General features: G+C 42.0%; 3 protein-coding genes and 1 non-coding gene across 9 annotated transcripts; 1 reads left to right on the forward strand and 3 right to left on the reverse strand.

Annotated features, from left to right (window-relative positions):
- Positions 1-7,803: 7,803 nt before the first annotated feature.
- LOC141759347 (uncharacterized) lies at positions 7,804-118,567 on the reverse strand. The gene is made up of 28 exons (XM_074621341.1): positions 118,161-118,567; positions 113,258-113,407; positions 98,715-98,785; positions 92,061-92,184; positions 90,331-90,510; positions 88,980-89,261; positions 81,620-81,703; positions 69,787-69,906; positions 62,684-62,851; positions 59,922-60,101; positions 52,856-52,939; positions 52,322-52,489; positions 52,041-52,124; positions 51,134-51,301; positions 48,981-49,211; positions 48,570-48,800; positions 45,881-45,982; positions 45,576-45,652; positions 45,105-45,249; positions 43,971-44,208; positions 37,122-37,206; positions 34,573-34,684; positions 21,517-21,626; positions 20,797-20,871; positions 19,625-19,718; positions 19,475-19,518; positions 13,402-13,504; positions 7,804-9,599 (listed from the first exon to the last, which is right to left on the reverse strand). Exons 1-28 carry the CDS (start codon positions 118,326-118,328, stop codon positions 9,240-9,242), a joined length of 4,038 nt encoding a protein of 1,345 aa, XP_074477442.1. The 5' UTR covers positions 118,329-118,567; the 3' UTR covers positions 7,804-9,239.
- Positions 118,026-118,107, reverse strand: trnal-uag (transfer RNA leucine (anticodon UAG)). Its single transcript has one exon. It is a non-coding gene; the product is annotated as a tRNA-Leu (tRNA).
- A 32-nt stretch (positions 118,568-118,599) lies between the features above and the next one.
- Positions 118,600-128,037, forward strand: pex2 (peroxisomal biogenesis factor 2). 2 transcript variants are annotated; one of them, XM_074621343.1, is made up of 2 exons: positions 118,600-118,758; positions 126,324-128,037. In XM_074621343.1, exons 1-2 carry the CDS (start codon positions 118,755-118,757, stop codon positions 127,292-127,294), a joined length of 975 nt encoding a protein of 324 aa, XP_074477444.1. In that variant the 5' UTR covers positions 118,600-118,754; the 3' UTR covers positions 127,295-128,037. The 2 variants fall into 2 exon arrangements, with proteins under 2 accessions (XP_074477444.1, XP_074477443.1); XM_074621342.1 differs by having other exon boundaries at positions 118,608-118,758; positions 126,321-128,037.
- Positions 128,038-146,244: 18,207 nt separating this feature from the next.
- zfhx4 (zinc finger homeobox 4) lies at positions 146,245-233,597 on the reverse strand. Of its 5 annotated transcripts, none has more exons than XM_074622488.1 (12): positions 233,434-233,597; positions 205,483-208,015; positions 204,783-205,001; positions 203,385-203,679; positions 201,207-201,748; positions 184,740-184,974; positions 164,764-164,862; positions 158,454-158,593; positions 157,106-157,306; positions 156,657-156,777; positions 151,099-156,486; positions 146,245-150,603 (listed from the first exon to the last, which is right to left on the reverse strand). In XM_074622488.1, the coding sequence occupies exons 2-12, from the start codon at positions 207,967-207,969 to the stop codon at positions 149,036-149,038; spliced, it is 11,295 nt and encodes a 3,764-aa protein (XP_074478589.1). In that variant the 5' UTR covers positions 207,970-208,015; positions 233,434-233,597; the 3' UTR covers positions 146,245-149,035. The 5 variants fall into 5 exon arrangements, with proteins under 5 accessions (XP_074478589.1, XP_074478591.1, XP_074478587.1 ...); XM_074622490.1 differs by lacking the exon at positions 233,434-233,597 and adding an exon at positions 229,446-229,881 and having other exon boundaries at positions 158,460-158,593; XM_074622486.1 differs by lacking the exon at positions 233,434-233,597 and adding an exon at positions 229,446-229,881.
- Between the last annotated feature and the right edge of the window lie 54,761 nt (positions 233,598-288,358).

Raw genomic sequence — 288,358 nt, forward strand, 5'->3', positions numbered from 1 at the left:
ATCTCCTTATTCAGAGCAGCTTTCCCTTTCAAGGTTGAAGAAAATGGCCGTGTATGTGTGTGTGCGCGGACAGTGAGAGTGATTCTCATTCGTGGTCCTGCTGAATGAGGTGATGGTGACTCACCTTCAGCCCACAACCACACACACACACCTTGCACTCCTTCCTCCTTTTCCCTCCACCGCCTTTGATGTGTGTTTGAGTCGATGGCTAATCAGGTAGCATCAGGCCTAGTCCTCATTTCCCCTTCACACCGGCCCCATTAGGGAGCAGGCTTTCTGGAGCAGGCCGATAAGGACAATATGCTCTTCTTCGGCACTCTCTCTTCCATATATACCCTAAATCTCCCACTACTCTCTCATTCTTTCTTTCTCTCACTCTGCTCTTTTCCCATCTTTCCCCTCGCTTAATCTCCAGTGTCTCCCTCACTCCTCCATCTCTCATTCTCCGCCACTTCTCTCACCTTTCACTTTTCTTTCCGTCTCACCACCTTTCCCTAAATGTCCCATTACTCTCTTCCTCCTCTTTTCTCTCTCTTCCTTTTTCCTCATCTTAACCTCTCCACTCTCTAAATCACACACCGCACCTCCTTCCCTTCATTCCTTTGTCGGCCTCCCTCTGCATCCATCGCTCACTCTGCGTTTTTTCCCCTCCCTTCATTCTCAAACTTACTCCCTAAATCCCCAGCAACGTTCTTTCAGCCTCTTCCCCCATGCATCCTTCTTTCAATACTTCACAACTTCCTTTCCTCTTTCCCTATAGTGCTCAACTCTTTTCCTCTAACTCAAATTGTCTCGTAATCTCTTTTTCCCTCTAGGTTTCCTATACTGTCTTAAACTGTACCATTTCCCCCCCATTTCCTCTTACCTCTTCCTTTGCTCCTTGAGGAAACGTATCAACTTTTTTTGAGAAATTGGACCGATGGTCAATTTACCCATTAAAGGGCGGGTCCATTATTATCATTATTATTATTTTTTAGGTTTTTATATCATTCTGTAGCTTCCCAGTGGTGTTCCTTACATATTCAAATCAGAACATTCAAATTTTGGTCAAAGTCTGTATGTTTTAGTTTCAAGATACTATAGTATTTAAGCTATGCGATGCACTTTTGTGGATGCCATGTGAGTCTGGTGTAGTGGCTTTAAAGACAGCGATATAGCGGCTTCAATTCCCCGTCAGAAAGGGCTGTCTAATGAGGATAATATTCTAAATATGGCGTACACTTAAACTTATATTGATTTTTTTTCAGGTGACCACAATACGTGTTTCTGTACGAGCCACAGCTCCTTTACCTCGCCGTTTCAGCCCTGAATCCAGCCCTTTCCGATGGGGAACTGCCAACGGGGAACTACATTTTGTAAAAGTCACCAGATTACATTCACAACAGCTGATAGACCTGCCCTTTAAGAGATGGAAACTGTCATATGTCCCCTATTTGCCACCATACTCCATAAAGCATTAAAGGGGACATATCATCCTCATTTTCAGGTTCATACTTGTATTTTGGGTTTCTACTTGAGCATGTTTACATGCTTTACTGTTCAAAAAACACATTATTTTTCTCATACCGTCTGTCTGAATATACTTGTATTCAACTTCTTGTCTGAAACGCTCCGTTTTAGCGCCCGTCTCTTTAAGAGCTCCTCCCGAAAAAGCCCAGACTGTTCTGAATGGCTTGCGAGAAAAATATGGTGAACCTTTTCAAAATGTAGTTCTCAAACTGTGGGTGATATATTCTAATGAACCGGTATGTGACGTAGGAAGGGATGCCAAATCTGAATGGCTTGTTGAATCACATGTTTTCTGATCTAGGCAGCCCACAAAAAACTGCCTGGGTTGTTTTATTTCACAGTTTGTGAGTAGGCACTCCAGATACACAAATGTATGTCCCCTTTAAATAGTAACAATAGTTATGATAGAAGGTAGTACCTTCATCCTGACAGCTGACACTTACTTTAAGCTGCTAGTGGTTCATAATTCTATACTTTTTACAAAGCTATTTCAATGGGCAATACATTTATGATCCTGTCCATTTATGAGCTAAATGTACGATTATAAGAACCATTTCTCCAGGCAATGAGATTTAATAGAGGAAAAAAAACACACTTTTTCAATTTCCACTGCACAGGAACATCTAATAGAATGATTTCTATTATTAGATAATGTTTTGGGGATTTTTCTTTTTAAGGCATATCGTTGCTTCTGTTGTACTTACACTATAGTCAATAAGCTGTACAACTCAAAGTTTAACATGGCATTCAGAGAAGCAGTCTCATATCTTATCTCTTTTACATGCATTTTATGTGGTTACTATTCAAATATCAAATTGCTCCCCATTTACTGCAGATTTGGTGTTGCTAGTTCTCCATTGTGATACTGTTATGTTGCTCACCATCACCAATTTAAAAGGGATTCAGTGTCGGATTCATTTAGCTTTTACCTAGATTTGTATGTACATCTATTGGTTTATCACAGTACTTTGAATTTGTCTGAAAGTTTGCTGTGCAAACAAGCTTTTGATAAACTTTTTAGTGTGAAATGACAACTTTGTTGACCAACTGAACAGTCTCCCCCATAACTTTTTTTTATTGTTTTAAATGTCAGCAGGAGAATCTGGGTTCATGCTCCTTTATTGACATCATTGAATCCCTCCCTGCTCCCGAGTACTACCCTGCAATCTAACCTTCCTTCAGGGATCAGTAGAGGATCACACATTATCAGCTTCAGACTAATTTATTGCACTGTTTCTCCCCCTTTCCTTTCATGAAATCCCCTCCTGTCTTCCCCCCCCACCTCTACTCGGCTCAATAGTTTTTCCAAACTTTTCCCTTCTTTTCATTTCACCGTGTTGTTTCATGCCTCGTATTTGTCTGATCTACAAAGCTGGGCCCAATAAAATTACAAAAAAAGATACACCATATCCACACTGTTGGTTGCCAAATATAGCAACTATATAAAAAGTAATTTAATTGAGAAACTTAATAAAAAAAAAAGGGAAAATTGTTATCCTGCCAATAAAGAAGACAAACTCGATAAGTCAGTCAGCTAAACAGCCAGAAAACCCAACGCAGAAGCATTTTGTTCTCATTTTGCAGCCAATCAGAGTTGTGCTTGGACTCCAGTACTTGGTGTACCCACATCCCATTATACAACAAAAGCACTGACACTCCACAGTAACTCTCAAGGCTGACTAATACCTACTGTAAAAGAGCTGTGCTTCTACCATTGAGAAAATATCTCTTCACTTATATTTTGTTTTTCTTACAACTCAGCAATGAGCAAGAGGAGTCAAATAAGTAGTATTGGTTACGGCCACTTATAGTCCTCCTCTGGGATATTTGAGTTTACAGCTGGTTGGGGGGTTTATGTTTGTGGTCTTGTGTTGTTTAATAGAATATACATAAGGACAATTTTGGCAAATGCAAAGGGTTCAATTCTCAAAAGGGCCACACATGCTGCAAATGAAATCATTATACAACACTCCTAAACTACGGTTGTTTAAACAGAGTTAATGAACTATACATTTGTATACTTAGTTGGGTTTTATTTCCAATGCCATTACTATAGCTGTTGAATACATATCTTGCAAATGCGAGTTTTTATTCATTAGGATATATTTTTTTCGTTTTAGTGCTGCATCTTTTGTCAGAGCTTAAAGGGATAGTTTGGGTGTTCGGAAGTGGGGTTGTATGAGTGACTTATCCATAGTCAGTCTCCAGCTTGGAGAAACAGACAGGAATACCACAGGAGCAAAGCAATGTCCTGCTGTGGACGGGGACAGCAGCAAAATATATTTTAGCCACATAAAAGAAAGGCTGACCTAAATCAATATCAGTTTAAGTGTACGCTATATTTAGAATATTTTCTGAGGGGGAACTGAACTGAAAGTGAAACTTATCCATACAGTTTTTGTAAATGGAGTCTGATGGCTCTGAAGAGAGCATAGGTAAGTTTCACTTTCGGTTCAGTTCTACGTCGGAAAGGGCTATGATGGCAAGATAAAGTGGTGAAAATATACTAAATATAGTGTACATCTAAACTAATATTGACGTATTTAGGTGGGCCTTTCTTTTAGGTAGCGGCCTTTTTGCTGCCGGCTCCGTCCACAGCAGTACATTGTTTTGCACCCGTGCCGGTACTCCTTTTCTGTTTCTCCAAACTGGGGACGTGCCGCCCATCATCTACTGTAGGTAATACACCGACTATGGATAAATACCTCACCCCACTTCAAAACACCTGAACTATCCCTTTAATAAACACTGCCTGTTTGTATCTTTATATGATATGATGGATGGATATTATGCACAAAAATGGAATCATGACTTGAAGACAGTACTAGTCTGCGCAACATTTGAAGCTGCTGGTTAATGAATGACTGAGGTGGAGCCAAAACTACAAAATGGTTAGAAGTTTCTGTCCATGGAGAGCAGCGCAAATGTTGTTTTCCTATCCTTTCAGTGGAGGAGTTCATTTAGAAAATATTGAAATTAAGCATATGATTAATGCTGCAGGCTGTTGAGGCTATATCAATATGTTTACAGATGAAAAATGTGATTTGGCACTGATTCACTCTTTGATATGTGACCAAATTAAATACAAAACGTAGATGATTGTGTGATAAGTGTGCGTGTGGGTTGGTGGTGGAGAAATGAGGGCTTCTGCTGGGACATTTTGTCAGTGTGAAAATAAATCTCTGCCTACAGCCTGAATTCACCTGCACCAACAAAATGTCAGCATTTTGCTATAGTGTCGCCGTATAGTCTATAAAAAGTAACCACATAACAAAAACCCACTTTTTTAAAATTGAAACATTGCGAATAACTGTCTCCTTTTCCCTTCATTGTCTTTTTTCCTGAGTGACCTAACTTTTAGAGGAGACATGTTGCCAGCACTCCTGTCACGTTTCTTTCTTTCTCACCCTCTGTTGCTGTTCTGTCATTTTCTGTTCGTGGTGTGACAGAACCGCCTCTCCCACTAAAAGTCACTGTAACAGTGGCAGAATACTGGGATGGTCCCAGCTTTTTCACATGACAAAAGGGCTGTTCCAGACATATAGGTTGTCATGATATGACAATTTAAATAAAATATTTAGCAAATTCCTGAAGTGAAAGTCTTTGTGGCAAGGACCCTCTTTCCCTGGAATTATTCCCAGGTGCACATCAAATTATGCATTTTATATTCACACAATGCAACAATAGTATGCATGGCATAGTTGACACATGACCGCCTCGTGGTTGTATTCCTCCGCCAACTAGTCAAGTTGCAGTTTACATCCATGTCTGTCCAAAATGTCATCACTCCATCAATTTATCCTATTTCACATTTGTGTGAAAATTGTCATAATTAGGATATGAATTCTTGAGTTATGGCTAAAAACGTGTTTTATGAAGTCACAGTGACCTTTGACCACCAAACTCTAATCAGTTCATCCTTAATTCCAAGTGGACGTTTGTGACAAATTTGAAGAAATTCACTCAAGCCGTTCCTGAGATATCATGACAATGGAACAGACGTGAGGTCACAGTGACCTTGACCTTTGACCACCAAAATCTAATTGTCCATCCTTGAGTATAAGTGGATTTTTGTGCCAAATTAGGCGTTCCTGAAATATCGCGTTCACAAGAATGGACCGGACAGACATACAGTACGTACGGATGGACAACCTGAAAACATAATGCCTCCGGCCACAGCTATTGCCGAGCGCGGAGGTATAAATAAATGTATGTACATATTATAACAGTAAGGTAGTCCAGTGCCTACACAGAGACAATGCAGTTATCACTATTTAACTTTTGCTAAAATCAAGAAAAAATCTTTAATTAGATTAAGAATGAAACCTATTTTGCTTCATTTTAATAACTTTAATGAGTCTTACAGCTAATAGTGAGCAAATTATGGAGATGAGATTCAACAAATAAACATAAACTGGCTCCTACGGTCTGTCTCCACCCATCTGGTACTCCGAGTTGTTTAGGAATCATTTGCAAACACTATTTGTTGCAGGGCTGCTGACGACATGGGCTGTGAATGCAAGCTTTTTCTGTGATTATTATTAGCATGGGCAACCACACAGAGACCTACAGGGAAGCCCAGAGTGGAGCTGATAACAAACACACATCACAAGCACAAGCACCCCAATCATTTGTATCTTGAAATAGGGATCAAATAATGCCTCGTAAACACTGTAATGAGCGCCGTGATGATCAACAGCTACTCTGTCTCTCTTTCCCCGTCTCTTTCGTGGTTGAGGGCCCACACTGTTCACAAACAGCCCGACGCTAATTTGGGATAAAAAGAAAAGTACTGACTTGCAATATTTTGCTGGTTTACCACAGATTTCCAAGGGACCACACATACAGCGGTGAAGTACCACCCACTCTCATTTGATGAAATTAGGTTAGGAAGGAGCCTGTTCTGTGCTTTCCGCCTTTTGTGAGAGAAGAGCTCGTGGTGTGGAAATTAAGAGCCTGTATGTGCTCGTGTGTGTGCGTGCGTTTGCGTTTGTGTGTACGAGAGGCTGACTAATCCCTCCGCAGAGCTGAAACGAGTTAAAAACACATCAAAGGGAAGCTTAACCTCTGTGAAACCTCACCGGGTTTTCAAGAACAACAAATGATCATTCTCCTCATTGTTTCCAGGGGGACTCTTTTCACCGCTGCGCCGCTGACTTTTCCCTCAGTCCTGGGAGTTTTCAAAAAAAGCCTGTGGTTTCATTTTTAATGACTGTGCCGTTTGCGCAAAGTGTGTGTGTGTTTGTGAAAGAATATAAATGCGTGCGAGTGGGTGCATGTGTGTTTGCACATAAAAGAGGGGTATTTTTGAGTGTGACATGGCAAATGAGGAAAACCAAGCTAACAAGGACATGCAGCTCTACTCGCAATCATTAAAATGTACGGCATCCTGACCGGCTATACAACAGCTATGTGTGTACAGAACCAATGGAGGATAAAAAAAAGGGGTTTGGAAGACAGGTGGGGGAGCGTGGAGGACAGGTGGGGGGGGGAGACAACAAGAGAGAATGGCAAGATGAGGAAGCCAATTGTGGTCTGAGACCTGCTTTCCCTAGAATTCTCATTATCACAGAATAACAGTGCTCCTTCTGTTTGAGTTCAGATATTTGCATGCCTCTTTTCCTCGTCGCTGCTCGTGTGAATGTGCTCTTGTTTAACCACTATAAACATATAAAAAGAGCTAAAAGAGTCACCTGTAGATGCTCGTAGAAAGACAGCAAGTCAATATGGTGAGAGTGTGGAGCGTCAGTGGTGGAAGAAGTACTCAGATCTTTTAGTTAAAGCTGCAGTAGGCACAATTTTTTTTGGCATCTTTGGGCAGAAATTCTATAATAACCTTTCAGCATATTGTAATGCAAGTGTTCTGAGAGAAAACTACACTTCTGCACCTCCTCATTCATGGCTCTGTTTTCAGGCTTTAGAAAATCTAGCCTGTGACGGGAGACTTTGGCCAATCACAGGTCATTTCAGAGAGAGCGTTCCTATTGGCTGTTAATTCAACGGAGGCAGCTGTCAATCACTTGCGAACTCCGGTCAAACGGTTAAACTAGGCAGCGCTGATCAGACATGAATCAATATTCTGTTATTGTAATGCTAGTTTGACCGTTTGATCGGAGTTCGCGAGTGATTGACAGCAAAGCTCCAACTTGGCTCTGATTGGTTGTTTTCCTCCGGCCTATGAAATCATGCAGATGCCATTAGGAGCACCGGAGGACACAGGAGGACACAGAGGCACATGATTTTTTCAGATTATCTGTCTCATGTACTACTGTCAAGATATAGTGACCGTTCTATAAAAATAACTTTTTATTATTTTCATTTTTGCTCCATTCTTCCCACTGCAGCTTTAAGTAAAAGTACTAATACCACGGTGTAGAAATACTCTCTTACAAGTAAAAGTCCTGCATTTAAAATATTACTTGATTAAAAGAAAAAAAGCATTAGCATCAAAGTAAAATTATTTGTTGGGCAGAATTGTCTGTTTCAGAGAGTTTATATTATTATATATCATATTATTGGATTATTAACACTGATGGTTTAACACGTAAACAGCATTTTACTGTGATAGGTGGTGGAGGTTGAGCACATTTTAACTATTTTATGTACGGTTGGATAGTTGAATCTGTAGCACAGTATCATATTTTATAATAATTGCATTATTTATTTTCTAAATAATTTCTAAAACTATATAGATCACATGTTATGTTTGTAAAATCTTAATCTGTGAAGTAACTAAAACTGTCTTATAAATGTAGTGGAGGAAAGAAAGTACAATATTTCACTCTGAAATGTTTTTATACGCATCCAACTGTTAGAAATAAGATATTGTTGGCATATTGAGAAATGTATGACCGCTTACAAATGTATCTGTTTTTATTCTCCCGTCTTTACAACACGGGGGCCTCGAACACACAGAGAAATCAATAAATAGTTTTTAAAGTATAAAACAAAAATATAAAAAAAAACATTGCGATAATAAACATCTAATATACTCAATCACACGCGAGCGCACGCTCACCCACAGGCACTTGCAGAGAGACAGAAGCACGCAGACACATAATGTACTCTGCACATAAAGACACGCGGCCACATCCACCGCAGTAGATGCAGGACACATGGCGCACAGCTGCAGCGTAATCAGAGACTGTGTTACAGCCGTCCACATCGACATGTGAGGTACGCCTGCGGATACTGATGATGTGCCCTCCCTCGTTTATCCCGAAGAACGACTCTTCGCCGGTGTGAGACACATTCGTCAACACTTTGCAGTTGTTCTGTTTAGTTCATTTGCCCATTTAGGGTGAGTTAAAGTGATTAAAGTTCATCAGAACTGTCAGAATAAGTGCAGACAAAATATATGTTAGTGCTTAGTGCTACAGTTTTGATGCAAAACAAGATCATTATTTGAAGAAGTAATTGCTATAATGTTACAAGCTGCCACTGCTCAGCAGCAGTTTGAGGATGCAATGCAGTTTTTTTATGTTAAGTGTCAGAATCTATAAAAAATGGGTTGGATTAAATCTCTCCATGAGTGGAGTGGAGATATTTTTGAGTTGATTTTTGACGATTTGAGGGAATTCCATCGTTCGCCGGTTCTGGAGCCCCCCTCAGGCGATAAGCACCCTGGGACTTGACTTTGACCTGCAGGACATTAACCTCATACTGAGCGCACTCCCCGGTGAGGAGCTTGGGGTCAAAAAGTCATGACAGGTCAAAGTCTTCAGGGGGTTTCATTTGTTCAGATCCCTGCTTGTCCTCCCAGACCGAGCGTCTTCCAGATCCGGCCTGATCCAGAACGCTTCACCGGAAGCCTCGGACTCACCTGGTCTCCCTGGCCGAGCTCGGCTCAGCTGGGTGCGGGTTAGAATCCCATCAGTGTCCCCTATCGCTGCGTCCAGACTCAGGGGATGAGGGAGGGAGATGTAGGGAGGAGCTGGGCGGGCACTGAGGGAGAGGGGGAGGTGGACGGAGGAGCACCGCTGGGAGGTGGGAGGAGGAGGAGGGAGCAGTAGCTCCACTCGTCTACGCATGGACCTCTCCTCCTCCAGCTGCCTACGCAACCGCTTATTCTCCCTGCTGAGGGAGTTTAACTGGAGAGAGAAAGAAAGAGACATTGAGAGAGACATATGCACAGATGTACAGACATATGCACAGATGTACAGACAAATAATAGTTTTGAAAGAAAACCTTCATGTGTGACCGCGGAACAGACAATTTCTTGGTGAACTTTCAAGGAAGTTTAAACATCACACTCGTTTAGTTAAATCAACCCAAATTACAAAACTTAATTTGAAGCCGGCAATAAATATCAACCATCAGAAGTCAACAGCTATCAAGTTGATGAAGTAGCTGACATCCCATTATGTGCCTAATTCATCTTTCACAGCTACTTTCATGCCTGTTGAAACAGAAATGCGAGTGGAAAATTGCGAGGGGTGGGGGGGCTTTTCAGGAGAGTATTGTCTTCACAGTTTGAAATGGTTAGGAGGTCACGCGACGGTGTAAATTTCTACATGAAAACAACCAATTTGAGCGATCATTAGAGGTCGATTTGACACAAAATCATCCGTGACACAAAACAAATCGCGCGTCGTCAGAACATGATTGGGCTCCCCGAAACACAATTACAGACTAGCTAAATTGAGGGTGTTTTATTTTTTTTGACAGGGACATTTGGGTAAAGGTAGGGAGGAGTGTGAGTTAAAAAGTGGCTTTAAATGCCCAAAAAAAATGCCATTTGTTGTACAGCGTGGTAATTATATGCAAAATGTGCCAGTCTAAAAAAATGTAATAAGGCACATAAAAGAGAATAAAAGATTTGAAATAATGTATTTTTAGCTGTGAGGAAGAGTAAAATAAGAAATTAAAGGATGGAGAGACAAAGAGACGCGTCGGATAATGACAGTTGCACTCATCCACATCTGTTTTTTAGTGTGTGTGTACGTCTGTGTGAACACAGCGGTTCAAGAATGATGTCACATGGACATGTCTGGCCATGTGTGTGTGTACGTGTGCATATGTGTGTGTGTGTGTGTTAGGGGGAGGGAGAGAAAAACACAAACGGAGATGAGACAGACACATTTCCGGATGGTTCTGCTAACATTACCCTTTCCAGACACCGTGCACACACACACACGCTCAATAAATCTGAGCAAATGTATTACATCTCATGACTAGAAATAGCAAGGTCTTAGGCTTAACCCTCGAAGAGCCAACGACATGTCGATGTGTCAAACTATCCTAAGACGCTTAAAGAGTATTTACTATCTCCAACCGGCAAACATCCCACAACGTGTTCATTTTATGTTACGCCAAAAGCAATAGGATTTCCAGATGAAAAACAGTGAGGTTGACATTTATAATTAACCGTATATTCAAGGGGACCTGTTTAATTCTCCTCGTCTTTGGTTGCTCTGGATGCTTTCCTAATTGCAAGGGAGGGGGGTGAAATTAAAAATCACAGCTTGTCTCCTCAACCTTCACATATTGCGGGTGAACTGTTGGGCATATGTTTGGATGAAAAGGATGGGGGAGAAAGAAAGAAAGAAAGAAAGAGATGGACAGAAAGACACGGAGGGGGGTGTTTTATTGCTGGTGCATGTTTGCACTTCTTCATTTGTATAGCTGGGCTTCCATTCAAGTGTTTTAATACTAAATTATGAAAATTACTGAGCTAGAAAAGCTGAATAGAGGCAGCAAACTTTGAGTATGTTTCTACTCGTTGGCAAAAACGTGTTTAAAATGTGGTTCTTTTTTAATTGGGAGTTTTGGCTGTGATGATCTGCCCACTGAAAAAAACAGCACAAAAGAAGTTTTTTGAAAAACTGTGCAACATCTGTCGGTCCATCGCTCCCTGCAGCTGCTTGTAGTGTACTGGAATATCGGATATCGGGCCGATACTGACTCAAATAGCTGGATCGGGTATCGGTGACAATGGGGCTGATCTATTCAATACAATTCTATGTTTATATACTATATACATTATATACTTAATTTCTGTTTAAGTTTTGACCAATTTCTTGCTGCATTAAAAAGGTTTACACTTGAATTGTAATTCCTGCTAATTTTTAAGATTTCTTTTTACCATGTTGCTGGTGTACGATTTATTATTTCAATAATAACTAACAATTCTGTAAATTTAAATCTGTATTTATTTGTTACATTTTGTTTTAAAAAAGTTAGGAAAGCAATATTGCCCACGTCAATTATTTGGCCGTATCTGTTTTTGACATGCTTTATTTGATCATTTTTGTAATACTGTAATGGCGTGCTATCTTGGCCAGGTTTCCCTCGAAAAAGGTTAAATAGAGGTTAAAAAAATAAATAAAATAAAATGTTTAAGTCAAGCCTGATGTCGCCTTACACATAAAAGAATGATCACAGTCACTCCCACACAGTGAGAAATACAGCTTATTAATTAAACCCTGGTATCAGATCGGTGCTGTGTATCGGATGATACCCAAAGCCCAGGTATCGCTCTCGGTATCGGGACTGAAAAAGTCGGATCGGTGCATCCCTACTCCTGCATCTCTTTTTCATTTTCGCGTGAAAGCATGAAACAACCTGGACATCAGCTGACACTAAAGCACAATACTGTACCAGCTCGCTTTATGCTAATCAAGTCCTGAGAGAATCTTTTTTTCCCCCTCTGATGTTCATCTTCATCCCAGTTGATGGAAAAATCACTTAACTCGGATCTAATTTTGTGTGACAATTCAAGAGTTTGCGTGAAATTCGCTTGACAGTCGGATGTAAATCATGCGTGCGCGTGTTGTATATAGCTGGTGTTAATATGCGCCTGTGGGCGAGTGAGGAAAGCAACGGCACTAAACCGGTTTGTGACTGTGAGTAAATGAGACTGATCTGAAAGAAGAGACAGACCTGATTTACGCCTTCTACATAGATATACTGAGACATGCCATCCAGCTTCTTTACTGATATCTGTATGTGTGGAGATAGCCTCGTGTAAATGAACTGTCTATATACTCTCCTTCCCAGCTGTGCTTGTATGTTCGTGTGTGTGTGTGAGCCGGATGTCCGCATTGGATCGATGTGTGTAATGATTCACACTGGAGATTAAGAGGTGCTATTACACACCTGACCTGCTAAACAACACCTCTCTCTCTCTTCCTCTCTGTCGGCCTCTTCCTCTGCCTCATGCATGCAGCTAATGCCATCTGCTTTTTTTGAAACTGAAACAACACTACATTAAAACTTCAACAAGTACCAGCTTTTGTCGTATCCCGTCAATCAGCGGGCCATTCCATAGACTAACAAAAGTGGGGTGAGCCGTTCCCCAGGCCTTGGAGTTTTTGGAGAACTGAGGGGGTTGAGGAGTACTTTTGATTTGTCTCTCCTTTGGTGATTTGTTGACTCTTGTGAAGTTCAACAAAAAATGTCAGCTTTTCCTCAGAATATTCCTCTGTGTTTTTTCCCCCCACATTGTTTTATCACAGCGGGCCATTTCCCTACGCTGTCATGGAGAGATCAGCGCGGCTGTATTGATATACATCCCTCTCTCAGTTTCATGAAAGGGAAATCATTTACCAGTGGAAAGAAACGTCACTGCTTTTTCCCGATACGATTTGTGTCCCCCCCCCCCCTTCCCCACACTGCGCTCACACCTCCCCCCCCCCCCCCCCCCACCTCTGCTGCCGTCTTTTCACTTTTATCGCAGGAAGAGGAAATGGATGTCTGTGTGCGCCTTGTGTGTAAGTGCGCGTGTGCGTTTGAAGTTGGACGCATGAAAGCTTCCTCTTCTGTGTGAGCTCAACAGCAGGTGGGCTGGCGTGTGGGTGTGTGTTTGTATCTGTCGGGTAAAAGGACTGTCAGGACCTGGTGTGTGTGTGTGTGTGTGTGTGTGTGTGTGTGTGTGTGTGCGTGCGCTCTTACTTGTTGATTTAGCATTCCGATGGCCTCCAGGTTGCTTCGCAGTCTAGTCTGCATGTCCTCGATTTTGCTGAGGTTTAAAGCCACACAGCCCTGCTTCTCCACGCTGTAACACACATATGAGAAATTAACTTTGACGTCTTCACGGTAAATCTTACTACCTGTAGCAGTTTAGGAAAACATAACAATAAAAACTTTACTCTCCAGCTGCTGCTTGAAACTGGCTCATGTGTAGTTTACCATAAAACGTACATTAAGTACACACTTCTCCTGTCGTGGTAAACTTTTTAAACTCTAGTATTTTTGCACAGTGATATGCATTTGCGAGACAAAACCGTTTCAATCAAATGTCCTTCGAAATCTGGGGCATAAAGAAGTTGCCGTCTTCATTATAACCATCTTCATTATAACTTATTACTAAACTCAAAGATGGGTGAGCAAATGAGTTCCAGGAATCATTAAATTATATATGAAAGCGCATATAAAGCTGGAAAAAAAAAAGATACAAAAACAAAACGAACGCAACCGCAGCCAGGGAACATTAAGAGTACAAGAAGCCATTTAAGATTTTAACTGTTTATTAAAAACGTTTTGGGAAATGACAAACAAATGTTGGGGTCTGCTATCTTCAGACCCAGGGCTGACTAAGGAATGTCTATTAAATTAACGATGGTGGATAATGGCGCTCTGTACGGGCTGAAGAGCTCGCTGCCCCCGCTTTGCGCTCTTTCTTTCATGCCCCAGTGAACCTGTCCAGTTAGCATTCGGAAAAACCTTCTAAATACTTTATTGAAGACTTCTTAGCCCATTAAAGTACCACTGTACCTCCCCAATGTTAATTTTCTTGTAAAAGAGCAAGCTGGGATTTTCTATCAGAGCAGCGGATGGAAAGACGGTCCCGTTTTGCTTCAGTTGAGAAGACGGGCACGCTCATCGAAACGCTAATAAATGGCTTTATTGTTCCTGTAGATGTGGGTGAGCTCAGACACAGACACACACACACACACACACAAAGTTTTGACCCTATTAGCAATAACTTAAAACATTTAAGATTTGGGTAGACACTTGAGGGAGAGGCTAATATGTGAACTGACATTTTTGTCTGAATGATTCATTAGTGGAACAATTCAGCTCCCGTGTATTTGTAACCATCTATGGTAAACATCAACCAAGAGACAATAACAGCATAAACAACAGTGACGGCAAAACCGGCGCATAAAAAACGCTACTGTACCATCTCTTGACTTGGATTTGGTTTTCTATGGTGCAACCTTGAGTTACAACACATACCTAAAACTAGTATAAAAAAATAAACCAAAACATTTTCTCAACAAGAAAAAAAAACAAAAAAAAAAACAGTTCCAGTGAAGCACTGATGTGCAATATGTGTTCATGTGCAGTACTACGCCTCTCAAAGAAGGGATACGATCCAGTGACTCATTCGCTGTTTTAGTCATACATTAAAGGGAGAGCTCGGGAGTTTTGAGGTGAGGTTGTATGAGGTACTTATCCATAGTAGGTGTATTAGCTCCAGTCGATGACGGAGATGTCGGTACACCTCCGGTTTGGAGAAACAGACAAAAGCACCGACACCGGAGCAAAGCAATGTACTGCTGTGGACGGGGCCGGCAGCAAAATGTATTTTAGCCACCTAAAAGAAAGGCCCACCTACAAAAAAACTATATCAGTTTAAGTGTACGTTATATTAAGAATATTTTCCGACGGGGAACTGAATAAAAAATGAAACGTATCTATACTGCTTTTGTCAACGGAGTCTGGCTGCTTTGAAGAGAGCATAGATAAGTTTCACTTTCAGTTCAGTTCCCCGTCAGAAAGGGATAAGGTAAAACAGTGAAAACATTCTAAATATAGCGTACAATTAAAGGGATATTGATTTATTTTAGGTGGCTAAATGACGTTTTAATGCCAGCCCCGTCCAAAGCAGTACATTGCTTTGCTCCGGTGTCGGTGCTCTTGTCTGTTTCTCCAAACTGTGGGCGCAACAACCGTCATCTACTGTAGGTAATACACTGACTAGGGAAAATCACCGCATACAATCCCAAACAGCCAAACTATTCCTTTAATTATGAGGACAACAAAATACAAAAATATATAATTATATACCGTATATATATTTTTGATTAATTTGCCCAAATATGTACTGACAGAAAATGAAAAGAATTCCATACATACACCAGCTGAGAGAACATCATCTGAATCATGCATATTAACCAGCTAACTAATCAAGCTTGGCCAATGCAGGCATTTTTTTTTTTTTAAAGAAAACCTCATTCCCTGAAAATGACATTCATAAACTGAACATAATTGCAAGTGACCCTTCCGAATCTTTTAATTTCACACCATAATGATGATACAAAGAACATTAATAAGAAGAAATGCCGAAATTCCCTTTGATCCTTCAAAATTTGTAAATGCCTTTTAAAAGATGAGCGAAAGGAAAAACAGGAGGCATAAACTTTAAGCGCGAGCATAAAAATCCAAAGCGCCGCAGATTCTCCACATGATTTAAACTCTCTCCTAGATGGTAATGTGGTCTTCAGCAGATCATGAAACATCACCGCCGCTGAGACAACTGTGTGAGATTTATGCGCCCGACGTGAGGAGGCAGCGATGCGCTTAGCGCCTGGCATGACGCCTGTGTAAACATGTGTTCCTGTGTTTACACGCAAACATGGATGTGTGTAATTAGCGGCCTAACCCAATCAGTGTGTGTATAATTACAGTCATTAGTGTCAGAGCCAAGCTGCCATGCTCTCTAAACCAGGCAATAAACTACGTGATCCCCTCATCCCTCCAATCTCGCTCTCATCTTTCTTATTTACTGCTCTCATCTCAAAATTTATGCAAGACCCGACTGTCTTCTCCCACAGTCTCCCTTCTTATCTGCTCTCTCTGTTTCTCCGTCACTTTGGTTCCCTGTGTTTGTACAAATCCTCTGCTGTGATCACTGGCTGCTCTTAATTGGAAGCATGTTGTTAATGGTGCAACTGATGAAGCCTGATGCTTTATGAGCGCTTCCCCCCACAGATGGCTTGTGTCAGACAGTCACAGCGAACAGCATCAATCTCTACTTTTCAATGTGCGCTGGTATTTTTAATGTTTCCAGATAGTATTTTTAGATCATTTGAGGTGAAATGTGAAAGATTTTAATAGTAGATAATTTAAGTAATTTGAGACTGGAGTGTAATTGCCGTTGAGAAACACGCTGAACTATTTGCATCTCTGCTTTGCATTTCAGATTTCACAGCAAACCTACAGGAATACATTGCTTTACAGCACAAACACTGCTCTATGGCACAAACAGGAGACATTTTTTTTGCATTGTCAGTGCTTATTCTTGCTCTTCATATTAAACACCTCTGGAGGGAAGACGGGGAGGGACAGGTAGCATCCTCCTTCCCTCCCTGTATCCTAAAAATCACCCCATACAACGAAAATGCATTGTGAATGACGTTTCGAGTGAACGTATTTTGTTGTGGACTACGTTTGTTTTTGACGTATCACAAATACGTTTGTAACAACGGTCCGCGGAAGTCCACATACGGAGGAGGTCAGGGTGGTCAAACAAACGCTGGACTTTTGCCAAGGAGACAGGTGTTCATGTCTCGTGTCACATTAAAAGTAAAAGTTAATAACGCATTAACGCAAATTCCTTTCACTAATTTCTTTAACGCAATCGATATTCCGGAGGTTGTAGCGGGCTCGGTTTTAAAGTTAGAGTGAAGATACTGGCATCACATGAAACTAAAGTATAAACTGGCATGACCATTTTCAAAGGGGTCCCTTGACCTCTGACCTCAAGATATGTGAATGAAAATGGGTTATATGGGTACCCACGAGTCAAGTCAGCACACTGACACACTGACAGTTTGCCATGTTATGATTTGAGGATATTTGTTATGCTAAATGCAGTACCTGTGAGGGTTTCTGGACAATATTTGTCATTGTTTTGTGTTGTTAATTGATTTCCAGTAATAAATATATATACATTTGCATAAAGCAAGCATATTTGCCCACTCCCATGTTGATACGAGTATTAAATACTTGACAAATCTCCCTTTAAGGTACATGCTGAACAGATAAAAAATGTGCAACTAATTCGCGATTAATCTTGATTAATCATGGACAATCATACGATTAATCGCGATTAAATATTTAATTCGATTGACAGAGCAATTTTTTACTAAACCCTATCAAAGTAATTTTATAGCGTTTCTTGTTTTGTTTCAATTTACAACATTAACCACGAGATTAAAACTGTTAAAAAGTGCGACCGTAATCTGGGAAGAAAATACATTTTCCCTTGAAACATAATTGAGAAGGCTGTTTAGTTGTAGGGGAATGTCATTTTGTAGGAGACGGGGTTGGTCCTTAAGCAACAGGAAGGGTTTGGAAAACATGCTACACATACTGTAGCACCCTGGAGAAGGGTTTTACAGGCATGTGACCATGATCTGATTGATACAAAACCAAGACTTCAATGTGGAACAGACTTAAGCCATTAAGGCTAACGAGTTTTGTTCTCAAGCCAAAAACCCTGGTTTCTCTTCCAATTTCAGAACAAACAGCATCTCCATACAATGAAAAATTATCAATAAAAACTAAATTTTACATATCTTTTCATAAAGTACATCCTTGAATTTGGTAATTATGCTCTTACTTTGTGCCTAAAACAACTTTTCTAACTTAAATCTAACACAAGCCTGTTTCTTTTATCCAACTAAATTCCTATCTTCCCCACTCCTCTGTTCCTCACCTCTGTGTGGGCTTTACTGGTACAACATGCCATCCACAATGTGAAGCCGTGACACGTGAACAGTAGGCCACGTAACCATAATAAATTTCTTTAATAAAGGCATATCTAATGACAAAACCTTCACGCCGTGTTGATTGCTGCCAGTGATAGTGACAGCGGAGAAGACACTGAAGATATCCCCTTTGCCACCAGTAATGAGATTTATACACTGAATGTATGTGGCTGCCATGCAAATATCATGACACATCTGTTGCCTTATGGATGTATGATTTTCATACATATGGCATTTCGGGTATGTGTGTGTGTGTGTGTGTGTGGGAGGGGGGTAGGGGTACAGTAATGAAATGAAATAAATTAGGAATCCTCATAATAAAGAAAAGGGGAGAGAGAATGGATGGGGGGACACTATGGAAGAGGCTTTCATTCACTGTTTTTATCTCGTTCCATGTTATTATATTCGCTCAATCAAAACCCCTCTTATGCATACATCTATATGAACTCCCTCTCTCGCTCTGTCCCCCCCCTTCTCTCTCTCTCTCTCTCTCTCTCTCTCGCTCATTCGCAATTATGAGGGAAAGACAAAGAAAAGCGATTCATCTTTCTGTCGCGGCCCCTTAATGATATCATTAAAATGACTGACAGCTTTGAATAGCGTTGGAAACCCACTCCAGTCAAAACAAATCTGATCCGTTTTGGAAACAGAGCCTGGTGGTTTTCGTTTGGGGAGGGGTGCGACATGAGCGTGGGTAAAACGGGGTGAGGTTTGGGGGGGGGTTGTTAATGAGGTAGACCTTGGGGGGTCACACTGGGAGTATGGGGAGTACTGCTGCAGGCAGGTGCCCCCCCAACAAACACCCTCTCCCCACATCTCTCACTCTCCAATCCTACACCCAATCCCATCTGTGCCACATTCATTTTAATTGCCTTAATGAACATAACAAATATATCTCCTCTCTATTGATGATGCTATTTGACAGCCATGGGGGTGGCAAGCAGGAGAGGATGGGCCCTTGATTGGAGTGTAATCATTGTTAAAGGCCCAGCATGAATAACGTATTCAGATTGAAGAAGACACACACACACACACGGTGAAACACAGGTGGCTAGGCCCACGGGGTGTTTCATTCACAACTTGGCACTCCTGCTGTTATTATCATCATCAGCTTTGTTCGGGCTAGATCGTGTGTGAAAGAGCGAAACATGGCGAGCTTTTGTCGGACGTGAATGCTAAACTCTGATCAGCTGGTGGATGCGCGCAAATGTATGCGCCTATATGTACACACACACAAACATACTCACGTTCTGTCGTCTCGCCGGAGGATGCCCTGGTCTCGGATCCGGGCCTGCAAACAATTATAAAAATGAAAAACCTGTTTGTGATCGACTCTAGCCCTTTTTGTCTCTCCCTACTTGTAGTTCATTGCTTTTTTCCACTTTGCACTTGTTCACCTTGAAGCGCTCCGTGTCTCTCTCCTTCTCATCCGCCACCTCTTTCAGTCTCTTTACCTCCGCCTTCAATGTGTCATTAGCGTCCTGGAGATGTCTGACGAAGCCGGTGGAGGGAGATGCAGAGTTAAACAGAGAAAACACACATGGAGAGGCAGACACACACACACACACACACACGCAGCGAGAGAGACAGACACCTATTATCATCAAGAGACTCTTGTTAACATGGCAGACAAAATATTCTGCAATGGTGTCTGTTTCTCTGCCTCCAGAACAGCCTTTAACTAGCAGTTCAGACATTATCTCTGACACACAAACACACACATATCATGAGCCATTATAATGAAATGCTATATTTTTTGCAGCCATTTATCACTTACCCTTGTGGCTACTTATTTCATATTCTTATGCCACCGATTCTCAGTATCCGGAACTCTTAAAACAACCTGTTATTCAGATGTTTATTGTACTATACTACACATCAAAAGCATCAAACAAGTTGTATTTAATGGGAGGGGATGTAGAAATATCACATTTCTGTATATTCAGGGAGATTAGCATGAGGAAGAAACAATCTATTGCTCTAACTTCATGTAACCCATGCGTTCCAGGTGTATAAAGACTGTTATCATTGCTAGAGGTTACCAAAACAGAAACGCAAGAACAAAACACACACAAACACTGTAAGTTAAGAGAGAGGGAGAGGAAGGAAAAAGCAGACACACAGACGGTTGTGGTGCTGCTGGGCGGGGCGGAGGGAGGCACCGCAGGGGGGCGGGATGACAGAAGACAGCTAGACCGCTTTGATCTCTAGAAAGAGGAATATGTCACGCCCATGTCTGTCTGTGTCTGCATGTGTGTGTGTGTGTGTGTGTGTGTGTTAGTCATGATGACGCAAATATGCAGAATGACTGTCAGGTGCGAGCATGTCAGAGAGTCAACTTGAATCACTCCAACACATGCATAAAACCCTTAAAAACACACACACACATGCGATATAATCACAACCTCCTCTGGTGGGAACAGTGAGCTAGTTTGCAGGTGTAGCGATCTTTAGCAAACGAACATACTGAAGAGGATTGAGAGACATACATAGACGCCAACACACAAACAGAAGTTTGCTTATTGATAAACTAGCGTACCTAAAAACCTCACTCTGAATGAATACTTACTCTTTCTCTTCAGTGACGATGACCAGCACCTTGTTTTGGGCCTTCATCTGGGCAGTGAGGCTCTCGCTGGAGGCCCTGAAAGGAGAAGAAAGACTTCTGAAATGTAATGAACTTTAACTACAATAGATAAGGCTTTTTATAAGGATATAAATACCCGCCAGTTAAACAGTATCTTTTGCAGTAATAATGTAGTAGCATTACTTTAACATTTATTCAGTGGTAATGGGCTTTACGGTGTAAAAACAAAATGAAAATATACATTGCACACACAGGGGACCGATAAGATTTTCATATAAAAATGAATAATAATAATAATTTAGGGCTGCAACTCACGATTATTTCCATTGTCTATTCATTTTCTCTATTAATTGATTAGTTGTTTGGTCTATAAAATGTCAGAAAATGGTGAAAATAACGATCAGTGTTTCCCAAAGCCCAAGATGAAGTCCTCAAATGTCTTGTTATGTCCACAACTCAAAGATATTAAGTTTACTGTCATAGAGGAGTAAAGAAAACTCAAAAACTAAAATAATATTCACATTTAAGAAGCTGGAATCAGAGAATTTTGACTTTTTTCTTTCCTTAAAAAAATTACTCAAACCAATTAATTGGTTATCAAAATAGTTGGTGATTCATTTAACAATTGACAACTAATCAATTAATCATTGCAGCTCTAATATTGACAAACAAAAACACATCACTGTGTAAGTGCGGTCATACTTTTGTTCAGTAATCCATCGGTTGACATTCGTCATGACCAGTTGGCTCTCATGGCGAAGGTTTGCGTTGTCGGACCGCGTCCCCTCCAGCTCCGACCGGAGTGTGTCCACCTACGATACACAGTCAAACATTTTCCATCACAATGTAAGCCGTCATACAAACAGTTTATATAGCAACAATGTAAAATGCTGTGCATATATTCTCTGATTGGATTCGTAATAAACAGAAACTGGAAGACCGACATTCAATCCATTGTTGTTTTAATGTTCTTTATTTAAAGGAAGAGTGTGTAAGTTCTGGCGGTATCTAGCGGAGAGTTTGCAGATACTTCTCCTGTGCGCCAAGCGTACAGGATTGCTTCTGTGGCTGAAGTGAAAACACGAATGGCCCTCTCTAGAGACAGTTTTTGTAAGAGTATGTGAGTGTGTGTGTTCGAGGGAAATGAGTGGTGAAGCAAGAGAGAGAGAGTGGCGGCGATGGGAGCCAAGAGTGTTTGATTTGTCCGTTCTGGACTACATGAAGAGGACTCGCTCCCTATCTAGATATAAATGGCTCATTCTAAGGTAACGAAAACACAATGACTTATTTCAGGTGATTATACACTAATGAAAACATACTTGTTAAAAATGATATTCCATTTTTGCCAATAAATCCCCCTAATTGTTACACACTGGTCCTTTAAAACATGTTTAGAGCTTAATAATATGACTTTCTTTGAAGGGAAGTATTAGCACCTAACAGCTTTCCACATTTAGATGGGTTTACGTAAGTCTCTCTCTCACTCTACACACACACTCACACCAAAGGTGTTAAATAAAAGAAGGTAAAAAAAAAAAAGAAGGGGAATAAGTGAGGCTCTAATAGACGGGAAGCAAGGACAGGGTGAAAATAAATGTCAAAAATAGAGCCTAATAGCAACATAGGAGAAAAAATAGGTAAATGGAGAATAATGGGGGATGAAAGAGATGTCATTTGCAGATGCAGGTATAAATAACAGGGGGAGGTATTAAGCAGGTGCAAAGGAGGAAAGATGGAGGACAGAGGAAGCAGACTGAAGATTGGAGAGAGAAGATGGGTGAGGGGTGAAAACAGGGATGGGATGGCACTGGCCAAACTGCTGACTTTTTCATTCTGCTTATCAGTCAGGACCTTTCCAGGCCTAAACTCTAGGGACCCTGACACATTACCCTTATCGCCATGGAAACACCTTGATATACCATACCATCTTCCCACAATGACTTGGGCAAACATGGAAAAAAAAGTTTCCAATATGTGGGTCTGGATTTAAGAAGCCAAAAATGTCATATGATTAACCCAAAATGTCAAAATATCGACTGCTGTGCGAGTTGAATCATGTACTGTGTGCATGTTGAATCTCATATTTACACCGGAATATTTTCCTGTTGATGTTTATCTGGAAAACGCCACAGAGTTAAATGTAACACAGAGATAATAAGACCCCTAATCCTGTGGATGCAGAGCTGAATGTAAAAAAATAGTATGCAGGAGCAATCAAAAAGTGTTTATGACAAACAATTAGCCTTCATTTCATCATCACATGGCTAAGATTAAAATCTGCTGCGACATCTTTAGGGATGGACACTAGATGAAAAAAGTCTGCTAAATGAGCCAAGTTCCTATTGCCATATTTATTTCACAGATCTTTTTATTTCCAAATGAATGGGGCGTGGTTATCTCACAGATTCAGACTAGCTAGCTATCTCCGCCTCACTCCCCAAAGTACCCGCCACGGGAAGACTACTTCGCCGCAAAGTTTACTGATCCGGCGGGGAGTTCAGTCCAGGATCAGACCCTGCATGGTGCTTGTTTCTACGGGCTGAATTTGAGTTGCTACAGCCGCTAACTGAAGGCTTGTCTCTGGGAAATATGACAGCTACAGTAGCTTAAAAAATAGCAATATAGGGGACATAATTTGATGAAATAAAGAAGTGTGGAATTATGAAAGACAAGTCCCCTGAAATAAATACAAATTTGAAAAGTGTCATTTCATAAAATAAACTAATTTTTATTTATTCATTGAACTATATTGACTCATTTATATATGTACATCTATTTATATATGTCTTGCTTCATTTATTTATTTATTTCAGGAGCCATATTTATCTATTTTATTTTATTTCATAGGCATTTGCTTACGTTTTTATTTATTTAATATTGAATTAAATGGCATTTCATAAAAATGTATTGCAATACATAACATAACTTCCAGTGCAAGCCAGCAGGAGGACATAAAGTGTGTGTCAGAGAAGAGGTGACTGTCAGTGAAGTCAGGTTCTGGTCAAAAGAAAAACAGAAAAAGTTTGACTTTGTGAGACGTGACTTGGGCAACCTCCCATTTGTCACCACAATGTGAGATAATAAAGGAGCAGTTCAAGAAGAGAATGATCCTCCAACAACAACACAAATGAATAGGCTGCTTTAGATGTGAAAGGAAGTTTAGATGACCGTGACACATAATCAATGATTCAAATTTCATAACATGATGAGGAATTACACTTTTAATTACACTCCGATTAAGGACGGGCTGCATTTCAACAAATAAAGCAATGAACTTACATCGACGATGAAATTACATCAAGCAAGTCATTCAATTCTGAAGAGTAAACTCAGTCAGGGCATCAATTGTAATTACATTTACCAACAATGGAATAAATATCGTGAATCGCCTGTTTGTTTGTGATTTCATTCCTGTTTTGTCCCATTGCAAAGACACATCATCTCCATGTAAAAGATGTTCTGTTGTAGTCCAAAACCACACGTTAATACTCCAGCATTATTTATACAAATATATCAAACCATACTATTCAAAAGCTCAAAACACAGCCACATTCCCAATGCATCTGCACACACCTCCACATGCACGAGCATACACGCACACACACTTGGCGGGATGTGTGCCGTGCTGTAATGACAGTAATTACCTGTGGTCTCACATTAACATCTCCCTCCTGACTGTCTGACTGGCTCGGCTGGTGGAGGGATGTAAATCGCGGCACAAGTCTGATGTTGTGATTAGGACTAAATTACACGCCATCACTCTGTTTCCACCGGTGTCAAGGGAGGCAGTGAAAGGGTGTGTGAGAAAAAGGGGGGAGAGTGTGAGAGAGAGAGAGAGAGAGAGGGACATTTAGAGAAAAAAGGGAGAAAGGAGGTGCAATTGCAAGCGAGTAAAGTAGCATACCTGCTTAACATTTAGATTGGTTTTGTTGCACAAATATTTTAGCAGATGATGGGGGCTAAAAGGGGCAACAAAATGCATTTGGGACGCACTTATAACCAAGTTGGGCGATAGCACTGGTCCTTTCAGGTCTACGCTAGAGAATATGAGTTGACTACTGCAGTGCTGGTGAAGGATTTGGGATCTTTACAGCTGCTGCAATGGTATTCATCATTTTGATGGTTTATTCTATCAAAATAAGGCAGAGGTGTCCAGTCCACACACTTTTTATGAACCAATGATACAAGATGGACTTTGTGCAATCTCTTTTTGAACTTCTACATCTGAATGAACTTTCATGACAAACCACAAAGCGTACCTGCAGACAGAAAAAGAAAAAAAAAGATTGCGGGGACTAATGGATTTTCCATCTTTCCTATTCTCCATGGAGCTGTGCACTAGTATCACATTGCACATTAGCTTGTCCAGGACAAAAAGTGCATTTTCACTAAAACAGACCGAGCTGTCCTAAAGTCGTGGGATAAACGTGATTCAAAGTTAACTTTTCGAGAAGGAATATGGAGATGAGGAGGGGGAGAAATCAGAAACAGACAGCCTGGTTGTTGCTACCATCACCATAACCATCAAACCGCCAGAGCTGAATACGAGCCATTACTCCGTTCCACTCAGCTCATCAGAGCACATCCTCTCATCAAATTAATGAACACATTTATTGTTAAACACGTTTTTATAAAACATTCATTCATTCTGTCTAATTAAAAGACCCAACAGGCCTGACATCACTTAAATATGCATACTTATCACTCACAGGGTCTGAATTAAAGATCTACAGGCGTGTGTGTGTGTGTGTGGCTGTGTGTGTACACTTTGTGTGTGCATGTGCGATGGCAGGAGAGAATGAGGTTCCCTAAGCAGGTCTTCTCACTCTAGGCTTAATGGCGATAATCATGGCGTGACCCAACATTAAGACCATGTGTGCGTATGTTTATGTGTGTCCCACTCTCCCTAATGGTGACGATGATGACATGTTCTCCATTAGACTAGTCAGTGGGCCACGGCAGATCTAGCATATTAATGATGCTGATGATGGCTTCTTTAATTACCTTCGTCTGCTGCTGCACGGCCTCACTCCTTTCATCACACACTCTCCTACGCATGCTGCTGGGTTGTTTATCAGTGGCAGCCAGAATTGAAGTCCCCTATCTTGCATCTATAGCCTGCATGTGCACATTGCCAGCCTTGGTAGAAGTTTCCCACATCTAGTAGGTATCCTTTTGAAATATAGTAGAAACTCAGGCTATAGTCATGTCTAGAAGGTAACCCACAAATTGCGCAAACTTGCCAAAACCTTCACGAAACTCAGTGCCAAACGACCTAGCCTTATCTTAACCATTTGAGCTCAATGCCTAACCTTAACCATCTCGTGAGAGTTTCACAAATTGTGGGTTAGATTCTAGACACAGCCTCAGGATAGGTTTCTGGGTGCACAGCGAAATGTGTCCATATCATTGAAGCTGCAGAAACTTCCAACACTTGCACATATTAATAATCTTTTTGTTATTTAGCCTTTGATAAGACCGTTTCTAAAATAAATCATAATATTTCCAATTTTAGACTGCATTTTATTTATGAAAAGTTCTTGTAAGGGTGTTTGTTTTAGATACGTTTGGTATCTTCTAGTTTCTGAAAAGGGATGTTTTGTAGAAACATAAGTTTAAAGATGCTAAATTTCAAATTCAGTATTAGTATCTATGATTGAGGGATTGCCTCCACAAGGCTCTCAACATGGCAACAGCTGAGCCGGTGGCTAGTACTGTAGCTAACGGTGCTAACAGTGCAAACAATGGCAACAGTGCTGACAGAGCAACCAGTGTATCTGGAGGTTAGGCGTTACACATGCTCGAAGTGGAAAAAAATAAGCACTCCCCTTATTCACATGTTGGTCTGTGTATCGGACGGTATCAGCAATCATTATCATTATTCTGAATTTCTGCATGAATAAAAGATATATAGATTTTGGGGGGTCCTCCAAGAAAATTTGAATGGATTAACTTAAAACTATGCAATTAGTTAAACAATTATTTTATCATTTACACATATCACAGCCGTCATCTGACCATGTAATTCTTCTGGAAATGTTTGTCCTGTAAAATAATATCCTATTAATCAAAAGAGCAGATTCAGAAAGTATTTAAGGGGCGGGTCCATCTGCGTTCTGGTCGGGTTTTTTTTCAAATTGAAAAAACGACCACCCAGCCGTTGCAAAAAAACAGTGAAATAGGTTACCAAGGTTATGAATCATGTGAACGCCAGCACTAGTTGAGTCAACGTTAACTATGTTAAATTTGGAAATAACTGAAAGGTTTAGTTTGGATTATTAATTGAAGTGGGGTTGTATGCACACTCCCGCGTTCTGCAAAGTAAAATTACTGCTTTTGTGAATGTAATCTGGTGGCTTCGAAGAGAGCGATATAGCTTCAGTTTCCTGTTGGTTAGGGTTGTCAGACAGCGAGTTAAAGCGGCTGTGGATGGGAGCTATACCAGATACAAGTACTGGCAGTTTGTGACAAATGCCGGTGCGCAAGAAAAAGTCACGGTATGCCAAAGAATAAAATGTAGAAGTGCCGATACTGCGTACCGGTGAGTACTGGCCCACTTCTAGCACTGATGTTACACTTCCGCCACAACATTGTGGGTCGGTATGACGTTATCAGCGGTTACCTCCATACAAATTGCAGAGCGGCCAGTAGGGCACAAACACTGGGACTCAGCCGGACCGGCTACATAAATAAAGCACAGTGAAATTTGGATTACAACACACAGAGGGAGAGTGATTTCATTCTCTGTTCGGGTAAGATTACTCCTTTATATCTTTACATAGCAAAAAGTGGTTTGCTGCTATATTAATGCTTTGAACTTCGATTTTAGCACCTTTAAAATGATCAAAGTAAGGTATACAAACAAGGTATTTTTTGGTATTGTACTAGATGTCTTTATCATGTCAGCACTTGTATCATTTCAAACAATATCAAACCTAGTAACTTGATTTCATAGTATTAGTCCACAGTTTCTGCATTAGTTAGTTCTTGAGGGTGCAGCACGACTAGTGGAGAAAAGATGCAAATAGTGTCGTGCAGCTTCTAAAACTGCTATATTTGTTGTTAACCTCCAACAATAGAAAGCTATAAATGTGTCCTGGATGTGAGGGGTTCCCATTTGGCAGACCCTCCCATGTTTAACTCTCCAGGTGACCAGCCTTTAACAGTGCTTAGCTGAGAGCAGCAACATAAAGGAACAATTTTAGGATTTTATTGTTGCTGTATTGTTTAGTGATGAGCTGATGCAGCACAAGTTTGGAGAGTTTGGAAAAACACTGCCAGCCCTGTTGTTATTTTTTCAGCAGCTTAATAAAATGTTGGAAAATAAAAATTACGTATAGTGGTGGGAGGCATTTATTTATTACTTTCTCCTACATGGTTGATTTTTAGGAAAGAATTTCTGCACAGAAAAAAAAAAAATGTGGCAAGGCCAATCTCTTTTTAGAGGCCTTCAGTTCACTTAAGAGTACAGTGAAGCAGCCCCAAAACTCAGCAATGCTGGGTGGGTTATCAGCAAGCATTGTACTATTCACTTGTTACATGTTCTCACCTTTATACAGTATGAGATGTGGGACATGATATTTACCAAAATAAATCTCACACAATAGGAAAAAGAAAAAAAAAAGTATGCTGCTATGGCAAAATGTCGAAATGAAAAAGAAACCTACTTTCAAAGGTTTCCATTTTTATGTTATTAATAATATCAATTTATTAAGTTAACAAGCCTTTATTCGTTGGTTCTGAGACTGAGAATGACTTTGAATAGGGCGATATTATATAGCTCTTTTTGAATCTGTGAAGAGGATTTTGTAGAGCTTAACTTGCAGCTATGGTGAGATGATTAAATGTTAGCCTTGAGTAATTACAATAATAGCATTCTTACTTACTTTTAGAAATTAGAAGCTGTTCGATGAGTGGCAGTTGTGATTTGTAAAGACTCATTTCCACTTGTTATACAAGGTCCCTTGACCAAGGTCACAAGCACACGTACAAAAGTGAAGAGTCTGAACTTTGACTAACTCATGAATTTGCCTCGGTTCCTTGCTAGAACTAACAATGTAAATACAGACTTTGAGCACTTGCAGAACAAAAAGGTTTCAGTAATCCAATATTTAAAAAAAAGAAGAAAACTACATCTATAAAACGAAACTTAACGTGACTTAAGAAAGAGAGAGAAACAACCTTTGAATGTCCATGCACCTATTCCACATTTTTCTCTCATCCTCTTCTTTCTGTTGCTAAATTAAAATCATCTTGCCTTATATGCCCTTTGGAAACCTTTGCATAGAGCAGCTGTTCATGGTTCATCCACATCCACATGTGGTTTTCTTTGGCGAAGAAATGCAGTGTGACAGCTGAGAGGGACACCGAAAGTTATGGAGACAACACGAGAAAAATAGTGTCTGCTCGACTGTCCGTCCCATCCCAGATGAATTACACGACGGCGGCTTAATGAGCTGTGTTTGAGGGTGATGGGACAAAAGGACACGCTTGCATGCGCGCATTGAACAAATACGAAGGCCATTCCGTAGTTAAACAGTCAAGACAATTGGACCACTTCTCTTTATTCATCAACTAAACAAATGAGCTTCATTTGTCTGTCCTCATTTCTCCACCATCAAACCTGTGTGCGTGTGTAAAAACGGTGATTTAGTGCGGGTCATTCTAAGCTAATTAGGCCAGGCTTGGTGCTTCTATCAGGTATAATGAGTGCGATCAATGAACAGATAAGTCCGTTCCAGAGATCAACTCTCCCTAGCATCACCAAAATGAAAATACTACACACTCATGTTTGCAAAGTTCACCCACACAGTCACATTTCAAATAAAAAAACACTTGTCTGTGTTTGACACCTGTACAGTAAGTATGTCAGAAGTGATTAGATAACGGCAACGTTAGGAAGCTAAGTCGCTATCTAATGTCTATCACTGCTTGAGCACAGACTGTATGTAAGAAGTGCACGTAGTCAACATGACGTCACCCATTGGTTTGTGGACTGCGGTTTTGAAGCCTCGAGTTAGGCATTTTGGCACCATCTTGGTTTTGGTCGTTGTCATTTTGGGGTTTTTGCAACCAGAAGTGACACGAGAGGGTAGAGCTAAACACAACCGAACGCTGAATAAGACATTTTTATTCGACCAAAATGTTACAGTTAACTTTCATGAACTGAATACACACTGTGAAAGGGTTAAAGTTCTAGGACGAAAACACCGAACAAATCCCAGACCAGACAATGCTGTGGTAGTGACCTGTCACTCACAAGGTAGCCACGCCCTAAAGAACACTATTCTTTATTGTCAATTTTAATCTAAATGGGACCATAATAGAGTGCTACAGCAATGAGTCTTAAACTAAGACCAGTTTAAGAGATTTTAACGTGTTATTCTACGATATAAAATACATCATTAAATATCTCACTCCCCTTTATGTGTCTTAATAAAGGCGGTTACTAACAAGTGGCTCAATGAGACTACTAAACGTCATCACGCCGACTCATCCACCTTTACAGCCTCGTTGTTTATACCTGCCACCATGCGACCGTGGTGCAGTTCGTTAGCTTTTTACTTCTGGCAATTGTATTCACACTTCAAAAATGTCAAAATGTGCTGTTCATTTGTGGAAATTATCTGGCTAAACCAAAGACACGTCATCCCTGGGGCACTCTATTTACTAAGTGAACATCACGCTGTATTGAAGAAGACTTGAAACTAACGATTGAGACCATAAACTCATGTTTAACCAAGTTTAAGGCACCTCGGCTTCACCTTTCAGAGTTGCCCACTGTGCTGAAGTGGTGAAGACAATGGAGGAAAAATGGAGCGAATTGGAGCTTTTTTGTGATTGAGCGTGTTGTCTTGCTCAAGGAGACTTAAGCAGGGACCAGGCTCGTCTCTCTAATCACCAGGTAGGCACCCCACTGACACGGAATGATTATAAACTACTGTCTAATTGTATTTCTATAGGATGACATCAATAGTTGTAAAAAAAAAAGTTTATGGGACTGAAAACATGCTCATGAACTTTTGCTATCTGAAAACTTTTCTGGAAATTCTCATTAAAGCTGTTTGAAATCGTTTGTACTCCATGCTTAGAGAAGTTGCGGTAAACACACTAATGACTGTGATTGTGTGTGTGTGGCAGAGAGAGAGAGAGAGAGAGAGAGAGAGAGAGAGTAGAGGGGACGATCTGATCAGTCACAAAAACATGCCTCGTGTTTACCACGAGTCGCATTTGAACTGGACTCATGCAGAGGGACAGGATCGAGTGAAGTGCGTGTGTTTGTGTGTGTGTGTGTGTGCATGCTGAGCGCCTTACATGCAAGGACAGAATTGACTGGCAGATAACATGCAAATCCCTTTCTTCGTATCAGAAAGGAAACATTAAACAGACCTGGAAAACACAAACAAGACTTTGCATACACACATATACCATAAACACATACTGCACACACACACACACACACACACACACACACACACACACACACACACACACACAGAGAGAAAGACAGAGCTATCTGAGGTTCAGCTACTGTGCACCGAGGCAATTTGTAATATAGATTTCCTCTATAGGCCACTGTAGTGTACCATTTACCATTTCAAACCCTTTGATTTTTTTCACCAGCGGATAATTCATCTTCTGATGGTCAATAACAGAGATTGGGACCTAATGAAGGAGTCATAGTCAGAAGGGCCATCATACTGGTGTTTAAACACTGTTTGGAGTCAAATTCATTGAAAAGCTCATCTGTTGTTGAAATGATAGAAGACCGCAAGAATGCAAAGGGGAAATGTAAGGGATTGTGTATGAGTGCAGGAGTCAGCCAGAGAATACACACATATACAAAGACATACAGATAAGTACAGTACATGCACACACACTCCCAAACAGTTTACTACAAATGCAAGAATAAACTAGAAAAGTGCACTCAGATCTCCGCCAGGTGTGTCTCCCTCTCCCTTTCGCAAACAAAAAAGAGTTTCATCTCATTCAATTGTCCCTCCTGGCTCCCTTACAGTCAAGATGGCGGGGACGATGACAAAAATGGGGATTTATTCATCTTGTATCGTGCCTAACTTTAGTGGGCTTATATATCGGGTATGGAATTAATCTAAAGGTGCTCCGGTTCAAAATGAGACAAAACTTTTTTATGGATGTCAGTTTTTGTGCCACGGCGAAGGCCAAAATGTGGCCGACTGCAGACTAGGCAAGGCTCGCTTTCAGCCAAGCTGATTGCTAGAAATGGCTTTTGTTGTTGTTGATCACTTGCGAGGAGTCCGCAGTCAATGGCGTTATGAAACAGTTAATAAAATATATTTTTTTCAAGAATCGTGAATCACTGCAATCACGAGAGGTCCTTGAACATACGGTCATAAATGAGCACACAAAATATCAGGCTGATGGGTCCAGCAGTATGCGAGATTAGCTGCGGACAGCACGCCGACCGAACACAAGATCAGCCAAACAAAAGCCAGAGTGGAAGCCAACGAATGACATGAATACGTTTGTGAATTCATCTAGTTTGTCAGTACTTTAAGTACTGCTAGGACCTACTTCACTATCATAGTGGAGTGAAGACTAGAAAAGCGCTATATAAGTCCAAGTCCATTTACCATTTACCATTAAAACTAAATTAATTCCTGTTTTGTATAAAGAGTTTTGACCGATGAAGTGCAAAACTGTGGAACACAGTTTATTGTATTAAACATCAAGGTGATTATTTTATATAAGATATTTTGCCATATTGTGATATATATATCAATATCAGTAGGAAATATGCTAATTAATATTGTGACAATGGCTGCAATCATATCTAAAAGGGTTAGTTTGGATTTTTTTTAAGTGGGGTTGTATGTATACTCCCATATTCTGTGAGGTAAAATTATTATTTTTGTGAATGTAGTCTGGTGTCTTTGAAGAGAGCGATATAACGGCTATAAAGTGTACGCTATATTTGGAATATTTTCACCGGACTGAAGCCATTATATTGCGATCTTCAAAGCCTACATTCACAAAATCAATAATTTTACCTCGCACAACACAGTTGAGTTGCTGGTCTACCGCTGCAGCGATCAGTTAGTTTGTTTGTGTTGACTTTCCGATCAGAATAAGCATGGTGTCCACACAGCAGTACATTGCTTAGCCTCCGTGTCGGTACTCCTGTCTGCTTTTCCGAACTGGGAGCATGCCGACTGCCGTCATCTAAGTTACTGTATGTAACGTTGATACACTGACTATAAGGATGTATACTCTATATACTGTAGATGTAGCAGCGTCATCATGCAGAAACCTAATCAGGTCACATGTAGAAAACTTTTTAGAAGTTCTTGGGAAAACAGCCTTTTGACGCTAAAACATACATACTTTGACCAAAATGTGAATGTTTGAATTTGAATACATAAGGAACACCACTGGGAAGCTACAGAATTATATAAAAACCTCAAAAATAAATAAATAAATAAATAAAGGACCTGCCCTTTAACCAGCCCTATTTCAGCCCAAGGAAACTGCTACTTCCAATACATAAAAAAAACAGACCTTTACTTTGTTCATACACTGGTATCCATTGCCATGTCTTCTTCTTGCAAGACTTGACAGACCCGTGACTAACTCTTGACATGTCCTGCAATATGTTTGATCAGAAATTGTACAACAGAGAAAAGAGGGCCAGTCGCACAGCAAAGGCAGAGATGAAAGGATTTTCAACAGTTGAGAAATAGATGAAGAACTCTTTGCCAGCACGAGCTTGGCTACTGACTGACCAATCAACTGGCCTAAGTCAGTTGTCTTACTGGCCCTGGGCAATCACTATTGTCAAACCCTGGTGCACTAATGTTAAGAGAAAAAAAGGAGAGCCACGTTATGCGTGTTGCATTATTCACAAGGACAGAGTGGGAAAAAAAAGAAGTAAGGTGAGGAAGAGCGAATGAAATAAATGGAGAGAGGAAGACATGTATGAGAGAAAGAGTGAGAAAAGAGAAGGACAGGGAGAGAGAGAAAAGGAGTACGGATTTGAACAAAATGCAAAAATCAAGATCCGAGTGAGCGCCACTGTGCACGGAAGCTTAAGACGGAATTCAAAGTTTGTCGAATCTAAATGAACATCAGTTCCCCGTCCTGGCTTTACCCTTAATTATCCATTCTGCCTTTGTACAGCGGCGGCTCAGCTCTGACAACCGCTCTCCCCTGAGACGCCCCCCCCTCCTCCTCAGCTCCCAGCCAGAACATTAGGGAATATCAGGGAATATTACACCCAAGAATTAACGCTCCAAATCACCTTGCCAGGTTTAGGTCCCGCATACACCCCTCCTTCTCTTGGACAAGATAATCTGGGCTCTAGCACCGGATATATGCCACTAATCATCAAAAAGGTAAGGTGTGTAGGGGAGGAGGGGGGGGGGGGGTGTAGGGAGAGAGAAGAGGAGGGAAGGAGAGGAGAGGAAGACCTTGGAGGGCATGGGAGGAGAGGAAACCTTAACATAGCATTCCTGTTTATGTAGCACAGTAGACCTGGCTCAAATAAAAGTATAAAAAGGGTAAGGTCAGCTACAGAAATCAATACGCTAACTGGCAGAAGGATTACATGATTACATTTAAATGATATTAAAAAATTGGTATTGCTTTCTGCGAGTTCAGACAGTATCTCAATGGTTCAGATGGCAAACACCTCACCTGCGCTGTGCTCCGAGCCAATTCAAACAAACACTGCGACTTATTTGCCGAGGCTGTGTCACTCAGGTCTGGTGTGTATTTATTTACCTGCTCCTGTGCATCCTGTTTCTCCCGCTCTGCCTCGAGTTTGTGATCGACAGCCTGCTGGAGATTCCTCTTGAGCTCTGCCACCTCCGTCTCCAGCCTCACAGCCATTGACCTGCAAACAAAACAATTAAACTTACTAGAAGAAGGTTAATTAATAAAAAACATACACTATATTTTATTCACCCCAATATCTTGGATATAAAACTCATTTAAATATTTTCACATTTATAAACAATTCTAAAAAACACATTTAAAGTATTTAAGTTTCTTGAAAATCCAGTTCTGTGGGAGTGTTTAACGTGGGCCCAGGAAGTGTGAGTATGTGTGCGAGTGTGTGTGGCAGCCGAGCTAAGGGAATGTGAAGGGGATCAATACGAGGGGGTCTATTCCTGCCACGCAACTGTGCGTCCGTGTGTATGTGAGTCAGTTAGTGTCTGCGAGTGTGTGCGTACACGTGTGCGAGCGAGTTTGTGTGCGTGCCAGCTGCCCTGGCTACAGCGAGATCAATACGACAAATGATTACCATTTCCACAAACCTCCCTCCACAGCCTCGCTTCGGCCGCTCCGTGAGCCTCGACACCCCCACCAACCTTCTCCACACACACACACACGCACAAGGACCAAAACAAACCACCCCCACTCTTGACCCACACCTCTAAAAGCACGTATAAAAATGAAAAATTACAAGTTTATGAATAGTAAAAAATATTTGGGCTTTGTGCAAGTAAAAGTTTTGGGACAGTGGACTGAAGTTAGTATATTATAGATTTTACAGTTATGACTATGCAGTGAAAGACCACAAAGTCAGCATCTGACCGTCTTTATTGGCATTTGTGTTAAATTGACACATCCAAAAAATACCAAAATATTAATGCACAGTTCCATATCTACTCCTCTCCCTCTTTACATCATTTGTTATTTTTTCAGTTAATCATTTAGTCTACTGACTGTCAAAAACAATAATTCTACTTTTTTTAAGGCCACAACTATCAATGGTTTTTATTTTCGATTAACCTGCAGATTGTTTTCTCGGTTAACTATTTAATAATTGAATTTATAATATGACAGGAAACAGTGAAAACTATCCATCAGTTTCCCAGAACTCAAAGTGAATTGTTCAAATTACAGCAAAAGGTATTTCCATTAACTTTCAAAGAAGATATTCACATTTGAAAAGTTTGGATGGTAGAATTTTTGGCATTTTTACTTCAAAAAAGTACTTAAATGATTTATCAAAATTGTTGCCAATTCATTCTTTGTCAATTCACAAATAACTGACAAATTATTTCAGCTCAAATTTAAAGTTCTTTTGAGGTGTTTTAAAATATTTATTGGAAATACAACAGCTCAGTCTTAGAAAAAAACAAAAATAATAAAATGTTACGAGTTGAGAGTATGTCCAGCAAAAGTTTGGCAATTTTTATTAATTAACTTTTCACATGATTAATAAAAGACTGCATATATACATTTAAAAAATATATCCTAATAAATTATAGTTGACTGTCTGTGTCTCAACACGTAAATTAGCCGACTAAATGTTTCAGTCCTGAACTTAAAACTGATACTAATAGAGTAAGTCAGTGGTAGTAAAAGCTGAAGCATGAAGCAGAACGGCCAAAACAAAAAGGAAAGAAAATGCCTGATAGATTGGTCCACGGAGAGAACACATGATAGGATGAACAGAGTGGGAGAGAGGAGGGAAAGAAAGAGAGGAGGCATCCTGTGGAGAAAGGAGGGGATTTCCCACAGCACAGATGGAAGCCATTAGCGTGGTGTTGTTGCTTAAAAACCTTTCATGTCTTTGCAGTTATTAGATAATACTGGGTTAACAGTAAACAGCATGATTCTGCAAATGGATATAATATGCAGACGCAGCGATTGTTTTACCAGTCACTACCTAAAATTGGTTAATAAAACGTAATAATAATCAGAATGTAACCTATAAAGTCTCCGCGCCGAGCCTGAAATTGTCTGAAATTGTCGGTTGAAGATGAAAATGTTCCATGGCTCAACTTAACCATGGAACTCCCTATAGGAGGCACCGTTGCAGTGAGGTCACGCCGGAGCCAAAGCCACAACCACAACTATGTGCGCACAAACAGGCGCACACAAACACACACTCCACTGGGTGATACATGCTTGCTGATGTCATCACCGCAGCTCTGGTGACACACGGGGGTCAACCAGGGGTCTCGCCTCTGAACTCTGAACTCCACGACCTAACATCTGCTCGCCCACCGTGTCCCATCAATACGCAGTTTGGTATTTTTTACATTCACTCGAGACCAGAAATAAACATTTTCAGCTCTTCAGAAATAATAGTGTCATAGACCCAAAAAAAGTTTTTGCTTAGTAGACTCTGTTAAACAACGCACGTATTTTAGAACTTAGGGCTGTTCTGTTCAACACATGTTCAGTTACACAGCCTACTGTACGCCGCACGTAAAAAAAGCTAAATGTTTTTGATTACCGAGCTTACACAGGGGACCATGGGAAATGGGATAAGAGAGGAAGCTTCTTTCCCTCACTCCCTCTCTTTCCCTCCTTACCTTATTTTCCCCTCTGCTAGCTTCCCCTCATTCAAGCACCCCTCCATCCGCCTCGCCTCCTCTGCACGGGCTGCCAACTCCTCCACTGAGCAGGAGAAAGAGAGAGAGAGAGAGAGGACAGACAGAGGCAGAAAAGTGTGAGATAAAGAGCAACAGTTCACTTCAGACGCCGTTGGTTAAGATTCATTATAGAGTAATTCAAATGGCCATATGGCAGGAAAAAAAGACATTTTCCAATTGAGATATTATACTGTGGGATAGCTCTTGAGCCTGGCTTGATTTTGTGTTTTAATGTATTTAAATAAAGAAATATGTAACATGAGTATATTATACACACAGTACTTCACATGCTCCAGCCAACCAAGGTTAATAAAATGATTTACAAAACATGCATACACATAGGTGATTATTGATTCAGCATGAGTGGGAAAATATGAACTGCGAGCCACCTTCAAAGCAAACACTCTGCACACAGAAGAGGCGCTGAATGGCTTTCAGAGAAGGCAGAAGTGAAAGTATTGCACCGCTTGCACTTAAGACGAGGCGGCAGCCCTTTTGTTGAGAGACAAAAGGAGCGCTCCCGGACTCCGTCAATAGATGGCACTCTTTACCTTGAGCAGGCCACTTGAGCCCTGACTGCATCCCTTCAATCACATTCCCTTTTCAGCCGTCTCCTCCGTCTACATGCAATAAAACCCCATTGTCCTACACTTAGTAGTTTTGCACATTGAGCGGATGCATAATAAACCACTAGTCAGCTTCCTTGGTTAAGTTTGCTTTTGCAGGCCCTTTTCAGTTTGAATTTAAAATTTAGGATTTGCCTCTTCCTCCCCACCATCCCCCCCTTTTTTTGTTCTGTATGCTGTTTTGTGAGTCAATGTTTCTTCATAGATCTTAAAACCTTTTCACTACATTCAGTATTCATTGAATATAACATAAACTGTCAGCCATCGGTGGCCAAGGCTAGTGAATATTGAGAAGGTGTGTGCGCTGAATATGTAGAGGTGCTCCTGAGTATGTGTGTGTTGAATATTTACAGGACGGACCTCGACTTTGTGGGTGTGCATTGAGTGTGTGAAATGGAAATAGAGAAAGTGTATTGCTGTAACGCTTTTAGGGCCACGCACCACACTGTGATGGTGGGACAGACTGAATAAGGGGGGAAGCTAAAACCAATACCAGAAAAAGGAGGAAACAGAGAAAAGAAAATCTACATTTAATAAAACCATGATTAATTTATGGTTTCGCAGCATCCAAACTGTTTAAACTGAAGCCCTAGGAAAATTGAAGCGCCAACTGGAATTGCTAAATATTTAACGATGCACAAACACTTCTTATTTGTGTGTGTGTGTGTGTGTGAGTACGTGCGTGCGTGCTCCACCTTGTCTATTTCGCTGAATCTCAAGGTGAAAGTTTGTTATGAATCTCAATAATCAATAAAGCAAGAGATGTGAAAAACTTGAGGTGGGGATCAAATTCGCATTCATGGCATTAGTTTTGAGGTGACCTCAGTGACACCTCCCACCAGGGGAGGCCACAGAGAGAGCAATTAGCTGCACAGACTGACCGTTTACACAAACGCTCCTATTTGCACCCAAACATACACACACACACACACAGCTGAAACACACAGGAAAAATTAAGTGAAAAGACAGACAGCTTTCTATATAAAAAATCTAGAAATATAAAAACACACAAAAGCAGAAAGCAGCACACATACAGGAGTTTACTTTAGACAAATAGATATGCGGTATATTTAGCTGAGTTTGATGCCGACATTTTCCACATTAAACGAGGATCCGCAGAGGATTGTGGATTTCTCAACAATCAATTCCTCATAATAGCTTAAGATAGAGAACAGTAGTCCACATTCTGAGGCCTGAGGCTTCATGAGTTAAGTTATGGCATTAGTCCACAATCGAATGCTGCATTTCCACTGCATGGTACGGCTCGGCTCTACTCAATTACACTCGCTTTTTGGGGGGGTTTTCAGTATCAAAAGTTGTGTATAGTAACCGTTACCTGGTACTTTCCCTGGACACTGCAGACCACTGATTGGTCGAAGAGAATCGTCACTAGAATCAACACGGCGCAGCCTGCACAAACCCGCCTTTTTTAAAGAGGACCTATAATGCTTATTCTCCGGTGCATACTTGTGTTTTGGGTTTCTATTTGAACATGTTCACATGCTTTAATGTTCAAAAACCACTTTAATTTCCTCACACCAGCTGTGCTGTAGCACCTCTTTTCACCATCCGTTTGAAAAGCTCTGTTTTGACGCTCTCCCCCGAAAAGCCCAGTCTGTTCTAATTGGTCAGCTGGCTCACCCTGTTGTGATTGGTCAGCCGAACCAAACTCTTCGGTCTCCGCTCCTGCTCCGCTCTAACTAGCTTTGTTTGAGGGTCTGCCAAACTAGCCGTTATGCAAATGTTTTACTTGGTGACATCACCACGTAACGGGGGAAAAAAAAGGCGGGACTTCAAGCAAGGCATTTCAGGCAGTTCAGGAGTAGTGTTTCTGTGGGGGAGAATAACTCCTTTTGGTGTGGACTTTGTGACTTTGCAGACCTTTTACATGGACAAAAACACACTAAAGGAAAGGGAAAAAACACAAAAGCATAATAAGGCCCCTTTAAATAATATCAACCTCAATTTTTCTATTCACTCAACCCAGATTTTTAAAAAATGCCAGCCCACAAAACTATGATGTAAACTACGTCGTACAATTGACCAAGTTGCAGACGTTCTTCTGTTTGGTTGCCGATGAAAGGATTCAGCGAGTGTCGCGTTGAAGATCCCCAAAATGAAATAGAGAAAAGGCCCCGGTACCAAAAGTGGATTGAGTCGAGCTGAACCACGCAGTGGAGATGAGGCATAAGATCTTGGGCCTCTCACTTTCGTGACCCTTTTACACTGGCTTCACACCTTAAGGTATGACATTAGTTCATAATCTAACTCTCTCTGGATCTCTCCCCCTCAACGCCTTCAATGCGAGCTTCAAAGCCCATCATACAGCATCGGCTTATAATCACAGATCTGCGGACAGATTACCCCGCTCTCGCAGCTAACCTTTAACATGAGAGGGACGAGAACCCGGCTAACCCTGAATCAGTGGCTGGCGCTGGGCTGGGCCCTGCCCGGCCCTCATAAAAGCTTCATAAGGCTTCATAGGGGCTTCCTTTGGCTTTGTTGGGGGATTCGTAGCGGGCTAAGGTGCTCCCTGGAGACGTCCCAAAGCCTCCCAAGACTCACTTTCTCTCTTTCTGAAATTTCACGGGCTTGCAACACTGCTTTTGGGTATAAGCCAAAAGGTGCAGGCGCACAGCCGCACACCGTCATGCACACAAATACACCACAAGGAAAAAAAATATGCACACAACAGTGAACACTCACAAAGACAAAGAGCAACACACACACCGAGGAATCTAAAACTCACACACACATACACCCCAACACACTCCCCTCTTGCTCTCTCCTCTCCGCTTTATTTACAATCCTCTGGCAGCGGTACAAGGGCCCGGGGCTATAACACACGGCACCTAATGCTCAAACTGCCAGGTAATCTCATGTCTGACATCCCCCTTTGATAGAAACTGATCAATAGACTCTTGTAAAGGAGTCATTTTCTCTGATGTTTCTACCAACCACTTCTCTCTATCTCTATCTCTCTCCCCTTCTCTCTCTCTCTCTTTCTCTTTCCCCTCCTTCTCTTTTATTAGCCATACATTTATAATTCATATTTCAGCGGGGCTGAGTTTGCTCTGAGACAAAAAAAAAGGGGGGCTTCTTTGTGTAATAAAGAACAATGGTGGTGAAATGATGGGGAGAAATGCCAGTGTTTGCTGCTGGTTCCGGTGAACAACAGTTTTGGGGATCGATAGAGTGTGAAATGGGATTATAGCTAGTAATAGAGGTGAATTGGAGGAGAGAGGCCTGTGCACGTGTGCGTCCAGGGATCCAGATTGGATAGCAGCACACACACACACACACACACACACACACACACACATACGCGCACACACAATAATGATTTCATCATCTTTAGGCAGATGCACATCAGCAGCACAGAAGGGTGGTAATATCACATTTCTGTTTTAGTGGAAGTGTGGAAATATGGATATTGTGTTTTTGTTTATGCTGTTATTTCATTTATTGTCACACAGCATCACATTTATTTCACATTACGGCCAACGTTACAACACGTCTTATTTAAGGTGGCACTATTTGAATATTTTAAACATCCATCCCTGCTTGAATTTCACAGGTAGGTGCTATAAAAACAGTTTTACAAAACAATTAACCAGCCATTTAGAATATATACCACATACGGTTTCCTATGAATCTGGTTAGTAACGCAATCTTTCTATTTGTTGTCTGAATAAGTGTCTTAGAGTTTAAAAAATCATGCCACAAATCAGGTCTCAATTCAGTTCAAATTACCCATATATACTGTAAACTGTACACACACTGGCATTCTCTCAGCACCATGTGGAGTTTATTTAGTGTTGTGTGATTTACTCGCTGGACTATTTTGTACGAAACCAAATATCTACTGAACTGAGAATCACACAGAAAGTGCGTGCTGTCAAAGAGTGACAGTAAATTTGACACATACAGTCATATGCCAGGTTTAAAGACTTTTTTTCCTCTCCTTTTTAATCACCCTCTTCTTTCCTGTCTCTCCTGCCACAGTCTGATTGAATCCAGCTGCCTTCAGCCGCTTCAATCTCATCCATGTGACACTTCTCTGGTTCCCAACTCATCCTCCTCCTATCCTCTGTTTCTTTCCTCGTTTGACATTCCCTCTATCTGGCCACAGAGGCCTTTTAATATAATATCCATCACAACTGCAGTTACGTATACGCCCAGTTAACTGTAGGAGTCATGCAACATGCACCAAACAACTTTACGAGTAAAAATGCTCTGATGTAGACCAATTCCATAACAATTTAAACATCAGCAATACAAGTTATACTCTGACTGTCAAATTGACAAATGATTGTCTAAAGTTAATCGCGATTTATCGCAAATTAATCATTTTTTATTTGTTCAAAATGTACCTTAAAGGGAGATTTGACAAGTATTTAATACTGTTACAAACATGGGAGTGGACAAAAATGCTTGCTTTATGCAAATGCATGTATATATTTATTATTGGAAATCAATTGACAACACAAAATAATGAAACCCTCACAGGTACTGCATTTAGCATTAAAAAATATATCATAAAGTGGGCATTTCTGTAAAGGGGAGACTCGTGGGTACCCATAGAACCCATTTTCATTCACGTATCTTGAGGTCAGAGGTCAAGGGACCACTTTGAAAATGGCCATGCCAGTTTTTCCTCGCCAAAATTTAGCATACGTTAACGTGTTATTATCGCATTTACTTTGACAGCCCTAAACAGAACATAAAATAATGAAAAAAGAATGTGGTTTTGATTGAAATCTACTGTCTACTCTTGTTTTTCCCTCATTATTTCACAATACACCTCTTTGTGTTTGTCCATACTGTTCTAACAATCTCCATTCTAACCTGTTCATTTTCACAACCCACTCCATCCCAGATCAGATCTACTGTTATCAAGCAACAAAAAGAATCATCTCCACTCAAGATGTTGTTTTTTCATAATGCAGAAAGAACCTCAACAATGGCTTCATGTTAATAACAAAAAAAAGGCCTTTTGTCCACAACAGTAATTTCTCAAGCTGACTCCTCACCCAGTCTATTCAGGCTACTGCTATATCCAGGTAAACAATGCCCCCTTTGTTATAATAATGCATCTTTATTCTTCTTAAGTCATTACAATAGGCTCTACGTCGCTGGATTGTATTTGCTGAAGGTAAAAGCGGAATAATATGTGGTTTTGTGTGGAGCGTGGAGTTGAGGGAATGGGTTTTGATCACAGACAAAGGCCAAGCTACACAGCGTTGTCCTTCTGTCTCTATCTTGTTAATGAGCAGTGTTCACGGTGCAAGCCAGCCACTCTCTGCCACAGAGAAAGACCTCAGATTCATCTCTCTGCGGACAATAGGTGAGTGTGTGTGTGTATTTGTACCTCGGAGAGTGTGTATGTGCTAATTAAAGCAGTGGGAGTTGGGGAGAAATGGCTGCGTGTGTATGTGAGGTGTTTGCCTGGCGTGACCGTAGATGTGTACGTTAATTCTTAATGAGACATTTCTGTGCCCAGTGAGACCCAGCCATCACCATTCCTGCACTGACACGCTACTACAAAGGCCACCATCAGGCACGTACGTACACACACACACACACACACACACACACACACACACACACACACACAGACTAGATCATTACCATACCGCTAAAGCAGTGTGCCATTAAATCAAACCTCTATCTACAGCGTGTGTGTGTGTGTGTGTGTGTGTGTGTGTGTGTGTGTGTGTGTGTGTGTGTCTGAGTTAACCTTGCGTGCAGACAGCTAGCAACCGAATCACCACGTTGCTGCACCACTGCTGGCTAATTTGAGCTAACTGATCGAGCCAACAGCAGTGTGGCTGGTTCAAAACAAGGCAGGGCACACTGTGTATGGCTCCTCCAGCATCGTATATATGCTTCCGGTGGGCAACATGTGCCAAACAATAAAAAAAAGCAGGGCAACTAGTGGATCAACCAAAGGAAGTGACATAAAACCTCAATTCTTTATTAAAAAAAAGTTATCTTTTTGCTTGTGCACTATTTGCTCAACTGTGCAGGTGTGAAAGCCGGACTGGCCACTAGTCAAATGTGGGGTAATTTAAAAAGAAATGATTTGGTAAATTGTATATGTGTTGATGGATGAATGGACAGATGGATGGATGATATGACACATTTATTGACTGATTGCTACCTGTCACTTGCAGCTCGCGGCGTAGTTCCTCCAGCTCTCGGCTCGACTGCGTGACGCGAACGCTCAGCGTCTGCTTCTCTCTGACGGAGCTCCTCGTCTTCTCCTCACCCTTCAGTAACTCTTCCTGAAGTCTCCGCACCTCCCCTCTCTTCGCGTCCACCTCGCTGCTCCTTCTCGCCGCCTCTCGTCCGGCCTCCTTCCGCTCCTCCTCTGACTGCCTGAGGAGCGCCACATGTACCTGCAGCGTGAGAATAGTGAGTAAGTGACTGCGTTTTCATGGTGCACACACATTTGGTGTTTGTGGCTAGTCTAGAATGCACTTCACATTTTTCCATAAAAAAGCGCCTTAAATGTGTATTGAGTGACAACTTATTATTTGATTTCGCTTCCCTGCTTACATTTGCTTTTATCCACGGGAAACCTTGACTGAAACTTTAAAATAATAATAAAAAAAATACATATTTGTCTTGGTCATACGGCTAGAGAAGTACACCTTGCTTGTAGCCTTCAAGACATGTGTCCTTACACGACTCATTATGTGATATTAGGCTGGATAAATGGGCAAGACCTGACAGCAAGAGGGGAATATGCTACAGTTGCTTATGCGTGTGTGTGTGTGTGTGCATGCATATGATGATCTTGGTAAGCATGACACTTGTATGTGCCAGGGGACGCACAAATTAATGCGTAAAATCAAATGCTCCCACTTGCACCTTGACTGCACACATACACGCTCGCATGAATGATGTGACTGTGACTGCCAGCGATGTTGGCACTCTGCCAGGCTACAGTCACCACTTTGAGTAATTTGAATATTTAGTGTCCCATTGAGCTCTTAATTGGAGTCAATTTCACCAGCCTTGGCACGTTTGGTGCTTTAATTAATGGCGGGGCAATTTGTTTCTGCCAGGCAATCACGGGACAATCGCACGAGTGGTGGGTGTGTGTGGTGCCTATGGAGGTGGGTTGAGTGCTCCTCTTTGGGGAACTTGAATTGAATCTCCAGCTCCGTGTTCGTAGCTTGAGACGCATGCAACATTTTAGTGACAGTGGATGAGGCTTCTTCATTCAAAAAGGTCAAAATAACATCTCTAAATCAGAGGACAGGTCAGCAGATTCGCATCAGTTTAATACCTTTTGGGTGTCCGCCAGCTCGAGCTCTAAGCGTGTAGCTTCCTTTTTCAGGCGTGTCACTTCCTGTTCCAGCTGGCTGTGATTGCTCATGTGTGTGTGGTGGGACGCAACGAGACTTTGCTTGAGACCCGCTTTTTCCCGGGCTCTATGGGGAGGAGAGCAAAAGAGTGACTGGCACCGTCCAAACTGCTGTGTAAGGAATGCATGAACACAGCGAAAGAAAAAAACAAACATTAAACCAGATAACAGATTAGCTAAATTAAAAGAGAATGATTTGACTAGATTATGTTAAATTGCCCATGTGACATATAGTGTGCTACTGTGTGCCATTTGGCAAGCAGACAGTTAAGAGAATGAGAGAGAGGGAGAGAGGAGGGGGCGGAGGCAGATGGGAAGGGCATGAGAGGAGAGACAAGGACAGGAACCGGGATCAGCAGAGGAGAATGAGAGTTTTATAGACTCGGTTATTACTGTCTCTCCAGCTCTGACTTCATCTGAAGAATAGCCTTTTCACACTCCGCAAGGCGCTCAACCTGCTCAGTGCAGCGCTGAAACACACAGATACACACACAAAAAAAATGTGGGTGCTGAAATGCAGCTTCATTTTTTTTGTCAATGTAAATCATAGAAGTTATTTCTGAATACAGCAAGAAAAATGTCATCTCTCAATTGTTATCTCTGAATGTAACTGTAAGTACCGGATATATTCTAATGGTTAAGTGTGATGAAAATATGCACATCTGTAATGCGTAGAGCGGTACAATGTATGACCTTACCTTCTGTAGCTGCTGTCTGTGTCTCAGCAGGCCGAGGTAGTCCTCGTCAGAGTGAGAATGGCCCTGTTGATAAAGCTGTAGGTCACACTCCAACATCAGTTTCTATGAGGAGATAGAGCGAGTGAAAAAGGTAGAGAGAAAGAAGAAACACAGTTAGTATTTCAAAGAACTAACATATTCAAATAGCACTTGTTTTTTTTGGTAGGCTTTATTCTTTATTTGGATCCCCATTAGCTTTCACAAAGTGGTCGCTTGTCTTCCAGGGGTCCACACACAAAACAATTTAAAATCAAACAGCGTCAAATAAAACAAGAAAAGAAAAAAACAAGCCAAATGTAAGAGAAAATAAGTGAAATGGCACTACATATGAAACAATGGAAACAACAACAAAATTGTCATAAATACACAGCAACAAAATACTAATAAAAAAAAGATTCCAATACAGCAATAACCAGGCTTATTTTAGTCAATCATACACTGAAAATGTAACCACCAAAATGCAAACAATTGATCTAGACACAAAAATGACTCTTAAAAAAAGGCAAAGTGCATTTGTAATTAATTGCATTTCAACAGATTATATGCATTTTTGGTTTACTAATAAATGACAATGACACTGATGTGCCTCTAAGGAAACACATCATTATGTATAACACTCACTTGTGAATTGATTTGTTGCATCGCAGAGCGCAGAGACACATGGCCTTGATGTTCAGCTGACAACACAGCTAGCATAACATTAGCAAGTGAATTTAAGTGTGAGAAACTATAATAGGCAATGGCAATTTACCTAAAGACCTTAGCAATGTTCTCTTAATTACAAAGTCTCCTTGGAAATTGCTAAATGTATCACTACCCTCAATCTTAGTCTATTAACTGCTGTCCTTTATATAGGCAAATTGTGTAACTAATTCAAAAGTAGACATCTTTGTAGAAGTGTCTTGTAGTATTCATCTATATGTTATAGTGAAATAGTCCCTGGTCGGAATACAAATGGATAAGAATAGAGATAGCATTACCATATATACTGTTTCTTCTTTAACCATTTGTGCTCAAACAGGATTTTTCTATCAATTTATTTGAATTTGAAAAATATTTTATAGAAGTTTTCTTTCAATAAAGATTGTCTTGTAAACAGGGAATGAAGACATAAATGATTTTAGGGTTAGCTGAGCCCAACAGCGGCACGAGGTAGAGAATTAGCGGGATGTGGAGCTCCATAAGAACTCCTTACCTCTTGATAGGCGCCTCACAATCAAAGTCATTAGCCGGCGTAATAAAGGGCCCGAGATACAGCCATTCTTCAACGGCCTAACTCTTTTATAACCAACAGATTAAAGTTGATTGGATTAAAATGACATTCTGCCCGTCTGACCTTGGCGGCGGCAGTTAAGTTCATCCAAATTAAATTTCTCCGTAATAAAGATGATTCATTTGTTGCCTGACGTAGTAAATATAAAACAGGGAGAAAAAGGAGAAAAGATTAAGTGACGCGCGCCAGTGCGCACATGCACCAAATGTGCACTTGTACACTCGCATACGCATGAGTGCAATGACGCATGCACACACAAAGGCCCATGCGTCCCCTCACACGACATTGATGGAGCTGGCAAGCACCTGGGAGCTCACGCAAGAACACAGAGACACACATTGGACTTACACTGGTACACGTAATCCAAATCCTCCAGTTGAGGCCTCCTTAAAGAATACATACAATGAAGGTTGAAAAAAATATTAGTTTCTTATTTTGAAATGAAAGACCGCACCCAGTGGCTACTGGTTTGGTCATGTCACCTGTGTCTGGATTTATGTTTACTAGTGCAGCGCCCATTCGGATGGCGTGCCCGTCCAGAATGGGCCTCTTGCTTGGCTTCCAGAAGTGCTGCTTGCAGCGTTGTTGAGAACCGCAGTATGGCTGCTTATGCCCGGTATAAGTGTGAAGTTGATTGAACGGTTCTCGAGATATGCTAAGGACAGTCATACATGCATACACAGACAGATATATAGTTAGATGATGCTGCTACAGCGCTACCTATTCGCCAAATGGCACCATATTTGTCATGGTCTCTCAGACATCATATCTAAATATGTCCGCCAAATGTGGTCGCAATAGCACCAATAGGAGACATGAAATTTTTTATGATATAAGCCCTGCCCACAGCATTTGAGCTAACTGTGAGGGTCAGCTATAGCAAAACTGTATGAGACATCAACAATTCAAAAAAGTAACTTTTTCCGGATTGGTCCAGAGATGTTTTGTACCGAATTTGGTGCAGATTGCTCAATATGTGTAGGAGGAGTAGCAAAAAAATCAGATTTGGAAACAATTCGAAAATGGTGGAAAATCAGTCTAGACACAAGTGGGCGTCGATGAATAGCTTTGTCTAGGACCACAGAATCCAGCAAAACTATTATTTATTTGTTACGATTCATAAGTTACAGGCCAATACGTAAAGTTCCTTTGTTATAGCGCCACCATCTGGTCAAATCCCACCACATTCGACATTGTATTCCCCTGGGTCCCCGGCAATAAACCTACCATGTGTAAAGTCGATCCGATGAGCGGTTCTCGAGATATGCGAAAGACGTACAGAAAGACAGACAGACAGACGGAGATTCCTCGCTTTATAGTTAGATGCTGTTGTTGTGTCTACATACGCTACTGTGATGTTTACATGTTTGTCCTGACCTGCTGTTTGAGTGTGTCCGCCTGCTCCTGCAGGGATCCTATCAGGTCTTTAAGGTGGTCCTCTCTTTGTTGATTCTCCCTCAGTAGATTCTGATTGGCCTGCAGCTCATCCGTCAACTGGTCAAGAGCCTCCTGTGAGTTCTCCCACTGGCCGACCTTTTCCTGAAACCGCCGCTCCATCTCGGCTACCTCGTCCTTCACCGAATGAGTTGCCAGTTGGGACTCTCTCAGCTGCCAATTAAACATAGCGAATAAGGCAATGGCAGAATTTTAGACTGCGATTTCACTCACAGGATTGAGGACATGTTACAAAAATATTATACGTAAAGAGCTGATGAAATCTCTTCAGAGGCGCAGAGCAAGCCAATGCAATGACGGTAATGCAGTACATTACTGTAAACTATGACCTACCTGTTGCTGTGAATATCGTAGCTCCTCTTCCAAAAGCTCCACTTGCCCTTGCACCCTATGCACCTTCTCTATTGCTGCGGTGTACTTGTGTCTAAAAATGGCTACTGTTTCTTTCTGCTCCTGGGCTTGTAAACTGGCATCTCCCAGCTCCTCCTTGGCTCCTTTCAGCTGCTGATGAAGAAGCTCCATCTCGACCTCCTGCTCTTTTAGCTTCCCTTCGAATGTCTCGACCTGAAAGCGGCGAAATGAAGCACAAATGATGAGAATAAACCATCGCTCTTTATTTAAGTGGAACAGATGTAGCCTGAAGGTTTGGTAGAGTGACCAAAACATATATCTTAAGGGAAGCAAGAAGCATTTTGACTCTCCTCATGTATACTGTAGGTGCTCTTGGGAAAATGTACTGAACTGCTGCCAACGTGTGGAGAGTTACTGATTGAATGTGTTGCGAGTAACTGATGAACAAAGCAATAGGAAGTCTTAATGTATACATAAATAAAGAAGAAATGCTGAAACTATTACAGCAACAACCGTCATCATCACAATGCTACAAAATCAAACAATGAAACTTCATCGGGGACTAAATGTGCCAGTTTGTCTAACATGGTGCAACACACTGCGCTGCTCTACAGTAACCTCGCTCATAATGACAGGGGGAACCCAGGAAGTGAAACCGGGCTTAATCCCGGTGTTACACAAGGAATCCTACCGTAGCTCACCTTTCAAGGGGAGAGGTTGAGAAAGTTAAACCCGCTCTAACACTCATCTCGAGTTCATCCACGTTAATCCCACTGTAATCTGGATCAGAACATGAGGGTTTTACAACTAATGACAGCCAACTAGTTAGATTTCAGCGGTTCGCCACAGCTTGGTTTAACCAGGGATTAGCCGGGGCCCATCTAGGACTAACGCTGGGTGGAAGGCAGCGTGACTGGGTGGAAGACTTGCTCATGCAAAGAGACACAAAGCAGAGAGGAGAGAATGGAGGGCACCATCAACTTTCATCCTCTACTTTAGAGTCAAAACTGAATAACCTGTGTAGGTGTGCGTGTGGACTGTTTAAAACCATTGACTCAGCCCACTCGACTTTATTCGAGTGTGATGTTTTAGCCAAGGTTACCCAAGGTAACAGTTTTAAAGTCACACTATGAAACACACACACACACGCACAATATAAAGTTAAGTGTCATGTGCCAACTTTACCTATTATAGCTGTACTCTTTATGATACTTGCTCTCTGTCATATTATTTCTTTCCCCTTTAATGTATCCACTACAGTCCGAACACTAATGGTAGATTTAGCGTTTCATTCTGTCGCCGGATGAAAGGCCTTGTAACGAGGCTTAATGGGAACACCATGGCTTTCTTGTGACCGTAATCAGGAGCTTGTGCTTTGTGGAAACAAACAGTCCTCATTAAATATGATAGAAAACACATCGCTTTGACCCTCATTTGGCCTGCCTTTTGAGTATTCATGGCTGTCACATGACTACCCAAGATGACCCCTTCGGCTGATAATAACTTCATTCTCCTCTCTTCGGTCAGTCTTTCCCTCTCTGTATTCGTGTAAGAGGCCGATTGGATGTGAGAGGTTGACAAACAGAGGGGTCATCTTGTCTTGTTTGGTGATTCCGATGATGTAGACGGGGATATATGGAAGTTGACTGCAAAATAAAGCTTGTCTGCTGTAAACGGGTCTTGTTCTTGGCAAAAGACTCTTGACTACTTGATTGTCCACTGTGATTTAGATCACTCGCACTCAGACGCATAAGTGCATCTGATTCTTCTTTCTTTATGTTGTTCGCTGGATTAACACCATAGATCGTTGGCTCAACTGATTGACAACTGAACACACAAAAGGTTCGCAGTCTCTGCAGGCCCTGTGCTGCAGACTTAAACTGTCCTTGAGCTCCGTGACCTCCGACTCCTCGATCCTTCAGCCTGCCCCCTGTGTTTGGCCGAGCTCGGAGTTGTTCTGCTTCAACCGGCTGTGAAGCAGGACGCTCCTCTGGCTCCAGCGTTCCGCATCAATCTCGCAAGCCTGTTTCACAGCTTCCAAGTCAGAGTTCAACTGATCTATAGATCGCCCCCTGTAGGGGCGGGGAGGTGGAGAGGAGCGAAGGTGAAGAGGAGAAGAGAGAGTTCTTCCTCACCTGTTGCTGACCAATACGGAGCTGATCATGTTGCTGCTGCTGTTCTTTCTCTTTCTGGTCCGCGAGGCGCTCGATATCTCTAACCTTTTCGCTTAACTGACACGTCTCTTCCTGGTGTCCTCTGACCTTTTGTTTCAAGCGTCTAACCTCGCCCTCCAGTGCTGCCACCTGAGCAAGATGAACGAGAAAAGGAATAACTTCAGGTAGGCATACAAAGCACAGACAGACAGACGGGCAGACAGAAAAGATAGCGAGGGGGCGGCAGTAGCCTAAAAAGTGAGGGAATCAGGTTTGAGTCAGAGAGTTTCCCAGTTTAGGCTCGGGACCAGTTGGGAAAATGCGGGCACGGCAGACATGAATGAGTAACGATTTCCCCTTTCCTTAGCTCCAACTTTCGAGGAGCCTTTGAGCAAAGTGCTACGCCTCCCACTGCTCTAATGGAGCTGCTCAGTAGCCAACTGTACAAAACTGTTGCTGGTTTGGGCACTTCCCTTGAGTAGATCTGTGGGTGTAAAACAGGTCATTGTTGGAATAAAATAACACAGGGGTGCTCACTCAACCTAGCCTCGGCATATGAAAGGAAAAACCAAAAAGACAGGTTTAAAACCTTTGCAGTACTACCTAGAATTGAATATATACGCCATGAGACAAATTTAAAACCTAAAAACGGAAACAAATCTGAAAAATCCAACCTATTTTCTCATGGAACATAGTTGGAAGATGCTAAATTAGAAATTTTAAAAAATGCCAGGTGTGATTTTTATTGTAAATTGCAATAGTATAACCTGAAAATATACTTAATAATCAGAAACCAGATAATAAATACAGTCGGAAAAGCCCTGATAAAGACATAAAAAGATGTGAATGATAGGAAAATCAGCATACAGACACAAACAAGCCACCACACCTGCTCCTGTTTCCTTTGATGCTTCTGTTCAGCAGTCTTCATTTCAGCTCTTAACTGCAGAATCAACTGATCTCTGCTTCGAACCTGAACACACAGAAAACACACTTTAAAGTAAATTCCAATAAAGTGCATATGTTGGCATTTTAGTCTATTATGTTCCTTTAGTTAAATATTTGGTTAACAACATGAAATTTTACTACACAGCTCTGACCTCTGCATGCATGCACACACACACACACACACACACACAAACACAGAGAAACAGAGACGGAGAGATGGACCTCCAGGTGCGAGGTGTGGAGTTTCTCGTGGCTCAGGGCCAAGTCAGCCTCCAGTCTCTCTTTGGTCTGGTCGAGGTGGACAAACTCTCTGCTCCGGTCCTCCATCTTGGCTCTCAGCTCATCCCTCTCCTCGCTCAGTTTCTCCGAAGCCTTCTCTCTTCGGAGCAACTGGGAAACATGCAATAAAATTGAGCCACTCGATCAGCGCTACGATCCCACAGTGGTGATTCACAACACCCACGTTATAGAACAAGGAAAAAAAAAATATTTAAATTAACTTTAAATAACATCCCTAAATGTAAAAGTAATAAAATATTAATTCTAGGATCACAAAAACCACTTAACATTATCTACATGTGCACTACATGAAACAAGCTAAATTAAATTGATTCAACATTTTAATTCCATTATCAAATAAAAATTACAGTAATTGTATCCACAATCAAATGTTCTTTTAACGCAGTTAACATTAATATGAATCATGAGCATTAAAATTCCAATCAATTTGTTGAATAATGAAGCTGTTGTTTTTACCTCTTTCTGACATTCAGAGTGCTGCTTCTTACTCTCTGTGAGCTCCTTTGCCAGCGCGCATATCTTCATCTCCCTCTTCTGAATCTGAAAAACAAAACACATTGAAGATTGTTGGACGATGCTTTTTTTTTTTAAATTGCAAAACACGGATGCTCTTTTTGATGAGTTAAAAGATCATATCTCCTTGAATCAGTGGCAACGCAAACAGTATCTTAGGAAACGGGAGATCTTAGGTCGTTGTTTACAAAACTTGAGATAAAATTATTCCTGTCTTGTTTACATATTTGCGTCTAAGGTAACGGTAGTGGTGGGTGGATGGTGCTACATGCAGAGAAACGGTTGTTTATGCTTCTCGAGTATAAAGTATGTCTGACAATTGCTTGTGTTTGTCTGTTTCCTTGGTGACCTTCCCTAATTACCCACTTCAGTTCTATACCAACTGTATGCATAATGTGTGTGTGTGTGTGTGTGTGCGTGTGTGTGTGTGTGCATGTCTGGACATGGTTCTATGTGGATGTTTTGGATTTTTATGTCTATATATGTCTGTGGTCAGTCAGAATGGCAAGATATCTGCCATTGTGTGCTGTCTATTGAGCCAAACAGGTTTCAAATGTATTTTGGGATATTTCTGTATAAGCACTTGTGTCTGACAAAATTTTTTTTTGGTAATATGCTAAGGCTTTCCTTTAATCTTTTACAGGTTTCAACCAGGTAATCTACAAAAAAGAGGAACTCCCATGTCTGGGGTTTAGGGACCCAGGACTGTTGTAATAGAGTGACGCAGGGATGACGTATTTTTGTAGGCCAATCTGAAACGGGTTCCCTCGACAAAAAGCAAATGGGATTTTTCCATTGGGTTTTGGATTATTGCCGAAAGTAAGCTGTGTGGCAAACAAAAGTTTACGATACTTCCACATTATATACAGCAAGATAATATTTACAAATGACCACCACTTTTATGATTTTTGAAGCGCAAATGCGATCGCCGGAAGTAAAAAGCTAACGTTAGGCTATGAACGACTACACCACGGTCGCATGACTTCACGTCGCCACCACTAAGCCAAAAGGCTGACTTGTTCGGCATGATGACGTTTAGTAGTTGTTAGAAACTACCTTTTTTTAAGACAAGGCAAAGACAAGACAAAGCTTCAAAATTCACAAGTGGGACGTAATTTATGTCGTAGAACAAAATGTTAAAATCTCTTAAGCTTGTGTTAACCACAGACTTTATTTCAGGCATCTAACTAAAAACCCATTCAAAAAACCCGTTGACTTCCAGATAAAGGGAACTGGAAGTGCTAAAATGCGAACTCATTTTTGGGTTTTAACACTTTATAGGTAAGTCAATTTTTTCTATATACTACAGCCCTGTCTCACTCCACAACCTTAACATAACCATACTAATACAACTAATAATAAAGAAGAAATTGGACTTTTCAGTCTACTTTGCACTGCACATTTAATACTGGTATACGCATTTGATGCCGACATAGTTTCCACTTTTTGATTTATATGTCTATACACACACAGTCCTTCATGCTCGCTCTCCCCTTCTCCATCCCCTCCCCACCTCCTGTCCGGCCTGCATGATCCAGGGATTGTTTTGACCAGAGTTGAGGGCTCGTTTGTAACTGTCCTGGGGGATTGATGGAGTTAACTTGGCTCTTTGACCTCTCACCTCTGGCTGTCAGCGGCCAGGCTCGCTAAACACACTAAACCTGAGCTACGGCAAGGGGAGGGAAGAAAAAAAAAAAAAAAAAAAAACACTGCATACACACTGCCATGCACATAGCAGCTAAATCACAAATGAGTGCTCATGTAAACACACACAGACTGGTACCCTGGACAAGAATAATATAGGTTGTGTTTTGCATTGCATGGACATCAGATATAAAAAGACCAGGGCATTCATTTAATTCAACAAATACAAGTCATTCCGCGTACCCATAGAAAACACATACTTCCTGCCAATTTTTGAAATCTTAGCGTGATTTATCTTTATGTGTGTGTGTGCGTGCGTGCGTGTGAATTCCCAATGTGAGCGTGTGATAGGCAAAATGGATGTTGATAAACACCGGAGGATGTCGTGTCAAAACAGACAACTTGTCAAAACGACGCGCTAACTAGGTCAATCACAAAGTTTAAGAAGAAACTTTGGAGTGGAGCTTTGGTTTATGCATATCTCTACGTGGATGTCTACGTGCGCGCGCGTGTGTGTGTGATAAGCTTCTGAACGAATCTACGGGAGGGGACCTCCAATATCGAAGGTATTTTTAAATCAATGAGCTCTTAAGTGTATCTCAGTCTCAATGTGTTCACACATTCGCACGCACACAACACTCAGCGCCGACAGAATCCCTACTGACAGGCAATGACAAGATAAAGAGAGGGAGAAATAAAGGGGGGAGAGGACGACAGGAGGGGGAGAAATAATATTTGAACAGTTGGGGGTGTGGGGTGGTGACGGAGGGGTGGGGGAGGGGATGAAAGGGAGAAGTGGCAAGGCAAGAAAAGAAATGAGCAATAAGAGAGATCAAGAGAGAAAGCAGGGAGAGAGAGAGAGAGAAACCAGTAAGCTATTCTGATGGTTGTAAAGCATTGTGAGCAGGAGGACCGATGTTTGTCCAAGTCCAACCTTGAAGGCTTCAACAACCTTCCTGCTTACCTTCCAGTGTACTGCTCTTTTTTTTGTATCCTTTCACTTTTGTTTGCTCCTTTCTCTCACTCTCTCTCTCTCTCTCCCCCCAGCTCCCCTTGTCCGTTTCAAATAATATGCAATTTGAATTATTATATGTAGAAGAAATTTGAGTGCATATACTTTTCAAACTGAAGTCCCAGTGGGCACGCTGGAGACACACTGTGCTGGAGTGTTAACAATAAATAAAATGATTGGACTTCACGCATTGAACTAAAATTCACAGATCTTGTTTTTCATGCTGCATCTTATAAGAACATAGAATTGAAAATGAGTACCGCAACAAGGTCTCGGGCTACGGCGAAATGGAACAAAAATGCTCAATACATGCAATCGTGTTTTTTTTTCCCTTCGCTCTTGCTTTGAATAGTCTCCACGCAGATTTGAGTCATGTACTGGCTCCCACTTGTGTATTAACAATCAATCTATTTAAACATGATTGTAAAGGGTCAGAGAGGCCCCTCAGATATAAAGGCTTTAAAGGTGTAATGTGTAAGATCTGGCCAGAACATCTTATGTGCTGTGTTGTAGAGATATCTACTGAAATGAGCGTGCTACACAGCTAGCCTTGGCCAGTCCTGTCTTGTAATACCACTTGTACATCGAGAGGCGATGGGTGAGTCACTGTAGCGTACAGTCCGCGTCCATGAAAGGAAGAAAAAGAAGAGCTGAGGGTTTGTTGAAAGTACAGGGTCTGTGTAGTGGCAGAAATGAGCCACCCTCTACTCCCAAGTAGTCTTCTGGTGGCTGGGAGGACAAAACAAAAATATGTTTTCTTGTTCCTGCCAATCTGGATTTAAAGGTCCAGTGTGTAGGATCTGGCGGTATCTAGCGGTGAGGTGAGGAGATTGTAACCAACTGAAGCCTCTCTCATGTGCCAAGCGTGTTGGAGAGCTACGGTGGCCGACGTGAAAACGCGAATGTCCCTCTCTAGAGCCATTTGGAGCAGAGTCAGTGCGTAGAATGTGTGTGTGCGAGGGAAGTGAGTGGTGAAGCAAGAGAGAGAGAGTGGCATTGATGGGAGCGAGTAACGTTTCTTAATATTATATTCCATTTCTGCCAATAGATCCCCCTAATTGTTACACAACAAACTATCAAACCGTACACGGACAGCACAGTGGCACAGTAAACCCAATTTAGGCCGATGCTAAGATATACTGTAAGACAGCAGTGTGTATTCTTGCTCTACTGTTAGTTAGTAGTTTTTGTTTTGTTTGTTTTTCTGTAAATTTAGATGGTATGGCCTCCTATTTGTTTGAATCATGTGGCCAGATGTTACACACTGCACCTTTAACCTTCACATGACAAAACCGTTTTGGTGTGAAAAAGCTGTTCAACCTCAAACAAAACTAAGATGCAACGGCCAAAATGTTGTGGCTATAATTGCCACAGCCCAGTCTGTTGTTAACTGAAAACTCTACCCACTGGATCACAAGTTATCTCCCCTTATCTCAACTTTTCCTTCCTCCCTACATCCTGTAACCTCTCTCCCCTTTTTCGACGTTCCTCACGCTAAATCCATCCATCTGTCTCGCTCATTCCCTCCTTTTCTCCCTCCCGTGTACATTTATGACCTGAACATTTACAAGAGGAGCCTCCAGAGAACCGTGCAAGTGACTTTTGGTTCTGAAAAGATGAAGCAGATCATCTCTGAGACAAAGCCCCTTGTCATGTTAATGGCTTCACCGCTTTCAAGTTCCTCAGTGGGGGAGTTTGGAACACTTTAACCACATGTTCAAACTACAGTGACGTGGCCGTTTGCGAGAAGATGATGAGTGCGAGTTAGTGAGATGGAGAGAACTACTAATATGGATGGAGAACAAGTAAAAAAAGGGATACAGATAAATAAAGGACGAGGGATTAAAAAGACATTAGGGAGGATTTTGTACTTAAAAATATTATTTTTATGCAAAAAAGCATAAAACATCTGCTTTTATTTAGTGAAGTTCCCCATGTCATTTGTGTTGTTTTTCTCCACAAAAACAGCTGATCGTAACTGGACTGTAGCTGTTCGGAATATCAAAATCAGTGTTTGATCAAGTGTTATTTCAACTCGAGAGCTATCAAATGATAAAACGGGAAAAAAATCGAATATTGAAACATGTTTGCATTGATTACTATAAACCTCAGGTCAGACCAGGGTTTCCACTACTCAAATCCAAATCTACTTCCCAGCAGTTTCAGTGAATTAGATCCCCCCCCAAAAAAAGTGAGTGGACGACTCATTCTCTCCAGAAAAAGGCAAACTGCTCTCCTATTCTTCAGAGCAAAGAAGCCTAAGTGAGAGGGGGAGAGAGTAAGAGGGAGAGTGAATCAGCAGAGTACATTTCAGATGAGGGAGAGAGTGTTGACAGTATTTGTTCAGCTGTGCTAATGTTAGGACATTTAGCGCTGCAGAGGAAAATACTTAACACTGAGTTCTCTCAGTTTCACTTACAGTATGTTCAAGTGGGAGCAGGCACACTCACACACCTACTGCTACCACTGTCCATACAATAATGGAATGAAGTGCACGAGTGAATGCAAAGCTGTAAGTGTGTGTGTCCGTGTGTGGGTGTGTGGGTGTGTGTGTGTGTGTATGAGTGAGCGCTTGTAATAGATCAGAGAAGGAACAGTTTTTGGTGTATAAAGCAGGGCCAGATGTGGAGCAGAAACCAGATCCCTGGACAGAGTGTAATGGTCCATCCGTTGACTTAACCAAATCCAAACATGAAAGACACAACCTCACACACACACACACACACACACACACATGCACGTGCACACATGCATAGAGTACAGCTTATTGCATGCACTGCATAGAGTGACTGGACTAGAGATGTCACGATACCAGACATTTAGCAGTCGATACCAATACCAGTGAAATCCCATGATATTCTAAACCAAGATAACAAACAAAACAATAACTCCCATGTACTTTAACATACACTCCTTTATCACCGTTTGCATAGTGTTTTTTGCAAATTTATTATCAATCCCCGATGATCCGCCAAATTTTTCTTGCCAAAAAACTGTATTTTACAAGATTACATTTGAATTTACCTTCACCCAATTCTATTTTTTTACTGAATAGAGCTTGAATGCATCATGATTTAACTCAATGCAACCTCCGTACGTTAGCTGTTAGCTCCGTTATTTAGCCAAGCAGGACTGTGTTGTCCACCGGCTGCTAACAGCTAACGTTACTAGCTCACCTCCTGACGATTTCAACACAGATTTGTTGGTCACAACGTAGCATTATCAGGGATCTATCGTCCCCGGGATGACGGCACACCATTAGTCTCGAGCCCTTATCCCCGGTACCTATGGTACCTATGGTACTGTAGAAAAGCGAGTACCATCACGTTTTCAGAATTTTGGCATCGACTTGGCACCAAAGTATCGGTTCTTGTGACATCCCTAAACTGTATATCCACAACAAGACACGCAAACAAATACAAATTTGACCAATCTCATAGTTGTACAGTACAGACTTGTGAAACCCTAATGCAACAGTTTTCTTCCATCCTGCAGGATGACAACTGAATTAACTGGGAGACTGTTGTAACAATGGCCTCAGTGATAGCCAACAAAAACCTGACCACATTAACCCTAAAAGTATTCAGAAATGAGTCAGTGAAGAGGCTTGCCAGTGACAAGGACTGAACCTAGTGTGCTGCTTACCTCTTTTTTAACAAATCCAAGTCCTTGAAATTCACCCATGGCTTAGTGACAAGTATCTGGTTAATTGAAGGTTAAATACAAACCACTGAGCTCTAGCATATGCTTTTTGTATATCACATAAAAAGGGCAGAGCATAAAAAGGTCTAAAGTTTTACTGCAGTCCTAGCAGGGGAAAAAAAAAAATCCATTTTAGCAGAACAATCCAAATGTATGTCAAGTCTGTCTTCGTCAAAAGTGTGTGTTTTTAATAAGGCTCTAAATATCAGAACATCCCATTACCCATTATCTAAAACCTTATTATCAGCACCATTGTAGAAATAGACAATGCCTGTCACAGTGAATATTACATTTGAAAATTGAATATTTAAATGAATCCCTCACCTGTACAACCCTTCTTATCAGCCCCATTGTGTGGAAAAGACAATGCATTACATTAAAGTGAATATTATATTCCGTCTCCATCCTGTAGAAATTGCGTATTTTCAGTTTAACCATTTCTTCCTGACATTGTCCGCTTTGTGTGGAAAATGTTTCTTGACCTTGTGAGCGAACCAAACTCGCTGACAATGTGTCAATGTCAACAATACATGGACGACAACAACAGGGAAGTTTAAATGAGCTCGTCGCAGTGTTCAGTGTTCTGAATAAAGTGGCAGAAGTTGTGCAAGCAAAGTTGTTCAAGAAAACCTTGAGGAAGAAAACAATTACCTTCTTTTCAGTGGCGTGACAGACGTGCGTTAGCTCCTGTTGCAGACGCTCCATCTCCTTGTTGGCATGGTGCAACTGGTCTTGGATCAGCTGCCTCTGCTGTCTCTCCGTGTCCAGGCTGGTTTTGGTCTGATCCAGGGCTTCACTGATGTCACTCAACATGCACTCAGTGGTTTGTAACTGAGGGGGAGAAAAGAGATGAAGAATAAGTACAGTATATGTCTGATCCAAAGGCTGAGAGAGGGACAGTCACAGGCAGGCGGGCAGCTGTAGTGAGAGCTGAGGAGGAGAGGCACACGAGGAGAAGAATGGGTGAACCGTTACAACAAGACACAAGCAGGAGGAGAAGGAGATGAAAGTATAATTTAGGGACGTTTGCCTCCGCTCTGTCTCCATAGCAGTGAAAGGGAACATCATAAAGGCTTTGTGCCAGGCTGGGGAACCCTACAGTTACTGCTTTGACTCAGGACCAATAAAGCTGCTTGACTGCACATCATAAAGTCGTAGGACACTAACTATAGACTAGTGCTTCCTAAACCATAAGGCTCACAGAGAGCTGTGGTCCTTTGTCTATGCGATCCACATCAGACAAGAGAAAGAATATGCTTTTATCAACATGGGTTCTTGGGAAACACACCACATTTTCTTTAAAGTAACTGCACTATTCTATGGATACCGAAATAATGCTGCCCAACACTGCAATGGCTGACAGAAACTAGTTTCAAATGGGTGTAAGCTATTCAAAATATCTGATGTGTCACTAATAATACTGAGGCTGTAGGAGTATAAATAGTAGTGTTATGTCTATTATAATTAAGTGCATCTTGTCTGCACTATTATATACTGTATGTGAGCTCTTGTTCAGTTGTGTCCATCAGCTTCTAAGTTAATTTTGCGCTGTCTCGTTTACCATACTTTGTCGGTGTGACTTTGTTTGCTGTGTCATCAACCTTCATATCTATACAGCCAAAGTGTTTATGATTATATTGTTTACTAGAGCACAGAGGTGGAGGAAGTACTCTGATCTTTTACTTTAGTAAAAGTAATACCACAGTGTAAAAATACTCAAAAGCTACAAATAAATTGCCTGCATTCAAAATGTTACTTAAGTAAAAGTACAAAAATACTATCATCAAATTACCAAAAGTAAAAGTACCTACTCATTATGCAGAATGTACCATTTCAGAATAACATATTACAGTATATCATTGAATTATAATTATTGATGCATTAATGCGTTCATCACTTTAATGTTGCAGCTGGTAATGGTGGAGCTAATTTTAACTATTTATATATATACTACTTAATAATACATCATAGTTTACTAGTTGATTTATATTTCGTATAAATAATCAGAATCTGCATATAGCTAGTAATGTAATGTAGTAAAGTTACAAGTACAGTATTACCCTCTGAGATGTAGTGGAGTAGAAGTTTAAAATTACATAAAATGGAAAAATACTCACGTAAAGTACCTCAAAACTTTATTTAACCTCAGTACTTGAGTAGCCTAAATGTACTTAGTTACATTCCACCACTGCTGGAGCACAAAATTGTTTCCAAAAGCACAAAGTTCTTCATTGATCTACCCTCTTTTTTGCTCTCAAAATGCACCAGATTGATGCATTTAACATTTTCACCACCTCACAAAATCCTGTGGGAAACACCGGTGTAAATTAATTTGGACTCTGATATAAACAAACATTAGATCAGTATAAGAAAAGGAAAAACAGATAAATCTGACCCAGACTCAAACCTGTGTCACAGAGTATGCAGAGTGAGCCAGATCACTTGAAGATATGAGGAAATACAATCTTAAAAGGATCGCATTCAAACTGCTGTCACCTCCAGAATACACCAATGATGTCAGCAAGGTAACAGGGAAATTAAGTTTGTGTTAGAAAAGTAAGGGCATAAAGTCTTTCAAGTGTTCCCGAAGTCAAGTAACTAACATGCTTTTACATTGAATATACTTTGTTTAGTTTGCTGCCGGGCACCCGCACCGCTAAAACACTAGTAGCAGATGAATGACTTGACTTGGTCAAGGACACAGTAAATGGGTTAATTTAAGCCTAAAACACATCAGTGCCACGCTCCACACTGATATACCTGGAGGGGCGAGAGGAGGGAGAAAAGAAGGAGAGAGAGAGTGAAACACAGAGGGAGAGAATTATAAGAAAGAGAGGAAAAGGACAACGAGAGAAACCTAAAGGCCATTCCATTCATCATGCGTATGACTCTTTAATGTCCCCATACATTACCATTGGCTCTCATTGGGGCGAGGGCGAGACTGGACGAGGTGAGATGACAGAGGAAATGAAAGACAAGAAAGAATGAAGTAAAAATAATGAGTGGACAAAAGAAAGAAAGAAACAAAAACAACATTTAACCCCCTCCCCCACGCTCGCTCCCCTCTCTTGGCTAAGTGATATTCACACGAACACGGTTCTTTATTGTACAACGAGCCAACCCTCTGCGGAGCTAAGATGGTGGCGATGAGTTATTAAATATGGAGAGAGGGCGAGAGAGGGAAGGCGGAGGAGGAGGGGAAGAAGGACGGATGATTAACTGTGAAGGAAGTAAAAAATGAGGAGAATTCCCCGATGTACCTGACTGGATTTGATTTAGAGAAGGTTGCCCAATTCTGTTCCTTATTTAAGAAGAGCTCCCCTCCTGTGTGTGTGTGTGTGTGTGTGTGTGTGTGTGTGTGTGTGTGTGTGTGTGTGTGTGTGTCTGAGAGAGAGTGTGTGTGTGTTACCTACTTTGCTCTGCAGTGAAGCCCGGCTTTCTTTGAGCTGTGCGTTGTCTTGGACCAGCTGTTGTGTGTGTTTCTCCTTCATGGCCAAGGTTCCCTTCAGAGAGTCCTGTGTGGCTCGCAAACCAACCACATCCTGGTCCAGGTGCCTCACATGCTCCTCTCTCGCTTTCATCTAACACACACACACACACACGGACAATAGAACAGTCTGTACTGTACGTATACATATATATATACTACTACTGCAGCCTGTAGGTTTGACCCGCCTTGTATCTATGCAGAAAATGCAAACTAAAGTGTCTCAGAAGTGTCAGAGTAGAGCTGATACTTCCACCAAGTCTACATACTTGTCAAGATAAGCCAGTCAAATGTTAGTTTCATGTCAAAGTTATTAGCTTATTTTATGCATTTTACATTATGCTTACATACTGTATTTAGGACTGTACTTTTCAGTATTTTAGCTGCACCTCTACACACCGCTATGTTTGACCATTATGTAGGGCTGCACATTTAATCAAATATTAATCGCGATCATGGTTTTGGCTTCCCACAATTAAATGAACATGATCGACTGTGATATTGATGTTTAACATGCGCTCATAGAAAACTCCGCTGCATATCAAATCAGGCACTTCCTAAACTAACAGCCAGCCCACCAGGGGACGATCCAGATGTTTTGGCTTCACTTTTTGGGAAGCTGTCATGCCGCTGTGCACGCACCCTGCAGCAGCAGCAGCAGCCTGTGAAAAACTTAACTGAATGTTGGGGTTGCAGTTCAGAATAGAAGAATAATATTATGTATATTATGTCGGGCAAAACAAAAATGCACTGAATTCAGTTGAAGAAGAACCTTATTTGAAGTCTTATTTTGATGCAAAGACATTGGCATAGGGCTGCAAGATTATGGCCAAAATGATAATCACGATTATTTTGATCAATATTGAGATCACAATTATTCATTGATTTTGGGGACAAAATATTTTTATTGCAATGTCAAATAAAAAAAAAGAAGCAAAACTGGTCCTTATGCACAGTTCATCTCCAGAAGCAAAATAAAATTGTACCAAAACCTTTTATCCAAAATTAAATCAAAAGAGCACTGCTACATTCCTGCTAATTAACAAAATAAGACATAAATAAGGTTCTTCTTTACCTGAATTCAGTGCATTTCGATTTGTTCGGTTGTATAATAGAGAGAAGACGGTCAAAGCGAGTAATATAGAGTATATTACTCTTCTACTTTGGACTGCAGCCACAACTTTCTGGAAAGTTGGGTATCACAGCCTCCCAAAAGTGAAGCTGAAGTGAACTTCTTAATCGCCCTGTGGTGACAGGCTGTTAGTCAATATCACAGTTGATCATATTCATTTAATTGTGGGAAGCCAAAATCTTGATCATGATTAATATTTGATTAATTGTGCAGCCCTACATTAGCAGGAATGTAGCACGACATGGAAGTGAAAGCAGTGCTCTGTAGATTTAAATGTGAAAGTGCAAGAAAAATATTTAGTCCCTAAAAATAAAGGAATAATCGTGATGAATAATTGTGATCTCAATATTGATAAAAAATAATTGTGATTATCATTTTGGCCTTAATTGTGCAGCCCTATTATTATGGTAGCCCCCTGCAGAACCCCTTTCAAATTCTTGTACAAACTAGAAACCATTGGAAAAGTACAAGAAAATATCCAGCGCCAAACCTCTTGTAATAGTCTCTTGTGTGCAGCAGATCTCTAGAGTACCACTTCTAACTGATCAACAATGTCCTTGGCAGATGTCCTAAAGATAATTCCATGTGAAAACAACAACTTTTTCATGTTTTGAAGTCCATTAGTCTGCTATTTAGTCTTACAACTGTTCAAACTCTAGTCTAACCATTGTAATGTGATATTTATAGTTGCATGTAAAAGTGGCACATCATTATTCTCATCATCAAACTCAAAATTAAAATTGGAACTCATCACCTTCAGAACAATTACTTTTCAGTAAGACGGAATAAAACACATAAACGTTATGTATACTTGAAAACTACAACAAAATAACTGTTACTGTACATACATTATTGCTCCAGTTATGATTGAGGGAAAGAGACGGGTTATTTCAAAGGGAAGCAGACAGTGGTTGAACTCCTCACCCCGTGCACGACTGTGAGTGTGTGTAGGCCTGTGGTTCAGAGACCCCCAGCCAAATCAAAGCCCCTATTCATTAGCACTGTGTTAAATGAGCCCTGGGTTAGATTAGTAAGGAGACTCCGCAGACAGTAAACACACAAACACATTTGCGCGCGCATACACAATTTTGTCAGACTGGATGATTTAAGATTTGTGACCACCCACAATACAGACTCACACACACGCACACACATATATACCTACAGTACAGTATCCTTCTGAACTTCTGATCTCTCTCGTTACCTCCTCTAACAGCCGATTGTGGTTCTGGACTTGTGTCTTGGCACAGAGAACCTCCTCTCCAGGCTATGCAGTATATATATCATCCAACCTATTGTAACGGCGAGCTAAAGGTGGTCTTTTATGCACTTAACTCATCCACGGCATGGCTAATGGATGGTAACAATTATAAGCAATGGGGCAGCCAGTATTGCGACACTAAATTAAAATTACTCTTTTATCTGGATATTCCACCGATTTTAGTGTGACCACTGGGAAATAAAATAAGTTCCACAAAACTGAGACAATAAGGTGTGAATTTCAGTACTTCAGCCAAGTTCAACACATTACATAAGTGGGCAGAAGTTCTTGTTCTTAATGTTAACCCATCAAGAGGGATTTCAGATGAAAAATGAAGCAAAAGAGCACATTTTCTATGCATTTTAAACATTATCACCATCGACGTTAAACCAAGTTAAAGCAATATATCCTAAAATGCAGCTACTGTAACTGTTTTACTGTACTTACTTATGACTACAATTCATGCCTATATCTCATATGCAATAGACGTTATGTACAGTATATCCAAACATTACATAAAATATTTCTATAATTTCCACCATCAATCCATATCATTACTTTTTTAACATAACTTGAGGGTGTGCATTTAAAACTAAACTTGGGTCTGAGGTATTGCCAATTCTGAGTTCAGTGAGTGCACATACTCACAAGAAAGCAGGGCAACTCTGTGGGGACTGAACTTGCTCTAGCAAGATCAACTTTAGACCTTACGTTTAATAACTAACTTTATTATTAAAAATCCATCCTTCATTTAACTGTTCAGATATTAAAGAGGACCTATTATGCTTTTTCACTTTCCTTTAGTGTGTTGCATAGTTTTTTATGCCTGTAAAAGGTCTGCAAAGTTACAAAGCCCAAAGTCCATGCCAAAGGGAGTTACTCTCCCCAACAGAAACACTGCCCATGAACTGCCAGAAACGACTTGCTTTAAGCCCCGCCTTGTCTTCCGTAATGTGGTGATGTCACCAAGTAACACATTTACATAATACCTGCTTAGCGGCTAGTTTGGCCCGCCCTCAAACAAAGCTGGTTAGAGCGGAGCTGGAACGGAGTACAAAGACTTTGGTTCAGTTGACCAATCACAACAGATTGGGCCAGCTGACCAATCAGAGCAGACTGGGCTTTTTGGGACGGGGGGCAGGAGCTTGAACAGAGCATTTCAAGCCGAGGGTGGAAAGAGGTGCTGCAGCACAGAAAAATAAGGCATTTTTTGAACATTAAAGCATGTAAACATGTTCTAGTAGAAACCCAAAATACAAGCATGCATCTGAAAATTTGCATAATAGGTCCTCTTTAACATTCACTACAACACAACATGATCAACCCTGTTTGCATTTTCTTTAGTCTGAATGACTAAATGACTATGAATATCTACAATAAATCAAATTTATATGTAATTTAAAGTCTTTTTTTGCCTAGAAGTTATTTCTGTAAAGAATGAAAGTGTAACAGAATCGTTTTTGCTAAACCAAAATACATACCATACATATTCACATAAGCCTACATATACAAGTAAACTCCAACTAAGGTGTTTTTCAGCAATTGATTACTTTTGTCAAAAACACTCAAATCAAAAAGAATCAAATCATGTTTGTCTCTTATTGAATGTGTCAGGTAAACTACACAATGGATTACTTCATTGCTACAGTATATTTTGTGGCTCTGTTCCACATTTGAGGACACTTTAACAAACCATTCTCAATTTCCCCCTTGGTACCTTGTGAGATAGTATTTAACAATATATAATATATGAAATATGTTTGTATCTGTGTGGAGTGCAGCCTCAGTTATTGAGCAACTGATGTATGAGTATCTAAATGAAGGTATCAAATCAGGATTAGTAAATTAACTAGGTTGGTAAGCACATGATGGATTTCAACTATATGTGAAGATGAGTGCATACAAGAGTAAATACGGATAACAATGTAATAGATATTATAAATACTGATTATTCTGTGCTATCTTAATTAAAGTTGTGTACTGTAGCTGGCTTTGTCTGAGTAAAGCGAGTGGGTGCATAAGATGAACGTTAATGATTTAATGGCTGATGCAGCAGCGTGTGAATACTGCTACAATGGCAGCCTGGATTCTGTCAGTGCCAACAATATAACATATAATCTGTATTTTTTCGCAATTGTAATCTGGCATGTTCGGATAATAAAAGTCACATAAAGTAGAAAACATAAGCAGTTCTGTTACTTACTGGTCTACAAATAGGGTATTGTATATTTGTTGTTTCTTGTGAACCTAGTATTATACTCAAATATTCATATTGAATTTTTCATAATCCCACCCACTGTATGGTCACTGCTATTTATCCATGAGGGAGCTAGTTAAAGATCACAATGTCTGTCAAAATCCCTCCCATAGCCCAAGGTCTTTACGCCGCTGACTTTCAGAACTCTGTTATATTGTTACATAATGAATACATTACGGTGACTTTCCTCATCTCCAAATCTGCCACCATCAGAGATGATTAAAAGTTCCCATGTGGTCTGTGTGAAGTCTTAATTCTCCAGTGGGGGAGTATAGGACCTTGGCTGGAAGTCCTGAAGAAAGAATATCAGATTTGTGATTTTATTTCAAATTAGTGCTTAAGCCTTGGACTTTCATATTTGTAGTCCCTATTGAGAGAGAAGCCTCAATCTGATCAAGTCTCATTACTTTAGCAATTAAGGTCTCACCCCTGGGGTCCTCCCCACAGCTCCAGCCCCCCCGCCTACGCCTCCTCCTCCTCCTCCTGTCTCCTTTCCTTTATTCTCTCCTCCTAGCCATCATATGTTTTTGCCACCGAGGCGGAGTAGAGGAGAAAGGGAGAACGGCTTGCGTAAATCCTTGATTGGCCAAAAGTCTATCCTCCATCTAGGATTACGAATAGAAACGGAACATTTGAGGACAAAGGAAGGAGGGGTGAGATGGGAAGAGACAGAAAGAAAAAAGAGTGTGAGAGAGAGAGAGAGATGTGAGGTGCAGAGTTATGGGCACACACAGAGAGAGAGAGAGAGAGAGAGAGAGAGAGAGGGTGGCTAATATAATTGAATTAAAAAGATGGAGCGGGGCCATTTCTAAGCAGGTGGGAGTGTGGAGTGAGAAAGAGCAGGCGAGATATTAACTTCTAATAAAAGAGAGATTAGAAAGTGGCTAGGAGGACTGCTCTGTCTTTACCTGTGGGAGTGACGGCCCCCACATAACCTTTCACTGCAATATGCACACTGATATTGGCCGCCATATTCTCAGCATACCGCGCGCAGACAGACAAATGCACATACACAAGCATCCACACGTACCGCACATACATTATAATGTATATACACACACAAATATGTGACATTTGAGGAGACGCACACACTCGGTCATGAGCACAGTGTGACAGCAATGCATTATCAGCCCTCATTCAATGATCCAACAGGCGGCAGCCATCAGATAATGAAGACGCAGCTCTTTGGGAAGCCGCTGCTATACAGACAATTAATTAACTAATTGGTCTAACGAGCTCGTTAAAGCCGTGCCTTTTTTGGCAGGCGGTGTGAATACATTAACGCGGCTAATTCAATTAAACAGGTGCAGATTTCACAGCTGCCTCTCTCACGGGCACACACACACACACACACAAATCCTACAGGTGTTGTGTACATGTACGCTCCATTTGACTCTGACGTCTTTCTCAGCGAAACCTTGGCATGCGATCAAAAGCGTAATGATATGCAGATCAAGTGGAGCGTGCCTGTGTGTTTGCGTGTGCGTTTCTGTCGCCTGTTTGTGCCTCAATGGGCCGGTGTGCCTTTGAATCAAAAGTACAGCTCAATAAGCTCTAGCAGCATTGGTAATCTGTATAATTGAAGGGGTATAAAATAAGTGGGAGGAAAACTAATTGAGGCGCTATGATAGCATACTTAAAGTAGCTCCCGGGGGTCAACCAATAATGTTAGCAAAGCTTCACAATGCAACACAATTCTTAATTTGCTTCAAAGTTTTTCAATATTACACATACAAAATTATAGGCAGTTTACATTCACAACATAATACTATTAGGTAAGCAGCAATAATGATTTTGCCAGTCTAACCACAAGACACATGCATTTAAGAATTTGTAACATGTAGCATAAAATCATGTCTTTAAAGAGGACTTATTATGCTTATTTTAAGGTGCATACTTCTACTATATACTACTATTTTTTTTGTTACTAGAACATGTTTACATGCTTTAATGTTCAAAAAACAGCTTTATTTTTCTCATACCGGCTGTGGTGCAACACCTCGTTTCACTCTCTGTATGAAACACTCTGTTTGAGCACCTGGCCCACTCTGTTGTGATTGGTCAACCGAACCAAAACTCTTCAGACTCCTCTCCAGCTCCGCTCTAACTAGCTTTATTTTAGGGCGTGCCAAACTAGCCGCTATAGGCAGGTGCTATGCAAATGTGTTACGTGGTGACATCACCACGTTACGGAAGAAAAGGCGGGACTTAAACAAGGGAGAGTAACTCCCATTTGGCGTGGACTTTGGGCTTTGTAACTTTGCAGACCTTTTACATGTACAAAAAAACTATATAACACACTAAAGGAAAGGGGAAAAAAGCATTACATTTTATACAAGCAACAAAAGCATGCGTGTTTGTGTACACTTGCAATCTTACCTTTTGTCTCGCTCCATTCAGCGTCTCAATTAGTTGGTTAATCCTCGCCTCTTTCTCCTCCATCCTCCTCTCGAACAAGGCACCGAGCTCGCCCCTTAAAGACACCATTCTGGCCTCAGCCTGGAACACAGTCAGAACACAAACTGTAGACAAAAGCTGCGGCGTGTGTGTTATTGTCTGAACTCAAAGATCCTCTATTGTGAAAAATGACAGCGAATCATTTATGAGCGATATTGCGTGGAATTATCCTCACAAGACGACAAAATTGCAAATAAAATGGCAAAACATTACACACACGTCACACTGAAATTGTTAGCATGGTTTTATGTTCTCACTCCACCACACACACACACACACACACACAATAGACGATGCAGATATTGCCCATACAAATATGGATGGACAGATTATACACATATATCACATACTAATACACACAAACAGCAGAGTGGGACTTCTGAGGGCTTGTCTGAAGGTGTTGGTGCTTGTAAGTCTGATGTGTAATCTCTGTGAGTGTGTGTGTCTTTGTGTGGAAATTTATATGCATGTTGATTTGGTGGGTTTGGTTTGTTATGGCAGCAGCTATAGCAGAAGCTCCCTCATAGGCTGACTAAAGCGCTGAGGTCGGTGGTTAGCAAAACTCCCATGGAGATGATACCACTGATTAATTTCCTCCGACTTCATCCACACCCTCCCCCTCCATAGGTCCGCCTTCTTTCCCTTCCCCCAGCCCCTTCAGCCACTGCTGAATATTAAATCAGTCCCCCTTTTTTTAATTTCAAGATAACCACGGTTCATTTTTCTCCAAGTGTCACATAGCCATGACATGCTGTAGCAGCCTATATATTAGGGATGGCTCATCTGAGTTATTGTTATCTTTTTTCCATTTACTGCCTGTGTGTCCTACTGTACACTATGCATGGGCAAATCATTACCTGCACGTGTGGTACAAATATCGAATAACACCGTTAGTAATTTGCGGTGAAATTTCCTATCTTGATAGTTAGACATGTTGCTGTCTTAAGAGCCGAACGGCACCAAAAAGTCTCACCATAACGTAAATATTGCCTGTGGTGTTTTTGGGTAGTGTTTGTTTCCTGCTAGTTAATAATGAAGTCTGTGTTTGAGTATGTTTGTGTGTACACAACACGTTGGCCAGGGAGAAGGAGAAGAGGGGTGAGTCTATACTGCTGTAGTGGGGTTTATAGTGATTTTGATTTTTGCCACTACCACTTAGGGACTGGTGTTAGAGAGGGAACTGACACACATAGAAGAAATACACAAGCAATCCTGGGAGCGATCCTGCAGTCTGTATAATATATAAATTAGGGGTAGGGGGAAAAATCGATACAGCATAGTATCGCAGTATTTTGCGTGGCAATATTATATCGATACACGGATATCAAGTATCGATCTTTTATTATATAAACTATTAACCATCATGTCATGTTAGCTAGTCGGGAAGAACGCTAAATAATGCTCCAAAGTTACGCTAGTTTGGCGAGGAAAAAACGGCTTGGCCATTTTCAAAAGGATCCCTTGACCTCTGACCCCAAGACATGTGAATGAAAACTCATTCTGAAACTGTATCTTATTAGATAAAGCAGATGTTGACAAACTGCATAATTTGCAGTCAAAAAAAGGTAATGAATCACAATATATCGCAATATACTGTATCTTATCGCATTACTCAGCATATCGCAAAATGTTTAAAACCTGTTGGGCTTGAGTTAGCCATGTTATGATTTGAGCATATTTTGTATGCGAAATGCAGTACCTGTGAGGGTTTCTGGACAATATTTGTCATTGTTTTGTGTTGTTAATTGATTTCTAATAATACATATATACTTACATTTGCATAAAGCAAGCACATTTGCCCACTCCCAGAACAGATAAAAAATGTACGATTCAATTCCGATTAAATATTTTAATCGATTTACAGCCCTAATATTATATATATATATATATATATATATATATATATGACATTATATATATATTTATATATATATTTATATATATATATATATATATATATATATATAATGTCATATATATATATTTATATATATATATATATAATACATAATACATAAATATACATATATATATTTATTTATTTATTTATATATTTATTTATTTATTATATGTGAAAATCACATTCAGCCATTAATGTGTGCACACATGTGAACACACACAGACGGACACACACCACGGGTGTCATCACTCAATGTCCCAGCTGCAAATGAAATCTCATTCTCTCTAACAATCTGAGTAGCCCACTCTGAAATATCTCTCTGCCTCCTGCCGCCCCCCCCCCCCCACCCCCTACTTATTCTGGGTCTCCACTAAATCACACCCTATTTTTCTTTACCAATCTGCACACCTGCCTTTACTTCATCCTTATCCACAACACATTATGACCAGAAACCATCACACACACTCATTTGTGTTTTTTGTCAGCGTGATCAAATATTTATTAACCCTTATATTTGCACAAAAGTTAACACTTTGCTATCCTATCACTGGGCTTTGTCCTACATCCAGACGTGTAACAACAACAGCTGCACTCTGGGTTTTCTTCTCTTGCATTGTTGTGCCTTCCCATCATCATATTACTCCACATCACCTGCTTGCATAGCCTGGAACCTCGCCCAGGAAACTGGGGGGGAAGTGGGAAGTGATTTGGAAAAATGAGGGCAATAAAAAAAAACACAGGGATGAATGGAGAGATGTGATATAGGGTAATATGCTAACCCAATCAGCAGGCTGCTGTTTGCCGACAGTATAATCAACATATCGGCCTAATGTCATTACAGCTATATGAGAAATAATATTGCGTGAAATGATATTGCGCGTGCACGCCTGCGTGGCGCACGCATGGACGAGCTCACCCACGTCCAGATGTATGTACCATTTTTCTGGCACACACACATGATAACACAAAGATGCAAAATTCAACATGCATGCACACACTGCAAAAAATTGCACTATTCTAGTGTGAAGATTTTCAGTTTTGCTTTCCTTATAATGTCAAAGAGAGAAAGAAAGAAAAGAAAGATGAGAAGATTCCACTTGTTCAGGATGATTAATTGATTGATTAGCTTATGATTGATATTGATTAGATAAAAATGTAGCATTATTTCACCCCACTGACAATTTATTTCATTTGTTTTAAGATTTTAAGAAGTAAATCAGATGTTTCTTAAAGATCCGTTAAAATCAATATTTTACACTTTACGTGCACGCACACACACACACAAAGAAATCTGCATGTTCGTGCGCGCGCAGACTGCCCACCGGCTCTGACACAAGAGGATAATAGTTAGTGTGTGGCTTCCATATCCTGAATGCATGAGGCCGCTGATGGCCTCTATTGATGGACACTGGCGTGAAGCCATCACTCAAGTTATGGAGCTTTAATTGGAGACAGCATAAAACGATAAACCAAGAAACATGCATGGCTGAACAGCCCAATGTAAACCATTAATCATAGCGCGGGCAAAGACAAGTGGCCGCCACATACACACGCGCATGCAGACACACGCAAGAGGGTGCACGCAGTTGCAGAAGCTCACACACACACACACACACACACATGCTGCCTTTGCACCACACCTTGCATTTGTGTGCATATTTGCACACACACATATACGGAGCGTGGCAGAGACAAGTGTCCCAGTCACATATTCTCATGATAGATGACCCATTTAACTTTGATTTCTGAGAGAAATGAGCTCGCCAGCGATACAGGGTTACCACACACACACACACACACACACACACACACACTTACCGATTCATAATACACACACATAGATACTATACATGGGCTATACATACTGTATATGAACTCACAGTGTACATTCAGTTTATATGTAAATAACAGCTTGCATTATTTTGCAGACACGTGTATTCATGCCCTCTCTCCGGTGCTCTCGAACGCACAGGCGCACACACACGGTGCCTACTTATTTGCATGAGAAGGGTTATAATATGGGGATGATTTGTGATGCAAGCAATCAGAAGTGAAGTAATTCATCAGTGGCGGTGTCTGACACACATCTCCAACGGTCATAAATACAAATCTACAGGCACACGCACACATACACATACACCTGCTTGTAAAATCTGCACAATCCCACAGAGGAGAAGATAAATCAGCTAAAAAGTTGGCATGAAGAGCAAGACCGTTAATAACGCAAACCCACACAAATGTGCTCTCACACACACACAGCACATCCTCCACAAATATTTGGAATATAATACACTGACAGACACATGATATGTTTTAGGAAAGTTGGATTCTACGTAGGCCTCTTCACATCTGTAAAGCCTGGGAAAGTAACCGGTGTCAATATGAGTTTGTTTTAAAAAAATTTTTGTTTGTTATGCACTTCTAAAGTGTTTTTACAGTGTGTATTACATCTTTTTATATAAATATTAGGGCTGTCAATCGATTCAAATGTTTAATCGTGATTAATCACATGATTGTCCATAGTTAATCGATTAATCGCAAATTAATCACACAATTTTTATCGGTTCAAAATGCACCTTAAAGGCAGATTTGTCAAGTATTTAATACTCTTATCAACAGGGCAGTGGGCAAATATGCTTGCTTTATGCAAATGTGTGTATATATTCATTATTGGAAATCAATTAACAACATAAAACAATGACAAATATTGTCCAGAAACCCTCACAGGTACTGCATTTAGCATAAAAAATATGCTCAAATCATAACATTGGCAAGCTCAAGCCCAACAGGCAACAACAGCTGTCAGTGTGTCAGTGTGCTGACTTGACTATGATTTGCCCCGAACTGCATGTGATTATCATAAAGTGGGCATGTCTGTAAAGGAGGAGACTCGTGGGTACCCAGAGAACCCATTTTCATTCACATATCTTGAGGTCAGAGGTCAAGGAACCCCTTTGAAAATGGCCATGTCAGTTTTTCATCGCCAACATTTAGTGTAAGTTTGGAGCGTTATTTAGCCTCCTTCGCAACAAACTACTATGACATTGTTGGTACCAATGGATTCCTTAGGTTATCTTGTTTCATATGATAACATTATATTCACTCTAGCTTTAAAACTGAGCCCACTACAATCTAAAAATCGCAAGTTGCGTTCATGCGTTAAAGAAATTAGGAGCATTAAAACAAATCTGCGTTAACACGTTATTATCATGTTAACTTTGACAGCCCTACTTTTTATACAACTAAATCTGACTTGACTTGTTTGTTATATTGCTTGACTACTGTATATTATGAATAGTGACTTTCAAATATGCAAGTCGGCAGTGCCATCTCATCTAGACTTAACGCAGGATTGAAAAAAAATATGAAATGCGAGCTAAAAGAAAGGCGGCCTGAAAATAATTAAGAGACGAGAACATATTACCCGTACATTATGTCTGTGACAACATGTCACCAAAGTGTTCAATAAAAGCAGGGGAATCCTCTAAAAGATGCAGAACTAGGTAAGGATAGAGATAGAGGATAGAGACCTGTTTATTAGCATTTGGAGCAGATAGAGATATCATTGATTCAGAGAGGAGAGGCTGATGTGAGGAATTTCTCACAAAGATGCAATCTCACATTAAAAAGGATGAGAAGTGACTGCAGCTCTGACTGGAGTGAGAAGGTTATTCGTCCAATGGGAACCGAGCAGAGGAGCTCAGAAAAACTCAAGGTCTCAGTGTCAATGGGTTAAACAAATCCGTAGGCTGACAAGGAACCAGAGCAAGAGAAAACCGAAATTACAAGCATTCTTGTTCTTTTCTGTCTGTACTGTGTCTTTATGTTTTTGTGCAGCTGCTGCCAAATACAAAAGCATTTCTGTTCCAGCTTTAGTTCTGGGAGCAATTAATTTCTGCAAACTGATAATGTTGTAATCCAGTCCTTTTCTCATTTGGTCCTTGATTGCAAATGTTAACACCCCAAAACAAACTGCTCCCCACCAAAGCTACCGTCCGGTGACATATGAGACAGTGTTGATATTTAGACAGATGGATGGCGCATTAGAAGGATAAAAAAAACAACTTCCAAATACACACAAACGCGTACAACACACGCGCGCACACACGCGTTCCATACAGCGGTTGCAGCCCCTCAGCGCTCCTCTGTCCTCACATGCTTGGTTTCCCCATCTAATTGCTGCCATTCGTCAGTGTGTGTGTGTGTGTGTGTGTGTGTGTGTGTGTGATGCCAAGTGCTCCTGTACTTTGTGTTTTGTGTGCTTCTTTTGTGATTCTGTCACTGTGCATTTACAAACAACTGTGGTGAAAAGAGAGAAAGTAACATAGAATCAGACAGACAGGTAAGAATGGGAAGGAGGAGAAAGACGGAAAGACGTGGAGACAGAGAAACACACACACACACACACACACACACACACACACTCACATTCACAGAGCTGTCACAGTGCCATAGGGCACACTAAACCTGTCAGCATTTAAACTTGCTGGCTTGTACTCTGGCTTGCCAAGTGGAATTAGTCTCACATAATATGCCAGCATCTTTATCGAAAACAACAAACACCTGCTTTAGTTATACTATATAAATATTAAGGCTGTCAATCAATTCAAATATTTAATCGGGATTAATCGCATGTTTGTCCATAGTTAATAGCGACAACTTGCAAATTTTTTAACTGTTCAAAATGTACCTTAAAGGGAGATTTGTCAAGTATTTAATACTCTTATCAACATGGGAGTGGACAAATATGCTTGCTTTATGCAAAAGAATGTATATATTTATTATTGGAAATCAATTAACAACACAAAATAATGACAAATATTAGCATTTTAGCCACTCTTCCTACAGTGCAGAATCTAGGGATGTGAGCGTAAGCGTACAGAAAAGCAGTTAAATATCAGGCAATAAGTGTGTGTCAAAAAACAAAAACAAAACAAAGAATCCACGTCGTTGATCATCGGTACAGACTCTTCCAAATGATTCTTCAGCATGGAGCAAATCAAAACTCTAAGTGCAAGAAACAAGTTAATTGCAACCTAACTTGACTTCCATACATCTGATACTGACATGTAAACAAATGAGAGTGATTGCACTCTTTTGGGCAATCATGAAAGTGTGACTGTGCTGATGAATCAACCCGTTTATGTTATGTGTGGCCAGTGTGTGTGTGTGTGTGTGTGTGTTTAATAAGAAGGTCCGTATTATTACTTTTTTTTTTTCTTTCACATGTGCTTGTGTGTGTGTCTATGTGTGTGTGTGTGTGTGTGTGTGTGTTCAACATGATAATTTGTCAGTTTATGTTGTGAGGGGGGCTAAACAGATAAGCAATCCACAGCTCAATCCTTCATCCTGCTCTGATTATAAATCAGCTGGAGCTCTCAGAAGCAATCAGCAAGAGCAATCTGCAGCCGGCACAGACACCTTATCAATCAGAGGGGACCATCACACTGTCACACACACATAAACTAAAGAAATACACACTCCCATATTCGTACACGTACACACACCCGTAGACACAAAGACAGGTATATGCCGCAATTGTAATTCTACATCCCCACCCTGCAGCCTCGTTCCTCCTTTTTTTAAAACTTCCTTCTTCTCTTTTCTCTTTTTTTTTCTGTCTTGTGGATCACAGAGTCGCAACAAGAGTTTCATCCAGCTGGCTGCCTGGCGGCCACGGAGCTGCGCGGAGCAAGGCACATCACTCCTAATTACAGTCTGATATTAATAACAGAGAAAAATATTAATCTTGGAGGTAAACACTAAGCCGCTTAAAGGAAAATTGCAAATAAATCAGATTATCTTATAGGAATATCCTCCGAATGGGCCGAGGGGGTAATGAGAAACCTGGGCCCAACCCCTCTCTCTCTCTCTCTCTCTCTCTCCGTCATTTCCCACTCCCCATTCTCCTGCAGGATTGAAAAAGGTGTGACAGTGTGTACGTGTGTGTTTGTGAGCACATCTGTGTATTTATAAAGCTGCAGTGGCGACCCCCCCCCCCCTTTCCTCCCTCTCTTTCTGCTGCTGTATTCATTTTTCACCTCCAATTTTATTTTTTCATCAGTCGGGGGGGCGCCGCCGAGCAGATTCAATTAGGTTCTGTGATTGGGCCGCTGGCATTCAGCGGGGTCATGGAAAGGTTAAAGAATTCAGTGGCACAAACATGATTATGGCTCTGTAGCATTTGATCAAAAGTAAGGTTTGTCACGGGCTAAAAGTGGAGCCCCCTCTGTTTCTTGAACTGGGACCACCGGTTTGGTTTTTGGCTGGAGTGCGATGTGAGAGCTGGTGTTGGTTTAGTTCCATTGGATGGTAATTACATGCTGAAGATGCTGGATATGCAGCAGGCATGGAGAGATATACAGAGATATGCACCAGTGTATGTGCGTGCACAGGTGTGGCATGCTGCTACAAGAGAGAGCATGGAAACACACAAATATATGTTCACAGAAACATCCACTCTCTCTCTCTCACACACACACACACACATTCGGGGAGTAGCAGAGTAATAAAGCCCACCCTTGCAGTGAAATTAAAGCTAGTCAATGACACCGCGTGCTGAGCACACACTAAATCATTTTTATACCCAGATGAAACAGCCAACATAATACCAGCTCTGCACATGTATCCAATATCACCTGGAGACTATGAAAAAACAACAACAACAGAAAAACCCCAAAACAACTAATCAAATATCATATTGGATGTGTCAGATCCATGTCAGAACAAGAGATTGATACTAAATATAGGAAATATGGTACAATAACAGTGTGGGATCTTTTTATATTCAAAATGGCCAAGCAGAGAGCACATTATGAGATATTGGATTGATAAACAGGCTGGGAAGCTGTTGTTCGGTGAGTATAATAGAACAATAACGTTGCTCCTGGGTTAGCGAAAGATTGCATTATGATTTTAATGTGTTTTACAGACACAAGCCCTTCACCGAGAGGAAATTATGTCAATAAATAAGCAGCCTCGCGTTTTAAAACAAAAGGGAATCGCAGTCAATGAAAGAAAACGTGCAAATATAGAATGGTGTTTGGTTACTATCAAATATCTTACACAACACGGCGACGCATGCACATCATCAAGGCACATTGTGAGCTCAGGAATATAAGATTATGTCTGTTTTTAAACAAAACTTCATGGACAAATCTATATTTTACATATTATCATTCCTATATGTTTGTTGCTGCACCCAATTCAACTGTTATCAGGTCATTAAGTAGGCGTTGTCGGTCGCTATAAGCACCATAAATGTGGCTCAATAGGGGCCTACTACACCTACTACATTGTTAAAGTGAAAGCGAAACTTAATAGCAACTTGTTCTAACAAGTAAAAATGCACGAAATGTTATGTTTTGAACACAAACAAAAGGGCTTCTTTAGGTTTAGGCAACAAAAACTACAACTTTTTTTTAGGTTTGGGTAACAAAAACAGTTAGTTTTAGGCAACGGTCGCTAGAGGTCGCTGTCGTCTTCCTTATTTCGGTGATCTTTCATGTGAATAGATGATAAAACCTACAATTGGGTGTAATAGGCCCCTATTAAGCCACATCTATGGTGCTTCTAGCGACCGATAACGCCTATTTAATGGCCTGATAACAGTCCAATTGGCTATTTTTTATAGGTTAATCTCTGAAAGTTAAATAGTAAAAACTGAATCGAACAATACCACAAAAGTTTTAACACTTTAGGCAGTTAATATGTGAAATCTTTGATGGTCAATATCTCTGAGCTACACTGCTCCATGGTTACAATGTACCCACATCCATGCGTGTTTGCACACACATTTCTTTCCACTCGCACCTGAATTTGCCAACGAGCAGATTCACTGTGACAGTGCACGTCAATCATCTCATTTTGGGAGCGCCTGTCAATCATCTCCTTCCCTCCAATCACCGGAAGCCACAGGGAGCTTTCCCCATCTGCCACTTCAGGTGTGGAACACCAGCCAGACGCAACCAGTCAATAGAGCTGTTTGGCACTCCAGTCCCTCGCTGCGGCCTAATTGCCGGTGCAACCCTCAAATATGTCCTACACTTCCCCAATTCTTGTGAACCACCCCCCCCCCCCCCCGACTAAGCAATCCCCATTCCATACTCAAGATGGGTATTTACATGCCCCACACCGCGGAGAGCAAACAAGCTCATTTAAAAGTTCACATGCTAATGTGTGACATTTAATCCAAACTTTACACGGGGAAAAGGACACGCAACAATAGATTTTGATTCCTTTCTTGTCCGTGAATCTCATCATCTTTCGCCTTCCATATTTATGAGTCGCAAAAGGCGGGACACCTTAGAGGGGAGTGAGGGGAAGGGACGGGGAGTTTACTATTTGGAAATTGGACTGGTTAGTGATATTTGCACTCTATGTTGATATTGTTGATATGCACAAATTACTCACTGTTCTTCTTATTTGAAGCCACGTGGCAGAAATCCACTAAAAAGTAGCCCACTTTGCATGTAGCCTTTGTGGTATTTAATTATTACCACAATCTTATCCTTTTATTATCAACTTTGAATGTCTGCAGACTCATTTTCAGCTGGCGAGTGTCGCTTTCACCATCTGACGTGACAACTGTCTGCAGTATCAGCTGTGGCTAATTAATGTAGTTAATCCCATGAGTTGGCCAAACCGCAAAGTGAAACTCTTAGCAGTCGTCTGGTAAATGTACTCTGAAAGGCAGTGTCTGCACGCTCGGCCTAAGACAATTTCCTAGAGATACACCACTCTGGATCGTTTGATATTTCAGAGTGGAAAGAATGGAAAGTGGAAAAAAACAGAAAGGCAGCCAAAGGGGTTGCGGTTGGGAAGAGTCGTGTGTGTGTGTGTGCGTGCGTGTGTGTGTGCGTGTGTGTTTGTCTCCGGCTGAATTTTTGGTTTCACTGGCTAACAGCCACATGCACTGCATATTATATTCCTATGCAGATTTGTGTTTAATCACATTTTATTTTAGTGTTGAGTATCAGGGCTTATTTTGTTTTTGAAATCCTCACTCCTGGGTCACGTCAATGATCACTTGCAGTAGGTATAGAGAGGCAAAGTTCCTCCCTTCCGGTGGACCCCATGGGACCTTATTTCAGAAAAAAATATGTACGGTAGTCAACGGCAAGAGACAAATATTTTTTTGATCCCATTTGATTTAGGGCCATGAATCACACATATGATGTTTGTCAATTTAAAAGATAAGTTTGCAAGTCAAGAAAGTAACAGTTTTGTCGTAGAGTTGTCGTAGTATCATCTAGTTTTGTCTCAAACCGCTCAATGAACTACATCTCTCGTCTCAAACTTAGCTATGTTCCACGCACAAATGAAACGTCAGCTTACCTGATCTGTTTTATCCACCAACTCCTGGTCTTTTTATCAGCCGGGAAGCAAAGGAACGAGCAAGACCTGTTGCTGATGTGGGTGCATCCCAGTACGAAACACACATTCATCGTAGATTCAGCGAGAGAGACGTGGCATAATTCAAACGGGATCAAAACAAATATTTGTCTCTTGCTGTTGACTACTGCTCATATTTATTCCAAAATAAGGTCCCATGGTGGTCCACCGGAAGGGGTGGGACTTCGCCTCTCTATTGCTGTTGTATACATTTTATTTTGTAATTTATTTATCCCTTGGATGTGTTCAAAGCAAAAAGATAAGATCAAACTACTCTGATCCCCATGGGGAAACTGGGCCTTATGAGGCCAGATGATGAATTTCCATTGCATTTATAATTTATATTGGACCGTGGTGTGGTCAAGCTAAAGGTGAGAGAGGAATCTAAACCACACTACACAACTAAATGAATGTAAGGACAGTGACACACATGAATGCAGTGTGTTGTGTTTTTTTCCATACCTCAGAGAGAAGCATCTCCTCCTTCTGGTGAGACTCTGACAGCTTCCTGTTCTGTCGCTGCACCTGCTTCCTGCTGACCGCCAACTACAGAGAGACAGAGAGTGTGTGATGGGGAAACGGCTCAATAATAATAATGATAATAATAATAATAATGATAAGAAAAACTGTCCTGAATTTGATATACTGTATGTTTTTGTCACATTTCAGGCACTTGAGGTTCAAAAAGTGGAACAAAAACAAATGGAAGTTAATGAAACAGCAATGGGTCAAATGAAGAGAAAGAAATAAAGAAACAGATGGACCTACGGTGTGATTTTTTGTGAGTGCCAAGGAAAAAGCTTTGTGATGTACAAATAGTCAGGTTCTTTCTCTCTCTTTCTGTCTCTCTCGCTCTCTCTCTCTCTCAAACACACACACTTACACGCACCCACACAGATCGACCAGGACAGGCCAGGGATGAGCACACCCCATCTGATCTGTGGCCCGTTCATTCATTAGACCCATGCTCTCCCCTATTGATTTCAGCTTAAATAATGAGAAAGCTTATCCAAAAATCTTTAGCATTTGGGCTCCAACTTAAGGGAATCGATGGGGCCATTTCCCATTTTGAACAGCACATACGCAGGGGTTTTATGTACGGCGAACGGGACAAATCCAGATGCTGATAAATCAATAGGCCTTTTTGTCGATGGACAGGCACGCTTGCACGCACACATGCATGCATAACATGGACACACATGGCTGATAAATGGTATTTTTGAGGCAATTAAAGTGAGCTGTAAACATATGAAGGCCAATCAATTGGCCAGTGAGGTCTATTATCAAGGCTTTAACACTGATTTAGAAGGGGCTTTAAGGAGCGAGCAGCTTTAAGTGTGCCACAGTCACTTATGCAGATCAGCAGCAGCTAGAGACCTGCACAGATCAGTGGTGCACTGTGCTAAGCCGCTCACGCAACAAGATAGTATACATGTCACCGCTACAGAGCCTCAAAACTGCTGCATAGGGGGAAAGGTGTGAGAGAAGAAAATGTGCTTCTAAGGGACTTTAAAAGCCCTTTTTTTTCTTTATTGGCATATATTTTGGGCTGTCAAAGTCAACGCGTTAACGCAAATTAGTTTTAACGCCACTAATTCCTTTAACACATGAACGCAAGTTGCAGTTTTTAGGTTGTAGCAGGCTCAGCTTTAAAACTACAGTGCATATGGAATGGTATCTTATGAAACTACAAAATCGAAGGAATCCATTGGCACCAATCTTGTCGAAAATGAGGCTAAATAACGCTCCAAACTTAACCTAATTTTTGCAAGGAAAATCTGGCATGGCCATTTGCAAAGGGCTCCCTTGACCTTTGACCTCAAGATATGTGAATGAAAATAGGTTTTCTATGGGTACCCACGAGTCTCCCCCCCTTTACAGACATGCCCACTTTATGATAATCACATGCAGTTTTGGGGCAAGTCATAGTCAAGTCAGCACACTGACACACTGACAGCTGTTGTTGCCTGTTGGGTTGCAGTTTGCCATGTTCTGGACAATATTTGTCATTGTTTTTTTATTGTTAATTGATTTCCAATCATAAATATATACATACATTTGCATAATGCAGCATATTTGCCCACTCCCATGTTCATAAGAGTTTTAAATACCTGACAAATCTCTCTTTAAGGTATGATTAATTTGCAATTAATCATGATTAACTATAGACAATCATGTGATTAATCGTAATTAAATATTTTATATCCAAAAGTTCCATTATTCAACCAAACCTGATATAGAAAAAAACACTTTTAGCCAATATTGCAGCAAAATATCTATAAAATCAAACCTTTGTAAACAAACAACATGGTCAGACATGGTGCCAAAATTAACTCCCTCTCAGCCATAGGCATTGTTGAATTGTATGATTTATTCTCTCCCTACTTCATTTTTTTCTTAAATTGCAGTTTGCATCTAGGTGAAATAATGAGAGGGGAGGGGAGGAGGTGCGCGGTGGACAATTCTATTTTAGAAAGGGGTAGACAAGCTTGTTAGGAGGGAAAACGAATACATCAGTGCTGTCCAGCCTCCAGGCTTTCCCCCCCACTGCTTCCACTTTGCTAAAGGTGAGACGCGTGTGTTAGCAAAGCTAACCTACAGACAACATTTCCCTGAGGTAATTGGTTCCGCATTAATATTCATTTGATTCTGTATTCGGCGGCTACATCGAGCCTCTCTGCTTTGATGCTCTGTGCCTAGGTCCCCTCGCCCGCCACACAATGTTAACCCTGTAACTATGAGTTCAGATAAACACAGCGCACTTTTTGTGCTTCTTTCTGAAATACTACAGTGATATAACTAAAAAACCCTCCTCCCCTTCATAGTGTGTTACTTTTGTCTCTGGTTTCTCTCACTTTGACTCGTACAACGTGTCTTTTCATACCACTGTTTCTAGTCTGATCTGGTGCGTGTGCATGTGTGCTGCTGAGGCATGACATTTCAATTGTGCGTCCAATCAAATTGGCAGAGAGGCAGTAAGGAAGGTTGGGGAGTGATGAAGGGTGCGGGGGTGTTCCGAGGGTTGCCGACCAACCGTTACCATGGTGAACCACTTCTGTCAAAACCACCAAGGTCACAACTGCTGACCTGCCGTGTTATGGGACTTCTGAATAGCAAACTGTATACGGACATGAGAATTTATCTTTGTTCTTTGTTCTTTTTTCCTTTACACACTTCGCCCCTTGTTTTCTGCGTTGCTTTTTTTCTTTCTTTCTTTCTTTCTCTGATCATCTTTGTTTATCTCTCTCTCTTTTTCTGTTTTTCTTTCTCTCTCTGCGTATCACCACATTTCTTTCATATGGCCCTTCTCTCTTTCTTTCATATTTAAGACTGACTAATTGTACCATTATGAGGCCTGTGGTGTTGCTGAATACATTATGTATGGCCTGCGCTGGCAGTGAGTCTGAACACGGCCTGTTTTGAGTCATTATAATTCCGTTTGCCAACACACAGCCATTGTGCTAGTCTGGGGTTAGGGGAGATGGTATGATAAAATATTGAGGGCGAGCAAGGCAGCTGCAGATGCTAGCTGTCATGTGTGAGCGAATGAATGTTATGACAAGCATGTTTAAACATTCATGCGGGGAGGAGAGTTTAGGAGGGCTTTTCATTAACACCAATATGTCTTCGTCTCCCCGGCGCAGACGCTGCTGGTGTTAGCATGACAACAACAGGGAGGAGAGGAATTAACATCTTGAGAGGAAACTGTCACACGTACAGAGAGGTAGAAAAACAAGCAGGCGCACACACAACGTACGCATTTCTACATTGGCTGAGTACTCTGAGTACTGCCGCGCATCGAACATGAAAACAGTGAAATTGACACTCCACTTTCAAACTCTTAACAGACAGCGAGAGACAACACTCTCTTGTTTACCAGAACAACTATCTGAAAGTGTAACGCCGTGTTCTGAGCTGATCAAATAGCTCACAGTAGAACTGAGCAACGCATTCAAATAGGAAGAAACGGGAGTGCAGTGGGTTCTCACATCAACCACAACAATGACATAATAGAAATGATTTTTCAAAAGGGAAGAATAAGGATGTGGGAGGTTTCTAGGCCAAACTTACATCACCCACCATGCTGTTTGGCTGTCAAGAGATTTGACCTGGTAGCAACGGCGCAATCTCTTGACAGTTTCTGGAGACTAGAGAGAAGAGGAGCTATTTGTGGCATTTGTTGGGAGCAGAGCAATGGCCAATCTGTTTGCATAACCTTGACAAAGATAAAGAGACGCTTTAACAGCGCTGTGGTAAATGGGTGAACACTGTCCATGTGAGAAAAAAAAAAAAATCATATCCGAGGTATCTGTGTAGTGTAACAGAGCTCGACATCATTATTCTGGTACTGTGGCATGTTATTATGGAAGAGGTATACACATTTTAGCTCACTAAAACTCCATCAAATGGAGTGCAAAATCAATACCTATGCTGATGATCTCCTGAAGTCAAATCGTGGCGAAGAAGGAGCATCAAGCATTCTCAACATAAGTGGCTTTGACTTGCAAAACGTGTTTGCATAACATGAGCTTTGGATAATGTCATAAATGGCTTTAAACGCTGCAAGGTGCATTAACAATACGCACAGTCATCGCTTTTTACCCACACCTTGACGCAAACATTTTTGAATTAATCTAGTTTCCACTGGTCAAGCAATTCCATTTTGATATTCAAATTTTGGCGTGTACGCGTGCCAGTGTGTGCACGCTCGTGCAAGACTGATCTAATCAGTCTTAAATCAGTTAATAAGCCAAGGACACAGAGGAGATGACTCAGCTGATGTGAGCACGAGCTAATATTAGCATCTCGCCCCCCCGTTTTCGAGACCTGCGCCGCACATAGTAGCATCCAGTGTTTGGTCTTCCCATTACAAAAGTGCAGGCTTTGGACGTTAAGCCCCGCAGTTTAGCTCGCCACGGTGAATTCCATTAGCACATTAGCGAAGGTGCCGTGACCTAATGCTAATGTTGGGCGCATTGGCCTTTAATACCTTAGTCGTTTTTTTTTTTTAAAACACCGTAATCAATTTTGAGAGTAAACTGTTTCTAAAAGAGAAAAACTAAGGGTAACCCAAACACATGACAAATAAATTGATGACATTGTGTTTTAATTGTAGCTCTCCCACTGTCAGCCATACAAACCAAACCAGAGGAGCAAAACTAATTATCATTTATAAGCTCCACGTGATAAACTGCAGGCCTAAATGTGGCAAACGCAGGTGCACAAGCACGTGCCACAGAGGCAAACAGATACAAACATGAACACCCAATAAATACAAGTGTGCACACAGAAACTATTAATTAAAAGCCAGAGCGTGGAGTTGACTCGGGGTAGGCGGTGCATTTGCGACACCACAAATCTAGGAGACTTCCTGTAAGACATAAATCTGTTGTGTTCTCCCTCTCTCTCTGTTGCATAGGCACAACAAAGACAGTCTTGTCTGGGTGTCTCCCTCCCTCTTCACTCTCCTCGCCATTCATTAGAAGCACAAGGAGCTGTGGTCAAGTTCAAAGGAAATCTACATTCTCTCTCTCTTTCACTCAGTCACTCATTCATTCCCCCTCTGTCTTCTTCTTTCTGGTTTGCTCTCACTTGTACTCTCTCTCTCTTTCTGTCCCTCTCCAAGTCTCTCTCTTTCCCTCTCCTCTCTAAACACTGTCTCTTCCACACGGCCCGGATAATGAGTGGCGAAGCTAAACGAGAGGAAACACGGCTCACTATTAGGATGGGAATGCTGACTGAAGGTTTTAAATAAACGGAGAGAACTCGGGGCCAAATTGTATTTCCAAGGACATAAACTAATGGAACAGGCAGACATTCCCTGAACAAATACACACTCTGTTTAAACTACTATAATAGTTGTAAAAATATACAATGTCCATGTGGATCTAACTGAGACACAGACTGGCAGAAGGCAGACAGAATAAAATGCATTTATCCTCACATATGCATGTAGAAAACCGCTGTTTACAAGAATTCAATACCACTTATTGCCTCGGTGTGGAAAGCCTATTACCTCGCATTCAAAAGCAGAACAATAAGGACATGAGAAAAACATAAATGCTTGTCTCTGTCATTGAAAACTAATTAGGCAAATGTGTTTTCTTAAGTGTCTCCGATATGCTCTCAGGCATAGAAATCCACACCCACGTATAAACACACAGAGGAGCCTCACTCTATGAGGTTAATTGGGTTATCTAGGCTGATTAGCATAACTAATTAGGATGCTTGTTAACGGATAAGAATTATTTATTCAATTAGCGCTCTGTGTGTGTGTACGTATGAAGCTGTGCATGTGTACAGATCCCCCCTTCAACGCTGGCACAAGTTCAAATGAAAATGAAGCAAAGCTAAGTAGGCATGAAGTGAGACCTGCTTGTGTGTGTGTGTGTGTGTGTGTTCATTTATCTATTCTACACACAGATGCTCACCATCAGGTGCCAGACACCCCACACCCTTTCACCCCCATGCCAACACACACACAGCAGGCATGCCATGTTGTAGCTCTTAAATCCCTAATCATCATCATTAGGCGTCTGTTTAGCATAATTAGCATTGTTAAGCAGATGAGCTGAGCCGAGTCAGGCTGTGCCAGTCACAGCGGATGACATATGTCACCCTCCCGGCACCTTTACAGGCTGCTGAAGAGGCTACTTGTGCCCATCAGGTGGGTTTATTATGGCACATTTGCATGCTTTCACTGATTGCCGATGGATAATGTAGCAGCTGATGTTCCCAGCGCATTCTGACGCAACATGTGTGAAAATGTCCAAAGGGGTGATTTCATTTTTTTTTTTGAGGGCAAACAGCTCGTAAAAAAGTGACACAGCTCTCGCAGTTATATCAGTTAATGGAACAACACGGAGCTCATTTCGCCAATTTATTCATTCGGTGTTTGCAAACGCAGACGCTGCCTTTTGTTTGTGATGCTTAACGCGCGCTTCGAGCCGACAGTAAACACGAAAAAAGCAAATCAACAACACTCCTCTAGTCGTCGGCTCACGAGTGAAAACTCACAAACACACTCTCCAACACTCACAAATAACCAGAGAGGGAAAATGAAAGAGAGAGAAAGAGAGAGGGAGCGCTACATTTACTGAAATTAAACATTTTCTCATCAGCCTGAGGGTGCAGCAGGCCCACTAATGTATTATTCATCCCCACTTCACAAAGGAACATTAATCAATTATGAAGATATGAGGATCTTAAAGTATAGAGGAGAGACGAAGAGCGGCCCGCTCGTATTAATATGCGGCCGCAATCGTGTGCTGCCCCCACCAACCCCCCACCCCCTTGCTCCTCAAATCAATATTTTGCAGATTAATTTGGAGCGGTTGTGGCGAGATGGCAGGATGGAAGGAAGGAGGGGATGTGGGGGTGGAGGAGAGGAGAGAGTGTCTGAGGTCTGAATTAAGGTGAAGTGTTTTGTCGTTTTTTGTGTTTTTTCTTTTTTTACAAGTGCGCGTACATGCATGCCTGCTGTCTTCTGTAGTGCTGGAAGTAGACATACTAAAACAGCTCAATTAAGAAAAACTACATCATAAAAAATGTGAATAAAAGTTGACACTATATTAGGGCCTGAAGACAAAAATGTACAAATGGAAGTTCAAAAGAGGAGAGGCTATTTTAAACATGCAAATTAGATTTTTAATTGAACGATTCGAGTCATCTTTTAATTTGCGGATGAAGGTGTATAACTGTGTGATATTTCGACTTGAGTTTGTGATGAGGAAAAAAGCATCAATTCAATAATTTAAATGGAGGGAACACAATGAAGAGGTTTGATGGTTAGATACAATACTTAGTACTTTTATAAACTCACCTCAGAATTCAGAATAGCCGCCTTCTCAGCCCACTTTTTAACAGCTTGAGCATGGGCCTCCTCAACGCCCCTCTTCCGCTCTTCCTCCCTCTTCTTTTCCTCCGCCACTCTCTTCACCCAATCCTCCTCTCTCTTCTGTTGCTCCTGCCTCTTCCACTCCTCTGCTTTTTGATGCTCCTTTTCACATTTGCGTCTCAGTTCGTCTTCTCTTTGCCTCCATTCCTCCTCTTTCCTCTTCAGCTCCTCCTGAAGCTCCCTCGCCCTCACACTCAGCTTGGAGAGCTAAAAAGTCAGACAGGAAAAAAAAAAGCAGAAATGTGCAGGCAGTCACATCTCACATCTGTAAAACAAATGAAGTACCAGTTACTTAATGTCAAAACTAATCTGAAACACCATGAGGCCCATTGCAAGGCAGCATCCTGTAAGAAAGCTAAGTGTTGTGTTTACTTACATACACATACATATTGGCATGGGAAACACATGTTTACATTGCCAAAGCAAATGTGAACTAAAAACTAAATTTTGCCCTCTCTCTAGTTTCCATGGTGGTGAGGAGGTCGTGTTGCTCAGCCTCTATTTCTTTGGCGACGACTGGAAGGTGCTTGACGTCCTCCTGGATCCACCCCTTCATAAATGTTCACATTATATGTATAATTTTTTTGACATACGGATTGTCTATGTTGTATTTTCATTATGTAGTTACTCCGTACACACAACATCTATTGTCCGTACTGGAAGAGGGAACCTCTTCCTGAGGTTTCTTTGTGAATTGAGGAATGAAATTTCTGATTTTGTGATAATGGGCTATACAAATAAAATTGACTTGACTATTTTCCATGTACAGTATCTACTGTGAATGTGGAAGTACCTGTGTGCAAATAGGAATCCTAAAATCATCCAAATATTTACTCAAGTACTGTATAGTTTTGAGGTACTTGTACTTAACTTAGTATTTCCATTTTATGCTGCTTTATACCTACATACTACTCCACTACATTTATTTTACAGATGTACTTTCGAGTTATTTTTCAGGTCAAGATTTAGCATAAAAACATTATGTGTATATAATAAATATAATATAATAACATATCAGTCATTTTACGGCAGAATAAGTACTTTTACTTTTGATACTATATAGCATATTTTGCTGGTAATATTTATTTACAGTACATTTATTTACTTTACTTAAATATGATTTTAAATGCACTACTCAAATACAACAAACACACAATGGAGTATTTCTTACGTTGGTGTATTAGCACTTTTACTAAGTAAAAGTACCAATACAACAACGTAAGTATCTGGATACTTCTTCCACAACTGCAACGCATGCACGTGAGCCTCAACCCACCTGAGCGCGTGTGTCATCTCCCTCTTGTTGCAGCAGCTCAACGTTAGCCTGCAGTTTGGTGGTGCAGACGTCTTTCTCAGCGATCTCCTTCATGTTGTCTTTCTGGATCCGCTGCAGACACGAGAGCTCGCTCTGCAGGTGCACCAGCCTCTCACTACTTTCCAGCACCTGTGTTGCACTCTGGGCCACGAAGGAGTTTAAACGTTAAAGATTCTTTCAAAAGGAAGACATTTATTTTCAGTGAGTGTGACTAACTATCTTTGTGTGTGTGTGTTTCAGAAATGTTGTCGATTACTTCTTCACAAATGCAATAATCTTAAACTATTTAAAAAAAATTTTTATATAAATTGTTAATATCTCATTTTAAAGAGAATAGAATTATGGAAGATTGCCATATAATTTATTAAAATATTTATATTTAGTCACTTTCAAGTAAAATAACAGTTTGTGTCTTAAACTAGGCTCATGTTTATTAGTTATTTATGAGGTCAGACTGCACAGAGGAGACCCAGGGTCAAGCAGAGGATGATGGTATGTGTTATGTAAATGACACACTGCAACCATGTTAGTAATTCATATATCATTACAGATGAAAACCTTCTACACTGACAAATTCAAAGGAAATACATGTATACAGTTTGTTTTAATTGGGCCTCATAGAGTAGGTGTCAGATTCTGGGAATGTATTCAGTTACAGTATACAAGAGAAACTGGCTTATTGCTAACAAACAAAGATGCAATCATCTTTATTAAGGCTGTGTGTGTGTGAGAGTCTCTGCCAACAGATCTCTCCGCGCATCTGCATTGCAGACGTACCAGTTAAACGGAAACACCAGCAGAATGAAAAGCTATATCAACATTTGTTGAAAAGATGATTAACAGAACAAGCTCCAGTTACTCCGCTTGCTTCTCTTATGCTCTGCAATCACACAAACCACTAATTAGCGGCAGTGCAAATTAATGAGTCAACTCACAAGCAGCATAAACAAACAGTAACCAGCCAACACACACATAAACAACCAACAAGCCCCGGGTTTACCACAAGCACAAATATGTGTGTGCGTGCATGTGTGTGTTCATTTCTGCAAGCCTGTGTGTATTTACGTGCGCCTTAACCGTAAGCCACAGAAGACAGTAAAACAGCAGTGGGTATAATTTAGTGACACCCTGTAAGGAGGTGTGGGAAGGCCGTAAAAAACTCTCCCTTTTAATCCCGGCCGGCGACGCCATGTTTGTTACCCAGGGCTCTGAGATATGCCGGTAATTCATCACACACGCCTTGGCTTCCTGTTAAACCTGGCTGCACATGGAGCGCTCCCAGCACAGCTGCCAAACCAATATCGTAAAAAAAAAAAAGAAAGACTTCTCCTCCTCTCAGACAGGCTTCTAAACAATAACAAGCACGCTGCAAAAAAAAAAAAAAAAATCACCTTAACAAGTCATGTAATTGTGTAGGCAGTCTTAGAACTGTGGTGGGGGAAAAAATCTGCTGAAATGATAAGATGTAGTTTCTTTGTTTACATTGCAGGCTTACTTATTTTAGGAACAACAGTATGTAGGTGTATGCAATGTACTGTATTCAATTAAATTAGAGAAACAGAGGAAAGATTTCTTAACCAATAGGCAGAGGTTTAAAAGGCTGGACAACATCCTGATGACATTTTTTGTGGTGTAATCCTGAAGTTCATCCTTTATAATAAGCTCAATTCAGGACAAATCAAGTTGATTACCTTTTGCTTCTGCTGGAGATTCTCTCCGAGCTCCTTCTCCAGATCGCAGATGACCATGTCCTTGGTTTGCAACTGGATTTGCAGGTCTTCTAACTCCGATGCAATCTGGATCAAGGAACCAGTACTAAAGCACAAAGACACAGAGAAAAGGAGGGAGAGGAATTACAAGAAAAGCAGGGGAAATTATAGCATCACTGCACAAGTAACGTAATACTATATAAGTTGCTGATATATTCACTGGTACAATTTCCAGTATATGTATTGGATATGTTAAGAATGTGATCTTAATTACAGAACTGAAAGCCTAAGTATCATAATATGATCTAAACACAGCATATGGCCACGTATATATCGTTGTTTTCAAGGCCAGTCTTGTTACTGTATTAAAATGACAATCCACACTGAACCTTGATGGTTAATTAAGATGTTTTAATTAATTAATGTAAAGCTCTCTAACGTGAAATAATAAATAAATAATCTGCTATGTGAACAGCATGCAGTGTGTATCCAGTGTAATATGTGATTCATGAAAAAAAAATCTAATTCAAAAGCAGCAAAGAGATGCTGAGCCTGGTGAAATTTGTGCTAGGTGACAGCAACTGGAGCTGATATGCGTCTGTGTGTGTGCGTGTGTCTGTGTGTGTGTGTGTGTGTGTGTGTGTGTGTGTGTGTGTGTGTGTGTGTGTGTGTGTGTGTGTGTGTGTGTGTTCCCAGCGGTGAGAATATGTTAACTCTGCCCAGACACCTTCTGAGTCACCAGTGACAGCTGTCACACACCCAAGATGGAAGGAGAGGAAAAAAAGGAAAAGAGAACACATCACACGGCGCTGTGCGGTACTCTTCACAAACACACAGTGCACGTGCAGGCAAACACACACACACACACACACACACACACACACACAATTTCATATTTACCAGCCTCATGAGAGGAGTTATTCTGATGAAACTTTGCGCAGATTAAAAATGTTAAACTCACATTTGATCAAGCGTGTCTACACGTTCGCACCAAGCAGGGAAGGAAAGGCAAGATTTGACAAAAGTGACATGTGAGTGGATCGAGAGCGCTGAGAGTTAAATCTTTCACTTCAGGAAAAACAAAAAAATACTTTTCAGTCAAATGGAGTAAAAGCCACAGAGGAGAGTGAACAAACTGTCTTTAGATTATAGTCGGTTTCTGTGTCTAGAGGAGAATGGGAACTTGATTTTTTTTTTATTCCACTCTAACTACAGAGTTCCTTTGTTATGAATTATCACTTTGCTGAGCATTTCACTAAGAAAATCTGTTTAAAAAAAGAACGTACAAAAAAACGTGTGTACTCCAGAAGCCTTTATAGGTGAATAAATGTGTAGACAAAGACAATCTTCCCCTAAATATATGCACAAATATCAATCCTCAACTTTTACAAAAGGATAAAACCTTCTACAGTTGCATTATAACATGTTTTTTCTTATTATTTTAGGGCCCTTTTAGATGGAGTGGAAAAAGCTTGGTCTGTTTATTAGCATTTTCAAAACTTATTTCCCTGTCGGTTCGGTGGAAAAACACTTAAATCACCCCAAATTTAGGAGAGATTCTTTAGAGACGAATGGCCTGAAATGGGAACAAGTTGAAAATCGAAAAGAGAATGAAAAATAACTGCAGCCAATTTCATCCTTATTTCCACCTGCACAGTGGGTTTAGAGTGCTGTGTGTACGAGTGTGTACATGTGTGCTACAGAAAACACTCGCTAGCTGAGATAAGGAACATCATTTTGTCTTCGCCAAGTATTCTTTTTAAAAAACGCACAAATGCACCAAGCTAATATGTAGTCAACAATGATTAAAAAATAGAAGAAAATAAGAATACATTGTATTACTTAATGGTACATAAGGTTCTATTTTCTAGTAGAGGTCGTATTTTATAGTGTTTGGCTTCTTTTTGGGAAGATAAATATGCAAACATGCAACACATTCTGACCTGCAACAAGTCAAAATGCAAATTTATTCGTGCCGTTCGATGTGTGCGTGCATGTGCGTGCACATTAGCTCATGATTATGCATGTAACAAATGAGGCTATATGATTTACTATATTGTTCTATACAATAAAGCAGTTGTGCTAAACAAATGACACAATGTCAAACCAACTGATGAACAGGGAATTCCTATTTAGAGCCCTAAGTGTTGTTATGATTACTGCGTGGACAGAGAGAGCAGGGCGAGTGAATGTGACGAGTGTGTGTGTGTGTGTGTGTGTGTGTGTGTGTGTGTGTGTGTGTGTGTGTGTGTGCATGTCACCGTGAGTGTGTGTGATATTAAAGCAGCCTCTCGATATCTCAAGCTGTCACTCAGGCCTATTAGGCAAGGCTAACAAAATTAGTCATGAATATGCAGTAATAACATGCAAATTGCCACTCCTTCCCCCTGCCCTGTGTGTGTGTGTGTGTGCGTGTGCGTGTGCGTGTGTGTGTGTGTGTGTGTGTGTGTGTGTGTGTTTGCCCTCAGGGCTATAGACATTGGCTCTGTAAACCCAATTCTTTCTACATCATTACAGCAACAAGACATAATTCATAAGAATAACATAAACATGCATGTAGCCTGGCATACATGCACAAGCACACGCACACATGCATGCATGCACACACACATGGGACACAGGTCCCCGACGCTGCCCTCGACACATGCCAGGGCTAATATACTGCAGGTCGTTGTTAACCACTTTTATGTCGAGAAAAGCGTTTTAAGATTTCCAGTGCCACATTAAATGCTTCAAACACACACACTCACGTTTGTGCACGTGCGTACACAAACATGTAGATCGTCTGTTGCCTCCGTGTCCCCAGGGTGATGTTTGACACAGCCTGGGTGCTGCCACAGCAATTAACCTCCCTGTTAATGAGAAGAGCTCTGTCAAGCAGCCAGATGGCACCGCCTGGCATGTTGCCATGCACACACACACACACACACACACACACATTCACAGACATGCACGTATACACGTATGCGCACACACACACCGTCCTGTCTCCCCCTGCTGTACACCTAACTGTTGCTGGTTGTCAGTGCCCCTCATCCCTCCCTTAGGCACCCTCCTCTCCCTCATCACTTCTCTCCTGCATTGTCTTCTATGGCTCTCCCTCCTCTCCCTCCCTCCTCTCCCTCCCTCCATCTCTGGCAGCTGCTTATCCATGCAGCACTGCAGATGTCACAACTCACCAGCTGGGAAAACAGCAGGGGAGGAGAAGAGAGGAGAAGGTTTGAGAGGAGAGGAGAGGAGAGGAGAGGAGAGAAGAGGAGAGGAGGAGTTTGTTGCATCTTCATATTTGACAGAGAAGCAACCAACTGGATGAAGATTTATAGGTTTATACATGATTGATTGATTGATTGATTGATTGATTGATTGATTAAGGCATCAGTTGTGTGTTCAGATTTGTGACTTTTTATTACAGATTGTAGGAATTGTTAGAAATTGTTTGTGCAGTCAGTTGTATCATTATGAAATTTACGTATAAATCTATTTATGAAAGTGTGTGTTTGGGTAAATGTGTACGTGTGTGTGTGTGTGTGTGTGTGTGTGTGTGTGTGTGTGTGTGTGTGTGTGTGTGTGTGTGTGTGTGTGTGTGTGTGTGCGCGTGTGTGTGTGTGTTAATGAGCGTGGCACTTGGCCGGGGCACGGCCCGCTGTGTATGCCTGTCTGCATGTCCACACAGCAGCCCACCAGGCCCGCGTATTGATCAGTTAGCTTGGCCTAATAGGAGAAGAGGAGCCTGACCTGGGAAAGTCAATATGGAGAAAAAGAGACATATCCTCCTCCCCGTCCTGAGAGAGAGAGAAAGAAAGAGAGAGAGAGAGAGGGGAGAGATAGAGACCGAGATAGAAAGTAATGTGCATCCACTACTGTCCTTGCGAAAGAAGAAAACGGTCAGGGAAGAGTCGAGAGACTGTCGGATAAACAGCAGGACAATAGAAAAACAAGCAAAGCCATGAGGAACATATTAATGGAACAATAATGAACCTCCGGTCTCCTAAGCTTAAATATCTTATCACTTTTGTTAACAAAGAAAAGTTTGGAGTTGAATTAGAGCAGTTACGCTGAGGGATACTGCCGGAGTGTGAAATAAGTTAAGTTCCTACCTTTCCCAAATGAGAATCAGGATATTCTGTCAAAGCTTTTCTTTTCTTTTTTTACCTAACTAACTTCCAGCATTTGACTGCTTTTGGCAAAGGAAAACAGCACTCAAGTTAACTCAAGTGTAAAAAACTCTGCAGGAGATTATACTAAGGGAAAATAATTAAAAAATTGGAGGGAGATGGGAAATAAAAAAACTGACACCCACTCACACATCAATACATCGATAGATCAATGTGTGTGTGAGTGTGTGTGTGTGTGTGTGTGTGTTCTGTGCACCATTTCAGCAGAAATATATAAATAAAGCTGTAGATAAACAAAAAACCAGAGGAAATGGAAAAGTAGATAAAAGACTTAGGTTTCACCATGCACACACACACACACACACACACACACACACACCTGGCTGAGTGATGCTACCCTGGAGGGTGGCTTCAATCTGATGTGTTTAATGTTGACGCTGGTGGCAAGAAACACACACACTCACCCACTGTTTCAACCTGCCTGTCATTTCATTTCATGAGACCTGATTTACTCATTTCATTTTTTTTTTATTATTATTATTATATGTGCAGCCATTTAAAACGCTCAAGGTGTGATGCAAATCCCCGCGTCTCTGACAGCGAGTACGCTGACTGAGGATCCATCACGCCCTTCAGTGCCTTTCGCGGGAACGGCAAAGAAACCCCGTACAGCCGCAAACTCAGTTGTGCCACATTGTGCCAGACCACCGATTCCTGCTTCGCTCGTTGCTTTAATTGGCTGCACTGCGGGCTGTCAAACTACTGTCTGGTTACCATATTTGGATGTGTTCTTAGTTTTCATATGACAGCTTCTGAAAAAACAATATTGACTGCAATATTATCCCTATGTCTGGAAATCAATTGATTTATTTCGTGTAATCGCACTTAACATTACAATGTCAACTTCCGGAATGTAGTATTTGACAGAAATCTATATGTTGTCAGTCATGCTGTTCTCATACACCGTTCGTAGTTAAACCTATGAAAATGAATGCACTGTAATTCGTTTATATCCCACAAAATCATATGTAATCCACGTTATTGTTAACCAGGAAGTATATAAAGCGAGAAATGCCACGAAGGGAGGAGGTCGGGGCGCAGGAGACCGGTGTTTCCGTGTAAAACCAGAAGTCAACGTTAATTTATTTGTCACGTAACTTCTGTACTTAAGTTATGCCACTTTCGGAGTTATTTTAACCCAAACCACGATCTCTTCCTAAACCTAACTTAAGTAGTTTTTATCACATCATTTCTGTACTTAAGTTACACCACTTCCACAGTTTTGTAACCCAAACCACGATCTCTTCCTAAACCTAACTTAAGTAGTTTTTGTCACGTAATTTCCGTACTTAAGTTACGTCACTTCCGGTGTTATTTTAACCCAAACCATCATCTTTTCTCCAATCTAACTTAAGTAGTTTTTGTCACATACATTCCGTACTTAAGTTGCGCCACTTTCGGAGTTATTTTAACCCAAACCACAACCTTTCTTAAACCTAACTTAAGTAGTTTTTGTCACGTAACTATCGTACTTAAGCTACGCCACCTATGGTTTTATGTTATACCAAACCACAATCTTTTCTAAACCTAAGTAGTTTCTTTGCCTAAACCTAACAAAGTCGATCTTTTCCAAAACCAAACTAACCTAAACTAAACCTAACTTGTTGCCTAAGCCTTGTGGTCTCCTGTGAAGACGGGAGTTTATTTTGAAAAGACGAGAGGAAATTGACACGAGCGTCACGCGTTGCTGGACATTCGTAGGAAAACGCAACAAAAATGATGAATAACTTTTCATAAGATATGATACGAATCAGTACAAGACACCAATGGAAAGTTGGTGTGAAGAAGTCGTATTAAAGTGCATGGTGAATTGATTTCAATGTTTTATTTGCTGGATAGTTTTGACTGACAAAAACAGGATGTGCTCAGATTGACACCGGGTAACTGTAGCTTCAGCAAACGATGGGGATTACTGGAACTCAAGTCATATTAATATCAAACCTCTCCCTGGTCTGGTGAGTCCAGGTGTCTAGCTCACAATGGAAAAATCTGGAATAGGTACATATGTATGAGCAGGACGATTTAGATTCAGAAAATGCTCCTTTCATTAGTTTTGTCAAAATGTGTGAAAACTTAAAATAAAAAATCTGTCTTTCCAGAAAGGTCTAAAGTAGAAACAGAACAAGTCTTTAGGGGCCTTGGAGCGCTGCATGGTGGGAAATATCATATGGGGATTTGCATATTGCCATGGGGACAGTGGTGTTCCAGCGACTCCCCGAGGAGCTCAACCTCCCTGAGGAGAGACAGAGTCCCTGAGGCCAACTCCGTTACCTCTCTCTACACTGGGGGACCTGTGTATGTGTGTGTGGTCGATTCATGAAGTTATTATAAAGAAGTTATTAAGAGTAAACTTTTCCTGGGGAAAAAAAAAGGCCTTGTTGATGAGGAGGTAAGCTGAATAACTAGTAATCATTAGAAGTCAGCCATACAGCACGTCTAGCTATAACTAGGCTATACATACCTGTGTGGGATGTGAGCCGCAGGTCCAACAAGCTCATCCAGCAACAAAGTCCTCAGATCAGCCTCAGACACCTGGGAGAGATAGAAAATGGCATACAGATTATTTAGTCACATGTGCAGCAATGATTATTCATTTTGTTATGGAGACTATGTAATGTACAGCTTTAAGTATGGAGCCCAAGTAATATAATCTACGTTATATAATGGTATAAAGGGGGGAAAATATACTCTACACTTGCTTTTCTGAAATAAAACTTACTCTGACATACTCAAGGAGTGTTACATTTTCACACTTACACAACTTTGACTTCTACTTATTAATTAGACATTGCTCAATAGAGGAAAATATTTTTGTTAAAAGTGATTTTCTCAAGTGCTGTAAGCTGTGATGAAGTTTGACAGTGCGGATTACAGGTGTGAAGTATGTCGCCCCGGACTAATTGCTTGGAATTTGCATCTTGCTGACCATGGCAACATAAAAATAGCATCATGGGAAAAAGGAGAACAAATTAATAAAACAGTGAAAGAAAAAAAGGCTTTCTGCTCATTTTCAAAACAGGGCCAATCGCACACAAATCACCCAAATCAAATCAAAAAGCTGACAGTATCAAATCGAGGGGAAAGAATCGAAGATAAAACTTGAAATCTGATTACTCTAATGACTTAATCATTTAGACGTCCTCTTTGGGGGATTTAAAAAAAAAAAATACATTTGACGCAAAAGTAGCAGAGGAGGTCACTTGATCTGAAAGAAGGACATTGATATGAAGAGACAGCGTGGTACATAGATAAAAGCGTACACGCAGACACAAACGCACACAGTCTTCTGTTCATTCCCAGATACAGTACAACTCCTTGGACTCAAATAACCCTGCCATTACCCGGTGTCTCTTTCTGACTGAAGATTGGTTTGTGGAGGACGGGTGAAAAAATACGGGTCAAAATTATTGTTTGTGAGGTCAATTCATACTATATCTGTACAAAAAAAAGAGAATATAAAGAAAGAATATAAATGAATCATCTCAAAAGAGAGGTAAACAGTTATGGTGACCCAGCTTTTTCGTTATATGGGAATAGGAGACAGGGACAAAGAGAAGAGGTATGATGAAGAGTCAGACTTACAGAAAGAGGGACGAGAGAGAGGGGGCTTGAGAGAAAGAGAGAGACCCGGCAGTACTGGTGAAATATCGGCCACTCTATCGCCGTGGTGACAGGGGTCACTCCGGGAAAAAGGAAATCAATGCGGACAGCGATGACTCACAGGTCAACACGCAGCCCCTGTGTGTGAGCGCGTGTGTGTGTGTTTCAATTATGCATATGCTAGTGTTAAGTATGGGTATGTGTGCAATCGTGTGTTTACAGAAATATACACACAAGAACACACAAAAAGCATCCAAAAAGAGGAGCTGGTGCGGATGGAGAGATGAGATTGAATCCAATATATGTGAAGTTAATATTTGATGCACGATGCAGGCGGACTGGCTACCTTTATGTCTGCCGAGTGAACGAGTTGCTTTTTTAGGACACCACTTTAAAATACAGGAAACAACAAACGATAAAAACACAGAGAGACTTGTTAAGCTCCTCTACCTCACTCTTGACTCCACTGTACAATCTTTTCTGAGAATGTGAAGACAATAAGTGGCTTTAACGCCTTATAAATCCAACAGTATTTACGATTCAAATTATGAATTTAAAGGTCTTATTGATAACAGATGTATGATGGGGAATATTTAAAAAAAAATAATAATAATAATAAATCCACGGAGCCTTTAAAAAAGGTGCCGTATAAAAGTATGTTTTTTTCCTGAAAAAAATGATTATGATTGTTAATTAATCATTTTAAAAATGTAAGCGGGTCCAAAATAAATGTTTTGTTTATCGCTTTGGAAGCTATCTGACGTTTGGTTCCCACTTCTAACAAGGATTGTGAGCCAAGAGTAAAACGACGTTGGTATCACGTACGGTCATCAGTTCATGTGGGAAAAAACAGATAAATGGCAGAGATTGAAGGTAAGTGCCCGGCCACAACTTGTTGTGAAGTAAATGCAATGGAGCCGGGGCGGGAGAATGCGACATCTAGTGACTGAATGTTATCAGTATTATCAAAAGCACCTTTAAATGATTTTATACTGTGTAGTATCTCTTATAAATTCAAATACAGTGGGCTTGTGTCCCCCAAACAACACATACATAAAGACAACCAGACAAAAGGCACACAAGATTTTCTCCCCTAATCACAAAACATTCATATTCCAATGCAGCTGCAATGTGACAGTGAGACGACCCGGCACACGTAGAGGTCACTGGCTAATACAGGTAGGCTGGGAGTGTGAGTGTGTGTGTGTGTCTGTGTGTGCATGCCTTATATACCCTTGGGTTAGCAGGAGTTACGACCTGCTTACATTATTAAGGTGAGTAGTAGGCTGTGTTGTGTATGCCTAAACAGCCAGTCCATTCATTACCGATGCAATCCCCTAAGTACATGAATAAGCACACGGACGGCCTACTCGCTCTCTCTCTCTCTCTCTCTCTCTTTCTCTGCCTCTCTGAACTGTAAAGGAGACAAAATATTGGTGTGATGCAGAGCGCTTTAGATAAATCAGAAACAGGAGCAAATTAATAATAAGGAATAAAACAACATTAGCTGATTAAGTATGTATGGCGGAGTGGCGGCTGTAATTTACAGGCAGCTGGGTTGGGTGTCCGGAATAAGGTCTCATTACGGATCACGGTGTGTGTGTGCGTGTAGGTGTGTGTGTCCATGCCGTTAGTAATCCGTCACCAGTGGTCTCAGCTTTATGAAAAGGCCTGCAATCTATGATAATGAGCCCTGTGAAGGTTATGACCACGGTAAACTCATTTGTTAGAGGGAGGGCTTACGTGCCTCTATGTGTGTGTGTGTGTGTGTGTCTGTGTGTGTGTGTGTGTGTTTTTATGTGTACTATACCATTAAAGAGCGCTGAGGAAATATACTATTAAAGTAATGGTCAAAACCAGCAGAGTGTATGAATGAGAGAAACAGAAAAGTGAGAGAAACAGAGAAGCGCATTACATGGATGTTGCGTCACATCTTAGTTACAACTTTGTTTTTTTCTCACTCAATTTTAAGACAAACAGAACAGAGATATGCAGTATACGTTCTTATAGAAGGTGCTCCGTCTATAACAAGCAGTACTGAGACTTCCAACGCGATCACATCTCAGTCTCCAGTACAGAAACGCAAGAATGTGGAATAGTCACTGTGGATCTGTTCACTGGAGAAAAGACAGTAGTAGAAAACATACTGTAGCAGAGCAATAGCTGTAGACAGGGTCTGAAATTAACTTTTTTCACTGCCTGTCACTGTGGCAGGCAAGTATTTTTTTGTCTGCCACTCATTTTAGATCTGGTGTCATTCAATGTTCAATATGTTTTACATAAAAAAACGTATGCATGGTAAATTCCAGTGTTTGAATTACACTGTAGCTTCCGGGGAAGCCCTATTTTTCAGGGATGGGAGGGTACTGTACACTGTACTGTACTTTGCTATTGTCATCTATAGTGGTTATTTGCATAAAAACACACAATTCAAATTATTCTGATTATGATTCTGATTATTCTGATTTGCTATTTAATATACTGTATATCTTGGCATTAGTAGTTTTAATGATGTATTTTAAGCTGATAGACCACGTTATGATTTACCTTCGCCCAATAATCATTTTGACTGAACAGAGCTTGAACGCATCATAATGTAATTTAATGGAACCTCCGTTAACGTTGGTATCTCTATTATTTAGCCAATGTTACGTTACGTAACGTTACCAATTCTCCTTCTGCTGATTTCAACACAGATTTGTTGTTCTCAGTGTTGCATTATCAGGGAAAATATAGGGTGCGCCACAAAAATCTCTATGTAAAATATGAATATTTATTCAGGTTGTGATGTATGCATTTATAAAACTGTTTACATGTGTTCAACTTGATTGGTATTTGTCGGTAGATGGGAAAAGGCATTTGTGAGTACCCAAAACTACACACAAATACACATTTGCAAATCATATTTTTCATTTGTAGATCATGTAATACACATTTATAACCATTTTGAGACTAATTTCACTGCATACAGTACTTATATTGTAAGAAAGAAACAAATAAAGAAAACTTATTACAGCAACAATGGGCTCACTTCCTCTCCTCCATTGTCACTGTTCCTCTTTTTTTCCCCCTTCGTTTCTATGCTTTTGTTTGCAGCCTCCATCTTCGTCACATCCTCTCGTCATCTCCTGTCTCATTCACTTGCCCATCACCCTTCCCTGCTCTTTTCTTTCTTCCTCTTCCCCACCTCACTTTTCTTGTTTCTTTTCTATCTGAAAATAGCCATCCATTTACACAATCATTCCATTTTTTCCACTCCCCTCCGTCCCTTTTGTCTGCAGCTAGGTCAACTGAAGGCAACAGCGGAGAGAAAAAACAAAAGCAGGAACGTGTTTGTGCGTGAGTCACCAGATCACAACAGAAAGCGAAGAATGAAAAAAAAACAGAATAATGCGAATCGCGGTGATGGTGACTGGAAGGAACATGCCAGCATCTCGTTCTATGTCAAGGGTGAGCTACATGTTTAGAGTGAGTGTGTACTAAACATGTGGACTCTAGTTTTGTCCAGAGTGAGCTTGATGCAAGTGTAAAGTGATGCAACTATGATGATAGCCTATACAGGAAAAACACACACAGCCTTGCATTCAAGGCTTTTTTTCTATGCCATATTGAAAAGATACTGTATGGCATCGAATAACATCCTATATATAAATATATAGTATATATACCCACACAAGTTTATTCCATCTTTCACTCGACATTCTGACTTTCTTATGACATCTTCTGAATATATTTGTCCTATCTGGGAGTCTGCAGAGCAGAGTTGTGTTTATAACAGCGGTGCAAGACTTGATGGTAAAGGGATTCAAGTGGTCACAAAATCCACCAATTCATATAAACCTTATACCCTTTTTCCACCAAAATTAGCACGTATATGCAGGGTTTTGTACACGGGAAAAATCTGCTAAATACAGGCGATAGACTCCTTTCCCATTGCCTGTCATACATGTACAAGTTGCCAGTAGACAAGTATGACCTTCTGTTCTTTTACTGGTGTGTTCAACATCACAAATGCACCAGAAAACAGGGTTAGTAAAGAGTGAGAATGTTATGGTGGTTACTTATTTATTTATATCTGTTACTTATTCAGTCTCTCTTTCAAATTCTCAAACCAGAGTTGGTGATTGTTGGAACAGTGGAAAGACTAAAAAAAGACGGTTTTGAGGGGTGTTTATTTGAGTTTGAATGAAGTGTGTTTTACAATGATCAGCGAGGTAAAATGACTGTTTCTGTCAATGGAGTCTTTGAGGAGCGCATATAATGTAATGTTTCTTTTCACATCTAGCTCAGTGAATTTAGGGTTTATTTTGACCAACCAGCATTGGTGATTGTTGGAACAGAAGTAAGACTAACAAGACAGATTTGATGACTATTATTTTGTTTCTGTCACATTTAAATGAAGTCTCTTTCGATGATCAGCGAGGTAAAATTACTCTTGTCTGACTGGAGTCTGTTGGCTTTGAAGAGAGCATTTTAATTGTATGTTTTGTACATTAATAAATGTACGTTAATACATTTAAATAATTGTCTAAATCCCTGTTGATTTTTTATTATAATATATTCACTTCATCACGCGTCACATAGCATCGCACATGAGCTGGAGTCGAAAAACATCAAAGACCACTGCAGAGTCATTTGTCCCGGGAATGAATGCCGACTGTAATCTTTCCCTTTGAAAGCAAAAGCCAGATGTTAGCTGGTGTTGGTGTGTTTTTTGGCCAGTGGGAAAGGGGCATAACTTATAACCTAGTGAGGTAATACCAATATACCCGTTTATATTTTTGCAATTCATCGATTAATCATGTACTTAATAAAATGTCAGAAAACTGAAAATACCAATCACAGTTTTACGGTGCCCAAGGTGACATTTTCAAATTGCTTATTTTTGGCTGTCCATAACTGATATTCACTTTACATTGATATAAAACTGAGAAAAGCACCTATTCCTCACATTTGAGAACCTGGAACCTGCACATTTTTGTTCAATAAGTGATTTAATGATAAATGGGTTAATAAAATTGTCAGATTCATTTTCTGGCAATCAGCTAATCAATGAATCGACTAATCGTTTCAGCGCTATCATTCACACCGAGCACAGGAGGTGCTTTTCATGTTTGGGTTGTTCTCAAAATCAAAGTGAAATAAAATGATTACCATACAGGTTGGGGAGTCACAGTCATCCGGGTGTATCAGATGGACTAGTTACAGTTCCATCCTGCGGCTGATATATTAACAAAGGTTTACAAGGGCAGAGCACTACATATGTAAGTTTGGCCTTATGGCTGACCTTACAATGCACTTAGTATCCTGTACAGGGAGTAATGCTGCAGCCACTCCTACAAGCCATTTATTCCAGCTAACGACCGTCAAGCACTCATAAATCAGCATTAGGAACCTCTTTCGCCCTCTCTCTCTCTCGTTTAGTTCCCCCCTCTCTGTGGCTCCCTCCTTTCCTCGGATATTTTCTGTCTCTTTCCCTCGTGCTTTTCTTGTCTTCGCCCTTGTCCACTCATTTTTGCATTTTTTACCATCTTTGAACTTACAACTCCTATCGTCCCACTTCTTCTTTGTCCGCTTGTACATACCCACCTTATTTTTTGGATATCTCTTTTTTCGAATACCTACTTCCTCTTTTTCTGTCTGTCCCCCCTGTCTCGTTTTTTCTTCCTCTTGCTCCTCACCTTTTCCCACCCTTTCCTGTTGTTTATGTATTGCTCCTCTTACCTCCGGCCATCCATCCATCCTCTCTCACCCCTCTCTTTCTGAAAAATTCCTTCCCCTGCGGATAGAGACGGCATCCCTGAGATGTCTAACCTGGTATTGGCACCTCTATTGATTTTAATTAAGCTAATTAGTTCATTATTTGAAGGATCAAACGGGGGCATCCATTACTGCATAGAGAGAGACTGGGGGGTTGGGGAAGGGTGGGGGCAGAGAAGTTAATATGGTAATGAAGACGATCAATTATCACTCACAGCAAAGTCATTAACAACAGCATTAGCATAGTCAACCATCGCAACCCCCTGACCTCCCCTGCTCTCTCTTTTCTCACTCGCGCTCATGTATATGTGTGTGTGTGTGAGAGAGAGAGGAGGGGGGTTATAAAGGTCACACAGTTCAGAGACTGTTTTTAATGCAGACCTGAATTGAGTTTCCACCTTCTCTCACTGCCTTGAGCTGGGCAGTCACTACTACACAGGGTCAGCCAGGTTTGGAGCAACTCCTTCTCTTGCATTATGTCCAAAGCATGAAGGTTATAGACAGCCTAATTCTGTTTTTAATCAGTTGTAGCCAATAAAATATATCAATAACGCTATTAGAATCTTGCTGGGAAAAAGGGTATACATGTATTTGTGGCACTGCTCTGACATGGAAACACATTAAAGCTGATCTGCATGTGTGCTTGTGAACTATGAATACAAAAAAGTTGCGGTCATTCTGAAAAGAGGACTGTTTTTGTTAATTCCGGAAAAGTTTTCGTCCAACAGCTTACGCCATAACTTCTTCTTTTATGTACTGTTTGGCTGAAATGGGTCTTAAGAGTGCTACCACGGAGGGTTGCGCCATATGACAGGAAAAATGATGTTCTCATTAGCACGGATTAAGTCATGAGACCAATTTTCTCATTTGGTTCCTGGGCATTTTTAATAGCCCCTGTTCTGTGGTTTATAGGGAATGTCATAAATAGTCACTTTCTGAATCACACACGAAAAAATTGGAGACTCTCATCACAGCTGGAGATGTTCCCGGCATTCAGTTAGCACATTTGTAGTCGTCACTTGCTATAACCCATTTCTCGGATACAAATGAGACAAAATAAATTAGGTCTTCCTTGTTAACCCTGTGTTTCATAAACACGGGAAGCTAAAATGGGATGTTCTCAATTTAAGCACAACAGAGAACCACACATCTTCAGTCTCTAAAATGTGTTTACTAACATGTGGGTGTTTTTGAATATGCCTGGTATGGTAATAATTTGAGAATTGTGTGGGAATAGCGAGATGACAGGATGAGTGGATCAAAGAGAGGGCCAGTGATCCCAGCTGATCCCTACTGATCTGTTCTGATCTACGCTGATCCCTCTCAGGCCTTCACAGTCCCCCGTACTGCCCTGCAGGCCAGGGGCTAAACTCTGGGAATTAAAAAATCTACCCAACAGACAATCTGCAGATAATGTACACACACAAAAAAAAAAAAAATTGAAAAATAGCCAACAGATACAAAGACATGCCTACTGATGGATGCAAAAGACATGATATACTCGAACACAGACATGAAGGACCAAGAGATAACGGAAAAGAAAGATTTGATACAGCATAGTATCGTGATATTTTGCATGGCAATATTGTATCAATATCTTTTATTTTATAAACTATTTACCACTTAATAATCCCACCGCTCATACTGGTATCATATGAAAGTAGAAAACCTACGGAATCGATTGGTACCAACCATGTCATGTCAGCTTGTTGGGTAGAACGCTAAATAACGCTCCAAATTTACGATCAATTTTGGCGAGGAAAAACTGGCATGGCCATTTTCAAAGGGGCCCCTTGACCTCTGACCTCAACATATGCGAATGAAAACTCTGAAATGAACGGAGTGAAAACTTTATCTTATTAGATAAAACATATTGTGTGTTGACAAACTGCATAATTTGCAGTTGAAAAAAGGTAGTAAATCGTAATATATCTTATCGGCATATCGCAGAATGTTTAAAATCGCAATAAGATTGCATTGCGACATAAGTATCATGATAATATTGTATCGTGGGGCCTCTGGTGATTCCCACCAATAGGACTCACACATCAAGGTTGTGCATGTGACCAGCATGCTGGATGTGTTGTGTAACATTGTTAAAGTGGCTGTAGGTAGCATATTTTTGGCATCATTGGGCAAAAATTCCATAATAACCTTTCAGCATATTGTAATTCAAGTCTTCTGAGACATAACTAGACTTCTGCACCTCATTATGGCTCTGTTTTCAGGCTTTAAAAAATCTAGCCCGGGACGGGACACTTTGACCAATCACAGGTCATTTAATTGAGAGAGCGTTCCTATTGGCTGTGCTCCGGTCATGTGACCGGTACTTGGCGTTCCTTCAACAGATTTTACAATGGCGGCGGCTTCACAAAACTTTCTCATTTTACAGCTAAACCGTTCACTACAAGATGATTCTGAAAACATTTGAGGCGAGAAATAGGCATTACAGTAACAGAATATTGATTCATATTTGATCAGCGCTGCCTAGTTTGACCGTTTGGTCGGAGTTCGCGAGTGATTGACAGCAGATGGACGGCAGACCTCAGATCAGCTCTTACTGCTTGTTTTCCTCCGGTCTGTGAAATCTTGCAGATGCCGTTAAGAGTACTGGAGGACACAGCGGGACATGATTTTTTTCAGGTTAACTGTTTCATGTACTACTGTCACTATAGTGATGGTTTTATAAAAATAACTTTTATTAATCATATTTGCTCCAACGTACTTCAGCTTTAAAGTCTGACTTGATCTCTCTCCTACTCAAACTCGAGCTCTGGACAAAAGAGTTTGACATACAACCACCGACCAATCAACATTCTAACCATTTTGCAGCCTGCCGTTATAAGAATACAACAACATGAACTGACATTTTCACTTTTAGCTTGGTTATTTCCTAATTATATGTCTTATAAAAGGCAAGTGGCCTTCATAAGACCACCGTCTGACCGACAAATGTGTCTTCAAGCAAGATACTGAATCCCTGCCAGCTCCAGAAGTTGTTCTGTAGCTGCCCTTGTGCCTTTGACCTGCCTGGAATAACACAAGTGGAAAAAAAAAACATTTCTACAGAGATCAATAAAGCGACAATTTTATTGCGTTATATGATTACTAATCCTTAAGCTGCCAAAATGACCGTCCAATGAAAGTGTAACCCAGACGATTGAAGGAAATTACTATGAGGACGTTTCCAAAAACTCTGCGCTCATAATAATGCTTTTTATTGTAACCGAACGACACAAAGAAAGTTCAGCGTTTTCCGTGCATTTTTTCACTGGCTGGAAAGCTAATAGAAACTGATACTGGCACCACAAGGACTGGCAGTCTACACCCTAACACTAATACGGATTAAACAATGCTGTTTTAGAGTTCAGCTGCCACTGGGACAACCAGCTATACATCTACATCCTTCAAAATCCAGAATAACCCATGATAATGAATGCTACTTTTTTTATATATATATATATATAAGTATGTAATAATAATGTATAAATCCCCAAATAGCCCAAAAAATAAGGAATAATCCCACAACATTATTCATTATTCATATCCAACATTAATTATTATGTGGCTCAGAGAGGAGAGCAGGTCGTCCACCAATCGGAAGGTCGGTGGTTCGATCCCCGGCTGCTCCGGGTCACATGTCGATGTGGCCTTGGGCAAGATACTTAACCCCAAATTGTTGTGTGTGAATGAGTATTCAGATTAGATCCTGATGGGCAAGGTTAGCACCTTAGCAGCCTCTGCCATCAGTGTATGAATGTGTGTGTGAATGGGTGAATGCTGACATGTAGTGTAAAGCACTTTGAGTGGTAGGAAGACTAGAAAAGCGCTTTATAAATGCAAGTCCAATTACCATTTTATTATTCTCAGACGAATGTCGTAGTTTGTTGTCGGTCCTGGGCACTGAAACTGGGATGGAGATGGAGACGGACATACAGAAGCTACATGTTAGCTTGTAGCGCAAAGCTACGAATACCTTTGAATATTTCTCACCGAAATTTTGAAGCCCAAAAAATGATATTCGGGACAGCCCTAATACAGCGCATACGGAATATGCATTTCAATTGGGGTGTTTTTATGGCAGTTTGTGACACACAGCCTGATGGCCTCTTGCCAGTTTACGGCCAGCTCTGTGTGTTGTACACAAACCAACTAGCTGACAGTTTGCAGAGATGCATTTCCAAAAGAAAAGCCCACATTTGTGGTCAGAAGGAGAAACACACATACTTTTAAACATTATGAAAGTCTTAGATATCAACAGGTTTTTGCATCGCAACACCAACCTTTTCAAGAATGTGGTTGAAGGAATGAAAGAGGGAGGCTGTGTTCGCACTGTCGAACAAGTCCGCCACCGGTTACGTTAATCGGCTGCATTTAAACTGGAATATTAATTTTCATTAGTCATGTAAACAGCTTAATAGGAATATTGTCTTTTTTGGAATAAGGGCAAAAAAACTGAATATTTTGAGCATGTAAACGTAGACATTGGTTATTAATAGTAGAGAAGTTTAAAATGATTCTCCTATAACTTCCATATTTAACTGAACGTATGCATATTGAAGGTATTGTCCTGTAACCACGGGTTAAAAATAGACTTCCAGTATTATTCACAAAGTACTGTTTAATTCCAGTTTATACTGTATGCAGGGAACACGATGATGCTACATCCGTCTGCCAATGGATGACAAATAGACAACAGGCTAATTACAGCAGTCTAGAAAAGAGAAGCCTTGGATTTCATGATATTATGACCACAAAACAAACTCTGTTTAGTGTCCATTACGGTTCAACCCTATTGTGCATCAACAAGACCATACACTACGATTCAATCAGACGTTAGCCAAGCTCCTATTACAGAGCTCATTGCATCGTTTACATGGTGGAACGGTCCATAAGTAGCTCTAAATGCTCTTCATTTGATTGGATTTCACATTATGGACATCAGAGCAGAAACACACTGTTGTCCCCTGGCTATCCTAATAGACTGTTGAGTGAAGCAGTCCATTTGTTTGTATTTGTTTACCAATCTGGACTCTGAAAACACACAAAGTAACATAAACAGACAGTGAGAGCATTGTTTAAGACGGGTGAAAATGGAGATTCAAAAGCTCAGAAGATGGGTTGATGGCACGGCTTACAAACTCTTATGTTCCCTCGCACTACCGCGTCTCTTCGGCTGCCAAAAGAAGCAGCTGTTGTCACACGAACAATAACAAAATTGTGCAACTGGATGAACTGGAAGACTCTTAGCAACTACAAGAATGTCCTTTCCCAAATTACACCAATTCAACTATTCCTCTCGTTTGCTGTATTTTTTTTTTATCTGCGAGAGAGATAAATAAATTGGCCTACAATTCAATTACTGTTAATAACACATGTGGAAACTAATGAAGGCCATTCAGTGTGCATGTATTGTGCTATGGTTTGAAAGAAATGTACATACTCTAAAGCCTATTCAGTGAAGGCACATGAGTAAGTCGTATGGAAAAGTAACTGGGGGTATGCAGTTATTTTTTTTTTGTTGGTGTTGCTAATGCAATGTCATTGAAGGAAATTAAGTTTTAGGATGATGAAAGTTAAAAATGGACAGCTTTGAACGTTGAGAAATGCAAAGCATTGTATTATCGTGACCTTTGTGACCAGTGCAGAGAGCACACAAAGCTAGCCCTCTGACCTTCTCCGTAATAGCAGATAAGTACTTTGATGTATAAAAGGCCATAATTACTTTTCTGTGTGCAAAATCCACTCAGAAGAGCGAATATTGATGGAAGCCTGGCTATAACTGAAATGGAACAATACCTTAAGGTCACTATTTCAAGTGGTGATGTCTTTATAGTCCTGCTTTGCCTTGATGCTATCTTGGGGGGGAGAGGGGAACATTTTGGTACAGCGTCTTTGCACACAGCTTTCCATCTCCAGTCCACTAAGAATGAATGATAATTTATGGTTTCCTCCAGAAGGCCACAAACGTAAAAGATAACAACAAAGGGCCGGTCTCTGCTTGACTCCTTTTTTTAGTTTACACACAGTTTATCCTGAAGACATCGATGTATCTTTAACACAAGGTCTCAGCGAAGAATTTCTACAAGGGCTGTCAAAGTGAACGCGATGTGTTAACACTAATTTTGTTTTAACGCCACTCATTTCTTTAACGCATTAACGCAACGTGCGATTTTTAGGTTGTAGCTGGCAAAGCTAGAGTGAAGATACTGGCATCATGTGAAAATCAAACTAGATAAACCTAAAGAATCCATTGATACCAACCTTGTCATAGTAGCTTGTCGAGAAGGTGGTTGAATAACACTCAACACGCTAAATTTTGGTGACGAAAACCTGGCATGGCCATTTTCAAAGGGGTCCCTTGACCTCCGACCTCAAGATATGTGAATGAAAATGGGTTCTATGGGTACCCACGAGTCTCCCCTTTACAGACATGCCCACTTTATGATAATCACATGCAGTTTTGGGGCAAGTCATAGTCAAGTCAGCACACTGACACACTGACAGCTGTTGTTGCCTGTTGGGCTGCAGTTTCCCCATGTTATGATTAGAGCATATTGTTTTATGCTAAATGCAGTACCTGTGAGGGTTTCTGGACAATATAATCATCGTTTTGTGTTGGTAATTGATTTCCAATAATAAATATATACATACATTTGCATAAAGTAAGCATATTTGCCCACTCCCATGTTGATATGAGTATTAATTACTTGACAAATCTGCCTTTAAGGTACATTTTGAACAGATAAACGATTAACTACGAACAATCACGTGATTAATCTCAATTAAATATTTGAATCGATCGACAGCCCTTCTTTCTACCATTAAAAAGCAAGAAAACTGTTGCACGGCTCTATATTGCCATTATTCTATACAGGTATTACTTAGAATAAACAATGAGGGATTTTCATGTACTTAACTGTTAACCATATTCAGTGTGATCTCTACCGATTGGATTCTGTAAAGACGAAGAGGCCTTGGCCTCGAGAGGTGCACACAAAGAAAGGATCTCGGAGATAGATGCTGCAGCATAGAAAAGAAAGCCGCGAGCCGTTATTCCCTCCCTCTCGTCTCCTCTCTTTTGAATAAATGCGGCTGTGTTTGTGCCTGTTTGATATTTGTATAGATGGTGTTTATGAGTAGGCATTTCATCCTATTGACATATGCTTCTGCGCTTTATGCAGAATACTAAATAAATGGCCCTGGTTAAACAGGAAGGTAATATGAAAGTAAGTACATGTATTTGTATATATCCAAAGGATATAAGATGGGTTTGCAGGGTTTCACCTGGACAGCTGAGCCACATTTTTCTTTGAGCTTATGAGTATTTCGTGCTCTTGTTTCATATATGTGTGGGCACACACAAGGGGAGTCGTGGGTATCTTCAGCTTGTAGGTCCCATGCTCCAAAATATACTGTAAGTATTAAAAAAAAATGTCCCACTGTGGGTAAACGATGCGTAACATGTCTCTAAAAATATTCTTAAGGTCTTTATGTATTGAAACTCTGACTGTATGGTTCTCCTGAAGACATAAATATGCAACAAGGAAAAAAATACCATAAAGAATATGGTAAAATACAGATATAATGAAAACAACGATACTGGGTCATCTACTCTATAAAAACACATTTATAAAACCTTACGTCCAAAATGCGTTCAGAGGTGCGACGCTTCATTCCCCGATTGGAATCCTTGTAGTCGGCCTCCTTCTGCAGATCCTCGATGGTCTGAACCAGCACCTGGTTCTGGTCTGCGAGGTCACTCACGTAAGACCACAGGAAATTCACTTTCTTCTGCAAGAATAACAGCGCAGCAGGATCAAAGAGCGGTTCATTTGCTCTGTTTTAACAAGCTGACAGTACAACCCAAGCAGTTTTCTTTCTATAATACAAATTGTTTTATTTTATTGAGTCAGTCAAATCAATGACAAGCTCCAACTCCTGTTTTAAACAAGAGAGCAGTAAACAAAACAATAATGGATGTGCAACTTGGGTCACTCAGAATAACATTGATAAACTATCTTGTATTAGCTTTGTATGCTTTGGGGGAAACATAATTACATTTTTTATGGACAACATATAATACAATATTGTAAAGTATAAAAAAAAATGTCCCTTCAATATACACTTGTGGAAACTAAATTGGGATATGTGTTTATTTTTGATTATGTTTAGGCAAATAAAACACATGGTTGAGGTAAGATAAAGATCTCTGACAAAACATTAAATGTTTAAACACATCACAGCAGGGGAAGGCACAAATGCCAGTGGAGGAGCTTAATTTCCTCCCTGCAACTACCTCCTACGTCGGGGCCAAAAGTTGACAGCGAACATAAATTGCTATTGCAAATTAGTTGCAATATGAACACAGTTCCTAAGACTCTTATAAACTCTGCTCTTCTCTTAGACAAAGAGACAGAGTTGCAGAGACAGTATGTCATCTTCCCTGACCTATAAATGTAGTACTCCCTCTTGGCAAATCAGCGTTTTTTGAAGTTGACAGATTACAGAAGCGAGATGCATAATTTCCCTGAGATTCATCAAACGTCAAAGTGATGTCAGATATCACTTTGACACAAGTGAATGAACAGAAAAAAAAACAGGGACTCTACGCCTCCAATGATGGCCTCACGAGGGAAACATGAGAGCTCCCCAGACAAACAGGATAACAGAATCTGTATGTTTTATTTAGTTTCATCTAACCCTTGTGTCTTTAGGATAGTCCCACTGAAACTAAGAATCTGATTCAACATGGGGGGGTGGAGGAGTCAATATAGTCTCACAGGGCAGGTTGTGATTCTCTTATTTTGTGACAAAAACACACATCTGAAGAGCAGAAACTGTGGTGACGGTGAAATCTACAGGCAGGCTCTCACTCTACCACAAGTAGTCCATGCATTTTTTAACATCTGGAGTCAAACCGAAGAGCAGCAACACGTTGCTTGTGAGGGAAGTTGTGTAAAATATCTAATAGCCTAAGATAACATCGTCAGATTTACGGCAGCTCTATCGCCTTTTGTGGTAAATATTCACTCGCTCTACTTATGTTTAGTTTAATAACACATCCATTGACCATAGGCTTGTGTGAGTAGGACTATATAGCAGGACCTGTCTAAATCATTGCCCTAATTTAGGCATTGTCTTCATGAGGGGTATCAAAATGGTTTTTAAATTGAAAACACTGTTTTATTTTCAAAATAAAACTAGGCTCAGGAGATGTTATTCCTGACTCTTGCTGGTTTGTGTCTGGAAGAAAAGCATTTCTAAGTTTCCATTTTATTGCTTACAAAAAATAGGTCCCATGCTCCGCAACTGATATCCCGTATCAAATCCTCACAGTTCTTCAGAAGAGTCTTTTATCTCAGTTAAGAAAAACTGCTTATGCACTTGGATTGCACAGATAGCCTAACACATGCACTGATTGCAGCTCTGATAAAAAGGGAGTGCCCCTGAATTTCAGACTTATTTTTTGCCTTAGAGGAGCACCTGTACATCTGTGTTCATAAACGTCTGTCCCCTACAGCCAAGAAAGTCAACAAGTGTCCCCTGACGCGTGATATAACACTGTGATGTATAGCTTCAGGGAGAGGAACTTTACAAATGTGATAGATGTGACAGTATCTAAGATAACATTTAGGGTTGACATTGTATTTAAAAAGGGTGTGGGACTTAAAATGCATCCGTTATATAACTAAAGCATTTTTGGTTTACTGTTTTTTCCAGCTTTGGAACAGCTATTAGTGACTTGATGGAAAGTTTTAAATGTGCACACACCTTAGTTTTTCTTTATAGTTTGCACTTAATAGTTAATTTTCCTCCTCACTGAGTTTGTTGACCTTTTGACCTTATGTACTTGCAAATATATCAGCAAAGCAAACAGATAAACAATGACACATAGCTTTTTTGTCATGCATCATACTCCGAGTTTAATTTTAGTATTTGTTGGTAGAATATTAGTTTCTATTTGTAGCATGGACATTTGGTTAACTTCTGTACAGTCACGCTTTAGTTTGTCTTTAGATAAGTTTGTTCTAATTTCTAATTAACTCTGAGTTACCAGTGCTGAGGGTGCCGCTGCTGGTTGCTGCTGCTGGAGGGACATCTTGTCAGGCCGGAGCACAAGATGGCCCACTAAAGAAGAGCTCCTAAATACAAGAAGTGGCAAATCAGAATGTACCATCTGCCACATCATGGGTTTTTTTTTTTTTTTTTATTATTTCTTTAGAATATATTATTTTGGTGGAGCTTTTGTTTTAGTTAATTGCTAAAATATGTATATATGATAATGGTTCTGCTTTGTTTTACTTGTAGTTTAGTTGGTAGTGTCTGTCCTTGTGTTACCTCTTTGTTTCAGAAATGGTCTGATCACATATTATATAAGTTTCCCTTTGTCTTCAGTTTGGTGGTTTTATCAGTTTTATCTTTGTTAGGCCAGTTCAATCTGTTCGGTTTAAGTTAGCATAGCCTGTGTTGAGTTCCATTTAGTTGACCTCTTTATGGGCCCAGAACTTTGTTACATATTTTGTAAATTGTTTGCTTCATTTTTAGGTTTATAAAACCCTCCTTTTGAGACTTCTCATCTCCTGCCAGCTTGGTCCTTCACTAAAGCATAAGACAGCTACTTTTTATGATTTCTTTAATTGGGAGGTTGTTCCAACATGTTAAGAAACATAAACCTACAATGGGTTCATGGATGAATGGGCTCCGTGTTTTCAATGGACAGGCCTTATGATTAATTGTCCATATCAACCTTTAGGACTTGGGAGCTCCTGGGTTCTAAACATATAACCTTGTTAAGCAGGCCCGCGACTGGGGCCGGCTGACCGAAACCCATCTCCGAAACCTTGTTACACTTGCTTTGATGCACAGCCCGGCTCACACAGGCTACATTCTGTAGCTAAATGATGTCACATGACAATCCTGATGATTAGAAACCTCTCTTTTTTAAATATGAGGGTGGATCTGTGTTCCTGATCTCTGCCGCTCAGATGGAAACGTAATGCAATTTGCCACCTGTTACAAGTGCTGCGGCTTTATGAAAGCACCCCTACGCTTCCTCCTGTCATTTGTCTGACAGGACAGAGGTCATCTTCTGATGCCCGAGTCACGGTGGACAGGATGCTCTTTGATTTGTATTGGATGGATGATAACCTAATGACAATAGATGTCGGCAGAAAAGTACATAGAGACTTTGGGTCTGAAAGGGGTCCTCAATAATGCTTTTTTTTTTTAAAACATAATGTATGCTGTTGACTGGAACCATGAAGACAATCAGGGACCAGAACCCTGGATGGTTACTGGTGGGACAAAAATCGATTCACCTATGGATTGCGATGTTAGTTAGCGGAAGTATACACGTGTGACTACGTCAGCTTTCAAAATAAGGTGTTAACAAAAGGAACCGTATATACAAAATACATGTATGGAAATAAGATTGATTGGATTATATTCACCAGAAGTATAAAACATGACATGTCCCTTATAAATTAAAAAGAAAATACCACTAATTTGTGAGGGAAATGGCTTTATTCTTTGATTTTTGGGTTGCTGGAAAACATTTTTTATAAATAATGCCTGACAATGACTGATGTATTTGACTTCGGGGTATCTCTGACTACATACATGCTGAAAATCAAACATTTCTAATTTAGTAATTTATATATTTTCCGAAATAAAAGTCCCTAGAAGTGTATGATTCAGCTTTTTCCCATGGTGTTAAAAAAAGTGTTAACAAAAAATCACAATAAATCATAATATCGAATCGCAATACTTGTAGAATCGCAATTCTTAAAAATCGCAATACATAGCGAATCGGCACCCAAGTATCGTGATAGTATCGAATCAGGAGATAGGTGTATAGTCCAGCCCAAATGGTTACCTGGAACAGTTTGATTTCAGTGTTAATTTAGATAGATAGATAGATAGATAGATAGATAGATAGATAGATAGATAATTAGTAACTGTATTGATCCCAAGGGAAATTCAAGTTTCAGGCATCACAGTTCCATAGTGGAAAACATGTTAGTAAAAAGGCAGTAAAAAAGTTATTAGTGCAAAGTAAAAAGTACAAAAAAATATACCAGATATAAAAATACAAGGACATGAAGTAAATTGTTAAAACTGAATATAGTGCAGAAGAGACTGTTAAAAATGAGTGTAGTGCAGGGTAACTCCAGTAGCTTAGTCTATGAAAGTACAGTGTGTGCATTATTATTTGTCCTGTTGACTCACTCCACTGTCCTGACAACAAAACACACTGAGGTCAAAGGTTCAAACAACAGCTAACCTGTACTTTGAGGTGAATATGCCACTAGATGTGACCTGGGTGGTTGCCAGATATACATAAATCCGCTTTTTTTCACACAACTTCTAGCACACTTAATGGTTTATGGGAGCTTAAATAGTCATAATATGGCAGCGGTGGGATTCGAACCCACGCCTCCAGAGAGACTGGAGCCTAAATCCAGCGCCTTAGACCGCTCGGCCACGCTACCGATGATTCACAAACCTCTGATAACACCTGTAGTACATACAGTACATAGCTCACCTGCAGTAACTCCTCTCGGGTTACAGTGGTGTCCAGCTCCAGACATCTCAACCTCTGCTCGTAAAGTCCCTTAAACTCGTCTAGAAGCTGTTTAATGTTGTTTGTCTCTGTCCCAGGATCCTGGAGGGCAACTTTCAGCTCCTCTCCTGAGGCTGAGAGCAGGTTCATGCTGGCTAAACACTCATATCACAGCTTGTTGTCACTCTGGATGAATCTCTGCACAGCCTAGTTCACTAGCAAAACAACTTGCATGCAGAGCAACCTGCAAAAAAAGGGACAATGCATGCTATGTAGAGTGCATGTAATCGTGTTACTTTATATTGAATTACCGTGGCTTCACCAACAAACTTCGGTCGCTATAGTGCTGTTAACGTTACTACAACGGAGGACTTTGAATGCATCATGAAATTTCCTGACAGACTCCTACAGTTTGCAGCTCTGCGATCTGATTGGCTCATTTGTACCATAATCGTGACGTATTTGCACCTGATTGGTTAGATTTCTTTAGGAGGCGGTGCATAATGTTGCACAACCCGGAAATACAGTTTGTTTTCGTCTAGGAGAGGACTGGAATCGCCTTTGAAAAGAAAAGAAATGGGTAAATATATCTTCCTTGTGTAATTTAGAGAGCATTCAAAGTCTGCATTATTGTTCTTCCACACCCTGAAAGCTGAAATGCGTCACTTCTGCTTCTTTTAAACGCTGCAAACTAAGACACGTGGCTCTTAATACTAATAACACCTCCTTGTTGTTGCTGTCAGCTGTCAGTCTTATGTGTCTATAAAGCCACATTTCTTGTCTTTTTCCTGCAGATTTGTATTTAAAATCAAGTCTGTCGATGTATGTAGTGCATATGGTTCAAAACGAGCATTTATTGTGAATTAGTATGCATCATGACTCAGGTATATTTTGCCATCTGCAACATTGAGTGACCTTGTGAGTGACTATGTGTTCCTTCAATAGTATGTTATACTGCTCCTTATTGCTGTTAAGTTGTCAGTCTTATGTGTCTATAAAGGGATATTTCTTCTCTTTTTTCCTGCAGATTTGTATTTAAAATCAAGTCTGTTGATGTGTGTAGTGCATATGGTTTCAAAATTACCATTTATTGTGAATTAATATTCAACTTGGGATGCTTTTCATATATTTAATTTGGGATATAAATAAATCTGGTATAGTTTTTATATTATATTATATTATATGCTATCATATAGGAGAAGTGAGAAAGGGGTAGGGAAATACTAGTTTTACTTCTACCTACTCCTTTTCGAACACTTACTCTTGTTTTGTTTATTATTTTGTATCTGTTTTTATTTATTTTTATGTTCAAAATAAAGTCTTTCATTCATTCATTCATTCATTCAATTAGTATTCATCACGACTCAGGTATGTTTGCCATCTGCAACATTGAGTGGTTAACCTTGTGAGTGACTTTAAGCATTCATAACCTCATGGACCAAAAAAAAAATGTGTGCCATAATCACAATGAAATGGAAACTATCACATCTAGCTAAATACCACCATCCTTTCCACTTTTTTTCCTCTCTGTGCATGACGTTTGTTATTGCTAGAAATAATTGCTACTATGACCAATACCGTCGCAACACCTGCTGGTTTGTCAGGGAAACATGAATGAACTAATGCATGAGAATAACAACTAAATGTAAGTAATCGTTGTGTGTTTAATGATGACCAGAGTGTTTCCATATACAGTATGTAAGCTGCATCTGTCACTTGGCATGGCCTCAAAACAAAAGACTGCAGTAAATATAACGTGAAGTCTTTGTTCTTAATACTAACACATCCTTGTTTGCTGTCAACTTGTCAGTCTTATGTGTCTATAAAGCGATATTTATTCTCTTTTTCCTGCAGATTTGCATTTAAAATCAAGTCGATTGTAAATGCATGTCGATGTATATAGTGCATATGGTTCAAAACGATCATTTTATTGTGAATTAGTATTCATCACGACTCAGGTATGTTTGCCATATGCAACATTGAGTGGTAACCTTGTGAGTGACGGTGTGTTCCTTCAATAGTATGTATAATAATTCCATTATTCCCCTAAATAATCAGTGCCAGAGATCAAAACCTCCCACATTGAGATTCAAGGCAAAGTTGATCTTATTGATTTTCAAGAGACTTACTCACTTCTCTCATCCCCAATCATCACTCCTCTCCCTCTTATCTTTCTCTTGGTTATATCTCTCCTTTTTTCCACTGGCTTTGACTGCACTGCTCTTGCACACACACTCTGCCCCAAACCCTAATCCCCCACTGTGATTATCACATAATGCTTTGTGCCTTATTATCAAAATGGAGCAGATTTGGGTTTTTTGTTGTTGTTGTTAAAGACTGATGGGCATGGGCTTAAAAAATTAAGAGACAATGTCATTATGAGGGGGAATGTGGAGCGGCTGATTGCATGAGATTGAAGTATAGGCGCCGTGCCTCTGGAGCTAAACACTTAGTGTAATGAGTGTGTTTTTTAGGGGAGTCACTGAAGTTAAATTGGGCTGTGATCTCACTCTGGGGTCATAAGGTCATTTTATACAGTTTCCAGATGAAGGCAAGTGATAAAGGCAAGTGAGGTTATCTGTGTGCACTTATTTGGAAAGAATTCCAGCCTGCTTTTCGTGTACAAAAGGCAGAAATTTGTCTTTGCTTAGCATGTGGAAAAACTACTATTAAAAGAGTACATTAAAACAACATATCACATCCAGACAGATCACATAAAAACACAATACACCAAGTCATTTAACAGAACAAAGTTTTTAAATTTTAACTTTGATTTCAATATTTTCAATTTTAGAAGCTCCAAAACGATCTAATATATCTATGTGTCATCATAATTTCAGTCTGATTTTTGTCATTTCAGTGCTACTCGAGTACAGCTGTTACAGATAGGTAATGTAAAATATTCTCTGAACATCCACTGCGCTTATTTATTTGTGTTAAAGTCCATACCCATTAGTCAATTAGTCGACTAATCGGTCGTTTTAGTCTTAAGATTTCTTCAGTCGATTAGTCGTTTTTCATGCTGACCTATTTCCAAGAAACTTACGAGCACATCTCTGGGAAACACAAGATTTAAAGTGGTGCTTTTGTGTGATTCTTTGTGGAGAAACTCAGTTTCACAGATCTGTCGATTAAATCAACTAATCGCTTAGTCATCAAAATCTTTTTTTTTTTCGTGTTCGTGTTTTCGAGTGTTAGTCGACTAAGAATTTCTTTGGTCGAGGACAGCTATAGTCTGTTGATCATATTCAGTTTTTCATCATATTTGCAGTGCACTATAGCCCTAATGTGTATATTGCCACAAGGCACATTTTTTTGCAGGAAATACAGCCATTACATTTCCAAATTGAGAAGAAAGTATAAGAGAAAAGTGATCCATTTCATTCTGAAAAGTTAGCTTTTTCAAAACCAACATGGCTCAGTTCAAAAGTTAGTTTCAAAACAAAACTCCTCATCTCTTCTCTGACATGATTTTTTTTTTTATCAGATGATTTGCTACCACTACACTTCATAGTGATGCTTGTTCAAACAGAGAGAGGCTGAAGTCTCATCTGTCACTGGATTTAAATGAATGTCTCTGACTGCAAGAAAATGTATAAAAAATAAGATGCGTCTTGTCATGACATGTCATTATCGGCACAATTTGCAGAGGCAGCAATCTAAAACCATCTCCAAATTGACTCACAGATACACACCAAAGAGGAATTCCTAAAAGTAGGATCTGTACAGTGGGGGTTTGACTGTTGTAACAAAGTCTTAAATCTCTCATCTTCCATTGGCCTTTACATTCTCATAGATTTTACAAGAGTTCAACGCAGTTCAGAATTTTCCACTCCCACACGCATTTTAATTGTAACACCGATTTAAAAAAAAACAGACACAATGTTTCCATGCATAAAGCAAGACGCTAAGAAACGTGCTGATCAAATATTCCTCAGTATAACCCATTTTATTTGCATGAGGTGAGGCCCCGGCGCTCTCTCTCAGTGACTCCTAAGAAAGACACAACTTTCACTCTCATTTATTAGCCGTTCCGCTTTTTTCTTCCGCGTTCATTGTGCCTCTCTGCCCTCTAAATGTTTCATTACTTTTTAAGTTGTGTTTTTACGCAAACCCCTGTACTTATTACTCATATAGCCCTGGCATACTCAACCTTCCTACTCATGAAATCAATTAATTCTCTTAAATAATTTACCTTCTGAGCAAACCAGATTAAGCAGAGCACATTTTTTTGTGTGTGTCGGACGTGCGGTTACTAACTGATGTGTATTTTTTTTTGTGTTCAGGCATTAACTTGGCCCTCACCCCCGTGGCTCGGAGGAGTCTTGGGTGATTACAAAAAAAGGGGAGAGCCTTGATAAAGCATTAGTGTGCAACACACACATGCACACAGCCCGAAGACCCCTCTCTGCATTTGCACACATTCATTTTTCATGAAACAGACTCATAACAATTAGTCTGGTTACCGCCTGGGTAATCTTAGCGCCCCCGTAATGCCTGTGGTCTGCTGTATGACATCACTCTCTTAAAAGTTCTAAATCTGACATTCTCATCCGTTTTCATAGTGAGGACATTAGAGGGCCGCGGCTAATAGGCCGGCGCTCGTTGCTGGCGAAAGAAGGGCAATAAAGTGAGGGAGAGGGAGAGAGGGGGGAAAAAAAACGAGAGCCGGAGTGCTCAGAGAAATAGGTTTTATTCACCAGAGCTTTTACACAAATTAATTTACATGAGCGAGAGAAGAAAATGTAAAGTTGTAATCCAGCACGCTTTGCCAATGCATATATAGCCTATTTCTCGCTACAAGCATCATAGAAAGCCGAGTGAACGTTTGTGCATTATTTCAGCAAATATATTATGCTAACCACCACAGCTAAGTGCTTAGGAATTTGAGCCCTCCGTGCGCCACGCAATCAAGACGTCTGGACGCACATTTTTCTGCGTGGAATTGTGAGCAGCTTCAGAGCACAGAAAAAGCAACCCCCCCCCCTAGAGATACTCCATCTTCCCAGCATCCCTCAGTCTTTAGTCCCCTGCCCTAAACACCCTCATCCCCTCCCTAGACACCAAAGCCAAGGTCAAGAAGAAAGTGCAGCCTTCCTCTGTCTATAGGCTATTCCCTGGATGCCCGCACCTCAGTGGGGCTTCAGGAGCGTTCCCTCCTCCTTTATTGTGACCGTCAGTCTCAAGGTCAGCTCCTAGGGAGGTTTGTGCTTATCTGTTTTTCCCCCTCCCTCATTTTTCTCCTTAGCTATCTTTGCCCCCAGTTTTTTTTTTTTTCCCCACACTGTATCGGTAGACAGTATAGCTCCCAGCTGGGAGGGGGGGTTTCATGACGCGTTTTCTGACGCGCCTGTCTTTTTTTGTCCGTCTCTTTGTCCATCCATCTTTCCATTGCTGTCATTACAGCCTCGTTGTCTAGTTTTCAGAGGACCCGGGTGCAGCTGCGAGGCTTCAGTCTGATGCTCTAGTATATGCTTTTGTTGCCTCCTCCTGTCTCTCCTTCCTCACACTGGTCATGGCCCCTTTTGCCTTGAAGCGATGTTTGCAGTGTGTTCCCTGTTAGATTGGATATTGTTGTTGTTGTTGCGGTTGTTGTTGTTGTTGTTGTCTGTAAGCTATGGCAGTCAGCCTTGAGTCAGTGCGCTATCTTTGTCTGAACAAGATGCACAGGCTAAAGGGAACAAGGGGAGAGGAGAAAAAAGCCTTGCATCTGACCTGAATCAAAATACCCTTTTAATATTCCCAGGAAGATTTTTTTTTTTAAAGTGTTTTATGCATCTCTGATAGAAAAAGCGAGACCCCCAGATTTTTTCTGTTGATTTTCGGTGAACTCTTCTAACCCGCCTTTCTGACTCTGCTGGTTGTCAGCCGCTGACTCTCCAAGAGAGGGGTCATTTTTTGTCTCCGGCTCGGCTGGTTGGCTGACCCACGAGAGAATTACAGAGTCAGCGTATCACATCAGGTGTGTGTGTTCGAGTGAATTCATCGGAGAAAGTGTCCGTGTATACCTTTTTCGTCTGCAAATGTAACACACACGCCGTGCCAGTGCTCTGTAAACACTGGCATCGACTGTGACTTTTGACTATTACATAAGGAACATGGATTTCCAGCCGTCCACGGTAAAAAGCCCTGTAAATTCAAATGCTTAATTTTTATAGGCAGCCCTGCATTGACTGAAGTGTCTGCTTGTTATATATTTGGCAAGTGCTGCAAGTCTGAAGGGAGGCTGTCAATAGCAATCCCAGCTATTGATATGGCAGTGGGCAGGAGATGTTACTTGGCCCCCGACTCCGGCATCCCTCTACATCATAATTACATTAATATTGACAGACCCTTGACAATAGTCACATTACTATTGATAGGTGGCTGTCAATACCGTGTTTCCCCAAATAAAACATATTCATTCATAACTTGTAAACTGCTCGATAAAAGGCTTTGAAAAGAATATTGGACCCGGCCGGGTTTGTGCTCTCCCGAGAGGGCTGCTGCTGCTGTGACGGGGATTTCCACCACCTGTGTGTGTAACCATGAACTGATAGATTAATTTAGCTCTGTATTAGAGCTCTGCCAGGCTACCCTTGACATACACACACACACACACACACAGGCGCATAATCTGCACATTTTCTCCCCATCAAGTAAAAAAACTTTCAGATTAAGCTAAACAAATGGAGCCTGTTTATTGGTTACCATACAGACGAAAACCCAAACTCCACTTCCGTCACAGGCGAGGGTTCTAGTCACTAAACATGGCAGCATTTTATAAATGCAGCTCAATGAATTTGTCACACCTGCTTACTTCGGCGTGAATTCACTCTCTTTTTTTTCATTCATTTGCTAATTCTAACTTAGTTGGACGGTGTATCCTGGCTCTATTGAAACATCATGAATACACAGATGGTCCTGTGCGCCACAATAAACCCCGAGCATTGCCACCGCATATTAGAATGTTTTTTTTTTACCTCCTCGAGAAACGTCTAAAGTGACCATCATCGCTCTCTCTTTCTGTCAAAACTGCCATATTTACCCGGCTGAAATCTCTTTTAAAGCCTCGTGACAAATCCTGTTCAGCGAGACACAAAAGCCACTGTCAAAAAAAGGCCTTTCTGTCTCTCTCGCTCTCTCTCTCTCTCTCTCTCTCGCTCTCTGTGGGCCTCTTGCTCTGTCTCTCCATGCGTTAGTTAGTCTCCCACTTCTTAAGCGTTTCATTTGAGGGAAAAGGGGCAGATAAAAAACTGGGGGGGGGGGAAACTGCGAGCAGTTTGGGAACGTATGCGGCGCAAAATAGCCCGGACGTCACAATGGTGGGATCCCATATGGAGTCGACTCTAGGGGGAGGAAAATTGTTCCACATTTGGCAGATGTTTACGGTGTACCAGAGACTGTGCCGTTAGCCTAATCCCTAGTGATGTGATTTGTACACACACCCCTATCTCCAGAGGGAGCCGGCACTGAGAGCCCCTGGGCTTCGCCTCCTCTCTCTCTCTCTCTCTCTGTGTGTGTGTGTGTGTTGGATTGTGTGTGTTTATACACTGGAGAGAGCAGTCTAAGACCCCCTGCTCCTCCGCATTGCGCAGCTCAAAGGTTGCATTAAGGACGGGTTTTACATGTGAAAAGTGATTTCCGTTCCTATGTATAAAGAGAAAATAACCTTCCTAACAGGATGGGCCTCACCTCCGGGGCCTTATTCCTCCCAACAAACCCAGTTGTCCTTCTAAATAGTTGTGCCTCTGTATAGATTTTGTTCATGTCCCTGACTTTATTAGATCTAGTATGGTGTTGCCCGTATGTTAATAAGGTATTTAATGATGTAAAGTCATTATTATTATTAGAGTAGTACTTGATTAATGTCAGTTTTAGGAGAAAACCTTTTCTTTTTCTTTTTTTTTTTACAGATTTTTACTATTTTTGGCCATCATTGGAGATGTTTTTTTACTCTCCTGTTTCTTTTTTTCACTTTTTGACAAAGTTTGTTTTGTCAACAATTATCATGACATCTAGGAATGATGGTCCGAACTAAAAAAAACTGAAATCCAGACTGTAAAAAGATCCCTTTGTTTTTGTACATGATAAACTTGAAAAAAAAGTCCACTCATAAAAATCTGTTTTTAATTAACGTGCATCTCCTTATTTTTTTTCCAGCAGGTTTGGAAAGCGAGGACAACCCAAAAAGTTCTAGTCCAGAATCTGATGTCGACCCGCAGACCCCGGTATTGCGCATCAGCCAGCTGGATGCCCTCGAGCTGGACTCAGCCCTAGAGCAGCTGGTATGGACCCAGTTCTCCCAGTGCTTCCACAACTGCCGTCCGGGCCTGCTCACCCCTCTGGAGCCTGAACTGAGAGCTCTGCTCCATTTGCTCCTGTGGAGGTTCACACTTTATTCTAACAGTGCCACCGTGGGTCAGTCTTTACTGAGCCTACGCTACCACAACAGCCTCTCCTCGTCTCGCCGCTACAGGCTTCTGTCTCGCAGGCAGAAGCTGGGTCTGGCCCTGCTCACCGCCGGTCCGCGCTGGCTCCAAGAGCGCTCCCACAGCCTGCTGCGGTTCTTGAGTTCAGGAGGGCTTTCTGTGTCTGAAAGAGACGGCGGTTTACTCCAACAGGGTCTCCGCAATTGCCTGACCCTTGTTTCTAGTATCACACAGCTCGCAAGTCTCATCAACTTCCTCGTGTTCCTGAGAAAAGGTCGCCATCCTGTCCTGGCTGAAAGGATCGTGGGAGCTCGGGCGGTTTTCAGCAAGCCCAACGTGGTCCGGGACGTAACCTACCAGTACATGAACCGCGAGCTGCTTTGGCACGGCTTCGCCGAGTTCCTCATCTTCTTGTTGCCGCTGATCAATACGAGGAAACTGAAGGCGGCGGTGTTTTCGATTGTTTCGGGGGGAGAAAGCGCCGACGGGGAGGGAGCGACGGAAGGGCAAGGGGCGTGGAAAGAGTGCGGGCTGTGCGGAGAGTGGCCGACCATGCCTCACACCGCGGGCTGCCGGCACGTGTTCTGCTACTACTGCATCAAAAGTCACAGCATCGCGGACGCTTACCTCACCTGCCCCAGATGTGGCGCAGAAGCAGGGCAGCCGGAGCCGGTCAAGATGGAAGTGGAGATGATTGGCAGTTGAAGAAGCCGTCGTGACGGAGTTTATTTTGTAATTGCAGAGGGATATTTTTGAAATTAAAATGTTGGTTCATCTTTTATAGCTGCACAAAAAATGGAATACATGACTAATTTTGTATGATTATGTAAATGTATCTCGAAGTTTATCACATTTTGATGAAAATGTATTGAATAATTCAACTTTATCATGTACGGATATTTTGTAAAACATGAAAAAAAAGGGAGTTTAATAATCCCTGTTCTGTGAGCAGCCCTCCTTTTTTGACAGATTCACGCGGTAGTCTATGTAGGGTATGAGTTTATGACTGGACTTGAGTCCATATGATGGCTGTGTCTTTCCTGAACACACATAAGACCTGCTATGTTTAATATATGTGTGCATATATTGACAATCCTCTGCCCCCTTTCCATTTCTCCAGCTGGACTTTGGACAGAACTATTTGTCTTTGGTGCACTGGACAGACTACAGAGAACCACGGCATATATTTGATGAGCGAACGTGTTGATTTATGCTCCAAATTGGCTGTGTGTTCGCACGTGTATGTATGTGTGTGTGTGTGTGTGTGTGTGTGTGTGTGTGTGTGTTTGTTGAAATGGGAATATTTGTTCTGATGAAAAATGCAGAAAGTCAGCTGAATAAATAATGGGAGGAATTTCTGATGCCTCTCATCATGGTCCAAATTAGCATTTGTTGTGTATTTTGTGCCTAAATTGTATTTCAACATCATTAAAATTGATAGAGTGCTACCTCTTGGGTGTTTATTTAGTTAAGTGGAGGGGAGAGAGAGAGATGAGGGAAAGTTATAACAATCAGCACACTTCTCTCTAGACAGGCCCGGTCGTTCTAACTCCCATTATCCGTTTTCACAGCACCCCAACATGCTCAAGATCAAGGGGGCAGCCGGGGGCTTGGATTGACTCTCACACACACACACACACACACACACACACTTGACAGCCAGCCTCTCGTTTCCCTTGGCCTTTCTCTCTTTTGCTGCCTCTCCATCTCTCTCCCTCTGTAATCTCCAGGGCCCTCGCCCCTATAAGACTGTAGTAAACTGTACCAAAACCCTGGCAGTCGTCTCCTTCCTCGCAGGCGAATTACTCTCTAATCCCTGTAATGAGTCCAAAGATGCTTATTTATGCTGGAGTTAACCTCCACCAGTGAGCCCAGCCCGGGGCCAAACGCACCCCAGCTGAGTGAAGCCTTTCCTGGGCTGACAAGAGAAGAGTGGGTTGGGGTTGGGTGGGGGCTACCTCCCACCTCTTCTTCCCTCCCCCCTTTCCTCCCCCTCTCCCCCGCTCTGATCACTGGGGCTTAATTGCTGATTGCCGAGACGATCAATCGGAACTGCAGGCGTGATAGAAAGCCTATCGCGGAGAGCCGCTCTCAGATCTGCCCGGCTCAGATAGACGTACACACATTTGCACTCAGATGAGGTTAATGTTTCTGTTGAGCGGGAAGGATAGAATGAAATATTTGTGCTCATGAGGTGCACGAATGCCCCCAAGAATACTGGGTAGGTGTACTGGTAGCAGGGCTGACCTTAAATTATTTATGCTACTGACCGATGTGATCTGTATTTCTCCGAGAACTTCCGCAGGTTTGCAGAGCATATGTGCCAGAGTATATGTCCTTGGTGGTAATGCGAAGCCAAAATTAATTAATTGTACGTTTTTAAAGCACATAGAAGTGTCGAAATAGCCCCTCGTTTGATTAAAAGAAAATGTACACCTTGAGGTAGGGTGTTCCAATCCTATATGATGATTGGTTTGACATTATGTAAAGAACACGTGGATACTCCGAGGTGCTCTCACATCAAGGACATTCTAACTAATGAATCCTATAGCAATGCATATAGAGTCAGGGACAAGGAAGACTGTTTGTCAATATTTCATGCACTACATCGCCTTTAATGTACGGCGGGTCCCAGAAGGCGAGATTAAGGAAGCATACATGATCAACCCGTAACGCCGCTGGGACACGTCATTGTCTTCACATTCAGACTTTACAATCCGAAACCTTTTTGCAGATATTACTCTACAACTCCAACTGAAGTCCCCAATCCCCAGGAAAGAGACGAGATAAAGAAGAAACAGTGCATTAAAGTCTATTAATTGAGTTAGGCCGTGGATTGAATTAGTTGGGAGTTGGAAGTTGGAACAGGGGCTCTGGAGTTAAGGAAAGGTAGCTAGGGCTCCGTTAAGCCTATCTGTCTTTGGATCTTTTTCTAATTCACAGGCTCCGTGTGGAGAAGAAAAAGAGGAAGAAGCCCGGATTCCCAGCGGCTATGCAAAGCAATCTGCCCATTCACACGCAGCCATTTAGGGAGCAAATTGGCCCTGTGCCCCCTCTGACGAAGGCTTTAAGAGAAAGGGAATTAGGGCGTTGAATCCCTAACTAGATCTCCTTCTTTGATGAGCCTCTTTATCCGCCTGTCCCTCATCTCCATTTCTTTGATGTGAGGCGTTGATTTTCCTGATTAAATAGTTTTTAAAGTAAAAAGCTCTTCTCTTGGCTCTGTAATACCGGGTACTTTACTGCACCTATTGTAGGTTCGTTTGTGTGCAATGCTCGGTCCATCTGTGGTATTCTTTAATTGGAACAGAGCCCTTGGCTTGCAGATAATAATACGGATAGTACAATAGCTTTGATTCGTACATGCATATTTTTCTCTGAGAGAGAATGTTATCATTTAAGCTTATGCCTGGCTTTTACCTCTTCATTTGAAATGGCTAGAAGGATTTAGAAAGCCCCGTGCATCACTAATGAAATTAAAGAGTAAAAACACCTGTGCTTTTTCACTTCAACAAAATTCCATCTCTGATCCTTTAGCTCATGGTGAAAGCTTTTACCTACTTCTCAACAGGTAAGGGAATTACACCCCTCTCGTAATGGCGAGATATTTCCGACATCACTCTCAAAGAGCAAAATGACATTATTTCCATGCCAAGAAAAAGATGAAACAAAATTTATTTGTTGACACCTTGGAGGATTTTTGACACCCGTATGTGTTTTTCTTGTGGCATGTCCAATGTGTCAATAGGTTTTACGAGTATCTCTCATATTTCATCTATTCAATAAAAGACATGCCAAACATAAAACGGCAAAATTCCTCCAAGGTAGTGAAATCCTAGGTGTGCTCGAGTTCAGGGCTGCAGCCGCTGCAGGTACCTGAGTTCTTTCAACACCTGCCGGGCTTTGGATACCACCGGGCCCAATTATCTTAGTCTGCCTCCTCTTCTTAACCACCTCTTCAGTCTAACAGGTCAGGGGGACAATCAATCACTCCTAAAATAAGGAAGTAATTTCCTGAGCTTTTATTGCGGCGTTGAGGTTTTGTCTGGTTGCATTTCACACCTTGAGAGAAAAACGGAGCGGAGCTCGTTTGGGAATAAACAGAATTTGGCCTTTCCTTCTTTGTTCTCGAGACCCAGGATAATTTGGGATCTATATAGGATCTATATGTTCACCTCAATCTGTGTAGTTTGGCAGAGCAAATACAAAGATCAAGAAAATACAGTAAAAAGTCCTGCGTCTCATGAAGCGCGTCGATAAAGGTTATGCTACTGTATAACTTTAAAAAGTTGAAATGTGGGCTGTAGCCGCCTCCTCCACATCAGATACAAAGATATTCCTGACAGCATGCAATGCAGACAGTCACAGATGTGGAGGGGAGAGTCATATGAGCTCAAATATTATATATCGTGTTGTACTTAATATCTATTTATCCACTTTTATAAACCTTTTTTTATTATATGGCGGCTGGTTATTTTCAACTGGTGTTCATACTGCAATAGTTTGCATTAATATAATATTTTAAATATTCTATTTAGAGGCTGTCAATCGAATTATTCAAATATGTAATTGATATTAATCGCATGATTGTCCATAGTTAAAGGGAGATTTGTCAAATATTTAATACTCTTGTCAACATGGGAGTGGGCAAATATACTGCTTTATGCAAATGTATGCATATATGTATTATTGGAAATCATTTACCAACACAAAACAATGACTATATTTTCCAGAATCCCTCACAGGTACTGCATTTAGCATAAAAAATATGCTCAAATCATAACATGGCAAACTGCAGCCCAACAGGCAACAACAGCTGTCAGTGTGTCAGTGTGCTGACTTGACTATGACTTCCCGAAACTGCATGTGATTATCATAAATAGGGCATGTCTGTAAAGGGGAGACTCGTGGGTACCCATAGAACCCATTTTCATTCATATATCTTGAGGTCAGAGGTCAAGGGACCCCTTTGAAAATGACCATGCAAGTTTTTCCTCGCCAGAATTTAGTGTAAGTTTGCAGCCTTATTTAGCCTCCTTCATGAGTATGACATGGTTAGTACCAATGGATTCCTTAGGTTTTCTAGTTTCATATGTATCTTCACTCTAGTTTCAATATTGAGCCTGCTACAACAACAACGAATTAATGGCGTTAAAACAAAATTGCGTTAATTAGCGTGTTAACTGTGACAGCCCTAATTCTAATACATACATTATAAATCTGTCTGATCTTAACATCATATTATATTTTTTCTTTGTATATCTTTTTCCCTTCCCTGACTGAACATCAAGTTGCGGTGCTGTAAAATGACTGGACAAGTGAGGTATTTGAGACCGCATCAAATAAAAAACACCAAACAGACACCAGCAGTTTACATTTCTCATCCTCTTACACTAACACAGGGCTAAAGAGATGGAAGCAAACTTCACCTGACCTGTCCTCTGATTGGATGAGCCGGGACAGGAGTAGCGAGGGGATTGGACAAAACGACCAGAGGGCATCATGGGGGATTATACACAGGTGTGTTGTGGTGCGCCCGGGGTTAAAGCCAAGCCTGTTTGTGTGTGTGTGTGTGTGTGTGTGTGTGCATCCTCTAGTCTGTACGCGTGTTTAGCCCTCTCAGTCCTCTTCCTACTGATGTCTAGAACAGACTAAATGAGCAATAATCTGCACACATCCCTCCAGATGTCCCAGTGAATTTCCTGTGGCTTAAGGCGCCAGCTGAGCTCTTTGAAAGTTTTGATAACTTCTGCAAATGTGATTGAACCTCTGCTTGTTCAGGAATGTGGTGCGGGACACAATGTGCTTATTCCTATTTCCCCTCAAAGAGATGAAAACGGAGGCATGCGCTCAGCTCTGGTACTAGTACACCTTTTTAGCACAATATAGTCTTATGCACGTTTTAAGAGGATTGTTAGAAAAAGATGTTTGATGTGTGTACAAGCTGAGAAATGAATTATTCTTATAAACTTTTTAAAGTTGGAACCATTTATAGTCTGTTAACTGTAATAATTGCGGTTTCTAAATTATTTTAAGATGAATATCAGAATGTTTATATTTGTTTTTTGTCTCCAGTTGTATAATACACAGATTAGATGTGAGAAGTCGCATGAAAAAAAATAATTATAAATTCATTGTATTCATTGTATTCTCTTCTTTTTTTTTGTTTAGCTCTTTTTGTTCCAACAATATGGTGTATAGATATTTAGTTTTATACTGTTGGAGCTCATTTCCATAAATATGTACTGTTATTGTGGGAGAAAAAAAGCCTGTGATCATTGTGCAATCAACCAGAAGTTGTCAGCAACAACAGAGGAAGATAGTGAAGTGGAACAGAGCTTTATTCCCCATCACGTGTCAATCAATGCTACTACAAGGCCCTCAATCCTCCCAAGCAACCAAAGACAAGCAAGAGCACATGTAAAGTGACATGAATATTTGATAATGTCTTGCCAATCTGACTAGCATTACTTCAATTCATTGAGTAAATCTAATATTTCAAATCTCAGGGCCAAGTTGAGAAGAAAAAATGTAAAACAGAAACACAATAATGGCCGTGGATGGGAAGAATTTTTCAATAACGCAGCCTCACGTTGGCACGGAGAGAAGCATCAGCCCCGCATGTAAAGATAATATGGAGTTTCTGTCGGGGAAAGGTAACAAGAGGAATTTCTAAATTACATGTGTAGGCAACACACTGAACAATGAGAGCAGCAGGCAGAAAACCCTGTTAAGTATGAGGCTGCCGGGTAATGACAATGTATTTGTGCATTTCAGCATCTTGGAATCTCCGGCTTGCCGGGGAGGGAAGAAATATAATTTTTGTGGTTGCCATGGATACCTGTGTGTGAAGGTTTTCGCTGCGAGTCTCGACTCCTCTAGGAGATCAGTGAACCGCATGTGTCAACCGGCATTAACCTGCTCGGTCCAACAGATGCACAGAGACACACATGCACAAGAAAGAATAATAAAACACACACAGACATGCACATTAACCTTCTCATCTCGACACAGAGTAGCTACAGCACACACTGAACTGCAGCCTCTAAACACACAAACACACAGTTGCGAGTGGAGCTACGCGTTGTTGAAGCTGATATACTCTTGAGTGAACACGGAGCTGTACCCTGAAGAAAAAAACTTTGATTATGATGTTGTTCTGTTGTACTACATGAGGTCTAAACCTCCTCTGTTGAGTTGGTGCTTTCCAGACAGAAAAAGTACCTTCTAAAGACTTTGATACTGAATACTTTCTGCGTACTGTGTCACAAACCGGGCTTTACGGCCGTGATGAAAAAAAGGAGATGCACACAACCAAGCCAATTAACTAATGATTTATTCATTTAATGAATGCACCTATATTTTCTGACATCATCACCCAAAATTAACAAATTCTCGAACAAAATCCTCAATTAGAATAAGGTGTTTCAGTGTATTAAATAGATAGATAGAGATAGTCTTTTTTATGAAATCAACTTACTCTTTAACAGACCTTTAACTCAGCTAACCGCCAACAAATATGGATATTTAGTTAGATAAAAACATGTGAATTTGGAAATGATTACATTAATCTTTTCCCAATAAATTATGACTTTTGGTCTTCTGGAGTTATTGGATATGTTTAGATCACAGGAGTCGGAAACAATCCTACGCAGCCACCACTAGAATCTATTTCTACAAATAGTATGACACTAATAATATTAATGTAGCCTTATCTTTATCTGACACTGCAGAAATACCGGGTTTAAACAGTATGTGGCCTTCTCAGTAGCAAAAAATATATATTTTTTAAATAGTTTTATATACAGACTTTTGTATAAATTATCCAGTAAGTGTGTTATTATAATTTTCGTCATACATGTGCAAATCTAATTTTGACAACCTCAGACTGGACCCCAGGTTGGAAACCACTTACATCAAAAGAGGAAAACTTAAAAAGGTACTATATGCGAGATTGGGAGCATTTCTATTGCCTCCACACTCAACATGGTGACGGCTGAGCCGGTGGCTCGCAGCTAACGGTGCTAACAGAACAGTGCTGACAGAGCTAACAGTGTTAACCTGTGTGGGGGGGGGGAACCGGAGGGTGGGTGCTACGCTTCTGCAATGGCGTCATCGGTTGGGACAGTGTTATCAGCTGTAACCACCGTATGAGAGCAGTGCAGAGAGGTGGCCATGAGCTCGCCAGTGGGGCACGCTCGCATGCACAAATAAGCACGTGTGACGAGCCCAGTCAACAAACCATGGAGAAGCTCAGATTACAACACACACAGAGGGAGAGAGACTTCATTCTCTCCTCAGGTAGACATTAGTTCTCTATATCTTTACATAGCAAATAGCTGTTTTTCTGCTATATCAACACTCTGGATATCTAGTAGAGCACCTTTAAACTGCCACAACTGAATCACAACTTCCACCAAAAACCAAACGGGTGTCTCAGGGAGGAGAGCGAACCAGCATCTGAGCTCCGAGAGGCTTTTTAAAAGAGCACATGGCACACAGGGGCCCAGGTGTAGCCGGTGTTGCTGATGAGCCCAGCAGGTGTTTCCATTTTACTGACGGGTGTAGCTTTATGATTTTTTTCTGGTGTAGCACTCTCAGTGATTGTATAAAAAAAAATCAACTGCAATGTCTTTATATTATGTAGTTCCCTAATTTTCTGGTTGAAGTTAAGTATAATGCTTTCAGGGGTGTTTTAGTCCATTCTCTCTCTCTCTCATTCACATGTAGAGCATTAAGCCAGGGTTAGAGAGGCTTGTTCCAACCGGGACCATGTCAACTAAATGATTCATTTATATTCCTGTAGCACCCACCAAATTAATATATATGCATACTAGAACTGACCTTGTTAGAGCAGGGTCAAGTATAGTGTGGCATAATATACAAAATGCAGCCTGTGCCTGCTAGACGTTATGCTGGTGTCTTTTTCTTTACATAAATTCAGCTAAATCCTTGAAATAGATTTTTTGTAATCATCAGTTCTTCAAGATTAAGGCTTTTGTGGTTTGGAAAAAGTGCAATGCCCTCCACTGGGATGTAATGCCAGACTGTTTAATAGCTAGACAAATTTATATAAAGAAAGAGACATAAATTGAGGCCCCAGATTTTGTGAAATTCTAACCAAGAATCAGCTCTCTGGCATTTCCATCGTCTCTGTTTTCATCCTCTTCACAAACATGCCAGACTTTCTCTCTGTAGGGCCCCTAACTGACACTCTGGGCTCGTTGTCAAGTATTATGTTCTCAAGTGTTTGTGCTTGTCTTCTGCGCCAAGCTGCTGGAGTCCTCTCTGCCCCGCATCCACAAAGGCCTACACAACATTCAGCCGTCATATCTCTGCTTGTCTATCTAGGAGCCTGGCGTGTTTTCCCTCAAAGTCAAATTAAAAAGGTATGCCAGAAAAAGAGAGCGTATCTGCAATTCAGAACACATTTTTCTATCAGACAGGAGATATATTGCCGACTAAGTATTGTCAGATGTTGGCAAATTCCACATATTTTTCATATCCGGCCCCCTGAAACTTGGGGCCGCTTCAAGACTCAAGGCACATCATCGACAAAGACTCTGTTTGACCTTAGGAGCACGGGCAGAAATGAACCAAATATCCATTCTGTTTTCTTGCGAAAATATTTTCTCTGATATAAATGCAATATCACCGGCCATAAATCATTTAGGAATTCATTTGGAAATCATTTGAAAAACACATTTATTTGCGGGGTGTTCATCAATAAACGCGGCTCCCGTGGAAAGTTTTATTTATATATTCATGCATTCAATAGATTCAGTTATTCATGTATTCACTCATTCACAAGGCCTAGTCAGTGGCTATGCGTCAGGCCGCTGTGTGTGTGCGCTTATGTGTGTGTGTGACCTGCGGCGTAGTCCTGCTATGCTGCGGGCTAGTGCCGTTCCCCAGGGGGCTCTCATCTTTTACTGAGCCCTGACAGAAGATGGAGGCTGGGAGAGGGGTCCGCTGCATTAAAAAGCCTTTACCTAGCTCTGATTTATCACCCCTGCCTCACACACACACACACACACACACAATCACACACGCACGCCGCCGCCAACCCCAACGCCATCTCACTATTCCTCGCCGCCGCAGCTCGACTCTACACTCTATCAAACACACAGACATATAGATGCATGCGCGCACACACCACGGACACACATTCACACACCATCAAACACATACTCGTTCCATCATAAGATGGCTGCCTCGGAGAAAGAGTGAGGGAGCGAGGCGCCGCACTGCACCGCAGTGGTGATTTTGCATTTTAATGGTACCCCTCCTCTCTTCCCCCCTTCACCCCTCTCTCCCCTCAGTTGGTAATTCTGGTGTGTCGCAGGCAGGCGGGCGGCAAGCCACCGGCTACCTCACCACAGGAAGACAGAGCGACACAATTACAGGACAGCGTTTCCTGGGTACGTCACCTGCAAACGGCTGCATTTGAATGTGACAGTCACTGAGGAGGTGAGGGAGGAAAACCGGGGAAAGAGGTGTGTGTGTGTGCACTGTGGGAGGAAGAAGATTGCCATCACGCCACAACAAGCCGCACGGAGTCCTAGAGGACAGCTTCTGCACACAAATACACTATATGAACCTTTAATTGCACATGAAGACCCCCCCCACACACACACACACACATTTACACACACACAAGGAAAAGAAAATATACTCACAAAATTCTGATTCAAAGCTGCGTGCATACACCCGAAACGGAGACGTGGACAAAGGTGAACATTGGTTTTAAAATGCATCACCATCACAGCAAATCCACATACAAACACACGCTCACACACAAGGCTGTCAACAAGCACATGCAGGAAGGAAGAACACAGCACTTTGTCCTTGAGAGGGTCCAAGACTTGGTAATCATATTCATTCATTCATTCATACATATGGGTGGAATACATTTGCTCCAGCTCCGCTCGAGTTATTGCACGAGCGCTGATAAAAACTGGGAACAAAAAAAAAAAAAAGGAAAAAGAAGACAGGGAATGAATTTAATCTCTGAATAAAAAACCTTTATTTCCAACACACGTTAATAGAAGTTGACTGCATAAAGATGTTTAGCATTACTAATTTTTGTCATTGGACTCTTTTATTCAAACCTTGTTATACATCAGGTGAAATCAAGGATGTATTTTGCTTCAGACTGGACAGTATAGGGGCATATTTGGTCATGAACGGGACATTTACTGGTCATCATTCAATAATGAAAATATAAAAGTAATTAATCTGTTCATTAATTACTGCAACTGTTCCACATCTACAAGATTTTGTTTTAAAGCAAACAAAATTAAACTTTAAAATGTTCCCAATAACAGTTTCTTCTGCCTTTAAGATGTGTTTTTAAAAAAAAAATAAAAAAATTATAATGTATATTCCCTCTATGTATATCATTATTAAAGACATGCATGTGGCATTTATAAGATATCAATAATTTGGTGCATTTAATATGTGTATCTACGCTGAAGGGCATCATGTATATGTGGATCGCGACAACCAGGGCAGTACATAAAACATTTTGGGAACTGCAAAATGTTATGTTTGTTGTAGTAGTCTGTTATATTTATAGTGTATTCCAATATTCTTTATATTGTGTATTAAATAGATATATTTCTCTAGTGTTGATATGTACATTTTATTTAATGTTCTGGTTTATTTATTGCCTGGGTAACCTGCTGCTGTAACACAATAATTTCCCAATTTGGGATCAATAAAGTACATTTATCCATCTATCTATCTATCTATCTATCTATCTATCTATCTATCTATCCATCTATCTATCTATCAAGCCGTGAAGAGGATAGCGAGCGGAGTTGGAACATAATGGTAAAAGTTAGGCCTCATTTATTTTCTAGCAAGTCTTGTCTTGGGTGTAGATGATGTCTTTTAGCTTGTGTGCATGTGTGTGTGTGTGTGTGATCCAAGCGAGCATCTGATGCGCTGTGGTGTGAAATTCAGACCTTTTGTGTGCGTGTGTGTTAGCCAATGCTACCTCAGATGCTGGAATAATAACATGAGCAAGCTTCTCCTCCATCATTCACAGAGTGTGTGTAGTACTACATGAGTGTGTGTGTGTGTATGTGGTGGAAGAAGAGGAAGAGGAGGAGGAGGAGAGATTGCTGGTAATGGAATAATTTCTCACCTCTTCTAATAGAGGTTGCTGGTGTTAAAGAAAAGATGATAATAACACTGTTCAGGCTGAAAATGGGAATAATTCCTTTGTTTAACTAGTTTACAGTTAGATGTTCATGTTCATCTTTGTGTGTGTGTGTGTGTGTGTGTGTGTGTGTGTGTGTGTTTGTGCCTGATTCGCTGGGCATATGAAGTCATTTGTTTTTAAAAGCAGTAACATTTTGCTACTAATCTGCGTGTGTTTGTGGGCTGAGGAAATGGAGGGTGAGAGGAAGGCTGCTGCAGCTGTTGCCTCCAAAACCCATAATTCATTGTTGGGAATGCTACAATCTAGATTACATCTCTCACAGCTTAAAAGTGTATTTCCCCATAAACAGCAATCTACGGCTCATAAAAATTTAATTCTGCTTCAGCATAAACAACCCCCTTGTCCTCTCACCCCTGCATATGTGTGTGTGTGTGTGTGTGTGTGTGTGTGTGTGTGTGTATATATAGGCTACGTGTGTGTGTATACATGTATTTGTCCGTATGGCATAAACAATCCCCTACTCCTGTCAGGAACACAGAGTGATCCATCAGTTTCTCCACAGAAAACCAATTTCACTGGAGATGTTCAGTTTTTTCACAGACACACACCACCTATCCTCGCAGAGAGAGAGAGAGAGACACACACACACATACACAGAATAGAGGAAGATAAAGAAAGAGGCAAAAGAATGGCGAGGAAATTGAACAGAGAAGAGAAGGAAACGTGGAGCAAAATTGAAAGGGAAGGATGGGGGGAATAAGAGAAAATAAGAAAGACCCATCTTGCTGCGTTTGATAGGACACACTGTTATTTGCTGTCTCATCAGTTCAATACAGTACGTAAGAAACTGTTGCCCTCCGCTCATATGCACTAGGAGTTGACACATAGTGCCTGTCAAACAGGCTTTATGTGACTGCTCCGCCACCACAGTTTCAGTCTCTATACACAGTTTGTGATAAAAACAGAAAAAAAGATGAAAGAAAAAAAAAATGTTTGTCGCTTTTGACCGTTAAAGCTTGAAGAGTGGAATTATGAGCGAGGAGCAAGGCATGCTGGGGCGGCCCAGTTTTGCCGCGTTGAAGCGGGGCGGATGACAACATAATTACAGAGTCATCTCATAACACGCGATTAAACAAACAATGCATGTCGTTCCTGGCATCCTTTGTTTTCGTGTGTTCGCCGAGCTGCGCCGTTGCATGTGTTCACGCTCACGGGGCAGGATCCAGGCATATATGTGAACATGGGCACACACAGACGGAAATATTGTATGCAGACAAACAGGCAGTGGACAGCTGGCTAATGTATCTTTGCAGTAATGGGCTTAAGTTAAAACAAGATGAGAAAGGCCTTCATTTTGGAGGAGCTGCATTGCCACTAATGACTAGAGGGCCTCCGACTGCCATCTCAGCCTATTATAACATAGAGATGGCTCTTCTGTGTTTTTAAAGATGAATGCAAATTAAAAAGCATTAGGCTACATTCATTTGCGGTCTTTGGCATATAGGCCACTTTTGGTCCGAGGGCCACTTAAGGCTGCCTTATTTCTTCAAATGACCTTGAAATCAAAGACGGAGCAAGTTTTAATGATTTAGAGGGCTCTTAAAGACTCAAAAGGAAAAGCAATACGGGGCCCTCATTAAAATTTTCACTTAAACATTAAAAAAGCTTTTTGTTACAAATGTCCCTGCCAGGATGCTGAGTTGATACACAAAGAGGACCATATAAGAACGAGCCAATTTAATGTCAATGCATCTCCTCATCCCTTCATCAGTGATTTTATAAATTACAAGGCGTGCACATTTGGCTGCTTTTTAAAATTTTCTTGCGTATGTGTGTGTGTGTGTGTGTGTGTGTGTGATAAACGACGAGCTGTGGAGCATTGTGATTTGGTGCAGGGGCCTGTGAATGACCTGGGGAATGCAGCGTGTCACTTTATATTTAGCTTCTATTTCCTCACCGCCTGCTCTTCCGCTGCACATGGTATGATTTCAGTTTGGGAGTGTACGCGAACAGAGAGTGAGACATATCCCATCACCCCCTAAAATTCCTTCATTCCCTCCTCCATTGCTCCTTTATTTCCCCAACGACTCGGCGCGCCTTGTAAAAACCTCAGCCCGGGCTGCTCAGCGCCCTTTAAAATGTAAAGCAATATTATGAAGCCTGACACTTTGATCTCTGTTACTATGGTATTGTTTCAGGGGTCCAGTGGAGGTAAAGAAAGCTGTGGTCGTGCAGAGTTAAATGAGTGCGTGCCAGGAGGATATTCACTTCTTTTCTCACTGAAGGAAACTGATGAGAGAACTGTAATATTGTTTGTTTGTTACAGGTGTTAAGACATGCCAAAAAAACAACATATTTTTCAGTTTTTGGCATGTGGATCCTCTGTAACTTCACCTCTCGTGTGTTTAGTTATTTACAGCCCTGACAACAAAAAAGCCTTGAACTGTTCTGCAAACTACACAGCACCCCTTTGTGTCACAGGCAAAACAGGAAATCAGGCTTTTGTCCGCCCGAGATGGCATCAAAAAACACCTTGTTTCATCTGTCTTAAGCAATCCCATCTTGACGCCTTCACACGTCCCCATGTGGGGCTGTGCCGCTCCTCAGAACAGATTGGGAAACAGCACAAACGATCTGCCGGGGAAGTCCCAGCGGGCTGCCATAACATGCTCGTTTGCCGACGCACCTCTGTTGCACAGAGCCCATGTTTGATTTCTCTCAGGTCGCCCCTCCTTTTCTTTCTCTCCTGCTCTCACTCTCACTTCTATCACTTGCTCATTTTGCTGTCTATATCACCTACTTTCTTTCTTTCTTTCTCTCTCTCCGTCCCTGACACTCAGTCTCTGTCAGCCCGTTGGCCCGTCTGCCTATGCGTCCCCTTTTTCTTTTTCTCTCGGGCCTGCCTCTCTTTCTCCCTCACACCTCCTCCTCCCTCTCTTTCACTTTAAAATACGTGTTAGTTGGCTGTGTGTCTTGTAGAAATGCCAGCAGTGATTGCATCCTTCATCCACAATGCAATGATAAGGCAGGTGTACCCCTGCCCTCCCTCCCCATCCATTTTCCTCACCTTCCTTCTTCCCTTTTGTGCCTCAGAAATTAGGTATTGCGGCGGCAAACACCAAAAGCAGGCCCAAAGAAAGATATATAGAAAAAAAGATTAGATTGCCTTTTTCATATGTTAGTTTGTGTGTGGCCTTTGTTGACGCCCGGGTAAATCCGGAGAAAACGCTGTTAATGTTTACTCGCCATCTTAAAGGATGCATCGCGACAAGAATTGTGCCTTTTGTTGCCTATTGCTGTGTCCTCTTCCCCACTGATGCAGAGCTGCCAAACAATATTTATCTCCTCATTTACTAAAAAAGCACACTGAATTTCCCTCCTGGGGGTTAAAAAGTAGCAAAGTTTTGCAGAATCAGTTGTGAAAAGTTGCATTACACCTGTTAGCAGAAAAAAAACAAAAACAACAGGTTCTGCTTCGGCGCATATACCCCCAAATACAGCCAGCAATAAATAATAAGATTTAATGTTGAGTATTTGTGCACGGGGGACAATGGTTTCCTGATTTCTCAGGTGTAATGCTTTGGTGGATGAATCGCAGGTGTAGGAGATATTGTGTGGTGGATGGAACACAGGTGCCGGAGTTATTTCCGGTCTGTGCCGTTAATCACCGAGCTGAAGCTGAAATATGGCTCGCATTTTAGCGGTTTTAAAATAGAGTTCCCTTGATGGCATATACTTAGGTGGAGAAATAATAATAATAAGGGCAAGATAAAGTCAAGAGACTTGTGAGAATGTTTCATATGAATATGTGCTGCAAAATGGGTTCTGTTTTATCAGCGAATGTGGGCTCAACGTCTGTAAGATAATAGAAACTAAAAAGGATCTGATGCTGTCGGCCTGATAGCAATAATTTGACAGTTTCAATTCCTATGCAGCAATCGGGGCTTTGATGTAAAGGGCTGATTAATAACTAACTTCACCAATCCCTGTTAAAGGATTTTATGTGCAAACGCAGCCTTCTAAGGAAGAAGAGGACAAAGTCCTTCTTTTTCCACAAAACAGGTTAACTTTTTTTGTTGGCCCAAAAACACAACATGGAGGCATATTTGCACATGAATTCCATAGATGAAATGATACATTAAAGGGTACCTATTATACTTAATTTCAGGTGCATACTTGTACTTGGGGTTTCTATTAGAACATGTTTGCACACTTTAATGTTCAAAAAAGACTTTACTTTTCTCATACCAGCTGTGCTGCAGCACCTTTTTTCACCCTCTGTCTGAAATGCTCTGTTCAAGCCCCTGCTCCGCCCTCCAGTCCAGTCTGCTCTGATCGGTCAGCTGGCCTACTCTGTTGTGATAGGTCAACCGAACCAAACTCATCGGACTCCGCTCCAGCTCCGCTCAAACTAGCTTTGTTTGAAAGCGAGCCAAACTAGCCGCTAGGCAAAATTTATTACTTGGTGACATCACCACGTTACGGAAGACAAGGCGGGACTTCAAGCAAGGCGTTTCAGGCAGTTCAGGAGCAGTGTTTCTGTGGAGGAGAGTAACTCTCTTCGGCATGGGCTTTGGGCTTTGTAACCTTGCAGACATTTTACATGCACAAAAAACTATATAACACACTACAGGAAAGGGAAAAAGCACAAAAGCATTATAAGTCCCTTTAACATATCACAACTATGGGAGTGTTTGTCCTATAACATGCTCTGTCTGCCTTCCTGATTTGATTCATTTCCATTACGGACCCTAGAAGAGTCAGAACGTGACAAAGGTTTACATCAGAAACAGACTGTCTAAATATCTGATTATAAGCTGTTTATCCTCGTTAAATGATGACAACATAGCAACGCCAATACGCAAGTGGCCTCAGATGTGATGCTGGTCAATATATATTGACAGACAAATCATTGTTGTTGTTCTTTCGTTTCGTCATTGTCCAGGCCCCGATGCATGAGGGGCTAAACTGGGAGTGAATGTGATTGGATTTTCAGTCTCCGTCATTAAATTCCCATGCGGGGAATACTAATTCCAGTATTTAGTGCGGTGATGCTAGGGCTTGCTTTCATCTTAAACTGATTCCAGTCTAATTAGATTGGGCATGTGGGGGGTGGTGGATGTATCCGTCTGGACTAATCCCTGCCTCTCTGTCCCAAACATTGTATTATCCAGAGAAAATCCATTGGCTGCAGGCTATTCAAAGGCAGATCTGCCTGAACTGCAGCCTCTGTACTGTATCATCTGGAAAGCTGTGGCTAGAAGGGTGCGCTGTGCAGCGAGGGTGGAACCTAATGGTCATGAGTGATGTATGGGTTGCAGAAAACGCCATTTAGAATTTACAGTAAACCTTTTATCGTGTATTCAGGGCAAGACCGCTCACTGCTGCGGCCTCTTTAGCAAAGCTGTGTCTGAACTACTTTGAACTACTCTCTTCAGAGGGCCTTTTTATTCTAGGACAGTGCAGTTAGGTAGCAAGATTGGGTGGCCCCCAACATACGGTCACATCAAAGTGGTTATTTTTTGAGGTTTTATGTTTTGTTTGACCTATAGACAGCAATTTCTGTAGATATGAGTCAAAATTGGCAAACAATACACTTGTGTATACAGTCGTGTACACAAACACACACATTTACTGTGCATAGATCACTCCGTCATCCTGCTTGTGAGTTACTGGCAGACCACAGTGAAAACACAGAGTAAAGAGGTCCTTCTTCTAGGCGCTGAGAAGGCCAGAAAAATGAAAGGCCTTCAGCCATTGTTCTCCACAAAGGTCAAACGCAATTCAATCCCATAATATAGTGGAGGGGGTGGGTGAGTGGAGGGGGGGGGGGGGGGAGCCCTACCTCGGCAACCGCCTTCGCTTTAAGGGTGAGCAACAGGAAAGGGCCATTCAGCAGAACAGTTGCACCCTGTGAGCCGAGCACATTCGTCAAGGGCGAGGGGTGAAGTCAGAAGAGAGAAAAAAAGCTGTTTTTGAGGCTTTTACATGTCGCAGCCGTTTCACTGCACACTGAAGTGTGTTAAGCGAAACAATAAAGGCCACAACCGATTCCGCCGGAGTGAAAAGATCCTCATCTTCCCCTTCATTTTTGCCGTCCTTGTGAAATTTCATTAGGTGGATTTAACGACTTGTGAATGTCGGCTTTCTCCGTGACCCTGACACTGGTGGCGGACACGTCTCGCTGGCAGGGTGTGATGTATTGTGTTGAGGTTTTCCTGAGGTGCAATTTTTAATGTGACAGCATCTGTTGACCTCAGATGTAAAAAGTCGCCCTCCTGTCTCACACTGACGCGCATTTCACTTCTTAATAGAATTTTAAAAGCAGTATATAGTCTGCGGCACAAACACAATTACTATCTATTTTTTATTTATCTATCTATAGAATGGGAAATCTAGGTTAATTTTGCCCTCACATACTGGATCACCACCATCATTTTAGATAATAACAGATGTTCTTTGCTCTTGTTGTGGCTGCACGTCTGTTTATCCATGGTCGTGATTTATTATTGTGGACATTTCCCTTTTGTAATGGGAGGGGTCGAGAGCTGCACCTGATCAGATCCAGATTAGCAGACACTTCCAAACATAATCCCCTGCATCTGCTTAGAGTCAGATTACTACAAATAGCTTAATGACAGGAAATAACCATTATATGATTTGGAATTTTAGTTTGTCAGTGGAATGACAATTATTGGAGGGATGTTTACACAATACATGTGTTGTTAACAGTATGACATAGGCATACTTGGAACGTTTTGGGAAAAGACTACCTTAAATTCAAGTGTAATAGGGAAACTACGTTTAAAAAAAACAAAAAAACAATTGCATTGCACTAATAAAACATTTAAAGTGTTGTAGTTAAAACACCTGTAAATTACTGTCAAATTGCCAATCAATTGCCAACCAATCAGATGCGTTAAAGAAGACCTATTATGCTTCTTTTTAGATTCATACTTGTATTTGGGGTTTCTGCTTGAACATGTTTGCATGCTTTAATGTTCAAAAAACACACTCTTTTTCTCATACTGGCCGTGCTGCAGCACCATTTCTCACTCTCTGTCTGAAATGCTCTGTTTGAGCTCCTGCCCCGCTCTCTCGAAATGCCCAGTTTGCTCTGATTGGTCAGCTGGCCCACTGTTATGATTGGTCAACTGAACCAAACTCTTTGTACTCCGCTCCAGCTCCGCTCAAACTAGCTTTGTTTGAGGGCGTGCCAAATTAGCCGTTATGCAAATGTGTTACTTGGTGACATCACCATGTTACGGAAGAAAAGGCAGGACTTCAAGCAAGGCATTTCAGGCATTTCAGGAGCAGTGTTGAAGTTAGGGAGAGTAAAAAAAACGACATAATGCACTAAAGGAAAGGGAAAAAGCACAAAAGCATAATGGGTCCCCTTTAAAGACAAGCTAAGGAACCTTCATGATAAGATGATTAGAACATGGAAGAGTGAAAATGGAATAAAGAATATTTGATGAGACCAAACTGGTTTGCAGATACAGTTTTTAATGTATCACAACAATGAGCAACAAACATACTTGATGAACTATTTCCAGAAGTTGTTCAAATACCATCTACAATAAACGTCATTTCAACTATGACAACAGGTCTGTGACAAAATAAAAAAAAGGTTTCAAAACCATGTTATTACCGTGATACGGTACAGTTGAGACCTCAAACAGTACAGTAACAAAAACTAATGCGACTACTCTCTATATATAAAACATCAATAACATTTTTGGTTTAGTTTATTTAAAGTTTTAGCCATAGGGGCTTCTTCTTATTAAAACCTCAGGGTGCATTTCCTATGTAACCCAGATGTTGAAGAGTACATATTGTGTAGGATATGATTGCGCCATGAAAATCCCTTTGACATCCAGAAGAACAATTCCAATTTCAACCTTTTGAAGGCTGTCCCCATAAACATGACACAATCCATCCATTTTTTTTTTTTTTTTAAAAAGTTCTTTTTTTTCTTTTTGGCTGCTGTGCAGTTGCAATATCTATGTACAGTTATATTGTTGGACCATCCTTTTTGTTGGTTTGTTAGCTTTTACCAGTCCTTGGTGTGGAAAGCGTCCTGTCTGATGCTAACATCTTAGCACATGATGCTAGCGGACAGTTCAGTCTTATAATGCTGAGCCACAGAGTGGGGAAAGGCAAAAAGCCCGAGTTGTGTGAAAGCCTTTGGAATCAGGACAGTCGCTCATGTTTGTACAATGGCAGAATTGCACCTTGGGAGGCCAGGATGTCTCTTATGAAACACAATCGAAAAGTGTCTTCAGGATTAAAGTAAATGTTAAAATACTAAAAATCCAAATAATGACAATTAAAAAGCTCACGCAGAAAATGAAAAACTGACATTTTGCTTTAAAACTTTGAAAAAAAAACACCTTTACAATAATAAAACAGAAGAGGAAATGTTACTTGATTTCATTGTTTGAAACAATAACTAAGCATGATTTGATTTAACCTGTCAAACAGTTGCATTACATGCTACTTGCTCATCTCAGAATAGGAAATACCAAAAGCAATACATTTTTGCATTTCTTCATATTAATAAATTTGTACCATGCACAGCCAACTACGAATATGTACAACAGCTTAGCTTTCTTTGTTCACAAGCCTTTTTCTTTCATACAAATAGCCTTCTGTTACTTTGGAATGAATCACATTGGTTTCAATTACCAAACTAGAAAGTGATTCGTAAAAAATTGAACACCCTTTGACAGCTTTCACATTCTTAGTTCCACAGCAAAATAACAAAATAATATAAAATAAAAAATAGCAAAGCAAAGCAAGTAATGGATCAGTATTTTGTCTGTTAGAAAGTTGAGAGAATTTATGGCAAGCAAAATAACATTACACAGTAGCAGCAAAACTTTGTAAGGTAATACTTTGCAATGTTGAAATCACTAAATGTGGAAAAAATTAAAAATGTCGACTTTAACTGTAGATCATCAGAAGTGCCCAGAGAATTGATGGGAGGACGTCAACCTATGCGCTAAATGGCTGCGCATTAGTGTAACACTGTTTTAAGTCCTACAAGTACATGAAAATGTTTTTAATATACAACAAAAATGCTGTTGTCCCCCTTTTAAAGCAGCATATTTGCAAACGTATAGCAAATGATCATACCGTTTTTTTAACATTGTGACCAACTTGTACCTTAACAGTTTCAAGTATACAGTACTGCTTTCATGGATGCACCAATTGTTAAATAGGTCTCTAGATTGTTAGGCATCAATCCTGTAACAAATATGGACCAATATGCTGCTGCAATAGACACAAATAATAATTAAAACACAAACATACGTACAAACAGAAAAAAATCTATTAAATTAACAAATGGCCTACTCAAATAATAAAAAGACAAATAAAAACAAAATAAGTGCACTATAGTCCAGACACAAGCAGGTACCGTAACAGTACAGCAATTCACAAATGAAAAATGTTATATTCACATAATCCGAGAGAGTCTATCAAAACTAGAGTTATTACCTCTTCAGAAAAGGGTGTGAGCAGAGGTAAAAGTGAGAAGGTAAGAGTTGGCACAGATTAGTATATACTACAAGAAAAAAGGGGGGTGGGAAATAGATACAGCTTGTTGTAATACAAACTGGCAAACACAGGGGCATCATACACATTTACTTCACCATTCTAAATTCCCTCAGTGGCAAAACCATACTGTCTTTGTAGGGCAAAACTAAAAGGATATGCACATCGTCCACTGTAACAGTAATATTGTCTCTTGGTACTCTATACACATCAAGGAAATGCGTCCGATAAAGCTTGACATGTTTTGGTTATAAGCCAAGTGTACCCAGGCTTGTTGCTGCTTTAACAAATGAGAAATGTTATGTTCTGACCTGAGAATTTAAAGCTACTGAATTACACCTATCTAAACTAAGAGAGATTCTCTTTGAGGGTTCTGGATCGTCATCCCATACAGTACATGCTAGCATTTGGAAAACAATCCAGCTGAGGTGCAATTTGCTATCGTGAGAGTTTTTGGCTTGAAACAAGCCCCCCCAAGGGAGCCTGTGGGATTTTTTCCTACTCCATGTTTTTGTATACAATATAAGCTCAGTCAAGCATCTGCAACAGTTCTGTCCATAACAAAAATCAATCAATATCTTGCCAGCATATCAATATGGGAAAAACAATCCTGAGTCAATCATTTGGTACTGTAATTTTTTGGGTTAAGAGAAACTTTGGAACTGCAGTTTAAAAAGTCTTATTTTTTTTTCTTTAAGCAAGGGATCCTTTTGTCACTCCTACACACTGAACATATCCATTCTGATACTACTGAAGCTCGCGTCTAGGCCAGAGGCCGACTTAGCCTTGACTTCCAACGCGTTATCTAAGTCATCCAGCTTCTGGCTTAGCTCATTGTCAGACTCATCTGAACAACTCTCGGTGGGTAGTGAGGTTGGAACCCCTGAGGTGCTGCAGGAAGTTGAGGTAACCGTTGAAGGTGAGGAGAGGGGGGGAGGAGGAGAGGCAGACGGGGAGGAGGAAGCAGCTTTCCGGGCTGTGGTGGCCTGGAACAGGACATTTGGCCAGGACTTCATGGACAAGTGAGAGAGATGAGGAAAGGTGTTATTAGAAGAAGCTGCAGACTGCGAGGTAGATGTGGTGTTAGGAGTAGGGGAGCAGACAGAGTGAGGTAATAATCTAGTATGCTCTTTGGCATTTCTCATTGCTTGTTTGATTGTTTTCTCTTTGTGCAAGCTCGACTGAAGGTGTTGGCCAAGTGCTTCATTCCCGTTAACAACCACATTGCAGGCAACACAAGTGTAGTTGCTCACTGCCTTTCGAAGCACTGTCTCTTGCGGGTCAGTAAAAGCATGTCCTAAGTAACAGAAGGACTTCTGATGACGCACCACAGAATCTTCGTCAGCAAAAATCGTCTGGCACTTCCTGCATATAAACTCATGCTTGACGGACGGTACAATAAAAGCGTCTGGAAAATCCACGGTACTTTTGGTATCTGCTTTCGGTTCTTCTTTTGTGCTTTCTTTTGAAGAGCCTTTGTTGGTGTTATCCTTAGCCTTTATAGCTTCTTTTGGTTTGAAAGAGTTGGTGGTGGTGGTGCTCTGTATGCTCTGGGGTGTCTTCCCAGCGTTTGATTTCTGGTGCTGCTTCAGTTGTTGTCTCTGGTGTTGCTCAAGTTGTTTCTGCTGCTGCTGCTGTTGTTTCTGCAGCGAATCCTGGAGGGACTGCTGGTACTGCTGGTACTGCTGCAGGAGGGCGGTCGGGGAGAGACCAGCGGCCATGGCAGCTTGTGGGACTGCTGCTGGGCCATATGGAAACAGGCTCTCCATTCCACACATTGGTGGGAAGTAGCCCCCTGTTTGGACCCCTCTAGGAAGCTGGGGAGTGAAGCAGTTGGGAAATCCAGGTAAAAAGTAGGGCAGGAACTGCCCCCCAAAGAAAGAGCCGGGATCACTTGCGGCAAGAGCATTCTGAAGTGCCTGAAGCTGTGTGGCGTCTAGTTGATTCTCACTTGCTTGTTGTTTCGCTGCAGCTTTCTCCCTTTTCTTCGCCATGCTGGGGGTCTCGGGGCGCGAGCCGCTCTCGTTCTCTCTGTCCTTCACCTTCATCTGAGGTGGCTTGTCTCCTGGTTTCTTGCTGCTGTCTCTCTCTGTGTCTTTACCTTGCTGCTCTGTATGATTTACTGCTGCCAAAGGTGTGGAGGGAACAGGAGGAGGAAGAGGAGGTGGAGGAGGAGGAGGAGGAGTCTGCAGAAGAGTCTTGGTTGGGGTAGTGCTGAGAGACATGGCAGGAGAGGGGGTGGCTGGTGTAGGGAACCCAAGCATGCCAGCACCGGGAGACGCTAAAGCTGAAATACAGTGGTATATAAATATGGAAATATTCAATATTTAAATATTCAACCCCAAATCACTATGGAAATTTGTTTGTATGACAAGATACAGATGCTTAATTTGTCACTGGCTGAGATTTTGTTATGGATCAAAACTGTCACATGCGCTTTATGATAATTTCAATCTGCCAATATATTATAATATAAATATACCAAACCTACAATAAGGGAGAAAACAAACAACACAAACGAAAGCCATGATATAGATACATTTGTTGTAAAAAATCTCTGAATTATCAATTAGCAGTTCAACTCTGATGATGACATTATGCATGCACTAACTCCCAACATTTTTAATTTTAAAATAGTTTTAAAAAATAAGACTTTTTGACAAACACCACTGTGATACAGAATAGACAGTAGTATAGTAGAATAAAATAGTGCATGATAAAGCTCAGTTCATAAAGCTTCTAGTCTTAACTTTTTTTTTCACTGTTCGTCATACTAACTCACCAGGTGTGTTGGGTGGGAAAACAGGAAGTGATGATGGCCCGTTGACCCCAGGAAGTAGCACTGGCGGAAGGCCAGATAACCCTGGGTAGCCTGAGGGTAGGCTGAGGCCATGAAGTGCATTATTGTTGTCCACTGCAGTCTGTTGCTGCTGGCCAGGCAGGCAGAGTACCTCACCAGCTTTCTTCATGCGGTCCAGCTCTTGCTGGGCCATCAGTTGACGGACAGTGGTTGGTGCTAGGTAGTCCTTTTCTCTATCCACCTGGTTTCCCAGGGTTTCTTGCACTTTGGCGATGTGCTGTTTGGAGAAGATGTGGTCTCGGACAGACATCCGGGCAGTGTACTTCACACCACACAAAGTACAGTGAGGCCTGGGCCCGTCTGGTGAGCCTTGACTTATCATGAATGGCTTTCCAATGTTAATCTTGAACTTCTTTTCTTTAGCACGGGCATTCTGGAACCACACCTGGACAACACGCTTGGGGAGTCCAATCTCATTGCCCAGCATCTCACACTCTTGCATTGTAGGAGTGCGGTAGTCACTAAAACAGGCTTTGAGGACTTTAAGTTGCAGGTTGCTCATCTGAGTCCTGAATCGTTTGTGGCCTGGCCTATCCCCAGAATTGCTGCCTTTCCCGGATTTGAAGGGGTTACCTGCTCCGAAGGGGCTAGGAGAACTGGGATCAGCTAGGCTTGATGATTCACTCATGTCATAATAGTCATCCATATCATCATCTCTGGAGCTAAAGTAAGAGTCACAGTCCTTTCCAGAGAAGCTGAGGGCAGGGCTCACCATGCTGTATTGGAACCTTTCACTGCCACAATCAGAATTTGGTGCCATGCCACTCTTGTTGTCACTCAGCTTGTCCCCTCCATTGGCTGTGAGGCTCTCAACCTCATTGTTATTACCCTCATCTCCAGTTGTAGCGTCGCTAATGGCTGTATTAATAGATGAGGTCTCATCAAAGTCCATCCTACTGAAATCATAAGATGAGGCTTCTGCTGAATTGATATTGGGCCCTTCAGTTTCATCACAGTTTTCAGCTTTTAAGGATGAAGGGCTTAAGAAGTTTTTTACTTGTGCCTCTGATGGTTTGACTGGGGTTGAGGATGCAGCAGGCAGCTCATACTCATTTGGCTCAGTCTTGGTAGGCAGCTGTGGGTAGTCAAAGAAATTATACTTTGGGCTTTCACCTCTTTCATTGTCTTGATTCATCATTGGGCTTGGCGGCAAACTAAAGCCTGCCTGCTTAGCGTCATGCCAGTGTCTAGATCGGATGTGGCTATCTAGAGCAGATTTTGCCTTGAACAGTGCTCTGCAAAAGGGGCATTTCTTGTGGGACTGGGAGGGCCCTATAGCCCTAAACTGTCCCTTTCTCTCCCTTGCACGAGTGTTTTGGAACCAAACTTGCACAACTCTCTTTTTCAAGCCAACCTCTCGTGCAATGTGGTCCAACATCTTCCTTGTTGGGTTAGAGTCAAGAAGGTATTTGTCATAGAGAACCTCCAGTTGTTCTGGTGTGATGGTCGTTCTCAAACGTTTATCTCTGTGTTGCTCTTCACTACTGTTTCCACCATCTTTATCGTTAGCACTTTCGTCCTTGTCATCCAGTTTTCTCTTCATTGACCCAGAGCCTGTAGCAGATGCCAAACCAGAGCTACCTTGAGTGGGGATTTGGGAGAGGCCTCCAGATAACAGCTGGCTAGCCATTAGGGGGTTATTTGGGTCAAATATCATATAGGGCATATCAATGGGTCTTTCAAGGAACTGAGAGTGAAGGAATTGGTTTTGGGCAGCCAAGAAATGCATGTGCTGATGCTCCTGCCATAGCTCCACAGTGGGGAATGCTATCTTGCACTGGTCACACTGGTACTGAAGCATCTGGTGGGGGAGGCTGTTTGTGAGTGAGGAAAGGGCCAGGGAGAGTGGACTTGAGGGCACTGTGGCTGGCTGTGGCTGGGAATGGGGTCTTGACATTTGTGGCTGGGGAGCTTTCTGAGGAGGTGGCTGAGGTGTGCAAGCCTTCGATGGTCTGGGTTCTGGTAGTGACTTGATCACAGGCGAGGATGCAGTCTCAGTTTGTTTAAGTTCAGTTTCAGGGGCACTGTCTGGTTTGGGGGAAGTTTTTCCCATGCTGGCACGAGGGGAGGCCATCACAGGGGAGCTTGAGCCAGAACTGCTGGCAGTTCTATGGGACTGTTTGGGTGGCTCTAAAGGTACTTGGGTAATCTTGACTGGACCTTGCTCATAATCTATGTATTCCTCATTGGTTTCCTCAATACCCTCCTCATCTTCATCCTTATAACACAGCTTTTTCTGGTGAGTGATAAGGTCAAAAATGCGTGGGAACACAATGTTGCACTTTTTACACTGGTACTGCATGTTGCTGGTTCTGATGTATCGCTCATTGGTCAGCTCTTTTTTCTCATCTTTAGAATCTGCCTGGTTTTCATAGGTCTTGCGAGCTTTCTGGCGGGCATTCTGGAACCACACCACAATGACCCGAGATGGTAGATTGAGCACAGTTGAAAGTTGCTCAATCTCATCATCCTTTGGATAGGCATTAGTGTCAAAGAAATCTTGAAGTACCCTCAACTGGTAATCAGTGAATCTGGTCCTGGAAGACCTCTTGTTGAAGGCTGAGTCAGTTCTGTAGTATTCATGTGCACTGAGCTGGGGCTCCATTCGAATATCTTCCAATGTAGTTATGGGAGGAATACTAAAATTGTAGGGAGAGTCTTTACTCCGTTGTCTCTCTTTGAAGAGAGTGTTACGGAACCAGTGCTTTATGACTTTTTGGGGCAAGCAAGACTTCTCTGACATCTCCTGAATTTGTTCTTCATTTGGGGAATTGTTGATGTCAAAGTTGGCACGGAGGATCTTAAGCTGGTCATCTGTGATACGGGTGCGTGGTCGCTTAAACTGGGACTGACGGAGAAAGTTTGGATCAAGACCCAATTGTTGCTGGCAAAGCTGTGTAATGTCTGTGGTAAGGGAATCCATACTGGGCAGCTGGAGGGTAAGCTGAGGGGGCATGCCTGGGTGCTGGATGGACTGCATCATTAGAGGTGGGAAAAGGGGCAAATCCATGGGAACAGGGAGCTGCACTTGTTGAGGTGTAGCAGCAGGGATAGTAGGTGGTGGAGGAGGGGGTGTTGGCTGGGGTGGTGGTACCTGGTGAGACTGTTGGTGTTGGGCCGTATTGGGGACAGAAACTGGTGAAGGTACTGGGGTTTGGGGCTTGGTCATTGATGTAGAAGGAGGCTGAGGAGCTGTCACTGGGGATGGAGTAGGAGGTGGCGGAGGGGGAGGTGGTGGTGGCGGTGGTGGTGGAGTCTCAGGGGAAGCAGGGTTTATTGGATAGAGTTTGTCATAGGCCTCTCGGTACTGCTGGGCAAACTTTTCCAACTCCACATATGGGAAAAAGTGACTGTGCACATGTTCCTGGTGGCTTTTGAGAATAAGCATATTGGAGAAGAGTTTTCCGCACATCCCACACTCAAGCTTATCAGTGTTCATTTCCACTTGTTCAACTCCGTCTTTGTTTTTCTTTTGGTTCTTTTGCCTGTTTTCATTGTATTGGATGACCAGTTCAAATCCGAAGTTCTCTAGTAGTGCTTTGGCGGCATTGCCCCTTGCTCCAGACACAATACGTGGAGGAGGAATCAATGGCTCTGGGAACTTGGATTTTCTAGGGTCTTTGTTGTCTTTTCCTCCATCACTTAATGCATCACCTGCATTTTCCATCTTTGCTCGGTTTTCTTGTTTTTCTAGTTGGTCCTCTGCCTCTCTTGACATCTGAATTTCTGAAATTGACACAGTGCTGGACTCCATTTTAGATTTGTGGTTCTGCATTTGCTGGTTCTTCTGTTGCTGCATTTGCAACTGTGTCTGAGAGGCTTGCTGCTGCTGTTGTTGCTGCTGAGCCTGTTGCTGGGCCTGAGCCTGCTGCAGCTGGTGTTGCTGTTGCATCTGCTGCTTCAAGTCCTCTAGGAATGATCCAGTAAGGCCAGGCATTCCAAAAGCTGCTGCTGAGTGCAGCGCAAGTTCTGGGCTAAGATTGAACTCTGCTCCTGGGATGTAGAAGGGGAAGAGGAACTGTGGTTGTTGAAATTGCAGCATTGCTTCTGGGGTCATTGGAAAATGGGGGAAGAAAGCTGGATTAAGGAATTGAGGCTGGAAGAAGGCAGCCTGTTGCTGGAGTTCATGTTGAAGCTGCATTTGCAGTTGGGCCGAGGACTGCGCTGACTGGTGGCTGCTTGCCTGTGCTGAAACATGGTCAGTAGTTGGTTGTTTTGTGTTGTTGCTGCTGTTAGCTTCTTTGGGTTCCACAGTGTTTTCTTTGTTAGCAGAGGGTGTTCCACTTCTAGCAGTGTCTGAGTTGCTGTTGTTCCCGTGTGTGCTTGGGGCTGGGCTTTTTGCAGGCACTGGACCACTAGTGCCAGTGATACTACTGCTGCTGCTCATTTCAGTTTTGGCTGTTCTGGCTTTGGTCTGGTGGAGCACTGACCTCATATGGATTTCAAGTGTTGAGCTTTGGCTGTAGGCAACATTGCAAATATTGCATTTGAATGGTTTGTTGTCAATGCTGTTGCTTGTCTCTTGTGGAACTGGGCTTGACGCCTCTTGAAGAACCTTCTTCAACTTATGCAGATGGGAGACTGAATTATAGTGGACTAGTAGGATATTCTTCTGGGTGAAGGACTCTTTACATACTGTGCACTTGTAAGGCCGAGAAGGGTCCAAAAATTTCTCCATTGTAAAGTTGGGCCCTTTTCTAAATGGTAGGGTCCGTTTTGGTTCTGCTCCCATGTCATCTAGCAGAGAGCTACTGTCACTTCCGGTGGGACTGGGCTTTTCTTCCTGGTCCATTTCATCATCTTTGTCCAAGTCATGCTCAAAGGCCTGAGCTTCCTCCAAGGCCCTGGCCTCACTCTCAGTGATATCTCCATTCAGTGGCAGATTTCCTATGAGTTGCTGCACCTCAGCTTCACTAAGTTCAGGGTGTCCATTTTCCAAATGCTTCCTGAGGGCCAGGAATGTCCTGAAGCTGCGCTGGCAAAGGCTGCACATAGTGGCTGCTCTGATGGCATGGTACTGGGAATGTATCTGAAGCTTCTGCATTGTCTTGAAGGCCAGGCTGCAGTGGTTACAACGATATTTGTAGACATGTCGATCAGATACTGAGAGCTGCTGTTGTTGCTGCTGGAGCCTTTGGAGCTCACTGAGATGGTCCTGTAGGGTATCAGGGGACTTGCTATCATGTCCTACCCCGCTGGCTCTCTTCCAGCCTGGTGCCTCTGAGGCCTCCTTTGGGGGCTTTAGATCCTCACCCTGCAGGTCTAATTCATTCTTGTCTGGACTGGTCTGTTCATCCTTTGAGATGTTTCCTAAAAGTAGAAAATAGAATTTGAAGTACAATACACTGCACAATTGACTTATCATTCTTATTGTTCTTATAAATGACAAACAACTAAATAAACCTAATAATTATACATGTATATTCAAGTTATTACCACTTGGTCAACAAATTAATGACAAAAAAACAAATTCTGCTCACCTTGAGACTTTCCTGACCCATCAGTAAGAGAGGTAGAGGAATCCATCAGAGACAGACCTTTGTCTTGTCCAGTTTGGGGATGCATTATATTATTTGGTGTTGCTGTGTCAGGTCCGACAACCTAAGAACAAAGAAATGTCTTCATTATTATATACATTTGTCAATAATTATATGAGATAGTAGATTCTATTTCCAATATATGTAAATGTTGAGGAAGTGTTTCAACTTGCTAGTACAAAAAATGCATGCAAAATATTTTATTGGAATTTTGCAGTAAGCCCTTAGAAGCCCAGTAGATGTCTAAAACACTTCACAAACATTTTAAGTGACATTTAAGGGTACCCTTTTCCTTTTTAAAAGAATTTGCAAATTTGCAAAAACACATTTTTTGCTGACACACACACATACACACACACACAAAAATCTTTGTAATCATTACTTCTACTCACAGTCATAATCAGCTTTTCCACGCAGTCAGGAGCCACGCTGTGGAGGTGGGTGAGATGCAGCTGCAAGTGAATCTTGTTGCTCAGGACATCCTGGCACAGTGGGCAGCGAATCACGGGCTGCATGGAATGCTGGGACATCACATGGAGCTGCATACGGTTGGCATCTTTACTGCTGTAGTTGCAATATGGACACTGCTGAACCTAAAAAAACAACAAGATGGTATAATAAGCAGCTGATTGGGAGTGGAGAAAAAGAACATCCTGTGCATTGTAAAAATAAATCCAAGAGCAGGAATTACTTTTTTTGCACACGATGTCCTCCTTAGTGGGATTCTTACACAACAGAGCAATTAGCATAGCTGTCTGTCCACTGTCTGCCTCACTAAAGACGCCAAACATAACTTTTTTTTAAAAACAAACAAGGGGTGAGACATGCAAGAATCCTGTCTCCTGCACTGTTTGGGGTGAAAATAACTGCACTTCTACAAAATGTAATTTTTACAGGCTTTTCCTGTTCTTCACTGCCCACTCACCTCTCCCCACCACTCCCCATGCCAACCTTAACCCAGAAAATGTAGATCAACCATGTTTCATGTAATTCACTTAAGTCTCCCAACTCATGCAATTTTATTAGCAGAAACCACGATTGGCCAGAATTTCTAATCAGTATTACAGATGACAAAGGTGTGTACACTCTCCCAAGCTACGCCTTGCCCTCATTACAGGGAGTACTCTGAACATAGCTGCCTCCCCACCACCTGTCTTAATAGAATCCATTTCTGAAATGACTAAGTCCTCCCTCCTTGCAGGGCCCAGAACCAGACAAGCTAATACTTCATAATCTAATTTAAAAACACATATAATTTAAAGAGATGCAAAAAGAGGGGGAGAAGCAGGGAGGGAGGCCTAAGGCTAGTGCAGGTATTCCACTTAAGAACACAAAGACTGGCCTACTGTGCTTGATGCTAAAAAGCTCTGTCAGGGAGGGAATGGTGGGTAGCGTTTAACCCTTTGATAGAAAGCTGGCGCCAGCAATTGCTAAATGCTTAGCTTAGCATTTCTGCTTCTTGCAGTTCATAAGTATCTTCCCATCATCCCACAGTGACAGCTAAGGTTAGATTTCATTAGTGCTTATGAAGGAGAACCTGCCTCATTAACTATTAGCTTTTCTGTAACAATTTATTTGTTACTCTAAATAGGCACACAAAGCACTCAGATGTATGACTTTTTGGAAAGGTGAGAACAGTTAAAAGTCCTCTTTGAGTTGCTAGGAACTACACCGGTAACATTTTCAAGAGCGTAGCTATTATAGCACAATTGGCAGTTTTCCTTTTGTAATTCTACAAACCTTTACCTGCTCATTGGCAGAGGTCTTCCCCTCAGCAGACTTTGGCCTTTTGGGCGGACTTTCAATTTGTCGATCTGGCAGGAGGGAATGTTTAACCATAGCATTCGGTCCGGTAACCTCTTTGGATGTGGCATTCACTCCTGGCAGACGGTGGAGGGAGAGAAAGAGAGAGAGAGAGAAGGGGAGTCAGAATGTAAAGCATTGCAAATGACAACAACATTTTGAAAATACAACAAAAGCTGCAAAATTACAAAATGATTGATGGCTAAACAGTAGATTTTTTTTTTTTTTTTTAAATGGAGCTTTTTGGAATGAGTACTGGAGCAGAATGACATAGTGAACATAAGAGTTGAAAGAGACTAACAGGGCTATGTCAGAGTGATATATAGTATCCCATAGATCACACATACATACTGTATGAGAACTGGGAAAATGAATCTAGAACACATCAAGTATATAAATGTGACACAATTGAGTGAATAAATTGAAATGTCTGACATTTTTGTGGCTGTGTTAGATCACAAAAGTGGTCAAATGACTATTAATAAACATATAATAATAGTGAATAAGATAAACACGTCTACCAAATTAATATTCATAGGGACATAGGTGATTTGACACCAAGACAACATAAGCATGGATACAAGCGTGGACTGTGTTATTATTCACATTCATATACACTGACGTGTTTCTGCCCTGAGGACATGTGAAATGGAGAAAACTCAGGCAGGCTCATTATCACAGCACGACATACATTAAATGTTATGGTAATATTATACACTTCATTAGTTCATATACATTTCCCCAGCTGCCTCGACAACTTCTCTGTCTGTACAAGATGCTAAATTTTCGGGGCTCGGTCACGGCTGGTGGTACAGTAGCGGCGCCTGCTTGTGTGTGTCTATTTGTATGCGCGCGTGTAAAGCGTGTGTGACGTTAACAGCGGGGCTCAATGTGGGGAGATCAGCCTCTGGTTGTATTTAGTAAATGCTGCAGCCACTGATAAATCTTTCATTAGCCTCATCCTGAGATACAAGCCATGCAGGCCCTGCTATACTCTGCCACTGCAATTTACCCACTCTGCACAACACAAAGACACAGCAACTCTCCCTCCCTACTCCCCCCTCTCCCTTGCTCTCTTCCTCCCTCTCTCTAAGCCATCACCCCCCCTCCTCCTCTACTCTCCCCCTCTCTTGCCTCCCCTCCCTCGTCTGGTCACTCAAGGCAATATGTGAGCCTCACTCTTGCGAATCAACGCTTCACGCTAGATGCACAAATGGAAAAAAAGGGAAATCAAAGCACTGATACATGGAGAGGGGGGTTGAAAAAAAAAAAACATTTTGTATTTCATATTATTCCGTGGCTTGTGTTTGTATTGGGCGCATATCAATTCCTCCGGCCCGTTCATGCATTTTAATTCTGTTGCATTAAGTAGGCGTTCCACTTATTTTATTTGTAATCCCCTATATCTGGAGCCTGAAATATTGGCCTGTCAAGGAAAGTGACAAGAGAGAGAGGGAGGGAGGAAGAAAGAGAGAGAGAGAGAGAGAGAGAGAGAGAGAGAGAGAGAGAGAGAGAGAGAGAAAAAAAACACAAGGGCACAATGTGAATTTCCAAGAACATCCGAGAATTGCTCTGCAGCTCAGAATAGCGAGGTAATCTCGTCTTCCACTGCTTGTGATGGCCCCTGCAGGGGTTGCGTGTGTGTCTATGTGCATGTGTGTATTCATGACAGGCCTCTGACACTCCATTGGTCAGATCGGTCCAGCCTGGAAGCGCCCGTCACATCACCTGACCTTTCTGAAAGCCGCCGCCCCGCCTCCCGTATTTATTATGACCATTTCTAATTTCAACTTTCAATTTTTTTTGCCTCCGTCTTCCAGTCAATTTGCAACTAAATTACATCCCTGCAAAAAAGGAGATGAGGCGATTGTCAGACAAGGGGGTTGCAAACCCATTTACAATGCGGCGTGGGGGGAAAAAGCCCACAGATCACCATTGATTACTGTCATATTGAATGTAAATGTATGTTTGTGTAGTGTGTGTGCGACGCGAAGATCCGTCCTTCTGGTTTAGATTCGACTTCGACCTCGCGCTTTCATCAACACTTATGACACTGACGCGGAGGAAAAACAGTTGGTTAACCTTGAACGTTGAGAGAGCAGCTCTCTCTATGGCCACTTAGGAGCTTTAAATGGCAAGCCCTGCCAATGGGAATAATAAAGTTGTTTGGAGACATAGAATTGCAATCGAAAACGAGTGTCCTCCAAGGATATAGTCACCTGTAACACATAGAAATACAATGGCTAGCACAATCCAAACACTATGAGAGAAAATCTAAATATCCATATAGTTTTTAACCAGCTTCATGTTTGTGCTAAAACAATCAGAGTAATAATGCGAGAGAGCAGGATTGAGGACAAAACAGGAGCATTTTCCTTTGTCTCTGAGTCTGCGCCCCACACTTAATGACTGTGTCCTTTTCCCTCCTCCTCCCTCTTCCTTCCCCTCCATCCCTTCATCTTTAGGTGGGCTCCACCAGCTGCAGCCCAGTGAAGCGGAGGGGCAGAATAAACCTGACACCGTCCCCCTCCATCCTCCCCCACCCCCTCCACCTCCACCAATGACAAATGTCTGCATGCAGCAGGACCTTGCTTGATTAGATAAATCAAAAGGTGATTTATGACACTCAACCCCTTTTGCATTGCAGGGGGAGAGAGCGGCACACTCGCCACCCATCTTTATTTGCGACTGTCAATGGTGTTTAGGGAGCTGCGTGTACACACACTTATGTACACGCAAGTGGGCGCTCAAATGGAGTACAGAGCAATGGAGGGAGAGGCAGAGAAATGTAGGGAAGAAGAAGAAAAAAATGATAGAGCGGAAGGGACAGAGAAGCTCCAAAATACCTCAGGATATTTCTGTCCCAAATTGTTCCTCAAAAAGGGCCGGCAATACCATCATAGCTAATGCTTTTTCCCGCCGATCTATTTTAGAATCTGCCCTTTTGTGTCGGAAAAGGGTGAGACACTTTGTGCAAACTGAACCAAGCAAATGAGATTTTCACACAAACAAGCATATCATTGAATCCTTATATATATCTCCTCTGACTATGACTTTATATGGAATCAACTACATCTCGGAGCGGGCTTTGAAAACAATCAAACCGTACCTATTGCAATCTTTTTCTTTCTTTTACAAGCTGCAAAACAATTAGATTCCCATTCCTGACATTTCGGTTCATGAAAATATATATAAAAAAAAGGCACACAAACATAGAGCAGAGAGTGTGTGTGAGGGGGGGGAAAGGCTGTCAATTAAGAAGGAGCAGGCTGGGTGGCGGCAGCTTGGATTTAGTATTCAATTTAGCTGTCCTGAGCCCTGGCAGACTGGCTAAGGTTACGGAGTAGTAAATCTAGGAGGGAGAGCTGGCCAAAACAGGCCAGGGAGGGCCGGCCGGCATGATTTACTGGCCTACTGCTCTGAGGTTACGCATTAGGCTGACCCCCGGTCACCTGATAACATTACAGCAACACACTCTGAACCCCAAACTCCCACTGAAGCACTCAGCAGGCCCAGATCTAGCCGGAGGGAGGTAGAGAGAGAGAAATAGAGAGACTGGGAAGCAGTGAGATGTAGAGAGGAAGAGGCACAGTCAGATGGAGAGAGAGAGAGAGAGGAAGGCTGTTAAACAGCAGCTGTCTTGTAGTTTGTGTTTTTTAATGACTAGCCCTCCTTTCTCTTCCATCTCCAGCTTGTGTTCTAATGAGAGATAAATATGAGCACGGCCTTGTCACATTTGACAAATCGTCTGAGACGTTCAACAAGCTGTCATCACACAGAAAACACACATACCGTACATGGCACAAAAGGATTGCTGCAGGCTTGTAATTAAACATGCTAATATCTTTAATATATTTTAATCGCATCTTAGAGAGAGAGAGACAGAAAACGAACACAGCTCTCGTCTCAAGTTGGGCAAATTTGCAAGATGCATGCAAATAAAAAAAATATATATATATATTCTCAATGTGAACAAGCTGATATGGAATATTTAACATCTGATCTTGTTTGCATGCGATTCCATTTCCCCCCTTCTTATCTGTACAATTCAAAATTGTACATGATATTAATACATAACATTTGACTGTAGGAACCGTGAGTAATTTCTTTGCTAATTTGAAGCAGGTAGAGATCTGTAATTTCCTTAGGCTGCCTGACAGGCTCATTTCCATGCCGGGGCCTTTGTTTAGTTGGTTATTTATAAGAAGTGGGCCCCTGAGCCATGGTGGCGACATGTACCATCTACACACACAGCACAAAGCTATCTGGAAGTAATCCACATCGGGGGACATTTGCATGGAAAATGTAACATGGATTATAATTAATCTAAAGTGACATGGGATTATAAAAGACAATGTAAATGAAGCAAGGGAGAAAAAAAAAAAATCTCTTTCTGTCTCTCATTGCCCCTCCCCCCCCTATATCTCTGCCTCTCTCTATCTATCTGCCCCTCTTTGTTTAAAGGATCTTGGTCTTGGAGATGAAGTGCGCAAACACACTGCTCACTTGGTCACACTGTAATCCCTTCCCTGGAGATCTCCATACGGACACACACATGCACCGATCTGAACATTTCAAGCTTTGCCAGAGATTTGGGGCTGAGGATGGAGATGCTAAATCTTACTACTTTAAGCTGGGAAAAAGAGAAAAACAAGGCCCTGTCTCTGATGATAACTCTAGCATAACAACACGCTGACACACCAGGCTCCCTTTTTCCTGGCGTTTGACTTTCCTGAAACCTCCTTTTTAATCCAAATGCAAAATAAAACACCCCGAAACCCACTAGCAATATTACATCTGGCTTCCTAGCCAGCTGAACCCAAGGTGATTCCTAGAACAAATTATTCACAGAAAAAATATAAAACGCATACAGTTCTGCTTTATTAAATAGATTCCTGACATGTGATAAACTACACTTGGGGACACACACATACGTAAGTAAAGTAGGAGGGACCTGGACACTTTTTTTTTTTTTTTTTTGCATGTGTGCGGTGGTGTTAAATGACACTGGCGGTAATATGCGGCGGTAAATGCATGGATGGTGGTTCCCCGCCAGTCCGTCAGACAGGCCTGTCAGAGAGATAGAGCTGAAAGATAGATGACTAGCTAAACTAATAGGCCCCAGCCTCACTCAGCTCTCCTTCTGCCTCATTGAGCCTCACATTATGGAGCTAGGTATGGCATGCTAGGAAGAGGAGGTGGGGAGGGAGTTGGAGATGGATAGAGGGTGGGAGTTGGAAGGTGTGCGTGAGTTGGGGTGGTGGTGGTGGTGGGGGGTGAGTGGGGTAAGAGAGAAGAGACATTAGTAGAGGGAGAAAGAATGAGAGAGAGAACCCCATGCAATGACAGAGGGTGAAAAAAAGGAGAGAGAGACCCCATGCAATATTCATCCCCAGCCATGGATTTCCATCTCATACATAAAAAGACCATATGAATTCTTATTTGGGTAAATCAAATCTAACAAAGCCAGGGCTATCCCGACCACAGCCTCGCAGCGGAGGCATTATGTGCTCCCTACCTCGCCCCAAAATAACACACAAAAAAAGAACACCAAGCCGCCTTGTACGGATTGTTGCCCCTCCCTGCTTACAACGCCGCCATTCTTACAAACGGATAAACAGCTCTTGTGCTCTTTTTCTATCTGAGGTAATGCCTGGTGATGGGGGTCACAGATTGGACAACAATTAAGGGATGGATTGAGACAGGGAAAAATAAGAGGGAAAGAAAAATGAAGGGAGGGTGCAGGGGGGGAAAAAAACTAATTTAAGGGTTGCAAGGATGCAGTGCAATATTAGAAAAAAAACATATACACAGGCCCCCCCATCTAATCCTGCGCTTATGAAAAATTAATATGTCATCGGAGAGGGCACAAGAACGAGAAAAGATTAATGCAAGGCGCTTATAAATTACAAGCACGCAAACTGATTTGATTAAAAAATAATCTGGGGCCTGGACATTGCCTGGTAATATCCCCAACACTCAACTTATCCCTCTCTCTTTCTCTCCGCTTTTTTTTCTCTCCTCCTTTCCCACTCTCTTTCTCTTTTTCTCTTTCTGTCAGATGGAAACGATTAAAGCAGGTCACATGGAGGCTAGTCAGCAGCGTTCACATGTTACGCACACATGTTAGAACCTTATCTGAAGGCCGGAGAGAGATGAAGGATAACTATATAAAAGAAGGGAAGCTTACGGTACATATGTGTTTTTATAAGTGTGTGTGTGTGTGTTTGTGTGTGTGTGGACTTACGGTCAGTTCTCCTGCTGTCAGTCAAGTCTCGGTCAGTGAGGTTGAGTCCGGGCCTGGAGGAAGAGCGAGGAGGTCTCTCACCGTCCTCAGCAGCCTCTTCTGAAAACGCACAGAGAAGAAAACTACATTACCCATGATGCTCTCTAAAAAAAAAAAAATGTCTGGCTGGGTACTGAAAAAAGAAACCTTCCATGGTTTATCAGATATCAGATACATCTTATTAGAGTCATTTTGAAAATATTCCTGCTTGTACATGTTCAGTTAATCCTCACAACCCCCCCGCTTTTCTACACAGAGGTCGGGTTTACTCTAATGTACGGCATATCTCACCAGCAAATAATGCTTCTAGTGACTTGAACACATGTTCTGTTGAAAATAGCCCCGCCATGCAACTTCTAGTGGGTGAAACATAATACATATACTGTCTGAAAGCAGAGGAAGTCAGGAAGCAAGGAATGTCCTACAGGGGAACTACATCAGACATTTTGTATTCAGTATTTAAATGCTAGGGCTGTCCCGAATACCGTTTTTTTGGGCTTCGGTGAGAAATATTCAAAGGTATTTGAAGCTTTGGGACAATAATAATAATAATTAATGTTGAATATGAATAATGAATAATGTTGTATTCCTTATTTCATGGGCTATTTGGGGATTTATACATTATAATTGTATACTTGTATATCAAAAAAACAAAATACAAAGCATTCGAATAATGATTTGGAGGTTGATTACCGTGGCAACGGTCGAAGCTTCGAAGCATTCGGGTCAGCCCTATTAAATGTATTTGAAGACAAGGCAGAATACCATTTACTTGTCCATATATTTCCTTTTAAATGTTAAATATTTCCCCTGTTCTTCAAAATATTCTAATTATTATTTCACATTAGACAAAATGTTCATTTTACAGTATAGACGGAAATAGAAATTGTACTGTTTTAATGTAAAGAAATAATATATGAAAAAACTATCCATTCTACTTTATTAAAAAAAAAATATGTAAAAGCATTGAAGGGAAATATAGATCAATATTAACAGCATCTAAGTTATAGCCCACGGCGACTCTACTCTATACAGGCAAAGTCAAAAAAGCACAAATTAAAAACGCATGTAGAGAGTGCTAAGATGCTCACTACTGTACCAGATAGATATTGTGTCTATGTATTTCTGTTACCTCTGTAAAAAAATATGCGTGCATGCACACACACGCACACCAATCCACACACACACACACACACACACACACACACACACACACACACACACACGTGCAGCTCTGTACTATTAGCAGATTAGCCTGCCCATCTCTGAGAGTTCAGCCCCTTGTTTGATAATTCTGTGTATCTGCAGTGTTCTGCCAGTGGATTAAAGTGTGTGTGTGCGTGTGAGTGTGTGTGCGCGCGCAAGTGTGTATGTGTGTATATGTGTCGCCAGCGCAAGCTAACACTAATCCTAGCCGAGCCCCAGCGCTCCCTTTCATCCAGCCATCATTTGTCTCCGGCTGGGCTGATGTCACTTTGTAATGAATTTTGAGCAGTCTGAGAGAGGCCAGATAACCAGGCATGCGCACACACACAGCACACACACACACACACACACACACACACACATATATATATATATATATATACACACACACACACACACACACACACACACACATATAGTACCCTCCTCCATCTCGGGGCAGCACACACAAATGCAAAATCAAACAGAAACACTTGCACGCAGGCGTCAAATCACACACACACACGGTATCATATTCACACACACACACACACACACACACACACACAGCGAAACCGTTAAAAATTTCATGTCTTCTAAACTGGAGGGGTGGGGGGGGGTCTCTTTCACCACAAACCCCTCACTCTGCCAGAGAATGAAACTGGTGTATGTGTCTGCGTGTGTGTGTGTGTGTGTGTGTGTAAAAGAGCTGCGCTCATCAATCCTGCGCTGCCTTAATAACCATATTTTACAACACACACACACACACGCAGTCATATTCATAGAAATCAGGCAAAGGGTGCATTGAGGTCAGCTTGCATTTGCATACAATCACTTTGGCCATTGTATGACGAGCGCAAGGGGTCTGCGAAACCCCCCTCGGAAACATGATATGATTAACCCTTTCGCATACAGCGGGGTGCACACACACGCACGCACACAACCAAACACACACACACACACTCAGACAGACACACAGACTAAGTGCTGGCGCCGTTGCTTTAAGCGCCAACACATTAAGTGGACATTATATACAGCATGAAATTTTCATGGCAGATGCTGGCATGTGATTGAGGAGGAAAATTGTGGTTGTGTGTGTGTGTTCGTATTCATTGTATTTCTGCATTTGCACATGCGTGTGAGCGCTGTACGCATTTCGCACATGTGTATACACAGTCTATTTCAAGGAGTGTGTGTGCGTGCGTCCTTGTACATGTGTTTGTGTGTGAGAAAGAGAGAGAGACTGCACTCTGCTCCTGATGTTTTATTAATACGTTGGTGACAACGGGGATGAAATATCTCCTGTCAGCCACGAGAGCCCGGGCTGCAGAAATTGCAATTTTCACTGCTGGTGCTGCAGCGTCCATCTTTGTATTTTAATTCACCCCACCTTCGTATATAGAAGGGAAGAGGAACGATAGTGTGTGTGTGTGTGTGTGTGGTTGTGTAAATGTTGTGTGAATGTTGTGTGTAGTGGGTTTGGAAGTCTTTCATCACTGGTTTATCTTTTCTCTATACTTGACTTTTGTTCGATGCCAAGGAAAAGCAAATGGCACAAATCGAACAGCATGTTTCACAGAAGAGTGAGAAACGAAGGGGGGGAGGGAGGAGGGTCAAAACAGGAATACAGAGAGAGAGAGAGAAAAATAAGCTCTCCAAGATCCCACATACTGCAAGGTCAGGACAATGTCTCAAAAGAGAAAAGAATAAAAAAAAAAAAAAAAAATCTCAAAAAGCAGAAGGAACAAAAACACCTTTTCATTTATTTTGTCATTGTCTGCCTTCATTCCTTCACAGCACCGTTTGTATGTAAAACATGAGATAAATCATCGCTTTGATCCAAAGCAACCTGCTTTTATATAACATGTTAATTGTACATCTTTCTATTATATAATAGTATTACTATTATAATATACTGTGGCTTTTAATTATTAGCATTTATTTTTATATTATCTCCTGTGACTTTAAACTAAAATGTGGGTAAAGTACAACGAGTTATTGATCACTATCATGCGCACAATATCTGACAACATGCTCATAATCAGTGTATAAGCTTATGTATTTAAAATAAATCAAACTTAAATTTGTTAAGATACTGCTTGATATTTGCAAAATAAGATTGCACATTTTATATTGGCATCTTAAAGCAAATTAAACTCTCCCATTTTCTTAAATAACATCAACAAAGAAAGGAGGATATGGCTCTGGCGAAAGTGATCGTAGATGCAGCCGGTGCTTGATCATGACATTACTAAACCAGCATCTTAACTGACCTCTAGGGGGCAGTCTACCTGTAGCTAGATAGGACACAAGAGAGAAGAGAGACAATGAACAGAGAGAGGGGGGAAAGCGAGGGAGGAATGAGGGTGAAGAGTGGGTGAAGAAAGAGAAAAAGAAAGAGGAAAGGAGGAGGGGGGGGGGTGGGTGATCATCTGGGCCTCATCAGTGTTTTTTTCTTCACTCCTTTCCCCTTCTAGTCGGTTAGATCTGTGGTGAGTGTGTGTGTGTGTGTGCGTGCGTGCATACGGGGAATGTGTTTCCACACTGAGGACATTCCCAGACGAGCTCTCTCAATACATCAGCACAGCGTCTGCCCTCTGACTGACCCTGACAGTTACACACCACGCGAGTGTGTACGCCAGTGCGCGTGTTCCAGTGTGTTTGTGTGGATGTGCGCCATTGATCAAGTGAGTGAGACAGTGACTGCATGTGTTTGCATGTGAGTTGTCATGTGCGAGTGTGTGTGTGAGAAAGAGAGCGAGAGAGAGAGACAGAGGAGAAGGTTCTGCGGCAGGGACTCTTAACCATCAACTTAATCGCTACCAGAGGACGCACAGAGCAAAAAACTTTCGCAGTCACCTTCCACTGCCTTGTGCGCAAACACACATACACACACTCATATACACAGGGAGTGGGTCAGGCTGTGGAGAGTGTGTGATTTTGGCAGCCTGGTGGGACTCTCTTTGATGTGGGTCGGTCGGAACATTAAAGCCGGCCGGTGAGCTCGAGCTAACCACAGACCCTGGGTCCGATTACCCTGCAACCAACACCAGCCTATATTTAACCGTTAAGAGAGGAAGAATAATTAAGTGAGTCTTGATCAGGGACAAGGCCAAATCAGTCTGCTTTTACATTTAACTATTAATTGGAAGCCAGTGTAACCAATTAGGACCCTGGATGAATAACTCTCTTGTTCGTCCAATAATAAAAAAAAAGAAAAAACTCCTGAAATTTCCCGAAACACAACGCTTGACCTTAGAAGATGTTCTCAATTATTGCAGCATAAACTTTAGTACAAACATATTACTTCAAAAAAACATCGCCGTCCAAAAATAAAATGGAAAAACAAGTTTTGGACAGATAGACAGACGCAGGAGGATGGAGGGGGAGAGAGAGAGATATATAGAAAGAGATGTTTGGAAAGAAAGAATGGACATATGGGAGATGGAGGCAATGGAGGATGTATTGAAAGTGTCAGTGTGTGTGTGTGTGTGTGTGCCCTCTAGCTGTATAATGACCTGCTCTGAGACCACTCGCTCCCTTCCCCGTCTCCCCCTAAGGGCCCATAACCGCCATGCCGGGTCATTATGTGCCCGGTGGAGGACTCAGTCGCACAGCACACAACCGTGGAGCAACGCCGCGCGCTGAGGAGGAGCTGGACGCAGAGGCACCAAAATGGCTGAATTCATTAGCTGGGCCCGAGCTGCCTCTAATTTGCTTCCTTAGGGCTCGGATGGCGCTCATTAAATGGGTAAAAAAAAATAAAAAATCCGCTTTTTACATTATTGTTTATCTTAAATCATGGACACTATGAAAGCGGCGCATCAAGTGAAACGGTAATTGCTGCCAAAGAAAAATATCACGAGAAATATAGGAGAAACTAGCTGTTATATATATGCTACAATATTACGAGTGCTGTTGTGTTGTACGTCTGAAAATAATAAAGATACGGGTATCTGTGGTAGTAACGCAGCCCTTAATGTTTTGCGTAACACCCATGACTGCCATGTCTCCCCCACTTAGCCGTGATGTTGACGCTGATTTCTTCTTACAACTCTGGTCATGTCCCCTGTGAGACCACGTGTGTGTGTGTGTGTGCGAGGAACAGGGGCCCTGTGATGTCACATTCCTGCGCCGCGCGTGGCTCTAGTTTGGCCTCTAGGTTTTAAAGGGGAAAGCTTTGAAACATTACACCATCCCCACACAGTCGCAGCCATGCACACACACACACACACACAGTCAAGGGCCAGTGGTAATACTGCCAGGGTAATAACCTTACAGACTTACTGATCTCCCCTCCCCTCCCGTTCTCTCACCCTCAAATCTTTATTTACCCTACTCTCCCTCTTTATCCCCCCCCTCCTTCTCTCTCCCCTCGTTCTCCCTGTACCTTTTCCCCCCGAATTTCAGCGCGTTTAACAAGCATTTAGATCTTAACCAGATGTTGTTAATGTAGCATGTCTAAAATACTAAACATCAACCCAGCGGAGAGGGGCTACAGCTCCTGCACAGGGCCTGGGAATAACTGACACGCGCACGCACACCTGCACTCGCTCACACACACCTACACACGGAAAAAAACACACATTCACTCCCACGCGGCGCTCAATGCATTTCATGCACACAGAGGTTCCACAGCCCACATGCTAACATGTAAACACACACACACCAGCACAAGCAAACACACGTGTTTCCATCCACACGCTCCGGTCCACCCACACACCCACACACCCACCCCGTTTTACTGCTTAAAACACACGAGAACTTATTACACCAGCGAAAAAATCTATTGTTTCAGGACGACTCTGAAAGCCAGACAATAGGATTGTCACATTTAATACGCTCCTGGTGTGAATGTCAATAAGTTGAACTGACAGAATAAGCTGAAAAAAATGACTTTTGTGTTAAAAAAAACACAAAAAACGCTTGTATCAGCAGCTTCAAATTTGCTTTGTTGTTGTCAATTACGACTTCCTGAGACTTCATTGTATTTTTTCTTTTCGCTCAAATTGCCCGCTCCGCTGTCTTGGAGGCGACTAACAAAACACCTATTACTCTTTTGGAGGAAAAAAAGAAGAAAATCATATGAATAAACATAGCCGAGATTAAAGGCTTGCGTGTCTTGCTTGCTGCGCAGACAGAAACTGTTGTTTCGTGTTAAGAGGGGTTTCATTCTCAGTGCTGTGAGCACTGGGGAGGGAGGGATGTTAATGATTCTTTAATAGCAAATACGAAAGGTTTTCACAGGACAAAAATATGGCTTCAAAAGGTTCAGCGGTGGAGGGAAAAAAAAAAAATTGCCGCAACACCTGGCCTTATACAATAGGCAAGCACACCTACTGTACACCTCCACACGTGTGCACACACACACACACACACCTGCATCTTACACAACAGCCATATTGCATTTCGGCTGTTTGAATCACCTTAGGCTGAGTAGGTGAATTGAGGAGGCGGCACGGCAAGCTTACTGAGGGATTTAGGAATAATTTGAAAAGAAGATTCCTCTCCTCTGTTTCATCCCCCCCCCCCTCCTCCCCCATCCCCATCGCCATCCCTTTCTCTATTTTCCTGGTCTTTTATGATTCCTCGGACCAATATTTATCTAGTGCCTGATTATAAACATCTGGCCGATGGGGCAGTCTGCACAGCGGCAGCCGGCGAAACACACACACACACACACACACACACACACACACACACACACACACACACTCAGAGAGTCGCACACATAGTGGAAATATCACACACGCTCGCCAACGTGACCCTGTCAGGTCCAGACCGGAGGACGGACGCACGGAGGGAGGGAGGGAGGGAGGGAGAAACAGAAAGAGAGAGTCGGACCAGACGGAGACAGAGAGAGAGAACTAGGAGCTGAGGGTTAATGGCCTTCCCATCTCTGTGATAAGAATTCATTCTGTTCTATTACCAGCACTTATCTACAGAGGCTGCTGTCTTTCCCCGCTCTCTCCCTCAAAAACACACACACACACACACGCACACACACACACACACACACACACACACACACACACACACACAGACACACGCACGTACTCACAGCGAGGGTCCGAGATCGATAGATGAACCTAATGAAGAAAGCAGCTGTTTCTCGGCATACCTGCTCAACTCTATCAGCCCAACAAGATCTCCCCGCCGCATTCATCTGTCTATCCATCCATCCATTTATCTATCCACCTATCTATCCATCTGTCCATCTATTTTTATATCTTTTCACACAGCTATCCATCCCCTATACCTATCCTAACTGCTCCTCTCTCTATCTGTCCATCCATCAACTACACTGGTAAACAAAGATACCAGCAGGATAGATATAGTTTCCAATTGACCAGACCGGTCCTTGTCGTGTATTCAAGGTTTATTCATTTTACGAGAACTAATACGAGGCAGGGAATCAGGGAATCTAATAAAATGGCTGCCGAGGTTTCAGAGAATGGCTGTGAGTGTGTGTGTTATGCTTAAAATAGGCCTGTGACGGGCAGTGGCCAAATGGATAATGCTTAAACAGATCTTTATCCTATTGGGCTACCGTCCCGTTTTTAGCTGCATAAAAAAAAAGTAGAAAACATCTGCTTTCAGAGCCACCAAAAGCAAGACTGTAATCCTGGATGGAAATTAAAAGAAAAGATTTATAGAGAGGACGGATAAAAAAAAAAATACAGTTTCATGAAAAGTTGTATTGTTTATTGGTGTTTAACTTCTATAAATTCATTTCTTAAAAATAAGATTTAGAGATTTAGCGCAATAGAAATTTAAACTTTTTTTTTTTAGAATTTATGATATTTCAACTAGGACTGTCAATCGATGAAAATCTTTAATCGAGATTATTGTATGATTGTCCATATTTAATCACGATTAATCGTAAATTAATTGCATTTTTTTTATCTGTTCAAAATGTACCTTAAACGGAGATTTGTCAAGTATTTAATACTCTTATCAACATGGGAGTTGGCAAATATGCTGCTTTATGCAAATGTATGTACATATCTATTATTGGAGATCAATTAACAACACAAAACAATTACAAATATTGTCCGGAAACCCTCAGAGGTACTGCATTTAGCATAAAAATATGCTCAAATCATAACATGGCAAACTGAAACCCAACAGGCAACAACAGCTGTCAGTGTGTCAGTGTGCTGACTTGACTATGACTTGTCCAAAACTGTATGTGATCATAAAGTGGGCATGTCTGTAAAGGGGAGACTCGTGGGTACCCATAGAATAGCCCACTAAAACATAAATATCTCAAGTTGTGTTAATGCGTTAAAGAAATTAGTGGCGGTAAAACTAATTTGCTCTAATGTGTTATTATCGTGTTAACTTTGACAGCCCCAATTTCCGACATGTCTTGTATGCCTGCTGCATTCAATATATAATTATTAGCCAGGACAACAGCATGTAAAGAATTATGACAAGAAATGACTTCAGGTTTCCATTCATTCTCTTCATTATTTGCAATGCTTTTCTATGACCACATGCCTTATTGATGGGGGCTTCGTTTGAGTCTGGAGCACCACACAGCTGCCATTAGCGCATAACAATTTCATATACTGACAATAAGTCCTTGCGACATGTCTTTTAGCCATAAAGGAGTGTGCAAAACAAAAATGTGTGCATCGTCAGGGCCTTGTTATGTGCTGAGGTTTGGGAGGACGGCAGGACTCTTCAACATAAGAAGAATAGAGTCATGGAAGAAAAAGAAAAATATCTCCAAGCCCAAATATTCATTAGGTTGCTCCGAATCATCTCGGAAAGGACCACATGGAACCTGTAATACACGGGCACATATGTTCACATGCAACACACACACACGGACCTGGGGCAACTGCCCCGGAGATGGTATTCGCAGACGGTTACAAATAAGGAGTGTTGGCTTTCCTCTGACTTTCTGAAAAACATGCAAAAAATGTCCATTTCATTACTGGCTAAACAATGTCATATGGGCCCCCACTGGCCCTAATAGAAGCAGACAAAGACAGAGCAGCACACATATGCTTCGAATAAATCAGATTACTGAGGGAGAGTGGGGGAGAGAAAGAGTGAGAGAAAGAGGGAAAGAAAGAGAGACACCGCCAGACACTTAGAGGATTGACAATATTCCCTTTTCTTGCTACCTCCACCCCTCCCTTTCTTTCACTTTCTTAACCCCCCCCCAAGCGGGATCTGTTTTAGATTTGAGCCAGTGCTAGAGCCATATCTCTACCTTATCTCTGCTAGCCGTCAGAAAACAGAAAGCTCCATGTTTCCATGCATTAGACTCCCGGCCCCTGACACGCCACTTGAAAATCTCGCAGCCCCTCAAAAACGGTTGAGCAGGGAAATAAAAAGCAAAGATATCATTTAATCAAATGAAACGCAGGTTACCGGGTTGCATTGATATCTTTTTTCTTTTCTTTTTTTTTCTGAAGTGCGCTCTGATACAGCGTCGTATCAAAGAAAATGTCAGCCGTGAAAATTATGGAAATGCATTTTGGCATTATGACAACAAATGTCACCCAATATCCCCCAAAATGAGATCACTCTTTGACAACCACAAAGCGTCATTAACTGTATTTTTGAAAAGCCATCAGAATTTGAGGGGCTGTGACATTTTCCAACCTCCCCCCCCGCTCGACCACCTCTGGGTATCGAACCCCATGAAGATATCCCGTTGTGTTTTTGGCTCCAATTACGCCAAAGCGCTTCCCTTTACTACGACTGTAAAGGGAAATATTGATTCTCCTTAAAGTTGTAACAAAAAAAGAAAAAAGGCGTAGACAGGGTAGGGAATATGTTAACAATTTGAAGAAAAAGGAAAAATCAATATTCAAATGACTCCTCTCATTGATTTATAATTAAGTCTTAATTGCGGCTAAGGCTTGGACTCTCAAACTGCCGTGTGACGTTGGCCGGGAAAGAAGATAGGGGAACATTATTGATACACTTTAACAGTGGTGGTCGCCCAGACATTGATTCGGCCGTTTTGCGGTGCCTTTGGCATGCTCCGAGGATCTAAATGCACGTGCATTGTGAGGAAGCACACACACACACGCATTACTCAGAAAAGATGCACAAACAAACACACACACCTAAGTGAACTAACACAGCATAATTAACCTTCATCCGGGAAAAGTCAGGGCTGCCTTATCTGCAGACTTCACCGTGCATGTGTGTGTATTTGCTTGTGTGTACGTGTTGTAATTACACCATTAGGTGTGGAACTGATTGACTTCAGATGGGGTTGGTTGGAGGTATTATTCTGGACAAAATAAGTGAGTGAAAGGAATGTGTGTGAAATTATTGAAGCTGCAGATCTTTATGTCCCACTGCATTTATTTGTGATCCCGGTGTTTGTCTCTTCGTGTGCTTCCACTCGTGTGAGTGTGCGTTCATGTTCAAATCTGTGTGTGCATTTGTCCCCACGGGCCTAATCAGGTATCAGATACCTTTTGTTTTGGGAGCTCATTGATGGATGAAATCTTTATCTGTGCTATTGATCAGGAGGGCGCGGGTCCTAAACTGTCTGTCTAGCTGCCTGCCTGCTCCGGCTCTAACAAGATTGCCAGGGCCGAGTATATCAGTTAACATTTAATCAATGGCAGCTTAAGACACTGGGGCTAAGGGAAAGAAGCCCACCGCTTCAGCCCCCTGCCCCAAACCATTACCCAGGATTGAATGGGAACTATACGTGTGTGTGTGTGTGTGTGTGCGTGTGTGGGTGTTGGGGGGGTTCCAGATGATTACAAGGGATTGGGTCTGGTTGATCACATGTCTTCAGGGGACAGAGGTGTGAGTATATGTGCTTTTTTTTTTGCGTCAGTGTTTACAGCCACGCGAGCGCCGGGTTGTCGATACATGTTAATACGTCAAAAACGCCAGAGGGGGTGGTGTGTACTACGCTGCTCCGAAAGAAAAAAATAGGAAAAAGTGAATGAAGTGACTGATGTGTTCGGGAAAAAAAGTCATTCAAATCAAGTGAAGGCTTCAAATTGAACACGCCTGTGTGAAAACACACATACACACACACACTGCAGTGGAAAGATATGACATATCAGGCAATGCGTGATTTTTTTTTTTGCCTCGCTTGCAAAAAGCCTCCTGATGGTAAAATGCAAAACAGGAGAGTCAGCAAAAAAAGAAATATGATCAGTTAGACTTTTCCTTTTTCCTGCTTTTTTTATTTTACCATCAGCTCATCTCGCTGTAAATGAAACCCCATCAGATCTAAGAGGCAGATCCTTCGTCTCCCATCTCCCCAATTTTTTCTTTCATTTTCTTATTCAGGCTATCGCTGGATCTCATCATCATCAAATGTCATTTTGAGAGAATTAAAGATGTACTTACAGTATTTGCCAATGCACTGTGTGTGTGTGTGTGGATGTGAGGTTCAGGAAAGAGAGTGTGTGTGTGTGTGTGTGTGCGTTTGTCAGGGGGTTGCTCTGACGGGGGAAGCCCCTCTCACGTCCCTGCCTTTCGACCAAAGCCTGGGAGATTCCCACCACCAAAAATCAATGTGTGTGAGAGCATATGTGCGCCTGTGTTTGTGTGTCAAGGTTTTGTAAGACAAATCTCTCCAGCGTGCGCCGCTTTAGTGCTATTGAACCAGGCTTCGATCACTCGGCCACTGTGAATAATGCAAGGGAGGCTACTGCTCACTTACAGCACAGGATGCTCACATGTGTGTGTGTGTGTGTGTGACAGCGCGGTCCCTTTTTTCCCCTCTTGCAAATGCAACAGGGCAGTTCTTCGATGTTCCTCCACTTGGCCCTCTTAATCTCATGTCAGATACAGGAACTCCCACATTGATACTGTCTCTTCGAGTGTGTGTGCGCGCGCGCGAGCGAGTGTGTGTGTACGCTGGAGGCTTCTTCAGTAGACGGGAAGAGCTTAACTCGAGCAGACAGCTCAGGCCTGCACTTTGACACACCCTGACTCATTACATACAGCCGGCACACAGAGGAATATTGTCATTAAAAAAGACAATTAGATATGAAGTCAGGGGAGCATCACTTACACACACATGGACACACACGCCCTGCAAACACACACAGGAAAATATAGGTGAACTTCATATCCCCAGGTATGTGAAGCGGAGATATATTTATAATCAGGATGTTACAGAGTAATTAAAATGATTCCAAATGATGAGTGTGTGTGTTTCTGTTAATTAAGCTGAATGATTTGATATGACACAAACCGTAATGCTTTAATGGTGTCCTCTATACTTGATGTGGCTGGAGGGGACGAGGGTTGATGGGGCTATAGGGAGAGACGGGGCGACACGCACAAAAACAGATACAGCTGCTCGTCGGCCCTGCCTGACAGGAGCATCTCTTTTTCCGACGTAATTATCTGTGTCATCACTTATGAGGCAATTAAACAAACATCAGTTCCTATTTCCTCTCCCTCCGTCTCTCCTCTCTTCTCATTCCGCTTCCTCATCTTCTTCTCTCCGGCCATCTGTGCTCCCATCGCCTCTCCACTGCTCTTTTTTTTATTTAATCTACTCCTCACTCCTCTCCTCTCCTCTCCTCTCCTCCTCTTGTCTCCTCTCCTCTACTCTCCTCCTCTTCCTCCCCTCCAGTGTGACTCCAGACAAGGTTTCAATTTCAGCATGCTGATTGTCTCATTGCCGACTCTATGCATGTCTAACACTTACTGGCACTCTGGGGACCGGCAATACACACCATAGAATGCCTATTACACTCCCACACGTTCCTGGCGAGTGTGTGTTTGTGTGTGTGTTTGTGCGCAAGAGGTGATGAGGGTGTAAAATGCCTATTACGCTGAGAGTCTGGTCTCTCTTACACTGGAGAGAATTCTCCGGCGCCTAAAGAGCAGAAAATTGCAACGCTCCTCTTCCTCACTCCCCATTAACCTGCTTTTGAAACAAAGGCCTGACCAAGGTGTATGTGTTTGCATGTGTGTGTGTGTGTAGCCTTGCCCATTAGCCTCATGTGCCATCATGGGTAAAGCACCTTGTAGGCCCAACCAAGCAAAAACACCTCTTTTCTGCATACGTTCTCTTTGTTTTCTATTTTTTTTTTTTAACCACCTACCGCATTTTTACGTAACACCTTCTGTTCACCATGTTTTTGTCTCTATTCAGTCACCCAAATGTATATTTCTATGCCCCTAAATGAACTTGTCACTCATTTTTCTCCATCTTTCATAAAAAACAGCAGGGAAAGGGGAGATGGCGTCTTACGAAGAGCTCCGAGATGACTAAAGCAGCGGGCATATTTGTCTAATTTGCACAAAGACATCCACATCAAAGCACAAATCAAGACCCGGGCTCATTCAATGGATTTTGATCAGTCTATCCATTTCTTTTTTTTTCCCCCAGCATCCTTTTTCCTCTCTCACTGTCACATTCCTCTTTCTCCCTCTCTATTTTCAGAGTGTTATTAGGACATGATAAAAGCGAAAGGGATGTCATGACACGAGACCCCCTGTTAGCATTAGGAGGTGGGAGAGAAAACGAACGGGGGGGAAAAAAAAGGGAGAGAAAAAGATGAAAGAGATTTGTCTGGAAATTATTGCTCACAAGGCATTGATTCTCGGCTTTAATCTCACACAGTGTGCTCAAATTTCCTATTAGGGAGATGAAGAAAGGGAGAGAGAGGGAGATGGGTCTTATTCACATAGGTGGGGAGGTGAAACCTCGCAGGTTTCTCACTGTTTCTTTGGGCAGACATACCATTTCCCAAAGAGAATCTGCATTTTGTTTTGCATGTGCTGTCTTGCTTTAAGGTCATTAGTCTGCTGTAAGTAAACACTGGAGAGGAAAAGCTATTGCCGCTGAACCGCTGGAGGGTCATATAGACGCGCACACACATACGACAAGCCACTGACAGCTGCTGTAGCTGCAAAGCTTCCTCCGGTTAGCGACGATTAGCCTTCGCTATAGGTAATCAATAGCTCCTATCAATTCCATACCTCCCACTGATGGATGAGGTAAAGGAAACAGAGAGGAGAGCGAAGAAGAAGGGAGCAGTAAGAGGGAAAGAATTTGTGGCCGCTTCGAGGAATCGCAGAAATTCTACCTGACAATACTACATCCCTAACGTAAAGTTCCTGCTCTCTTCTTTGTGTGTGCATATAGGCTGCCTTAAACGTCCATCTGTGGATTGTATCATCGCGGTCTGAGATTAGTGGCTGCTTGGACCCAGCGAGCGTATTGCCTGGTTACCGCGGCTCCGGCTCCACACAGCCCTCCCTCCATCACCGGATTGTTTGTCTTAATGCTGTGTGACATGGCCCATTGTTTTGTCCATCTGTGGTTAAGAGTCAATGGACAGAGGGTGTATGAGGGGGGGGAGAAAAGAATGGAGGTGAGGGAGAAAAAAATAAAGAAGAGCAGGGGTGAAAAAAAGGGAGGGGGGGAGATGAAGGCAGAGAAAAAAAAAAAGTAAAGAAACAAGAGCTGAGAGAAAAAAATATTGAGAGTAAGGGGGAAAACATGCAATAACCCGGCGCTTTCAATATGCTCCTCGGACTTCACATCCACCACTTCCTTTTCCAGGACCTTCCAGAGGCTTTCAGCTCCATATGGAGCGGGGGCCTTGAGCTCTTTGTGATATCACCGACGTGAAAGACGTCCTGGCCCCATGACGCCAGTCCCCTCTTCAAAGGGTTAAGTCATATTTAGTATGCGTCCTCATAGCCCCACGGCTTTGTATTGTAAATAAGACTAATGTGGCATTGGTCAGGTATGCTAATTCAGATAATCAGCGCAATTTCTGCAAATTATAACTGTCAGTGTGGTGGGCACAGAACCTTGGCGGAAAACATGAGGGAACAATTTAGCCCGGGTAATACCCCTCCACCAAAGAGCTGCTCAACTCAAAGAAAAACAATCGGCCTGAGCCCATACCGCCCCGACACACCATTTCAAAAATAGTTTATGGTGAACGAGTTTTTTTCTGAGGCACAAGTCAGCCTGCTGCCCTTTTTTTTTTCTTTTCCTATGTGCACACACAGACCGCAAAGTAATTATAATTCACTTGGATGGAATTATTCAAAAAATGACCACATCTTTTACTCCCTCAGCCATAGAGAATATGGTTTTGGGAAATTTGGGGTAAATTGCTACTTGCCGAAAATATAATAATATACATATATGAACGTGTCTTATTTTGATTTGACAAATGATTTAAAACGCAGCGCATTGTCTCCAGCTAAATGTACAGCAATAAAAAAGCTGCATACTTCACAGAGATCCTCTTGGGTAACATCACATTGCTCTCATCAGAATAGTTCCCCCCCAGGAGCTGCATTTTACTCATGTCGGGCACATAAAATAACATTCCAAGTTTTTATTATGCGAGGAATGGATCCCGCCTGACTGAAATCTGTGGACTTTACCTTTTATGTAAGTAACTTCCTGTTTCACAGTAAATGAGGGAGAGAAAGGTCACGAATAATTTATTAACTGTAGGCAATCAGCTGTTTGTAAGCAAATCAATATGCAATATAATTGGCTGCCTTAACCTATTAAACGTTTAATCTAAACATAGATATCTTACAGAGGGGATGGCATTTGCAGCGGTAACTAAAAAAGGACAGCATGATCCTCTGATGAGCCAGTCAGCTGGTCTCACCTACCGCGTTCTGACTTGAAAATGGCCACCACTGCTGCGCTAACTCCGGCGGTTAGCTCGATATGGGTGTGTGTCGCATCCTTTCTCTCACTCCTCCGGCCATCCGTGAATGTTTATGTAATGGCCACAAATTACTGAGACAAACCCTGGAAATAGACTTCTGTCTGAGGAGAGACCTTCTTTAAAAATGAAGACAACCGCTGGAATGGCGAAACCACCCCCACTACCCAGAGGAAAAAAAGTATAAGACGAAGAAGTGAAAGTGAGGGAGGAGGGAAAACCTAATACCTCAAAAGACGCCTCGGTGTCATCGCATCGAAATGCTCTTCGAGGAAACGGCAAAGCCCTTACCCACATTAAAAAATTGAATGCACTTGGGAGACAGGCAAATATGGCACACTTGCACCCATGTCCCATCACTTCCTGCTGGAAGCACATATAGGGATAATAAGTGTCCATTAGGCTCTGTTTTTTTAGCCTACAGCTGCTATCTAAATGGTTAGCACAGCTACACTAATTTGACCAGGACCAAAAATGACCCAGAGCCTTATCACTCAGAGAAAACAAAAGGCTCTGGATACACACACACATGCACACACTCACGATAAAAGTGTTGTCGGTCTCTCTAAGTCAGAAGAGGTCTTTTGTTTAAAAGGGGGACTCAGACAAAGAGGGTCCTCTCCCTCCCTCTTTAATGCATGTTGGGTGGTGGTGCTGGTGGTGGTGGTGGGGGGGTTATAGAGGATGGAGATGTGTGGGTGGAGGGGTGGTGGAGGGATGGATGACAGGCTGGGGCTCTCAGAAATAATTACCTCCATAAGATCCCATCTCCCTTTCCTTTCTGTGAGGGACACGACAGAGGGAACGAAAGGGGAAGGAAAAAAAAATGACAGAAAGAAAAGTATGCAGAAAAGGCCCTAGTGTTTCTGCTTGGTCTGGCTTATGAGGAGCTTTACACATGATGGAGCACAGGGCTAATGGGCGAGCATACACATAGAAAAACATACGCACACACACCTCCTCACAGTGCTCTTTATGGCTAAACAAATGGTTGAGACAGAGGCGGCAACAGGGAAACAGTCAGAGGGAGAAAAATCCCCAACAACTTAACTTAGAGACTGTCTCCAAAAAATCCAGCTCAACAAATTGTTCAAATTACAAAATCGATGATGGAATCCACGTGAATGGCAATCTGTCATATTTTTCCTTTTTTTCTGCCTGGATTTTACTAAACAGCTCCATTCAGGGCGTAACTTCATTACAGAGGAAAAAAATAGATCGAATTTCTCTAACAACTTTTGGACGACCCTCAAAGCAAGATAGCCTCCATGTTTATCCCTGCTCTTCTGATGCAAACTGGCATTTTTTTTTTTTTAATAAACTCAATTTTCTTTAACACTTCTAATTGTACACAGAGACGAGCGATTTATCTCAGCAATGTGGGCACAGAGGGCTTTTTGTCTCCCGAAGGACACGGCTGAAAGATCGGCTGAAGTTTTTTTACTGTACAGTCAGTGAGAGTCTGCGCATGCACACACACTTCGCTCTACACAATGGTGTTTACCTAGTGTAAAGGATGAGACGGCTGGGCACAGGTTCGGGGGAATTACAGACTCAAAAAAGGATAACAAAGAGCGAAAGGTTCTCAAATAAACATGCACTAGCAAACACGTGTATTGACATGCACACAATGCAGTCCAGCAGAAGTACACTCCTGTCTTTGTTCAAAACACCTATACCCTTGCGGTGCGTCTCTCTCTGCAGCACTGTATCCTTAATTAGGCCATAAAATCAGCATCAAAATTGTTTAATGAAAGCCATTCATATGTACATAAAGTCCAGAGCATTAGAACTCTTATTCCCAAATGGGCCTATAATTATCTGGCTCGGTGCCAGGTCCCAGGCTTTAAGAGAAAGATACCGGTCAGCACTTAAATTAATCTTTTTCATACCAGTCTCTAATGAACAGAAAGTGCTCGAGTCAGGAGTTGTAGCCCCAGAAAACTAACAGCACGCATACGCATGCACGTACGCACAAACAGAGGGTCTTTAAACCCAACACTGGCTGGAAATGTTGCCTACTAAAGAGCCTTTTTCCATCGGAGAAAACATTCACATCATCTATCACTATATGAGCCCAAAGCAGCTATATTTCCTTCCATATAACATACTGTAGCATGTAATGTTTGCAAAAAAGCACAAAGGGCTAAAAATATACACACAAAAAACGCTCTATTTGACAGAACTATAGAACAAGAACTCCAATTTATTACATTAACTTTCTGTGTTTGATCTACTCCCCCCTCTGCCTACACCTGCCAAAAAGTGTATGGTCTACAAGGAAATACCTTTGAAACATTTACCACGTACCTTGTGAAAGAATACTGTTGTTCACTAAAAAATTATATAGAGTGGGCAAAAGGAGGGCATCCAAAAAAGTGGCTTAGCATTTTGCGACCCTGCCAGCATCCGCTTAAGCATTTGCACCAGCTTCCTCATGGAAATTCACCGTTGTGGCATCAAAGACGAGGTATAAAAACCGAGGGCCCGAGCAACAAATATGGTGTGTTTTAAGAGTGGAACATTTGAAATAGGTGCAGCAGCGGGCGAATATTGCTTTTGACAGGTTTAAAACCTGGTTGCGCTCGCTGGTTTGAGATGTGAAAAGAAGAGGAAAAAAAAAAAGGGCTTGAAGCCGGGCTTGTGTTCTGGATATAAAAAAAAAAACTGGACAGGAGCAGGAGAGGTGGAATAAGCAGGACAAAAAAGGAGAGAGAGAGAGGGATAGAAAAAGAGAGCAGGAGAAAGAGAGAGAGGGGCGGGGGATGTTAAAATGTACGGTAATGATTTATCTAAGCATGCTTTTTTTTCCTGCTGCACCCCAAATCTCACCGAAACTTTGATCCATGTGTAATTAAAACCAAACGTACGCCGGCTACGGTCTCCATTTCAGCATTGGGAGCTCTTCTTCTATTCGTGTGTGTGTGTGTGTGTGTGTGTACGTTGGGATTCACATATGTTTCTAAGCGCTGGGCCCCCATCTGTTTTGGGAGTACATGTACAGTATAAACAGGACACTTTGGGGAGCACACACACACACAGATGGATGTATGGACTAATGCTATTCTGGAATGCTATTCAAAACGTGTTACCCCCCACCCACCCCGTCCCACCCGCTCCTTCAGGTCAAGCAAAGCAAAAACAAGTTAAGCGCTCATTTTCTCCCGGCAGCATTAACATAGGGATGACTAAATAATGGACCCTGACTCTTGGTCTTCTGGTTTAAATTACAGCGCAGCCCCCTCCCGTTACACCCTGCAACCCCTCACCAACCATCCAACCCCCACTCAAAGAAAAACGATTAATCTTTCTTTTTTTTTTTTTTTTTGTCTCTCTGAATGTTTTACAGTTCTGTTACACTTATTAGCTGCTGGCAGGACGGAGAGTCTTAAATGAAAGCCAAATTGCTTTGGTCATGAGAAAGGAAATGAAAGCTCACTCCAGGGAGAGACTGTGTAGCCGTAGCATACGTGGGTGTGTGTGTGCGTGTGTATGTGTGAGTAACGTATGTGTGTACAGGCCTTTTTTTTTTCTATGAGATACTCCCAAGGTGAAATTTCATAAGCTGACTGCTTGCCTGCCTGGGATGTCCCTGTGCACGGGATAGTGTGTGTGTGTGTGTGTGTGTGTGTGTGTGTGTGTGTGTGTGTGTGTGTTGCACGTATAAGCGCGGCAGCCTAATAGGAACAGTATGCTCATTTTGGAGAGATTAGGAGGAATGGACGGGTCTGTATCGAGAGACGTGATCTGGATATGAAGGCCAGAGGAGGGAGGGAGGGAGGTTTGACAGAATAAAGAGGGAGTGGTGCAAAAAGAGAAAAAAAGAGATGGGAGGAGTGAAAAGAGTAAAGGAAGATGGATCTGGCTTCAAGCGAAGAAAAAATGACCACCACAACTGGCATCAGCATTTAACGAAAATCAAAAAAATTGAAAACACAAGCAAATAGGAAATTAAAGAAAGTCACGGCCTGTGAGTACTGCACCAGGAATGTGAAAACCACCCCAAAAATAACCTTAGAAATAACAAATAACCCAAGTCACAACAACTTAAGCAAGCAGACAAAGCGGGTTTAAAGAAGCACAGACCTTGGCTGGAGAGGCACTCCTTGACGTGGAACAGCTCCTGGAAGCTCAGTCCGTCCTCGTCCCCTCCCAGGCCTTGCTGGTGCAGCTGGAGCTTCCTCAGCCCTTCGTTCTGCTGGTGGCGAGCCGAGCGGGCGTGCTGCACCAGGTTGAGGCGGGCCTTGGTGGAGTAGTCGCACAGCGTGCAGTAGTAGAGGCACGACTCCAGGCTGTACGCGCTGTCCTGCTTCTGCAAGTGCTGTGGAACAGGAGAGAGGAGAGCGCAGATGTTAGGTGGTGCTGGTCTGTTTTTACGGCATCCTGTAGGCGATTCAAGGAGTTATTGTTCTCGCAAGTACATTTGTTTCCTCTAAAAATTTTCATTGGAGTCGTGTTTTTAATAATTGGGAGATTACAAAGATATTTGGGTGAATTAAATGCAACAAGTGATGCTTGTCTGCAAAATCATGTTGTCAGTGTTGTGTGTGCTTCATGGCTATAAAAGCCTTCCCTTCTACACTGCTTCCAGTTTGGTTCCAAAATTCCAACGCCCAGAAATCTAACTTGCCTGGCTTCAAACAAGCAGAAAGTCAATAGGTAGAAAACATTTTCTTAGGGCTATCACATGATTGTCCATACTTAAGTGCGATTAATCACAAATGAATCACACATTTTTATATCTGTTCAAAATGTACCTTAAAGGGAGATTTGTCAAGTATTTAATACTCTTGTCAACATTGGAGTGTGCAAAATATGCTTGCTTTATGCAAATATATGTATATATTTATTATTAGAAATCAATTAACAACATATTATGCTCAAATCATAACTCTAGCCCAACAGGCAACAACAGCTGTCAGTGTGTCAGTGTGCTGACTTGACTATGACTTGCCCCAAACTGCATGTGATTATCATGAAGTGGGCATGTCTGTAAAGGGGAGACTCGTGGGTACCCATAGAACACATTTTCATTCACATATCTTGAGGTCAGAGGTCAAGGGGACCCCTTTGAAAATTGACATGTCAGTTTGGAGCATTATATAACCTCTTTCGCGACAAGCTGGTATGACATGGTTGTTACCAATGGATTCCTTAGGTTTTCTAGTTTCATATGATGCCAGTATCTAGCTTTAAAACTGAGCATTAAAACAAATTTGCGTTAACGTGTTATTATTATGCTAACCTGACAGCCCTAATTCTTTTTAGTTTTTTACAGTACATGCTCTTCACTTCTTTGGAGCATGTGATTCAAATCTTTGGTATTATATATTATATATTATGTTACTACAGTGTCACAGTGTTACAAGAACCTACTATTTTGAGTATGGTAATTGTATTTATGTTCAGACCCTACACCTTCCAAATGAACTGGATATGTTTTAGGTGACATACAGATTAACAACACACAAAAAGTCAGCTGAGGGGTTGAGTTCAGAACACTGTCTTTGTCTTTAACATGCACATTGTCCGGCTCTCCTCATTGTCGGCAGCTGCAGGGGTTTCTCATTCAACGTGTGCTGTCAGTTGCAAGCCCTTAATTTCCAGTTGCCTCTTTAATGGCATTGCAGCCATGCAAAGCTACCCCCTACCTCGATGTGTGTGTGTGTGTGCGCACAAGCACACACATACACACACACACACACACACACACACACACACGTAAGCACACATGCACAGCCCCCATCCCACCTTGCCCTACTCCCATACACCCAGTCAAGCCAAGCATATCAAGTGTGCCTCTGTTGTTGCTGCCGGGCTAATGAACAATGCACAAAAACAAAAGACCAGGCCAAGCTTTTATTATCTGATCCTCTGTGGAGGGAGGGAGGGAGAGAGGAGAGAGAGAGAGAGAGAGAGAGAGAGAGAGAGAGAGAGAGAGAGAGAGAGAGAGAGAGAGAGAGGAAGAGAGAGCGAGGCAAAGAGACAGAGACACAGAGGTGGCTCACGAAGGTTAGTTTATGCTTTGCTAAGATTTATTCATACAGCCATGTGAGAAACAGGTGCAGGGATCTATGCATGAATTAATACACATAATGGCGTGTGTGTGTGTGTGTGTGTGTGTGTGTGTGTGTGTGTGTGTGTGTGTGTGTGTGTGTGCTATAACCCTACTCTGTCTCTCATGGCTCCTATAGGAAGATGTTTCATTGTTGAAGCACATGAAAAGTTAGCCAGGTAATATATTTTCTCCTGAGCGTTGTTGCATCATGTTATATGGAGCAAGAAGAGAGCGATTGAAAAAATGTGTGTGTGGTGGGAGTGGGGTAACAGTTAGCTGCAGGTGTGTGAGTTCTAACCCCCTCCCCAACCTCTTTCCCTCTTCCTCCTTTGACAAACAGGGATTAGCAACATAGCTACAGCCGCTAACATATCTTTTCTCTCTGTCTCTCCCCTCTTTCTTTCTTTTTCTTTTGTAGGAAATCTTACAAGGTTTTTCTCACGAGACGGTGGGACGTCCCCGCGCAGTCAGAGGCCCTTTCAGAAGTCTTAAGTTTTAATTAAGTCGGAGTTGTCAGAAGAAAGCTCCCCTAGTCCAGAGCTCAGGGCCATTAATTACAGCTATCTTTGTTTCTCTGTGAAAGGAGGCCTCCCTCGCTCCTTCTCTCTCTCCCTCTCTCTTTGCTTCTTTTCTTTCTTCCCCTCCCTCCCTCCCTCCCTTCCTCCCTCCCTCACAGGAGAACTAGGCTGCAGAGCCTTACTGTGGAAACCACACACACACGGAAGCACATACAGTATATCACATACATGCAAACACATGCATACGCAAGGTTTGACTAAAATATTTAATCGCAATCTGTTCAAAATGTACCTTAAATAGAGATTTGTCAAGTATTTCAGTGGGCAAATACTTGCTTTATGCAAATGTATGCATATATGTATTATTGGAAATCAGTTGACGACACAAAACAATGACAAATATTGTCCAGAAACCCTCACAGGTACTGCATTTAGCATAATAAATATGCTCAAATCATAACATGGCAAACTCAAGCCCAGCAGGCAACAACAGCTGTCAGTGTGTCAGTGTGCTGACTTGACTATGACTTGTCCCAAAACTGCATGGTGATTATCATAAAGTGGGCATGTCTGTAAAGGGGAGACTCGTGGGTACCCAGAGAACCCATTTTCATTCACATATCTTGAGGTCAGAAGTCAAGGGACCCCTTTGAAAATGGCCATGTCAGTTTTTCCTCGCCAAAATTTAGCGTAGGTTTGGAGCGTTATTCAGCCTCCTTCACGACATCCTAGTATTAAACCAATGGATTCCTTAGGTTTTCTAGTTTCATATGATGCCAGCATCTGCACTCGAGCTTTAAAGTTGAGGCCGCTACAACCCAAAAATCGCAAATTGTGTTAATGCGTTATTATCTCGTTAACTTTGACAGCCCTAATTGAAATATAAACTAATTTTCTAATGTTTTTCTAATTCTTTCCAACAATAACTTTCTGAAATGTTACCAATCACAGTTCAAGTATGAAGACTTGGCTCAGGATAAGCGGCAGAAAAAGAATAGATGGACCAATCATCCTGTTCTGGCCTTTCATATATCCATGCCATATGCTTGTAGACACCACAGACAAAAGCCCCTATACTTGCATACATACATCCCCATCTATCATCACTAGAACAGAAAAAAAGCAAGGACACTTTTCACTGTTGCGTGATGTATGTTCCTCGATTCAATCGTATCTGGTCTCCTCTGCAATAATACTTTTATTTCATGACCACTCTGCTAGAAATGAGGAGGGGTGGGAGGTGTGGGGGGGTACTTAGAATTGAATGAAAAACTGGTAATCAACAAGGTCGCTCTTTCCTCCACTGACAACCTATTATATTAACAACAGAAGAACAGCTCATTGGAAATGTGCCGTGTTATGTAAGTGAACATCTTAGCAGAGGAGACGGGCATGATGGTTGAGAGTCTTATCAGGAGATAGAGGGTTTCCAGTGGTTCCTAATGGCCATTAAGGTAATAGCACTGGTTTCAAATTATAAAATTCATATAAATCAGTAGTGGCCTGAAAAATGCTTCACATATGATGCCCGTATGTATATTCGGTGTGTTTTTAAGATCCGAGGCGTAGGCTGAGAGTAGCTGGATGATATACTTGGGGTTGAACTGGGCTGCCAGATAGGTTTAGGCCTAATATTAATTCTCTCCCCATCAGCACATTCCAGAGGGTTTGTTTAAGACCTAAACTAGAGGGCTGTCTGTCGCTCTCTGGCACTCTGCAGGCCCTGAAAATGCAGGCGGTCTGGTGATCACAGGCCAGAACATCCATGATTTATGAACTTTTAAAGGAGCACTTTGACTCCTGCCAGGCGTGGGCTGTGTAATGCATATTCAAACACACAAACACACTGTTCCTGCTCCTGGGTTTTGCGCCTGTGTGTGTGTGTCTGCTTGAAATGTGTATGTAATTTATGCCGCAGCTGATTTGTGTGTGTGTGTGTGTGCTATACAGACATTTGTGTCCTATGAGTGTCTGTGTGTGTGTGTGTGCAGGATGGCAAAAAGGCACATCCCTGTCAATATGGCACCTCTCCAGAGTGCCTGGTGGTTAATTGTTAGGGATTAGTGTTTGGCAAACAACCAAATCAGCTAACGCTCCCTGTGGCCCAATCAAAAGCAGCTAAACAGCGCTCCCTGGGTGGACCTAAACGTGGCACAGACATCTCTGGGTGGTGGAGGAAGTGCGCATACACCCCCACATACACACAAAATGCAAATTATGACACCCGGGACTTCCTGTTTACCTGTCAAAAACACAACATTGTCAGCCCTGTCGATGACACACACACACACACCCACAGACTCACACACACACACACACACGCACACACTGGGACTTGTATGAGGCGAGGGGAGGAGAGTCAGTTTGACAGGTAAGGGAAGCTCCCTTGTGTGGTGGTTTGCTGCTGCTGCTGCAGTGTGTGTGTGTTGGGGGATGACAGAGGACTGCATTCATTATGCAGAATGAGATGTTTACAAAACACCTTTCTCACACACACATAAACACGAGCGCACACACCTCCCCTCCGCTCGCTCCCTGGGTTTGGCGAGCGGGGGGAGGAAAGCAGCACTGCTGTCTCATATTCATTTGTTCTATCTGTGGTGACAAAGCTGCCTCATTAACTGAATTCTTAATAAGCCAAGGCAAAAGACATCTTCTCACAACTTCTTTTATCTCTCTGTGCGTGTACGTGAAAGTGTGTGTGTGTGTGTGTGTGTATGTGGGTGGGTGAGGGTAATTTCAGTGCTTCTGTTTCTACTGCATCTGTGTGTGTTTGGTTTTTTACGCATCAAAAATTTCAACTCTACATTTTTTTTTGATTTCACCTCACAAAGTGTGTTTCTGTGTCTGTCTCTTTGTCTTTGCCTGTGATTGTGCGCGCGTACGCCGGTAATACGACAAAAAAATATTTCGAAAAACAGTGGGGTTGTGCTTTTCCTCCATAAACCAAATGACAAATTAGGGTATTCAGTACAAACATGACTCGCTCCTGTCATTAAGTGTAGAACCAGGCAGCTAATGAACACATACTGAACCCTCCGCCACCGCAGCTATGTCTTAATAACCAGTGTGTGTGCGTGTCGGAGGCGTGTGTGTACGCGTTTTATACGTAAAGAATCGTCACATACATCCGCTGAGAGTACGTGCATGCATGCAAATGTGAACCCCACACATTGTGAAAATAAAAACCTCTTTATCTCCTTTCATCAGTTTTTTTTTCTTTTTTTTCCTTGTTGTCGGGTATACCTTCTTTTTAGAACGTCACCAGCTTCCGGTGCTATCCCCTAGGCCCCCGGGGGCCATCGGAGACAAAAACAGCCCCACTTGGCCCGGCAAACAACAAAAGCGTGTTTTGTTCCTTGAAAGTATTTTAAACACATACCAGCGCTGCCTGGAAGGCTGCCAAGTGTAGAATTCCATCAGTGCTACCACCTCCCCAACACATGTTACTGCTAACCGCCGCTCAGCCCCCAAGACATAGATGTAACGCAAGATCACTGCCAATGGATTCGCTGGCAGACTGCAACCGCTGAAAAAGAGATGCTGGGGGCCCAGGTATGTGCCACCTCGCTTTCCACGGATAAAGAGAGCAGCAGATATGGTGTATATAGAGAGACAGATTCGGTGCTGCACACGCACAAAAACAAATATGCAAATGGGAGCCACGTACAAAAAAGTGCTGAGTGCACATTGCATATGCACACAGACACAATGCACATCTCCTGCTTCTCTCTTTCTCGCTCTCTCTCACTCCTACAAGGCCACTGTGTGTGATCTAAAGATACTGGAGAAACAAAACAATCCCCCCCCCCCCCGACCTACCTGACCTTCTTTTCTCTCCTGATGGCCGTCTTCCCTTTCTTTTCTACCACTTTCATAAGTACAAAGAAAAATATTTCCCAGAGCTAAATTGCCTCTCCTGTTTCTCTCGGCTCGGCCTGCTGGCAGTCACATGCGATCGGAGCTCTGGGGCCCGTCCATGAGGTGCAGGGCCTGTGGGCGAGCTTAGCTTAGGTCGCCCAATGATAATAAGCATCCGACGCATAATGGCCGGCAAGCCAAATAAATGAATTATCACGAGTCTTTAGCTTTCTGCCGCTCTTCTCCCCCCTTCTGTGCTGTAGCTCCTTCCCTTCAACTTTTTCTGCTTTTTTCACTCTGTTTCTTCTGCCTTCTTTATTCTTTGTCAGCAGAAAAAAAAGAGGAAGTAATAGCGATCGGGCTTTGTGAAGAGCTCGGAAAATAATGTAAGTCCAGTTGATAGTCTGGCCTTCCATTTTTCTGACTCCCACACATGGACACGCCGTCACTCACACACACACACACACACACACACACACACATACACACACACACACACACACACACACACACACACACTTGTAGCAGTGACGTAAGCGTGTCTGACGTACGGGGCAAAGGTCAATCTGAAGTTCACAGCTCCCTGACCTCTGACCCCTCGCTTGGAAAAATCCCTTCTGACTCTATCTCTTACTCTCTCTTTTGCACACACACATAAGTTATGCAGAGAAGGGAAAAAACTATCTTGTTGATTTACAACATGATGCATTTCTTCGGGTCTTAGTCAATGAATATGTGGGAAATACACTCCCCATATTGTCCCAGCTGCTGGGAATAACAGATTCGAGGAGACAGAGACACCGGGACAAATCTTACTTACTCATCGGTGCATGTATGTGTGTTAGGTGTCTTGAAAGCCAGCTCACCTCCATCCCCCCCCCATGAAAATGGATCAGTATTTACATTAGCATTAGATTTAGACAGCATGGCTCAGCCACTTACTCCCTATTAGCCATCCTGACCTTAGCCCATTAGGGTCTAAAAGCCCCCGCTTGTCTCCATCGCAGCCAGGTGAGACTGACCAGACCTCCCCATCTCCCTAAACCATATTGCAGCTGAGATTATCTTTTCCATCCACTCACAATGGGACAGAGATCATAAAATGCTGAGATCGAGATCATTGAAATGCTAACATGCTCATGGGATTATCTTTTTTTTCCAGCGCTCTGCGAAAGGGGAGGGGTATTGCAGAAATACTAACATGCTTTTGGGTAGGGTTCATCATTTTCCATTTTTCCCAACATGCAAAGACGCTTTTGGGAAATCAAGGCAAGGCCTAATTGACAGGATCTATGAAAGAGACGGGGGAGAAAAACAAAAATAAAGGGGGTTGAAAATCCCTCTTATTGGCTGGTACCATCAAAGAGGTTTGTACTACACTGATGTTGTTATATTTAACTAAAACTGAAAGGGAAGAGAAGGGAAAATAATTTTGGTGCCGAGAGGAGCAGCGATTTTCTTTTTTTTTTGTTGCCAAGTTTGTTTTTCTTCGCTCCGTTCGTAATGGAGACTTGCTGAAAAATGTCTATTAGGGAGAGTTAGACAAAAGGGGATTACAGAAACATACAGTGAGAGAAACTAACCGATGGATTGAGAGGCGAGGAGAGTGAGAATCTATAACAGGGAGAACAAAAGAACAAGAGACGGAGAGAGAGAATGATAGGGAAGAATCTAGACGAGCGTAGTCGGGTTCAAATCACTAATTACACATTCCTGAGCCTGTGAAGGGGAGTATTGTTTTCCAGTTAGCCCCTACCCTGTCGCATGGTTTCACTTAGCACAAAACAAAAGGTACAGGGAACAAAACACAAGCCTAATACCAGGCCCTGCTAATGACAGAGAAATGGGAGAAATTATCCCTGGGGTGGATCCTCGTGAGAAAATGGCTAGTGATTACTGGACAAAGGGAGTTCATTTTGAAACTGTCACAAAATGGCAGACTGTCTGCTTCTTTTCTTTTAAGAGCTGCATTTAATCAAAAGAGTGCCCATGCTACTTTTTTTTTAATAGATACAACCAGCACATATTACCAGCTTAATCTTTACCTAACTTTATATAATGTAACAGAACTCCCTAATAGTAAAAATGTCATATTTCAACACACCTCACAGAAACAAAAGGCCTTATTCCTTGGGAAACAATGTGACTTTTTGTGTGTACAAGCTGTGAGGAAGTGTGTGTTGGAGTGGTACCTCTGCCAAGGGAGAGCACAATGAAAGCACCTCTTCAGCCGCGCCGTTTTGCATATTGCCACAGGAAATCAAATGCCTCGCAGTTGACCTACAAGATGGCACACTTGATCCCTCCCTGCTTTCTTTACAGAAGGCGGACGATTTAAGCCAGCGCCTCTTTCTCTCTCTCTCTCTCTCTCTCTCTCTCTTTTTGTCTGTGTTACCCCTCTGTGTCAAAAAACCCAAACATTTAGATAGTGACATGGAGATCATTTCTGCAACAGTTTCCGACATGTCACATAAGCTCAGTCGGCCAAACGTTCGACAACCTTGGATGTTCCGTCTACCCCCGTAACCCCATAATGATGAGCTCTGTGCTGTTCCGGCAACATAGAGGACCCTTCCATTTTCTGCGTCAAAGGGGGGGGTTAAGCTGGCTGATAGCGGTGGCAGCGCTGGGCAAAGTCGCCTGCCCGGTAGTGTTTGCCCAGGCCCCGGCTGTCTAAAGGAAGGATATTGTTTTCCCCTGAAAAAGCCTCAGCCGCAGTCCGCATACCAGCGTCCACTCAACATACCAATGGGCTCTTTGAAGATTACTCAAATGTTTGCCTTTGTTCCCCCCCCCCCCATCCGCCCCTACCCCTACTCCTAACCTACAGTCCTGCCAGAACGAGGAAAAAGAGGAGAAAGGACAGAGTGAAAAAACTTATATCTTCAGAAAACAGTGGGAAAGCAATACCACCCCGCTCCGATTCAAAATGGCCTCTGTAGGGGATGGGCGACGACTGAAAGGAATAATAGCGCTGCTGTGGCCACAGTATTAAATCTAAAACATAAACAATAGAGAAGGGGCGGCGTATTAATGCACACGGCCCGATATTATATAAGGATGTTAAATGGAAGTCCCCCATCTGTCGGCCGATAAAGTGCAACATGCTTTTAAAGACACTCCTGATCCCCGCGCGAGTCCACAATTAGAGTTGAATATGATAATTCCAATGGGTTAATTTAACTAAATGTGCCGAAAACTCAGGACCCCCCCCCCCACAACCCAACCCACATTAATCCAGAACAAGTAAGTGGGCTTTCTATCGGGTCTATTTCAAAGCATTACGGATTACCTCGCAGAAACTAAGCTGCTTGAACTCACAGGAGGTCAGCGGTATTGTGCTTGCTGCAAGGATGGAAGGCCAGCGGTAGAGACACGCGGACAGCAGGACAGGTCAGTTCCTCCGTCTCCAGCTGTCCGACAACATCCCTCTCCCTCATCCTCTCTCTCTTTTCATCCCCATCGCTCTCTTTTTCACCGTATAATCGAATATCTCCCACTACTTATCTATTCACTGAGCACCTAATGGTTAAAATCAATTACAGCTGGAATGCTGAAATGCCGAATACTGGGCCACATGCTGATAATGACAGAGAGAGTGTGAGAAGGAGAGGGAAAGCGACAGAGAGAGAGAGAGAGAGAGAGAGACTTGGGACCGTTCCAAGGGAGGCACAATTACCTCCGATCGATTGATTATTGATTTGGAAGGGCGTTGAGGAGTATTTCAGCCCAACTTTGTCCATATCAATATCCTGATAGCTTCATGAGAGGGGAGATGCGTGATTGTTCTATCTAAATATCTCTAAAGCTGATGTAACATTTCAGACTATTTCAAGAATAGAACACCTTAATTTGTCCTTAATTGGCACGAGTATTACGAGTGTTTTTCAAGATTTTGAAGACAACTCTCTCACAAATTAGGCACGCATTTTAATGTCAGGTGATTTCAAAAGCAACGATAATGAACTTGCGTAAAAAAATATTTGTCTGATCTCGCTGCCGTGTCAGCTCTGATAGAAATCAAGGCATCAAAACTGAACGTATGCTGAGAGTTCATATTTGAGATCATGCGCCCTCTTTGATTATTCCTTTTTTTGTCTTTTAAACACAAAAAAAACACTCGTTATCTTTGTCCCAACAGGATGATCAAGGCCCAAGAGAAAAGAAGGGCGATGAGGATTCGAAAAAAAAAAAGAAGGAGGAGGATGAGAAGTGTGTGAGTAGGGGGTGTAAGGATGGAAGGAGATGGAAGGAGGAGGAGGAGGAGGAGGAGGAGGAGGAGGAGGAGGAGGAAGAGGAAGAGGAGGAGGAGGAGAGAAGTGTGTGAGTAGGGGGTGTAAGGATGGAAGGAGGAGGAGGAGGAGGAGGAGGAGGAGAGAAGTGTGTATTTGGGTGGGTGTTGGGGATATGGCGAGGGTGGGAGGGTTCAAATGAGCCAAGGGGGAAAAAAAAAAAGACAAAAAAAAGACAAACTCCTGCTAGCTCCTTTGTTCCTGCATCCCTGCGATGTTCCCTTCCTTCTGGTGGTCTGGAAGACACTGACCCCCTACACCCCCCCCCCCACCTCGCCTCTGCTATCGTTCCCATACCTGTCAGCCCCGATCTGCTTCACAGTCTCCTGCACATGGACAAATGGCTTGGCCCCGGCCCGGCCCGGCCCAAATGACCCACAGCTCAGAGAGGAGGAGTGGGGATGACTATGAAGAGGATCACATCTGGCTATTAATATGAGAAAAGCAGCCCTGTCTTTTTTCTTTTCACAGAGTAACACACCTTGCTAAAGGAAGACAAAAAAGAAAAGGCAACTACCATCGCAGTCTGCAGGCCGCAACTAATTCACCAGAGGGTCTAGAAGTAGAGGAGGAAAGGAGGGGGGGTTGGGTAATTAACCATTACGTATGAGTGTCAATCAGGAGCTGGACCAAAGCTGGACATCACACACACACACACACACACACACACACTCACTAATGCTTTGCCGACCATCTGGTTAAGGCGTTGGAGGGAGAAACTCTTATTAATATCTATGAGGATTATTAGGAAGAAGGGGGGGAGGGTTGGGGAAGTCCATCCATTCAAACCTTTCTGTCAAACACACAAAGCAACAGCGCACAAACACACACACACACACACACACATGCACACACCTGCTTTTATGCTTTAATTAGCCGCCACCCTCCATCTCCCCACTTCACCACCCCCGGACCTCTGAAAGATTTCCATTGTAATCTCCACGCAGGTGAAAGAGGAGACGATTTGAATAATCTACTAACCGGCGTCTCTTTGCCTCGCAGAGAGAGAGAGAGAGAGAGAGAGAGAGAGAGAGAGAGAGAGAGAGAGAGAGAGAGAGAGAGAGAGAGAGAGAGAGAGAGAGAGAGAGAGAGAGAGAGAACAACTTGTAGAAGTGAAAAAATGAAGAGAGAGACAGACAGACAGATAGATAGAGAGACAACCTTTCTGGCAAAAACACTGAAGTGAATTCATTCGCCTGCTCAGGTTTACAGCGCCGAAACGCTCGGCGGCAGGCCGCATCATCAGTCTCCATGACAGAACACGAAAATCTATGTCTTGCAGTCAAGTAGCATCCAGTGTGAAGTGTCTGCAAATATTCCTTTTTGAAGAGGAACTCTTTAGGTCCGTCTGCGAGTGCGAGACAAGGACGCAGTGATCACGAGCTGGTGTCTGGAACAAGGGGAAATCGGGCTCAAGTGGAAAATGGTAACTAGATAACCAAGAAACGTATGTGATTGCAGTTACTGTATGAGTGGGTCGCTATGAATGTATGTAATACCATACCTCTGTATGCATTTATGTGAGTGTGAGTGTGTGTCATAAATGGTGCCATGCATTTGAAATAGATCCAGTCGCTTTTTTCTATTCCGGGGATCGGCACAATGGCTTTTTATGCAAATCTATGGGAGTCAATCTCCTGTCCATTTCCCCATCACACAAGTCCAAATGACAGTCCAATAATTTGGGCTGCATATATATAGGGCCATTTGATTTTCAAATGAGAGTGGGCAGGGTTTGACCCTCGCTAATAGCCAAGGCACAGCGGTAGACTTAATATCACAGATGCATAAGCACAGCCATCTCCATCTGAGGGAGATGGAGGAGAATAAAATGTGATGGAGGGAGGGAAGGAGGGAGGCGAGTTGGGAGATTGAAAGAAAAAAAAAAAAGTGGTTTGATGAAAAAATAAATAAATAAGAAAAGGAAAATACAAAGAAGATGATGAAAATGAGAAAAGGGGAGACTCTTCTTTTGATGCATCTACAAATCCAGCCCCCTTTCCTCCTCTTCTTCTTCTTCTTTTCCTCCCATCCCTCCCTCCTCCCTCATCTCGTTTAATTCCCCCCACCCCTCGTTTTCCCTACCATGGTGTTGCCAAGAGGATCATGGGTAATGAGATGGCCTATCTGCGGCTCCCCAGGGGAGAGATAGAAAAAGAGAGAGAGAGAGAGAGTGGGAGAAGGAGAGAGTCAGACACAAAACAAAGAGAGACACGGGGAAAGAGACACCTTGTATCTCTGTACGTCCCACTAACAAAGCGCTCTGTCCAAATGTCCTCTCTCTCCCCCCTCTCCGTCATAAAAAGTTGAGCATTTTATACGATTCTGAGTTCAAAGGAGAGCGTGAGCGAAGAGAAGGAAGGGGGAAAAAAAAGAATGAAAAGAAAAACAGAGATATGGAAATGTGCAGTGGGCCCCGGACGTCCATTTCCGCTTGAATTATGACGGAAAGCTGGACAGACAGACAGGGGTGGGGTGGTGGTGGTGGTGGTGGTGGCTGAGGACAGTTTAAGATTTATTCGGACAGCCATCTGAGAAACAGGTGCCATGGCCTATGAGACACAGAGTGTGTGTGTGTGTGTGGGTACGTATGTGTGTGTGTGTGTGTGGTCCTTGACCATGCCACATTGACCATGAACATTCTCAACTCCTAATGACCCAGGGGCGAGCACAGCCCAGATCTAAACCTCAAAGCTCTGCGGGGACACACACATGCTCGACTCCCTAGTTAGTCCTGCAGCACTTGTGAATGGCACTGACAGATTTAAGCCTGTCTCCGTGTGCATTAAGGCCAGTGTTTGTTATTAAAAATCATAACGAAGCCATACATCATCATATTCAAACGCTAAGGCAAACACGAGGTCGGGCCAGCTATGGACACGCTATACGCTACGGCAACATTTAATGCGGAGCTTCTACCTCACACGCCGCTAGTGTACAAACGCTACGTTAAAACATCTTCCATGTTTCTAGGGGATAAAGATTTGACAGCTGTGATAATACTGAAGCGAGGTTCTGTGCGCACTTTTTAATTTACAATCTTGAGAGATAAAGTGGAAAAAAACACCCGTTAAAAGCAAACCAATCAGATTTCCTACATTTTCTCTCCAATAAGCAGCGAGGCGTACACCTCCGCTTTTTCCATATAAGGCCTACAACTTCCTGCGCCACCTGCTGTGCCCTGGACACCAGATGACTTGATGTCCATGTGCTGCTAATGTCATTTCCCTCTTGCAGTTTCAAAGTCTGGGAAAAAAAAAAAAACACTTTCAAACTCTCAATTCCCCTCAGAAGTACTCCATTGCTGCTACAAAGCAGCCATAAAATCTCCTGAATATGCTTTTTGTTTGTATCTTCAAATGGTTTCCCATGCCATAAAGATATTCTGTGTTTCCAAAAAAACAGATGGTAAAGTCGTCAACACTCGGATCTTTTATGCGCCCGGCCAAGCTACCTCCATCCCCATGTGCTTTTCACCTCTGCCAATACATAAAAGGAGAGGTGTTTTTCTGGTCAAATAAAGAAATGATTTTTTTCCCTTTGCCTTTGCTCTGCTGCTCTATGCTTTCTCTCTCTCTCCCCCCCTCTTTCTGCTTTACTACCACATGTCCAAGGGTAAAATAGTGGGATTTCTGCCAGAGGCATTAAAAGCGTCATCTGTGGAACAGATTTGTTGAGGCCTGTGGGGTAGGCGGGCGGGCGGGCGGGTGGGTGGGTGGGTAGATGAGGTACAGGGGTGTACGGGTGCACGGAGGGGGCATTGGGATGACCCTCACTTGCCTTGGCTAAACTGATGTTTGTGTGTGCCTAAAAAGACACTCCCCTGCTTTACTTAAAGTTTCTTGGAAAGCAAAATAAGAACTAAATTAGGGAAAACATTTTCAGACAAGCCTCTTTGTTTTATTTCTGTACTGTTGATTGTGCTTCTCGGGTTTGCACATTTAATCACGACTGATATAAATAGCTTTCTTTGCATGATTACATAGCTGCCAGTGTTCAGTGTAGCCTAGGTAACCTATCTGACTATTGCCTCATTTTTTAAATCAACTTAAACAGCTGCCAAAAGTGGCTCAACACTCGAACATTTGCAGGCACACATGCACACACACCTGCCAGTAAGGAGATCCTAATTAGTGTTAGGCTAATCAAGCTGATCCTATATAGGTTAACTACTGTATATGTAGGCCAGCAGGACTTTTGTTTAGAGTTTAAACATTTTATCTATTTCAATGTAATTAGTGAACAATCCCCGAGGACAGCCATCTCCAACTCATCCCACGCCAAGTCCAGCCATTGCCAGACTGTCGACCAATCCCGTGTTAATACGTACATCCTGTTTAAGTCAACTACGGCTGTTTTAAATAACCCTAAGAATGCCAATGTGCTTAATCCACTCAAGCCTCGGAACTGTAAGTAAGAATCGGACACAGATTTCTGAATAGATGCAATTCCTTTAAGATCACTGCACAATGCAGGAACCCCTTACATAAAAATGATTGAAAGGAGTGACTAAAGTCTGATGGGTCGGTGGAGCAAGACTCCTTTTATAAATATAATGTTGCAGATCAAAATGTTAATGAAAATCTTTGTTGTCATTCTGACTCATTTGAGTTTCCTGTTCCAACTTTTTTAAATTTTACAGCTATTCAAAAAAAAAAAATCATACTTTGAAAATGAAATAAATGTGACTAGGTCTTTTTATTATAATACAAAAGTTAGTAGATTAGAAAAATAACTATTGTTGTATATTCTACTTAAAAAAAATCAATAGAACCATGTACTTTTATATCCTCTTACAGTACTTTTAAAGCACAACATACACACACACACGCACACAAACACCTCCCACTGCCAAATGTTGCGTACAGTAGTAAAGAAATCCTCATTAATGTAATGCACTTGATCCTGTCCTGTAGGTCAAGGCCTCGGAAATGTAACAGCATCCTATTAAGCTGAAGGAGACGTCTGACAAACTAAATCACCTTAGATATATTGGAGAGGAGAAAGATGCCAAATATTGGTCATGTTGGAGTTTCTTTGCGGGAGCTGTTTACTGCTCGGAGAGTGAAGAGTTTAATTAGTTAAGTACGCGACTTGTGTGTGAGTTTACCGCTCTGATGGGCAACTAGTGGGGTAAGCCTGCGACAAATCACGACCGAATAATCCCGACACATAAAAGGTTACCCTGTTGGCCTGAAGAACAGAGAATCTGCAGAAGAGCTGTGCACATGTGTACATAAATTATGTGTGTGTGTGTGTGTTTCTGGAAACATTAATTATGAAATGTAAATCTGAAACCATAATGAAACAATAATTCAGAATACAAAACAGTACATAAAATAGTTTTGGTAATGTTTGTTGTAGAGTGTGGTCTACTTTCATTGCTCCATTATTCAAAACTAAATGGCTCTACATCCTCAGCATGAAAACAAATTCTTGATTTACTCCAGAATTATTTACAGCTGGAAACAAACAAGCTGAAGATAATCAAGACTTTGAAACATTTGAAGCTCGCTGATAGGACGTGACTTGTGTATAATTAACAGTAACAGCAGTGCCAGCTGGTCATAAGCTGGACATGTACCCATATCCGATGGAAATCATCCTGGGTGCTCTAACGGTGACCTTTTCCATCTCGGTCATTCCATTCTCATGGGAACTTTATATCCATGTGACAGTGCAGTTAAGGGGATGGGGCAAATTCATTATAAACAAAAACCATGTGTGCTTTTTCTAAATCTGGTGTTCCAGTAAGAATGCTGTTAAAGCTGTATTGTGCTGTATGCTATACAACATAATGTAAAAAATAAGAATGCGTTTTTACCTTGTAGAGGCGGATGGCAGCCTCATGCCTCTGGTTGGTGGCATGTAGTCTCAGTTTATCCACGCTGTTGCTGTAGTAGTCACAGGCGTTGCACTTGAGGTGCACAGGGTTGCCAATGGCCACACACTTTAATCTCCACTGGTTGGCTTTGCCTCCCTCCTTGATGTGGGCCACCAGCTGGTGCTTCTGCATGTGCTTGTCCGTCTTGCAGTGCAGCTGAAAGTTGGCCTTAAGCTGGGTGTTGTAGCTGCAGAGCTTGCACTGGTAGACGTCGCCGACCACGCAGCGCCACTCCTCTTCGGGCAGCGAGCGCTCGGCGCTGACGTGGGCATTGAGAGCCTCCAGGCTGTCCGTGGAGTAGCAGTTGCACACGGCGCACTGGTAGAGGCGCAGCGAGGGGTCGTTGATGGGCGGCGACAGGGAGGAGAGGGAGGGGTCCTGCGAGGACATGCCGCCCATTCCGCCGGAGGACACCAGGGATAGGTCGTCTGCCATCAGTTGACCACTGGCGAGACGCAACTCCGCTGATAGGTCGCTATTCACTGTGGAGAAAACGAGCAGGTTAGAACGCAATGCAAAAAGGTGTTTAAAAGGTAGCGCTTTCATAAGGATTACATACGTGGAAGCATAGGAGGATAACATGTTGGATAGAAGGCAGGCACAGAAGGAATACATAAAAACAAAGAGATATGACAGAAAGACGGAGCTCGGACGAAAATGAAAGGCTGGCATGCATAGCGAGGGATAAAGGATAGAGGGAAAGAGAAAAGGCTCTTTTAATGAAATTAAGCGTGGTGAGAAAAGTGAGTCCTCCAATGCAGGCCTCTCTCACACAAAAGGATTTGATAAAATAAAGCCTCACAGAGGACTAGGGCTCCTTACAAAGTCTCGTCTATAAAAAACCCTAATAGGATTGAATCAGGATCAATTACAATCATCCTTTTCAACTTGCTAACTCGCTCATCAGGTAGCTTTAATTACTGCTCTCAGCAATGGTGGGACAACGGTTTCAGGGCTCTGGGCTTTTCTCACATCCACGCAGAGAGATTTGAAAAGCTGATCAATGCATTATACGAAAAAAAGATACGCCATTCACAGAAATGTAATTAACTCTTTCGTTTGATCCCTTCATTGTCTCTCTATGCATGTTACCAAAGCTCATCATGTCGTTTTTTTCCAGATAATATCTCAACACGTGTTTGGAGCACAGAGGATTTTACACATCATCTGATTTTTTTTTTTACAGTTTAAGTATAATTCCCCCCAATTAGCGGATGACTAAATGTGTTTGTGTGTCACAGTGTGTGCTGGTTTTAAAAAAAATAGCACACTTTTACCTGCATGAGGATGCAAAATCTGAGCAGAAATTTAAATATATTGTTTGTATACACGTATATTCATCCCTCACCTGTGTGTGCATATTTGTGTGAGCATTTGAATATATGAATATCCCGCTCGCACAGACTAAACCTATGTACAGCTGCGCTCACTATGGGGAGCTGTGTGTTATCAGTGTAATTCACTGAGAGTACATCTGCTGGCTGGGCTGTGACCTCCACACTAGAGGAGGGAGTGGGTGTGCAACACTGCAGGGTCATTGTTAAATCTCTCTCACTCCTACGGGAATCCGCTTCCTGCTGTGTGAGAGTGTGTGTGCGTATATGTGTGTGAGTCCTCTCCAGGGTGAGCGAAGGTGGGGTAGGGTGTGTATGGGGGGGGGGATTAAGCTGACTTAAGAAAATTACAAATGAAAGATTAAGAATAATTCTCATGTGGCGTCTCATAATCATTTTTTAATCAGTGAGAGGGGTCAAAGAAAGGAGACAATGACAGAGGGACAATATGAGAGCAGAGATAAGAGGGGAAGAGAAAGAGAAGAGGGTGCGGCAAGGAGGGAGGTGGGGGAAAGGTAAAAAGGATGGGAGCAGAAAAAAGAAGGTGAGAGGGCAGGAAGAAAAATGAAGAGCAACAAAGGAAAGGCAGAGAGATAAAAACAATACCCAGATGGCATCAGATATATGAGACAAAACACATAAAACTGACCAAGTGAAAGATGAGCAGAAGAAACGGAAAAACAAGCCAGAGGGAAAATATATTAAAAAGCAAAAAATACTTTTGTCACACCCTCCGCAGAAATGCATTTTTTTGCTTTTTAATTTCAGTTCTAATATCACTCACCTAGACCAGATCCAAGAGCAGCGGCGGTTGCAGGATCCAGCTGGAACGGGTTAATCATCATCTGAGCTTCTGGGCCGCTGCTTCCTCCTGGGCTCTCCAGTTTTACACCTGCCAGGCCCATGTTTTGAGCCAGGTAGTATTGGTAAAGCTCCGCCTCGGCCGGGGCCAGGCCCATGTGGAGGCTGTGTTGGATCTGCTTCATGTTCTGCTGCAGCAGCATCATGTTGTGCATGTGTTTCTCGCTGGTCATATGGATCCGCAAGTTCCGCGCCACGTTGGTCTCGTAGTCACACACCTGTTGGAAGCAAAGCGGGATAAATTCAACTTTTTATTGGCCTCTGTTCGTTTCTTTATCATCATCGAAGCATTGTTTTACTCTTCAAATGAAATTATAATTCATTATATAATTGTCATTTAAACTAGAGATATCAAAGTTAACACAATAACGTGTTAACCCAAATTTTGTCTTAACGCCACTAATTTCTTTAACGCATTAACACAACTTGCGATTTTTAAGTAACCTCTTAAAAATCAGACAGGCCGCCATTGGGCCCAGCCGTTATTCGATCTTTCGGAAGTTGTAGCAGGCTCAGTTTTAGAGCTAAAGTGAAGAGTGACATCATATGAAACTAGAAAAACCCAAGGAATCCATTGGTACCAATCTTGTCATACTGTCTTGTCGCAAAGAATGCTAAATAACGCTCCAAACTTAAGCTAAATTTTGGCGAGGAAACACTGTCATGCCATTTTCAAAGGGGTCCCTTGAACTCTGACCTCAAGATATGTGAATGTAAATGGGTTCAATGGGTACCCACGAGTCTCCCCTTTACAGACATGCCCACTTTATTCTCAACCCATGCAGTTTGAGGCAAGTCATAGTCAAATCAGCACACTGACACACTGACAGCTGTTGTTGCCTGTTGGGTTTGAGTTTGCCATGTTATGACTTGAGCATATTTTTTAATGCTAAATGCAGTACCTGTGAGGGTTTCTGGACAATATTTGTCATTGTTTTGTGTTGTTAGTTGATTTCCAAGAATAAATATACACAGACAGTTGCATAAAGCAAGTACATTTGTCCACTCCCATGTTGATAAGAGTATTAAATACTTGACAAATCTCAGAATAAGCTGGAAGCCACAGAATAACATCAGATGTAAGCGTTTTAGTAATGCGGTCATGATGATTAATTTCTTATGGTTTCTACAAGACTCGGAGATAATGCTAGAATGTATGAGAAATCCTGTTTTATAATGGCCAGAGGTCAGATGATGTGGCAAAGAAAAATAATAGACATAGTGACGCAGAGGGAAAGAACTGGCTCATTGTTTAGACATTGAAGCAAGCAAATTGGTATGTGGCTACCACAGCGTTACAATGCCACTGTTGTTTCATTACCTCACAGCGCCAAGTGGGCTTCTGTTTGGGCTTGGATGGCGAGGGTACACCACAGCCTCCACCAAGGCTGGCACTGGGCACAGGGTTGGGGTGGTTATGGTTGTGGTTGTATTGTACCTCGGTGCCACCGTTCTGGAGTGTTTGTACGTTGTTCAGATGCTTGTCCGACTGCATGTGGATGCTTAGGTTGCCTTTGGTGGTGGTTGAGTAGTTGCATACCTAAAAAGGGAAGAATTAATACAGGGAAGCATGATATACACTCTATGCATTTATAACAAAAACTAGCTGATTTCTGATTAGTATTAAAATTCAGATTTTGAGATAATTATGTTAACCTTTACAGCTGTGTTGTTGAATAAAAAGAGAAAGACAAACACATTTAACTCCCTCCTTCCTCCCGTCTAACATTGAATTTTCAATTGAGTAAAGATGTCCACCTCTAGAGGTTGTCATAACTGGTCAGATGCCTGTGCCTCAAAATTGGCTTCAAAAGCAAATTGCATCATCTATTTGCCAAGATTATGATATACTTTTTTCTATCAGCATATGTCCACCAAACCCAGTGATTAGTTTTGGTTAAATCAAGGATAACTTTTGGCTTATAAAACCCAACCCAATAGAAAACATGAACATTTATGATTTGGAAATTTCAGAAAGACAAAAGTCCACATACAGTAGATGAAAAATTAGATGGACAGACCTCACAACGGAAAGGCTTGTATCCACAGGTATAGCTTTCGCCTCTGGCTAAACGAGGGTGAGGCTGTCCTGTGCGGCAGTACGCACATGATCCACCAGACTCTGGATGTTTCTCCTTCATGTGGGCGTCCAGCGTCTGCTGGTACTTGTAGTGCCAGTTACACTTGGGACACTTCAGCGTCTTGCAGGAGTTACGTGAATGCATCATCGTCATATGCCCTCCCAGAGACCTTGAAGATCCCAAGACGGTGTCACACTTGGGGCACTCCACCCCACTACCTGGGGACCCTTCACCTGGACCTGGGGTACCAGGTGTCCCTGGAGTTCCAGGCGTACTGGGATTTCCCATGTGTTGATGCAGAGGTCCAGGACTCTCATCATCTCTGCGCAACATCATCATGTCAAGAGGATAGGAGGATGGCGACGACCCATCCCGTCCTGCCAGGGCTTCGCTGGTTGAGTCGTTGCTGCTCTCCCGCTCTCTGGCAGCTGCCAGGGCAGTGGACAAGCGGCTCTTCTCCATCTCCAGCTTCTCACACATAGGCAGGGAGGATGAGGAGGTGGATGCAGGGCCTTTGCTGTCACTGTTAAACTTTAGCACACTGTTGGAAAGGGGGGAAATACTTTGGTTTAAGAGAGGGAAATCTTTGCTACTGGTGCTGTCGGCCCGCTGGCCTGTCATCGCCATGGTCATGGCCTGTTCCTCCTCCTCATCTGCCTCCATTTCTACTCCACCACCATTAGAGTAGGCATCCTCATCCTGCTCTGGACTTTCTCCTCCAACTGCACCGGGCTCCCGCTTGACGAGCGGGTACTGGCTCAGGTCCGGCCCATTGGGTTGCAAAGTGCATGTGTCCCTAAGGTGGCCCTTGCAGTCACTATCAGAGTTCCGACCTTCCAGGTTACCACCAGTGGCAGCAGCAGCAGAACTCCCGCTGGGGGTCCTGTGGGCACCAGCCCCTCCCCCGAGGTTTGGGTTGGTCTCAGCCTTTGGCATGGTTTGGGTTCTGGGGATTTGGTCATTGGAGGAGCTGCTGGCACTGCCCTTCAGGAAGGCAAAGCCTGCCTGAAGGGAATCGGTACTCTCCCCACTACTGTGGAAAGCATTCCACAAACCGCGGAGCCCCGTGTCTGGCCCTAGGAAGTTGGCAGGTGTGGGAAAGTGGGGTAGCACAGAGTTTTGGGGGTTTTTTGGTTCCAGAAAGCTTATAAGAGGTTCTTTGTCCTTGCCGATGCCCTGGATGATGGCAGAGACGTGCTTGTTGCTCAGCAGCTTCTGTTCCTGATCATTCAGGGTCATACGGTGGTCATGGACAGCATGTGTCACGAAGGAACGGCTGTAGCCAAAAGACAGCTTGCACAGGAAACACATCAGCACAGGCTTCCGCCGTCCATCGGCCACACAGCCCTCAAACTTGGACAAGTCCACATTGTTAGGGACATCTTTGGACACACAGGAGTTTTTGGCTGCACCATCCGCCTTCAGATAGTCTTTGTCATTCTTGTGGCGGAGGTCATAGACACGGAAACTGTGCAACACGGGACCAGCGCCCGCCAGCCCTCCAGCTGAGGTATTTGGGAAGGAGGGGTGGTCGGCCACTAGGGGGTTGTTCCCCAGGGATGAGGCGATGTGGAAAGTGTTGATGATCTGGGGGTAGAAGGACATGGGTGCAGCGGGCTGCTCCAACCGATCCCCCCCTGGGCTCTGGCCACTGTTGACCTGGGCATTGGGGAAGGGCTGGGGGGACAACAGGCCCCTGAATTGGAGAGGCCCAGAGAGCCCCCCCTGGTTGCCACACTGCTCTTTGGCGTCCTCCAGGATGAAGGCAGAGCCATCGGGCTGGTAGATGATCTCGCCGCTCAGGTTCTCCACATCACTATCCTCTTCCATCTCCATCTCGCTGTTCATTTCCCCCACTTCTGCAGCACCCAACTCACGCTCTCCTTCATCTTCACTCTCCTCCCCTAACATCCCTTCAACCTCCTCACCCTCCTCGTGACCTCCAGTGGTAGGCAGGCGGGCGTTGGGGCAGTGGTGCTCCATGTATTTTTGTAAACTGGAGAAGGAACTAGAACATTCGTTGCAGGGGATCTCCTTTGCCGGTGCCACAGGAGACGTGGCAGGGGCAGAACAGTCCGAACCCAAAGCTGCTCCTCCTCCTCCTGGTAAAGTCCCGGTAACACTCCCTTTGTTACCGGTAGTAAAGCTTTCTCTCCGACTCTGTTCGGTTACAGAGTCGGTGGTTGCACTGACATTGGTGGGGGTAGCAGTGGACCTCAGTGGGCTCACAGCGGGCTCTCCAAGGCCATTCTCTGGCTCTCCAATGGCAGCAGGCGACGATTGGTTGTTGTTGTTGGCGTTGTTGCTGTTGGCGACACTGGTCTCCATGGCGACGACGGAGTTGTCCTCAGCAGCAGCGTCCAGCCTCTGGCCACCATGTTCCTGCTGCCGTGATGATACCATAGGGGGAGAGTCACAAGTTGCCATGACGACCACTACATAGGGATCTCATCTCATCCAGCCTAACAGGGACCTGAGTTGGGGAAAGACAAAAGGACAACATAGATTTAGTGAATGGGGTTTAACACCAGATAATGATGAGATTGATTTCTCTTGGTTGGTGATTTCAATACTGAATGTGCTGATCAGTTATATATAGACACCAAAAGTTCCTGAGTTGTATCTAAAATGCAACAAAACAGCATGACAGGTATCTACCTCTAAATAGCCTACCACCTACCAGTAATAAGAACAGCGTTAAGTAGCTAGCACCATGACAACTTTTGAAAAGTGGAGGAATCCAATATTAACTGCTCCCGCTTGCATCTTTGTCTTATAACTGGCAGACTGAGATTGCTTGCCACAACTACAGAAAAAAACCCATCCTTGAACAAAAGTTTAGTCTCTTATTGACCCCAGGGACCAGAGCTTGGAAACAGGGGAAATTAGGTATAAATGAATGAAGCGGCGCCCACGACAGCTGGCAGTGGGGAAGTTTATAGGAATAACCCAATTGTCTAGTAAATAGACTCTTTGATCGACATACCACTGTGCAACACTGGAAGTGGGAAGCAGTTTCTGTTGTGTGTGCGTGTGTGTGTGTGTAATGCTGTGTTAAAAGAGTATGATGTCAGGCTAGTACCAGCTAGCTTTGCATACTCTAACACACAGAGGCAACACTTATCAATCAAACAACTTGTATGCAGAACAGTTAGTGTCTTACAACACATTTTCACTCTCAACTTGTAAAATACCGCCAATCGGTCAGTGCCCCTCGGAATCGAAAACGGACACACAGGGTGACACTGACATGACACTCGTGTGTGATGGTGTGTCAATATACGCTTGTTACATGCATAGCATCCTTTCAAAATAAACCTCCGTTCTCACAGGAAGTTAGGTTTAGGCAACACAACCAAGTAGTTAGGGTTAGGAAATGGTCGTGGTTGACATTAAATTCAGTGACTAGCGACTCACAATACTAACGACTAACGTGACTCACAAGAATGACGAAACCAGCGAGTCATGTGACTAACGACTGACATGACTAAATAAGTCAACTTTACTTTTAGTTTTACACGGGACATAACCACCGGTCTTGTGGTTGAAAGTCTTGTGTTTGTTTGACCCATTCGATTCCATTGATGAGCTGAGAGTGAGGCCGGGTTGTCCTTTAAGAGGAAGAGCGGATTGGAGTTGGAGGAGTCTTCAATCATTGGCTAAATCAGTCTTGGCATGATCTTACCAGTCAGGAGTTGCTAACTAGGCAGCACCTATTAACCTATTAATACCCTGAAGGTTAGACTCAGTGTGGACAAGAGAAGTATGAAACTGCGTATTGTCAAGCAGCTAAGGAAAGGTAGAACACATTTTCTAGACGAGGTTGCAGATGCAGGAATAAATCAGGAAATTAAAAACAGTATTTACATTAATAATATTTCATATGTCTTTTCATATAGGAGCTATAAAGGAAAGAACGAGACAGAGAGGGAAAGAGAGAGAGAGAGAATGAGCTTCCATGAGGAATGATGTTTGGAATACCAGTGAGATGCTATCAATCCTGGGCGGCTGCCCATCTCTCAACCCCTCACTACTTCAATCTCTTGGCTTTTCACAACAAGCCACAAATGCAAACGCAAAGGCACACACAAATGCACGCACACAATGTGCAAAAAGAAAAGCCTCCTAAGCCCACAAACACACACAGCATCCCAGAGTCATTTCATTTTGTAATCATAGGCATAATTTCCCATCACCTAAAGAGAACAAGAAGAAACAACAAAGCCATAAGGGGAGAAAAAGAATAACAGACTAAAAGCTTGAGAACCGAAACTCCATTGCTACTTAGAAGAAACTGCTTTCTTGCTCGGCTAAATGCAACAAATGAACTAGTTGTGCATGCCAGTGTTTTTTTTTTTTTTCCACTTGATACAGTACCAGCGCCTTTCAGATGCTTGCGTGTAAATGAGCTGGCATTAAAAGAAAGCTTTAAAGAGCCATGTTAACCTTTAACCCAATCCACCTGCTGCTTAATTCTCCCTCTCTTTTTCTACACTCCCTCTCTCTCTCTCTCGCACAACAAAGCTACAAAGCAATTAGAGGATTAATCTGCAACAATCCCGGGCTAAACAAAGCCAGTGGGAGGGACAGTAAAAGCGTGAGAAATGAAATCAAACATGTGTGTGAGTATGTTTGTGGGTGCACGTGTGTGCACGCGCTATAATCAGGTCTAATCTGACATATCCCAGAGATGATTCCATGGGGGACTAGTGATAGATTAAAAGAGAGAAATTATGTTTTCTCTCTCTGTGTCTCACTCAGTTTTCCGTCTCTCTGTTTGTGAGATTAAAAGGAAAATTTGCAAGGAGCAGAAAATGAATTTCAGTGCTTATCTGTTCGGCATGGATGTGGCAAAAGGCGGGATGTAGATGTGTGACATGTACATGACAAAGTTGCCTCTGAAGCATAGGTATGTACAGTCAGACAGGGTAAAGCATAGAGAAAATAGTTATTTTCTCACATTTTAAAAGCATCTTAATGGAGTGCAAAAAAAGTGTTTGAACTTGAAAATGTGTGTAGTATACACTGTACATTTCTGTGACCAATACCAATAACTATCTTCACTGTAAACTCCACCCAACTGCTAGATAAAGATTCAAAACACCTTATCTGATATTATTTTAAGTGATTTTTAGCCCAAGGCACAGATCCCCGAAGATAACAACTATGGTTTTTCTACATTTCTACACACCAACACACCTGTCTACATGTTAACTCACACTTGTAATTACAAAGAAATTTGCAGCAATTATCTCTGCATCCTAAACAGGCCAATGCCACAAGAATGCATGGTATTAACACACACACACACCGAGCCTGTTTCACCACAAATTTCTGTTTTAGATAAAGCTGCGCTGCCTGTACGACAGAAGAAGAAAAACAAAATGATTTAGCAGTAGGAAAAAAAAAATAATATATATATATACAGTATATATGTAAAATAAAGGTTTTTCCACATCCAGCTCAGTCAGCTTTTTACCATAAATCATCCATTATGCTCACCTTAGCACCAAAACCACATACTGGGCTTCTTCCTGCAAACATGCACATATACCATTTTTCCACCAGTGTCCCTCTCACCAAGGTTTGTCTTTAATGTGATTGAGGGTAAAGCTGTTCAGAAGCAGTGGGTTTGAGAGCTAATGCGACACATACGACAGGATTTACTACTTGTCAGTGGTGTCATTCCACTGCTTATTTCATAGGGGAGCAACCCCCTTTGAATTGTAGCTCGGACATAAAACACTGTGGTTTATGAATTATGCATCTCCTAACACTTTAAGTATGGAATTATGTCTCATGGATAAGCCAATGTGTTAAGCACTCGGCACCGACACGTCACCCCTAATGCTAACAGGTTAGCAGCTGTTTACACCTGCGCTGCCTGCCAACAATAACGCAACTGTCCATTATTTTGATATCCCTGGTTGTAATTGAACACATGAATTGTGCCACCGACAGAACACTGACAAACAAAAATAACACTATGTGACTGATGCTTAAGTTGGACATCAGTGACTCTTAATAATTGACTCCATAGTGGAGCTGTTTTCTGCTTCCAGAAAACCAGATGCAGGATCTTAAAGGGGAACACCACTTAAATTCAGAATTCCAACATGTCGTTTCCATGGCCTAGAGAAGTGCGATCAATATTTGTGAACATGAGCTACTCTCTCTCAAAGCCAGAAACCAGAGAAGTAAGTCTCAAACTTGGGATGTCATCTGGTGTAAAGTCTGGAGCTGCTCCATAGACAATGACTGGGAGACTGATTTTGTGGACCCACAGAATGTTTGTTTTCTTTTTTATACCCATATGAGCTTTATTCTATTGTAGTGTTCTCTGTGAAACAGAAAACGTACCTGTAACATCTTTCCAAATTCATTGTCTATGGAGCAGCTCCACACTTTAAACCCAATGACATCCCAACTTAGAGTTTTAGCACTCTGGTTTTTGTCTTTGGGAGAGAGTTGTTCAAGTATACTAATATTTTTAGGGCTGTCTTAGACAATAGGAATAACATGTATGAATTTTGAAAATGGGTGCATTTCCCCTTTAAGTCAATTGCTAAAGTATTAGCTCTTAACTTAGCCCATTCTCTCTTATGAAAGAGCGCTGTGGTGCAATGCAGCCGTTTGAAGTCATTCTGATCCATTCAGCATGAGTTCATTTAGCATAGTTGGACAGTCAGAGAAGTAATTAGACGTCTGGTCTTGCTATCAAGTGAATATAATATTTTCCCTCTTCAACCTTTCTGAGCTCAAAGTAACATTTTGGACATCAAAATCTTTAGACCTGCGCAGATCAATATAATAACTTGTAATCAGCTCTATAAAAAGGGCTGATTACTTGACATTTTGTCTCAAGAGTAAACAGATGGAAAAGTTATCCGCTGTGCTTCTTCTTCTTCTTCTTGTTTTGCTCCATTCGCACCTTTTCACAGCAGCAGTGCCCACTCCTCGCTTCTTTTAAGGCAGATCGTGTTACCGCTAGTGAGGAAACCTTCCTCTCTCTCTCTCCCCCACTGGCTTCCTTCGCTCTGCTAACCAACCAGACTACTTTCGTTTGAAAGAGAGCGATAGATAGACAGATACATAGAGAGAAACTAACAATGAAGCCCAGGTTTTTCCACACCGCAGAAACAGTTCCCTTCTTTTAACAGAAGAACAAAAGGGATGGCCTGAGCCGCTCCTACCTCTGTTTTTTAATTAAGCATGTCCCCTCGCTTTCACACGCATGCACACGGACGCAGGCTCACACACAAACACACACATACACTAAGGTAATTAAAGTGGCAGATCAGATCCAGTGAGAGGCAAATAATAGCCCAGGAATGCCTGGTTTTGGACACTGCTAGTTCTGATGGGAGAAAAGGGGCTAAGAGACTCTTTGGCCTATTGTTTTTCTCACCCCTCCCCTCCTCTCTCCTCTATCCCCCCTCCATCTGCTTTTCAGTAGCTCCCTGAGAGACAGAGAGGCAGTCAAAAGCAGGGGATTTCTCCACTTTTTTTCTCATTTTTTCCCAACTTTTCTCCTCCAACTCGGGTTATTCTTAAAGCGCTTCCGGTTTAGATAGAAGTTGCATTCTGTGCTTACAAAAGCTGCCACATACGCCAAAAAATACATTCACTGGGGCCCCGCGTTCAGTTGTAATAAATGTGCTGATAATACATGATGTGTTACAACAACATGTCCACAGTGCAGACCCGAGACACCGAGCTTCATAGCAATGTCAGGGTCTCCTCCCGCTTTTGTCCTCCTGTCAGACTACCACGCATTAGCCAGAGATGCAGACTGCTAAATGCCAAACCTGTAATTGCAGTGTCGCCACACACTGCCGTCTTTGTTTACACGTGGGATCTGTTAGGTTCAAATTCTTCATCACTAACTGTCCGGTACCTTAATGCAAGGGCAGACAGGCGCTGTTAATACCGCTGCGAATATTTATACGATCTGTAAACACTGGAATTAGGCAGATCTGTGCTTCGGGGATGTGGTCTAAGATGTTTTTCTTTCTTTCTTCTTGTCAAACTGTTTGGACACATATGCGAGCGCAGCTAATAAGTGGTGAAATTAAATCCAGACTGCATCTTTGAGGTGACCCATGAAAGCTTGTAAAGTCAAACAACAAAGTCAGGAGACAGCGTGAGACTACGGCTGTGTGTCCATTCCTCGAGGTCTCCTGGAAGGTCATCCCTCTCTCGGCATGTGGCCCCTCAGTGTAACACCAAATCTTCTATCAAAATGTCACCAAGCGTTAGCCAAAGACAAAGGCGAAGGGCGCTGTGAAAGCCGCTGCATCCATCTCCCACTGTCAGTGCCATGAATAGGCCTACTCTGGTCTAATTAGACCTGTTTATTTGTTGCCATGCAGAAACGGAGGGATGAAAAAACGAAGAGGATGAAGGAGGAGGAGGAGGAGGGGAATTATCTCCTTCCTCACAATGAGAGAGGAGCTTCTTCGGCTGCCATCAAAGAGCGCCGGTGCGTGCGTGCGCAAACACATATGCACACATGCACACAATCACAGAAGAAGGCCTAATGCTCTCTGTTTAAAGTCTTAAAAGGACAGAAGGATGAGAAAGTGGGAGGGCTTTTGCGTGACCAAGTGTTTTTTTACTTCTTAATCTTGCAGAGGGTTTTTCATGCAGCCCTTGTTTGTTGCCCGGAGGTGTAATATTAGACCCTAGATGCCCCCCTCCCCCCGTCCCCACACCCTTTTCTGTCCGCCTGTCCTCTTCCCTGTGTCTCCCTCTTGAGCAAAGGCCTTCATTACCAAAAGACACCTTATCATTATTGCAAAGGCGCGGCCCCAGACACCTAAAGCAAGCCCCACTCCATTTAGCACAGGAATCTTGTTCGACAAATTACCTACTCCGCCGAAAAAATGCCTTTTAGCAAATCAAAATCAAAATTACACCCACATGAGCAATGATCTCGGATTGTAGAAGGAGGCAAAGGAATGGAAGGGAAGGGTTTTAGAGGAGGAGGGGGATAATGAGGAGAAATGTAGAGGACGGAAGTGGGCTTTTTTTTCTTTTTTCTAGAGCAGGTATGCAGGTTCTATCCCTCAGGTTGATGACAAGTAAATTGGTCTCATTGGTTGCTCAGGTAACATACACCCAACTGCCCTCGGGTCCTCACCTGATATTTCATTGTTAGAGCAAAAAAACTATATCTGACTGGGGTGACCTTGGTCAGAATCAGCAACATGTGACACACAGATATAGTCAAGTATGCAAAAACAAACTTGTTGACCAAGGTGAGAACAAATAGTGAACCCAGGGGCCGTGTTTGTCTTCTTTTTTCTCTCTCAGAGCAACAAGAGAATCATATCACTCAAGCCACGGATGGGTCCCCAAATCTGATTTAGGATCAGGTTACACCAGCCCCTATCCAAACTGCAACCAGGATGAGTTGAAAACATCATCTGCTTAGAGGCAACCACCTCAAACGCTCAAGGACATCCTATTGAGTTTAGAGCCCAGTTAAATTTCTGTTTTTTTCATTATAATACTTTGGATTATATCAATGTCGGTGTTTATCTGCTGCTTGTACGGTTTCATAGAGACAAGGTTTAATGGATTAAAGACAACTTTGACTGGCTTTTTTTTTTTTTACAAATGGACTTTGGGCTTACGCAGTCCAGTCTAAATATATGCACAAGTCTCACGCCTTTGAAGAGGTGATATTTCAAACTAAACTCAAACTGAAACATGAAAATAAACAGTCAGACACTGCTGGGTCGCAGTCACCACTCGCTGCCCTCGCTAAAGATTTTCTCCCCAGCATCAAAGGCAAAGCCAATCTACATAGCTAATGCCTCCATTTTTTTTTTTTTTTTTTACTCCCCTTCCTCGAACTCAAAACAGCAAAGACCGAGGGGGAGTGAAAAAAAAAAAAAAAAAAAGTGGGGATTTTTCTTTTGCCGGCAATCTGGAAACACTCTCTAGTTAATTAGGGTTGATTGGAAATGAACCGCACAAACAAAGGGCAGCCTATGCCCCGACTATTATGACCGTGCACGCGTGCGTACACGTGCACAGGGGGGGTACTATAACCACCTTAGAAGCGCATGCTGGTAGAAGCTCCGCTCTAGACTCTTCCCCTCGTCTCTCCTTGCCCCCTCCGCCTCCGCCGCCGCCACCGCCACCCCCCAGATTAAGGGAATGCACCGCCAAAGAATGTGTGACGACCTCCACTGCCACAGAGCAAAACTTCCAGCCCCTGACGCCACAAAAGGCAAGAAGGTAATTAAGTTTGAAAGAATAGAAGCACTGCCACAAACAAAGCACTAGTGTCCATGGGGAGGGATTGGAGAGGGGGGGGGGGGGGTTGTGTATGTGTGTGCGTGTAGAGGGGGGGTGAGGCAGAAAAGCCATTAACATTCAGTGGCCGGGTGAGAGAGAGGAAGGAGGGCAAAGGGGAACTGAGGATGCCATTCTCTCTCTCTCTCTCTGCTTCTCCTCGTCTTTCTCTATCGCAGCACGACTCGTCTGTCCATTCTTTTTATTTATCTCTCTTCTTTTTATTTTCTCTCAATCGCCCTCACATCTGGTTCGGACCCCCCCAACCGTGCCCTCCCAAATCACCCCCTCACTACACCCTCCAATGCTCTTTTTGGCCCCTTTGCTGTTCCTTGTTGTTGCTCCCTGTGTGAGGGGTGCCCCCCTACAGTCAACACACACACACTACTTTTTTATGCCAACTCTTGATTATCTGCTTTGCAAAGGCTACGTTTGACGCTTCGCATACGCTGAAGGCTTGAGGACAGAACTAGCACACATCGGTTACCACCTGAGAGTGCTAAGAGCTAACTAGATTAGCACGGTACACACTCAACATTCACACACACACACACACACACACACGGACTCGCAACATGCAAACACAAAACACACACAGGGAGCTTTCATCTTTTTTTTGCCACATCTCCAGCAAAGCAGTTTAACTCAATTAGTAAAGAATGTAATTTTATTTACAGACTCCCAAGTAACTCGTAACACACACACACACACACATACACACACACACACACCCAAAGACTCGCACAGTATAAGCAAACTATCCCTCTCCCACGTGGTTGGGAGCTAAGAAAGAAGTATTCATCGCTCTTGCATGTGTGTCAGTCTGTGTCTGTGTGTGTGTGTGTGTGTGTGAGTGAGTGCATGTGTGTTCGGACAGTGGAAAAGATCATGAGACACATTTACGTCAGATGAGTGAATCAGACAAACCACTGCTAATTTCAAATGAGGGATTCTTTTGACGAGAGAAGGGTGAGAAAGATGAAGTTAAAAGTCAGGGAGAGGCAGACAAACAGTTGGCAACAATAGGTAAGTGAGCGAAGACGATTAAGCAAAACTTTTATAGGCGTTTGCGCGTCTACTGTCCACCTCTTCCTGAGGAAAAGCAAGTCGCCAACTAATTGTGGTTGTCGCGGCGTTATGTGTTTAGCAATCTGCCTCTCTCTTTGTCTCCGCATCTCACCAGAGACGTGGATTAGCGCTAAAATGATGACTGCTTAATCCTTGATTTGCCTGTGCTAAATAAATATTAATCTAGCCTGCTCATCGTGCTCTTGTAAGGTACAACATACACAATATGAAAGGGCTTAGCTGTTACATAAATCGCTGCCTTATCCTTTGGATGAGGCAAAAGCATGAGACCATACACACATACACACACACATAGACACACACCTCCTCTTTAGCGATAACATGGAGAAGTCGAAGGGGGTGGCAGGGTGGGATTATTTGCCAAGTGAAATTAATAATCCCGCTAAATACAAAGCCTGAAAAAAAATCTCTAAAAAGAGCGTGTTTTCTATTGGGGCGTGTAGATGCACACACTTATACATCACCCGGCAAGAACAAAATAACAAATATCACTCATTTGTGTTGATTCAGACCCCTTCTCTCTTTCTCTCACTCTGCCTCTCAGCAGGTTTGTTTAGAAAAAAAAGACTGCTGGGAACATGAAAAATGAAAGCTACCATTACTGGACTCTCTCACTCACACACACACACACACACACACACACACACACACACACACACACACACACACACTTAAATTGACAAGGCCGTGGTGGTGCAGCGCAGAAGAGGTTAAGCAAACATTGTCCACGTCAGTCAAGGATAGCACACACTCACAGACAGACACAGAGAGCAGTCTCTGACGCAGGCGTTTTCACATCCACATGGCAAATATAAACGGCTGGTTATGCTGTATCGACTAGCACGGGCGTCCGATTCTCTGCTCGTATTTTAAGCTGTGATAACTGCGATGCTTGTGAAACAACTTGTATGTGCAGACCTCAAAAAAAATAGCATGATGTATTCCTAAAATATTTTCATCACAAAAATACTTTTCCAGCAGTGGAATGAGTTTTGCAAGAGCAGTAAGTCCCACTGATTCCTTGGAACCTGTTATTAAGCATTACAAACTAATGTAGCAACTCTACTTGTTGCCTAACATTCATTCCTTTTTAGGAAAAGGGACAAAAAATGTCACAAATGTTGCCCTTTATGGTGAAAGATGTGTATCGAGTGACAGAGAAACAGTACAGCCAGTGATAGGACAGGACATGTTAGTCAATGCATTGTGCCACAGCAGTGTGGTTGGCTGGCTGTCTCAAATGCTAGTTATTACTCTATTATGGTCCAAACAGACCGGGACATCTTGTCTCTCCATTGTGTTAAAGTCAGCTGATTTATGTGTGTTAACCTGTGCTTATCTGTCCAATTACACTGTCAAGTACAAGCGAGGAGGACAGGAGAGAAAAGAAGCGAACATCTGCTTTTACATTTAACAGTTAGGACACCTCGCTAATTGTACAGACGTTTCTCCGACATGGCGACCGTTCTTTTCCAGGGGTAACAATAAAGTTTAAAGTTCAGACCCCCGCTGTTTTCTAAAGACGGTACTCGGCGGGACCCTAGCCCTGTTATTATCTTCATAAACATAATCATAGGGCAGGTATCCTGACTGACGCCACAAGCTATGTGCCCCTCACTTAAACAGCTCCGAAGCACTTCTCTGACACGCCACAAAAAAAAGACTATTAATGTCTTGAGCATTTCGACGGGTAAAAAATGTGCATTTGCTATATGAAAAAAGCACATTTAGGCACACTTGTGTACAGAGATGGGAGCAAGCAGAGCAGGGATTTGTGGAAAAACACAAATGCACACATACCTTTTGGCTTTCCGAGAGCTCGAATACTCGTGACAGGTCTAATTTCTGGACCCAGGGAATTACTAATTAACTTAAGCTTTTGGCTCTCTATTTAATTAGAGAGGTCTCCAAATGAACTTTAGACCAAAGCCATTTGCTTTTTAAACAAACCCCCTTTTTCTGACAGCTGTTGCGAGTTTGCCCTCTTCTCACAAAAACCACAAGGAAAGCACAGTTGTTATTTATGCCATCATAGGCTCTTTTACTGGTTACCGTGGGAGGGAAGAAAGAGAATGGTGGTGGTGGGGAGGAGTGAAGGGGGCTGGGGGGGGAGATGAGCAATTGAGTTGAAAAGTGTACATTTTAATTGGATTTCACTACAAACAAACAACTGTCAGATGTAATTAGCGTGGTTTTAGATTAGCGCCATAATATTGCTTTATCAAATAAACACCATGTCACGCAAATCCAGGGGCCCGGCCCGCTGAGAGGGAACCGAGATGAAATGGACCCATTACCTCGCCGTTCGCTGCAGGAAATAACCGCTATTAGATAGAAGTGACACAATAACATATTGGAATCTAACATGTGAGATTAAAAAATGTCTCACTGTGTGCTTACTGTTAAAATATCAACATGAAATGGTCTCTTTCTTTGGTCTCTTTTTTTTTTCTGTATGTTGCATTGCCCTTAATGTGACAACCAGGGGACCGTGGAGGTCAATGACAAGGCAGCTGAAGACAAGAGTCAGCAATATATCTCGCTTTTTTTCTTTTGCTCTCTCTCAAACACACACACATGAACTCACCGATTATGCTTACGGTGAAGCAAAGACACATTTCAAACATATATCTTATTTTTTTAAATTACCTGAAAAGGGCAAGCAATCACTGTACGCTCTAGTCTATTAATAAAATCTCTGCTGCTACTTTAATATCACAAAAAAAGGTATACGGATGAGTGTCTCCGACAAGCCAAAAAGAACACCGGACCATCCATCACCACATCTTGACACTTGTTTAGGGTATTGTGTTAAGGAAGAGGTCCAGTCTCCAGCCATACTTTGCTTTTTTAACAATTCCTCCAAAGCCTCCCTATATCTGCTCATCTAAACTGGGATGAAACACTGCGAAACTCCCCTCTTTATTTAGTCTAGGGGCAGGGAGCTGATACATCAGTGAAACCGCTGACAAAACCGACCCTGTTAATACCTACAATTTCATATACAAGAACATTCCTGCGACTGCTCTGCTCTTCTTCTTTACTGTCAAAGAAAAAAAACAGGAGTCTTATGTTTTTTTTTTTACTTTTTAAAAGCAAATAATTAAAGATTATTCCACGGCTGATGCCAGGCCAGAAAAAAAAAGAAAGAGGCAAGGGGTTTTGAGAAGAATAGTGTTGGCTGGAGTCTCCTTGAGGGAGTTGTAGGGACACATGTTTGCTTGCCTGTATTAGATCAGACTGAGACCTACGCTGGAAAATAGTGGATACCGGATCTGATATTGGGCCGATACTGACTCAAATAGCTGAATCGGATACCGGTGACAATGGGGCTGATCTATTCAAATACATTTTATGTTTATATACTATATATATTATATACTGAAATTTTAATTCCTGTTAACATTTTAACCAATTTGTTGCTGCATTAAAAAGGTTTACACTTGAATTGTGATTCCTGTTAATTTTGAAGATTTTTTACTAGGTTGCTGGTGTACGATTTATTATTTTAATGATAAATGACAATTAAATAAATGTATACCTATGTATTTATTGGTCACATTCTGTTTTACAAAGTTAGGAAAGCAATTTTTAAGTCAAGCCTGATGTTGCCTTACACATAAAAGAATGATCACAGTCAATTCCACACAGTGAGGCATACAGCTTATTAATTGAACACTGGTATCGGATCGGTACTCGGTATCAGCCGATACCCAAAGCCCAGGTATCGCTATCGGTATCGGGGCTGAATAAGTTGGATCGGTGCGTCCCGACTGGAAAAGGAAATATTCTGCTTTTCTTTTTCTTTTAAATAATGTTTATATATCCCTGAAGTTCCAAAATGATCCAGAGAAGTTTTCATATTTAGGAAATAAAAAAAATAAAAAAAGTTTCTATGCTGTTAATGGAGTCAAATAATTGTTATTATTATTATTATTATTATTATTATTATTATTATTATTATTATTATAATAATTACTATCATTATTATTATTATTATTATTATTATTATTATTAATAGAATAACTGAGAAGGTCTCCATGCAACTAGGGCTAAATTCTCTGGTAAATTTGTCTCATGTCTCATTACACTGTTTGTTTAAGCCCACAAGTCATGCATAATTAATTAGCCACTTATTCCCTGACGAGCCCTGCCAATGGCCTTGATATCCACATGTTATTACCTTCAGGAATACCACATGCCAATCATGTCACATATGGGAAATACATGCATACACGTGCACATGCTGACACACATACGAATAATATATACCTGAACTGAAGAGAAAGTATCCTATCATTGTCATCTTATCGCTTATGTTGTTTTTTATTTACTTGGCTATACAGCATCACTCTCTCCTTATTTTTCCTTAAGGTCTATTAATGTGCATTAGTCCTGTGACTGGGCTCTTCAATCCCTGCCTTTGTCTTTGGCCAACGAGGAGGGAGAATGCATCATTTGTCATGAGACGTCTTGTGCTATTGTGGTGCATCTTTTCTCAAACCTGGACAAACTTAGTCATTCATCAACTTTTTCCCCCCCTCCTCTTAACTCAGAGCTTGTCTCTTTAACTTCTCTTTGAGACAAAGTAGCTGTGCATATTTTTTCCCCCGCTTTTGTTTTTACCTTGCCAGCTTTTAAAGCAATGATAATACTTCTGAGAGCAATCGATAAAATGTGGCGTATAACCTTTTGTGCTGTGCATTATTTTGTTGGTAAGTACAAGAGGGACAAAGCTTTTCTAAAACAAAAGGGCTGCTGAATGCTTTGTTGAATATGTAAGATGAGGCACTCAAATGGAGCTGAAGGGCTGAGCAAGTGTCCTTCACATTGACTGCATCGAGGAGTATAGAGGACAAGCAATGTCACAGTGACTAAGTTAGTACCGAATACTGTATGTACAATAAAGTACAAGTTTAGGAATATCATATGAGGAGGGAGTTTCTCTTTTGCATTCGAATAACCCAATCGCTGTTTGTGATTAGCTCCCCTCCCCACCTGACTGCCACGCCACAGAAAAAACATCCAGAGATGCAAATGAAAGACGAGACAGAGAGCAGCAGAGAACATGAGACAGAGACACCAACAGAGATCCACAGAGAAAGCAAATCAGTGAGACAATACTGAGGCCTCATTTTTTCAACAGCCTATTTTATTTGACCTAAACCTGAGAATCTCAGCCACCCCCAGGGCCCGCAGGACCTCAGATCAAACAGAACGAGTCTTCGAACACACGGCCCCGATTGTTCTTCCCCCCCCCCCACCCCGCCCTCTCCACTTTGAAATGAAAAGAATAAACATATTATTCTAAATGAAATACCCAGGCCCGTGTTTTTCCATGGCTAATATCCTGTACGAGATGGCTGATGCAAAATAGGCAGGAGAGCCTGAGAACGGGATGGAGCGCGGAGGGAAGAGAAAAATCCCCCTCTTTCTATTTTCCCTTAAGAGACTGATGAAGGCCTGGCGAGATGAGAGAGAGAGACAGACGTAGAGACATGAGAGAGAGAGGGAGAGAGAGGGTAACGCAATCCTGACTGGCGCAGGACCAACAGCAACAAAAACATTTAGATAACCGCGCTCAATAATGAACGATTTCAATGAGGACAAAAATTACATTTCCTACAGATAACATGCCCCCTTCCCATAACAGAGCCCCGAAACCACGTCATGCTCAACAGTGGTGCACTGGAGTATTATGTTAGGGGAGGGTTGTAGTAACCATATTAGTATCCGTTTACCCCGCCAGAGACAGTACTTTACTGGTTGGAAGAGTTGGAAGAGCTGAGAGAGACGGGGAGAAATATAGAATGACAACTCGCAAAGCAACAAATCACTCCTCAACCGGCCGAGCTATAACACTACCGGTGGCACGGCTCAAACGATTACCGATCTGCAACACACACACACCACAAGGGCCACTCAAAAATAACACTCCACACACACACACACGTATAACCGAGGATCGCTCGCTGCAGCGCACTTGATCCTCACAGGTGGTGCAGGTCACAGCGAGAAACGCCGTCCCCACCTTTCCCATCCGCTAAGCACTCACTTCCTTTCATGCCAAAGTCTGTCAAGTTGTTGAGAGGGGAAGAGGCAAGAAAAGAGGAGATATGGCGTGGAAAGGAGGAGGCAGAGAAAGAGAGAGGGGAGTCTTTGTCCTCCTCCACTCAGCTCCAGCACGTTTCCTCCTCGGGTCTGGCCGGCATTAACATATGAAAGGCGAGGGAAGGCGTGCAAAAGGTCAAAGAAAGAGGATCCTGTCCAATGAGAGACAACAAAAACAGGCCACACCGGCCTTTGTGGCGCTCATGTTCTCCACTGCCCAAACCTCGCCGCCCCTCCCTCGACCCTGGATCATTTCCATACGCCAGATGCAATAGCAATGATGACGGTTGATCATAAATTACTCACAAAGTCGAGCCGGGTCATATGGAAGTCACGGTGGCAATTTTGAGCTGCGTCACCACCCTCGTGCCCCCGCCTACCGGCACACACACGCAACTAGGCATTCACATAAAACACACCTGCCTCGCAATTCCTCCGTTCCCTCTACCCAGACGATATCCGTCCAAATCCTTAGCAAACATCTCAATAAAGGAAAATGTAAGAACGGCGTAGTTTGATTTGATCCACGAAAGCCGCTCCCTTCCTTCCATGTAAATGCTACCTGAGCCACATCCATCCACTACATAATTGCACACTCCAGTGCTTTAGGGATGCAGTTTAGTATATACATGGAGGCTTAGGAAGCCACCACAGTTACTCTATTATCATACATATTGCCTCACATGACAGCTTCCATCTGCTGGCATCCGAACAAACAGCCAAAAACACCAGCCTGGTGTTTCCGGGGTCCTGTCCAGCAAACACAGTCCTCCACCGGCAGCGGCGGCCAGAGACAGAGAGAGGGAGGGAGAGAGAGAGAGAGAGAGAAGAGGGGTAGAGCATTTCATCTCTCTTTCATCTCTGTCACCCAGTCAAGCGTTCAATGCCCCATTCAGCGCCTGCCCAGCATTATGCAAAATAATGCTAATCCCCTTTCCCGTGCTTTCACACTTGTATAAACCGCCGTTCCTGCCTCTGAAAAGCAATTATATCAGTTTACATTCCTGTCAAAAAACAGGATTAGCATGCAAGTACTAGTAGCACCAACTAGGCCCAATCTCTATCCACCTTTGGCTAGCGGGAAGCACAGAAAATTAAATGTTTGTCCACCCTCCCCCTTAAAAAAAGAAAGTCCCGCTGCTTGGTTGGGGGCAGCAAGGAAGATGTGTTGTAATTAGATATTTGGATGGAATGAAAAGAAGGGCTGAAAGTTTCAAAGGCAGAACTCCTCGTCCCTGTTATTTAGGCCCACGCTTTTCCTCTGCCAGAATCTCCGTCTTGTACAATAATCAAAAACAAATTCGGCTGTGTCGCTACACGGGGCCATACCACTCTCACAGTCCCAGTCTCGCTTCGCAGACGACAGTGTGTGTTACACATGTGACACACACAGCTGAACTGTCGTCGTCCCGTCCGACACGTTGCTGCCACATGCGCGCAGCCTTGCCAATGCACGAGTGCACATGCAGACACACACACACAGCAGACAGGGAAAGATGGCAGGGTATTTTTTGAATATGCAAATGCTCGTACAAGCGGAACGCGTGTAAATAGGAGTCATTGTGTGCTGGTTTGATCTGGACAGTCGGGCCTCTCTCTCTCTCTCTACCCCTCTCATGTTTTTAGGGGGGGGGAGAAGGGTGCACACCCATCCCGACTGACGACAGATCAGGGGACATTAGTCAGCACAATTAGCCAGGTCGTCATGGCGACTAATGAAATTTGGCCAAGCGGCCAGCCAGAGATTTAAATGAGCTAGCTGGTTATGTGCTAGCACGGGGGGCTGGCTGGCTGGCTGGTTGCCTTACACACACCCATTATTCTTTTTTTCTGCCGCGGTGGTACAATAGAGTCACTTGTATCTCAGCCGATACCCACCGGCGGTACAAGCTCTCCGCCTGACAATTTGCATATGTTAATATAATTAAGTGCTAATTACACTAAAACTCGAATATTCACAAGTACCCTCCCTGGGAGCTACGAAAGGGGCTTGATCTCGTTCCAAGTCTTTAACCCTCCTCCGCCTCTCGCTCAGTGTGTGTGATATAGAGAGAAAGTGTGTGTTAGCGGTGGTGCCCCAGGGCTGACAAAGGGAGCCCCCCCTCTTTCAGACATAATGCTGAGCTGTTGCGGACTTCTTAGCTTCTCCCCCTACAGGCCTTGGCGAGCCAGGAGACCTTGACACTGCAGACCCCTCACACACACACACACACACACACACACACTACATAACCAAGAGAATATCACACCTTGATCCATCTAAAATATTCAGCTGTTGGATAGCTCTTTGCATCAAAAACATGCTTTGAACAGTTGCATAATACATGTTGCATAAAACACTATCTATTAAAAAACCTTAGGAAGAAGAGTGGAAAAAAAAAAGACAACTCGGCCCATCAGAGTCAAATACGATGATCCAGCTCGGAAGACTTAAAATGAAGAATTTATTTTTTTACTTTGAAAATTCAACCACCCACCAACTGGTGCGAGGAGAATGCCCGGATACGTTCGATATTGAATCTCCTCAAAGCTGGTGACCAGAATGATAGCTAGTTATCCGAGCCATAGATAAGAGACAAAAAAAATCTACATGATTCCCCCCAGTGAGTATGCGTGTATGGATGTGAGAGTGTGTGTAGGCCTGCCGTTTTGATAATGGAGGACAGGCGGTTGTGCTTTTCACATCGTAATGGCCGTGAATCAGGGAGGAAGCCAAGCGGTCGTGCTACAATTAGAGCTCTTTTGTGCCTCTTCCTCTGTCTCTTTCTCCCTCTCTTTTTCGTGTTTTCACTCTCTGACACTCTCCCTATCAAGGGTATGTTAAAACAGTCTACTCTGCTCTGCTGCAAAGGCTGAATGTGGAGGGTGGTGGTGGTGGTGGGGGGGTTCACACTGGACACGCACGTATACAAGCATGCACACGCGCACCAGATGGTACAGGAAGGAGGATTAAATAAACACACACATGCACACACCTACAGACGCCTCTGTGTGTGTGTGCACTGTCCCTTAATGAACGTCTATGGGGAGTCAAAGGGTCCAAGCTCATTTAGTTGACTCTCAATGAGATGCAGCATTATGACTATGGTAATACGCTCCTCCTTTTCCCCAATAATCATACACAGGTCATTGTGTCAGAGTGATTCATTTCTATCGCACACATACGCCAGATGTTATTACGCCGGAGAGCAAATCTCTCCGGTGGATGTCGACGAGCTCCTATGCAAAAGAGGCGAAAAGTGGAGGAGAAAGAGAGAAAAATAGATATTGTTATAGCAGCCCGGCGTGTAGTAAGCCATACTGTTCGCTGGAGCATGACGGCTGGTAATGCAGGTTTGGATGTAGCTCTGTGTGTGTGCGTTTGAGAAGGGGTGGGGGGAGCTCCCCTTTCGCTAATACCTGCTACTCGGATTACCACAGCGTCTTAAGTATTCAACCGGACTCATATTTTTCCCTTTCTGCCCTTTTAGCCAAATTGGCTGTCTTTACACAGCGAAGCAGCGATATAGCCCTCCTCACTAAGGGCCTATGGGGGGATCCACGGAGAAGAACATTAAAATGCAGCGATAGCCTTGTTGCAAAGCTCCTCTCTATTTCTTTTCTCTCTCTCTCTCTCCCCTCTCTCTTTCTGCAGCAAAGGGCTTCTAAATCATCCAGCCTCCTCTATTAGACGGGAGACTTATTGAGGTAGAAACCATAAAAAATGAAGAAGGGAAATTTAATCCCTGAAATATTGATTTGCACATTAATATCAGATAGGCAGAGGGCAATCTAGCCGGGTGGAAATGACACATTGTCGACCCCTAGGAGAGGCCCGAGCCAATCTTCTAGCTGCATGTGTCTTGGGCCCAGGAGTTATAGGACAGACTCAGCCCCTCTCTCTCTCTCTCTCTCTCTCTCTCCCATCCTCTCCTCCTCCCAGTACCCTCTCTCATCCCCCCCCCACTCTCCCCCCTCCATCCGCACCCTTAATGAAGGCTGCAATGCTGAAAATGCATTAGCTTTTAATAATCAAGGAGCATTTTCAAGCCAACAGCTATTGTCCTCCCTGGGCTGTCAGCCCATCTTTCACACTATATGTTTTTGCATCCCTCCCCTCTCCACTGCTACGGGTAAAATGAACGTTACAAGCTGCTTAACTAACATGCAGAGATACACACACATCCCAGCCCTTTGATAGTGCTAAGACAACCACCGTGCAGAAAAACAAAAACAAGGGGCTTCTGCAAACATAAAAAACTAAAAAAAAATACTCTCATTTGCAAGACAAGAAAAATAACATGGATATTCTGTTATTACAGAGTGAGACAATACCGTCATTAACTGATGAAATTCACTGCAATTAGACAGGATCATCCTCCTCTCATAATTTCACTTTTTTGATTTTGTTTTTTTTATTATAAGGCCCAGGCTGCATTTTTGTAATGAAATGAAGGATTTTTATGCAGATGCAATTAAATCTGTCTGACTAAGAGAGAAGATCCATCCTGACCAAAAAATACATCAGTGCTCATATTTTAGTAATCTGTAAAAAATATATCTGATTTATTTCAGTTAACATTTGTAATTAATAGAAAAACAGGAATGTTATTATTATTATTATTCAATAAAAAATTATTGAATTAAAATTTGAAATGTAAATACTAGTAAACGTCTCCACATACAATAACAATAACAAATATAGTATTATTAATAACAATAATGGTAATAATGATAATAAACTTGAATAATTATGCTTATTAAAGCAGTGATAACGGTCCGTATTAGGTGCTTGAGATTCTACAGAAAAGCCCGTATTTTGATTAAAAAAGTAGGCTTAAACTGTATATATAAAAACCTTTTACGCATTTAATAATCCAAACTAATTTAAAAGAATAACACATTAGGAAAAAAAACAATATTTAAATCATCTCTTTTCGGAGATAAACACGCTCTGAAATCCATATAAAAAAAGCCAGAAAAGCCGTGTATAAATAGAGACAGTCCTGTAAAAAGGTCGTCTATACCCTGTAACACAGTCACACACACTATCTCTCACACACACACACTCACTACACCGTTACATACCCGGGTTGGAGACTGACTGGCCCCTTTGGCCCTGATGTTTTGTTTTTTTTTTCCTCCCGTGCGATCGATGTCCCCCCCTGTCACTGTCGCGTCCCAATCCGAGCCAAGTCTATCTACCTAGCTACAAAAAAAAAAAAAAAAACAGCCATCGAGGGGCAAAAAGCACCTGAGAACTCCAAACATCTGACGCGTCTAAATAAGACACAAAAACCACAGCAATGGACAACTTAAAGAAGAAGATGTTGCAAAACCCCGCATCTCTGGGAATTAAGAGATGGACAATTTATTATAAGGACATAATAAACCCAGCGACTCCAATGAGGGAATGGGACTTAAAGGCTATATAATATGGATGGAAAGGAATTTTAAATGTGTTCATATCAATAAAGAACAATAGAGTATGAGTTTTGGATACATTCTGAAAAAACAGGAGACCCAGGAGTTGTCTGGCTCTACAGGGACCCGCCGTGCTCTCAGTAGCCGAGCAATCGCTCTCCCTCCTGGGCGACGCAGCCACACACGCCTCGGTAGGTAAAAGTGGAGGCTACTTTTTTTTATGAGCGCAGCAGGTAAAAGATGTATGATCGCTTTTGATAACAACCATTACATCAAAAAGGTATTACTTCGACTCAAAGATATACACTTCGAGAGGAGGTGGGATCGTGTCTGGAGACGACGGATCTCGGTCACTTCGGCCGTGAAAATGCCTGGAAGGTGAAATGAAAACCTCGATGTGTTTCCAAACAGGCGCATCCGAATTTACCTCTTCAGAATGAAACATCTGATGGTTGTACAATGAAATATAAGGAGTAAGGAAGTGTGCGTGGAAGGGGAAACACATCAAGCCGGAGAAATCGACTGGAAACAAGCTCAAAAGCGGACATGTCCGAGAGGATCGGACTCCTGGAAAAGGCAACACCACCACATCCGCACTGCAAAACGCGAGAGAGAAACGCTCGTCTCGTCTCTCGTTTCGTGCATCTGTCCACCACACAATCTCCGTATAAACTTTGCTTAAACGGCAGATCTGGATGTGCTATCCTTACTAGTAATAGCACGGACACATGTATGCGTAAGAACGCCTCCGACTCCTGTCAGTCGCTTGGTTTTATTGTAGCCAGGAGTTGCGCTAGAACATCAACGATATCCGCCTTTATCTTTATTCTGGACTAAAAAACACCCAGCACCTGTTATCCAAACAGCCTAAATGTCAAAGATCCACCAGCAGGAGATAGATAATCGATACCCCGACACCCTAAATTTAACACACACCCCAAACTACTCAATAAAAGTTAAAGGGAGAGAGGTGGAAAAGGAAAAAAAAAACTTACTTTCTTCCCCCTCCAAAAGCCGTCACCTCCGCTTCTCTCTCTCTGCTCTCTTGTCTTTATATAAAACAGTCACATCCAGCGGCTTTGCGTAATTGGAACAATCAAAAACGTGGAAAAAAAAGAAGGGAAAATTACAATAATCCTCCAACTTTATATTGGGAAAAGGGGGGTGTAAAACCACAAAATGTCAAAGCGTTTTTTTAGAGAGCTATCCCTTATTTTGGTTCCGGTTGGCGGTGAAAACGACGTGTCGACGGGCTGCCTCGCAGTTTCTCTTGTGGACTGGGGGGCTCGGGTGAAACGGAGGAAAGGAAATGAAAATCCGATATGTCTTTATTCTGCTAATTATTATCGTTTTAGCCCCTGTTTAAAAAAATGGCTGATTAAGTTGAGTGCGCATGTCTTTGTGTGTCTATTTCCCGATATGCACTCTGGGAATGGGTAGAGAGACAGAGAGAGAGAGAGAAGAGAGAGAGGAGAGAGAGAGAGAGAGAGAGAGAGAGAGAGGGAGGGAGCAAAAAAGAGAGCCGGAGAGGGAGGGAGAGAGAGAGAGAGAGAGAGGAGAGAAGTGTAATTAGTGAGTTGATCAACAGTCTCCACATTGCAAATGACGCGCACACGGAGGAGCCCTGGCGGCCGCATAGGTCTATGCGCGCAGGAGGAGGAGGAAAAAAATCCTTTTGTATGGTTTCTCTCTCTAAGGGCCAAATCACATGTAGAACAATGGACAACCGCTTCCTGCACACCAAAACAGGCTGGACTGAGAGAAATACTTACAAGTACTTTAGAAGTCATCTTTTATCTTCTATAAAAACACAACAACTTTGTGCAGATTCTGCTCTGAAGCGCATAGAATGCTCCAACAAGCTTTAATTCTTGTTTTATTTGTTCTGCCCATGATGCTCATTTGTATATTACATTGATTTTTATTGATTATGACACTACAGGGGAATTTGTTTTTGTGCTACAATATGAAAATGAACAGTTTTTTTTTAGGAGAAATGTTCCGAGAATATAAAAATGTTAGTTTATGAGGAACAATTTATGAATAAATGAATGATGGACTTTATGGAATATATAATTTTGTTGTATCATTAATGTGCATAATAACAGACACCTGAGAGAGAGAGAGAGAATCAGAACCATATAGGAGCGTATTGTCTTTTCGCATCAAACTATAGGCCTGCACATAATAAATTTTTACACATAATAACATAATTTAAACGCATTCACACACACATACATGTGCGTAATTTGCGCCATACGTGGATGCACTAGTTTGGGGCTTTTTTTTATTGTATTCTCTAATAATAATATAGTCGCATGCAGTGAGGAGACTGTAATATCTGATCTGTTGCATATATATATATATATATGGCACTCAAGCTTTTAAAAAAAAAAAATCAAAGCCACGATGCATCACAGTAATCCAACCACATGTTGGAAAAGCCATCACTGCCCTTTCGGGACCCACTGAGGCCCCGTGTGGGTTCAATAGAGCCCAAACTGCAAAAAATCCAATACAGGGTCACACAAAAAAATCCCCCTTCTCTATTCAAAGCTCCATTCACTGGCGTTTACATTTAGTGTCCTTTTACAAAGTGCATCTGGCCCTTATATCCTTTCAATGCAAACCGTTTACTGTGTGTTTCTTAATAGTGGCTTTTGGGCAAAAGAGGAAAGACTTTACACAGTCTCAATCGGGGAGAAAATCAAGAGATCTTGTTCGCCTTCATGGGAGAAAAAAAAAATCGAAGCTGGGGGTGAATTGAACTGCATGAGCCGGGTGTTTGGGATGTGATGATAAGGCTGCTTGCTGCTGGCAAGTGAACTACTAGGGGTCTACTTTGCAGCCACATTGACTGGACTGCAACCCCATACCAACTTGGATCCTTAAGAAGCCAAAGAGATCCGAGCAACCGACCCGACCCGAGGCTGTTTATTCTGGGGTTTTAGAGAGGTCTCTGACACAAAAAGGGTGGGTGTGGGTGGGTCGAGGTGAGGAACAGAGGCGTCACTTTTCACCCGGATCCAAGGCTTCTCCTGCTGCTGCTGCTTCTCCTGCTGCAGCTGCCTCCACGTCCTCCAGGGGGGTTTCCCAGCCCTGTCAGCCTGGGAGGCGTCGCTCTCAGACGGCTTGGAGAGACAACTCAGCCGCGCTGCTGCTGCGGAGGACGCGCAAAAAAGTAGTCCAGTGCGTAAAGCTTCTCAGAGCTGCATTGGAGTGGACCTATTTCTCATTTGCGACCTTAAACGGAGGATTTTTGTAGCCATAACGTGATATTTCTTTCTTTTCTTTTTTATTATATAGCCTACTAGTGTCTCCATTTCTGTGAAAAGGATGTACTTATATCCACTTTCTGTGGTTCCATTTGTGCGCGCATCTGTGTGACATTTTTTAGTGCCATTTGTTATTTTATTTGTTAGAATAAAGCGGATTTGGAAGAAGTGATCATACCGTTTATCTTAACTCCTCTCCTGCGTTCCGGTAAATCCCCCCACCACCGGTCTCCTCTCTCTCTCCATCTCTCCCCGCAGATGATGCTCTTTCTCCGGAGAGGAGGAGGACGAGCGCTCCACAATAGACCACACCACCGCGTTAACTAATATTTCGCCCCCCATTTCCATATCAGCATGCATCCTCAATTAATTATAGATTTTGATCTGTAAACTCCGGTCTGGTGTCTGTATGTGTGTGCATGTTCGTGTGTGTGTAAGAGTGTGCGAGTATTGTCTAAAGCAAATAAAATGACTAAGAAATGTCTTAGTGGCATCCACTGAGAGATGCCAGGATGGCTTGAATTAAACTTCTTTTTAATTATAGTGTAATTATTAAGCATTAAAGGTTTTATTTTCTAATGCATCCACTGACATGTGAATGAAAGGTATAGCATTGAACACTCACAAGTGATCTTATGCCACTTCAGTGGATCAATAGCTTTGAATGGTCCGGAGATATTACCTTAAAGGCTTGACCCACTGAGAGATGGAACCATGTAGTTGGTCCATCGATATGTTCTCTCAAGTCAAACTGAAAAAGCTGAATTGATTATTCGATTTTTTAATGTTTTAATCTAAAAATAATAATAATAATCCGTCCTAATGTTTCCTATAACACCTGGCCAGTGTTGTCTGGATATAGGACACATAGGATCTCCAGCTTGTTTGTCCTATGCGTCGGCGCCCTCATGGGGCTGCATGGATGACCCCTTAGCCTCCTCAGGACACACACAAAAAACGCAAAAAAAGCCCCACAGCTCTGATCAGCAACCTGCCACAGTGACCCACTGGCCAACTCTGGTCCAGCAAAACACACACAGCACAAACAAGCTCTACAAAAAGGCCCATAAAACACACAATAACAAGTTAAGTGTAACTCTTTGAACGCATGACACCCAACACAGATGTTGCCACTCACTTCAGAATAATTATATAAAAACAATATTAAAAAATATTTCTTTCAAAATATGTGCAATAATCACAACTGCATTTTCACCACAATAAAAGAAAACAATTGTGAGAAACAGAGAAATGATAGAAATGTAAAGTCACTTGCAAGTTGTCATCTGTGTTAAATTAAAGTTGCAAAATCAAGTAATTGCAAATAAATCAAAAAAGCATAATTATTTCTGTGATTTGCAGCGAAATGAATGTCTGAGAAAAATGTTTCTTCAACTTGTTTGCACTCCACAGAGAAGTGAGCAAAAAAACAAATAGCCTCTTTAGCAATAAAAAGAGGAAAAACGTAGTAAAAGCAGTGACACAAAATGAAGTTTTTAGCCCCATATATGCTCGACATAAACTCTCTCGACGTTTTCACACTCAGCCCTAAAGCCATCCAACAGCGGTCCATAAATATGCAATCGTTATAAAAACTTCACATTTTTTCCTTCCTCTTACCTCTTTTTAAAATCCCCACCAAAAAAGCATAAAGTATATAATAAGCCATTGAAAAGAGATGATAAATAAAAATGTAGACTCTCGGTACCTTTGGTATAAAACATTCCGTTTTTCTTTTCCTTTTGCTGTCTTTCTCTTGCTCAGTAGCGATCCGATAATAGCATATGGAAAGTGTTTTCAAAATGCCCAGATTTGGCACATTGTCATTGAAAAGAGAGGAGCGCAGTGATGCGGTGCTACAACAGGGGAAATGAGTTGCGGATTGGACGCAGCCCGCCTCGGTGCGGACTTATCCCACTTTAATTTAATATTCCGCAATCACACACACTAGTGATGGCATATAATTCAAGGAGAAATTCAGAGGGAAGGAAATGCTTTTGTGTGTGTGTGTGTTTTTTTTTTTTTTTACACCACTTTATTTGATTAAGGAGAGAGGCAGAGCACAATATTGTGTCTTTTTTCCACCCTGTTTCCCCTCTTCTTTGCTCAGTTTTTATATATATTTTTTATATATATACATGAAACAATAGATATTTATTTGTTTGCATTTACATCATTTATTTAAAAATCAACAACTCCCCACTTCTGTGCGCATCGGTGTCACACTGGAATCACCCCCCTAACATAAAATCGAGACCCATAAACGCTTGTTTGTAAAACACTGAACCCGAAATCAATGTATTGGGACATTTCAATCGATTATATAAACGAAAATCCATACGCAACATGAGACCGGTATCAGCCCACTCTTCCGCTCCCTTTTAAAGAGAGAGAGAGGGAGAGAGGGAGAGAGAGAGAGAGAGACAGAAAGAGAGGGAGAAAAAAAGCAGAAAAAAAGAAACAAAGACTGTCAATGCAGCCCTTTGCCTCTCAGTCACTTAGATCAGGGCTTCTCCAACATTTTCATGTCAAGGACCCCCAAATGGACACACTTTATGCCAAGGGGTCCCCATTTAATTGGATTCTGTCCCAGGGACTCCCAATGTGTTTTTTTGTGTTGTTGTTGTTATTGATTTAGAATCACTTTGTAAAACCTGCTGTATACAAGAGAAACCTTTTGTTCAGACATGTGTTCTGTGCGTAATTGGGAATAATTTCAGGTTAATGAAATCAAATTAAACTATTCTGCATGGCCCTTGTAGACCTTTGAGGGTTCTTGAACCCCACTTTTTTTTTTTGAGAACTTAGATGTCAAAGTGCTTCCAGATGCGCAATGATAGTGCGCGCGTCCTGATGACAACAATTAGACAGAAAAATGCCCCTAATCAAACTGGGGCCACGCGGGATTATGTTGCGTTTCAAGGGTCAAGGGGAACATTTTCACCACCCCCCAACCTCTCCACCATCTCCACAACCAAATATCACATTTCAGCATCACACAGCAACAATCAAGAAGCAAGCACTATAATAATCAGGTATGCAGATTCCCAGGGAAAAAAAGCATGGTGCGCACTGTCAGATGAGCTATTGCATAAACTGTGCATTAATATGCAACCTGATATGAAAGAAGAAGGAGGGGGTAAGAAACAGGGGGGTGAAATAAGGAGGTGCCAATCATGTCAAATTTACATGGGACCACAGCTGCTAGGGCTCTCGAGCTAGGGGTGGAATTAGGAAGGGGGGGGATTTGAGATTAGGAGACAGGAGGGAGGAAGAGGAAGGAAGGATGGATGGATGGGGTTGGAGGTGCAGGGTGGTGGTGGTGGTGGGTCTCTGTTTATTTGATAAGAGCAATCGATGGCCCCTGACTGTAAAGTCTTTTACCCAGATGCAGGCGGGGCCCTGAAGAAGAACAAGTGTTGCAAAGCAAGAAGAAGGAGGAGGAGAAGAGCAACAAGAGAGAGAGGAAGAGGAGGAGAGGAGATGGGTGACTTGGCAGACGTCGTCGCCCGCATTTTCGGAAATCAACACTATCCAAGCACACACACTCAGAAACACACACACACACACACACACACACCCTCCCCTCTCACCACTGCTGTTTCCATTCAGCCTCACCTCGCCCTGCTGCCCTCCTCCCACTTGGCCCCTTTGCTCCTCCGATCTTTTTCATTGTTGATCCCTCTTTAATAGACACGCGTCCAGTGAGTGTCCTCCATATATGGACAGAGGAATAAAAAAAAAAAAAAGACCCCCCCACCATCCAAAAAAAACAGCCTCCTTGTGATGCCCCCCAACACACAACATCCACATACTATTGATTATCACTCAGATCCACGTCCACTTATAGACCCGTAAAGCTGCCGTGCATGGGAACAATAGCACCTGTATGCTCCTGCATCAAAGATCAAAGAAGAGGGAATTATTTGACAGCATTCAAAAATGACTCTCAATTAGTAATTTACCTATAAATCTGCATTTTTAAATTTTGAGAAATACTGCAGGAAGAAATTAAAAAATAAATTAAATATGCAGCATTTATAAAACAATTAATTATTGGTATTATATGGTAATTCTGTAAGGGGTTATGTTTGAATAATTGTGATGTGTTTTGTTTTTTGTCTGATGGGTCTTACTTGTCTGTCTGTCTATGGTAACAGTATGTCTATTGTATGTGTACTTTTTCTCAAACTGAGCTGCCTATCGATGCAAAATTAATTTCAGTGCAAACTGACAATAAAGTTGTATCGTATCTTATTATGATATTTATGAAAAACAAATTACTAAATTCCTGGGAATAAATTATAACAACAATAATAACAAAAGTAATAATATTAATATCTGATTTGTACACACTGTGTTAAAATAAATTATTATAATAATAAAAAAAATGTAAGCAATAATAATAATACAATTTGAAATGTAACACAAGGCCTGCTGCTATTTAATGGCCTCGTGAAAGTAAGTAAGTCTGCTCTACTATGTTGTCACATGGCTTATTAGAGTGCTTTCTTCATGACAACCCAGGAGCTTGAACATGTCAATTTAGTGGTCTGAGAGGTCCTTTTTCCAGGAGACCCCCACTCTCCCTCCCTCTCTCTCTCTCTCTTGGGGACTGTCACCCCTCCACCTTCCCACCCCATCATCCATCCATCCATCCATCCATCCATTGACCCCCCTCCCAGCCACCCATTCTCCTTTCCTCTGGCTCTCAGTGGGCCATCCCATAGCCAGTGCTTACCCAAAAGTAATATTACAGCAGGCCTATATTGGTGACACTGCTGTTGCAAAATTATTTTCCAGTAAATAAGGTTTTTTTTCTCACAAAAATTAGAATATTTTAATAATTTCAATTTATTTCGATCCCTATTTCGACTTAAAATAAGTCATAATTTTGAATGATTTAATTCCACATAGCGCAATAAAAAAAGGAATGACGTGTTGTTTTTAGGCGGATATTCTTTTCACCGCTCGTTATTTGCGCTACAAAGCAAGAAGGAGTTACCACCCAACAACAAGCTGTGTAGCTTGTACAGTCACTGTCAGTCAGTCTCCTGCCTGGACGCCATCATCTATCAAGCCAGCCAAGTCAACCGGAGGCGCAATGACCAAATGCGTAAATGCGCACGGATTAGCGGATGCGGCTGCAGACAAATTGGCAACGCTTGGAGCGAAAGAGAGAAGAAAGAAAGAAGAGAGAGAGAGAGAGAGAGAGAGAGAGAGAGAGAGAGAGAGAGAGAGAGAGAGAGAGAGAGAAAGGCGTCATTTTGTTGAGTTGTGCAGTGACCCTGAAAGATGCTTGTTGGCTTCATCACTGCATTAGAAGAGTCCTTATGAGGGCTCTTCAGCCTCCTTTCTAGTGACCATCATTAAACCGGATGACCTGAGTTCAAGCAGCCATTTCTGCAAGCATCTATACTGCACCGAAGTGTCATTGAGCAAAAGGACTGAGTCAGTCCTGCTGGCTCCAGACGCCTGTTCTTGTGGATGAGTCTGACCTTTGACCTTACTATGTTGGGGGGCAAAAGAATAAGATTTCCCCTATGGATTAACAATATCATTCATTATAACAAAAACAAATTATGATCCACAGAGGCCGGGGATGATTTTAAAAGCTTGTGGAACTTCAGTTAATGAGGAAAAAGGAAGTTTCTGTTCTTGGATATTGGGAATTAAATTAATTAATCTGTAATTATATATATATATATATTTATATAATAACTGCTCATTAATTTTGTAAATTAAAAGTAAAAAAAAAGAAGTATTTATCAAATTAATTGAACAGCAAAGTGAGTGTGAGAGTTTTGCACTTAATCATCATGCAGGTAAATTTCCTACTTGCAAATGTAGTAGAGTCAAGACAGATATAGACGGACTTTATAGAGCAAGAGAGAGGGATTATAATGTAAAGTCAATATTGTTTTTATGGAATAAACCCCATAACTTGAACTAATTCACAATCAAACAAGCAGGCAAACTGTGGATAACAGTGAAGTGGTGCAAGCAACCCCTAACACACACACACACGCACACACACACACACACACACACACACACACACACACACACACACACACACACACACACATACGCACGCTGGCACACGCAAACACAAACTCTGTTATGTTTTCAATTTGGGTTGAAATGTAGACATTTTCCCTTGGTTGCATAACTGCCATCCGTATCGCCCCTCCCTTCAATTAAATGCTATTTCTCCCAAACAAAATGTCAGAATCATTCCACACAGGGTAGTTCAACAGTGATTTGTTCTGAAAGCTATGTGTCTTTCTCTGAGATGGTGTGTGCATTTGTGCGTGCGTGCGTGTGTGTCTGTTTGTGTGTCCTGACCTCAATTCTAACTGGGTTCACACAAAAGGATGGAAAAAAAGGTGCCTAAAAATACATTTAATTCACAATCAGCCCAACTGAGCCGAGAATGACAAATCCTTTTAGAACGCCCCACAGTGAGATGTGAGATTAGGAAACATAAACACACACACAAATATACACGCACCTAAACTACACACACGTGCATGGACACACAAAAGAGAAGGTAAAAACACAATCAGCTGTGGAAATTCCACAATAAATTCTACTGAAAAATTATGTGCTTTGAAAAAAGAAATGTATTTGGACGAACATGACTGGCCTGAAAACTAAAAAATACCAGACACATTTTCACTTAACTGTTAAAGTGGATACATATTGAAGAAGTAATTCAAAAGAAACTATTCTGTCCAGTTTGTTCTGATGAATACGAAGTTTTTGCCAAAAGGAAATAACAAATCCTTAATTTTAGAGAGTTAAAGGAATAATACAGGTACATTTTATTATCTTTTGTATGGGTGTCCTGGGTGGAAAAAATCTAATTTAATCAGAAATACCAGACAATATTGTTTGGTAATGAAAAAATATATAGCGAAAAAAGGTATTTTTTTCCCCTTCTTTTCATTTGTCAATTTATTTAAAGCAATAAAACCGCGGCGCTGCAGTCGTTCATCTTTTTTCCACGAGCACGGACACTCTGCTCAAGTCCCCTGCCAGGCTCAGAGAGATTCCAAGATGGCTGCGCACCTGTCATGGAGGTGGTGGATTGTCCTGATTATGTATGGAGATCACCTCAAGGCCTCTGTGAGCTTACAAAGAGCATGCACACCTTGGGTTGCCGGTTCAACGCCGGTCAAAAGCTTGTCGTTTTAAACACCTCTGACTGCCCCATAGACAGAAAGGATAAACCCTGGCTGTGTCTCCTCTCTCTCTCTCTCTCTCTCTCTCTCACACTTCCTTTCTCTTTCTCTCCATTGCCCTCTCTCTCCCTCTCTCTCTCTCTCTCCCACTCTCTCTCTCTCTCTCTAGCCCCCTCTCTCACATCAGAAGCGCTGAAATGCACCCCAGGGCCAAATCGCACAGAACAACCCCTCTGAGCCAGAGAAAAAAGCTGGAATCCGTTTGCCCTGATATTTCACCAGCACCAGCCAGGAGCGAGGGGAGAGGGAAAGACAGAGAGAGAGAGAGAGAGAGAGAGAGAGAGAGAGAGAAAGGGAGAGAGACTGGGGCAGAGAAAAAGGGGATAGATGGGAAAACGGCAGACCATGCAGGGCTGTATTTATTGGGGGTGTGAGTGGCGCGCTGTAGGCTGTGGCATGGTCGGGGGAGAGTGCAAGGTGTTGCTGTTAGGTGTGGTTGGGTTTGCAGAAAAGGGAAGAGCATGCATAGATAGGATGGTGGAGGAAAAAAAAAAGAAGGGAGAGATGGAAGGATTGGTCATGCGCAAGGTAAGAGAGAGGCTTTGTTTGATTGTATGTGGGAGGGGGGGGGGGTGAGAGGGGATGGGAGGGAGGGGGCTGAAGCTGTCGTCTGTGGGGTTATTATTATTGCAGGCAATCTTTGTGTGTGTGTGTGTGTGTGTGTTTGTGTGTGTGTGTGTGTGTCTAAGGCGAGATGAGGAGATATGAGATTCAGCCGCGGGGTCATTATTTTTTTTGACGCATGTCACGAGGCTAAAGGAAAGGCAGGAAGTCGCGCACTTTGTGACATCACTGATTACTCATTTGCATACTTAACAAGAATTTGTGACCAGGGGTGTACTAGTGTGTTTTTAGCCACCTATTGATTTGCACTGGTGGGAGAAACTGTACTCAAATATGTGACATCCGGCGCACAAGTATGCAAACACAAGCAGCAGGCCTCGCTGATTAACTCCCCACTATCTCAATAAGAACTGTGAGGAAGAACAGGGCTACCTTAACAACGTAGGGAGAAGTGATAAGAACAAAAAAAAAAAAGGCAGAGAATATAAAAGGATATATATGGTTTAAATGAAACAGAGATTGGGAGAGAGCGGAGAGTGGGAGAGAAGAGCATTTTTTGCCATTTCACCCACTTTAATAGGAGGACAGTTAATGGGCCTTTTTTATCGGGCGCAGGCATCAATCAAGAGGTGTCAGGCGGGCCGCTGGATCGGGGCTGTGGTCCTCTTCACAGATGACTGATTAGCAAGCCAAAATCACCAGATCCATCTTCCGACGGTCACTTTTATTACAGTCATTTTTAAAGTGACAGCAACCTGCCTTGTCTCACAACACTGGCCACCGCATATATATTCTCATCTTCTCTCCCCCCTCTCTCTGCATCCGTCTTCCTCTCTCGTTCTGTCGCCGGGTATTTGGTCAGTCACTCTCCTGTTGTTTCTTCGCCACCCTCCTCCCCCCTTTTTCTCCCTCTTTTAACTACTTTTATCTGACTTTCTTTCTCTCTCTACCAATCCCCCCCCCCTCCTTCCTGTTGGCGCTACACTTATTCTCTCACTCTGCTGGGCAGGTTGAGGGGAAGCAGGGTCAGGGAGGTGTGGAGAGAGACAGGGGAAAGTAAGAGAGGAAGGGGGGGAGAAGAGAAGAGAAGAGAAAATAAGACCCCCTCCTCTTCCATTGTCTGAAGGGTGTGTTCTGAATCCCTATATCATTCGCTCTCCAGAGATGGCGAGAAATTCGTTTTGCACAGTTCCCCCCGCTGTCTTACATTGGAGGAGGAATTCTCCCATTCCCAAGCACAAGATGAATGTAAATGAAACAGTTTCGGGGCGCGGAAGTGTGTTGGTCACAGCTGCATTTACATGGCTGCACTCTGCAGACGGCATTTTAAGAAACAGACAGGGTGACATTAAAGTTGGAGGCCGGGGACTGTTAAAATGTGTATTTTTTTCTCTTTTAGTGGCCAGGATGTAATAATATGTTGCTGGGAAAGGAGTGTCAGGAGACTGTCTTTGGGGTAGAATTTTGTTTTGGAGCTTGTCAGTCAGATTTCTCATCCTTTCCTGCCTCAGTTTACTTACGGGCTGCGTTCAAAATAAATCACTGCATCAAATAATCATCGTGCAATCATTCAAAATGGCAGCTGAGCTATGTTTACCCAACGGTTTGCGTACATGTGTGTGTGTGTGAGAGCGAGTGTGTATGAGGCCAGGCTCTAAAGAGCACTCCTGTGTCTTGGCAGGAGATATGCTAATCGCAACTGACATCAATCTGAAAAACATCAGCCGAAGTAACATGTGTCTAAGATTACATTTACAACCTTCTGAGCAAAGAGGGACAGCGCGCGCATGCACACAAACACACACGCGGCGAGGGAAAAGTGGGTCAGGTAAAACAAGCAAACGTATTTCAGAGACAGCCTGCCATTTGCGATGTCCTCAAAAACACAACTGATTGAACAGCTTGTCGAAACATTAAGACTCAAATTTGAAAGCTTTGGAGTCGTCTTAAAACACAGGGAGGATTATTCTATTAAACAAATGCGTCCTTTGTTTTTCACTGCCCCGCTTAAATACCCGAAAGCTTTTTAATATGGAGGCACAAAAAAAAAGCTATTACTGCTTCCTTTGTTCAAAGTTAAGGTTATGAGTTCCTTCCTTTGTTTTTTAAGAAGTGGTGGAAGGGAATACATACGTCATTTCTTTTTTTTCTGGGCTGCGATATGCATTAGAAGACAACCTGGGTCACATTTTACAGCGAAGCACCTGAACATCAGAGCGACTTGGGCGGGTGTAAAATATGTGTCCTGCTAAAACCCATTTGGATAGGGCCCTTAGATGTGTGTGTGTGTGTGTGTGTGTTGAGGGGGCAGATAGACAGAGAGACATACACACACAGGAAATCGTAGTAATGGCGCTAGCAGCTGTGGCTCGCTAAGTGAACACATACGACTGTAGATATACTGGATCGGTCTTCCCCTAAGCTTGGGATCGGATCTGTGTGTGTGTGTGAGTGTGTGCAGAGAAGAGGCTTTCATGTCTCTGTGGACCAAAGTTTGAATTTGAACTTAAAACTCGTACACACACACTTAAACACTCATTTGTCTCGACTGGAAAGCATCAAAATGGAGGCAACAAACTTTGTCTACGATTACTTTTTCTTTCTTTCTTTCTCTCTCTCACACACACTTCTACACACACACACACACACTTTGAGTCTATCTGGAGGGCAGCGGGGCACTCAGGGGTCTGACAGTGAATTCGTCCCGAACATCCGCCAATAAAAGATCGCTGCAGTATTTTACGCTAGAAACGTTTGATGACAAGCAGTAACTAGCGTGAAATTCACCCTAGATTAAATGTCCTAGGAGTTGTATTCCCATCCGGCAAATACACACATCTGTGAGCACACGCACAAGCATGCACACACACACACATAAGCTATAAACCTCAGTCAGGGTATACCCCTCAGCAGGGGGAAGGCACAGGAAACAAATATAAATCCTGAGATGTACACGCACATAATGGACATACATGCACAGATCCCATGCACACACACTGACACGAGCAGATATATACTGCATATATACTCTATAAATACATGCACACGTCTGCATAGAGAAACACTGACTTACTCACAGGCGTTCAGACCGGAGACACACCGGGGGGCAAATCATAGCAGGAGACTTGTAGCGTGTTTGGCTGATTACCAGTTGAGCAAATAGCAGAGAGAGAGCATGCTCACACCAGCCACCTCCATCCTCCTACACACACTCACACACACACACACCTGTTTCTTTGTTGGTTAGTCAATGCGCTGATTATTATAATTATTAAAAAGTTTTCTTCGCTTTTTCTCGATTATGTTGTTTATTTCTGTCTCGGCTGAGGAAAGAATTACGGCCGACCTCGCCATCGGTTAGACAGGTAACGCTGAAGTCAATTAAAGAGGTGTTTGTATACAATCATTATTGGTGTGTTTTGATGAAAAGCATTACCTGAATTTAAATCTAACTCATTATATTAAACAAAGTTAAATTTGTTGTATTAAAAAAAAACACACTATGCAGTGCGATGCAGTGTTTGGCAGAGCTGTTGAGCTGAATGGGTGACAGATGAGGATAGAAGTGCAGAAGGAAAGCTGTGACAGAGTGAGGGATAGGCTGAGGGAAAGAGAAAGAAGAGCAAAGTGCTGTAGTTAACTTTTGGATAATTTACGGCACGGTTTTCTGGGAAGTCTATTTCTTTTTTCTCTATTTAGTTGTGACAAATTATGATTCAAATGATGCAAAATATTTAAATCAATGATTAACTTTATGAGATAAACAAACTAAAGACTTGTAGCATGACAACCTCCCTCCAAAATACATTATTCCAATTTGAATATTCATGCAAACAGAACATTTTTTGTATTAGTCTGGATATCAGAGTTGTGTTTGCTGAGTGTCTGTCTGATGATGAAATATGAGATGATGAAGAGGGCACAGCTCAATGTAATGACAAACATCATTGTCTATTGAAATGTTGTAACAGTTTTTAAAATAAAATAACATCGTCAAACCCACACCAGTGCAAGATGAGTTTGTAACAATAACCTGCATGGTCAATAGTGGTCAGCTGGTGGTACTAGACATGCTAGCAGACTACCTCGCTAGTGTGAATGCTTCTTCGGCCACCCCCGCCAGTCACATGACCCTCACCTTGCATGCTGCAGCGGTCCACCGAGAGTCTCCTGCAGAGAGGCAGAGAAGCAGAGGTATAGGCTCAGATTCAGGCCATGTGAAATGCATAAACTATATTTAAAATTAATTTCATTGTATAGGTTGAGAAGCGTATCTCACAATCTATTGTGGGCTCTCGCTTCTCCTCCTTTCCTTTACACTCTGTCTTTCTTTTCTCTTTCTGAGACTGAGTACGCCTTCTGGATTTTTATCTATTCATAACTCTATATTTCTTTTAGGGCTGTCATTCGATTAAGATATTTAATTATGATTAATTGCATAGTTGTCCATAGTTCACGATTAATAGCAAATTAATCACACATTTTTTATCTGTTCAAAATGTACCTTAAAGGGAGATCTGTCAAGTATTTAATATACTTATCTTCATAGGAGAAGGCACAAATGCTTGCTTTATGCAAATGTATGCATATATTTATTATTGGAAATCATTTAACATTACAAAACAATTACACATTTTCCAGAAACCCTCACAGGTATGCATTTAGCATAAAGAAATATGCTCATATCATAACATGGCAAACTCAAGCCCAACAGGCAACAACAGCTGTCAGTGTGCTGACTTAACTATGACTTGCCATAAACTGCAGGTGATTATCATAAAGTGGGCATGTCGGTAAAGGGGAGACTCGTGGGTACCCATAGAACCCATTTTCACTCTCATATCTTGAAGTCAGAGGTCAAGAGACCCCTTTGAAAATGATCATGGTAGTTTTCCCTTGCCAAAATTAAGCATACAGTAAGTTTGGAGCGTTATTTAGCCTCCTTTGCGACAGCGAGCTTCAACCTAAAAATCGCAAGTTGTGTTAAAGCGTTAAAGAAATTAGTGGCAGTAAAACGACTTTGCGTTAACGCGTTATCATCGGTAAATTTTGACAGCCCTAATTTCTTTACTTTCCCCCTCAGTTTGCTCCACTATTCTATTCACTTTAGAATATTTTAATAGACTTTTCGAGTGCAAAACCTTTTAATATTATTTTGCATTTAATGCCATTTAGTAAATCTTAAATGTCCGACTTGGTTTTAATATTCTAAATGACAAAGTATTTTTTTTTTAAATGCGAAAGTAGAAAAGAGAATCCATTTAGCACATAGTTTGGAGCACAATGACATCAGGAAACAGTATATACATCACGATAAATTTAATAAATGTCCGTTTTAAAATGAACCACGTCGGAGCACTTTCATATATACAGTACGTAATGCCTCCTGGTTCTTATGTAAGGCTTCCTGCTGTTCTCATGCAGGGCGAGTCAAGGCGGAGTGAGAGGAGGTCAGGCAGAGGTAAGCCTAAATAAAGTCTCTAACTGGGCTGCTTTACAAGCCTTAGTTAAAGATATTGATTCAGCCATAAAAAAAAAAGCAACATTCCTGCTTAGCGAAGAGAAAGTTGCAGTTTACAGCTTGTATGTTCATATCATCTCCTGGCATGTGTTTCCCTTACCGCAGTTATGTGCTATAATTACATTAGACTTATGACCTTTCAGAAGAGCGGGAAGGGGCAAAAAAAAAAAAAATCCTTGAACATCTTAATTCGATCCGTTTCAAACAAGAGAGGCCGATTTTGGGAGGGGAGGAGGAGGAGGAGGAGGAGGCTGCACACATAACATATTACAAGGCGAGCGGTGCCAGCTAAAGTGGTGCCCCTGTTTTTTATTTTCACTTCATATTCTTCAATGAAAGGTCCTTTTGTTGTCTACTGCCTGATTGACTTTAATGAGAAACATTCCATTGTGCCTAACGTCGGTTTTGCAAACTGAACTTTGTGTTCCTCTTACTTGTTTTCAAATTAGATTAAAAAAAAGGGGACGCGGCGGCAGAGAGAGGCAGGGCCCCGGCCCGCTCGGGATCACAACAAACGTGACACGCACACGAGTACGCCCAAGCCGTTCATACGTACTTGCACAAAATGCTTTAATCCCCTATCCTTTACACTCCAAACTGTGTTATCGGCTGTAAAGAGAATCCAAAAAGCATGACTATGACAGAGAAGCAATATTTAGAGGAGGAAGGGGAAGGATGAGAGGACAGGATAAAGGATTTTGTTCTAACTATGCAACAGTATTCAACTTGACACTCTCACGGCATTAAACTTGGTTCAGCTATAAGGGTGCAAAGTGTGTGTGTGCGTGTGTGATATCGACAAGCTCAGCCCTTGATCTGTGAAGAGGAGGTGATGGTGTCTTAAGAGTCGGTTGTGCACAAATTGTGTAGATTTAACCACTGGAAACAATCATGTAGTGTGTGTGTGTGTGGATAGAGCTACTGAAAGCAATTCCTCAGAATAACCGGTGAGTTGGACTACCTGCTGGCATGAGCTAAGCTGCAGATCGATAACAAGTGTATGCGTCCGTATATGAGAAGGTGTTTTGTCGTATGTTTATACGTGTGTGTGTGTGGGCGGGTGGGTGTGGGTGTGGGTGTGCATTATGTGTGTGCTGAGGCATCATACGGTTACTGGAACACTTACTATATTTGGCTCCCTCCGATGCAACATCAGGTTTTATGAAAGCAATCCATCTGAATCGCGGCAATAAATTTCCATCAGCCGACGACTTCTTAAGTGAAACTAACAAGTGTTTCTAAATTCTTTATAAAATTACATCTCAGCTTGAACAGATTAGACGTAAGAAACAACATTTAGGTCAATAATACAGTTTGGGAAACACGGCAGATCAATACACACACACACACACAGAGCTGTGCGCACGTGCTCACACACACACATACACAGATTCAGTTGCCATGGTGTCTGTATGCTTTTTTGCATGTTCCTGTCACATCGGCGACGCGTGTGTCATGTGCTTGAAGGGCATGGTGACCCAAGCAGCCGGCAGCCTTTTTCCTCAGGGGTGACACGTCCATTACGCTCTAACAACAGGGACAGCCGGCGTCAGAGGCCCGGTTCAACCTGAAACCTCTGACAGCCTCTCTCTGGCGCTCGTCTGCATACCGGCCGCCGTATACCATGCATCGCCAAGAACCGTTCCTAAAAAGATTCCAACATACGTTTGAATTTCCACCGCATAATTTCCATAGGTGTCATGGGATGCAATGTTCATGAAACATGCAGAAGGCCCCGGCAACCTTCAACCTATTGGCCTTTACTTTCGGCTGCCAAGCTTAGCTGCAGGCAAATAAAATGCACAGTCATGTGATATTATGGAATATATTACAGAGCCGTGATCACATAGGACAGCTGAGCGTGTGCTGCTAGTGCGGCCGAGCCAAGTTCATCTCTGTCGGTGGGTCAGATCTGATAGGTGCTCAATGCATCTGGCACTGTGGTGCATTTGCAGCAGTGGAGGAAGAGTTGGACCAGAATGGTTTATACTAGGGCTGCCAATCGATTCAAATATTTAATCGCAATTAATTGCATGATTGTCCATATTTAATTGCAAATTAATCACACATTTTTTATTTGTTCAAAATGTGCCTTAAAGGGAGATTTGTCAAGTATTTAATACTTTTATCAACATGGGAGTATATGCTTGCTTTATGCAAACGTATGTATATATTTATTGTTGGAAGTCAATTAAAAATATAATACAATGACAAATATTGTCTAGAAACCCTCAGAGGTACTGCATTTAGCATGAAAAAATATGCTCAACAGGCAACAACAGCTGTTAGTGTGTTGACTTGACTAGGACTTGCCCCAAACTGCATGTCTGTAAAGGGGAGACTCGTGGGTACCCACAAAACCCATTTTCATTCACATATCTTGAGGTCAGAGGTCAAGGGACCCCTTTGAAAATGGCCATTACAGTTTTTCTAGCTTTAAAACTGAGCCCGCTATAACCTCAAAATCTCAAATTGCGTTAAAGCATTAAAGAAATTAGTGGTGTTAAAAGGAATTTGTGTTAAGACGTTATTATCGTGTTAACAGACAGCCATACATTATACATAAATGGCTGCTATTGCTGAAGGACTATGTATATAGTTTAGAAGCTCTGCATTTTGGACATACTGAATGTTATGAATCTACATATAGAAAAAGTCCATCATCAACCATTTTTGTGATTAGGATTTGACAATTTAAAATAAATATGAAGTTCCAAGACACATTTTTTAAACCATAAAAAATGCATTTACGCACTTTTCCACTGTTGGAATTTGGCAGCGTAAAGGAACCACGAAACCTGCAAAATAGTTTTGAAAAAAGGAGCCGGTGTAGCTGTTAAAGATGCCTCGCTGCATCATAAACCACAGGTACAGATACCTGAAGGTTCCAAACACAGTCTAGCTCAGTGGTAACAAAGACAGCAAGAGGTCAAAGGGCACAGAGAACACTACATAATTGCTATCAGTGCTCAGCTATATAATCACAGTTTGCCAAGTATCCAAAAGTTAAAAAAAACGTTGCCAATAAAAGACGACAACGGAAACATAGTTATTGCTCTGGTTGTTTTTAAATATGAGGAAAAAAAAGCATTTATTTTATGTGATTGACGTTACATGAAAACTGTATGTTCATTGCTTCCCTCCAACTACTGTTCATTTCCCCTCCGTCTAAAACAGTCATGGCTGAGACCGAAATATTTTTAATGTTAGCCGTCCAAAAATGTCTGTGTCCAAAACATCCATCACTCACTTTGGAAGAGACTGAAAAAACAACCGATGAAAAGGGTGCAGTTCCACATCCCATACATGACACAATTACTACACATTGGTATGTTTTTACTTATTGAAAAAAAAGATGAATACAGCGCTACATAAAATGAACAGCCAAAATATGAATCAGATTAAAATATCCATCTAACTTTATCCCCCCGGTAGGTTGTTAGTATTCTGGTGAGCAATGTCTCTGCGCAAAACAGAAGTTGATATGTCTGGCCTGACACTAAACATAATCACCCCCTGAAAACAAGGGGAAAGAGTTTTGAAGCCCGGTTTGATGTCGGCAGCAGCTCGGAGTCAGTAATGAGGATGTTGATTTTGTTCTGATTATAGAATTGCTGGTCTTGTTTGTTGATATCGCTCAGCTGTGTCCCTCCCTCCCGCTGGGCAACATGGACACCAACTGCCAACATGTGAATTAAAATTACTTACCATCCAATTAGTCACACGGCTCACACTCGGAGCAGAAAATGTTCAGCACAACAAGAGATCAGACTCCCTATACTAAGACCTTGCAGTTGTTTGTGATATACAGTAGGTCCAACTTGGGTTACTAGATAGTAATAAAGCAACAGTAAAAGGTGAAGTCATACCACTAGTCAGGCAGTCCTCATACACCGTTCGTAGCTGTACCTATGAAAAATGAATGCACTGTAATTCTTATATATGCTACAAAATCAATTCATATGTAATCCACAAAATTGTGAACGAGGAAGTATAAAGAGCGACAAAAGCCGCATAGGGAGGAGGTCGGGTGGATGGGTGGGTCAAAAAAACACTGGACTTTCAAAACCACAATCTTTTCCTAAACCTAACAAAGTAGTTTTTGTTACATAACTTCCGTCCTGAAGTTATGCTACTTCTGATGTTATCTGAACCCAAACCACGATCTTTTCCTAAACCTAACAAAGTAGTTTTTGTTACATAACTTCCGTCCTGAAGTTATGCTACTTCTGATGTTATCTGAACCCAAACCACGATCTTTTCCTAAACCTAACTAAGTAGTTTTTGTCACATAACGTCTGTACTTAAGTTAAGCCACTTCTGGTGTTATCTGAACCCAAACCACGATCTTTTCCTAAACCTAACTAAGTCGTTTCTGTAACATAACTTCTGTACTTAAGTTACGCCACTTCTGGTGTTATCTGAACCCAAACCACGATCTTTTCCTAAACCTAACTAAGTAGTTTTTGTCACATAACGTCTGTACTTAAGTTACGCCACTGCTGGTGTTATCTGAACCCAAACCATGATCTTTTCCTAAACCTAACTAAGTAGTTTTATTTTCAGAAGTCTGGAGCGGAAATTGACACGTGTGTCACACGTTGCTGGACGATCGTAGGAAAACACATAAGAAATCATATGAACTGTTGTATGAGGATACGTTGCACTATTTACTATCTGAATTATTATCTCAAAGGAATTGTTTGGAAGGAAGGAATGACCTCTAAAATCTGTATATTTATGTTTAACCTTTTGTCCATCATACACAAACATACACTCAGTGAACTTTGCTTTGACCTATTGACAACTTTCGATGTCCATATTACTCCATTTACAATCTACACACTCAAAAGAAGCACACACACCATCCGCGCGGTCTCTTGCAGGCGTGGTGAATTTCAAGATGCACTTAAAAAGCAGCAGAAACAACTCATACACCCTCAAACCCTCTTAGTAAAAATGCTAAAATCTGAGCACTCCCATTATACATAATTTAGGGGAATCTATATTCATAGAAGTGCGGGGCGTGTTGTGCTCAATGAGGTAAAACGCCCCTGTGTGGCTAATGGAATGGCCTGAGTTGCGTGATTGAGTGAAATGTGCTGGAAAGATTGGGAGGAATTTTAGTGCAGATAAATAAAGAGGAGATTCTGCTTTTTACCGGGCGTCAGCATTAATACAGCATCTCCCCAGGTGATCAACACATTCAAATGGAGAGATGGGGAGATGGAGAGAGAGAAGTGATGGCGGAGACAAAGAGAGGAGAGGGAGAGACAGATAGAGAGACACGGAGAGAGAGAGCGAGAGGACACTTTAAGAAATAGCCTGCCTCAATCCTACTCCACATGCGCAAGGGCCATAGTATAGCATCTCATATATCATCATAATGTTACCATTGGAAGGTTCAAAGGAAGAAAAAAAAAAGAGTGAAAAAATGGGTCTTCGCAAATTCAAAGTCAAAATAACCAAGGGACATTATGAAGCTTCTACAGTAGATGACTTGAGAAGGCCAGGGCTGTCACGTGCATTTCTTTCCCTCCTTTTTTCTCTTCTCACCTTCCATCATTTTACGTCAAATGCGAGCGGGCAGCCCTTTCTTTTCACCTCCCACTCTCCACATCCATTACCTTTGGAGAGATGCAAAGTGAACATTTCAATTGGATTGCAATGGCCAGTTAGTGCTGCTTTGATCCCCACTCTGCTCTTTGAGGGCTCCATTGTTCCTGATTTGCTGGCTTGATTTGCCTGCCTGTGGATAATGGCCAAGGAGCTGCAGTCTGGCCTTCTCCCATCATCCCATTTCTCCTTATCACAGGCCCGGAGCTCAAAACATATATGAATTACTGTGATATACCCTTATGGTATGGAGTCCCTCGTCTTCAAGCCGTATACAATGTGGACTGGGATGCACTGTGTGTATAGATAATGTCATAGAAGCTACATTGCGGCACTGACTCAGGTTTTCAATCCCACCACCAAACACACGGGTGTAAATTCCCCCGATACCCCGCACTGGCGCTTGAATGGAGGCCGGTAACACTAAGAAGTGGCGGTTACAATTTTGTTGGGCCACACGGTCCTTCATCTCATCAATCAAACACTGACACGATAAATTGGTGCAGAGGTGACTTGCAGTGTGCAGCAGTTTCTTCTTTATCTTTTAGATTGTTTGAATTTGGGGCTCCAGCCTCACCTTTGATATTGCATGTTTATCTGAATGCTTCTCTTACGTACAAGGTGTCTATTTAAATCCATGTGGTCTATTTTAGTGAAGTCAAGCATGCCCTTTGTAATGAAAAGGCCTCTCTATTTTGTCAATGAAAGAGCATAATTGTATTCATGATCAAAGCAACATCATGGCCTGTTTCTATGGAGATGGGTCTCTCACAAGTGTTAAAAAAAGACTCATATTACACAAACAAAACAAAAATTTCATGAACTTAAAATTAAAATTATTCACACATTTTTGTATCTGTTCAAAATGTACCTTAAAGGGAGATTTGTCAAGTATTTAATACTCTTATCAACATGGGAGAGGGCAAATATGCTTGCTTTATGCAAATTTATGTATATATTTATTATTGGAAATCAATTAACAACACAAAACAATGACAAGTATTGTCCAGAAACCCTCACAGTTATTGCATTTAGCATAAAAATGATGCTCAAATAATAACATGGCAAACTCAAGCGCAACAGGCAACAACAGCTGTCAGTGTGTCAGTGTGCTGACTTGACTATGACTTGCCCAAAACTGCATGTGATTATCATTAAGTGGGCATGTCTGTAAAGGGGAGACTCGTGGGTACCCATAGAACCCATTTTCATTCACATATCTTGAGGTCAGAGGTCAAGGGACCCCTGGCCATGACAGTTTTTCCTCGCCAAAATTTAGCAGGAATTTTTAGCGTTATTTGGTCTCCTAGTATGACATGGTTGGTACCAATGGATTCATTTGGTTTTCTAGTTTCATATGATACCAGTGTCATCACACTAGGAATCACAAGTTGCATTAATGCGTTAAAGAAATTAGTTGCATTAAAATGAATTTGCATTATTATTATCGTGTTAACTTTGACAGCCCTACTTAAAATTATCCTCCAGTTTATTTCTGTTGGACCTTCACTGCTGCAGTAAAGTACATTTAATCGACTCAGCTATATAACATTAAAAAATACTATTAAAAAAGTAAATATTGCAGTAACTTTTCTTATCTTGCTGTTCATACCAACTGCAGTGTAAAAAAAAACACATCAATTCAGCATGTCTTCTTCACAACAGTGCGGGAAATTCTCTTTCATTTGTATATGCATTTAATATCTCTGTGGATCTGTCCTGAAGGTGATCATTGACCAGCTTCGCTCTCATTTACACATTTGATCGCCCGTCTGAGACTTTAAAAACAGCGATTGCTCGGGCCTCGCCTCTTTCCGTCTCTGCCGGCGCCCCACCTTAAGATAACTTCACTGCGGCGCGTGTAAAAGAGAGAATGCAGAGAGAATTTGCTCAAGTGTCTGGTCTCCTCCCAGATACAAATGAACAATTTGTTTTCCATTTCTTTCCAAACCTTCATCTGAGCCTTTCTGCTTTGAAGTGGGGAGTGGAAAGGGAGGAGAAGGGTATAGGAAAAGGGGGGGGGCTACAGATTGCACGATACTGTGTTTGTCTTCAAAGAGTTCCGACTTGCTTACAAATGCACTGGCGAGCGCGACACCTTCAAGGTGAAATTGATAAATCTGGTGGTAAGCTCTTTCATAGCAATAATAAGCAGAATTTGTAGAAAGGGTGCATGGATTTTTTCAGATGCAAATGTTGTCAAACACCACCAGGCGAAGACTAAATTGAACTGTGCCAAGGAGATAAGAATATTTTTGAAAAAGCGCATAATTACATTCATGGACAATATCAAATGGGTCTGGCACATCCTAATCAGGGCAGATGGGGTGTTTGATACTCCAAACATCCAGTGTTTGCCCTTTGATCATCACCAAACTTGGCCATCTTCAATGAATTTTTTTCTGAAATATCCCCGTTTCCCCCTTTACATATCAAACACATGATCTTATTGTAGTCATTCAGACAGAAACTTTCCAGAGGCTCAGACTGAGCACAAACAAACAAGCCATGAGGAGGAAAAAACACACAGAAAGACAAAGAGAAAAGGGAGAAAACTCATCAGTTGTCCATCTGGCGGATGACATCCTTTGTACCCTCTCTGTCATTTCTTTCTCATCTGCTAGGATGGACAGAATCTCCCCTCTCTTTCTCTCTGGGATGACTGCTTCACTGAAGTCCCTGGAGACACCTTTTTCCTCAGTCTCTCTCTCGCTTCTCCTCTCTCTCTTCCTCTCAGTGGCTGCTATTTTCCTGAAACTTTATGAATTAGTTACAAGCCTTTCTTCCTTCCTCACCTCCTCTCTTACTTTCTCATCTCAGCCTGGACGCGAATTCAACACCTGCCTCTAGACAAACTGTCCGTCTCTCTGTCCATCTGTCTGTCTACTTCTCCCTTACCCCCCCACCCCCTTTTTCTCTCAATGCCTGTCTGGCCCAAAAGCTCCCTGGGAAAAATACAAGATGAAATTGAAAAAAAAAAAAAAAATTATATAGATATATTTTTCAAGAAAAAAAAAGTTAGTGCTCTCGCATTCGTAAATGAAATGCAGCTGTGGATCGAATGGCCTCACAACTCCCCGTCGTCCGCAACCCCCCCCCTTCCCCTCCGACTCCCTCTAAGATTGGGCAGACACAGGGGGTGGTGTGTATGCGTGTGTGTGTATTTGTGTGTCCAACTCCTTTGTGACCGCTTTCCTGAACCCGAACCCTCCCTGCACAGAGGGAAATGGCGGACTGTGGCAACGACAGGGCAGTTTTACAGTGCACCGGGCTGAATGTTAAACTTATATTTAATGTATGACATTTCACACAAATCATCCGGCCACAGACATGACCCTGGGGTATTCCGCAGATTGCTTTTTCAGTGCCTCAGCAACTGTGGAATTATTCGTCCCAGAGAGAGAGAGAGAGAGAGAGGGAGAGAGAGAGGGGGAAAAAAAAGCCTTTGAGTTTGGCAAAATGATCGCCCTCTCGCTGCTCTGGCCATCCCAGACTCTCTCTCTCTCTCTCTTTTCTCTGTGATATCATGATCGCAGGGCTGTGCCAAATTGAAAACATCTTGGCAGTCTGGGGGCTGTATGAAATAACCATATATTATGTGTAGTATAACACCCGACTGGATAGCAAAACAATTATGCTGTTTTGCAGTCTCAAAAGATTCCTTCGTGCCCCCCTCGACCCTCCGCTCCCTTCATTTCCATGTAAAAATCTTCAGAGGGGAGTGTGGAAATTATCTCAGATTTGTAAATTGGGAGTTGGATTTTTAACCCCGTACCCCCCTCCCAGAATCTCGTCTGATATGAATGAGTCTACAACAGTTTACAGCGATATGTACACACCCCGGCACGTCCATCTGTACGGATTAAGAAAACCGCTGTAAATATCTCATATTCAATTCCCCCTCTGTGAGGCGTTTTTTTTGCACCGACATGATGTGGAACCACAATAAGAGTTCATGAATACACAGTAAGGAAGGGGCCCTCGCATCCCTAAAACACTGCAGTGCTGAAAATAAACAGGGTGGATTTTATTTTTTGCCGCTTTTCAAATAGCAGTGAAACCATACAGAGGGAAATTTCTTGGCTTTGCTTGTCGGCTCAGCCTCGCAAAACAATATATTTATACCGATGGGTTCCAACATGTTGGGTCATCCATTTCATCTGTGGGGACATTTTTCAACATTTAGGTTTAGATGTGAGAGGTGCGCCGTCCACTACATCAGCGTCACTCTCTCTTTTCAAGGTTAGACGGCGGGCGGGGAGTTTAAGAGCATTAGGGCACGGCTACCTGTCACACACACACACACTAGCCTCATCACGTACATGTATTAAAGTGGCAGTAAGCAGTATATTTTTGGCGTCATTGGGCAAAAATTCCATAATAACCTTTCAACATATTGTAATTCAAGTGTTGTGAAAGATAACTAGACTTCTGCACCTCCTCATGGCTCTGTTTTCAGGCTTTCAAAAGTTTAGCACGTGACGGGAAACTTTGGCCAATCATAGGTCATTTCCGAGAGAGAGCGTTCCTATTGAGCGTTCCTATTGGCTGTGCTCCGGCTGGTGGGCGGTGCTTGGTATTTCCTCAACTGATCTCAACACGGCTGCCGGGTCACAAACTTTCTAATTTTACAGCTAAACAGTACACTACAAGATGTTTCTGAAAACATTTGAGGTGAGAAACAGGCATTACAGTAACACAATATTGATTCATATTTGATCAGCGTTGCCTAGTTTGACTGTTTGATCGGAGTTTGCGAGTGATTGACAGCTGCTCATAGACGGCAGGATCCAGCTCGGCTCTGATTGGTTGTTTTCTGATTGGTTGAAATCCTGCAGATGCCATTAGGAGCACCGGAAGACACAGAGGCACATGACTTTTTTCAGATTACCTGTCTCATGCACTACTGTCAGGACATAGTGACCGTTTTATAAAAACAACTTTTTTTTAATCATATTTGCTCCATTTCTAACTACTGCAGCCTTAATAGACTGATACTGTACATCTATATTTACTGTATGAATAAGCCTGCTGTTCCTTAGATTTCTTACCTAAAGCAGTGTGTAAACAACTGAGATAAGAGGATTTGAATCTCTGCATCACGCCCAATTATGAAGCATCGTTTGGTACAGCTAGCAGCCATCAGCGGGGGTAAACAGTACAGGAAGATGAAACAGAAAAGGCTACCACCCACCGTACAGTCCCTTTATAACCACACAAACACTCCAACATATATGCTTAATAGACAAGGCCCCAAAAATGTTCAGAAACAACTACACTCAACTATATTTGTGCCTTTAATTCAGTGCACAATAACATATACTGTACAAGTGTGTGTGTGTGTTGGGCTCAGCACTCGTGATAAACAACTGAGATAAGAGGATTCGAATTTCTGCATCGTGTCTAATTATGAAGAATCAGTTGATACAGCTAACAACGTCAGCATTGTAAACATTATGGAAAGATAAAAAAGAATATACACTGTGTTAAGTCCCCCCTGAAAACACACTCACACACACACACACACACACACACACACACACACACACACACACACACACACACACACACACACACAAACACTCTAAGTCACAACCACAGTCAACAGCATAATTATCAGTTTCCCCTCAGGGCGTTAGGAAACCTGTTCCTAATTGGAACCCAGTTGGGACTTTACATGGATTTAAATACATGAGGCGTCTGCAACAGGGAAACACACATGCATACACACACAAATATAAAAAACACAGCGGCCAGATGCAAGGCCCCCCCCCCCCAAATTTGTATTTACGCTAAATCTGGCATGATCCCCGTTGTCTCGCTACGCACGGGTCAAGCGCAACAACACAAGTCTCCAAAGCGCAATTACGCCACTATTTTCCCCCTGTTTTGTATTCTGTTTTTCTTTATTTTTGTTCCATTTCCCTGACTTAAGCTGTTGTCTAATGGACAGCATCGTGACAGAAAGGAGTTTGGTATCAGATTGAAGCCGGTTGCCCTTTTTGCCAATTTGCGAGCAGCCTCCTCTGTACTTGTAAGATGGCCAATTAGCTGACCGTCTGACAGAGGCTCTCTGACTGTGGCTATTAAAACTCACACTCGTAGGCGCATGCACGCACGCACACACACACCCATGCATACACATGTACTCTCACACACACACACACACACACACACACACACACAGTACAGTGCTGCCTCTGACTGTCCATCTCTATCTGCTGTATTTGCGAGAAGCGTGCCAAGACCTCACCCCTCACCTTCTACTCACAATTAGGAAGACACACACACACATGCACACGCGTTCCTTCATTTTCCTCACCAAGAGATGCTATGCTCCCTGACCTCTTTCAACCCCCCTCCCAACCCCACCTGTTCTCCATCCTCCTCCTCCTCACCCTTCTTCCTCCTCGCTATGTTAGCCCTCCTCCTCCTCTCCATCTTTCTCCATCCCATTTGTCTGACTCCTTTCATCTTCTCCTGCAGCTTCTGATTTAAACTCATCTTTACCACATCTATTTGGAATAATGGTCTCGGTGTTAGTTGTTTAGTTTAGTGGTGTTTCGCTCATATTTTAGTAGTTCATATAAAAACAAGAAATAATCTATATTCAAACGATCAAACACCTTTAGGGGTTTACTTTATGCTTTGTTTTCTTCTCACTGTATGATCTAAACACTATACCATCCACATACATGGAGGACCATGCAGGGACACACGCAAAAAAACATTATAAACATTATGAGAATCAATGCGCACAAATATTCAAACTAGGGCTGTCAAAGTTAATGCGATAACGCATACACGTTATCATATGAAATTACAAAACCTAAGGACTCCATCGGTATCAACCATGTCATAATAGTTTGTTGCAAAGGAGGCTAAATAACGCTTCAAACTTGCACTACATTTTGGAGAGAAAAAACTGACATGGTCATTTGGGGTCCCTTGACCTCTGACCTCAAGACATGTGAATGAATATGGGTTCTATGAGTCTCCCCTTTACAGACATGCCCACTTTATGATAATCACATGCAGTTTGGGGCAAGTCATAGTCAAGTCAGCACACCGACACACTGACAGCTGTTGTTGCATGTTGGGCTGCAGTTTGCCATGTTATGATTTGAGCAAATTTTTTTACACTAAATGCAGTACCTGTGAGATTTTCTGGACAATTTGTCATTGTTTTGTAATGTTAATTGATTTCCATTAATAAATATATACATACATTTGCATAAAGGTTCATATTTGCCCACTCCCATGATGATAAGAGTATCAAATACTTGACAAATCTCCCTTTAAAGTACATTTTGAACAGATAAAAAAATGTGTTAATTATGGATTGCGGTTAAATATTTTAATCGATTGACAGCCCTAATTATGAATATTATGAGCATCAATGCACACACATACATTGTATATGCATGGACACACAGCACATACAGTATGCATATCTTAGCACACACGTGTTGCTGATGTGAACTAGCTTTTATAACCACACACCATGCTGTTTTATTGTGGTAGCATTTGACCTGCTGTAAAAAAAAAAAAAGAACTTTTTAACAACAAAAGAGGCAGTAATTGCAAAAAAAAAATCATTAATGTTGAATATATGTGGTTTTCATTTGTCCAGTGTAATGAAGGTAGGTATTTAAAAAGTTTTTAAAAAAATGAGTGCATGAATGGATGACTGATAAACTACATATAGACACACCAACGCAAACACACATGCACCCTGGGGACCTTCCCCCTTGAATCTCAACCTTTACACACCCCCCCAACCCAAGCCAACACCACCACGCCCCCCCCTCCCACCACCACCACCACCCTTGTCTTTGTTGTCCATCAGAGTGGTTTGTTTTAAGCCTCGGCTCCAGTCCCGGCATCACCCGCCCCCCCCTTCTCCCTCCACGGTCAAGTTCAAGGGTCCTCTAGAAAACACACAGTGTGGTTGTGCGAGGGGCGGTAGGTGAGGTCAACAGTTCCCCGGGACTATAAATGCACGAGGCGCGGACACCTGCAGGCGTGCATGCTTTTGCACCGGCCGCACACGTGGTCACACTTATTCACCACATGATAATACATATATAAACAGTATATATATATAACACAAACACATAAATATTCAACAATTGTATTCACAAAAGCATGCACTTTGACCTGCAAAAAATGGGAAAAAAAAGAAAATGAATAAATAAAATGTACTGACACCTACACACTCATCCCGGTGCACCTGCTTCCTCAAGGTCTGTCGGCTGCAGTCAAAATGGTGGACACAATAACACCGGGCTTAGCTTTGATTCCTAATATGGAGGAAACAATTCTATGTTTCCGTGGGGCCACTGATACTTGGAGATAGAATACAACCTCCCTCCCTCTCTCTCTCTCTCTCTCTCTCTCTCTCTCTCTCTCGCTATACACACACACACCACACCCTATCCCACTCCCTCTTTCTATTTCTCTTTCTTGATATATCTGGACATTACTGTGTGTGTCAGCTTCAGCAGAGACATGGGGAGAGAAGGGGGGGATAGAGGGAGAGCGGTTGTGACACACACACACACACACACATTCAAAAACATGAATCCTTTCTCAGAAATAAGAAAGGGAAATATTGTCATGTTGAGTGATGAAATTAAGGTGAATTTATTGTTTAATTTAGACAGAATTTGTGTTTAAATTCTATAAATAGCTTCAAAATGTCATGTAAAGTTAAAGTATTTGAATAATAATTATATTTTTGACTGTTATTGCAGAATAACACTGGCAAAAAAAACAAAACTTTTAGCCCTGCTCTGCTAAGATTTATTTGCATTGTAAATGCAATCTGCATGTCTATCTGCAATTATTTCTAATTAATTTGCATCTAATTCTTCGGAGACTATTTCAGTCCCAGAATTAACACAAAAGAACTTCCTGCCTCAGTTCTCACACCAAAGATAATTATAAAGTTAAGAGGGTTTGCTAATTTAAAAATGCTATCTGCATGACATCAAATATACATCTTTGATCTCACTCCGTCCCTGATGGTTAAATGCCTTTAATTATATTCAGAAAAATTAACTTTCTCAGAATAATTAACAGTGACTTTTTCTTTTTGTTTGTATGCATACTTTTTGCTTAATTAATTCCAGCGACAAACAAACTCCCAGTATAGCCATACTATTATACAAACGTGCGGAAAATCCATCAATTGCATATCAAAACAGTGCACTCGAACGTTTGCATTCCCAATGCGATTGCCTTTTATGCAATACGTGCAAATAGTGCAATCGCTTTGCCATTCCGCACACACGTTTGACGTGCACTTGGAGTAATTTCCTTAAATCTCTGCATACCGTGAAGCATAATCCTTATACCTTGTGAAAATTGCACAAAGCACACATATGACCCACATGTGTTCTTGACGATCAGGGGGGACCTTCTCCATATCTCATTATATTCCCCCTATAGCATATATCCGCATCTCCCTAGGTGAATGTGTATACACACACAGAGAAAGAGAAAGAGTCAGATGATTCATATTATCTTTATCACCCGGCTACAGGAGCCGGCTCGCCTCCCCTCTTTTCCTCCTCCCCATTATGTAAAACTATGGATTACGTTTGGTATGCGCATGAATCCTGCATTCAGAGGTGTGTATGCATATATGTGTGTGTTGGTGACTTTATAGCGTGCGATTGAGAAGGAAAGGGGTGGGGTGGAGGTGTATATACATCCATGCATGCATGTATGCATCCATGCAGAGACACCCCCACCCTCCATCTCTCCCACTTTCTCCATCTATCATGCATCCATAGGTCTATCAGCTTCGGGAATGAGGTGTGGAGAGAGGGGAAGGGGGCGAAGGGGTACACGTGGGGAAGAGAAATAAATTTAGCCCCCCCTCTACTTTAAAAATGCACATACATTTCCATACATTGAAGAGGCAGTGAGGTGCACGCACCCTTGCTGCTGTATCCCCAATATGCCCCCCCCCCACTCCATCCCCCTTTCCTCCGTCACAGGCACACACACACACACCCCAAAACACCAAATACAGCAAAGATGAATGTGTGTGTCCCGTTCGGCGGGTGCCGGGTGAAAATCTACCCCTTGCCATATTTATCTTCATAAGAGCAGAAGGTGCATGTGTGTTTGTCTGTATACATACCGGTTGTGTGCCTGGAGTCTGCGTCGTGTGTGTTTGTTTTTGTGGGTCTGTGTGTGCACAAGTTCATTTACCTCAACTGAAGAAAAAATAGCCCTCTCGTTCGGTATATATATATTAAAAAAAAAAGCTCGACGCCATAGATTTTCTTGATTCCTAAATATGATGCACAATCACAAATATTGCAGCGTGTACCGCGGGTTCGAAATAAGCAATTCAGTCAATCGAACGTCGCAGTACATCGGCAATCTCCAAAACCCCTTCCCCTTTTTTTTCCATTTCCATACCAAAATGTATTTGTTGATGCATAGATTCCAAATAGTTTATAGCCTATTTGCCATGTCATGTAGCAAGGCTTTCAGACACCGAAACAACAACCGCGACCTTTCCTTAAAAAGCAGCCACCCCCTTGTAGATAATGACGGCCTGTCGCGGGAGAGGAGAGAGAAACACGGGTGTGGTATTATTAAGCGAGACTAGTTTGTTCGGGGAGAAGTGTTTTTGGCTTTTAAAAAGTTCCATTTTGCACTCCCCAGGCGCCGCATATGGGGTACCCCAGGGAGGCATGTGTGTGTGTGTGTGTGTGTGTGTGTGTGCACTCTAAAATATTCTGACTGAGCTGTCTAGCGGCTCACAGAGCAGGGAGATGTGTCCTGTCTCCTGCATTCAAATGTGAGTGGGTTTTGGAGAGCAAAAAGTAAACAGATATGCTTGCTTGAACACACACATGAGAACGCGTGTATGCGCACACCTGCTGTCTCGACACGTATGCACGCATGTACGCACAAGCCACACACAGATACCGTATGAATATGAGCATGTGAACACAAGGCGCGTGTGTCTCCGCATCTGTCGTCCATCCGTATTTCCACCTATCTGCCCATCAAGCTCATCACTAGAACGTCTGCTCGGGCCTCGGCCACGCTGACAAACACATCGGGCGGCGTCAGTCAACCGGCGTTACAGTATGAATAAATGATAAATATTTTTTAAAAGAATATTTCGTACGGGAGCGGCGTGGTCGTCATGGATTTGCCCTTTCGTGGCCTGCGAAGCCGGCTTTATATGGCGGTGTAAACCTCGGCAGGTCTACATTCTCAATTCACTCCCTAAGCTCTTTAATGCTTTTCCATATCACACCTGCGGTATATGGGCTGTAATATAAGATAGCCCAAGACAATGAGCTGTCCAGTTGCCGAGGGGGTTGGCTGACAGCGTGTTATGAGGGAGGAGGCAGGAGGGATAGAGAGAGGTCGAGCGAAGGGTAGGATGGGGCCCTTCAAACAAAATATGACCCTTAAAAAGCCTCGCCGATTGTGCGATCCGAATCCTCCTTTTGCTACCACATTTCCTCCTACTCTTCCCTCTCTCTGCCCCCCCCCTCCCCTCGCTCTCACTGGCGTCCCTCCTTCACTTCCCTCCGTCCTCACTCAATCCATTCACACACAGATGTGTTGTCTGTCACGACCATGATGATAAATTAGCGCGGGTGCTGCTGGTGAAATAGGAGCTGGTGTCTGAGTGCAGAGGGCGATCCGGTGGACAATGCCAGGGATGAACCACTGATGGTTCAGCTGTGGCTCGATCTGGAGAAACGCTTTGGATGGGACCGTGTCGGAGTCGTATTCGCTTCCAGTAGTGTCACTGGATGTTACTTTAATGTGAAAGGTTGTAAAGCAAAAAAAAAAGAAAAGATTTTTAAAATATTTGTCAGTGACGGGGTTTGTATTTCTTCTTTTTTTTCTTTCTTATTAGGTTTTTTCCCCCCGTAAAATAGAATTTAATATAGAGAATAATGAAAAAAAATGGTTTCAAACATTTCAGAATGTTGAGAATCGGTTCTCAATTGACTTATCTGGTTAAATAAAGGTAAAATAAATAAATACATTTCAGATTTGAAAGACACCATAAGTATAGCTACTGTTTCTGTGAAAAAAAAAAAGGTTTCTAACAAACTTTCTAGGTTTAATTTTTTTTAGTCAGACAGTGGGAGAGTGTGTGTTTATGCCCGTGCCAGCAAGTACGATCACAATCTATGGTTACAACAGAATGGCCTTGTCTTGTCACCTGGAGCACTGCAAAAATTGGTCTCATGTATGTGTGTTCGGTGGGCTGGAGGGGGGGCTGCATGCATGTGTAGCTGTTTTTTTTTTTTTTTTGAGTGTGATTCTTCTACCTGCAGGCTTTGGTTTTTGTGTGCCTGTTTGTGCTTGTGTTTCGGTGTGTGTGTGTGTGTGTGTGTGTGTGTGTACGGACATGTGTTTCTCATGAAGGCCCATGCCGGGCAAATTAATTCTCAGAAGTTGCGTGGCGGGGGCTCTCCTTCCCTTTGAAATGGGGCATACTGCTCCCTGTAATCAATAAGTCAAGCCATCTCGGCCGCATGTTGCAACCCCCCCGGCACACAGATGAAGAAGCCCAATTTACTCATCATAAATTCTGATTCCCACAATAAATATGAGAGGAGGTCCCACGGTATTAGAATATCTGGAATCTCAGGGGCGTTTGAAATGCCGACTGGCTGGCCCTCGCCTCGGCCTGGAGTTGCTTTGTTGCTTAGAATATGTGTTTTGTGTTGAATGATAATGATGTGGGGTCAGAAATATTTATTTCTCATGTGAGAAAAAATTCAAAAGGCATTTTTATTAATAAAAAATAAAATAAAACTTATTTTCCTACCAGCTTTTACACAACATCAAATCAAATATGTTCCCACATTACATGCATCCCGGAGATTTTTGTCTACCTTTTGACAAAAATTTCTCCGTTCCTTAAATCTTGGCGTTTTCTAATAAACTTCGACAGGCACCTCCAGACAAGTGGTGACGTGTGCGGGCGAAGGCATGTGACGTCGGGAACACGCTAATCTAACGGACAAGTGCTGTCTCTCCTGTTTAAAGCCTCTCTGCTCAGGAGGTCCGGGCACATGACAGTGACCTGGGGAGGGGAAAGTGTGGCGAAAAATGTGACACACCTACAGAGGGGCGGGTTTGGAGGCTGCTGAATCGGCTCCTTGAGCTTTAAAAGGGGAGGGCAGGAATAAAAGGGTGGAGGAGGAACACACACATCTGTAATATCTGTGTTTTGTTGGTGATCACTGCATGCACACCTGCCTGTTTACAAGCACACATGTTGGCAAGTGTCAGTGTATTTGTATGCATGGTTGCATGCACATCTGTACTAGTGTGCATGTGCGCAAACATGATTTAACGCAACATGGCATCCCCAACACCAGTGGCGCTCTATCTATCTCCTTTTTGGCAAGGACTTCCTGCTCTCCAGAGCGATTCCGTCGATACATGACATTCAGGAGGCTCCCATGAGCCCCGGCGCATGTTGCCCAGACAACTGAGACAGCTTCAGCGCCATGACAACAAAACGCCAAATACTGTCACGGCCAAAATGTGAGTGGCCCGCTGCCAACGGTTGAAATCGTCCAGGAAAGAGTACAATTTAAACAAAAGCTTGCTTCAGCTGATAAGATGAAGAAAAAACACACATGACTTGAGATGATAAGAGAGGACAGGAGGAAGACTGGATTTAGCAAAAGCAAAGTGGAAGATAAAGCAGTTTTTCCGTGCTAGTCAATACAGCTGTCTTCATCTGCGAGGCGGTGTTAAGAGCACTAATTCCTGACCTGTTAGTTACATCTGAGGAGAGAGAGCTGCGCCGGTTGCTAATCCATAAGTCTGCTGCTAAGTGGTTCATCAGCGAGTGCCTGAGATCGAATGTCGCCAATTAAGATGCCTAAATGCCTGGCTAATTGTGCTTAAAGTGTAGTGCTCCGTCTCTCACATGATCACACGCGATTAGAGACATACACGGACACGCACTCACACACCTAGCTAATTGTGGGCAGTTGGACTGTGAGGCTTGACAACATGAAAGCAGCTGTAAGTATAGGAGAGAACACAAGGTCTGATTGGTAAAACAATTTAGCCACAGAGTCATTAGCAATTAAGATCAAACACAACTCAGCTTTATTGGCCATTAACACTTATGGAAGTTTTTAATGGTTGAAGATAACAGAACACTTTCTGAACAGCAAAATTAAGTTGGATGAAACAAGCTGAAGTAAAAATACGATTTAAACTACATGCTATTTAATTCAATAGTTCAATGTTAATCTCCTTGATTAGGATATTAATAGGGCTGCATATTGGCTAGAATCTGGCGATACGATACATATCATGATGCAGGGGTTACGATTCAATACATTACGATACATTGCGATACTGTAAACAACAGAGCTGGGACGATACACATCTTATATCATCATATCTCCCGATTCCATACTATCACAATACTTGGTTGCCGATTTGATATGTATTGCCTTTTTTATGTATTGCGATTCTACAAGTATTGTGATTCAATATTACGATTTACTGCGATTTTTGTTCACTTTTTTTAACAGTAGACCATGGGAAAAAGTTGAATCATACACTTCTAGGGACTTTTGCTTCGGAAAATATCTAAACTGATACAGTAAAAATGTTTGATTTTCAGCGGAGATGTCCTGAAGTTTAATATATCAGTCATTGTCAGGCATCATATATTTCATTTTTTCCAGCAACCCAAAAATCAAAGAATAAAGATATTTTCCTCACAAATTAGTGGTATTTTGTTTTTAATTTTTATGGGACATGTAATGCTTTATACATCTGGTGATTATAATCTAATCAATCTTATTTCCATATATTTTGTATATACAGTAGAGTTCCCTTTGTTAACACCTTATTTTGAAAACCGGACGTAGTCACACGTGTTGTTCTTCATCTTATTTCTTCTGATTTGCCGTTTGATTGCATTTAACATAAATGTCAGTATATGGGTGCTCTACAGTTGTTGCATAGGCTGATTTGACCACAGAGATGAGAGTGACGGCTGGCTTGACCGCACGTTACCGCAATACAATAACGTTAGTTACTCAGACTACAACAATAACTTCCTTTTACCCCCTCATAGACTAGAATGAAGCAAATATATTGATTCTGGCATTAAAATTTTTTATTTCAAAATCGTAAAAACAAAAAAAGAAATTGCAATACACAGGTGGATCGATTTCTTTTCCCACCTCTAGTAAACAAGGCAATATATTGTGATTTTTAAATCAAATTTTAGGAAAACTGTCATAGTATAAAGAACACACCACCATATGCATAACATCTGAGTGAAAAAGTTACTTTTTTATGCAATCAGAACAGTGGGATCTGCGTTTGCATTTATCACAGTCTATGTAACATCCAACATCATAGCACTACTTTGAGAGGGAGAGGGTACGTACACTGAGAGGGTGCATTTCTTTGCAAATTAAATAAATTATTGACTGAGTGAATCTTTGAAAGTAAACTATTAATTAAAAATCGACACAATATTTTTCAGAATCAACACAGTATCACAAAACACAATATCGCAATACTTGATATTTTCTTACACCCCTCGTTATTAATGGAAGCAAATATAATATATTCCAGCAGCTACATTTAAAGAAAATTATATTCTATAACAAATATTTCATATTCAATTTTTTTTTTTTCTTTAAAGATCCTGTCACCAGTCAGAGTATCGTTTCCTCTGCACCAAATATAACACTCGCAAGTGTGCGTTTTTTGAGAAGGAGAGATCTTGTGAAGAATGGGAACAGATAGCATCTGCTCCGGGCCTCTCCCTGCATTGGCCCACAGGTCTGAGGAGCAGAGCGAATTGTGTCTGAAAGGGGATGATACCCATCGGAATGTTAATGGTGCTGAATATTTCAGAGGTGGGATCATCACATGGCAGGAGGAGGACGGGCGGGTTTCCTGAAAGCATTTAGTGGTCGAAGTTCGCTCTCTGTTATTGTAAACCCGGAGTCAAAGATGATTTCAATGCACAGCTAACAAGGCCCAGTTGCTGTCGGGGAGGTTTGAGATAGTTGTGTCCCCCCTTTCTCATACACACACACACACTGAAACTTAAAGCTTGTTGGGATTTCAAATGGCTTTGAATAACAATCCAGATTATAATTTTTTTTACGCTTTATTCCATTTAGCTTTGAATTAATGGAGCAACCAAGCAAAACATTTTTTTTTTGTGAGGTTTTCCCCTTAGTTTGAACTGGATGTGAATAAATCTCAGGATGTGCGGCTTTTTTTCTAAAAGAAGCTGAACTCCATTCAAAAGCTATAAACACAGGTAACTCATATTCCTTGTGGCTCTTTTACAGTATTTGTCATGATGAAATATCAACTAGCATTACACATATGGTAAATCCAGTTACCATAGCTAGATGACATAAGTGGTTCTTAAGGCTTTTTTAAGCAAGAAAGAAAAATCATGGGAGCCATAAAAAAACAAGGGGATTGCCCCGACAGTCCTTATAAACATCTGGCAACCACTACGGTACCTTTATTTCAGCCAAAATGACTGGTTGTGTTAGCCTTGAGAGAGAGAGAGAGAGAGAGAAAGAGAGAGAGAGAGAGGATAGGCTGAGTGGAGGCGCTTTTTTTTTTTTTTTTTTTTGCTAAAGTGAAATTGAAGTTCCTTGAAAAAGGATAGAAAAAAGAGCAGGAGGAAGAGACGGGGTCTAAAATTAAGAGAATTATTGCATGCTCCCAGATGTGTGCAGGGAGGATGACCTGAGAAAGTCAAAGTTGTCCCCCATCAATCATTGCCATATGCTTCCAGAGAAATGGATCCTGCAGGACACTTCATATTCCTCTTTCTGATTAGTTCATTTGAGAGATGAAGACGGTGGTGGTGGTGGTGGGGGGGGGGAGAAAAAATGGACGGCCCCGGTGTAACTCAAGAACAGAGAGGGTTCAATGTCAAAATTAAGGCCTGCTATTTAAGACTTCAGGGATCATTTTTTTTTTGTCTGTCTCTTCCTCACTCACCTTTTTTTCCCCCTACTGTGCTCCATCTTTCCTTTTCAGAGGTTGGTGTCAGGGAGCGATAGAGCGAAGGCAATGTGTTCTTAACTCTGATCAAAGCTGAGGGCTGGGAGAGAGGAAAAGCTTTTCTAATGACTGGCATTCACTCTCCTTTCTTAATCCATCTCTCCTGTCTCCCCTCTCTCTTTCACTCGCCTTTCTCTCTCAGGGCATTGGTAATTATCGGCGAGGTCTTAGTGACTGCAAATGAAATTACCATTTAAGAGAGAGGGAGAAAGAGACATCCCCTTTGCCATAGGAGAGGGCTTAAGTGAGGCGGCTAGGGTTTCAGCTATTGATTTTTAAACTGCTACATCAGAGAGTGTAATGCTTTCATAATTTCAAATAAACTGTCTGGTTACGAAGTACTAATGAGAGAAAGAGTGAGAGCAGACCAAACGAAGTAAGAGAAGGATGGGGGTGGAATTTTAAGTGTTGACGTGCGTACGGGGAAATTAAGCTAATGCACTGGTCAGACAAAACGATCAATGTGTCGATAATTCTGCAGCAACTGGTAGTTTTTAAGAAATGTAGAAATGTCTGCTAAATATTTTTTTTGACAATCGATATAATGATGAATATGTAAATACAAATGCCTTTTGTTGCACTCGCAACATTGAATATGATATGATTTTACACCCAACACTCTCAAAATCGCAGACAGGTATTAAATAGAAATGGAAAATGTAGAATGTGTCGCCGTCATTCAGCTGGAAAAATAATATATTCCCCCGAAAAATATCCAATTTCCAGCCCACTTTTAAAAAATAGCAGCGCGCGAGGTAGTCACTCTTTCTTGCAGACATAAGTCACATATTGCAAAGAAATTTCAAACGTGTGATAAGTGAAATAATATTTTTGCCCAAAGGTAATTGGAGGTAACGACAGTTTTTCTACTGATAGAATACAGAGAGATAATAAAGATGAGGGATAGAGACAGGAAGATGGATTTTTGGATGACACTGCATAAACCCAAATCTCTCCCTTTTCTCTCTCTCTCTCTCTCTCTCTCTCTCTCTCTCTCTCTCACCACAGACCGCAGGCCGTTGGAGGCAGCTTAGAAATCTCTTACATCTGGAAGAGCCATAATTCATGGGATTTGGCCTAACAGCCATGACAGGCATTGGGGCGGCCAGCAACAACTGTCTCCTGTGTTAGCAGCAGTAGTGTGTGTGTTAGCTCCGTGTGTGAGAGGGAGACGGAGAGTGAGAGACAATATACAGTGTGCTTATACTTTCAACTTCGATGTTTATGCGGCGAAGATTACACTCATCGGAACAAGCTTTGTTCTATATATATTTGTGGATCAGAGTTTGGACACTCATTAGAGCTTCTACATATGTTTATGATATACATTCATAGAACAGTGGTGGACAGTAACCGTTTACTAGTACTGTACCATTTTATGTTACTTCCTACTATACTTCTACTCATAACTCCACTACATATATTTCACAGCTTTGTAGATTAAAATGTTCATACAAAACATATGAATAATAAATAATATATGACGTATTGTTATATATTAAACTTTTAAACAGTATGTAAAGTAATTAAAATTAGACTTATCTTGACCAGATACACTAAAAGCTGTTTTAAATAATGCATTGATAATCCAATAATACAAAGTTTACAATAGTATATAACAATATAACACTCTAAAAGAGGCAATTCGATATAATTATACGACTGATCGGAATGCTTCGAAGCTTTGACCGTTGCCATGGTAATCGACCTCCAAATCAGTATTCACATTTTTTGTCTTTTATATGTAAGTAAGTAATAATAATGTATAAATCCCCAAATAGCCTATGAAATAAGGAATAATCCAACAATTCATATTCAAAATGAATTATTATGAGTTATTCTCACACAGATATCTCTTGTTTGTTGTGTGTAGAGGTGCGTGTGTGTACAGTATAGTGTGGCAGCGGCGCTGTCCCGAAGCTTCGAATACCTTTGAATATTTCTCACCGAAGCTTCGAAACCCCAAAAATAGGACAGCAATACATAATTAGTTATTATTATAATTTTTACTTTTATTTTATTTTTACTCAAGCAAAATTTGACTTAACTTGCACAGTATTTTTTACATTGTGGTATTACTTTTAATTAAACAAATAAAAATACCTCTACCTCATGTCATACGAACTATCATTAAACTGACAAAATACGTGTAATATGACAGTAGAGACAATTCAGTGAGAATAAAAAATGCAAATTTAAAAAAAAAAAAAAAGATCCTACAATATTGTACATAAATCTAGCTCTGTGCACAAATGTTTTTACGCTTTTGTACATACGTATACACACACACACACACGTTCGAGAGACATAAACCGACTCGCAGCAGTAAAAAAACAAAAACGCAGTGCCGTCCATGTGTTTCATGGCGTGCCAGAGGCTCCCTGCGTCGGCCCTAAATATTACACACAGACAGTAGCTATCACTTCCAAGCCTGAAATCCCACATTCCACATTCCTGATTCCAGCGGCTCGCCTGCTAAGCTGGGCACCACATGAAGAGCCATTGTTAGAGAGAGAGGGGTCATGTATCTCTCTCGCTCTCTGTCTGTCTGTCTGTCTGTCTCTCTCAGCCCTCCTTCTCTCCGCCCATATATCTCTCACTGTCATAGTCTCCGTCTGTGACTCTCTTGCTCCGTCTATCTTTCTATTTCTCCCTCTGCCGGTTTATCTTTATCTCTCATTCCTTCTCTCCTCCACTGTGCTTTTGTCGCCCACTCTCCCACTCACTTTTTTCGTGCATTTGTTTATTTCTTTCCACACCTCGCTCAGACTCCTGTCTCCCACTGATGCCGTTCGTCTGTGGCTCTCCTTCTCCCCTACAAGACTCTTACTTTGCTTCTTTTTTTCCTTTGTCTCTCTCTCTCTCTGTATCCTGCTGTCTGTCTCTCCCCCTCTCTCTCCCCCTCTGTGTCTCCAGATATTCATGTAGAGATTTTCTCACATGTTAGATATAGATTTACGACCCCAGCCAGATCCCCGTGGCCACTAAATTTGATACCATCCACTAAGCCACATTGTTTTTGTGTGTGTGTGTGTGTGTGTGTTTGGGCTTGTCTGTTGTGTGCGACTGTGGGTAAGTATGTATGTGTGTGTCTGTGTGTTCATGCATTACAAGGTGGAGGCGGGTGACTTTTAAAGGGTTAGCTTGGGTACGGTGGGCGCAGAGGAGGAATTTACAGTTTATTGAAGCACAGCAGCTAGGTGTGTGTATGTGTGTGTGAAAGAGAGAGAGAGGGAGAGAGTGCCTGTGGGTGCCAGGTGACCAGGCTAACCTCTTGGCTGGTGTTTTGGATTTAGCCTTTGGATAGCGGTGAAAAATAAAAAAAAATGGAATGCTTTTTCAATTACAGATCAGAAAGAGAGCGAACAAAGGCGGGAGTAAAAGAAAAGATGAGTTATTGGGATCTCAAATATCAAGGTTTTTTTTCAGACGCGCACATTCTTACAATCTGAGTGCATTAATTTTGACTTACGGAATATTTTGTACTTAAAAAGGCCCATAACTCTGTTCGGTTGTTGAAATGATTTATGTCATGTTAAGGAGTATATATGGGTGAAAAGGTGTAACAAATGAAACAAAAAAATATAGAAAAAATAAATAAAATAAATACTTTTTTTTCTTTGCTGCATGTTTCATGAAAATGTGTATGAAACGAAAAATAAATAAAAAATACTTTTTCTTTGCTGCATGTTTCATGAAGATGTGTATTAAATAAAAAAATTTAAAAAATAAGAAAATAACAAGTACAATTTTTTTTTTCTTTGCTGCATGCTTCATGAAAATGGTTATTAAATAAAAAATAAAAATAAATTAAACACTTTTTTCTTTGCTGCATGTTTTTCTTGCACGTTGTCTAATAATCTGAGCTTTTCGTGCATTTTGACGTATTGAGCTGCATTATATTTACGAGCACTAACATGCACACACCAGTGAGAGCAAAAATAGAACATAGAGTGTGAAGACGCGCAGACGAACACCTGTGGAAGACTGCATGTTATTAATTCTGACAGTAGTCGGTTTAAAGGTACTCGTCCTCTGCCATGCATATTTTATTGGCTGTAGGTGGTATTTGTTGTGTATTCATGTCTGTTTGTTTGAATCCTTCTCTCCGTCAACCCATTCCACAAGTTGTCAAGGGTGGGGCATTTGAAAATGGCATTGTCGAGTGCCGAAGATTGTAATATTGTTGTTTGTCTGTGTGACGTGAGATTCGCCTTTTGATATTTGGCTAGGAGGAAAAATAAAAGCCTTTGCGAGATAAAGGTGTGTTTTTGCACATGTTTGAGTGTGCATGTGTTCCCTCAAACAGTTTATCTGTCAGTCAGAGTGTGTGCACATTGTTTGTGCATGTGTTTGCATGCAGGTATTCCATGTGTGTGAGTGTGTGTGTCCGCATCCACACATCTAAAAAGCCATATCTGGCTTCAGATCAAATGGTGTATGAAGAAGGGGGAATGACAGAGAGAGAAAGTGATAGCTCTTTAATGTTACCTATCCACTCTCAATCCCAAATATAAGACCAAGAACACACGGAATAGGCGAGTGTGTTTTAAGGGAAAAAAGGAGTGACATGAAACACTTATGTAGAAAAGCTCTGAACATGACGTCGGCTTTGTAGCGGAGGGGGGAAATGCCTCGCCAAACAGAAAGAAAGAGGGTAAATTGGATAGAAGGAAGAGAGGGCACAGAATGAAACACTTTTATTCTTTGTTTGTGCACGTCAAGGTACGACGATATTTTGTTTTCGACTGAATACCAACAATTTCATCCAGCTCACCTTTTGCTCGTTTTTCCTTGTTGTGTCTAAACTTTCACTTTCGTCATCACCGTGTTGTAAAAGTTCTCTGACGAAGATCGTGACGACTGCATTCATGTATGTTGATTCATGATTTTTTTTTTTTTTTTTACTGATACTACTGCATTATTGTTTTTTTGCGTAATACATTTTAACATGTTCATACTTTTGTGCTTGACTGGAACTACTTTGTTGAAGAAGATATGCAGCCTGCTACACATCCTTTCCCTCTCTTGATCCCTGTCTTTCTCCTCCTAAATCTGAACAGCTGCTTGCTATGACACAGATATGTGAATAATAAAGGTATTTCTATCCTTCCCACATGGGCTACTGTCCTCTCTTGTGTGCTTGTTCAACACAGACACGCACCCACCGAGTGACTCACACGCACACGTTCAAATCCTCCACATTCCTCTCCTCGTTGCGGGCCTCGCCCCCTTGTCTCACTCTCTCTCCTTACCAGGAAATTAACCTTGACATTTCCGAGACATAATTCCCCCTAATAAAAACGTGCGTGTAAATATATATAAACAAACGTGTGAAATATTCATAGAGGGAGCCGTGTGCGAGGAGGGGCCTGCGTATCAAAGACGAAGGCGCCGCTGGGGAGGATTTCGTTCCCTATCTGCCATCTTAACACAGCCATCATCCAAGGATCAAGTTCCTGCTATGAACGTTACTTTGCGTGGGCCCCGTTGTTACATTCAATAGGAACCTTCAGCTTGGATAAAATGAACAGTCGGGCGCGGATGTGCCGCCTATTCAAAGACAGAATAAGAATTAGAATCGCCATAATGGCCGAAGTGCAGGAATGTTGGACGTTCAGTGAGACATATCGATGGCTTACAGTCTAATAAAAGACATGCTGACGCGTTTCAAGGACAACAGGACCAACGGTACACCATGCAAACATATAATTTGGACAGTGAACACCAGTTAAATGATGTGTTTATCACATCTATGGTGCCAGTAGTCTAGTCAAAGAATATATTTATAGTGCACCCATATGTATTTCCTCTTTGTGGACGATCTGTCCAATTAGGCCACTACTGAAATAGATCTGTGGAGTCACACTATACCATGTTCCCTTCCAGCTGTGCTGTATACTGACATTTAAAACTGCTATAACGCTGAATGCCTGTCAGCATATAGTAGCTACAATACCTTTCCATCACAAACTGATTTCACAATGCTAGATGTTTTTTCTACCATTGTGAAATAATGTCAGTGTTTGGACCCGCGTGTGCATCGCGCCATACATATTTGTGATCCCTGCACATGTGCGTGCACGCTTGCATGCTCCCGTCATAATGGAATGACAGTGATGCGGATCCAAAATGGCTGGTTTTTAGTATTTGGACGCCGGGGTGAGGCTGAAATGAGGCTACAGCGAAAGAGAGAGAGGGAGCACGGGAGAGGGCGAAGGGAGCGTGCGGGTAGGTATGATCGTATAATACCATCATGGAACGCCATCACTCCCCGTCTGACCGGCCTCATTTTAGGGCAATGGAACTCCAGAGGAAAAAAGGCGCCAATGGCACATTATTCTGCCTTGGAAAATCACCCTCATGTTTTTATTCATGCCTGCACCAGAAACAACAACAGAATTTGATTTCCAGTGTAAATATTCTGGACCAATACAGAGATGGAATGAATTATTTGTGAAAACGTGTGCATCAGTATTCTTCATGAGATAGATAGATAGATAGATAGATAGATAGATAGATAGATAGATAGATAGATAGATAGATAGATAGATAGATAGATAGATAGATAGATAGATAGATAGATAGATAGATAGATAGATAGATAGATAGATAGATAGATAGATAGATTACTGTAATATCGCTTCATCTTGTGTACTGATACACTGTTGTGGCTCCTAATGAAACTGCTCTGATCATTTCCCAGTGAAATGGCATCTCCATAACCATGTCTCTCTCTAATAACTACCACTTCCTGCTGGGCCCCGTGTCATATCCTGCTGAGCCCGACGATGGTAACTAGGATGAGGTACATGTACCTCCCGCGGATTACACCGCTGATGTCTCCACGGTGACAGAGGCCCTGGCCGTGACAACCAGATCTCTGTGTGACTTTAGGTTCTTAACGTGATGGTGAGATAGATGGAGTGGCAGATGGAGATCAGCGGCAGAGCGCAACTGGCAACGTGGAGGGAAGGATAAAACGTAAACCTGAGGGCTAATTCAGTACGGACAGAGGAAGCAGACTGTAGAAGGATGGAGGCGTGAAAAACAAACACAGCGTACTACCATATGTACTGAAGTATATGTTATGGTGGCTGGGGAATGGAATGCATCTCTCAAATTGTTACATTTACTATTTGTTTTTCATATTTATCTGTGATTTATACAAAACTTTGAATAGTAATAAGCTACCTGTCGTCACCTCATGATTAGGACAAGTTACATGAATCGATCGCCCATGTCTCACAGATCTCAACGCAATAAAAAGGCCGATCAACATGTGAGTAAAATACATACATATACAGTATATATAATACATATATATATATGTGTTCCAACTAGGGCTGTCAATCGATTGAAATAGTTAATCGTAATTAATCGCTAATTAATCCCACATTTTTTATGTGTAAAGTATTTAATACTTTTATCAACATGGGAGTGGGAAAATATGCTGCTTTATGCAAACATATGTATATATTTATTATAGGAAATCAATTAACAACACAAAACAATGGCAAATATTGTCCAGAAACCCTCACAGGTACTGCATTTAGCATAAAAAATATGCTCAAATCATAACATGGCAAACTGCAGCCCAACAGGCAACAACAGCTGTCAGTGTGTCAGTGTGCTGACTTGACTATGACTTGCCCCAAACTGCATGTGATTATCATAAAGTGGGCATGTCTGTAAAGAGGAGACTCGTGGGTACCCATAGAACCCATTTTCATTCACATATCTTGAGGTCAGAGGTCAAGGGATCCCTTTGAAAATGGCAATGTCAGTTTCTACTCGCCAAGATTTAGCGTAAATTTATTTAACCTCCTTCTCGACAAGCTAGTATGACATGGTTGGTACCAGTGGATTTGGATGGTATCTTCACTCTAGCTTTAAAACCAAGCCCGATAAAACTCTTTTTTCAAAACGCATTTCCTCCAAAGGATAATAAAGATATCATTTGCGGGCTTTTGTTTCACTTTTCCAGATGAAATGTCCATGCGAGCAAGACCAAGTAACTACTGTCTTGTCAGTCAAAACCAAAGCTTAAGTTACCAATTAGCTGCATACAACGTTGCAGGCCATACAGCAGCAAGGACCTGATGACACCTCTCGAGCAAGAGACCTAACAACACTGTTAACACTTGTCCCAGAAGTATAGACCATCAAAGAAGCTTGCAAATAAACAGCATCGTCTTGGAATTTTGCTATTCAGCGTTGGAGCTATTCACCTGCCCAGGCCACACGTCCTTGTTTTCTCTAGACATTCTTACCAGATCAATTAATACTGCTCAGAAGAGGCCACATTCCCTTGTCAACGATTTGTATTGAGGTGCCACTTGAAGGTAATCAATTGTAAGATCTTGCCAGGTTCTGTGAGGTAACCTTGAGATTTGTGCACTGTGGGCTAAAGCTCGTAAAATGTTGTACATCAACTGAATAACTATGTAAGTACTGACATTCTTTATAGTTCCAATTGCTGTTGCTTCAGAAAGGTATAAAAGCAATATCAATATAAGGCTTACAGTCCAATATTCTTTACAATAATTGTAATGTGTTCAGGGCAGGCCAAACATCTGAGTGCAGAGGCTGCTCGCAAGACAGCGTTTTTAACACACCAGACAAGGCGATTGCCTTTTTCTATCAGAGTACAAGTTGTTGCTTTCGGGTATCTGCTTGGACAAAAAGGATCAAAACGTGTGTACAAGTATCAACGCATTCATAAAGGATCTGTATTCTCAGAATGGCACGGAAAAGAAAGTGTATTTAAGATTTAAACTAAGATCTGGCAACATACCTTAAGGCCTTTTGAGGCCCCAAACCCAAACCTTTGTTTGTTGGTTTGTTTATTTTAATTTCCTCAATTGTAGGCCTATGTGTATATTTCAACCAGAGGATGTCATTTTTTTTTTTCTTCAATATGTCAAAATCCCACCACCTATCTCATCTATGTTCCATTCTGGAAAAATCTAAAACATAACTCCTGCTCTACACCGCTGCTATATGATATTGTGAAATAAAATATTGACTTCGTAAACACAGCGGTAGTAAAAATAAACCCGCACCAGCCTGTGTTATGATTTGCTGCGAGCATCTTCGCTTTAAAAAAAAAAAAAAGTAAGGTTGAGTGTGCAAGAAATGTGAGAAAAAAAAAATAGAATTCCCAGCATGTTGCAGAATACCAATATCCTTAAGCAGGCAGGGTTTTTGATGTATAGACTCCTGCCAGTGAATTGTACAGATGAGACACTTAAGGCAAGACAATAGTGTTATAGATTGTGGCAAGAGTTAAATCAATAGACCTTCTGAGGAGTAACAAGACACCCGGTAGCAAGTGCTACTGCTACACACACATAGGAGGGGCTGGGGAAACAAATGAGGACTGGCAGACAGGGGCTAAGACCTCAGTGTCACTGACTAGCCATTAGATGTTAGTGTGTATGTAGGTGTGTGTCTGTGTGTGTGTGTGTGTGTGTGTGTGTGCATCCCGGGCCGACTCGGAACATGTGTTATGCATGTGTGCGAACGTGTTTGTAAGGCATAAGCAAGAGCAGATACCTGTGTTTCGGTTGTACTTTTATCTCTGCTTCTTGGCCCTGTAATCTCCCACTGGGCATCAAAGCAGAGCCCCATCACTAGCTCTACCACACCCCTATATATCCCCCAGATCCCTGTGTGTGTGTGTGTGTGTGTGTGTGTGTGTGTGTGTGTGTGTGTGTGTGTGTGCGAGTGTGTGTGTGTGTGAGAGAGAGAAAACAGAAATAGAAGAGTCTACAAGAATACGCGAGAGAGACAAGAGGAGAGAGGGGGAGATAGGATGGGAGAATTAAAAACAGGAAAAGTTGTGTGTGTGTGAGTGTGTAGGTGTGTGTGTGTGTGTGTGTGTGTGAATGACTGAATGAGCCCCTCCTCTCTCCTACAGACAAGAGAGGGGGGCTTTGCATGGAGCTTTGGACCGTCACCCAGCCATGGCTGTCATCCAAGCCCAGCCTGCGAGCACCTCTCCAGGGCAGCTTCTACTAACTCCCCTCCCCTGGATCTCACTCCCTTCTCACTCCACCTCCACAGTCTCTTCCACCTCTGATCCAGGATCAGTGGTTCCCGGGGCCCTGATAGGTGTCAAGGTCCATTAACCCGGAGCAGGTCTTATCATATTCATCAGGAAGATCAGAGATCAGATTTATCTCTGTTTTTATCAGATTTGAGGCTTCAGAAGGCTGCCAGGGATGTCACGGCTGTATGGTAATGTGATGGAGGCTAGTGACAGACACTCCAGAGCAGCAGGCACACTCTAGCAGGTACAGATCCTCACAGTTACGGACGCACACCCACACACACACGCACCGTAGAAGTAAATGCACACGTCCACGCACACACATTCGCACAGTCAAATTTCTTTTAGAATCTGTCAGCAGTCGCCTGGCCCTTTTTGATGGGGTTGTCAGGTTTGATTAGTTTATGAAACAGGAGTATCTCACCCACTGACCTTTCTAAGCTTTCCATCAGGAGCTAAATCTAATCTAATGTAAAAACAGTTGTAGCCTATGAGCCAACCTTGTGAGGCATGATGAGCTTTTTTTTTAGCTTTTTTTTTTTTTTAAAGGCAAGTAAAAAATGTAAAAAGTAAAAATGAAGTGTAGTGCACGGAGAAGAAAAAATTTGCATTATGGCCAAGATATTAGGCTCACTTGACGATGTGGGTTAAAATCCAAGTTCCATTACTGATTTCCATAATTAAAAGTGCACAAATCGCAAAAGAGAAGATGTACTGTGAAGACACACACGCACACAAATCATAGAAGAATTTGAGAAAAGGTTGATAACGCTAAAGCAGCTTAATATCAGATATAAGGGTATCTTAAAGGTGACATATCATGCTCACTTCCAGGTTCATACTTCAACATGTTGACATGCCTTAATGTAAAAACAAACCACATTATTTTTCTCATACTGTCTGTCTGAATTTACCTGTTTTCATCCTCTTTTTAAAAGTCTTCGTTTCAACGCCCGTTTCTTTAAAGGTGCTATTGATAACATTGATAATATTCAGCCGCTAGATCCCTCACCGGTTCCATTGCATTTACTTCACAACAAGTCATTGCCAGGCTCTTACTGTCAATCTCAGCCATTTATCTGTTTTGTCCACACTAACAGAGATACCATGTGATACCAACGTTAGTTTACTATTGGCTCACAAGTCTTGTTAGAGGTGGGAATCAAATGTCAGATATCTTCCACAGTGATAAACAAAACATTAATTTTGGACCCGCCAAACTTTTTCCAATTATTAATTCACAATCATAATATTTTTAATATTAATACTTTTATTCAGCAACTTTCTAAAGATGGAGGATGTATTTTTTTTTTTTTTTTTTAAATATTCGTCTACATAGAAATTAATGTTTTCAATAAGACCTTTAAGACCAGTCTGCTCTGATTGGCTTGAGAGAGAACAATATTGTGCACCTTTGCAAAGGTAGTTCTCAAGCTGTGGGCGGTATACTGTGTGACATAGGAAGGGGAGCCAAATCTGAAATGCTTGTTGAATCATATTTTATGATACAAGCAGCCCACAAATACTGTCTGGATTGTCTTATTTCACAGTTTAGGGGTTGTTAGGCACTCCAGATACCCAAATGTATGTGCAGAAGTATTGAAAAAGTGTTTTTTTCATGATATGTCCCCTTAAATATTTTGTACATTCGATATATACCTTAAAAAAAAGGACTTGCGAATATAAATCCGTCAGCAGCAATATTTGAAAGCACTGCTCTTTTTCAGTTTACTTGTTATCTACATCTTTTGAATAAATATTTTCCATTTCTTTGACATTTTGGCATTTCACGTCCCCAATGAATTCCACCAAATGTCAAATATTTTGATAGCACACGTTCCAAGGCTAGCCACTTATTTTAATTCAGCGAGCGGTATACCATCCCCACATGACCTCCGACCCCGACCCTGACCCCCAGCCGCTCTCCCAACTGTGCTCTCGGGCCCGCTAATGAATTATTGCTGACTCATCATGGTCAGCGGTGAGTAATCAGCCTGACACTTTGGGGGCTCAGGACACACGGCTGCGGTGCTCAAATAGTCATTTAGGTCCCGCACTCTGTGGGCTAATATACCCGCAGGGAGCTGGGGGGGGGCTCAGGTTTGGAAAATAAAAAAAATAAAACTGCCAAAACAAGAGTGGAGTTTTGAAGTTTGGATATGTTAATCCGTGTTTTGTCGTTTTGAGTGAATGTAGGGGATATCTGAGTGAGTAAAAATGGAAACATCACGTCAACGTTTATATTGTTTTGTCAGGGCAGGGAGATGAATAAAAATGCAGCAACCTGCTTCATTACTGGACGTAGGAGCAAATTTATATTCCAATCCATATTTAGAGAAATGCTGCTTTTTGGTGAAAACAAAAGATTATAAAGTTAAAAGGATTGTGGATTTATAAAGGAGATTTGGAGACAAGAAGACTGGGATCGCTTTTTTTTCTTTAAAATATATATTCACAGAGAGACAAAACAGACATGCAGTAACCAAAGCACACACACACACACACACACACACACACACGTATACACATCTCCTGCAATCCGGCCCTCATCAACATCCTTCTTGGAAAATCACTGCGGCTCTGAAAAGTCATTTCAGCCACAGTAGCAGCAGGCCCTTAAAGATTCATATTCCTATTTACTGTCAGCCTCTCCTCTCGTGCACACACACAACCACACACACACACACACACACACACACACACAAAGCTACAGACACATACACACCAAGCCAACTAACCCAGCAGGGTTAGGTTCATGAATAAAGGAGGGAATTAGCGCGGACCTGGAGAAGTCGGATAGACAGATAGAGAGAGGTGGAGGAAAGAGAAGAGAGAGAGCTATTAAATTGTATGAAAAGCATCGGAAGGAAAGGGGGCAAATGTACGGAAGGCACAATCAGCAGAGATCAACAGCAAAAAAAGGGAAATTTAGAACAAGAGAGGAAGGAAGGGAAAGAGGAAGATGAAACTGAGAGAGGAAGATACAGAGGAGGAGAGGAAGATAAGAGCATAAATAGAAAGAGGAAGACATATGAAGAGTGAGAGACAGAGAGGGAGAGAAGGGTGGCTTTACGCCTAATTTAAATTGCTTGTGTCAATCCTATATGCTGCATGTGGAGATAGCACTAAATGTCCATTTGTCCGTGTGTGCATTTGTGAAAGGAGCAAGATCATTGTGGCGGTGAATATCTACACATGGCTCAGGTATATTCTGTAAAACCTCCACATAATCCCTCCACACACACACACACACACACACATAACAGAGAGATATCGACTCAAATAACAAATTTATTACCGAAGTAATAGTAGGTTTTTAAAGCAAGCGGCCCATAAGTGAATAATGCTCACTGATATGAAGCCGCCGTCTGCATTACTGAAATCGGAAATATCATTGCACCATAAAATGACATTATGTATACTTGGAGAGCGGAGGCAGGGGAGGAGAAAAACAGAGGGAAGCGTGATGTTAATTTTCTGTAAATAAAAGAAAGCAAGAAAAAATAATCACAAAAACAAAGAGGGAAACAGACACAATAGGGGCGGTAAACATCTCTCAATCACCAGAAGGGCTACAATCATCACAGTATGCTACACCGACACAGATACACACACGTTTTATAATGTGCTGTGCGCGTGCTCGTGCGCGAGCGTGTGTTTATCAGTGTGTATGTGTCATAGGGGAGAGGGAGAGAGGCAAGAGGCCGTTACCCTGCACCCAGATAATAACCTGGTTTTATAATGTTGCATATCTATATTCAGGCCAATTCCCCCTGGGGGGGAGCCAGAATAATAACGCTGGCCATTTTACCCCTCCTCGCGGGCGGCCATTTTCTGCCCTGATTCTCAGCATGGACCTCTCCTCATTCCCAAGGTAGCACGTAATGGATGCCGCAATGAGATGGAGTGACATTGCGGTGTCTGAAATGTGAAAAGCCTATTTGCCGACCTGCCCTCCCCTCAACGGGGGTGGCTGGTGGAGATACGGGGAGATGTTTATGCCTAATCCTCTTTGCAATTCCATATGTTGTCATTTCTGATGATTGTCTCTATTTACGGCAAATTGGCAAATTTAGAAAATAGGTGCTAAAACGGCAGTGAAAAATTGATATCTCTTTGTCCAAAACAAATGTAGTCCCATAAGTGTTTCTGAGAACCTATGGATATATTTGAATATGTTGATTGTGTGGCATATATCATCGGAAAACAAAAGTAGTTTTAGTATCTAAAAACTGAATAACAGTTCTGCTGGCTTGTGAGTGTAACACTTGCACACACATACATTTATTATCAGGAGTTTCTATCAACCAGAAAAAGTAGAGTAGAGTTCCAGACAGAATTGGGAAGTAGTATCTCACATATTACAGGATTTCATCATCCGCATACAGTGCAAACACAGTTTGTAAGTTGAGGAGTGAAGGAGGTCTGGAATCAGGAGGGACTGCATGCGCTCCATACTATTCTGATGAAATACCGTCCCTCCGACCAGTCAATTTCAATAAAACTACAGACAAAGAAAGGTTAGCGTGTATAGATTTCCCATCGCAGTCATGCACACAGAACTTCACTGTGAGCCCGGCCATCTCTCTCTCTTCTGAACTCTAAATGCTACTCACTCATATTCTCCATCCTATCCCTTACCTCTTCAATAATTCACAGACAGTAGCTTTCTCTGGCCTTTCAAACCTTTGAAATGTAACCTACATCCCACAAACACACCATTCTTGTTATCCAACTGATGACACGTGTTTATTTCGGCCCTTTGCTTGTTGAGCGGAGGGAGGAGAGGAAGGAAAGGCTTCGCACTTCAAAGATTATTGATTGCTATTGACAAGTTGATGGTAGATAAAACAAAAGTGCATTTCAGATACATCCACTTAAATCTGTCTTGATATGCCACCTTTATTTGATTTTGCTATTGATTTTTTTCAGCAGCTGGCATACAATACAAAAATATCCCATCTCAACCTCAAAAGCACTTGAGTAACGGCAGTGAACTTCTTACACTGATTAGGAATAAAGTCACGAGAGAAATAAAAAGTTTGAACTGATGCTTGATGCCTTTTGCTTAACTATTTTAAAGAGGACCTCATATGCTTTTGTGCTTTTTCCTTTTCCTTTAGTGTGTTATATAGTTTTTTTTGTGCATGTAAAAGATCTGCAAAGTTACAAAGCCCAAAGTCCACGCCAAAGGGACTTAAGGGCCTTTCACACAGAACACTGCAACACTGCGCTCCTCTGAAACACATTATTTCTAGTGGCTTGCACGGTGCAACAGCTTTTCGCTGCGCCGAGCAAAGCGCGAGCCCAAAGTTCAACCAGTTTGGCGAGCACAGAGCAAACCGCATTCTGTGTGAGAGGCCCATTACTCTCCCCCACAGAAACACTGCTCCTGAACTGCCTGAAACGCCTTGCTTGAAATCCCGCCTTTTTTCCCGTAACGTGGTTATGTCACCAAGTAACACATTTGCATAATACTTGCCTAGCGGCTAGTTTGGCCCGCCCTCAAACAGAACTAGTTAGAGTGGAGCTGGAGCGGAGTCTGAAGAGTTCGTTCAGTTGACCAATCACAACAGAGTGGGTCAGCTGACCAATCAGAGTAGACTGGGCATTTCAGGAGGGGTGTGCAGGAAGAGCCCCCAGGAAGAGTGTCGGGCATGTGATGCCTTTGGGCCCAAAAAGATGCCTGTAACTCCGCGGCTATTTTTTTCTTTGTGGTAAATCAACTTCCCAGTACAAACACTTGAGTAGCCCTTATTTAAATCATTAGGTCCTAAAAGTTGTAAAATGCACTAATAGCTGAATCCAGAGTTATTTCCTTCCTCCGTTCATGTGAATGACACCCAGACTGAAGCTGGACCAAGGTCTGGGAGGCGGGGTTAAAGAAAACGCTAATTCGCTTGCTCTATGCGGAATATCGCCGGAAGATCTGCGTGCTCGGCAATTGAAGGAATGAACAGGAGCCCAACTCGAACTCTGTACCTAGTTTGTTTTATATACACATTAATGGTACAGGAGCTAAAACAGAGCGTTTCAAACTGAAGGTGGAAAGAGGTTCTGCAGCACAGCCGGTATGAAAAAAATAAAGTGTTTCTTGAATATTAAAGCATGTAAATATGTTCTGGTAGAAACCCCAAATACAGGTATAAACCTGAAAATTAGCATAATAGGTCCTCTTTAAAATCAAATTGTAAGTCCTTACTTACTTATTTTAGATAAGCCATCACTGGCATTGGGGAAAACAAAATGATAACTAAAAATAGTAAAAAAAAAATTATTTAAAAATACAAAATATTCTTGGAAAATTCCCCTGAGAGAAAGTTTGAAAACGTATGGGCAGCAACAGCGAGTCTATAGCAGTTTTGTTGAGTGTAATAAATCAGTCCACCAGGGCTTGTGAAATGGAGGACAGTTGGAGAGTGCAGTATAGGCAGTCAGAGAGAACAGCTCTGTCCAAGACAATCATATGATGTATCATTCATACTGTCAGTATGGTGTCTCTCCTCCTCCCTCCTTCTTTCTCTCTCAGTCTCTACGTCTCTGTCTGTCTCACTCACTCTGGACTCATCCCGTCTCCTGTGGAGGCTATGATGAAGCCCAGCTCTCTCCATCACACGCAGCTCCCCAGCTGCTCGAGGATTACACATTTCAATGATACATTCACACGCGGCACCATTCAAATACACTCTCGTGCTGTATATTCCCCGCTACAATGACACTGCAAACAGATATTCTTGTACAAATGCAACTCGTTCTTGATGATAATTAACACAAAAAAGCTGTTTTGGTGAATTTTACTCAACTTTCCAGAAACATCAAGGACATAACGCTGTGTCCTTTTCATTCAAAGAACTAGTTTAGTGGTATGTCTATTCATTTGCAGTCTCATTTTATTCATCTTGGACTGTGCGAGGTGGTTTTAAAAAGAGCGAGCGCTGCCTCTGAAAATCATTTGACCTCTGCGATTTGCTAATGAATGCTGTGAGCAATCACCGTTTCCCAGAAAATGGACAAAAATGATCCCTCATCTGTGAACCTAATCACTTACTGCCATTACCGTGTGTACGTGTGTGTGAGCGGGTGTGTGTGACTGTCTGTCTGATTACCATCCCTGAATGAAATAGTTGTTTGGAATGATCCCATGGTGGAGGAGGATGAGGAGGAGGAGGAGGAGGAGGGGGGTGTTCTTCAAGGTGAAGCAGCAGAGCCGAAGTGGGATACAGACCTTTTTATTTTTCGTATTAGCAGCCGAAGATGGAGACAGAAAAGAAAGAAAGAAAGAAAGTTAAAGATGTGAAATGGATGCAAAAGGGGTGGGCGACCATAGAAACGAGTGAAGTTATTATCAACTTCCCCCTCCTGCTGCTGCAGCAATACTCCGAGCTGCATTTCAAAAAAGAAGCCACGAGGATGTAGTTCTTCCCTCGGAGCACTCTATTTAACAATACATGTAAGCGTGTTAGGGAATCAGAGTTTGTACCTGCTCTTTAGATCAGACCTAACACCCACACTTCCACCTCAAAGACCAAGTCGAGACCCAAAGGCCCCAGTCTTGCAAGAACAAACAGCAAGTTTACACTATGTTGCCTTGTTTTATCCACATTCTCTCATCTCTGTTTCTTTTATTGTTCTGTTCCCACATATGTTCTCGCTCTTAATAAAGTGTGCTGAGCGTTTGTGTCAAATGCACTTCAGAGGGAAGTAATCTGTGCGTGTGTGCGAGGGTGTGCGCCCGCCCCTGCGTGTGTGCATACTGTAGAAATGTTGCAAGACAGACACGGAGACAGAAAACAAAGCAAAGGTCATACTCAGCATTGTGTGATGAACTGAGTCCCTTGAAATCTCATTTTCCAAAGGGCTAAATCTGATCAGCGCCTTCGGACGTGGACGCGGAGCTGGAAAAGGATGAGGAGGAGAAGAAAGCGAAAGGAGCGGAAGAGGAGGAGAAGAAAGGAGGAAGTCGTACAGAGAGAGAGAGAGAGAGATGGCAGCGGAGGAGGAGGAGGAGGAGGAGGAGGAGGATTTGAATGAGAAAATTCCATTTGCTTGTCCGCCGCTTATCTCGAGCTCTAATGGCCGAGAACAAAGAGAAAAGCCACAATAATCGGCTTCTCCATCAAACGCTTGTATGGAAAATGAAAAGATGAAATGACAGAGGGCACCCCTCACCCTTTCTGTTTATCTCTTATTTTTTTTTCTTATGTCTCTCGCTCACCTGCTCCTTTGCTCTCTAATGGCACAATGCTGGCCTGATGTTCGATCAGGAACTATACGATTGCACTCTTTCTCTAAACATAAGGGTAAAGAGGTCAAGAAGAAATCCTACACTGCTGGACGACCTCTCAATTTATTGAGCTTCCATGTTTATTCTGAGTTCTCCGCCGAGCACACAGTGCGTCTTTCACACACCTTAAATAGATACATAAAAGTCAGAGGTGCACATAGAAAAAAGGATAAAAAGGGAGAAGAAGTTATTGAAGGTGTGATTCTATCCCCCGTCAATACTGTTAGTGTTATCGCCGTGACAATGAAGAGGAAGCTTTGGCAGAGCCGTCTTTTCTTTCTTTTACTTCTAACATCAGCACTATATAATCCCTATTTGTGGATCACGACACACCTGTATGTGTGTGTGTGTGTGTGTGTGATTGCACGTTTCTTCTAGAGTCTCTCTTCCTGTGAGTCCTTGCCCTTGTGGGTATGTGTTTATATGTGTTCATGCATGTGTGTGTTACTTGGTGAGTGCGTGATGATTGCATGTTTCTTTTAGAGTCCATGTCTACGTGTGTGTGTGTGTGTGTGTGCGCACGTGTGTGTGTGTGTCCAGATAGGGTCACCTTGCATCCATCTCTTACCGTTTAGAGACCCCCTACAAGGATAAAAATCATCCTCTGAACTTAATCCAGGCTTAAATCCTCTTCCTCCTCCTAACTCGTGAAAAAAATGCATGCACACACACACACACACACACACACACACACACACACACACACACACACACACACACACACACACACACACACACCCAGAACACCTGAGCAGAGGGACCCACAGAAACCAGCTAAGAGTAAAACCCATCACAAACAGCTGAGTTTGCAGCTTCATGCACATACAGAAAGTAATCTGTGTGTTCTCACTCAAAAACATTCCTTAAACCATCACCCATCATGGCCGATGCTTCATCTGAATGAGCAACATGGTCTCACTCCCAACTCGTCTACTACCGACGATTTGGACAGCGTCCCTCGGCATCGGAAAAAACAACGTACAGAGGCAACCTTTAGCGACAATATGTGACGAACCGGGCTTTCAAATAACTCCAATGTAAACCCACCTGCGGTGTTATTCGACGGTCAGAGTGAGTGACACAGTATTAAAAGCGTGAGAGTCCACTAAGGGTGAGCGGGAGGTGGGGTGGATGGGTCAAACAAACACTCATTGTTTGTGAGTCGTTAGTATCGTCAGCCCTGTGAGTCACGTGAGTCGCTAGTCACGTGAGTCGTTAGTATCGTCAGCCCCGTGGGTCGCTAGTCACGTGAGTTGTTAGTATCCTCAGCCCCTGAGTCACGTGAGTCGTTCGTATCGTCAGCCTTGTGAGTCACGTGAGTCGCTAATATCGTCAGCCCTGTATGACACGTGAGTCGTTCGTATCGTCAGCCTTGTGAGTCACGTGAGTCGCTAATATCGTCAGCCCTGTATGACACGTGAGTCGTTAGTATCGTCAGCCCTGTATGTCACGTGAGTCGTTAGTATCGTCAGCCCTGTGAGTCACGTGAGTCATTAGTATCGTCAGCCCTGTATGTCACGTGAGTTGTTAGTATCGTCAGCCCCGTGAGTCGCTAGTCACTTGAGTTGTTAGTATCCTCAACCCCTGAGACACGTGAGTCGTAAGTATCGTCAGCCCTCTGAGTCATGCGAGTCGTTAGTATTGTCAGTCACGTGAGTCATGTGAGTCACTAGTCAGTGAAGTTAACGTCAATCACAATCGTTTCCTAACCCTAACTAAGTGTTTGTGTTGCCTAAACCTAACTTACTGTGAAAATGGAGGTTTATTTTGAAAGGATACTATGCGTGTAATGAGCGTATATTGACACACCTTCCCAGGTCCGTCGAAAAGTAGGCGACCAAGCAGCGGTATTTTACGAATTAGGAGTGAGAATGATTGTATACTGTATCACGGTAACATTAATAATTTTTTGGATGTGACATCATGTTTCTCCATTACACATTTTGCAACTTCTTCCACAGAGGAGCTCGTGGATCATTGTTTAAGCTTCCTCCAGAGGAAAGTTGTATCTCTGTCACCTCAACTGCATAGAAACATTAATAGATTATCTAAAAAATCCAATCAGTCGAACTGTTCTATTGAGGGCAGCAGCAGCTTAAAGGTTAAAGAAGTAGGCATGAGACAGGATAGCTGCCAATTTCAATCCCCGGATGAGTACTTGACTCCCAACGGCCCCAGTGAGACTGCTCAGTCGCCCACAGTAGAAGGCCGTGGCCACACTGGGCAGCTCCCAGGTGAAAATGTGTGATGGCATGAGCG

This window comes from Sebastes fasciatus, chromosome 21 (genome assembly GCF_043250625.1).
Source record: "Sebastes fasciatus isolate fSebFas1 chromosome 21, fSebFas1.pri, whole genome shotgun sequence".
In the NCBI taxonomy this organism is placed as follows: domain Eukaryota; kingdom Metazoa; phylum Chordata; class Actinopteri; order Perciformes; family Sebastidae; genus Sebastes; species Sebastes fasciatus.

Bases quoted from the DNA above. Each gene is read 5' to 3' on its own strand.
- LOC141759347 (XM_074621341.1), bottom strand. From the start codon at position 118,328: ATGAACCTGCTCTCAGCCTCAGGAGAGGAGCTGAAAGTTGCCCTCCAG. The intron at 20,872-21,516 runs GTATGACCGCAC...TTCTCCTTTCAG, and splicing joins CGATGGATTACTGAACAAAA to GGCCTCCAGCGAGAGCCTCA. The intron at 9,600-13,401 runs GTAAGAGCGCAC...TTCTCTCTCCAG, and splicing joins TCGGAATGCTAAATCAACAA to TTAAACTCCCTCAGCAGGGA.
- zfhx4 (XM_074622488.1), bottom strand. From the start codon at position 207,969: ATGGCAACTTGTGACTCTCCCCCTATGGTATCATCACGGCAGCAGGAA. The intron at 158,594-164,763 runs GTAAGTCCACAC...ACCGTCTGCCAG, and splicing joins TGACAGCAGGAGAACTGACC to GAGTGAATGCCACATCCAAA. The intron at 156,487-156,656 runs GTGAGCAGAATT...TTCTACTTTTAG, and splicing joins TGGGTCAGGAAAGTCTCAAG to GAAACATCTCAAAGGATGAA.